This window comes from Sciurus carolinensis, chromosome 4 (assembly GCF_902686445.1).
Source record: "Sciurus carolinensis chromosome 4, mSciCar1.2, whole genome shotgun sequence".
NCBI classification, from domain to species: domain Eukaryota; kingdom Metazoa; phylum Chordata; class Mammalia; order Rodentia; family Sciuridae; genus Sciurus; species Sciurus carolinensis.
The window spans coordinates 160114813-160370853 of record NC_062216.1 but is presented as its reverse complement, the minus strand read 5'-3'; the positions used below and the strand labels follow the sequence as shown (position 1 = coordinate 160370853).

General features: G+C 42.3%; 4 protein-coding genes across 12 annotated transcripts; 3 read left to right on the top strand and 1 right to left on the bottom strand.

Moving 5' to 3' along the window:
- Positions 1 to 6661: 6661 nt before the first annotated feature.
- Aldh1l2 (aldehyde dehydrogenase 1 family member L2) lies at positions 6662 to 61524 on the top strand. Of its 2 annotated transcripts, none has more exons than XM_047551441.1 (23): positions 6662 to 6812; positions 14448 to 14592; positions 17260 to 17494; positions 19729 to 19894; positions 22048 to 22149; positions 22334 to 22423; positions 23641 to 23775; positions 25212 to 25337; positions 25834 to 25925; positions 28490 to 28637; positions 31178 to 31297; positions 31840 to 31967; positions 33780 to 33930; positions 36694 to 36764; positions 36841 to 36946; positions 43350 to 43437; positions 43839 to 43932; positions 45431 to 45530; positions 47952 to 48050; positions 50417 to 50582; positions 53255 to 53360; positions 56373 to 56572; positions 58470 to 61524. In XM_047551441.1, exons 1-23 carry the CDS (start codon positions 6765 to 6767, stop codon positions 58523 to 58525), a joined length of 2772 nt encoding a protein of 923 aa, XP_047407397.1. In that variant the 5' UTR covers positions 6662 to 6764; the 3' UTR covers positions 58526 to 61524. The 2 variants fall into 2 exon arrangements, with proteins under 2 accessions (XP_047407397.1, XP_047407396.1); XM_047551440.1 differs by having other exon boundaries at positions 56343 to 56572.
- Positions 61525 to 71362: 9838 nt separating this feature from the next.
- On the bottom strand, positions 71363 to 85948 carry Nopchap1 (NOP protein chaperone 1). Its single transcript, XM_047551117.1, has 4 exons — positions 85802 to 85948; positions 84003 to 84089; positions 74629 to 74765; positions 71363 to 71995 (listed from the first exon to the last, which is right to left on the bottom strand). Exons 1-4 carry the CDS (start codon positions 85920 to 85922, stop codon positions 71774 to 71776), a joined length of 567 nt encoding a protein of 188 aa, XP_047407073.1. The 5' UTR covers positions 85923 to 85948; the 3' UTR covers positions 71363 to 71773.
- On the top strand, positions 80343 to 82148 carry LOC124983663 (spindle and kinetochore-associated protein 2-like). The gene is made up of 3 exons (XM_047551118.1): positions 80343 to 80479; positions 80544 to 80670; positions 82050 to 82148. Exons 1-3 carry the CDS (start codon positions 80343 to 80345, stop codon positions 82146 to 82148), a joined length of 363 nt encoding a protein of 120 aa, XP_047407074.1.
- Positions 85949 to 123450: 37502 nt separating the features above from the next.
- Positions 123451 to 248377, top strand: Slc41a2 (solute carrier family 41 member 2). 8 transcript variants are annotated; one of them, XM_047549181.1, is made up of 11 exons: positions 123451 to 123560; positions 150933 to 151655; positions 162181 to 162288; positions 173893 to 173964; positions 178336 to 178480; positions 181479 to 181625; positions 193563 to 193710; positions 198667 to 198746; positions 209000 to 209131; positions 209946 to 210094; positions 245195 to 248377. In XM_047549181.1, exons 2-11 carry the CDS (start codon positions 151101 to 151103, stop codon positions 245378 to 245380), a joined length of 1722 nt encoding a protein of 573 aa, XP_047405137.1. In that variant the 5' UTR covers positions 123451 to 123560; positions 150933 to 151100; the 3' UTR covers positions 245381 to 248377. The 8 variants fall into 8 exon arrangements, with proteins under 8 accessions (XP_047405137.1, XP_047405134.1, XP_047405138.1 ...); XM_047549178.1 differs by lacking the exon at positions 123451 to 123560 and adding an exon at positions 123781 to 123896; XM_047549182.1 differs by lacking the exon at positions 123451 to 123560 and adding an exon at positions 124125 to 124270.
- The last annotated feature ends 7664 nt before the right edge of the window (positions 248378 to 256041 follow it).

Sequence of the window (256041 nt, the reverse complement as noted above, 5' to 3'; positions counted from 1 at the left end):
TCTTCTATAATTTGGTCACAGGATAACTGGCATACCAGTGGAAACAAGATCCAAAGGCCTCTCAGCTTTCACTTGCTCCTCTGTAAGTAAAGGTAAAGAGTGAAAACTGGAAAAAGTCTATTTGAGGCTTCAAATAGACTTTATTATGATTCATCATTATAAATTTATCCCAAGAAAACTTTATTAAAATTTCTATGCTTAATGAGATCAAACACAAGAAAAACTGAAACGACTCATAACCTCAAGGTGTGTCTTACTTTGTGTTGCTCTAACAGAATACTTGATTCTGAGTAATGTATAAAGAAAAGAGGTTCATTTTAGCTCACAATTCTGGTTGTTAGAAAGTCCGAACACCATGGCATCAGCATCTGGTAAGGGCCCTTCGTCTGAACTATCACAACATGGTAGAGAAGCAGAAAGGAAACCAACCGCATGCAGAAGAGACTGAGCACGAAAGGTGGGCTGGATTTACCCTGTTCTCTGCAGAACTAATCCATTCGCAGGACACCTGATCCACTCCTCAGAGTTGGTATCCATCCCTTATGGTGGTGACACCCCATGATCTAGTCATTTCCCACTAGGACCCTCCTTTTAAAGATTCCACCACCCTTTTGGGGGATGCTAGGCTTCCACGCATGAACTTGGGGGAGGCGATCCACCATATCCAAACTATGGCAAGATAACATTTATAGAAATAGAAGACCTAATTGTTTATCAGTGACAAACTCCATATGGTATGTGTGTTAGATAATCTAATGTATAAAGCATAATTTTCTTATCTCATCATTAGAATTATTTAGCAGGATTTGGTTCTCCCTGTTTTATAGATTTCCTGGGCTGCTGCTCTCAAGTGTTTATTTTTATACTAAAATTATTTTTGTTTGAACAATAATTAAGCACTGAATACAGTTTTGAGAGTGGCTAATAAAAATGAGATTTACAAATATAACATCATTCTTACATACTATAAAACGGAGTCTGCAGCAGAACCAATTTTAAAAATAGATAGCAATGTTTCCAGATAGTCAAAATGACCACACATCAATTTGAGTTAAATGAGCAATCAAAAAAGGAACCCCCACAGAATGTTGTTCTAAAAATCCCAAAAGTTACTGTACAAATAAATATTTTCTATATTTAAAAAAGCACATATATTGTATGCCTTGTAGTTTCATAAAATTCTGAAGAGTATGTCTAGGACAAAATAGATCCTTGAACAACTTATCAGATTTGCACAAAGCCACAGAATGGCACTGATACTATAGTAAAACAAGTGTCTATGCCAAACTGAATAAAGATTCCTACTTGGTATTTTAAAACTTTTTTTTTTGAGATAAGGCCTGGCTAAATTGCCCAGGTTGGCCTTGTACTTTCCATCCTCTTGCCTCAGCCTCTTGGATTACAGGCATGCGTCACTGAACCTGGCCCTAGTTGGTTTTTGTAAACCCCAAGCTAAAAAACTACTCTTACAAAGCTCTTTCCTGTAGAATTTTGGGTGGGAATTCTTGGGTTTCAACTTGGCACATCATCTACATCTGTGAAATTAATTCAGACTTTTGCAAAAGACTATCCAGATAATTTTATGTACAGAAATGGCACCAGGGCTGGGGAGATAGCTCAGTCAGTAGAGTGCCTGCCTTGCAAGCACAAGGCCCTGGGTTCGATCCCCAGCACCACAAAAAAAAAAAAAAAAAAGAAAGAAAGAAATGCAAAGTGAATTGAACAGTCTATGTGCATGCACATTTCATTTACATCTTCAACACAGACAACGAAGCTATTCCAACAATGAGCAGCTCTTAAGAAAGTATTAGAGTCCCACCAAGTCATGCTACACTGAACAAGTAGCCCCAGAACACACAACCAGTGAAATTCCACATTACAAACAACCACAGAATGGGATCCTAAATGGAATAAGTTACACTCCGTGTGTGTAAAATATGTCAAAATACACTCTACTGTCATGTGCATCCCAAATAAAAAATTGAAACATGTCTAAGGTGAATCAAGTTCAACTATAGAGATAAAAATCTTTCAGAACCCCACTAATCTATCTGAACTATTTAATCTACCAGTCTGTGACCTTAAACTTGTTTTTTAAAAATCCAAAACAGAAAAGACAGAAAAAAGTGACACAATAGAGATTACATAAAATAAAAAATATGAAATGCTTATAATTAAGTGAAGAAAGTTAAAAATATTGAGATCAGAACTTAATCCTTTCTAGAATTAGGACTACATTGGAAGATAGGAAATATATACATTTATTTTCAGTAAATCCCTTTGTATTGCTCTAAGGCATCTTTTTCATTGATGCATTATTTAATGAAAAAGTATACGTATCAGAGTGAAGAGTAGCGCGTACCTTGGCCACCTGCAAAGCTGCCAGTCTCAGTGTGTGGAGGGAAACAAAGAGCCGAGATAATAATAAAATTTCTTCTAAGAAGGAGTGGTGAGAACGAGAAGGTTCACAGTTCAGCTCTTTCACTCAGCCGTCCAGTTTGCTGGCCACAGGGATGGTCTCCATTTGAGTGGGAATGTGGTCACTGGTCGCCTCTGCCTCTTCCAAGGCAGCCGCGGGAGGTTCCTTGATCTTCACTTTCTCTCTCGCAGTGTTGTAGTGCCCAGAATGTGTCAAATGCCCTGTAACAAGTATTTTCTCAAGAATCTGAGTCCCCAAAGTTCATCCCAGATAAGAGTCACTTGTTTTCCATTTTGCTTCTGCAAGTTTCTCTGAACTAGTTATTTTTTCTCTCATTTCTTCCTTCTCAGCAACAAAGTCTTGGGAATGTGTGCAGACACAAACCTCCCTCCTACACTAAATGCTGAGAAAAGCAAAAACCTTGCTATCTTTTCCAGAACTTCCTCTATCCTTATTTAGAACTGTTCGTCATTGCCTGGCAAGGTGCTGCTTGCCTGTAATCCCAGAAAATGGGGAGTCTGAGGCAGGAGGACCAAAAGCTGGAGGCCAGCCTTAGTAATTTAGTGAGACTTTTTTCTCAAAATAAAAATTAGAAAGAGATGGGGCTAGGTGCAGTGGCACTTGCCTATAATCCCAGTGGCTTTAGGAGGTTGAGGCAGGAGGATCTCGAGTTCAAAGCCAGCCTCAACAAAAGTGAGACGCTAAGCAACTCAGTGAGACCCTGTCTCTAAATTAAAAAAAAAAAAAAAATAGTGCTGGGGATGTAGCTGAGTGGTGAGTGCCCCTGAGTTGAATCCCCAGTATCCCTGTCCCCCAAAAAAGGATGGGGATATAGCTAAGTACTGGGGAAGTGGGGGAGTAGAACTTATCATTGCCAAAGAAGTGAGAATTACACCAATTATCTTTGTGGTTTGGATTTCTAGTTTAATTCCATTGTCATCAGAAACCATACCCAGCAATTTTAATTGTTTATAGCCTTGCATTTGGTGAATCTTTAAAATATGTTGTATATATTTAAAAAGAATGTGAGGCAGGGTGTGACTCAGTGGTAAAGCAATTTCCTAGCATGAGTGAGGCCCTAGGTTCAATCCCCAGACTGGAAAAAAATAAAAAAGTAAAAATAAATTTTAAAATATATGTATTTATTTGGTAGTTGGATACTTCTATATTTTCTAATATAGTTAATACATTAATTGCCTTGTTTAAATATTCTGTATCATCACTGATTTTCTGCTTCAATCCCTTAATGAAAAAAGTATGTTAAAATCTTTATGATTTCAAGTTTGTCTATCCTTCTTTAAAGTTACACAGTTTTACTTTATAAAATCTGAGGTTATTTTAATAAATATTTAAAAATTTAATCTTTAGTAGTTTTATTTTTAAGCAATCTGACAATCTTTGTCTTTGAAAGACCAATTCCATTTTTGTGTAATGAAATTACTGGTATATTTAAACTTCAGTCTACATCTTGCTGTTTTCCTCCTTCTCTTCCCACCTGTTCCGTGTTCCTTTTTCTCCCCTTGTTTTCTTTTGGACTGAGTTTTTAAATGATTCTCTTATCTTGATAGTTATGCATTCCATTAAGTTGGTGGTATGCAATCTATTAATGTTCTCCTACTAGTTGTACTAGAAATTATTATATAAAATACACCCTTAACTCACCATAAATTAACATTTATATTATTTCCAAGGCAATACTGCAACCTTGGAATACTTTAACTCCATTTTCTTTCTCTATGAAAATCATATGCCCTTGTTGTCAAGTATTTTAAGTCTATATATTTTGAACTACATAAAACATTATAATTATTGGTTTATACAATTAATATTGATTTAAATTACCCTCATATTTATCCCTGCCATTGCTCTTAATTTCCTTCATTTCTGAGCTTTTATGTGGGATTATTTTCTTTCTACCTAATGGACATTCCATTTCTCCAAGCTCTGCAAATTTATCCAACCATGTCTATATTTGTTTGTATACTTATTTGTATATTTCATATATGTGCATATAAATTTACAATTTTTTTTGTTACCATCCTTTTTTTTTTTTTTTTTTTTTTTTTTGGTAACAGGGATTGAACCCCAGGGCGTTCAACCACTGAACCACATCCCCAGCCTTTTATGTTTTTTATTTTGAGACAGGGTCTGGTTAAGTTGCTTAGGGCCTTGCTAAGTTGCTGAGGCTGGCTTTGAACTTGTGATCCTCCTGCTTCTGCCTCCTGAGCCACTGAGAATACAGGCATGGCCACTAGGCCCAGCTTATTGTTACCATTTTTCACACAGTGAGCGATCCCTGAAATTATCTCACATCTTTAATTTTTTTTTTTTTTTTTTTTTTTTTTTTTTTTTTTTTTTGGTCTTCCTACATTTCCAAACTTCCATGTGGATAATTTTTCTTCTGCTGGGAGGATGCTTTATAATATTCCCATTATTGTGTGCCTGATGATGACAAATTCTCTTAAGCTTTTGTTTTCTGAAGCAACTTATTTCATCTTCATTATCGAAGAAGTGTTGTTTGTCAAACTCTCTAATTGCTGACCTCCAGTTATCAAGGGAACTACATTTTGGGTTTTTCCAGGAAAAAAAAATCTTAGACATCATGAGTATTACATTATATTTGCATAAACATAAACTCTACCTGAATTTGGGAGAGATAGTATATAACTGTGGTGCTTCAATCAGAGAAAGACCACATTCCTTGCTCATCCCTTTCTTAGGATACACAGATCCAAACAAAATGAACATCAATATTTTGAAGTTTGAAAGAAGCAAGAAGTCACAAAATGTAACCAGATAATTGGGTTGAAATGGCAAGGTTTAGTTCCCAAAGCTAAACCCTGGATGTTTGCTGCAATTGTCTAAGTTTTAAAAGTGGTTCTTTCTCCTTACTTCTTTTTTTTAATTAGTTCTAATTAGTTATACTTGACAGTTGAATGCCTTCTGACACATTGTACACAATATGTCAAATGTCTCTCCTTTGGCGGGTGGGTACCAGGGATTGAATTCAGGAGCACTTGACCACTGAGCCACATCCCCAGCCCTATTTTGTATTTTTTTTAGAGACAGGGTCTCACTGAGTTGCTTATTAGTCTCTTGCTTTTGTGGAATCTGACTTTGAACTGGCCTCAACCTCCCAAGCTGCTAGAATTACAGGTGTGGGCCACCATCATTCATTCATAAGCTTTTTCTCTTTTACAAAGTTGTCTTTGATTTGTTTGTTTGTTTTATATTTAAGCTCTGCTTAGTGCTAGATTCCATAAATCCAGATAAAACTGACATGGACTCAGCCTGCAAGGAGCTTCCGACAGAGAAGATAACAGGTGGCTCAAATATCAATGACGGATTGAGAAGTCCACAGACATGCATAGATGAAAATTCTTCTCAACTTAGAGGATGAAATATTTGTGGAGAATAAGGAGGTTAAGAGAGGGAAGAATCAGGTTAAAAAAAAAAAAAAAGTCTCCAGGAGGCAATCTTTGAGCTGTACCTTTAAGAAAAGAAGGAATTTGGTCATGCCAAGATGGTAACAAGTGCCAAGGTTTTCTGGGAATTCTTGTCCAGGAAGGAATGTCAAGTGCTGCTGTCAGGCTTCTTGTTACACGTGCAAAAGAGCAACGAAAATTCAGAGGAAATGCCAAACTGCGGATGGCCTTGAATGCAAGGCTAAGTTTCCTTCGAGACAAGTACTTGGCTAAAGCCTTTCTCAGCATTTCTTCCAGAGAGGTGGGGGAGAAGGGCATGTATCTGGTTTCCATTGGGTAGCACCTCTGCACCAGGCCCACTGGACAGTCTCTCAGTGATCCTTCCATCATCCTACGGGAGCGATATCAGGATCCCTACGTAGCGAGGGTGCACCTACCCCTTATGTTTCACAGCTCGGCGCATACAGGCCTTCTCAGGACTTGTGGACGTGAGTTGGGGTGTCGGATTGGCCATCACTAAGGCAGAGCTCTATGTACCTCAGAGGGTCTTAGTAACTGGTAGGTGATTCCATGGCCATCCGTATTATGGATTCCACGTTCCAGCCACGGCTGGAACAGAGGGAGGGTCCGGGCAGCTGCCCCGCGCGGCTCCAAACCCGAAGCCCCAAGGCCCAGGAGACCCGCCGTGCGCTCCGCCCGGTTGCTCGGGATTGGCTGTCCGAGCCCCTAGGGGCGTGGCCCTGCCATCTGAGGGGTGGGGCCTGTCAAGGGGGCGGGTCCGTGAGCGGAGGCAGTGAGTCTGGTCCCCGACCCGCGGAGGCCCACGCAGCAGCTGGGAGGTCCAGGGCACCGAGGCTGCAGGCCGCGCCCACGCGGAGCCCCTAGCCTGCCTTCCGTGCCCCTGCGCGCTCCTGTCCAGCATGCTGCGGCGGGGCAGCCAGACGCTCCGACGCTTCTCCACCGGCCGGGTGAGTCCGGCACGGGCGAGCGGCCCGCGCTCACCTCGTCCTGCTCGGCAGACCCCAGGGTGGAAGGGCCCGGGTGGTGGGGCTGCGGGTGGGCGATGCTTAGACTTTGCTAAAAGGTAAGGCAGGGTTTTAAAATCGGGAGGCTTCAGAGAAAGGTCCCGAAGGGTCCTGGATGGGAATGGTCAAAAGAGCTATTGTCTTCGACGTGGAAGGAGCTGCAGATGCAGTTTTTGAACATGTCAGATCTGGCTGAGATGACAAGGTGGGGACAGTCACTTGGTTAGGGAAACAGAAACTGTTTCCTTCCCTTTTTTCATTTCAATCGTGAGTTTTCCTGGTCAAGAGATGGAGCGGTATACGAGTGAGACTGTAGTATCCAGTCAGTTGGGTGGGTTTGGGCCGCCTGAGTGCAAGCGCTCCTGGCTGCCTTCGGGGCCCAGGTGGATAATGCCACTTTGAACTATTACTGCATGCTCAGTACTGCAGAACCGGGCTGCAGGCGGCAAGATTTCGAGGATTACCCGGCGCTGCAGAGACAGCCACGCTGGAACATTATTAAATTGTAACTCAAGAAATGAGCCCTGGCCCAGCCCCGCGGTTGGAATTGCATCAGCTCCTCCAGAAATGGAATGAGAGCCGACACGTTGCATGTGGCTCTGCCTTCTGCACTTGCGGGGGGGCGGGGGGCTCGGGAGAGATGCCTCCCCGAGTTTAAACAAACTCTAGACTGTTCAGGGAAGAAAAAGAACTCCATCCCTGTATATTCTCTCTTTTATAAGAAATACATGCACGCTGTGTTATGAAAGATGTGGGGTTTTCCTTGGTCTCGCTACCAAAGCCATATGTACATATGTATATATATCCAGATGTAAGAACATCGGAGCAGAGAGTGATGAGTAGCACTAAGAACTGTTCCAAATTCGCATAAATGGTAAAACTTCTGTCCTCCTCCCATAAGCCTGAATAATGGCAATTCATTTTACTCCTAAATGAGTTCTAGTTACTTTGGGGAATATGGGCATGTTATAAAACAGGAAGGAAAAGACCTGCTCAGTAGGGCTTTTGCCCATTCTCCTTAGCAGAGCTTTGGACAACTCCTTATCTGCTTCCTCTACCTGGCATATGGGGGTTCAGGCTGGATGGCAGAGAGCAAGGGGCTTGTGCCAGCGGAGGGTCATTGGCCTCTTTTGTCAACACCTTTCAATGACCTGTCTTTTTTTTTTTTGGAGAGCAGGAGGGAGTCTTGAAGAATGAAAAGATTTCCACAGTGGAATCTGTTTAAGTTTTCAGTAATAAAAGGTGAACATCCCCCGTGGCAAACAACATAAGCAAGAACCTGGAAGGGGGGCACCACAGGCTTTCCCGGGGTTCTACTCTTCTCAGTAGTACTCCAGAAAAACCAGTGACAGATATGGCAGCGAAGAAGACAGATTTCTCAATGGCCAAAAGGAGGACATCTAATAAGAAAAAAATTGGAGACATTTTATTCTGTAGACAGTGATTTGGATGTGAGAATTAAAATCACACACATACATGGCTGTGAAGATAAGATCACACAGACACTTTGGAAAACCGTTTTATGGTTTCTTACATAGCAATCACACTCCTATGAGTTTACCCAAGAGAAGGAAAATTTACATTCACACAAAACCTATTACAGATGTTTATAGGAGCTTTATTCATAATGCCCCAAACTGGAAAGAACTTTAATTGTCCTCAACCGGAGACCGCATCAACTAACTTGGTATATGCATGCATAAAATGGAATTCTTCTCAGTGCGTTAAAAGGGGGGATGCATTAATGATAAAATGTGAATGAAACTTAAATATGGATGGTAAGTCTAAGAAGCCAGACTCAGGAGGCTATGCATTTTATGATTTCATTTATCTGACATTTTGGAAAGGGTAAAACTATAGGGACAGAAAAAGGATCAGTGGTTCTCAGGAGCTGAGGGCAGGGGAATGTGACTATCAGTGAGCATAAGGAAATCTTGCAGTGGGACTGGAACTCTGCTGTATCTTGAAGTTTCAGCTGCCGTGTCCTTACTTGTTTCCTCATTGCCTGACCTTTCTGGTGTCTAGTCTGTTCTCAGAACATCCAAATTCAACTTCAAACCATATTTAATGGTTGGATATGTACTGAACAGTTTGTCTAACTCCTGAGAATATGATACTAATAGACAGAACTGGTATTGCACTTAGTATTTCCAAGCAGTCTTCTAAATACTTTACATAGATACTCCTTTATCTCATCTCATTGAAGTATTTATGATCATTACACCCATTTTATGTATCAGGAAACTGAGACCCAGAGAGGTTAAGTAACTTTTTCAGTCTCACAGTCAACAAAAGGATAGAACAATGAACAGGAAAAATTCCTGCTTTCAAAGAATTCATAGATTAGTGTTTGTTGGCAGTGGATAATATTACATAATATGCTAAATAAGCCGAACTAGCAACCATGGAAATACAAGCAAGATATCAATTTTCATTCATCAGGTTGGCAAAAAGAGTGTGATAATTTTGTGTGTTAACAGCAGTGAGAAAATAGTTCCTCAAATACTCTAGAAGCAAATTTCATGCTCTCCATTAATATTTAAGTTTAAAAATGATCCAGGTGTTTGAAAATAATGCTACCACATGGGCTCAGGAAGGATGTGCAGTGTATTTTTTTTGCCATGACATTTGTGCCAATGACATATTAAATGCCAAAATATCCCTCTATTAGAAAATGAACAAATAAGTTGAGACATAGCTATGCTATGGAATATTGTACAGCAATTTTAAAGAATGAGTATGTGTACTGATAGAAAGCTATAGAATGTTACACATAATATTATTTCATTTATGTTATTTGTAAAGCACAACATACTACTTCACATATATATCTCCTTGTACATTATTGCATAGAGAGATCAATAGAATGCTCAACAAAGTGTACAGTAGTAATTTCCCAAGTTGGGAGTGGTGGTCAAAGGGGACCCAGTCTGTGATTTTTTTCTCTTCTTTTTAAAAAAAGGAGATTATGTATATATGCTATATGTATAATTTAAATTAATTTTTTAAATTGCTATGCCATTAAAATATTATATTATATTATATATTATATTATATTATGTTATATTATGTTACACACTGATGTCCTGCCTCTCTGGTGGGGACTGGAGTCTATCTCTGGACTCCAGCTCTTTGGACTGTCTTCCATTTTCTTCAAAGTCTTTAAAATGTTCCCTGGTCACCAGCCTCACCTGGGAGTTCTCTCCAGTCTCCAGGTGCCGAGCAGCCCCCTTCTGGCCTCACCTGCTAATCATAGGCCCTTATATTAACATCCCTCTATTATAAAATCTTTTATCCTTTTATGATTAAAAAAAAAGTGTTGGGGGCTTGAGTGTAGCTCAGTGGTAGAGGGCATGCCTAACATGCACAGAGCCTCAGGTTTCATCCCTAGCACAGCAAAAAAGAAAAGAAAAAAAAGTTGGCCAGATATCCAAGACAGTTGTCATTGATAACCTTCTTTCTGTAATGATGCAATAGGAAAATCAAGTTGCATAAGTTTGTCATTTATGGTGGCATCCTGAGCCTGGGTTGAATCTTGCACAGATTTAGTTCCATGTGAAGTGTAATCTGTTGCTTCTGATTATTAGTATGAGAGTTTGTTACACTAGGTAGCATGGACTTTTATACCACTCCAACTCTGTCCTGTGAATATTGAAGGTTATTAAGCGTTTATTTACACACTCTCTGCTCACTTCCCAAACCCAAGAGGTTGACTGCCCTAAGCTGGCTCAGGCCCCCATAGTGTTGCCCTAGTGGTCTGCTAACCTGGCAGTGAGACAGCGTCGCTCTCCTCATTCAGGGACTCCCGTGGTCTTCATAGTAAGATCCAATTTATCTGACATAGACGAAACCCTCCATATGGCCTTTCTGTAGTGTATCATCTGTGGCCATCCCTGACTCCCAGGACTGGATGTGCTGTACCCCTCATTCCCTTATGTAAAGACTGCTCCCCCTGCCTCAAACTTCTCAAGGGTGTCCTGTTATTCTCTCTCTCTCTCTCTCTCTCTCTCTCTCTCTCTTTCTTTCTCTCTCTCTCTCAGCTTGTACCAGGGATTGAACCCAGGGGTACTTAACCACTGAGCCATGTCCCCAGCCCCTTCTTTTAAAATCTTTTACTTTTGAGAGAGTCTTGCTAAGTTGCTTAGGGCCTCACTAAGTTGTTTAGGGCCTCTAGGTTGCTGAGCCTGGCTTTGAACTTCTGATCTCCTGCCTCTGCCCACCGTGATCCCTGCTCTTTTCTTAGCCAACTCCAAGATGAATCCTCTGAGATTCTGCTAAGGAATGCCTTTCTTGGGGAAGTGTCTTCTAACCACACTGGTCTCCTATCCTAGTCCTGTATTATCCATATACCTTTACTTGGACATCTTCCCTGCTAATTGAAGAATTCCTGAGGACAAAGGCCACTCTTCCCTTGTGTCCTTAGTGTAGGGGTCCCAAAAAGAAATACCCACAGATACCAAGCAGGTAAGACAAAAGGGTCTTTTGGGTGGAGGGGAAGACCAGGTCCAGGGTCAAGGAGACCATCACCGCTCATCTCTACCTTCCTGTTGCTTTGTGAGAATGTGAACCAGTGTTAACAAACGTGCTTTTTCAAGAGAACTCCAATTCAGCCTGCTGGTGTGAAACCTCCTAAAACCCTAGGGTTCTTCAAAAGTGCTTTGTAGGCCAAAGAGAACACTCCTCCCTTCACCCACCCCAGGCCACTGAAGTTCAGTGTCTACCATGCCCCATGCCTGAGCATGGCAAATCCTCATAACACGTTTGTTGGACTAACCATGCGTAGTCAGGCCCAGTTTGGGGCACTGAACGCTAAATGCTCCATTAAGTGTTAGGCATCTCACTGTCAGAAAAACACACTTTGCTGTATTCTTTTGTGTAAAGGTCTTTCAGGTAAAACTACCAGTTCTCACAATTCCTAATGTGGATCGATTCAGCCTTATTTTGCACTCTGCTCAAGTGGTTCTGGCACAGTGAGCTCAGCTTCACAAAAGGGCTTCTGTCAGGGCAGATTCTTCGCACTTAAGTTTTGAACGGCAGACTAGGTATTGGCGGGTATTTTAATCTTTGAAGCTTGGCCAGAGCCCACATTCACCTGTTTCTGAGCTATTCCACCAGACAAGAGATTGGGAAGGTGACATTTGATAGTTTCTAAAGTCGAACTTCCATTCCCTACAAAAAACTCAGGATCCTAATGCCGTAGGTCATCTCTAGAGAACCCCAAGACGTGAGGACTTGTCACCTAGATGCAGAAATGCTGTGTGTCATTTCATGCCCCTTCTTCTTTCTCACTAATACAGCAGGCACCTACCATGAGAGTCCCTTAAAGAACAGTGCCGCGTCCCACGTCAGGGCCACCACAGTACCCTCTTAGAAGGGCTGAAGAACTGTTTCCCACAACTGACCTATCAAACTTGTGCCATGTTTTCCTTTTGCAAACAAAGGGCAGGTTGAACATGGTGGCATGTTCCTATAGTCGCAGCTACTCAGGAGGCTGAGGCAGGAAGACCACTTGAGCTCAGGAGTGGGAGACCAGCCTGGGCAACCCAGTCAGGACCTGTCTCTTGTAAAGGATGGGTGGGCTCTCAACAGGGGAAGGCCCCAGAAGCACATTCACTGAAGCACGATAGGTCTGAGTTTAAACTCTGTCTTATTCATGATTAGCTCTGTTTGGAAGCAGTTTACCAAACTCCTCCAGGTCCTATGCTTTTTCATTTGTAAAAAGGGTCACTGAGCATTAAAGACATATAATTAGCAGTTGATTTTTTTTTTTTTTTTTTTTTTTTTTTTTTTTTTTGGTGCTGGTGGTGCTAGGGATTGAACCTAGGATCTCGCACACACTAGGCAAGCCCTCTACTACTGAGCTACACCCCCAGCCCGTATCCTTCTTGATAACGACTGTATTTGTGTGTGTGTCAGTGTTCCTCGCAAAGAACATGAAAGAGATGGGTAGCAATAGTTCGTTGTAATAGTTCTATTTTTAAGTGCTTTGGAGTCAGATAGACCTTAATTCAAATCTGTGGTCTCCTGCTCTCTAACAGTGTGACTATGGGCATATACTTGACATTTCTTTTTCTTTTTCTTTTTGTACCACAGATTGAACCCAGGGGCACTTAACCACAGAACCACATCCCCAGCCTTTTTTTATATTTTATTTAGAGACAAGGTCTCCCTGAGTTGTTAGGATCTTGCTAAGTTGCTGAGGCTGGCTTTGAACTTGTGATCCTCCTGCCTCAGCCCCCCAGTCACTGGGATTACAGGCGTGAGCTACCACGCCCAGCCTGCGCTAACATTTCTAAGCTTCAGTTTCTTCATCCATAAAGTGGTACAAAATGAGGAATAATGAAACAGCATAGATGTGAAGATTAAATGAAATGAAATGACATGCAGGCCTCTGTCCCTGATCTGAAAACTTTGGGATCAACTGTGTTTAGAGTTCAGGTTTATTCATATTTGAAAAATTAATATATTGATCATACCTTACATAAAGTTCCCAGCAGGCTCTGGGGTGTTACCTGCAACCAAACACATCAATTTTTTTCCCACAGCAACATATAACTATTCCATAGTCTTTATAAGTGTTATAAATGACCGTAAGTGGCATATGTCAATCCAGGTCAGATTTGAAGTCAAACAGATTTGAGTTTGTGCGAAACTTGGAAGAAAACTGTAAGGACTATGAAGAGAATTGCATTAGATCAAAGCAGGTTGTAGGGCCAAATGAGTTTGTATCACTTACTAAGGAATTTTGAATTCTGAACTATAAGAAAAAATATAGAACGCAGTCTGGAATAGAACAAGAGCTTTAAAAAGTTAGAAATTTTCAACTTAAACATTATGCAATCTGAATCACACGGTGCAATAGGTTTATTGCATATTAAGTCATTTACTTTCAATCAAGATTGTATGAAGTTGATGTTATTACACGAGGGGAGAAAGATAGTTATGTGCACAAGGTTACACAACTGAGGGGTGGCACTGAGTTTTGACCTCAAGTAGCCTAGCTCTAGGGCCTATGCTTTTGACCCCTCTGTTCTTCTAGATCTTGACCTCTTTGAGAGGTCAGAGGTGAGTCCAGTTCTTATTCTTACATTTCAGGGACGTTTTCCCCAGAGTTAAACTCCTTCGAACTATGACAAACTTATTTGTTTACACCTGGGTTCATTTCACTAAGAAGCTGAGGTTGCTTATAAGAATACATGCATAGGCTGGGATCATGGCTCAGTGGTAGAGCACTTGCCTGGCATGTGTGAGGCCCTGGGTTCCATTCTCAGCACCACATATAAATAAGTAAATAAAATAAAGGAAAAAAATATTTAAAAAAAAAAGAAAACATGCATGCAATCCCATAGTTAAAATGAATGTCCGTGGGAATTAGAACAAGGGAAAATGGGCAGGACTTAGGCGTGAAAGTATGTTTACTTTTGCGCACGTGTAACGTAGGTTCAGTGTTACGTCTACAGCAATTTTATTTCACAGACTCTGGAACCTTTCCTAGTTCCCAGGTCATCTTGCAAGACTGCAAATACTCAATGTCTCCTATCCATGTTTACATGCACCATCACTGAATCTGCTTCACAGGTTTTTTTCAAAAACAAGCTGAAGTTGGCACTTATCGGCCAGAGCCTTTTTGGACAGGAAGTCTATAGCCACCTCCGCAAAGAGGGCCACCGAGTAGTGGGGGTGTTCACAGTTCCAGACAAGGATGGCAAAGCAGATCCACTGGGTGAGTGCTCTTGGGGTGCTTGGGATAAGTACTCCTCTCCCATCCCGGCGGGTTATCAGAGCGGGCACAGCCTCTCCACTTGGCTCACCTTGCACACGCCCTCTATTTATTATTTTGTCATGACCATGGCAGGGCTTCCATCTCACCATCTCATGGTCCAGCTGCCTCAGCCCCAAGTAAGTCTGCATTCCAACCAGCGAGAAGGGGAAGAGGGGAGATCGGAGGGGAAGTCGAGGCTAAACCTTGATTATGGGCTCATTGCTTCTGCTCATGTCCCATTGGCCAGGACTTATTCACAGTCTAAATCTATTTGCAGATGAGACTGGGAAACAGATTTCATTTGAGGGGTGGATATTTGTTCAACTCAGCTAAGGGAATCCATTGCTAAAGGATGAATAGGAGCCAGGCTCGGTGGCGCATGCCAGTAATTTTGCCACTCCGGAGGCTGAGGCAGGAGGATGGGGAGTTCGAAGCCAGCCTCAGCAAAAGTGAGACACTAAGCAACTCAGTGAGACCCTGTCTCTAAATAAAAAAAAAAAATAAGCCTGGGGATGTGACTCAGTGGTTGAGTGCCCCTGAGTTCAATCCCTGGTACCTAAATAAATAAATAAACGATGAATGGGGGACAACTAGCACTCTCTGCCATGCGCATGGGTTTCAGAACTGCAAGCACATGACTTTCAGACCTCATTTTAGAATGAGTCCTGCAAAATGAACTCTCCTCGGTGACTGGACCCAGGCCACTAGCCCTTTTCTATTGGCCATGACCATTTGAACTCAGCACACAATTCAGAAGAAGAAAAAACAGCAACCTGACTTTTATAGGGTACCCTGGGAGATGGTACGGCCCATGTTTTAACAGCATGTGTTCTGGAGTCAGAACTCTACCACTTACTGTGTGACCTCCGGCAAGTTGCTGAGTCTTCCTGACCTTCAGTTCAATGGTACCTACCTCAGGTGGCTGCTGAGGGGTTGTAATGTACATCAAGCACTCAGCACTACATCAGGACCCTAATAAGCAATCAATAATGGCAGTAGCTAACTATTCTCATCAGGATAGCTGACTAGGGAAGCCAAAACCAGATCTGGGACAGCCAGAAACCAAACCAGGAGACCAGTACTTCGGTGCCTCAAGCTGATCCCTGGAGCACGTTACTTACCACGAAGATTCACAGGGAAGATCTCTCCTCTACCCCATTTCTCTTTTTATATGATCTTCCACAGTTTTCTTCCATTATCACGCTTGTAACCACCGTCTCTCCATTTTCCTGTCATCTGACACGTGAATTACATTTCTTGAACATTCTATGGACGTTCACAGTTTGCGAATCTTTTGTACTGGTCTCTCAGACTCTCCCAGATGGATGGATCAGGGGCTCAGGGCAGTGGCCAGAGTCCCTCGGGACATACTTAGGCTTTAGAACTTGGGTTTTGTGCTGGAGTCACCTTCTTCTCCCATCAATCTACCCCAGTCGATGAATTATAATGATTGGATGAGGAAAAAGGAAAGGGCACACAAAAATTCAGGCAAAAAGATATAGTTAAGGTTTCTGGAAAGATCTAGAACCACTATATATATATATATATATATATATATATATATATACACACTCCATTATAGACTATGTAATAGTATACATAATATATATTATCTGTTAATATACATCAAATATGTGTATGTGTAAAAACATGTAGTTGTGTATTAATATACCATAATATATTAATACATTAATATATTAGTATATAGCATATTACATCATAGGTCAAATATGTATTTATTATTTATAAATATGTATTTATTAGTATATTATAGTATTAAAATATTTATGTGAGCTATTTAAATGAATATATATATATACTTAAAGCAATATATACACTTAAGATACATGACACATGGTTAAAATAACATTTTATTGTGGAAAAACAGGCTTGCACTGTCTGTCCTTTGGAAGGCAAATCCATTCCACAGTGAGTTAGGATGGAGTCGTTTGTCGGGGAAGGGACAGTGCTTGGATGGAGACCTTGATCTCTTCAGTCTGGCTAAATCCTTACAGAGCGCTGAGTGGCTCCTCTCCATTTTTAGCCTCTGTCCTCCACTCACTCTTCTGTTTGGTGAACCCGGGAAAAGGAACTAGACTAGCCAGCTCCCTGGCTTTAAGCCTTCATCTTTTGGGGTCGGCCTATTCAGCAGGGAGAATGTGTTGGGCTCTACAGTTTGCCTCCTATGAGGGAGAGGGAGACTCAAGGTTTTCCAGTGTTCCAGAATCTGAGTGTGTTCAATTTGGGGCTGAAGTATTGGCACATGGTCCCAAATCTAATGCTATGAGATGTGTTCTGGAGTCAGGGGATTAATGCAGACTTCTGCCACTTAATCGTGTACAACTTTTGGTCCAAAAAAGAAAACAAACTTCCATTAAAATCTCAAAATAATATCTAGCCACAAACTTTTAAGTTCAAACATATTATGCTTTCAGTAGATAAATGTCACACTAGAAACATGGATGATGCAATGAGAGTATGTCAAAGTCTGGTCAAAATGTACATGGTTGTTCACCACGGTCTATCTGTAAATGTTCCAAGAAATGTAAAATTGCAATGTATGAGTTGAGAGCAATATAAAATGTGACTAACTTTTAAAAATGAAAATATCTTCTTTGTCATGCTTAGCTTTGGCTGCAGAGAAAGATGGGACCCCTGTGTTCAAGTTTCCTAGATGGAGGGTCAAGGGCAAGACCATCAAGGAGGTGGCAGAGGCCTACAGATCCGTGGGTGCTGAGCTGAACGTGCTTCCCTTTTGCACTCAGTTCATCCCCATGGATGTCATTGATGGCCCCAGGCACGGTTCCATCATTTACCACCCATCCATCCTACCCAGACACAGAGGAGCTTCTGCTATCAACTGGTGAGTTTATTTTTATATAAAACAAAGATGCTGGGCATATTTCCTTTGCCTAAGGACTATTTTATTTATTTTTTTAACCTGAGAGATCAAGAAACCAGGTAAGCTTGAACAATTGTGAGGTCCTGAGCAGTTGCTTCTCGTACATGAACTCCATGAAATCATGACATACTGCATGAACCAGGACAGCAGATCCCAAGAATAGTCTATGGGAAGTATTCCAGTGACGGTAACTAGGCATGCAGAAGTTCTGTGGTCAGATCAGGTTGGTTTTTGCTGGACTGTTTCTTTTTGTTTCTTCTTCATTTGTGGTACTGGGAATTGAACCCAGGTCCTCACGCATTAGGCAAGTGCTTTACCACTGAGCTACATCCCTGAACCTTAGGCTGGAATTCTTTATCAGAGGACTTCCTTGAGTTTTCAACTGTGAATTTCAATGTGAGCATTATAATCTGCAAGAGGCAATCTGAGTACAGTGTTCCCAAACTTATTTGACCACAGAATTTTTTTAGATGAAGAATCTCAAACACATTTCAGAAAATGCTGACTTACCTAAGATTATCTTCTTCATTGTCCATTGTTTTAGTCAGCTATTTCACTGCTGTGACTAAAAGATCGAACCAGAACTACTGTAGAGGAGGAAAAGTTTATTTGGGGGCTCGTGGTTGCAGAGGTCTCAATCCATAGACAGCAGGCGCCATTCCCTGGGGCTCAAGGTGAGGCAGAACATCATGGTAGAAGAGTGTGGCAGAAACCAGCTCATATGATGATGAGGAAGCAGAGAGAGAGAGAGAGAGAGAGAGAGAGAGAGAGGAGAGAGAGAGAGAGAGGTCTCCACTCTCCAGGTACAAATACATACCCTAAAGCCAAGCCCCAATTCCCACCTCCTCCAGCCACACCCTACCTGCCTCCATTCAGTTAATCCCAACAGGGGATTAATTCACTGACTGGGTTAAGGCTGTCACAACCCAATCATTTCTCCTCTGAACCTTCTTGCACTGTTTCACACATGAGCTTTTGGGGGACAATTTACATCCAAAACATAACATTCATCTTTCCTTATGTGATTCTAAGCTTCTTGAGGGAAGGACTTTGTCTAACACTTTTATGGCTATTTTAAGAACAGTGCCTGATACACTCTAAGTACCTAATACCACAGGTCCATGGTGCTGTGGGTTGATGGGCCTTTCCCGCCTTTTTATTACCTTCTTTCCTTTGCCTGAACATTTTCTTGATATCTCTCAGTATCAAATTATTGAATACATAGAAAATCTACACTTGGTTTAAATGTGATGAAAAAATTTCATTGTATTTAAAGTTTAATTGTATGAATTGATTTCTTTTTTACTCTTATAGATAATACTGTCATGTATATCTTTGCACTTAAACTTGCAATTTTTCATTTCACATTGTTTCTACATGCAGAATCATTGAGTCAAAGCATATGAGTATCTTGATAACATAATACTGATTAATTCCTCACTATTTCTGAAAAGAATGATTTATTGGTGTAATCTTGCTTGACCAGAGAAGTAAAAATGATTTAGATTCTAGGCATTGCTTACCTACTACTTCATACTCTGTTATCCTATTCTCTGATATGTATTTATAGATATCTGACCACATATCCAGCTTATTTTTAATATTATAAGCTCTTCTAGGGCCAAGCTAAACTTTACTTTTAGTGTAAGTTTTATAGAGCACAAAATACAAATAGTAGGACTAATAAATTGAACTTTACTATAATTTCTGTAGATAATAGAGAGCTAATTCTAATCCTAAGTGAAGTTTTTATACCTCCATTATAGAACCCAAATTAATAATTAGCATTCCTCTTCACATTGTTCTGAGTATCCTTTTATTTTCCCTTCCATTCCTGTTCTAGTACAAGGTCAAGTACAATGCTGGAATTGGACAAGTTACTTAGTCCTAAAGTAGAAAACTGACATTTGGGAGTCAATGAGTGGTAGTAATGATGAACTCAAAAGCCTTTTGAGTTCACTCTAAGTCATTACTGTATGTTGACAAGAAAGACCACAGATACAAGGATGCATAAAATAGCAGTACAATTAGTATCACTTTTTATAAGCTCTGACATCTCCAAGCTCTACTGTTAATATCTTAAGGTCACTCATTCACCATCTGCTTTTCCATTGTAACTACCTTGTGCTTTATATCACTAAATCTTTAATGTTACAATTAAGCAGCATTTTAAGTTGAAACTCTTCTTTTCACAGGACTCTAATTATGGGAGATAAGAAAGCTGGATTTTCTATTTTCTGGGCTGATGATGGATTAGATACAGGACCCATCCTTCTGCAGAGATCATGTGATGTCAAACCCAACGACACAGTGGATGCACTTTACAACCGATTCCTCTTTCCTGAAGGGATCAAGGCCATGGTCAGTATGTCTGTGCCATCAAGAAGAATTTAATAAACCTTTAAACTTTTGGGAATGTTTTTTCTTATATTAAGAATTTGCCATGTGAATTTTCACTAAAAATGTAAAACCTAAAAACAAAATTAGATTTCATATTTATGGTGGAAATTTGAATTTAAAAATGTTTTAGTCTAGATGCTGACTTGTTCCTGAGAGCAGTGATTAAATGATGAAATAGCAATTAAACTGCTCCACTTATTTTGCCAAATACTTGAATTTCCAATTCTGATTATCCTAATTCTAAAGAAGTATGCAGAATCTTAAAACTTTTGCTATATAATTTGGATTTCTGTGTCAGCTTTCCATTTCTGTGACAAAATACCTGAGATAAACAACTTAAAAGAAAAAAAGATTTATTTTCAATCACAGTTTCAGAGGTTTCAATTCATGGTGGTTTGGCAGAACATCATGGTGGGGAGCTTGGAGGAAGAAAGCTGCTCACCTCGTGGCAGCCAGGAAGCAGAAAGAGGAAGGGATCAGTGTCCCAATATATCCTACAGGGACACACCCCCAATTACCCATTTCCTCCCACTAAAACCTGCCTCCAAAAATGTCCATCACCTCTCAATAGTGTCATCAGCTGGGGACTGAGCTTTCAACACATGAGCCTTTGGGGGACATTTAGGATGCAAAATGTAACAACCTCCTTTAAATGTATTTTGAGTTAGTCTGCATCAAGGGTGAAACTTAGTGTTGCTTTACTTGTTCAGATGTTCTCTGAGTAAAAACCCAATACCTGTATTTCATGTAATAAAAATATTAGCTTGCAAAAATATTGAAAGAAGGAGCAAATAATTTCCATGTCCTTTAATTTTTCCAGAATTTGGTAGTAGAAGTAGCAAGATTATATAAAATAGTAGCCACTGATTTAGGAGGAAGTGTAGCGATGTTTTGTTTGTATCGCCTAATGATTTAGTGTCAGAAAGACCTGTTTTCAAATTCATTATTCTAACACTTGTAGAATGACACTGTTGTGTGACAATAAGCAAGTCACTTAACCTCTTTAGCCTTGATTCCCTAATTTATAAAATGTGGATAACACTGCCTGACTCATAGGATCGATGTGAAAATTAAGTAACATTAACTGTGTGAAGTATCTGGCACATAGCAGGTGTTCAGAAGTGATAATTACAACCAAATAGTATTATGTGTGTTCAGGTGACATCTGCCCAAGCCCAGTACTATATCTGAGGTGCATGGAATGAGCTGTAAACTTGGCTGTGTTCCCAGATAACTTCCTCCATGCATTCTTGGGCATGTTGGAGAGCAGCTGTGAGTCCTTAGAGAGAGATACAAGAACATGGGCATATATAGGTATCCAAGTGAAGGGGAGAGCTCTGGACTCAAGGCAAACATAAACATTCCAAGGGAAGAATGCAAGACACATTCTAAAGGCAATTCAACTCATGGATAGATTTTAATTTTTTAAAATTCCAAGTGTAGTAAGCTAGAAAGCAGGTTGAATTCATTAATTACAATTAGGTATCATTTTATAGAATCATCATGACAAGTACAATAACCCTCAGTGACTTATCCTATATTTACATTCCTGAAATCACCATTGAATAGCCAAGGAGGGGGTTCAAGTTTGTTCAAATGAGAGAATCTTCATGTGCGTGTGTGTGTGTGTGTATGCATGTGCACATGCAGAACTGGGGATTGAACCCAGGATTTTCCATGTGCTAGCTCATGATGTACCACTGGTTACACCTGCAGCCCCAGACAGGGGTCATTTTTGAGTGCAGGCTTGATAATTGGCAATGGACACACCTGAATGCAAATCCCACTCCTGACACCTGTATGCCATCTCTGGGATCTTAAGTTAGTTTCTTAACTCTGCCTTAGACCACAATTTTCTCATCCATAAAACAGGAAAAACAATATCCATTTTGTGGAATGTGTATGATGTTTGCAAGGGATAGTTTACATGAAGCAGTGACCACACTTTCTGTGCTTGGTACATGGATGGACCTGAAGAAACCACAGTTATCTTCCCAGTCTGACTCTCTGAACAGATGTAGATGTAGTGATTCTGTTGTGCACAAACTTCAGTGAAACAGACCATGCCATTGTGGATCACTGGACTGTAACACAGGTGATGTTTCTGGCTTTAGGTAGAAGCTGTCCAACTCATAGCAGATGGAAAAGCCCCTCGAGTTCCTCAGCCAGAGGAGGGAGCAACCTACGAAGGTATCCAGAAAAAGGAAAACGCTGAGGTATTTATATCAACTCCATAATACGTCCCAAAGCCCACGGCCCCCACCCTTCAGAAGTTCCCAGGGTACTCTTTCCTGGCAAAAAGGCAGATCTCGAAGCGGGCCCATCCGGATCCTCCCCACTGATGGGAAGGAATGTTTCCGCTGCCTCTGAGACTCAGGGGCTGTGGTTGTGCTCTCATAGATTTCCTGGGACCAGTCCGCGGAAGTTTTACATAACTGGATTCGAGGTCATGATAAAGTCCCTGGAGCCTGGTCAGAGATAAATGGACAGGTATGTTCTGGGGACAAAGAAGTCCAGGCTTCCCTGGTTCTTCCCTTGGGCATGAGCCGGTCCGGGATCTCCCTTCTCCTCTTTATTCAGTGTTAGTTGGCATTTATTGTGGGCACAGCCCCTCCCTCTTCAGGAGCCTGCGATTTTATGGAGAAGGCGGAGAAGTGAACGAACACCGAGGATGCTCAGATAAATGCTGTGGCTGAGACTCAGACTCCAGTGTGCTGGGAGGCGCTTCCTAGAAAGGCTGACTGCTTTGCTAGAACTTCCAGAAGAGTTAATCATGTAGACAGCAAGGCAAGGAGGTGAAGTCCCAGAGGTGGAGGAGTCCGCCTCCGTGAACAGGAAGACCTGTAAAATAGGATGAATAACACTGCCTCCCTTGTAGGTCAGGGTTAGTGTGAGGATCAAAAGAGTCAGTACACGCTGGTTCATGTGAGCACTGGTCCCTGGTATAGAGTACTCAACCGATGTCATTTTAGCTCAGGAAATGCCAGCCAGTAGTCATAGACTCATAATAACGAATCGGTTAGAGTCAGGTGCTCTTGGCTACGGTCTGGAACTGTCTGGATCTAGTCTTTCCCTGAACTGACCCACAAAGCACCCTGCACTTCCCATGGCTTCTTGCCCTGCATTGCGGTAGTCTGCCTGTCCTCTCGACGACACCCTCCCCAGCTCTCCCACCCATAACCCCTACCTTCAGGCTACAAAGGCTCACCTTTGTATCAATTTCAATATGTGGTGAGTGTGTCGCCTGGACATGGGCCATTTATTAAACTGTTCGACTGCACATTGTCAGACTCTGTGTGTGTGTGTGTGTGCGCGCGTGTGTGTTAGTTACCTGGATGCAACACAGGGGTGCTCTACCACTGGATTACATCCCCAGCCCTTTTTATTTTGAGACAGGGCCTCTCTAAGTTGCTGAGGCTAGCCTCGAACTCATGATCCTCCTGCCTCTGCCTCCCAAGTCTCTGGGATTACAGGCGTGTGCCTCCACGGCTTAATTTATGCAGACTGTTTCTTGCTTGGTGCCAGTTTATACTGATGCTTGATACAGTCTCTCACATTTTATTACAGATACAAAATGTATAATCACCTTGTGTCTCACTTCTGCTCATTCGAACGCCAGCATTTCTGCCAAGAGCAATGCTCATACACACCCCTGTGAATGCCTTTTACTTCCTGATTTTACAGTCTGGTTCGGATCTCTTTCTTAGATGGTCACTTTCTATGGCTCGTCATTACTGAGTAGCTCCGTGCCTGCTGGAGAACCGCTGGAAATTAAAGGTGCCAAGAAGCCTGGCCTTGTTACCAAAAATGGACTTGTTCTTTTTGGTAACGATGGAAAAGCCGTGAGTGTTTAACATGATCACCTATGAAATATCCATTTCCTTCTTTAACCCCAACTGTAAATGGAGCAGCTTCCACGGGGTCATCTGGCTTTGCCCTGGGGTGTGGGAGGCTCAGGATATCTGCACCGTTCCCTAGATGATGAGCTGCCTCTCTGTGGCCCCATGAAGACAGGCTTTTCAGGGTGAACCTGCCCCAGAACCCAGCAGTCTGTTGTGCCATCCGTAGAAAGTCCTTGGAACTTAGGAGACAGGGATGTGAGCTCTTGTTCTACCCCTCACTGGTCTTGGGCAAGATGGTTCTCCCCTCCGCCACTCAGCTTCCCCTTCTACAAAGCAGAGAGAGGAACCACCTGTCTGCTTGCCACTGCCCATCAAGATGCCCAGGGCCCTCTCCTAGCCGGGCACCTCCCACCTGCCTGCGCTCAGAAGCGTGGCTCTGGGCCTCAGTGCGCTCTTGGCAGCTTCCTAGTGAAAGGGAGTTTGCAGCTTAAGGATGTTCCCCAGTGGCTGAGGACACTCGCTCATCAGGGTGGTAGACTTTGGCCTCCAGCTAGTCCCAGGTCCTGTCTCAGCTCTGTTACTTGCTACCTGAGTGGCACTGGGCAGATGAAATAACCATATTGAGCCTCCATTTCTACACCACGCATATGGGCATGATGATGGCATCTGCCTCCACCAGGACTTCTGAGATTAAGTAGACATTCCAGCTCACACCTACCGTGCATGAGACAGCGAGGGTTCAGAAGAGGGGAGCGCAGACTTGTAGTCAGTGGCAGTGTCTCCTGTCACTATAGTAGATTTCAGTCCAATACCTACAGTTAAACGTCCATTTTTTCCTGGTCTTCCTATCCGTTTTGAAATGTAGCTTCCCTAGACTTGACTTTATCCTTTTTCATACAACCATTAAAGTGCCTTATCAATTCTTTTGCACAGTAGAGAGTATGTGTTTGGAAGGGCAGAGTACCGGGGATTGAACTCAGGGATACTCGACCACCGAGCCACATCCCCAGCCCTATGTTGTATTTTATTTAGAGACAGGGTCTCACTGAGTTGCTTAGTGCCTGAGGCTGGCTTTGAGCTCTCGATCCTCCTGCCTCAGCCTCTCAAACCACTGGGATTACAGGCATGCACCACAGCGCCTGGCTGTTGTAGAAAGTACTTGTTATCTGTAAATTTGTATTTTCCAAATAGGTTGGTCTTTTTTTTTTTAATGCTTTTTCTAGTTGTCAGTGGACCTTTAATTAATTTATTTATATGGGGTGCTAAGAATTGAACTCAGTGCCTCACACATGCTAGGCAAGTGCTCTACCACTAAGCCCCAATCCCAGCCCTAGGCTGGTCTATATAACCATATAACATATTAGGCTCCTCCACCAGGCTCACTTCGGACCATCTTGATCCTCCATTTCTATGCCTATTTTGTTGCTGTTTTGTAGCTGATGGTGAGAAGCCTGCAGTTTGAAGATGGAAAGATGATTCCTGCCTCGCAGTACTTTGCAAGGGGTGAGGCGTCAGTGGTGGAACTTACAGCTGAAGAGATGAAGGTGGCGGAGACCATCAAGGTGAACACGTGATGTCCTTCCTCTTTCCTGCTTGGAAAGATGAAGCATATTCATAACCGGTGTCACTGTCCTCCAAGTAGTGGGGTTGGAACTGTATTTCCTATTTTGATATAAGTTGCAATAGGAAATCAAATCCATAATTAATATGCTCAAACATAGTATATACAGATTTATTTCTCACCTAAGTAAACCAAGGCAGTTTTAGGTTGGCTTGGAGGGTGGGGTGGGCACGGGTGGAGTGGAGTCCAGGAAGCCAAGGTGATTTCCATTTCCTGCAGTCAGAAGGGGGTTAAAGCACACGGTCCTGCAGGAGGAGGTTTTCCATGGCCAAGACCCGGGTGGGGGTGTGGGTCTCTTCCACTCACACTCCTCGCTGCGTCCCACTGAAGGGATGCTGAGAAATGTCGTCAAGCGGTAACGCAAGATGAAGAGCTGGCCTGTCTCTGCCGCGTGGTCCTACACGTGCCGCCTGGTAAAGGATTCCCTTTCTCTGCAGGTCATCTGGGCTGGAATTTTAAGCAACATCCCTGTCATTGAAAACTCCACGGACTTCTTTAAATCTGGAGCGAGATCGATGGATGTCGTGAGGTAAAGCCACGCCGTCCACACACAGGTCTCGCTCGGGATTCTGACTTTTCCCTTTGCTCTGGATGCCTCGCTCTTTCCCATCTGCCCACTGTGTCTCCATCTTTCTTGTGGTTTCCACGGACAGACGCGTGCATCCATCTCTTTCCTTCTCTTGGTTGCTAACCAGAGTTATTTTCAAAGGTCCTTTGTACCTAGACAACCAATCCTTCTCATTGTTTGCCACTTCTGAAAAGTTGTCTCTTGAATTTCTTAGCTGTTTTTCCTCCAATATGACATTGGAATTGAGCTCTGGGTGAGAAAGCTAAATGGGACTTTTCCATGCAGCCTGATCCAGAAGGACACCTGATGTTGATTACACTGGCCCCCACATTGTATTTCTCACCTCCCCCCAATTACTCAGTGAGATCTAGAGTGCGGGATATCAGGCTGCTCACAAGAGGGGAAGCACCGTTAGTCAGAACGTCTCGACAGAGGTCTGCAGCCAGCGTGAGGGCGAGAGGCACAGCCTCCTGAATGGCGACGACAGTGCCAGGCTCCTAATGGTGCAGAGGCTTGGCAGAGGCCATTTTTTATTTTTTTTTCTGAGTAATTGGGATAATGAGACAGCTGGGAACTAACCAGGGGCCGCACAGTCCCTTGATGGTGGGAGCAGAGAACAGAAGCTAAGGGTATTTTGATCCGAGGCCACACTGTGGTCATTCACTAACTAAACAAGGTAAAGAATTGTTCCTGCTCATGATACGGTCCTTCATACCAACAAAGCATTATTCTCCCCCTTCCCGCCCCGCTCTGGCACCAGGGATTGAATCCAGGGCTCTTAACCACTGAGCCATGTCCCCAGTCCCCCCCCCACCCCGCCCTTTTTTGTTGTTGTGACAGGGTCTCCCTAAGTTGCTGAGGCTGGCCTCGAACTTGCAATCCTCCTGCCTCAGCCTCCTGAGTCACTGGGATTACAGGTGTGTGCCACTGCACCCAGCTCCAAAGTGTTATTCTTGAATATTCTATTTATTAATTTATTCCCTTATTAATTTAACGAAATTGATCGAATACTTACCTATGTATCAGGACAGTTGGGAATATGAGTACAAACTAGACCCAGTCCCTTCATTCATAGAGTGTTGATTCCTGCAACCAAAAACAATCATTTCAAGAGTACAAAGCATTATCGAAAGTCAAGAGTCAAATTTGAGTTCCTCAAATTATAGATTTCTCAGCAATGATTCATGAGTTTCCAGAAACTCTCAACTAGCTTAATAAAGATTTCAATATTGTAAATACTATTTTTTTTTTTTGCTATCTAGATGCCTGCAGGAATGATTCATTTCCTGTTTGAGTGCCTGACTTACCATAATGATCTGATATTATTATCTTGATAATGCATTCGATATCATTATATTGGTAACCAAGGAACCTCATCTCTTAAAGAATCAGTGATTGAAGAAGCTGTGCTGGGCTTTCTACACTTAACCCAGTACCCCATTCCCGTACAAGAATTGTTAAATGACAGCTGTAACCAAACAAATGAGCAGGAAATCAAAGAATTGAAAAGGGCTTCAACAAAATTATATTGACCTACCGTGTGACTCTAAGCTAGTACCTATGTTAAACATGTAATACAAACAAATGTCTGTTTTACTCTTGTGCATACTCTAGAGAAAATATTCTATAATATGGCTTTCATTTCTCATAATCATTATAGTTGGGGAATTGCCTTTTTTCTTATTTGAATTCATGTGAAAGGAAAAGAACTGACTTTATGTGCTCCTTACTATCTTGCCTGTAAGTAATCAAAATATTTTGCCTTCATTTATTTTCAGTCATGGATAAAGTTTAAAAAATTGTCACTGTCCTTCAAGACAGATTTTTAAAAAAATTGTGACAGGGTCTCCCTAAGTTGCTGAGGCTGGCCTCGAACTTGCAATCCTCCTGCCTCAGCCTCCTGAGTCACTGGGATTACAGGTGTGTGCCACTGCACCCAGCTCCAAAGTATTATTCTTGAATATTCTATTTATTAATTTATTCCCTTATTAATTTATTTTATTTACTTATTTTTACGTGGTGCTGAAGCTCTAACCCAGTGCCTCACACGTGCTAGGCTAGCGCTCTCCCACTGAGCCACAACCCTAACCCTCAAGACAGATTTTTAATTTTCTTGCCCCTAGTCTTATCAACCTCTGTGATTATTATCACAAATGATCTCAGAAGACAGAAGTAGGCATGTGACAGAAGTGTCACTTAAAACAACTTGACAGGCTAGGTGTGGTGAGGCAGGCCTGTAATCCCAACATCTCCGGAGGCTGAGGCAGGAGGATCATAAGTTCAAAGCCAGCTCAGCAACTTAGTGAGGCCCTGAGCAACTCAGCAAGACCCTGTCTCAAAAAATACAATATAAGAAGGTCTGGGGATGTGACTCAGTGGTTAAATACCCTGGGGTTCAATCTCCAGCACCAAAAATAATAATAAAAAAAATAAAGATTAAAAAAACAACTTGCCAGATATGAGGAATACATTTCCCAAAACCCTTGTAGAAATGTGAGTAACACGAGCTGGCTCTTCACTTGCAGGCTGGTTGAAGAGATCAGACAGAAATGTGGCGGCCTTCAGTTACAGAATGAAGACGTCTACATGGCCACCAGGTTTGAAGACTTCATCCAAAAGGTCGTGAGGAAGTTGAGAGGAGAAGACCAAGAGGAGGAGCTGGTAGTGGATTATGTAAGCTTTTCCTCCATGTTTCTGCTCCGACTCATTAAGATCCACATACTACAAAAGGATGCTGTGCCTTTCATCCACTTGCTTTTTATTTATAACCTTTAAAATAGTTTTATTGAGATATAATGCAGATACCATAACATTTTGTCCTTTTGAAATATACATTTCAGTGTTCTCAAGAACATTCACGGAATTGTGCAACCCTCACCAACATCTAATTTTGGAATATTTTCATCACACCAAATAGAAAGACTGTACCCATTGGCAATCATTCTACCCCCCTCCCCTCACTTCCTACCTCCAGCCCAGGAAACCACTAATCTCCTGTCTCTATGGATTTGCCTATTTAAAATATTTCATACAAATAGAATCATACCATTTGTGGCCTTTGTGTCTGGCTTCTCTCACTTAGCATAATGTATTCAAAGTCCATCCACATTGTAGCAAGTATCATCACTTCCATCCTTTTGCTGACCAAATAATATTCCACTGCCTGAATAGTCCACAGTTTGTTTATCAGTTTACCAGTTGGAGTACATTTGGGTCGCTTCCCCTTTTTGCTATTATGAATAATGCTGCTGTAAAAATTAATATATAAGTTTTTGTGTGAACATGTTTTCAAATCTTCTGGTAGAATCAATGTGTCATATGATAATCCTACATTTAACTGTTTGAGGAACTGCCAAACTGTTTTCCTGAGCAACTACACCCCTTCATGATCTCACCAGCAAAAGACAAGAATCCCAGCTTCTCCGTATCCTCACATTTGCTGTTACCTGTCTTCTCCTGGAGCTGTCTAGTGAGGGCGAAGTGGCATCTCATTGCGATTTGGATTTGCCTTCCCGGATGGCTGACGATTTGAGCATCTTTTCATGTACTTATTGGGCATTTGTGTATTTTATTGGTTAACCTGTATTTGAATTCTTTGTCCATTTTTAAATTGGATTATCTTTTTATTAGGTTGTAAGAGTGCTCTGTGTATTTTTGATCCTAGATCCTCATCAGATATGGATTTGCAAATATTTTTCTCGTCCTGTGGGTTTTCTTTTTTACTTTGACAGTCTCTTTTGATGCACAGCAGGTTTCCATTTTGATGAAATCTAATTTATCTATGTTCTTTTGCCACTTCTGATGCCTTTTTTATTCCCTTATTCCTTATTTTCTGCCTTCTTTTGTGCTAAACAGATTTTGCCTTGTATGCCATTTTAATCCCTATTGTCTCTCTGACTGTATCTTTTAGTTATTTTCTTAGTGGTTGTTCTGAGATTATTACACTTAGCATTTTTGCTAAAAGCAATCCAGTTCAGATTCATACCAATGTAATACCAATAGTATAGGAAAACTCAACCACAGTTCAGCTGTTCCCCACCTCTACACTCCGATGCTATTTGCATACAGATTCCATCTTCATGCATTATAAGATCACCAACACAGTTTTATAATTATAGCTTTATACGACAGTCTTTTTAAAAATTGTTTTTAGTTGTTGATGGATTTATTTTATTCATTTATTTATATGTGGTGCTGAGAATTGAACCTAGGGTCTCACACGTGCTAGGCAAGCACTTCACCACTGAGCCACAACCCCAGCCCTATGTGTCTTTTAAATCAGATATAAGTAAAGAGTTAAAAATAATAATTAATTTATGCTGATGTCTATATTTACCCATGTAGTTACCTTTACCAATGATCTTTGTTTCTTCATGTGGATCCAAGTTACTATCCAGGGTTTTTTCATTTTGGCCTGGAGGACTCCTTTGAACAGTAATGAATTTTCTGTTTTTCTTCATTTGGAAACATTGTAATTCCTTCTTCTTCTTCGTCTTCTTCTTTTTTTTTTTTTTTGTACCAGGATTGAACTCAGGGGTACTGGACCACTGAGCCACCTCCCCAGCCCTATTTGGTATTTTATTTAGAGCCAGAGTCTCACTAAGTTGCTTAACACCTCGCTTTTGCTGAGGCTGACTTTGAACCCTTGATCCTCCTGCCTCTGCCTCCTGTGTTTTGAAAGACAGTTTTGCCATGTAAAGCAACTATCATTATCCCCATTTTATGGTTGAAAAAACTGAGTTAACAACAAGTTAACTGAGTAACCGCAATCCGCTTGTCAGCCGTGGCAGGGAGTACAGTTTAGGGAGTACAGGGAGGAACTTAGGAAATAGAATTTACAGTGGCACCAGCGGAAACCGAAACCTTGAGACAAAGGCGTTTTCAGCGAGGTGGTGAGAGCAGTGGCTGCGCGCCACGGATGCTCCACTAGATGGCGGTGTTGCTGCAGGCGGGTCCACGCCTGCGTCCTTCCCTGGGTACCAAGACCATTTGAGCTCTTCATAAACAAACCTGCTAGAGCACTAGTCACAGGCCACTCCAAGCATCTTGAGGCCTAAATCTTACCTATTTTTGTCTCTTCTGGACAGTAGAGGCTGGAATCCCATTGACAGCTTCTCCCTCTGCATTAGTGAATTACCTTCTTTATTGACATTCAATATCAAAAGATAGGCACCAAAATCCATTGACTCTATTAATATCATTCTCTCTCTTAGGTCGCAAAGGAGGTCAATGAAATGACAGTAAAAATGCCGTATCAGTGTTTCATAAATGGACAGTTCACAGATGCAGATGATGGGAAGACTTACGACACCATCAACCCAACAGATGGATCTGTGAGTAGTCACGCGGTGTGCGCAGGGACCAGCAGCCCTGGATCTAGTTCACACAGAGCTGCAGAACAGACAGTCGCGAGAGGTCACTTCATCCTACCAAGCCCTTTATAATCTTCATGCGTTTCTTTCACCTCTTCAGCTCTGGTACTGGCTGCTGTTAACGACAGTAACCTTTTCAATAGGGTGGATGTTTGTTATGAATTTAGACAGATAGCACATCGGAGGCACCTCTCTGCATACAGCTACATATGGGAGATTTTTTTCAGACTTTGAAATCTCGTGGCAAGAAATTCAGCTTCCCTAAGGCACGAAAAGAAATATTTCTCAATGTGTTCCTCCATGCCGAGGTGCCACCCGAGAAGCGCCACATTTCAGACTCAGTTCTCGTGTCCAAATTATTTCTTTTTCTTTAGCATATTAGGAGAGGTATTAATTTTCCATTAGTTTGAATTTTATAAGGGATACTCTGTTTTTTCTAGTGACAATATTAACTCGTACATATATATTTACATAGATATATTGATCTTTATTCCTGGAAACAGACAATATGCAAAGTATCCTATGCCTCCTTGGTGGACGTCGATAAAGCTGTAGCGGCAGCGAAGGATGCCTTTGAAAACGGTGAATGGGGAAGAATGAATGCCCGAGAGAGAGGAAGACTGATGTACAGGTGCATGCTTTAGAAAAGCGAGTCTGTCACCTTTGGATACTGGCTAACATTGCCCAGGTTTTAAAAATTCTGGCAACCCATCTGGTAGGCACCTATTATACACTATGTCTTCGGTTCCTCGAATCCTGTCAGACCTGGATATGGGAGCTCCTGACGTTTGCATTATTGCTTGAGTCCGCCAGGGTCCCAGTGGGAAAGGAAGGACTTTTTACAAAGATGTGGGCTAGGTCAGGGGAAGCTGCTACTTCTCCAAGGTCAGAAGAGACAGAAGAAGGAGCTGTTTCTAGGCTCTGGAAAGATCTGTCTCTGTGGGAGGCCACATGCAGGGGTCTTAGGTGGGGGGGACAAAGCAGCTGCTGAATCAGGTCATCCTCCAGTGCACCAGCCTCCTGCAGGTGTCTCCTTGGAGCCAGGTGCTGGAGTCTACAAAGGTCATCCCCTGAGGTCATACAGCAGAATGGACAGACAGGAGCAGATGGAGAATACCCAGCACTCTTGTTTTTAAGGATAAAATTTCAATCTACTTGATAATAGGAGCAAGGAGAAAATACTAGGGTCTGGAGAGAATGTTATAAATCAGGAACTAAGCAGGCCAGGAGTGATCAGGCACTATTGTTAACTCCATTTTCTGCTCACTTAAGCCAAACACTTGACCTTGATCGAGTGATCTCTGGGAACTAGATCGTCCTCATTTTAGAACCCGGCACTTACCTTCCCAAGGAACCCGAACACCAGACAGAACTCCGTCGTGGCGTTTGTAGTCCACCCCGTGTTTCTTCAGTTAGTTCTGAAAATGTGTCTATAGCAGCCAGAGCGGTGCAGTGTGGGGTCTCAAGGCGGGTGGGCTGCCCTCTGGCCTCCCCTCTGCATCCATGAGCCTCTGCCCTGTTATCCAGCTTCCTCCTTGGGCTACAGCGCTCAGTCACTCAGGCAAGGTGTGCGTACTTCCAACACCCTCCGCCTCTGCTTGTAACTCTTGGAGCAAATCACTGATGAGATCGTTTAATGTCTGCCTTCCCTACTGGACCACCATCTCCCTACGGGCAGAGACCTGGTCCACTTGTGTCCACTTCAGAAATCTCAGTCCTCAGATTGTAAAATTGCTTTAATACATTTTTAGCATCTGTAGGGTTATTTTGATAGCCCCCTTTCCATTGATATTAATTTTTGTGTTCTTGCTTTTTTCTTGATCAAACTTGTTTTATTTTTTATCAAGTTTTAGCTATATTATTTCTTCTCTACTTCATACATTTCTGCTCCTACTCTTATTTTTCCTTCCTACTATATAATTTGAAAATAATTTGATTGTTATCCTAGCTTCTTTCTCATACAAATACTTTAAGTTATAAATGTTTATCTGAGTACTCTTTCATCCCAGAGATACTGATTTTTTTTCAGATTTTATTATCAGTTAGTTCAAAGCACTTTTTATTTACTTTTCTTGTGTTTTCTTCCTTGACCTCTGAGATATTTATAAGTGTGCCATTTAATTTTGAAATAGTTGACTTGTGGGGGTGGGGTTCTATGTATCTTAAGGTGACTGATTTCTAATGTAATACATCATGCAGGAAACACAGCCTGTGTGATTTCAAATTTTAAAAAAGTAATGGAAATGCTTTTTATATGGATTGTACTGGTTACATACATATCAAAACTGATCAAATTGCATACTTCAGATATGTGCATTTTATCGTACTTCAATTTTACCTCAATAATGTTATGGGGGGAAAAAAAGAAATCCTGGTTGAGTCCGTATTTGTAATAAGGGCTCAATCAATATTCCTTGAATGAATTTTTTCACTGGCCATGCAGACTTGCAGACCTACTGGAAGAAAACCAAGAAGAGCTGGCAACCATTGAAGCCCTTGACTCAGGTGCTGTCTACACCTTGGCTCTGAAGACTCACATTGGAATGTCTGTGCAAACCTTCAGATACTTTGCTGGCTGGTGTGACAAAATTCAGGTAAGCACAGCTGGTCTTTGTTCTGAAAGGAAGAGGGACTAACATCCATGAGTTGGTATCACATACTGTCAGATCCATTTTTTCCATAGGTTTTCTTAGCTACCAAAGAGGCATAGTTGTCTTAGGCAGTTTTGTGCTGCTATACCAGATTACCTGAGACTGGGTCATTTATAAAGCACAGAGATTTATTCTCTCATAACTTTAGGGACTGGGAAGTCTAAGTTCAGGGTGCCAGCAGGCTTGGTCTCTGGTTCCAAGATGGCACCTTGCAGCTGCATCCTCTGGATAGGTGGAACCCTGTCCTCACATGGCAGAAGAGCAGAAGAGAGAGAATCCCCTGCCATAGGCCCTTTTTTTGGCAGCAGTAATCCATGAATGAGGACAGAGTCCTCGTGACATAAACGCCTCACACTAGACCCCGCCTCCCAACACTTGCACTGGGGATTAAGTTGCTAATACAGGAATTCTGGGGGGCACAGCCAGACCACAGCAATGATTATAACAGCTGTGTGAGGTACATGGACAACTGTTATCCCCCTATCACAGACAAAGAAACAGAGGTTTGAAGAAATGAATGCCTTTCCTGTAGTCCATAGCAAGTCAAATGTAGAGGGCCACCTCGAGGTTTTCTGAATCTAAAGTCTACCACTGTTCTTTGCACTTCACCATAATGCATCCTGAGAGCATGGAACAGTCTTCTAGATGTACAGCGAGAACCCCCGGGGTCATGTAGGGGTTCCGCAAATTCAAATGTCTACAGAGGCCAAAGAGCTAATGTAGATGGTTCAAGCAGATTGAGTATAAGAAAAATTTTGGTAAAAACAAGGGTATAATAAATGTTTCATTTTCTTTTTATTCTATGATAAGAAATAGTGCCTGTTTGATGATAAATGTCAACTACGCTTGGCTTCGGCACGGGGGATACATACGGAAGGAAAAAGTAGGGCCCATAGCCAAGGGCAGCACACATGCCCTTCCCGACTCTCCAGAACCTCTGCAGGAGTCCCTGCCATGACCACACTCCTAGCAGCAAGAGGAAGAGGGCAGGGGAAGCATCCCCAGCCCCGCACCAGTGCCTCCTGCTGTGTCACCCATGGGCCACCTCTATCTGCTAAGGAGACGAGGAACATCGTATCTGGGCACATTGTCACCACCATTAATATAGAGTCAGAGAGGCCCGGGGCCAGGCTCAGCTTTGCCACTGACCAGGTGTGAAAGCTATTTTAGCACCAGGTACGACGGTGCACACCTGTTATCCCAGCTACTCTGGAGGCTGAGGCAGGAGGATCCCAAGGTCAAGTCCAGCCCGAGCAACTCCATGAGACCCTGTCTCAAAATAAAGAATGAAAACAGGGGCTGGGGAGATAGCTCAGTCGGTAGAGTGCTTGCCTTGTAAACACAAGGTCCTGGGTTCAATCCCCAGCACCCAAAAAAAAAAAACAATGAAAACGACTGGAGATGTGTCTCAGTGGTGAGCGCTCCTGGTTCACTCCCAGTTCTTAAAAAAGCAGTTATTTTACCTCTCAGCACCTTACTTTCCTCATCTGTGAAATGGTTGAGTAATACATCATCTCAAATTCTTTTATGGGGATAGGAAATAAGTGTTTCTAAGTACAGGACAAGACAAGCCTGAAACATGGGAAGTCTTACACATAAAGTGTTTATTATGGTTCAGCTACAAAGTCATGCACTTACAGGTGCTTTGGGTACTCTTACCCCCAAACACAAAATCCAAATAGCTCTGGAATCTAAAAATGGATTGGATTGGTTCAGACTCATTGGGTGCCAAACATTGACCCAAATGAGGATCAGTCTATTTATAATCTTTGTTTGTATCACTTCGAGTCAATATTCCTATGCTTTACTGAGTAAATATGAATGTGTTTGATCAGGGAGGGCTTCCCAGACCCTATGGCGGGTAGTAGAGAGGACCTGTGCACTGTTGTGTTTGTAGAGTTCCCAAATTTTGAATTCCAAAGTAGACCTGGCTGCAAGGGGTTCAGGTAAGAGACTGCCTGGCATCGGGAAGAGCAAAGATCTTCTCTGGCAAAGCAAGTGAGTAGCTTTGCTTAAAGACTACTGCTGTAAACTTGGGATTAAGTTTGGCTGTGTTTAACAGAAAACCCAAGTAAGAAGGTTATTTTTCGCTCGCTTTCGAGGAGTCCAAAGGCAGGGAGGCAGGCAGAACGTGAGATGCAGGCTCCTTCCGTCTTTGCCAGACCTTCTGCCTTCAAGGCTGTCTCATGGCCTCAGGATAACCACTGCAGTGCCAGCCATTTCAGCAACATTCTGAGCAGGAAGGAGGAGGAAGGGGGAGGAGAAGGGAGGGTCAAAGAGTCCTTGTCCTAACTGAGTCAGCCTGCTTTAAAGAGCACTCCCCTTCCAGTGCTTTAGCTTGTATTTCCCGCAGCCTAGGAGGCACAGTACTTTGGGCACAGTGCTGTCTCCATTGTTAATGGAGGTCCCGCTGCTAAGAAAAGAGAGGAGAGTGGATATTGGGCAGGCCATTGACGTTCTCTGCCGTACTTGGGAAGTGAAGTGGAGGTGAATTTATTAGGATTGTTTATTCTCTTGTATTTCATGGTTCTTTTGAGAAATGAACCTCCCTTCCCTCTCTGGTGGAGATATATTTCCTTTTCGTTCAACAGTGCCTTTCTACGTCACCTAAGCAAAATAAGAGAGCAGGGCGGAGAGTGGATTCTTTGAGCTGAAATCCTCCCATTTAAATGGGTGAAGGAAGCATCCTCCCGTTTTATTCTCCAGGGCTCAACGATCCCCATCAACCAGGCCCGTCCGAATCGCAACCTGACCTTCACCAGGAAGGAGCCGCTGGGGTAAGCTCGGAGAGGGCTTCCAGTGACTCGAGCCGGTGGCTGGAGAAGCTGAGGGTGCGCGTCTCTCCCGCCACAGGGTCTGCGCCATCATCATCCCCTGGAACTACCCGCTGATGATGCTGGCCTGGAAGAGCGCCGCCTGCCTGGCTGCGGGCAACACCCTGGTGCTGAAGCCCGCGCAGGTGAGGTGCCAGGGGCCGGGGGCAGAGGGCAGGAGACGCCGTCGTGAATAGCCAACGAGATCGGGTATCACGACATCTTTTCATGTGTCAGGGATGAATTTTCATGAAAAAATGCTCATTTTTAATAGTCGCCTCATCCTCATAGGGAGATTCTGTGATTTAGAACTTCCAAGACCACGGAGGCAGGCGTGGTGTAGCTCAGCCAAGTCCATTGCCTTTTAGGAGCCAGTTCAAAACCTGCAAGGGGCCAGGCGCCCAGCGGTAGAGAATTATGACAAGTGATTATGAGACATCAAAATAAAAATACATAGGCCTGCAAACACAATTATCCAAAATATTGTAAAGATGGGAAAGGTGAGAGTAAAGCATGTACAAAATCTATAATCGTGGCAGCTTTATAAGAATATAGACATGTGGATAGGAAGGAGATACTTAAAAAATAGACCAGGTAAACCAGGCATATTTCTGTAATCCCAGCGACTCAGGAGGCTGAGGCAGGAGGATCACAAATTTGAGACCAGCCTGGGCAACGTAGCAAGACCCTGTATCAAAATTGAAAATAAAAATGGCTGGGGATGTGGCTCAGTGGTACAGTATCCCTGGGTTCAATCCCTGGTACACACACAAAAAAAAGATCAGGTAGTTCTTAAATACGTCCATTACTGCTACATACAGTAGCTCTTCAAGAAAAACGTAGTAGCCAATTTAACAGTGAGAATTACTAAGTACAGTACATACAAATAGTGCTACTAGCCAGGTAGTACTAGCCAAGGTACAAAAGCCAGGGAGAAAACTTTGTGTCTGTTCTGGAAGAGTTTATCATTAGTTACTTATCAACTAATTTCTTCTTTCAGAACTTAAAAAATACAGTCTCATTTGGCATAGCTACATGGTAATGCAACCACAATCATTTTGTTTTACTCTTTTAAAAAATCTTCACCAAAAAAATTAGGTATATGTCTAAAGTTTTCAAAATTTTTAAGTTACAGAATAGCGAAAATTCTCCCTCCTATCACTCTCCCCCTGTGAACCAGTTTCCCTCTTTAGTGACAATCAGTGTTATTAACTGCTGTTTGTTTCCTGGGTATTCCAGAGATAGTTTCTGTACATAAAAACACAAATTTGTGTATTTAAACATATGTATTTAAGTGTGTAAATATATATATATATTGACATGTTGGTTTAGTCCTTTTTGTGTTGCTATAACAGAATACCTGAGACTGGGTAACTTGTAAAGTTAAGAGGTTTATTTGTTTCATGAAGGGTCCAAAGAGCATAATGCCAGCATCCTGGAGAGGGACACACACACACACACCCCAATGGCTGCATTATAAATTGGTGGAGAAGTGGAAAGAAAACTGGCCACCTGCATAAGAGACCAAGCATGTGGGGTACACTTGCTTTATAACAGTCTACCCTCAACCAGGTGCAGTGGCACATCCCTGTAATCCCATATACTCGGGAGACTAAAGCAGAAGGCCAGCCTGGCAGCTTAGCAAGATCCTGTCTTTATTAAATTAAAAAGGGCTGGAGTGTAGCTTAGCGGTAAAGCACCCCTGAATTCAATACCCAGTATCAGAAAAAAAAAAATCCCACTCTCATAAGAACCAGTCACTCAAGACACCAGCATTAATCCCCATCAGGGCAGCACCCTGACCTAAGCACCCTCCCTTGGGCCCCACCGCTTGAAGGTTCTACCATCTCATCACTGCCACACTGGGGACCAAGTTTTTTGCAAATGAACTTTTGGAGGACATTATTAAACCAGAGCACCCATTAAAAAACATGAAGAGGGGCCAGGTATGGTGGCCATGCCTATAATCCCAGCTCCATGGGAGGCTGAGGCAGGAGGATTGCAAGATCAAGGCCAACCTGGGCAACTTAGTAAGGTCATGTCTCAAAATAAAAATTTAAAAGGGCAGCAGATATAGCTCGTGGTAGAGCTTTTGCCCAGCCTTTGTGAAGCCCTGGGTTTGATCCCCAATACTGAAAAAAAAAAAAAAAAAAGAAAGAAAAAGCAAGCAAGCAAGCAAGCACAAAGAGAGAGAGGGGAAATGGGAAACTGCCCATCAATGGACACAAAGTTTCAATTATGCAAGGGCACAGAGTCATGTTCCTATAGTGAGCATATGGTATTAAATATTCACAAATTTAAGGGAACAGAACAGATCTAATGTTGCGTTCTTACCAAAGTAAGATGAAATTTAAACACACACACAAAGTAATGTTTTATACATACTTACATAAAAAATATTTTTAAACAGTTTCCTTTGTATTTAACAGCATTCCATATATAGACAAATAATATCCCATAGAACCGATAAGCCATTTTATTAACAAATTCATTAATGGGCATTTAGATTTTCCATTCTTCTGTTATTAGAAACTATATTGCAGTTAATAACCTTACAGATATGGCATTGCCCTCAGGTGTAGGTGTGCTTGTAAGACATGTCCCTAGTTGCAGAATTGTCTGGTTAAAAGATTCATGTACCTGTGTGACAGAGACAAAACCCTCTGAGGGAGTCGTACAGTCCACCAGCATTGTAGAGGGTCCTCTTGCCCCCAAACAGCACCACTCACTGAATGTAGGAAGCTAGCAGAGTAAAGAGAGGAGGTGAAAAACCGAGTCGAGTTCTCTAAAAGGTCCTGATAGGACCGAGGCTGTCGCTCAGTGACAGAGCACTTGCTGACCAAGTTGTATCCCAAGTGCCACCTAAATTCTGATTGTGACTTACTGCTTGGTCTAGGTTGAAGCCCAGGCACCGGGAAGACTTAAAAGCTTCACATTTGTTTCTAAATCCACCCAGGGTGGAGAACCACTAAATAGCATCCAGCAAGAGTGCCATTCAAGACTGACAAGTCCAGAAATTGTAAACATTCATTGAGCGCAGACAAGTTGTCTGGCACAGAATCTGCCATACAGACACACAAAAGTTCTGCCCGTATAGAAATTGGTCTGGTTGGAATTTAAAACTGGCAGCTTACTAAATGATCATTTTAAAGCTAAAAATCGAAGACCCAGGGTTGCCTTGTTAGGTTGGAGGGGTCTTGAAGTTTCACTGGGTAATATCATGCAATGATGATATGGGATCGGTTTTGGCATTAGGGCCCTTTCACAACACCAGGACTGAATGCAGATGGCGCTCCTTCTTTAACCTGGCATCTGCTCCTGTCATATGTAGTCAAGGTTCCCTCCTGGCGTCACAAAGCATGTATGAGGCAAGGTTCCTGTGGCCTGGGGCGACTGGTCCACATCCGGCAGGTTTTGACATTATTAACCTAATATTTAGCAGTGACCTGCTCTTGCCCAGGACAATGCTAAACGCTTTCCCACGTACCATGTAAATCTAGGATCCTGCTGAGACACTGGACACCACATGGAAGAAAATCAGTAGAAATGACGAGGGAAGCAATAAAGAAGTCGTTCGTTTGTTTCATGTTATTTATTAATAATACAAAACCTTTTTATTCTCACTTAAGATTATCATTAATTCAGAAGTTTAAAAAATTTTTTTTTTTTAGTTGTTGATGAACCTTTATTTTATTTATTTTTATGTGGTGCTGAGGATGGAACCCAGTGCCTCACACGTGCTAGGCAAGTGCTCTACCACTGAGCCACAGCCCCAGCCTGATTTGGGAGAGTTTTTAACATGAAACCTACAGACCAAGGCGCAGTAATACTCACTTTGGGGTAAACCTTCGTTAACTATAGGACATAATGGCATAGATTCACCATTCAAGGAACTTCTTGATGATTTCAGACGTTTTGGGCCAGTTTCTCATGAGGCCTACGCAAGGGGCCCTTCTTTAAACCTCACAGTGTACCCGCCATGGGCCTGTTACTGAAGAGGAAAAGTGGTAGCCCCAACTTTTTCCCGTGTGGTTGTGTTTGCCACACTCTATTGTGATTTATGGTGCAGATTCCTCTTCAGCCACTGGTCTGTTCTTGTGAAAGTTGTTTATAGTCTGTGAATCCACATGACCAGGCCTGTAAGCTTCAACACATGGCAATATTCAGAAAGCAAAGAGCAAATGCCCCTTGGCCACCCGCTTGCCCTCGTGAGCTCCTGTTCTTTGCTTGGAATTGCATACACCTCTGTGACCCCTGGACCTTCACTCAGACCAAGAGAAAGCACAGGGTTCAGATGCAAGCTAAACGTTAGTCATCTGTAATTCATTTCTCTCAGTTAAAAATTTCCACTGTTTGCTTTTTCACACCTCAGTGGATCTTGCATATTCCACATTCAGAGACTAAGCTAAAATTACAAATTAATCAGCACTGGGTTTTAAAATATATTTTCATTTTTAATGGACGCATCATTATTTTACATGTTTATGGGTGACAGTGCGACAGTATCACTTTTTAAGAGTATGAATCCGCCACTTTCCTCTTGCTTCTGAGATTCACATTGCCATCACAGATGTTCGGAATCCGAACGACGATGCTCTTTGTGTAAGAAAGAAGGAAAAATAAGAAAATATGTATTTGTGCACTTGAGCAAAAAGAAACACAGGAAGAATAAACTGGAGACTGAAGAGACTGATGATCTGCAGGACACGGGACACGGCAGGAAGGACAGAGGGATCTTTTGTGTAGTCCTGACTTTTGGAAGTATATTTCACATACTCAAGAGCAACACACACAGAAAAGAAATAAAATCAATACAGATGGGGAAAAAAAAAAAAAACCTAAAATAAAAAACTTTATAAAGATGAACCCAGAAAAAAAAATGAATTAATGAAGCAGCATTTCAAATGATTGACAACCCCGGCCTTCAGGTTTAAGGCAGAAAATGCTATAAATATATTGAACTGCAGTTAGTGGACTCTTTCTCACAGCGACGTGCCTTAATGATTCCCAAAGGACTTCCTACATGTTTTAGGATTATATAAGTAAATATATTCTGGATCATGGGGGCCATGCTTCTCACTTACAGAAGAGAGTTACAGACATAAAAGGGGGAAGGAGAGAGCCAATCCTGAAATATTGGACAGTTGTAAGAGTAAGCTCGGGGTCGAATGGATTTGGGTAGCTAGGTAAAGAAATGGGTATAGGACATGTGGGGATAGGTAGACGGATGGGAAGATGCGCATGCGCACACGCACGCTAACACGCGCATACATGGGTGTGTGTGAACATACACACCTGTACTCCCCAGCTCTGTGCTGCGCGGGTCTAGCGACCACATTTCAATGCCGTCCAGATCTTGGTTTCTGGAAGCTGTACTGGGCTGCTTGGAGAAATGGCTGGAGCGGGGAAAATACAAGACGAACCTGGAAGATCTCGGGCCTAAAAAGCAAGGAAACGCTCAAAGAATGAAGAGGACGCGTCGGAAAGACACAGGAGCCATGCTAAAGAGGCTCCCGTTAGCTGCATGCGGGACGATTTGAGTATGAAGATCAATAACAGCAGTAGAATATGACAACCGGCTGAATGAAGTAAGAACCCATGAGTTCCCAGGAAGGTGAATCAGAGAAGGGGAAGCGCTCATAGCGGAGGGACGAGGAGCTCACACAGAGAGAACGGTTCAGTGTCACTCCAGCCAAAAGTGCAAAACGGGGAAACAGCAGACAAATTCAGGTCAAGGAACAGTGCGTGAAATAACCGGCCTGTATTCTTCAAAAATATCCGTTGAATCAAATATAAAAGAAAACTCAAACTCTCCCAGATGAACTGAGACTATGTGCCTAACTAAATGCAAAACAAAACGAACAAAAACAACCCACACCCTTGGGTTTTCTTTTGCAATAAAAGACATTATTGGAACAACTGGCTAGATCTAAATAAGATCTGTAAATTAGATATTCCATCAGTTGTTACTCTCCCGATTTTGAAAATTGTATGTAAAAGAATTTCTCTCTTTTAGCAAATGTATATAGAAATATCTAAAGGCAGGGGCTGGGGTTGTGGCTCAGGGTAGAGCATTTGCCTGGCATGTGTGAGTTCCTGGGTTTGATCCTCAGCACTACATATAAATAAAATAAATGTCCAACGATAACTAAAAAAAAATTTTTTTTAATATTTAGAGGCAAACATTGCATACTATACACCTTACCTCTTAAGTAGTGTGATGGGAAAATATATGTATACATAAAGAGGGTAAAACAAATATAGTTAACAGATTAACATTTGAGGGATGAGGGTGAAGGAGATATATATATGTTTATATATGTGTGTGTGTGTGTATAATTCCATATATATATATATATATATATATATATGGAATTCTTTGTACTACCATTTTGGTAATTTTGCTGTAAGTCTGAAATTATGTCAAAGTAAATAATAATAGAACAATATAAAATAAAATGAGCTGTCTCATACCATCAAGGGAAACCCAGGTATGGGTGCAGAGGACAGGAGAGTGTGGAGAAGGTAACTGCTGTCTGCATCCGTCAGGTCACGCCCTTGACTGCTTTGAAGTTTGCAGAGCTCTCGGTGAAGGCAGGCTTTCCCAGGGGGGTCATCAACATCATCCCAGGCTCAGGTAAGCCCTCAGGGGTCCCTCAGGGGACCCACTTTGCTATGACGGATGAGTGGTATGGGGGTAGCCGAGTGACTGTTTTCCCGCTGGAGTCTTACCCGGAGTTATAGTGAAACTAAATACAGTTTACCAAGTATAAATAAACCTCCCCACGTGCTGCAGACCTTAAAGTGGAAATGTGGCGTGTGCGGCATGGTAAACCGACCCTGAGGTGGTCCACTTTGATGCTTCAGTGACTGCCCGGAGCATAACCACCAAGGCTTACCCACCAGGACTGGGGGTGGGTGGCAATTGCCTAGAGGATATTATGACAGCTTAGAAATTCGGCTTCAGCGAATTCAAACCTCTCTCACCACAAGGCCCGACTAATGTTTTAATTAGTGTTTTATCTCCTAATTCTGCAGGGGGTGTGGCAGGACAACGCCTTTCTGAACACCCCGACATCCGCAAACTCGGGTTCACTGGTTCCACTTCTATTGGCAAACAGATCATGAAGAGGTATAGATTTTCCTGTGTCAACGCTAACACTCCATGAAACCGGGTTCTGTTTTTGTTTAAACAGAGCACTTTTGGGATGAGAAAAACCACATCAGATGTGGAAGAGAAATCTCCTTATCACTGCTGGATATTGAAATATTTGAATAAAAGACTTTCCAAAGCTTCAAAGTTCACAGCAAATAAAACCAGAGCTATATCAAAATTCTGTCCCCTATTGGTAACTTGCAGAACCCGGCACACAAAAAAATTCTGCACTAACACTATGGTCCAGATTGTTTGGGGAGCGTGGGAAACTGAAAAGATGTTTGTGATTTATATATCCCTTATGACAAATCTGGATTACTTAGAAAATGGATTCTCAAAATGTAGTAATATTGTTAAAAAAAAAAAAACTACTAATAATGTAAGTGCCCAAAATAAGGTAGTAAAATGTGTTTGCATAATAGAATACATGAGTCATGGTCATGGAGAATTTTAATCACATTGAAAATTATTGTTGGAGCTGGGGTGGTAGCTCGGTGGTAGAGTGCTTGCCTAGGACGTGTGAGGCACTGGGTTCAACTTTAGCACCACATAAAAATAAATGAATAAACTAAAAAGGCACTGTGTCCATCTACAACTAAAAATATTTTTTAAAAAATAGTACTAAAATGATAATCAGGAGCCAGGCACTGTGGTGCAGCCTACAATCCCAGCTAATGGGGAGGCTGAGGCAGGAGGATCAATAGTTCAAGGTCAGTCCGGGAAACTCAGTGAGACCCTGTCGCAAAATCAAAAATAAAAAGGGCTGAGGATATAGCTCCATGATACAGCACTTGCTTAGCCTGAGACGCTGAGTTCCATCTCTCGCCCCACAAAAATCACTACCACTAAAAAAGACAACTGGGGAGAAAAACAGGGAATAAGATTTGTATCCCCATTGGGTGATCCTAACTATGTTTAAAAAGGTAACAGCTGCGGCAGGACACAGATCAGAAATAAGTACCTCGAAATGGTAAAAACAAAGGTCATGGAGCCATGGAATGGAATTTTGTGACTCTTTTTCCATCTGCCTGCATTTCTGTCTGCATTTCTTAAATAAGCACGCTTACGTAAGATGTGGAGTCAAACAGCACGCTTCTAAAAATTGACACTCCCTGTTCCGGTGTTCGGGTAGTCTAGTCAGAGATTTGGTTTTCTCGCCAGGTGTTTATGTAACTCAGATTCCTAGAGAAGGGGAATTACCTGCGAGAATCTCTGATCATTTGACCACAAAAATAATTTTAAACTTTTTATCATGAAAAATTCCTAATAATATGCAAAGCGCAGAGAAAAACAGTGAATCCCAAGTGCTCGGCACCCAGGCCGCCGCTCTGTACCCACATTTTGTCTTTGAGTGAGTTTCTTACTATTTCTGAGGTTCAGCTATGTTTTTCATGCCAAGTGGTAACTTACGATTTAAAAAGCAAGGCCGTGGGGACACTAACAAAATGCTCATTTCCCGTCTGTTTTCCTCTAGCTGTGCCGTGAGCAACCTGAAGAAAGTGTCGCTTGAGCTCGGTGGCAAGTCCCCACTTATAATCTTCAATGACTGTGAACTTGACAAGGCCGTGCGAATGGTAAGAGAGAGTCTTCAAAGAGATTTGGTTTATATCTAGTCCTAAATAGGTGCCATCCTTTTTATATTAAGAGCACTTAAAACTTGTGGTGCATGAAATTGAACCCAGGGCCTTATGCTTGTGAGTCAAGCATTCTATGAACTGAGCTATATCCCCAGCCCTTAAAATTTTTTATAAAGTAGTACTTGTATATTTTCTCTCATTAAAATGCTTTAAAAATGGGACATAAGTCACAGTGATCACATGGAGAAAGTTCAAAAGATGTTCTGCGTTGCTTCTAGCTTTTGCCTCCTTTCCTCTAACATCTCACCCTTCCACGGTCACTGCTTTTATCTGTTTTACAAATCAAGACACAATAAAAGGTTCCCTATTAAAACATAATTGGCAGCCAGGCACAGTGGCATGTCTGTAGTCCCAGATCCTCGGGAGGCTGAGGCAGGAGGACAGCTTGAGCCCAGGAGTTCAGCCAGCCTGGGCAACATAACAAGACCCTGAAAGAAAGGAAGGAAGGAATGAGGGAGGGAGGGAGGGAAGGAAGGAAGGAAGGAAGGAAGGAAGGAGGGAGGGAGGGAAGGAGGGAGGGAGGGAAGGAAGGAAGGAGGGAGGGAAGGAGGGAAGGAGGGAAGGAAGGAAGGAGGGAGGGAGGGAAGGAGGGAAGGAAGGAAGGAAGGAGGGAGGGAAGGAGGGAAGGAGGGAAGGAAGGAAGGAAGGAGGGAGGGAAGGAGGGAAGGAGGGAGGGAAGGAAGGAAGGAAGGAGGGAGGGAAGGAGGGAAGGAGGGAGGGAAGGAAGGAAGGAAGGAGGGAGGGAGGGAGGGAAGGAGGGAAGGAAGGAAGGAAGGAACTGGCAACATGGCTCTCCTGGTTTTAGCGATGTGGCTGGTAAGGTATTACTGGGGAGGAGCCTGGGTGGGGGTGCGCAGGCCTCCTGTTTTTGCAACGCCACTGACTCTTAAGCTGCATCAAAGTATAAAACCTTATTTTAAGTAAAACTTAAAGGTTAAAAAGCATCTGGCTAGTCCTCACTCTTCACTTCTGCGATACAGGCCAACGGTGAGCCACCACGGGCACGTTGTGGCAAGCCTCCGGGACGTTCTGGGGGAAGTGGCGGTCTTCCCGTTCTGTGCCGTCACCCAGCCTGTTCGCCGAGCAGTCTTTCACATCCTTCTCGCTGTGAGCTTAGCGAACACTCACAGCTGAACCTCATCCTGCAAGGGCCCCAAAGAGAAGGAGTGATCTGGGAGTGAAGGAGACCCAACTCCCGTCACCGTAGGAGGTGGCCCTTCCGGACGGTTCAGTGGCTGGCCATGGCTGGGGATATGCAGACCAACATCAGGGGCAGGACTCCCCGGACATTAGGTTTCTGAGAGCCTTTCTAGAATTTTCCAAAGAAAAGGCTGGGGGATAGAAATAGGGAGGAGGGACTTTTTTCTTACCCTACTGTGACATTTTTCAAAGTATCAATTCACTCGATTTCTCACGTTCTTGTTCATATAATGGGAATTAACAGGAACAAACAAAGATTGCTAAGGGTGAAATGACTGCATGTGGAGAAAAGCACACTGTGATGGTTAGAGAGGACCATTCTTCCCCTTTTCCTTACATCGACTATTCGAGTAGTTTGGTATTGGCCACCACTCACCCCTACAGGACAGGAGTATGTGCCTTTATAGAGCTCTGCTTCCCACATCCAAGAACCTGCGAATACGAATGCTATTTCAAAACCTCCATTGTTAAAAACAAAAACAAAAAACCCTCTATTTTTTTTTTTTTTTTTTTTTTTTACCCAGTTTAGGGAAGTTCCAAGAGGTGAATTAACCCCTGAATTTAGAAAAGATACAACAAAACCCTATGAACCAGGGCTCAGGGGTAGAGTGCTTGCCCTGCATGCCCAAGGCCCTGGGTTTGAGCCCCAGCAACACACACACACACACACACACACACACACACACACACGCACACTATGAGTCTTCTCAAGCACTAGCTTTTTGAGTGCCTTCATTTCAGATATTTTGTGAACTTCTTGCAAAATGGATTTACCTTTTCAGGGAGGGGACATGGTAAGGAAGGCTTTCTAAAACTTGTGATTTATGTGAACCGCTAAAGAGATTTTAAAAGCAAAACTTAGCATACAAATATGATATTTAAATGTATAGAATAATCGAGATTTTTCTTGCAACGTACAGTTTGTTCTTAGAGGTATAGACATCATTATAACCATTTTTGAAATGTGCTCATGGACCAAAAGTAGCTAAGTCAAGACTAAGCATCTCCCAGCGGTTCTGGTCCGAGACGGGAAGCACCGTCCCGACTCCCCTGTGCGGATGGTCTGCTGTCTCCCAGGGGCCCGGGTCTCCCTCCGCACGATTTCGCGGCAGCCTTGACTTTCTGGGTGCGGACACTGTCTTGCCTTCCGTGCTGCAGGGCATGGGTGCGGTGTTCTTCAACAAGGGAGAGAACTGCATCGCGGCTGGGCGACTGTTTGTGGAAGAATCCATTCACGACGAATTCGTGACCAGAGTGGTAAGGCGCCTCCGGGTTGCTCTGAGTTGCACAGAAATTGCTTTTGTTTCAGCCGAGTATGGTGGTGCACACGGCTGGAGAGGCTGACAGGAGAATCCCAAGTTCAAGGCCAGCCTGGGCAACTTAATGAGACTCTGTCTCAAAATAAAATTTTAAAAGAGGGCTGGGGGTGTAGCTCAGTGGTAGAGCCTTTACCTAGCGTGCACGGAGCCCTGGGTTCAGTCACGGGTACCACACAAAATAGAAATTGCTTTTACTTCTGGGTTTATTCACGAATGCACTGTGGCGCACTCCTGTAATCCCAGCGGCTCAGGAGGCTGAGGCAGGAGGATCGCCAGTTCAAAGCCAGCCTCAGCAAGAGCGAGGCACTAAGCAACTCAGTGAGACCCTGTCTCTTAATAAAATACAAAATAGGGCTGGGGATGTGGCTCAGTGGTTGAGTGTCCCTGAGTTCAATCCCTAGTACCTCCTCCCGTCCCCCCCAAAAATCAGCCCTGGCTGGGGGTGTGGCTCAGTGACAGAGCATGCGCTTATGATGCAGGAGGTTCTGGATTCAATCATTTTTTTGTTTGTTTATTTTGTGGGTTATTTTATTTTATTTTTTTGCCTTGTTGGGTATGAAACCCAGGTCCTTGCACACGCTAGGCAAGACCCGTGAGCTATATCCCCAGGCCCGCAGTCCTTTATTTTTTATAAAATAAAAATGTGAACAACAGTCCTTTATTTTTATAGCTACATACTGACATATTTACAGACAAAAGTATATGAGGTCTAGAATTTCCTTTGAAATAATTCAGAAAAAAAGGAAGTGGGCGGGGGGGGGGGGATTGGCCAGAGCTGGTAGTTTCTGCTGCTGTGTGGTGGGTACCTGTGGATTCATTATATGATCGTCTGCTTTTCTATGTGTTATGATTTCTCATAGTCACAAATTACAGGTCTGTGTAAAAATCTTAATATACTTGAGAGCTGTCAGAACCTATACCCTGCCCTGCACTTGATCCCTGACACTTCAGAGAGCTGAACTGGAATTTTTAAATCCCTGAATTGACTATGAGAGGTGCATCACTCCATCATTACGAATCTCCAATTCGCAGTTAACAGGACAGAATATCATTTCTTCCACTAGCATAACTAGCTCCATAAATAGCTCCCGTAGGCTGGTCATGAATCCACAGATGTGGGACTACAAGTCATTAATAGGACTATTAGGGTGAACTCTGTGGCTAAAATAAACTCTAAATTATACTACGTTGTATTATTATGAAGGTAATATTAATTATGAACTTGCTTATATCTGCAAAACCAGCACCTAACGTTTTTATCGTTCCCAAGAACCAATTTCCGACGACCCATCCTGCCCCACAAGCGAAGGATCCTCTGCCTGAGCGCAGATTCCACGAAGTCAGAGAGGCAGGTGGGCAGGCAGCGGGCAGCGGCTGCCTCCTGAACTTCGCGATTCAGTTTATGCCTCAGGAAAATGCAGTGTGCGGAACTAACAGTCATGGGCTTTCGGGCTCAGCAACAACTTGATGAAATTTCAAATGCCGAGGCCAGAAACTTCAAGGCTGAAACATCAGCAAACATGGTTTGCACGCGAGCTTTTTGTATTCACTCAACAGCTGTTTCTTGAGCAGCTGCTTAACGCCCCACGCTGTGCTGGGTTCTGGGAACACAAAGCTGAACAAGGTGGATGTGATCCCCGCCCACCCAGCACATCTTCCACAGCGCAGGAGCCTGGGCGAGGCCCTGAAAGATGATTGCCTCGCCTGTTTTCAAACTCCTGGCCCTGGGTGGTCACGGCCCCTCCCATGGTTTCTTCTTACTAGAATTAGACTCAGCGTCAGAGAACACAGGAGGAGACAAGCACACAGCACAAGAAGCAGTTCCAAAGACATGCCAATACTGAGCATGGTGCCTTGAAGGTGGTTGTCCTCAGAACATTCCAGCAATTCCTCTGGCTACTCCATGAGGATTTCACAAGGGCGGTCTGCCACATTCGAGCAGGGGGAAAGTAACCATGTGGTCATTTAGAAATTCTTTTGCCATGAAGAGTGTGGGTATGCCATATTAATGAAAATTCCAGATCGTCAGTTTGCTATCCAGTCTGGTGAACCTCCACCTATTGTGAGTCAGAATCCACATAACAGAAAGAACATTTGGCCTTGGATTTGGGGGATTGGCTTATTTCACTTAGCACGATAGTTTCCAGTTCCATCCATTTACTGGCAAATGCCATACTTTCATTCTTCTTTATGACTGAGTAATATTCCATTGTGTATATGTACCACATTTTCTTTATCCATTCATCTATTAAGGGTATCCATAATTAACACTGAATTGTCTTTTATGGACTGGGTACTATGCAGGTGGAAGAAATTAAAAAGATGAAAATTGGTGATCCACTTGACAGATCTACTGATCATGGGCCCCAAAATCATAAAGCCCATCTGGAAAAGCTGCTGCAATACTGTGAAGCTGGAGTGAAGGAGGGGGCCACCTTGGTGTATGGGGGAAGACAAGTCCAAAGGCCAGGTAAGGTCCCCTCCATAGGGGGATTATGGGGTGCCTGACTTCTTAAATTGGAGTGGATAGTGATAATTTTCATCTCAGCACCATCTTACTGCGAAAGCAGACACTTGCACGTGTAATGTGATCAGAAGAGTTCATTTCTACACTCTGCCTGGGCAATTAGCTGTGACCCCATCAACATCACAGATTTCTTTTTTCTTTCTTTCTTCTTCTTTTTAATTTTTTTTTATTGGTACTGGAGATGGAACCCGTGGGCACTTTACCACTGAACCGCATCTCCAGCCCTTTTTATTTTTTGAGACATGGTCTTGCTAAGTTACTTAGGGCCTCACTAAATTGCTGAGGCTGACCTTGAACTTGCAATCCTCCTGCCTCAGTCTCCTGAGCCACTGGGATTTCAGGCAGGTGCCCCTGTACCCAGCTCAACAACACATTTTTTCTGAGCCTCATTTTCCTCCAATGCAAAATGAGATGAAATGTGTACATCCTGGTTTACGAAGCTGTGAAAATTACAAAATGGATGTGAGAAGATCTTTGTTATAAATGAGTGTAATGAGTAACTGTTATCAGTGGTCTTGATTCTTGGCACTGAGATTTGATCTTAGCCAGCGTAGCCTGGGAGGGATGTGTTCCTCTGCCTAAAGCAGACCTGGTACTGAAATATGTGATCGACTCAATGTTATGACTCTTGAAAGAAGGGACCAACAAACAACTACAAAAACTCACTTTTCACCAGACACGTTGGCCCATGCCAGTAATCCTGCAACTCTGGAGGCTGAGGCAGGAGGATTGCAAGTTCAAGGCCAGAGTGGACAATTTAGCAAGACCCTGTCTCAGAACAAAATTAATAAAAAGGGGAGGGGAAATAGTTCAGAGGTAGCATGCCCCTGAATTCAATCTCCAGTAAAAAAAAAAAAATTGCAAATAACAAAACCTCCTCTTCCACTGTCACAGGTGATTGTACACCCGTGCCTTACTCTGAGCATTGGCAATTACAAGAAAAAAACTGAATACATATCCTGGGTTTCCTCTATGAACTGAATTTCTAGGTAACGGAGTAGCTGATAAAGGAGACACTTTTTTTTTTTTTTTTAATGGTGCAATTCCTGCTAATTCATGTAGGAAAATGATAGAATAGAAAAAAATCGCCAGTTTGCATTTCTCTAATAGATGATAACGATTCAGGAAATGAGTCAGGGGAGGCCGAGGTTGTTAGGAAAAAGGTTGATGGGGAAAAAAACACAGCCGTACGATGGAGGAACCTGGTTGTCACCATCCAAAGGCCCTGGTCAACCTGAGCATCGCTGAAAGAGGGACAAGTGGGCATTTTGTGTCTTCTGACGGGATACAATGTGTAATGCACAGGGTCACCTCTGAAGTGCTCTAAAAACTTAACCCACACACAGGGGTGCCATTAGTCCAACTTTTGATTTGTAAGGACTGGGGAGCGGGGTCGGGAGTCATTGTTTAATGGTTTCAGGTGGATGGTGGTGAAGGTCACGTAGCACTATGAATGTATTTAATAACACTGAACCATGTGCTTAAAAATGGTTTAAAGAGGGGCTGGGGAGATAGCTCAGTCGGTAGAGTGCTTGCCTTGTGAGCACAAGGCCCTGGGTTCGAACCCCAGCACCAAAAAAAAAAAAAAAAAAAAAAATGGTTTAAAGATGGTAAATTTTGTGCTATATGTATTTTATCACAATTAAAAAAAACACGGAATAGAGAAGCAAATTTCCCTCCAAGGAAGTAAGGACAAATTTAAGATGTGCGCTATTCTACAGAACAACTGACCCAGTATCCCCAACAAGTCGATTGCATGAAAACGTAAGGAGAGGGCAAAAGCATCGGAAATAGTGAGATAAAAAGACCATTGTGAGTGGTGGAGCGCTTGCCTCCCACATGGGGGGCACTGAGTTCGATTCTTAGCACCGCATAAAAATAAGAAAATAACGTAGCTGGGCTCAGTGGCTCAGGAGGCTGAGGCAGGAGGATCACAGGTTCAAAGCCAGCCTCAGCAACTTAGCAAGGCGCTAAGCAATTCAGTGAGACCCTGTCTCTAAATAAAATACAAAAAAGGACTGAGGATGTGATTCAGGGGTTAAGTGCCCCTTAGTTCAATCCCTGGTACCAAAAAAAAAAAAAAAAGAGAGAGAGAAACCATTGTGAAATCTAACAGCCAAATACTATGGGGAGAACTTACTTGAATCCTTCATCGAACAAATGAATTGTAAAAAAGTTACTTTCCAAACAATGAGAGAAAGTGAAATATAAACTACATATAAAGAATGATCCCTAATTTTTTTAGGTGTGACGCTGTGCTGTGGTTACATAAAAATTGTCCTTATCTTTTACTGATTTTTAATGAAGTACTTGGGAATTAAAGTCACATCCTTGCTTTAAAAGATGTTTCGGCAAGGAAAAATTAAACGGAAAAAAAAAAGGAATATGTATTTTACTGTTCATTGTATTATATTCTCTATGTTCACGTATATTTGAAATTTTCATAATAAAAACATTGAAAAATAAGAACCTAGGAATACCAACACCAGGTAGAGATATGAACTCCTTTTGGTTTTACTGAGGCAGAGAGGGGAAATTGTGATTAAGTGAGATAACTATTCATTGAAAATGGTATCACCTAGAATTGACATTCTTCTCTTCTTTTTTCCAAAAAGGGTTTTTTATGGAACCAACTGTGTTCACGGATGTGGAAGACCACATGTTCCTTGCCAAAGAGGAATCCTTTGGGCCTATAATGGTCATTTCTAAATTCCAAAATGGGTATGTTCTTTGGGCACCATTTAACTTAGGTTTTGATTTGGTAACTTTTCCCCCTCTGCTGTTATACTGTTTGCTGAGCATGACGTCACTGAGTGTGCAGTTCTCTAACCTAAGGAGAGTCAACCTCACTAAATAATTAGAAGGATGTGCTTTTGCTGACCACTGTGGAGGGTAATCTATGTTTGCTTCTCAGTTTACTTTAATGGTGGACATGATGGGATTTTAGCTGATTAAATTTGTTTTTTGTGTGGTTGACATGCAAAATCTCTGTGGAATAGGTTGATACCTGAAAAATCACAACTAGTTTTCACATTTACATTCCTAGGGAAGGTAGCATTCCTAGGGAAGGAAGCCAAATATTCAACTCTTTATAGCAATGCCCACAGTCACCATATTGTCAACTGCAAATGACATGCCGGTCCTTATACTACATGAAACTTTCCAAGAAGTTCTGTGTATCAAGGAGGACTAGGTGGTAACTGAGCTCATAAACTCATACCTAATATGATGGGAGTCTCCCGGTATACTTCGCATAATTCTCTAGAATGGCTTTAGGTGCACTCAACCAATGAGAAACTGGAGAAAGAAATATAGAGTTTAGGAAGACTTCTTAGTTGTCAGCAGGCATATCATGACAGGTTTTGGAGCACACTAGGCTATAGTGAGAGGTTGTCTGCATGTGGATCCAAGGATACTTGTTCCCCTTTTCTCTATCAAGTCCCCCAAAGTAGAGTACGGGAGTTGTAGGAGAGTTTCAGCTCCCTTCCAGTACAAGTTTGAAATTGGAGAGAGTCAAGATGATCTTAAAATCCCTCTTTCAGGCACTATGTTGAAACTTATGCTATCTCTCAATAAATGTAGCAAACAACTAATTTTCCCTGTGGTTCTGGAACAAATCCTGTTCCTTTGCTGGCACGCCAGATGAAGTACTTGGCATCATCTACTGGCCACGCTGTAGACAATGCATGCATATTTAAGCATTAGGACCACTCTCAATAAGGTGAGGTACACCACGGCAGGCACGCTGGAACCCGGCTCTGAGAGAAGAGCAGGCTTGTGTCTCCTCCTACGCAGGAGTGTGCACACAGTTGGCCCTCCGTGTGCAACGGATCTACAGCTGCAATTCAGACAACCTCAGACTGAAAATTTATTTTTTTTAAATTGCTTCTGGCTGAGCATGGTGTACAAGGAAGCAATGGTGTACCTATACTTCCAGCTACTTGGGAGGCTGAGTCAAGAAAATCACAAGTTCAAGGCCAGCCTGGGCAACTTAATCAGACCCTGTCTCAAAATAAAATTTTTAAAAAGTGCTGGGGATGTAACTCAGTGGTAGAGCACTTGCCTAGGATGAACAAGGCCCAGGGTTTGATCCCTAGCACTATAGCAGAGTGAAAAATGTGTGTCCGGAACAAACATGAAGTCTTTTCTCATTATTCCACAAGAATATAGTATAGCAGACATTTACATAGCATTTATGTTATGTTAGGTATTGTAAGTAATCCAGAGATGATTCAAAGTATATGGGAGGGGGTTCAGGGTAACAGGTCAGCGGTAAAGCACCTGTCTGAGGCCCTGAGTTCAATCCCTGGCACCACGAAACAAACAAACAAAAAAGACCCCACAAATTGTTATGTAGTGTATGGGATGAACGGAATGATGTGCGTGGGTTAGATGCAAATACTATAGTATTTTGTATAAAGGACTTGAGCTTCTATGAGTTTGGGTATCTACAGTGGTCCTGAAACCAATTCCCGTCAGAAAACCAAAAATCGATGGTATAACCTGAGCCAAAAAAAAAAAAAAAAAGGAAAGGAAAGGAAATAACCAGACTACCAGAGTTCTTAAGGGATTGCTTTACTCTCCTTTTACTAAATAAGCATGTGCAATGGAGGTTTGTTTGTTTGTTTGTTTTTGGCACTGGGGATTAAACCCAGGGGCACTTAACCACTGAGCCACATCCCCAGCCCTTTTTATTTTTTGTTTTGAGACAGGGTCTCACTAAGTTGCTGAGGTTGGCTTTGAACTCCCCATCCTCCTGCCTCAGCCTCCCGAGCTGCTGGGATTACAGGTGTGCGTCACCTTGCCGGGCAGGGTTCACTCTCATGTGATGATGTGACCTCAGAGTCTAAAGAAATACCAGGCATAGTTATCCTTGCCCTGGGGCAGTTGCTATCTCCTGGTTTCCAAAGGGAGAACAATCAACACAAGAGTTAAACCAGCACCATGTTTGTTCTACGAACTGAGTTGGGAGGATCACGAGCCCCTCCATTACCACTGGCTTTTATTGACCATTGACTGTGTTCTGGGCACCGTTAGCCATTTCCTCCCAAGACACTTTGACAACTGCTTCCACCGTTATTTCTGCATTTCACAAGGGTAAATGGAGGCACAGGGAGGTGGAGCATTGGGCCACACTGCCCCAGGATCACAGGTTCAAAGCCAGCCTCAGCAACTTAGCAAGGCGCTAAGCAATTCAGTGGGGATTAAACCCAGGGGCACTTAACCACTGAGCCACATCCCCAGCCCTTTTTATTTTTTATTTTGAGGCAGGGTCCACACAGCCTGCCCACCGAGCCACCCCCCTGCCACCTCTGTGGGATCTGGAAAGGCCTCAGGGAGGCACGACAGGGGCTTGAGCTGTGTGTGCAGATTCTGAAGAGATGGTAGGGAAGAGGAGATGCTCGGTGAAATCTAGGCCTGGGGCTCAGGGGAGAGGGGAGGCCGAGGGCAGGCCGAGGGGGTCAGGAATGATACAGCTGAAAGAGACCGAAAAGACGACCTCGGGTCTGACTTAAACGTGCATGCGAAACCCAGTTCCTACTAGCGTTGGAATATTTCCTTGAGGCTGTCTTTCCACGTGAGCTTGGAATATTTCCTTTATAAGAGTGTAAGCAGGCGGCAGCAAAGCTTTCCCATTTCTAGTGGAGAGAGGAAAACTTCTAGGATGTCCAAGGAGAGTGGTTTGCTTTACATGCGATGAAGCTTTCTTGTCGTCCTGAAAACACCTCGCAGGGACATCGATGGGGTGCTGCAGCGAGCCAATAACACGGAGTACGGCTTGGCCTCCGGGGTTTTCACCAGGGACATAAACAAAGCCATGTACGTGAGCGAAAAACTCGAAGCAGGAACCGTGTTTATTAACACCTACAACAAGACAGACGTGGCAGCCCCGTTTGGTGGCGTGAAACAATCTGGCTTCGGAAAAGACTTAGGTATGTATGGCTTTACTTGTGTGTTTTTTTAATTTTTTTTTTAGTTGTAGATGGACACAATACCTTCATTTTATTTATTTACTTTAATGTGGTGCTGAGGATCGAACCCAGGGCCTCACACGTGCGAGCAAACGCTCCGCCACTCAGCCCCAGCCCCAGCCCCCATGACTTTACTTTTCTATGACACGTTCCTGTGTTGCCACATCACAGAAAAATCTGCTCTGGGTTTCCTGCCACTCTCCGGTGTTGTTCTGAAGGGCAGCCCCTCATGGCATTTAGATCTGGGTTCATAAGGGTACTGATTTTTGTTTTAACGTTCAGCATTTTTTATGAACATAACAACATAACATACATACAGAAAAAAAAAGACACAAACTGTGAGGGAAGGTGATTTTTTCCCCCCAAATAAATGTATTTTAGCTAAAATATGTTAGTTTTTAAAAATCTGATATTCACCATGAACTTGACTGAGCTTTTGTGGGATTCACTGGAACCAAGAAAGGAAAATGGGTGGAGTGTGATAATAGCTTAGCGAGCTCCAAAAATAAAGCCTTTCTCCGGGCTGGTTGGCAGACTTTCAGAGTCAACACTGCAACTGACGGGGTTTGTTGGAAGTCCAAGAACTCAGATTTAGAGTTGGTAAGAAGCCTAAAATGTAATTCACCTTTCAAGCAGTAGATTGGGTGCTTCATTTGTGACACGCCCTGTTCTAAGTACTTTATCTCTTTGAGTATAAGCAATTGTCACAACAGGTCTAGGAAATAGGTTCTATTATTATTTCATTGTATAGTTTGGGGAAACAGGGCTCAGAGAGGGTAAGTGAGTTCTCAAAAGTCACGCAGCCTGGCACTGGCAGAAAGAATTCAAAGTCAGGTAGTCTGGCTGTGGATTCTACCTCTCACTCTCCAGTCAGACCTGTTTCAGAATATGAAATATTTGTGATTTACTGAAATTACCGTCTAAAATAAGTTTGGTTCATTTGGGGTATTTTTTTTACATTTTCTCTTTCCTGATGATTTTTGGCAGCATTATCTGTAGCAATCAAAGTGGGTGAAGGCAAAGGCTCTTCCCCCATATCTATCTGGCTTTCATCCCTGGAACCAAAACAGTAGAGCACTTGGGAAATTTTTATTGTAAAGTGAAGCAACTCTTTTCACTTGTCTTTTGATAGAATAATGGACAGCTTTACTATAAAGGGCTCCAGTTTGCCTAACCGTTTCTTCCTCTCCACATTTTAAAACCCTGAGTTCAGTGGTTCACCTACTCATTAGTTTCACCATGGTACCCGCTGCCCTTAGCCACTGTCGCTCAAAAACAGAAACAGGTGAAGAAAGGAAGGCCGAGCTATTTTTTGCTTAAACGTGCTCCTTTGTGTTCCTGGTATGATATAAATTGCATTTTCCTTACCCTTAAAATCAGATTAAACCAAATGATTCCCAACTCTCTTTCCTGTGTTTCACTGAGCTTCATTTAATGTAATCTAGAACACAGTGTCCTGGTCACTGCTGAGTAGCTCAAATGAACAAAGGATATAAAGACAGACCTCATCAGCAGGCAGGGGGATACAGGAGAAAGGCTGGCCAGTGACACTCGCGGAGCTGGCAGGCCTGGCGGCTGGCCTCGGCCCTCACTACTCAAGCTGTGGTCCGTGGACCCCTGCATCAGCATCGAGGGGGATAGTGAGGGATGCAGAACCTCAGAGCCTTCTCCAAAAGTAGCTGAATCAGAACCTGCCGTGAATGAAAGTCCTCAGCTGATGCACATGAACCGGAAAGTTTGAGAAGCGCTGGCCTGGGTCACCGTCCCTTTACTTCGTGACCCGTGCCCCTGTTGGGAAGTCCAGTGTTACCACATCCAACTCTGAACTTGGTCCACCGACTGCTTTTCTCTTCCCTAGGTGAGGAAGCTCTAAACGAATACCTCAAAACCAAAACTGTGACCCTGGAGTATTAGGACAGCACCAGCACGGGACACGGGAGACAGGCCAAGCCACTGCTCAACTTCCGGAAGAACCTGGCAAGCTGAAGAAGGCGGGACCAGCCAGCAGCCAAAACCTGCACTCCAGGACCATGAGGAGGGTCAGGCCATGTCTGAGCATTTACACGTGTGCCTAGTATTTCCTAACGCACCTTTCAAACCTTAAAATGATTGGCAATTGTTGGGTTTTGACTATGTTTATGTATCATGCATATTTCTAAAATACCACGGTCATTTTCCCTGTCAAGATTAATCTAATGCCTTTTTATTATATTTATTATATATTTTTATTGGGTTATGATCATAGAATATCCTACCTTACTTTTTCTTTCCCATTAGGTCAGTCTGATGCTGAAAGAACTATAATAACAAACTCTGCTGTAATTGTTTTTTGGGGAATACCTGTTTGTAACTGTGTAACCATTTCTTGTCTGATGTGTTAAAAACTTTAAATCACATCTTTTTGATGTTGGAAAAAAAATTAACCTATCCCTGGCCGGTCCATCTTGAAAACATCAATATCAAGCAGCTATATGATATAAGGTAAATTTATTAGACTCTTTATATGTGTGCAGGTTTTAACTCCTATAGCATACCTATGGGTTATTAAAAAGATTTTCTATAATTTTGCTTTTAAGGAACAGTATAGCCTGTGAAAAATGGGAAGGTAATTTTTTTTCCTTTCATATTTGGAGTAAGATCCATCTTTGTGTCTTTGATGCTCTTTCTGAACCCACTGTGAGGGTGATCAACCCACAAACATTCCTCGAGGATCTAGTTACCTAGTAGGTAGGTCATGGTACTACTATATTATGTTCTGAGGCATATACGAAATTTAATAACATGATCTTTGACTCCACGTAGCTTCAATTTTACTGAACAGACTACAAAGTGAATTTTAAAGTAAGATAGAATGGAAAGTAAACAGGCTTTGAAGGCCGATCTTGGTTCACATCAGACTACCTAGGGGACTCTGGGAAATGAACACAACTTCTCTGCGCCTCAGTTTCCTTGTGGGTAAAACAGGAATAGCAGTGCCTTCCTCAGGGCCCTTGTCACGAGGATTTGATGCAATAATATAAGAAAAGCACGGCCGGGCGCGGTGGAACACACCTGTCATCGCAGCTGCTCGGGAGGCTGAGGCAGGAGCATTGCGAGTTCAAGGCCAGCCTCAGCAACTGAGTGAAACCCTGTCTCAAAATGCAGCCAGTGGCAGGGCTGGGGAATAGCTCAGTTGGTAGAGTGCTTGCTTTGCATGCACAAGGCCCTGGGTTCAATTCCTGGCACCACCAAAAAAAAAAAAAAATCCTAAAATGCGGCCAGTGGGAGAACACTGGTCTAGTATGTGTGAGGCCCTGGGTTCGATCCCCAGCACTATCCAGAAAAAAGAAAAGCACCTGGCCTTGCCTGTGGCTCAGGGTACATGCTAACGTCGGCTGTTTTCCTCCGTCACTCCTTAGGATGACCTCGAGAGGTTAATAAACTAGGTTCATTAGTTCCCCATAGCCTTTTCCGGTAATCATCAATTCTCTGACTATCGTTGTCACTATTATCCTAATAAGTGCCTGATACAGCAGGACAAAGAACGATGGCAGTGCCACCAGGTCGGGTCACCAGGGGCTGCCCTGTCCATCCCAGGACACCTCCCTTTCCGGTTTTCTACCTACTTACTAGTTCTACTGCTCGCTGGCTGTGTGACCCCGAGAAAGTCAGTACCAGCGTCCCCCAGTCTAGGTCTGGTATCTAAACAAGGGACAAATCCCATCCCACTGGGTACGGCAAGGGTTCAATCACCTACGCAACGCACGGGGCAAGTCACTGACCTCGGCTGCAGGAACAGCAGCTGTGACCCGCAAAGTACTCGCGTGAGCTCCCATTCCAGTCAGAAGTAGTTAGGAGGTGAATCATCACCTAATGTGACAAAGGGGATTTCCTGCATCACTGAAGTCTCCCGAAAATGACCGAGCAATTAACCTCTACTAATTCTCCTTCTGAAGTACAATTTCAGTGAACATTCCTATGTCTTTGGCTTTGAGGAAGCCACTACTTATCACTTAGGAGACTAGACGGAGGAAATGTAAGGCATCAGTAAACATCAAAACAACAACAAAACCGAGGCAGAAAACACTTGCAAAGGGAAGAATACCAGGTTTCAACAGAGCAATTGTGCCCTGTAAGTCTTTAAAATTAGAGTTCATTTGCCATCAGAAATTCCATTGGAATAAACATTGGGCCCAAAATGGCAGTGCATATTTGAATAAATGACAAAGGTGTTAATGATAAGCAACCACCTTTGTTGTCTTTGCTTGTTTCCTTGGCTGCGACAGGGACTCACTAAGTTTCACAGACTGGCCTTGAACTGGAGATCCTCTTGCCTCTGCCTCCTGAGTACTCAGAATTCCACCACGCCTGGCAAGTAACCACTTTTAAATAAAGTGTTTTAACCGATTTCATGTGACCTGGAAGATCATTTTGTCAAATTATTTTAATAATAGAATGGTGGACAAAAAATGTGCCTATTCTTCTGAACGGATTTTATTCTCTAATTAGCATTAATCTCAGTGGCAGTGTTATTAATCCCAATGAGAATCTGATAAAGCTGTGACTCGCTCTGTCTGACCACTTGTATCCCCAAATTCATGTGCGCACACATCCATGTATTTTTAAGGGATTCACAGACCTCCCAACGGCCACAAAGGACCCCAGATTAAGAGCTTCTTTCTCTTTAACAAGTTCTATAAAGTTCTTACGAGTCTAAGTTTTTATATCTGATTGCTTATCATAGTTAAAGTCTCCAATAAAATTACTAAATGAATTTGAATTAAACATAACGATCCACAGCGTGTTGGGTGGTTTAATTAATACTTTGGGTAATTAAATCATCATTGTTCCTTTGAATCACCGGTTATCTTGCTAAGCCAGAGGATAAAGCTGTGATCTGATTCACTCCTGAACTGTGGCGTGTGGACACGAAGCTTGTCCCCTGACCCCCATCCTCACGCCTTTGTGAAAGGTTCTCTTGGCTCAGGCTCCCTTCTAGGCCTTTCCTCCCCGCTGCCCGTTTAGGCTCCCACTTACACTCAGCACTTATCACCTGGTACTGGAGTTATGTGCCTGCCCACTAGAAGCGAGGCATCCCAAGCCTTGGCCTTGTCGATAACACCACAGCTATCATCTGCCAAGGACCTGGCGTGTGCCAGGCGCTATGCCCAGCACTTTTAAAGTGTTCTCTTATTTAGTCATCACACTATCTGAAAAAGTGAAGAAACCGAGGTGCTCTTCTCACAACCTCCACCGCTACCAAGCTGTCACCATCTCGCTCCTAGACCATTGCCAAAGTCTCCCAGCTGCTCTTGCCAAAGATTAAGTCAGTTGGTGTCAGTCCTCTGCCCTGGTTTTGCTTAGAATAAAGTCCAGCACATTTATCACGGCCTGCCGGTCTTGCTTCTGGCCACCTCTGACCCGTCCCTGCCGGTTTCCCTCATTCTGTTCTAGCCATCCTGGCTCTCCTGATGGTCCTCGAACACACCAAACGTGCTTCCGGCTCAGGGCCTTTCTACTTCCTGTACCCTTCTCCCTTCTAACAAATGGCTTTCTGGGCAGGGGGCAGGAGCCCTGATTTGCAGCCTTTGCAGATACCTGGAAATACTCTCTTCAGGGCAGATTTCAAGCTACCAGTCTGACTTCTCTGAACACGGAGTCAGGAAGAGATCCAGGAGATCAACTGGGAGCGGACACCCCACACCATTACCTCTTCCTCAAACCCTCCATCCAGCATCACAGCTCCTTGACTTCTTTCAGGTCTCTCCTCAAATATCATCCTATCCTAGACACGTTCCCTGAGTACTTTCTAAAATAGCACAGGACCCTACACTCAGAGCTCCTTTATTCTAATGCTGTATTATTTCCATAGCACTTATCACTACCTGTCATGTATTTACCGTCGATAAGTCTCCATTAGAGTATAAGCTTTGTGTTTTGCTCAATACTGTATCTCCTAATATGCAGAGAAGTTCGATAAATATTTGCTTTCAAATGGAGTTTAGTGACCTGTGCAAATCATACAGCTATTGGGTATTCCAGCAATGAAGTTGGTGGTCTTAATGAAGCTAATTTTTATTCCCAAATGCCTAAATCAGGACCTGGGTAGGGAATTAGGTACATACTAAATATTTCTCAAACTATATAATAATAAGTACAATGGCTATTGTCTGCAGAAGATTTTGTAGAAGTGGGTAGAGCCAGGGTAAGGAAACAAATTTGGTTTTCCTCACCGGCTCTCCAAGAAAACAAAGCCAAGGGAAACCCAGGCTACAAGGAAGCAATGGAAGGTGGTGGACAGACATCAGACACGATGGGTGGATAATTATTACTACTATTGTATAAATAATGCCTAAGTGGATTTTTAAAAATGGTTAACATGTAAAAACTACATAAAACGGGAAGAACCAACCATCTCTTCACGCAGCAGTTAACCCACAGGTGATATCTGAGATTGTCCCAGACTTTTGCAATGAACAGTTTAATTGTATTAGTATATTGTACATAACATTGTTACCTGCTTGTTAAATTAATGTATCACAAACATCTATGTCAATAAACACATTTCTGCCTATTTCAATGACTGTAATTCCATTCTTGGACATTTCAATTTGCTTTTCGCTATTTTAAATGTCACACTAAGTCTTACATAAAACCTGTGACCAAAGTCACACTTATTTAATTAGGATAAATTCCTAGAAGTGGAATTCCTGAGTCAAAGGATACAGTGGTCTACAAATCTGTTTCCCCAAATCTTTGTCACCATGGTGTAGTGTTCTTACAGCATCCTAACACCTCAAATTTACCGAGCGCTGCTCTGTGCATGCGATATGTATCAACTCATTAATAATATGTTCCGATTATCATACTGAGGAGATCCCATTATCTCTACTTTACAGATGAAGAGCTGAAATAGGTGGTGGGCTGGGACCTGACTCAGACAGCTTCAGATTGCATGTGTGGCCTGGGGCCAGAGCGCCCGAGATGGACAGTTGCCACTGACCAAATTTAAAGCCCATCTCCCTCACTAATCTGACGTTGCGAGGTCTTAGCAAGGTGCTTAGCATCTCTTGGCTGGTTTTCTCATCTGTGAAGTGGACAGAAACATCATCTTTCATAGGAGAGAGCTGTTTTCTTTTTTAATAGAGAAATTTACTCTGGCACAAAAGAAGTCTGAGCAGAGGGCTGGGGCTGGGGCTCAGTGGTAGAGCACTTGCCCAGCACGTGTGAGGCATTGGGTTCTATCCCCAGCACCACATAAGAATAAATAAATAAAATAAAGGAGGGCTGGGGACATAGCTCAGTTGGCAGAGTGCTTGCCTCTCAAGCACGAGGCCTGGGTTCAATCCCCAGCACTGCAAAAATAAAATAAATAAAATGAAGGTATCATGCCCATCTACAATTAAACTATTTTTTAAAAAAGTCTGAGTAGAACACAGGGCTACTGGATGCAGAGATGCAGTGACGGCCCTTGCTTCTCTGCTTTCCCTGCTGGTTCTACCCTCAAGAGCTGGCTCCACGCAGGGCCATGATACAAGAGCTCCAGGAAACATATCCATCACAATAGAACTTTTTATTTTTATGTGTTTTTTTAAATATTTTTTTTAGTTGTCAATGGATCTTTTATTTATTTACTTATATGTGGTGCTGGGGATCGACCCCTGGGTCTCACACATGCCAGGCAAGCATTCTACCACTGAGCCACAACCCCAGCCTTTTTCTAGTTGTAGATGGACACAGTATCTTTATTTTATTTATTTTTATGTGGTGCTGAGGCTCGAACCCAGTGCTTCACATGTGCTAGGCAAGTGCTCTACCCCAGCCCCCATAATACAACTTTGAGAGAAACTGTCTAAGTGCTTCCTTTTTAGGAATGAGAATACCTTCTGCCCAAAACTCTCACAGCCTTTCCTCACTCCTCACCAGGAAGATTCACATCACATCCTCATCCCAAAGCAGTAACTGGTCAGAGAGTGCTCCATGACTAGATGCTGGGGAATCCAAAGATGACAACATTAAACTCATAGGAAAAGAATCATATCCATATTGTCTTTTTTCTTTAAGATTATGAATCAGGACTGTGAACACATGTTTAAGCTGAATTACTTTATTTAAATAAAGAGAAGGAAAAAATCATTTAACCTACATTTACTGTATATTCCAAACAAGTGAAGGCACTGGCTAGGCAGAGGGAAACACATAAATTCTTACCATACTAGTGGACACAATAACACACAGTACTTGGCAACATAGTTTGTTTCGTTTTTTTAAGTAAGTACCATATTTTAAACACAATTAAAATATTATTTGGGAGAGTCATTTAGAATGAAAACATCACACCAAAGACCATTAAGCCTGATTTCCTGATTTCTGGTTGTCTGGGACCACTGAAAGGAGGCAGGCACTTCATAAGTGTGAACAGAATACCTCACAAGCCTTTGCAGGAACAGAACCTTTGAACGGCTGCCATCGTCTCCTATCTAAGCATCAGTCAGAGCAAGCTGCGGGCTGGACCAACCAAAGCACAAGAGAGTTGCCTTCCACAGCCTATGAGGAAACGGCCCATGAAAACAACTTTTTAATAAAGGTGTGACTTCCATAGAATGAGGTCAACAAACATGAAACACACACTTCAAGGAATTTTTACTTCTGTGTGAGTAGTGGTAACTCCTAAAACGTAAGGCACTAGCAGGGGTGGCCAGCACAGAGTGAGCTCGTGATACCAGCTACTGCACGTCTGCCAGTCTGACGGGAGAATACAGCCCTGGGTGAGGCGGAGCTAGTGGTAGAGCTCTTTCCTAGCACACACCAGGCCCTGGGTTCGATCCCTAGAACTAGACCGAAAAACTAAAACCAAACAAAACAAAAAACTCGACTTTATGGGCACAACTTGTGATTGACAGAGTTGAACTCTTTTTCTGTGAATTACTTGTTCGTGTCCTATAGACTTTTCACCACTGAAATATTGGGTTTCCTCCTCAATCTGTAATAGTCCATTATACATTTATAACACTCACTCTTTGTCACATGTACAAAGACTTTCCCCAGTTTATCCTTGCCTTTGAAATTTCTTTGGAACTCACTAGTTTTTAACATTTATTTGTATGAATTTTTTGTTCTTCTTCTTTGTGACTTTAGGCTTTGAGGTTATGTTTTACAAACAAAAAAAAAAACCTCTCCAACTATATTATTAAATATGAAAATGTGGTACGGAGCTCTTATTTTTTTTACATTTAAATATTTAATCCATATATAATTTATGTTGGCACACGAAGCTAGAATAAAACCTTTTTTAAAATAGCTTATCCTGACAATCTTTATGAATAATTCATCCATTTTATACTTACTGAAATAACATCCTTATCACATATGAAATTTTTGTGTTTTTCTTTTTTCTCCAGCATTCCATAAGCATGTCTACAGGACCTGCATTTAGTTGCCTCTCTCAGCTGCAGAGAAGACACAGTTGTATTATAGGAGACAGCCAGAGCAGGAGAGAAATGTTAAATTTTACATATGAGTATTGACTTTGATACTAGTCACTCAGTCTACTTCTTTTTGGACATTTCAGGTTGAAGTATGAAGTTACAACTTCAAGTTGCCCTATCTAGAACAGTCTACCCCAGCTAAGACTGTCCTGCACACCATGCACTGACTCATCTGTTAACAGTCTTAACTCATTTGTTAACAGTGCCTACCATGTTAATACAGGCTTTCCAAGCCTCATCTTTGATCATACCGGTAATGTGTTAAAAAAGCATGATCCAAACAGCATGCTTCGGAATGTGCTGACTCTACAGGTGAGGACTGTATTTCCAGTGCATGTCTCCCCAGTAAAAATCCCTTGCCAATGAAGTTCACAGAGACACTGCTGTGGGACGATTCCTGCTGCTCTCCTTTCTTGACGCAAGTAAACCTCTTCCACTCTTTTATCTCTTGGTTGTGTTTCTGGCTTTGCGTTCACCACGGGGTGAACACGCTGTGTTCAGTTACAGAACTACAAAGTGCGGCATTACCTTTCCAGCTGAGAAATCTTGTTTCTAGACCTTCATACACTTAGAGAGGCATAGTGAGGCACAGCTGGTTCCAAATTTGAATAGGAAAGACTGAGAAATGATCTTGAGGATTATATACGGAGTATTTATAAGATGCATTGGGCCAATGAGAAAAATAGGAAAGAACAGGATTCAAAGGGAGTCTGCAAACTCTAATGAAAAAGCTCTATTATCTCTACAGGCTCAGAGACCAGTCTTAAATTCTCAGATCTCTTTTCTGAGAAGAGTCAAGTCCATCCCAGATGAGATCCCCAAAAGTGTAATAACATCAGGAATGAATTCATAATCCCAGCTACTCTGGAGCTACTGTGGAGGCTGAGGCAGGAGGATGGCAAGTTTAAGGCCAGCCTCAGTATTAGTACAGACATTAACAAGGCCACAGAAAGTGGGAGGAGAAAATGGGATGGACCAATAGGAGGGGTCCCAAGACCCAGTGAAAGGAGGTCTACGCTCGGTTGCAGTTAGCACACAGGGTCAGTCAAACCTGTGACCCCTGGGCAAGTACATTCAGCTGCAATATCTGAAGGCAAAGTGTGGCAAATCACCACCTCACTGTAATGTCATTAGCATTGTGGTTTTGACCCCCTTTTGGGTTTTCTTGGAGATGCTGGGACAGCGCACAGGCCCTTTGCCTGGAGTTATACCACACTGCCTTCTGATCACATCTGCCAATCATGTGACACAGGGAGAGGGGGGAACTAAACTCAGGTAAGACTGGGACAAAAAAACAGACTGACCCCAAGCCAGGGGCTGCTCCTGCTCCGACGGCCCTCTCTCCCGTCTTGGGAGTGTACCTTCACCTAACACCTGCGGCTGTCCCATCTGAAGTATTTCCCGGGAACCGAGAACTGCGCAGACCACGCGGTGCCTGACTGCTCGTGCTGTGACTCGCCCGCCCAGCGTGCCTCAGCGGTGGGTGGCAGGTGGCTAACTGCGCAGATCACGCGGTGCCTGACTGCTCGTGCTGTGGCTCGCCCGCCCAGCGAGCCTCAGCGGTGGGTGGCAGGTGGCTAACTGCGCAGATCACGTGGTACCTGACTGCTCGTGCTGTGGCTCACCCGCCCAGCGAGCCTCAGCGGTGGGTGGCAGTGGCTGGCTTAGAGACACTCCAGCTCCTCTCGGCCTGTCCCCCGTCGCACCTGCCAGTCTCTTCCTTTCCCTTCCATTTGGGGTCCTGCCCTCTCCCTTGTCTCTTCTGCCAATGTTCTGTCCTTGAATGGACCCCAGGGCCCGTGACCCCAGCAACTTAGGAGGCTAAGGCAGGAGGATGGCAAGTTCAAGGCCAGCTCCAGGGTTAGCATGGAAATGAATAAGACCACAGAAGAGGGAGAGAAATAAGGGGGCTCCTGGCAGCTGAGGAGGGACCCTGAGTCCATCCCACCCCTGCCTGCTTTGAGCTACAGCAAGGGGTCTCAGGCCCCCTGCCACTCTGTTCTTCCCCTCCCCAAACATAGCAATTTGTGGTCCTTCCTGAACATTCCCTGGGCAGTGCCCCATTGGTTCTCATTTTATTTCAGTACCAGGGGCACTTAACCCCTGAGCCACATCCTCAGCCCTTTTTATTTTTTTATTTTTTGTATTTTAGAGACAGGGTCTCACTGAGTTGCTTAGGGCCTAAGTTGCTGAGGCTGGCTTTGAACTCACAGTCCTCCGGCCTCAGTCCCCTGAGCTGCTGGGATTGCAGGCCTACACTGCCGCGCCCAGTCCCTATTGCATCTTGTCCTGGGCAACAGCTATCACCATGGTCACTGGCCCTTATAAACCAATGGCCACGGCTGCACCTGCCCACCGGGTGGGGTGACTGCTGACAGGCACGGTGGTCTCAGAGCCCTCCTGGGCTCCCTGCCCTCCTTGCCTTATGGTGCCAGACAGAAAAGAAGGGGTCACGGTGGTGCTGAGGCCATACAAACAGGCCCCCGGGCAAAGAGGAAAGGAAATGGGGTGTGGGCACAGAGGAACGGGCAAAGGGACAGAAAGTGTGATTCTCTGAGTTTTTCTTAAGGCTTTTATTGGGCACCCCGGCCTGCCTGGCACTGATTAGAGACTGCTCTCTGCACCACCCAGAGCAGGGTCAGGAAGAGTGGCCATTTGAAGGCAAGACAGACGGGGCTCACCAACGCAGGCTCTCCAGGAAGGGGATGAGAAACGGCCGCCTTCCCGCCAAGCTGGGACCCTCCAGGCCCGGCTCCAGGGGAGCACAGGGGAGGGCAGGGCCCAGCTGCTGAGCCCCGGAGGGAGCAAGGTGAGTCCTGGATCGGGTCCACCCAGAGCCCCACGCACCTCAGAGTGGCAGGCTCAACCTCGAGGAGAGGTGGAGAGAGCAGGGCCGGGGCGGTGTCCAGGAAGAAGGCCGCCAGCCTGACCAGGGGCGGGCCAAGGAACGCGGACAGGAACGCGGTGGGTGCACCCGTCCTCAGCTCCAGAGAGCACCTCACAGGGGCGTCAAAGGAAGCAATCGGCGGGCAGAAAGTGCGAGATGTGGTCAAGGGATACCTCTGGTAGAGAGCTGGAAACAAGAGGAGTTTATGCTAAAGCGGAACGACCACACCGTCTCAGAGCGGGCGGAGGAGGAGGAGGGCAGGTTAAAGCAAGCCACAGAGCCCAAGTCACAGGTCTTCAGACACTGGGACAGGCAGCCTACGCCCCGTCTGGATGCCACTGACCTGCGGGAGAGCGTCGCCTGCAAGTTATCTCAAAGGGCACTGGAGAGGTGGAAAGGAGCTGGCCCTGGTCCTCCCTGGGCTACCTCTGCTATGAGGGGAGGGTTCCGGCCTGCGGGAAAATGAACCCCTCCCTAGGGGAGATCTGTGCGTCCTGCTGTTATCTGGGGGTCTGGACGCTGGTAGTGGGAACAGATCTAGGCCGCCTCCGTTTGAGGTCAGGCTCCTCGGACACCAGGTGTCCGGGAGTGACAGCCCTGATCTCAGCCGCCCACTTTTCACCTCTGCCCCACTGGAGACATTATTCCTTGGGTCAGGGAGTACCTGACTGGCACTGTGTGAGACAAAGGAAAGACCAAGTTTGTAGAGGTGCCAGGCTAGCTCAGGCGCAGGTAAGGGCCGCAGAGTCAAGACCCCCAGACCCCGGGAGTTGGGTGGAAGCAGGCTTGTGGCAAGCAGCCTGCAAACTTGTTTATTGCGGGAACGGCTATACATTTTATAGGTTTCTTGCCCAATCACAGTGTGCCTCGGGGGATCAGACCACCAGGCTCCTGTACGGGTTCCTTTGGTAACACTAGGTCAACTTGGGGCAGTTGTGTACTTCCCTAGGTAGGAGAAGCCGAACGCGCCTCCCTACAAGTTTACACACTTGAGACATTAACTGCTGCCAGCCAAGAACTAGGATTTCTCCCAACCTTTCCCCCATTTTTATTAATTTGGACAAGGGATTCCTTCAGGAGGACCTGACTGACCTGAACCCTCGTGAGTCTCTTGTTGAAAATGGACCACAAACATTTAAGAGCTGCAAGCATTATAAGGAAGAGTGTGCAGGCGAATCCTAACATTACAGTAGGATTTAGCACAAGTTCCCTCCCTTTGCCAGCCGAGCAGTGAGATCTTCTGGGACAAAATTAAGGGAAATGATGAAGAGTGAAGACTGGGGATAGGTGCTGCATGGCCCCAGATTCCCGAGCAAGGCACAGAGGCGACAGCCCGTGGCCACCAGTCAGGACCTACCTTGGGAGACCTTGCAGGGATGCCCAGCTTGGTCTCCAAGCCAAGGACACTCAGAGACAGAGACACCTGCTCATGTGAAGACACCGTACTCTCTCCCTTCCTTCTTTCTACAGGTAGGAAACTCAATGTCAGCTCGCCGACTCTCCAGCGGTTATAGCTTCAACACTAGAAGACTGACCCTGAGACACTCAAGAAAAAGAGGCTCATGCGACCTCAATATGAGTTGGGACAGGGAGGCTGGTGCCACTTAATGGCAGCATCAGCTATAAGACCCACAGTAACCTACAGAAAAACTGGGTTGTTTCATCCATGAGGTAATTCAAAACAGAAACAAACTGACAATATATTTTTACTTTAAAATAAATCTGGTATTTCTGAAAATTCACACTGAAGAAGATGACAATGAATTCGCACGTCACCATACACAAAGTTAAGCTTTCCAAACCAAACACTGAATCTCTTCAGTACAAGATCAAAGATCAGAGTAGCCTTGGAAGATGCAGAAATGTTATATATTACAAATCTTCAATAGCCAGCTTTGGTTTCGCTGAGAAAGAAAACATACAGGATATCTCAGATGCTAAATTAAATAAGGAGGCCATTACCCTGAGGTTGTCTCCAGTACTCTGAGATTCTACCTAAGGAACTACGACTTGTCTCAGTACAGAAACAAACTAAAACCTAAATTTAGAAGGGCTTTTAAAACCAGTAACAGTTTCAGCCAAACACAAATAGCTGAGCTTCAGCCAATCGCAGGTCAACTGATCAGAACTTGTCCAAATAAGGCAAAAGCTTCATTATAACCAATCAAGTTATTTCTGCACTTTATTTCCATGTCTGCCCTCTTTGAACCCCTTTCCACTATGAGTGCTGCCCAATTCATGAATTGTTCTTTGCTCAAATAAACCATTAAATTTATCTGAAAGTTTTCCTTTTATTTTATTTGGGGAGGATATGGGGGACTGAACCCAGGGGCTTTACCCCTGAGCTACATCCCCAGCCCTTTTTATTTACTACAAGACAGGGTCTCACAAAGTTTCTTAGGGCCTCACTGAGTTGCCGAAGCTGGCCCTAAACGTTTGATCCTCCTGCCTCAGCCTCCAGAGTCACTGGGATTATAGGCATGCGCCACCACACCCAGCAAAAGTTTTCCTTTTAAATATGTCCAGATAAGATAAATGCCTCACTGTAACCAATCCAGTTATTTCTGTTCTTTATTTCTATGTTGGCCATCATAGACTGGAGTTCTCTGAACCTCTCCCTTTCCATTTTGAGTGCTACCCAATTTATGAACTGTTCTTTGCTCAAATAAACCAATGACTTTGTCTAAAGTTTTTTTTTTAACACATAAGAGCACTATCAGTTTCAGAAATGTAAAACAGCCCATGAACCACATTCTTTTTACAGCATTAGCAGATATACAGCACCTATTTCTTTTCAGATCAATTTCTTCATTGTTTCTTTTTTTTACTTGCCGGACTGTCCAAAACTTCAATCTTGCCTTTTCCACCTTCTGAGTTAGGAAGCTTAATGTTGTCGATGGTGACTTCAGAGGAGATGCTGTCACCTTCATCCTCAGACTCGGGACTGTCCTCCGAGCTCTCTTGTGAACTCTCCTCTGAACTGTCCATTTCTTTTGAATCTGAGTGATCCATCTCAAATAAGGCCACATCCTGCAAAAAATATCAGGTGAGAAACCTACTTCATGAAGATTCCCTAAAAATTTGTAATAAAACATTGGAAATACTCGATACTCAGCATAAAGAGAGACACACAAAGGGTAAGAAACTTCACGGAAGATATACAGGTGATCAACAAATACATGAAAAAGTGCTCATCATCCCTAGTAATTAGAGAAATACAAATTAAAACCACCCTAAGATTTCATCTAACTCCAATTAGAATGGCTATTATCAAGAATTCAAGCAATAATAAGTGTTGATGTGGCTGTGGGGAAAAAGGCACACTCATACATTGCTGGTGGAGTTGCAAATTGGTGGAGTCATCCTGGAAAGCAGTGTGGAGATTCCTCAAAAAACTGGGAATAGATCCACCTTCTGACCCAGCTATCCCACTCCTTGGTTTATACCCAAAGGACTTAAAATCAGCATACTACAGTGATTCACATCAATGTTCATAGCAGCTCAATTCACAATAGCTAGATTGTGGAACCAACCTAGATGTCCTTCAATTGACAAATGGGTAAAGAAACTGTGGTATATATATAAACACAATGGAATATTACTCAGTCATAAAGAAGAATAAAATTATGGCATTTGCTGGTAAATGGATGTTGAAAAATATCCTGCTAAGTGAAATAGGCCAAGCCCAAAAAAACCAAAGGCCGAATGTTTTCTCTGATAAGTGCATGACAATATATATGACAATATATAACGAGGGGAGGTGATGGGGGGGAAGAGAAAAATGAAGGAACTTTGGAAGGTGTAGAGGAAAATGGGATGGAAGGGGGTGCAAGACAGAAAGATCGTAGAATGAAACAGACAGTATTACCCTATGTATATGTAGATTACATGAATGGTGTGATTCTACATTGTATGCAACCATAGAAATGAAAAGTTGTACCCCGTTTGTGTACAATGAATCAAAATGCAGTCTGTAAAAATAAAAAAGATTTTAATTAAAAAAACAGAATAAAAAAGAAATGTTTTTAATAGAATATGACACTATCATGCTTTTAGTTGCCAAAGATCCACTACAACGATGACTGACATTGAAGTCTAAAAGGTGTCCTATAGCCTCAGAGGACATATATCGTGAACACACTTCCTTCATTCAAATGTTAAAACGAGCCAGGCAGCTCACTAGATTCTAGAGATTCAACAACACAAAATCAAAACAAAACCCATGCCTTCATTTTCAGCAGGGACCAGCAAATGACAACCTGCAGGCCAAACCCTACCTGCTACCTGCTACCCACCACCCACTTTTGCTCAGCCTATGAACTAAGAATGGCCCAGAGGGCCCAAAGTATTTACCCATCCTGTCGCTTACAGAAAATGTTTACTGATCCCTGTTCTACGGGGGAAAGAAAGGAAAATAAACAAATACACAGTGTAGGGGGGTGAAAACAGAGAAAAATAAAAATAGGGTAAGATCCAGGGAAGCCCTCTTGATGAGGCGACAGCTGAGAAGAGATGAGCCAAGATGCGGAGATGTAGACAAATGCACTGTAGGCGGGAAAACCACCCAGGAGACCTGGAGCAGGGACACTGGAGCCCAGGGCAGCAGACAAGGGGGCTGTGAAGAACAGAAGGTCAGAGAGAGAGCGAGCAGGAGGGCGGTCACAGAGCCCCGTGAAGGATTCCACGTCGCTGTGAATGTGACGGGAAGGCCTCAGGGACGAAGCTGCGGGCCACACACTGGGAGAAGAGCAGACCCCGGGGAGAAGAGGGCGCGGCAGGAGGCCCGTCAGGAAACCATCAAAGGAGAAACCACGACTCGGACAGAGAGGCAGCGAAGGAGGTGACGCGGAGGACTGGGGCTGGGGATCTGTTCTGAAGGCAGCCCGGACCCGGGTTCCGATGAACGGGTGCTGTTGGCCACACCGCCAGCCTGTTCAGACACCGGTGTCATGGAGGGAGTTCCAGGGGCAACAGAAGGAGCACAGACCGGCAGTTTCACCGGAAGCGTGCGGGAGCCATCATTTCTCATAAGCACATCACTCGTTTTCACACACTCAGTGAATCAGATTATAACTACCTCTTTGGGGAAAAAAATTCAGCTAGGACAAATCAATGCTTCAAGTTAACAAATGTGATATCTGGCTTGAAAAAGCCCACCTGTGACTCCATATGACGAAATCCCAAACTCCACCCACAAAAGCTCACAGACTGGCCAACACACCATGAGACGTCTAGATGCCTCTGCAGTGGTGGACAGAGAAGCACCACAAGATGTCTAGATGCCTCTGCAATGGTGGGCGAGACTCTCGTAAGGAAAATTAACACTTAAAGATCAAGTGGGGCTGGGTGCAATGGCACATGCCTGCAATCCCAGCGACCTGGGAGGCTGAGGCAGGAGGATCACAAGTTCAAAGTCAGCCTCAGCAAAAGCGAGGCGCTAAGCAACTCAGTGAGACCCTGTCTCTAAATAATATACAAAATGGGGCTGGGGAGGTGGCTCAGAGTTCAACCCCCAGTACCCCCCACGCCCTAAAAACAAAAGATTAAGAGGGAGAGCTCTCACTCTGACTTTTAGGTGAGGAGGCATGTTGCTGATCTCACTTGACATTCACAGGAAATGAAATGATTTCATTTCACAGGAAATGAAAGCAAAGCATAGTTACCATTTGTATCACTTTTCCAAGAGTCCCATCGATATTCTCAATATTGAAACGACCAGGTGGAGCAACTGCCATTTCTTTCCTTAGTTTTTCATTTGCCCGGGCCATCTGTGGGAGAAAGGTCTGAACTCGGTCTAACACTATGGAGAGAGAAAATGGCACAGCAACTTTCATGTTAGTAAATTTGAAATCCAGGATTCTCTGTAAAACACATCTGAATGGAATAGTAGTAATAATAAATCTTTCAAGGTTTCCATATTAAAAATCTCTATCCAAAAATCGAACCCAGAGCCTCACATATGCCAAGCAAGCACGTTACCACTGAGGAACTACATGCCCAGCCCTTGTTTTAAATTTTATTTTGAGACAAAGTCTTAGTTGCCCAGGCTAGCGCTGATCTTATGATCCTCTTCACGAGGGAGTATCTCTACACCAAGCCAGTGAATTCTTAAAGCAGCAGGACTATACAATTCAGCACCTAATTATTTCTTTAAAAAGAAAAATTGCTTTTGCAGTCTTGGGATTGAACCCAGGCCCTTCCACATGCTAGGCAAGCACTCTACCACTGAGCTATAACCCCAGCCCTTAGGTTACTATTTTGAGACATGGTCTTTGCTAACTTGCCCAGGGCGGCCTCAAACTTGCAACTCTCCTGCCTCAGTCTCCTGAGTGGCTGGGATTACAGGTGTGCACCACTGTACCTGGCTCAAATGTTTTATTTATATTTCCCACACAACCCCAGAACTACAAACTGCTGAAAGGCTGGCATTCGAAAACAAGTACCCGAATAAGGAGACAATCTGACATAAGAGTCGAGTGTGCCAGGCTCGAGGCTGGTAGAGACTGACGAGGTCATTACACACTCAGCTCCGCCTCACGACTGACCTTGAGCAAGTTAATTACGTAATGACTGTCAGCGCTGCACAACCTCTGCTCCCCCACTTTCTCATCTTCCGTTTAAGCTTGTGTTACTGTTAGTCACTCAGCTCTCATCCCACACGCCTGCACTTCCACACCTTGGCCATGTAACGTGTTCGGGGGCACACAGAGACGAATGCTCTGCTTGGGCTAATACCGACCAATCTGTGGGGTTTGCACTGTCAAGAAACAGAACTCCTCTGAGTGAATCCGAGGCTGGGCCTTCTGAGAGACCAGCCAGCTTGCCACAGGTGGGGAGGGCCTGATCTAGATCCAGAGCTGCAGACCTCTCAGGGCACCGAGCACCCGGATCCAGATGCGCTGGAAATTGCTGCTGGGCCTTTTACCCCACTAAAATGAGCCAACATACTTTCTTTCTTTTCTTTAGACAATCTGAGCCTGTTTCACCTCTCTGCAACCAAGGGTGCTAACCGATAAATATGATTTTACCACTCGACACCTGGGGTGCTCCTCTATGACAGAGGGGTGATAACTGCCAGGCACCATGCTGAACACAGAGGAGTCAACAAACACGGGTATTTAACTTCCTTTTATCTCAAGAGGCCTCACACAAAACTATGCACAGAACGGACTCTCAAAATTTATTAAGCCACTACTAGGGCGACACACACATGACTAAAATATTCAGAGGAGAGAAGGAGGAAAGAAAACGATGGTAAGGGACAAATGAACGATCTTTAACTGGAAAATAAGGCTGCTGGAAGGACTGCTCGGGACCATCACACGTCCACAGCCTGGCACAGCTGGACAGTGAGTAACTGTTAGATCTGCTCCCCATCCAGACACACAGACCAACATCAAGGTGTTCCTGCGTCTGAAGACTCAAATCTATTACACAGGCAGGATCTCCTTCTGCTTTAGGGTGTTTGGTACCAGGGACTGAACCCATGGGTACTTTACCACTGAGCTCCAACACCAGCCCTTTCTATTTTTTATTTTGAAAGAGGGTCTCACTAAATTGGTTGGGCCTTGTTAAGTAGCCAAGGTCAGCCTTGAACTTGCAATCCTCCTGCCTCAGCCTCCCAAGTCGCTGGGACTGATGGGATTACAAGTGTGTGCCACCACGCCCTGCTCGGCTGTTGATTTTAACTAATGAATTCAGTGGAGCAAAACAAGTACCAACATACTCAGCCTGAATCGTCATTCTCAGAAGCCAATTATTTCTGCCATATTCTAGGAGAGTATGTGACAAGCCCTGAAACTGGGCCAGTTGTAATTTTTCTACATTAAACAAAGGCCAGAATACAATAACGTAAAATTAAAAATCCCAGCGTTCAATAAAAAATTGCCAAACATGCAGCTGGGTATGGAAGTACATGCCTGTCATTCTACCTACTGGGGAAAATGAGGCACAGGGATGCAAGTTCCAGGTAGGAGAGGGCAACTCAGTGAGACCTTGTCCAAAAAAAAAAAGAGCCAGAGCAGTTAGACAGACCAAAGAAATTAAAGGACTACAAATAGGAAAAGAAGAACTCAAGCTGTCACTATTTGCTGATGACATGATTCCATATTTAGAGGATCCAAAAAACTCTACCAGAAAACTTCTAGAACTCATAAATGAATTCAGCAAAGCCACAGGATATAAAATCAACATGCATAAATCTAAAGCATTTTTATTCATAAGCGATGAACCATCTGAAAGGGGAATGAAGAAAACAACTCCGTTAACAGTCGCCTCAAAAAAGATACAATACTTGGGAATCAATCTAACAAAAGAGGTGAAAGATCTCTACAATTAAAACCACAGAACATTAAAGAAAGAAACTGAAGAAGACCTTAGAAGATGGAAAGATTTCCTGTGTTCTTGGATAGGTAGAATTAATATTATCAAAATAGCCATACTTCCAAAGGTGCTATACAGACTTAATGCAATTCCAAGTAAAATTCCGGTGACATTTCTCATAGAAATAGAGAAAGCAATCATGAAATTCATCTGGAAGAAAAAAAGACCCAAAATAGCCAAAGCAATCCTGGTTAGGAAGGGTGATGTAGCAGGTATCACAAAACCAGAACTTAAACTCTACTATAGAGCAAGAGTAACAAAAACGGCATGGTACTGGCACCAAAACAGACAGGTAGACCAATGGTACAGGAGAGAAGACACAGAGACAAACTCATGTAAGTACAGTTATCTCATACTAGACAAAGTTGCCAAAAACTTACAATGGAAAAAAGATAGCCTCTTCAACAAATGGTGCTGGCAAAACTGGAAATCCATATGCAGTAAAATGAAATTAAACCCCTATCTCTCACCCTGCACAAAACTCAATTCAAAATGGATCAAGGATCTAGGAATTAGGCCAGAGGCCCTTCATCAAATAGAAGAAAAAGTAGGCCCAAATCTCCATCACATTAGCTTAGGACCAGACTTCCTTAACAAGACCCCTTACACAAGAAATAAAAGCAAGATTCAATAAATGAGATAGATTCAAACTAAAAAGCTTTTTCTTAGCAAAGGAAACAATCAATAATGTGAAAAGAGAGCCTACAGAGTGGGAGAAAATCTTTTCCACACTCACTTCAGAGCACTAATCTCCAAAATTCATAAAGAACTTAAAAAACTTTACACCAAAAATACAAAAACCCAATCAATAAATGAGCTAAGGAACTGGGCAGACACTTCACAGAAGAAGATATACAGGTGATCAACAAATATATGAAAAAGTGCCATCATCCCTAGTAATTAGAGAAATGCAAATTAAAACCACCCTAAGATTTCATCTAACTCCAATTAGAACAGCTATTATCAAGAACTCAAGCAATAATAAGTGTTGGTGTGGCTGTGGGGAAAAAGGTACACTCATACATTGCTGGTGGAGTTGCAAATTGGTGCAGTCACTCTGGAAAGCAGTATGGAGATTCCTCAAAAAACTTGAAATGGATCCACCATTTGACCCAGCTATCCCACTCCTCCTGTTTATACCTAAAGGACTTAAAATCAGCATACTTCAGTGACGCAGCCACATCAAAATTCATAGCTGCTCAATTCACAATAGTTAGATTGTGGAACCAAACAAGTTGCCCTTCAATTGATGAACGGATAAAGAAACTGTGGTATATATATACAGAATGGAATATTAGTCAGAAGAATACAATTATGGCATTTGCTGGTAAATGGATGAAGTTGGAAAATATCATGCTAAGTGAAACAGGCCAAGCCCAAAAAGCGAAAGGCCAAATGTTTTCTCTGATAAGTGCATGATGATACATAACAAGGGGGGTGGGGGGATGAAGAATGAAGGAACTTTGGATGGTGTAGAGGAAAATGGGGCAGGAGCGGGTGGGGAAGGAAAGATAGTAGAATGAGACAGACAGTATTACCCTATGAATATGTATGATTACATGAATGGTGTGAATCTACATTGTGCACAACCATACAAATGAAAAGTTGTGCTCCATGTGTGCACAATGAATCAAAATGCAGTCTGTAAAAATAAAAATTTAAATTAAAAAAAAAAAAAAAGAAAGAAAAAGGAGTGGGGGCTGAGGTAATTCAGCAGTAGAGTGCTTGCCCACCACATGGGAGGCTCAGGGTTCAATCCCCGGAACTTAAAACCCCACAAACCAACCAACCAACCAACATATAAAATACGATAAACTTAAACAAAAATATAATAAACTCTATGCCACTTTTTTTTTTTTTTTTTTTTTTTTTTTTGCGGTGCTGGGGATTTGAACCCAGGGCCTTGTGCTTGTGAGGCAAACACTCTACCAACCAAATATAATAAAATTTAAAAATGGGCTAGGGACATACCTAGCTCAGAGGTAGAGCACTGGCCCAGCATGTGTGAGGCCACACACACACACACACACACACACACACACACACACAAAAAAAATTCCAAACATGTAAATAAGGAGCAATGATACAGATGATATAATCAGCAATCAGAATGTTAAAATAGCTACACAAATATACTGCATCTACTCAACAAAGCACAATGAGGAAACAAAAGATAAAAGGTCTAAAATTGAACATGCAGAGAAGGAAATTATAATTTCTGATTCAGGATTAACAAATTAGTCAACAGAGAAGATGAGTGAACTTGAATGTAGAGCAATAGAAATGATTGAAAACAAAACAAAAAGTAAGACTGAAAAAATACTAACAGGTATCAAGGAGCCGTGGGGCAACTTCAACTGGCAAAAAGTGTAACAGATTCCCTCCAGGTAAGGTAAGAGAGGAAGAGAGTCAGAGAAAAATATTCAAAGAAAAAAAATGACTGAAAATTTCCCAAAATTTGATAAAAAACCAAAAACCCACAGATCCAATAAGGTGAGTGAATCCCCATGCTCCAAAATCACAAGAAAAACTGTGGAGCACATCATCAAGTTGATGAAAACGAACAATAAGAAAAAATCTTAAAAGTAGACAGAGAAACCAGTCATAGTGGCACATGACTGTAATCCCAGCAACTTGGGGGAGGATTTCAAGTTCAAGCAATTTCAACCTCAGCAATTTAGGGAGACCCTAAGCAACCTAGGGAGACCTTGTCTCAAAATAAAACATAAAAAGGGCTAGGGAATGTGACTCAGTGATAGAGCACACCTAGGTTCAATCCCCAATACTGTAAATTAAATAAAATAAATAAATAAGTTAAACCAAAAAAAAAAAAAAAAAAAAAAACCAAAGGCTAGTGAAATCATCACCAGCAGCCCTGCACTTATCAAGTGTTTATCAAGAAGGTAATATATTCTAAACAGACCACAGATTTAACTGACAGTTCACCAAAAACACATAAACAGTAACACATGAAAAGGTGCTTGAACTATTCAACATGGAGGCAGAGGACGATAAGCTCGAACTGATGTTCCAGAAAGCTGACTCTGTTCTGGATTACATTGAGTATAGACTGGAATATGAACTCAAGACAAAACATCCTGATCCAGCAGGCCAGAACAACCAATCATTGGGGTCCAATGGCACCATCTGACTGACTAAAGGACCCTAAAGGACCCTTCCAAGTCATTCTTTCCAGTACTGTTGTGAAAAATCCAGTTGCAGTCTTACAGGATTTGTCTGCAATAAAATCTCGCTATCGAACTTTATATGCACATTTTAAATCAGTTGCTGTTGAGCAGAAAGAGACAAAGAGCCACATTTATGCTACTTTGTTTTTTTTTTTTTTTTTTAGCTCTTAAAAGTCTTTTATTTATCTGCCTACAGTCTTACGAATGAGTTCTTTTTTTTTTTTTTATTATAAAATTGTAAACAAATGGGATACATGTTGTTTCTCTGTCTGTACATGGCGTAAAGGCATACCATTTGTGTAATCATAAATCTACATAGGGTAATGTTGTTTGATTCATTCTGCCATTTTTTTCCCTTCCCCCCCTTACCTCCCACCCTTCCCCTCCATCTATACAGTCCTTCCTTCCTCCATTCCTGCCCCCCTCCCTAAACCCAACTCCAACCCCAACACTAACCCTTCCCACCCCCCATTATGTGTCATCATCCACTTATTAGCGATATCATTCTTCCTTTGGTTTTTTGAGATTGGCTTATCTCACTTAGCATGATATTCTCCAGTTTCATCCATTTGCCTGCAAATGCCATAATTTTATCGTTCTTTATGGCTGAGTAATATTCCATTGTATATATATACCACATTTTCTTTATCCATTCATCAATTGAAGGACATCTAGGTTGGTTCCACAATCTGGCTATTGTGAACTGAGCAGCTATGAACATTGATGTGGCTGTATCTCTGTAATATGCTGATTTTAAGTCCTTTGGGTATAGGCCAAGGAGTGGGATAGCTGGGTCAAATGGTGTTTCCATTCCAAGTTTTCTAAGGAATCTCCACACTGCTTTCCAGAGTGGCTGCACTAATTTGCAGCCCCTCCAGCAATGTAAGAGTGTACCTTTCTCCCCACATCCTCGCCAACACCTGTTGTTGGTTGTATTCTTGATAACTGCCATTCTAATTGGGGTGAGATGGAATCTTAGGGTGGTTTTGATTTGCATTTCTCTTATTACTAGAGATGTTGAACATTTTTCCATATGTTTGTTGATTGCTTGTATATCTTCTTCTGTGAAGTGTCTATTCATTTCGTTAGCCCATTTGTCAATTGGATTATTTACATTCTTGGTGTAGAGTTTTTTGAGTTCTTTATAGATTCTGGAGATTAGCGCTCTATCTGAAGTATGATTGGCAAAGATTTTCTCCCACTCTGTAGGCTCTTTCTTTGCATTGCTGATAGTTTCCTTTGCTGAGAGAAAGCTTTTTAGTTTGAATCTATCCCAGTTATTAATTCTTGCTTTTATTTCTTGTGCTATGGGAGTCCTGTTGAGGAAGTCTGGTCCTAAGCCGACATGTTGAAGCTCTGGACCTACTTTTTCTTCTATAAGATGCAAGGTCTCTGGTCTGATTCCGAGATCCTTAATCTATTTTGAGTTTAGTTTCATGCATGGTGAGAGATATGGGTTTAGTTTCATTCTGTTGCATATGGATTTCCAATTCTCCCAGCACCATTTGTTGAAGTATGCTACTTTGAATAAGACTATGACCATGATACAAGAACTACAAAAGCAAACAGACCTGGAGCTGTCACCACTGACTGAGAGGAGAAAACTGAGATAGAGCAATTAAAATCTCACATAACAGACTTACGAAGAAATGGACTTGCAAAAGGAAACTAATGAAGAGATCTGTTCCAGAGAAATTTAGGACGATGTCTTGTTAACACTTGATTATTAGAGGTGGGGGGGCTGGTAAAGGAGAAGGTTTGGCTTGAGTGACAGGGTACGATACCTTTAATCTGAGTGGAAATTATAAGAGCAGATATTATTTGTATAAAATTTAGCTGAAAAAAATAAAAGGAATGGGAAAGCAGGGATATAAATATATATTTACATATATATATCCTTAGTTTTATAGTTTTAACTAAGGAAGTCCCTTAATATTATTTTGGACCTGTTTTCTTTTTGTGTAGTTGAGATAATGTAGATATTCTGTCTTGTCATAAAATAATGTTTATGTATATTTCAGGAGTCAATGTGTAAATGAGTATGATTTAGAAAGTAAAGAGCAAGCAACATTTAAAAAAAAGAAAAGATGCTTCCTAGGTGCGGTGACACACGTATGTAATCCCAGACACTTAGTAGGCTGAGGTAGGAGGATTGCAAGCTCAAGGCCAGTCTCAGTAACTTAGCAAGACCCTATCTCAAAATGAAAATAAAAAGGGCTGGGGATGTAGCTCAGTGATAAAGCAGTGCCCCAAATTCAATTCCTAGTACCAAAAAAAAAAAACCCTAAAAAACAAAAAATGCAAACCAATATCACTACATACACTCAACAGAATAGACCACAGTCCATGTTGGTGAGGATATGCAGCAACTAAAGCCCATACCTTACTCTCAGGAATGCAAAATGACAGATGAACTTGAAAAAGCAATTGGGCAATTTCACTTCTAAGTATGTACCTTCCCAAGATGCAAACCTATGCCCACACAAAATCTGAACAGAAAGCTACCATGTAGTCATTTTAGCTACTGTAGATTCAGTGCACAGAATGATTTTTAGAAAACTCATGATTTCTTAATTTAAAGATGTGATAACCTCCTGCATCATTTACCTTGTTTTCATTAAATTTTTGACATTAAGTCTGAATTACAGAGATATTGACTATTATATGAGAGTTGTTTGAACAGTGAGTGCTGAAGAAACTTACCAGTGTGCAGGACAACAATATTATAGAATAATTAATAAAGAGGACCGGCCTGGTTGTCATACCATAAGCAACATTTACCATATAAGTACCTGCGTCCAATTCAGAGGGATGTAGTGGTGCTTTACCATATACGTATATTAAGTTTAGGGCTTACTAAAAAAAATCCCACAGAGATTAACAATAATTGTTTCTTGTTTTTTTGCAGCACTGGCAATTTCTCCCACTACTAAGCTAAAACTATCTTTTTTATTTTATTTTATTTTAATTTAAACAGGGTTTTGCTAATATGTCCAAGCTGGGCTCTAACTTGCAATCCTCCTGCCTCAGCCTCCCAGGTAGCTGGGATTAGAGACACATGACATGGTGCCAGCAATAGTTTTTGTTGGTTTCTTTTTTGAGAGTGGGTCTCACTATGCTGCCCACCTTGGTCTCAAACTGCTGGACTCAAGTGATTCCCTAGCCCCAGCCTCCAAGTACTAGGATTGTAGGAGCAGATCACCACACCCAGCTATCAACAATAATTGTTTTTGGCTTCCGAAAATGCATACCTTGAGTAGTTTTTCAGGAAAAGTCATCCTCTAAAGAAGCAGGGGTAACATAAGAAATTCTATCCTTGTGTATTGACTTTTCAATAGGACTTATTCCACTGGACTCTATGGCATGATGTCTGACCATGAAGACAGACCATGGGACACCATCAAATAACATCTTAATTAGACAAAATTCGGCATTAGAGATCACAAGACAGGGAATGAGGTACTTACACGGACTCCTCTCTATCCGAACTGTTTGAAGAGTGGAAGTCTTTCTGGAGTTAGGCTTGGAATTAATGAGTAACCTGTCCCATATACCTGAAAACACATAGAAACTTATTTATTATAGCATAATAAAAATGATAAGGGCTGAGGTCTAGGGGTGTAGCTCAGTGAAAGAGTGCTTGCCTAGCATGTGCAAGACCCTGGGTTCAATCGCTAGCACTGTGAAAAAAGAAAAAATACTCCAAATTCCAGTACATTAGGACTCTGTGTGTATATCTACCTCCTTTCTTTAGCCTGTCTCCTTCACCTCTATTATATCACCTATGAGTAATAAATGCACATTACACTGCACCTTTCTAGATCAGAAATGCATCAGTGGACAAATGGGAGTATGTAATGACAGAGGAAGCAGTACCGGGTATAACGGTTAAATGAAGCCAGAAATCGTTTCTAGCATTTGGAGCGTTTCTTCATCTGTTACTTCTGGTTACTTGCTGGTTACTTCTTCAGAGATGCCCAACCTAGGCAAAGCAGTTCTGGGGGAAATTTTGTCTCCCATTTCACCTTTTCAGCTTTCTCACTCACTTTTTCTCCAGTCAACCCAACTCTCTAGCCCATGAGAGCTCTCAGAACAGGACTTTTAAAATTCAAGACTTTGCACACCATTTCTTTCTCTCTCTTTTCTTTTTATTGTGTTCCTGGGGATTGAACCCTGTGGGGGGGGGTGCTCTACCATTGAGCTACATCCCCAGACCTTTATATTTTAAGACAGGATCTTGCTAAGTTGCTGAGGCTAGCCTTGAACTTGTGATCCTCCTGCCTCAGCCTCCCCAGCTACTGGATTTGTACACCATTTCTAATACCTGGAAAATCTATTCACTCTCTGGTACAAAAATCCTGTTCTTCCTCGAAGCAAAGCTAAAGAAACATCCACTGAATATTTACTACTTAAGGACTAGTGATTGGATCAGAGTTAAGAGCAGAGTCTGCAACCAGGCTGCTTGGAACCACCTCACCAGCTTTGCTACTTTCCAGCCGCAAGACTTTCAGATACATTCTTTAATATCTGTTTGGCTTTTTATTTGTATGCACACCAGGCCTCAACTTCCTCACCTATAAGATGGAGATAACAAGTGAACCTTTTGCACAGGATCGTGAGGATTAAAATCGTTCGTTCCTGAGGCGTAAGTAAGCACTATACAAGCTTTGGTTATCATTATTTTAACTTCTTCGCAAGCTCTGGATTCTCACCTTTTCTTCAAGCTAGAATAAATGTTTTCCTTCAACCTACTTAGAACAGTCCCAGGCCCTTTTATGCATTCTCCTCCTGCTCACAGAAATTCTATTGGTACTACCACCTCCATTCTCAAAAAGTGAAAGCAGAGGTTTGGAGAAGGTTAACGAGTCTCCTAGAAGGCCCACTGTGGAACCTGGATTCGAAACCATCCTTTAATTCTACGTTAGCGTCTGAAATTCTGTGCACGTCTCCCTCCACGAGACAGCTGTACTCTGCAGGGATGTGTGCACGCAGGAGGAGGAGCGCAGGGCTAAGCTCAATAATCAGCAGCCTCCCCTACCAGCGAGGCGAGCCGGCCCCACCGCCCTCGCTCTGTTTGCGACCCAGCTTGGACGCACCGGAGCAGCCCCGCCGCCCAGTACCTGGCGGAACAGAACCGCCCGCGATCCGCCCCAGCCCCGCCGCGGCCTCGCACGGTCCCGGGGGCTCCGGTCCAGGGTGAGGGGCCGCGCAAGGAGCAGACCCGGCTGCTCGGGCCGCGCGTCCGCCGCCGCCACCGGTCCCTCACCTCCTCGGACATCGCTCCCCACTGTCAGCAGCTCACTGGACACTGCGACCCCCGAGCAGCTCTGGGTGGACGACGAACAGCTCGAGCTGGGGCTGGCACGAAGCTGACCACGGACCTCCATGCTTTCCCAGCCGGCATGCAGGAAAGAGCCCGGATGCAGGAAAGAGGAGACAGCCGAGGGGGCGTGGCCAAGCTTGCGATTGGAGGGAACTGCGCGGGGGCGGAGCGGGGCGGGGCGGGGCGAGGGCCGCCGGGCGAGAGTGACACCTAGCGCAAGGAGGAGGTTCCCACTTTGGGGAAAGCAAGGTAGGGTCTTGAGGTACTGTCATTGTCCTTAGAGCTGGCGAGGCTCTGTTTCTTTAAACAAATTCAAAGAGGAAGAGCATAGCTTGAGGCTGCTCTCTTTATTATTTTCTTCTTAAATTTGTTTTTTAAGTTGTGGGAGACACGTAACGAATTTATCCTCGTGGGCATCCTTAGTGTACCGTTCAGTAGTGTTGACAGTATTGCTGCAACCAGCACATTTCAACTTGCAAAACCGCAAGTGTGGCCAGGTGCGGGGGCGCACATCTGTCATCATAGTAACTCGGGAGGGCGAGCCAAGAGGATCTCAAGTTCCCAGCCTCAGCAATTTAGCAAGACCCTGTCTCAAAATAAAGAGTGAAAAGAACTAGCTCCGTGGTAGAGCAACCCTGGTTCCATCTCTACTAGTGCAAAGACAAAACAAAACACCCCGAAACCCTGGGTAAGGGCATGTAACTCGGTGGTAGAGCGTCAGCTTAGTATCCAGGAGGCCCTGGATACTATCCCCAGCACCAAAAAAAGCGTCGCAGGGAACCATCATTCTGCTCTTTCTATGAGTTTGATTATTTCGTATAAGCAGAATATATATAGTACTTGTTTTGTTTTGTTGTGTCATGACTGGTTTATTTCACTTAAAATAATGTCCTGAAGGTTTTTCCATGTTGTAGAATATGACAGGATTCCTTCTTTTTGAAGGTTAAGTAATATGCCATTTCTTTGCCCATTCGCCCTCAATGGACACTGGAGTCACTCCCCCGGCTTGGCTATTATGAACAATGCTGAAAGGTCCAAGGGTAGGCAAATATCCCTTCAAGATTCTGCTTTTCAGTTCTTTCAGATATCTACCCAAAAGTGAGAACAGTGGCGTATGTGGTCACTCTTCTTTTTAGCTTTCTGAGGAACTTCCACTCTGTGTTCTTGACACCATTTTACATTCCCACCAGTGGTGTGCAAGGTGTGGGGAGCAGGCTGTACCCTCCTGTGAGTCACTCCAGGATGTCTAGAACAGTATTTTTAAGACTGCACCTAACCTTGGGCCACTCCATTTTTCAAAGCAGTAGTGTGCTGAGAATTACTCCATTCTAAGCGCTGAGATGGGATGACTCTATAACCTGTTTGTACAAGTAAACAACCACCATCTGCCTGGCACAACCCTAAGGCACAAACTGATGGATAAATTAACCATGCTAATAAAAAGGACCACCTATAAACTTACAGAATTAATCACAAGCATATTTATTTAGTTTTTATGCTACAGTAAAGGAGTTCTTCTTTATATATTCTAAACATTAACTCTTTATAAGATATAAAATTTGCAAATGTTTTCTCCCATTCTGTAGGTTGCTTTTTTGTTCTGCCAATTATTTGGGGTTTATTTGGGGGGAGGGTAGGGGGTTGGTACTGGGGATTGAACCCAGAGGAGCTTAACCACTGAGCCACATCCCCAGCCATTTTTATTTTTTAATTTGAGACAGGGTCTCAATAAATTGTTGAGGCTGTCTTTGAACTTCTGATCTTCCTGCCTCAGCCTCCTGAGCATCTGAAATTACAAGTGTATATCATCATGCCTTGCTCTGTTGGTTGTTTTTTGAAGTTTTTATTAGCTACTTGTTTCCCCAGACCCCTCTATTATGGGATTTAGAGCAGAAATTTATTTTATTTTTTTCTTCTCTAACATCTCTACCCTATTTGAATTAAGGTATTTCTCATGCATCAGTTTGTTGAGGATGTTGATATATGAATGATGTTTTGCAGCTTTGTTGTGTATTCTTATATTTTTATTTTTTTCTTGTATGTATTTTATTTTTGTCTTTGATATATTTTTCCTTTCATTTGGACCAACCTTTCTTCTTATTCCTGACAGAACATGAGTGCCTGAGTCAGCCAGACCTGAGTTAAATCCTGTCTCAGATCATTCATGTAATAGCTGTGACTTTGGGCACATGCCTCTTTGAGACTTCATCTCCTCCTCTGTAAAAGCAGGATTATAATACTTCACAGAATTTTCCTAAGGGGTTAAAAAGAAGGGGAGTAAAATATATGTAACAGCACTAGTATCTGCATTATTGTTATTATGGTAATTATAATTTAACATACATATAGTAACTAAGTCACGAAACATAGGGAACAAAGAATTATAGGAAAATGACAGTAGGTACTGAGAAGGAAACATTAAGTAATGCATTTAAAAAGTTTATTATTCTCTCCCTACTTCCTAGTTAAAGCGTATTGTCTGGGGTTCCTTCTGGTCTCTTTGCAAATTGGAGCAGCATTGAAATCTTGGGACTACTACAGGCCAAGCCTAGAGTATGAGAAGCCCAGATCCGTGGGATGTGCCTGGGTCTGTGAGGGTGGGTCTGGGCCTGGCAATCCTGTGAGAAACTTTTAAACACCAACAGAGACATATGATCGCCCACTGCCCGCAGGGACAATCACAACACGTACGCTCTTCTTGATCACAGGAACCAAAAGCCATTTATTCCACAAGTCTCAGACTTATATCGAGAACATCAGCCTATTAGAGAGTAGACTACCAGGAAAGTCAGCCTATCAAGGAACAGTCTCCAGGCAAATACCAGGATCGCCTCGTGTACAACAGCCAACCAGAGTTACTTCCTAAAACTTGTATATGAGTGCAGCTATGTCTGGCAAGCTGCCAGGCGCCATCTTAGAGATCAGGCCACGGTGCGGCTCTGGGGCCCTCAGAGCCCGCCCCTGACAGAGACAGTCATTCAATTTTCCATTGAAATTTATTTTATTTTTTTCTTCTCTAACATCTCTACCCTATTTGAATTAAGGTATTTCTCATGCATCAGTTTGTTAAGGATGTTGATATATGAATGATGTTTTGCAGCTTTGTTGTGTATTCTTATATTTTTATTATTTTCTTGTATGTATTTTATTTTTGTCTTTGATATATTTTTCCTTTCATTTGTCTGTTTTCCTGGATTCTCCTTCTACATTTTCTCCAGCTAACAGCCAATTTCTGTCAGTTCCTCTTCCACTCTTCCTGTGGATTTTTACAGCTAGCTTCTCTCTTCCTCCCACATGAACATCTTGTCCTATATTACTTCTATTGTCTCTTTGTCCACCATTTGAAATTGTAAACACTATTAGCTAATTTTGTTTATATTGTAAACAGTGATTAAACACATCATTTCTGTTTATTGTGGGAAAGCAAGTAGACACCTCAGTGGGAGCTGTTAGGTTTAAGGTTATATATTTTTTATACTGGGTGCTGTTGATATTGGTCTCCTCCATAAAGACAAGGTACTGGGAAACTTCAGGGATGATATAAGTTTACAGTACTGCCCTAGATCCATACTGCTAGATGGGAAAACACAAACAACATGAAAAAACAAAGGAACAAAGTGCCCCAAACAAAACCAAGATGGTCCAACAACAGAATCCACTGACAACACAGTAGAAGAAATGTCCAAGAAAGAGTTTAGAATGTACATAGTTAAACTGATCTGCAAAGTAAAGGATGGTATAAGGAGTAAAATCAAAGAGAAAATACAGAAAGTGAAAGATCACTTCAATAAAGAGAGATTCTGAAAAAAAAAAAGCAGAAATCCTCAAAATGATGGAATCAATAAACCAGATTATAAATTCAATGGAAAGCATTACCAACAGACTAGACCACTTGGAAGACAGAACCTCAGACAATGAAGAAAAAACACATATTCTTGAAAATAATGATGATCATGCAGAAAACCATGAACAGAACTTCCAAGAATTATGGGATAACATGAAAAGACCAAATTTAAGAGTTATTGGGATAGATGAAGGTGCAGAGACACAAACCAAAGGAATGCATACTCTTTTCAATGACATAATATCAGAAAATTTCCCAAGCCTAAAGAATGAAATGAAAAATCAAATATAAGAGGTTTACAGAACCCCAAATGTACAAAATTACAGCAGACCCACACCAAGGCACATTATAATGAAAACAACTAAAATACAGAATAAGGATAAAATCTTAAAGGCTGTGAGAGAAAAATATCAAATTATATACAGGGAGAAACCAATTCAGATATCAACTGTTTTCTCAACCCAGACCCTCAAATCTAGGAGATCCTGGAATAATATATTTCAAGCTCTGAAAGAAAATGGATGCCAACTGAAAATTTTATATCCTGCAAGATTAAGTTTCAATGGGCTGGGGAGATAGCTCAGGTGGTAAAGTGCTTGCCTTGTAAGCACAGGGCCCTGGGTTCAATCCCCAGCACTGAAAAAAAAAAAAAAATTAAGTTTCAGATTTGAAGATGAAATAAAAATGTTTCATGATAAATAAAACTTACAACTAGAAAGACTCAGCAAAATATTCCATGAGGATCAAGTGAAAAAAAAAAAGTGAAAACTAACAAAGGGAGAAACTACAATAAAGGAATAGCCAATCGAAGGAGGAACTAAGTCAAATTAAAAACCAGAAATAAACCAAAATGACCCAGAATACAAATCATATCTCAATAATAACCTTGAATAATAACAACCTAAACTTATCAATCAAAAGACATAGACTGGCAGATTGGATTAAAAATCAAGACCCAAAAATATGCTGCCTTCAAGAGACTCACCTCATAGGCAAGGACATCCATAGCTTGAAAGGATGAGAAAAAAAAATCACTCACGTGGACTGCGTAAACAAGCAGGAGTTTCTGTCCTCATATCAGATAAAGTGGACTTCAAGTCAAAGTTAATCAGAAGAGACAAAGAAGGACATTTTATACTGCTTAAAGGAATCATACATCAAAGAGACATAACAATTGTAAATAGTTATGCCCCAAACAATGGAGCATCTATGTACATCAAACAAATCCTTCTCAATTTCAAGAATCAAATAGACCACAACACAATAATACTGGGTGACTCTTAACACGTCTCTCTCACCACTGGATAGTTCTTCCGAACAAAAGCTAAACAAAGAAACTACAGAACTAAATAATACAATCCCAATGATTTAGACTTAATAGACATAACATATTCATCCATCAACAAGCGAATCCACTTTCTTCTTGGCAGCACGCAGATCCTTTTCTAAAATAGACCATATGCTATGCCACAAAGCAGCTCTTAGTAAATACAAAAAAATGGAACTAATACCCTGAATTCTATCAAATCATAATGGAATGAAATTAGAAATCAATGTTAAATAAAAAATAGAAGCTACTCTAATATATGGAGACCAAATAATACACTATCGAATGATGAATGGATAGTAGAAGAAATCAAGGATGAAATAAAAAAATACTTAGAGGTAAATGAGAATACTGATACAACATACCAACATCTCTGGGACACTATGAAGGCAGTGCTAAGAGGAATGTTCATTCTATTGAGCTCTTTCATTAGGATAAAAAGTCAATAAATAAATGACCTAATATTACGTCTCAAAGTCCTAGAAAAAGAAGAACAAATCAACACCAAAAACAGTAGAAGACAGGAAATAATTAAAATCAGAGCTGAAATCAATGAAATTGAAACAAAAGAAACAATTCAAAAAATTGACAAAACAAAAGGTTGGTTCTTTGAAAAAAATCAATAAAATTGATAAACCCCTAGCCACGCTAATGAAGAGAAAAAGAGAAAACTCAAATCATTAAAATATGTGATGAAAAAGGAAATACTACAACAGACATGACTGAATACAGAAGATAATTAGAAACTCTTTTGAAAATTTATACTCCAATAAAATAGAAAATATTGAAAACACCAACAAATTTCTAGAGACATATGACCTACCCAAACTGAATCAGGGGGACATACATGATTTAAATGAATCAATTTCAAGTAATGAAATGGAAGACACCATCAAAAGCCTACCAATCAAGAAAAGCCTAGGACTAGACAAATTCTCAGCTGAGTTCTACAAGACCTTCAAAGAAGAATTAACACCAATACTCCTCAAATTATTCCGTGAAATAGAAAAGGAGGGAACCTTTCCAAATTCATTCAATGAGGCTAACATCACCCTGATACCAAAACCAGACAAAGACACATCAAGGAAAGAAAACTTCAGACCAATATCCCTGATGAACACTGATGCAAAAATTCTCAATAAAACTGGCAAAACGCATACGAAGACATATTAAAAAGATAGTGCACCATGATCAAGTGGGATTCATCCCAGGGATGCAGGGCTGGTTCAGCATACGGAAATCAATGAACATAATTCATCATATCAATAGGCTTAAAAACAAGAATCATATGATCATCTCAATAGATCAGAAAAAGCATTTGACAAAATACAGCATCCCTTCATGTTCAAAATACTAGAAAAACTTGGGATAGTAGGAACATCCCTCAACATTGTAAAAGCTGTATATGTGGAGCTGGGGTTATAGCTCAGTTGGTAGAGTGCTTGCCTTGCAAGCACAAGGCCCTGGGTTCAATCCCCAGCACCACAAAAAAAAAAAAAAAAAAAAAAAAAAAAAAAAAGCTGTATATGCTAAACCCACGGCCAACATCATTCCAAATGGAGAAGGACAAACTGATCTTAAAATTTATAGGAAAATGGGTTTGGGATTGTAGCTTAGTGGGAGAATATTTGCCTAACATGTGAATGGCCCTAGGTTTGATCCTCAGCGCTGTGAAACTTTTTTTTTCATATGCAAATGAAAAGAACTGAGAAAAGCCAAAACATTTTTATCTATTTATTTGATATTTTTAATTTCAAGACAGAGTCTCAATAAGTTGCATAGGGCCTTGCTAAATTGCTGAGTCTGACCTTAAACTTGCAATCCTCCTGCCTCATCCTTCCAAGTTGCTGGGATCAGCCAAGCCAAAGCATTTTTAAAAGAGAAGAACAAAGGTACTACCTGATTTCAGAACATACTATAAAAATACAAGAGCAAAATAATGTGATGTTTGTGTAAGGATAGACAATTAGATCAGTGGAATATTACAGAAATGTAAGAAATCGATCTGCACATATATAGTTAATTGATTTTCAGCATAGATATCAAGATAGTATAATTGGAAAAAAAATCCTCTTGTTAAAACAAATGATCTTAAAACGGTATGCCTCTACTTCACGTACAGATAAACAAGATATATCCCTTTTGTTTACAATAAAAATGAATTAAAAAAAACAAATGGTCTTAGGATAATTGGATATCCATATGCAAAATAACTTTGATTCTCACCTCTTAACCATGCATGTAAGTTAGTTCTAAATAGATCAGAAAGGCAAACGAGATAAAACTATAAAACTCCTGCGGGGGTGGAAAAAAGAAACTATGTGTACCTTTCATTTAAGCAGAGTTTTCATAGATAAGACATGCTGTTATCTGAAATTAAATTCTGACTGCCAAGGTGATAGTATTAAGGATTGGGGCCCAGCCAGCCATGGTGGCAGAGGGCCTATGGTTTCAGCTACTTGGGAGGCTGAACTGGGAAAATCACTTGAGCCAGGAGTTCTGGTCCAATTGGACAACATAGCAAGACCCTGTCTAAATTAATATGCTCTGAGGCAGGGGAGTGCTGGGCCTTGGGAGATGATTAGATCACAAGGTCAGAATACTCACAAGTGGGATTAGTGTCCTTATAAAAGAGGCTGCAGAGATCTACCTTGCCCCTTCTACCATGTAAGAACCCAAATAGGAACTAGAGAGTAAGCCCTTACCAAATACGGAATTTCTTTCTTTTTTTTTAACTTTTATTTATTTTTTTCATTAACTTTTTTTTGACATTGATAAATATTTTTAAAAAATTTTTTTCATACATGTATATAGGGTAATAATGTCTGTCTCAATCTACCATACTTCCCATCCCCACCCACCCCAACCCTCCCCTCATTCCTTCTATACAATCCAAAGTTCCTTCAGTCTTTCCTACCCTCCGACCCCCCACTATAGATCAGCAGCCACTTATCAGAGAAAACATTCCGTCTTTGGTTATATGGGATTGGCTTATTTCACTTAGTATGATCTTTTCCAGTTCCATCCATTTACCTGCAAATGCCATAATGTCATTGTTCTTTAAGGCTGAATTATATTCCATTGTATATATGTACCACATTTTCTTTATCCATTCATCTGTTGAAGGACATCTAGGTTGGTTCCATAATTTTGCTGTCATGAATTGAGCTGCTAATTTAAACATCGATGTGGCTGTGTCACTGTAATATGCTGACTTAACATCCTTTGGGTATGAACTGAGGAGTGGGATAACTGGATCAAATGATAGTTCTATTTCAAGTGTTCTTAGGAATCTCCATACTGCTTTCCATAGTGGTTGCACCAATCTGCAATCCCACCAACAATGTATGAGTGAACCTTTTCCCCCACATCTCACCCACACTTATAATTGCTTGTATTTTTTATAATTCAGATGCAAAAATTTCTAGCAGCCTGATGTGGGTCTTCCTGGCCTCAAGAACTGTGAGAAATAAATTTCAGTTGTTGCTAAGCTACTCCATCTATGGTAATTTGTTATAGCATCCTGAATAAACTAAGCCAAGACATGAAAGACAGAAACCATAAAAGAAACTTTGGTAAGTTTGACTTCGGCAATATTAAAATATTTTGTTCATGAAAGATACAACTAGAAATGAAAACACAAGCCAAGACTGGAGAATAGATTTCTGAAACCTATATCACAGAAGTACTTGTATCCAAAACACATTAAAACTATAATGATTCAATATTATGAAGTCAAACAATTCAATTAAAAATGGGCAAAAGATTTCCAGAGGTGCTTCATCAAAGAAGGCAATCGCATGTCAAATAAATAGAGATTCAACATCACTTGTCATATGAAAATGCAAGTTAGAACTACTACAGGAAAGCACTGACTATGTGCTAGAATGGCTGAAACTAAAAAGGCTGGAATACCAAGTCAATGCAAACATGGAACAATTCATGGGTCTCAGCTGTGAGTGATTTTGCCCCAAAGGACCCTTGACAATGCCTGGAGACATTTTTGGTCATCGTAACTGGAAGGGAACTACTGGCATCTAATCGACAGAGGCCAGGGTTGCTGCTAAACTTTTCACACAACAAAGAACAGCCCCCAGAACAAAGACTTATCTGGGTCAAAATGCCAATAGTATCGAGGCTGAGGAAGAACTGGAACTCTTACATGTTACTGGTGGGAAAACAAAATGCTATAGCCACTTGGGAAAAGCATTTCGTGTTTCATGTAAACATATACTTATCCTGTGACACAATCCCATTCCTAGGTAGTCACCACACGGTCGTCTCAAGGGTAGCCCCTTGTTGTTGGTGTTTAAGCCCTATATCATCCCCTTCCCTCGAGTGTGGGCTGAGTCTTTTGAATTGCTTCCAATGAATAGAATACGATGGGATGTCACATCCCAGATTAGGACACAAATGGACTGCGACTTCTGTTTTGGTTATTTTCTCACACTCTGTTCTCAGAGTCATGTCAGAGCCAGAAGACATGCTGTAAGGTATCCTATGGAGACTGTCATATGGCAAGGAACAGAAGATGACCTCCAGCCAACACCGGCTTGGCTCTGGAATGTCTCCAAAGGCTCATGTGTTGAAGGATCAGTCCCCAGTGCAGCCATGTTCTTTCACTTTGGGGAACTGATTGGATCTCAAGGGCACTAACCTCACCAATGGATCGATCCATTGATACATTCACAGCCCAATGGGCTCTTAGGAAGTAGGGCCCAGTTGGAAGAAGTCACTGGAGCGTGCTTTGAAGGATACATTTTATCCCTGGATCCCCTTCTCTTTCTCTCTGTCTCTTCTTCCCAGCTGCTATGAGGCGAGTAAGTGTGGTTCTACCATGTCCTACCACAATATTCTGCCTCACCACAGTCCCAGAAACAATGGAGACAGCTGGCCATAGACTGAAACCTCTGAAACCCTGAGCCAAAATAAGCTGTTCCTCCTTTAAGTTGATTTTCTCAGGTGTTTTGTCACAGTAATGGAAATCTGACCTATACCCCAGGGGGGAAACTGAGACTCAAATGAATGCCCACGAGAAGCTGAATCCTGCCACTTCCTCATATGAGACAGCTTGGAAGCAGAGACTCACCTGGTTGAGCCTTTCCATGAAACCACAGCTCCTGCCAAGGCTCGACCCAGCCCCTTCAGACACCTTGAGCTATAGGCACCGGTCAGGGCACATCAGGTCTCTGACCTACAGAAACTGAGATAAATGTTTGTTGTTAGAAGCCTTATAAACTCTGGGTGATTTGTTCCATAGCAATAAATAACTGAAATGACTCAAGGGAATGGAAATAGATTTCCACATAATATCTTGCACGTGAATGTTTGTAGTAGCCAAAATTGGAAACAAGACAATTGCTTGTGGGGGGGGGTGTGTTTCAATATAATAAATTTTGGTGTTTCAAAATAAAATTTTGGTGTTTCAATATAATGGAAAAACTACATAGTAAAAAATAATAATAATCAAACTGTTGATGAGAACCAGGGAGCACCATGGTGGGACAAAAGACTGGGACAATAAAATAAACCCCAGAGCACGAGGTGCTATTACCATTACCCTTCTGCTCTGATAAAAACCACAAGACTCTGGTGAAACCACAAAAGCAGAATGTTTGTACAAGACAAAACTGTTACTGAGGAACGGTCTAAATAAACCCCGTAGCTTCACTTATTCTCAGTCAACTTAAAAATCGCTCATTTGGAGGTCACGCAGCTGGGCAACACAGTTCTAGTTTCACACTAGCTTTGCTGTGGATAACACATGACAAGTGGGTTGTGATGATGACAGTCGCCTAGGCTACTTTTCAGGGGCTCGAAGGCCACTTTTGATTAAGACTGCTGACTCTTCATCAGGCCTGCAGTGTCTGGTGGGTGACTGTAGTGGGGTTTCTGTCTTCCTGTTGTGTCTGCCCGCTCTGCTGCCTTAACTTGGGTTAGTTCTACTTGGCCCTGCACGTAGCCATGCTGATTGTGGGTGGAGATGGTATGTGTTTCCTTCTACCCCACCTTAAACTTTTTCAGCAGCTGCAGCGGCCCAAGTATCCCAAGTCCTTCAGCCTCATCATAAGGCCCAAACTGAGTCATGAGCCCAGGATGTTTGCACAGGGGCCCCAGCTACAAGAATAACACACTTGACCTTGACCACCTGGTGATCTGAGTCTCACGCAAGAAGAAACATCTTATGGAACTGTGCCCATGGACAGTGGGAAATGAGCAGATGTTAGCCCACTTCAGAAAATCAATAAAAGCTTGTGTCTCCCTGTGTTTGGAGAGCAGCTGGATTCCTTGGTCAGAGTCATCTCCCTTCAGCTAAAGTCCCAGTGACAGTCTTGCCTGTGTATTCATGCTCACTTGGTTAGATTTCATTTCTATTGTCAATGAGTCAAAAGTTCCCATGTCCAGGACCATTGCTACATGCTCCTGGGATGAATTTCAAAGCACTACACTAAGTGGAGAAGTCAGAGCCCCAAAGTGACATATGGTCTAGTTCTATCTTTTTGAAATTCTAGAAAAGGGAAATGTATGGCAGAAAGTAAGTTGGTGGTGGTCAGGCCTGGGATGAGGGAGGGGACTAACTACAAACAGACATGAGGAAGCTCTTCCGGGTGAGCAAAACATTCTATGTGATGATTGTGATGGTAGAATACAGAATTCTTTAAAATTCATTGAGTTGTATAAATGGAAGTTAAGAATTATTTCAGAATTGAAACTAAACTAGGAACACAAGAGCAAATACCCACCACCACAAAAAAAAAAAAAAAATAAATAAAGATTAAATAAGGAAACAAAAGATAAGAAAAAAATGACTAGGTGTATAGCTTAGTGTTGGAGCATGTGCTCAGTCTGTGCGAGGCCCTGGGTTCAATCCTCAGCACCAAGGAAGGAGAAGGAGAAGGAGAAGAAGAAGAAAAGGAGGAGGAATTTGGCAATTCTTTTTGTATTGTTGCAGCACTGGATATTGAACCCAAGGCCTCGTGCATGCTTGGCAAGGGCTCTACCACTGAGCTACATCCCCAGCCTATGATTGGTAATTCTGATTTCAAAATGGCACCTTGAACACTGAGTTCGCTGGGATGATGAATGTTTTACCTTCATTTGGTAGAAAGCAATAGGCTAAAATAAGTAAATAAATAAATAAGAAAAGAAAGAAAGAAAGGGGGCCAAACTTGTCCTTGATAGGGATGGTCTTTGATCCTGCCTGTGAGGGTAGAGTCTTCAGGGCCTAATTATCTCTCAAAAGACCCATCCCTTAATACTGTTGAAAAGGCAACTAAATCTTAATATGAGCTTGGGAGGGGACAGACATATAAACCATTGCATTTCGTTGCTTACTCCTCAAAACTCTGATCTTTTTCACATATAAAATGGATTCATTCCATCCCAATAGCCCCGGAAGTCTTAACGTGGCTCAGAACCAACTAAAAAGTCCAGAATCTCATCTAAATTGGATATGGGTAAGACTCAAGGTGTGACTCATCCTAAAGCAAATTCCCTCCAGCTGTGTGGGCAGCCTGTGCAATCGAAACTAGTTACATGCTTCCAAAATACTCTGTTGGGACAGGCATGGGTCAGACATTCCTATTCCAAAAGGAAGAAACAGGCAAGAAGAAAGGACAACAGGCCCCAAGTAAGTCCAAAACCCAGTCGGAGAAACAACACTGTATCTAAAGCTTGAGAATAAGCTGCGATTCCCTCTGGACCCGCTGGGATGGGGGCTGAACCCTAAGGCCTCAGCGGACACACCCTACAGTTTTGCCGGGCTCAGTTCATGCAGCAGCTCTCCTGCGTTGGAGGTGGCCCTCCTCCCACAACCCCACAGTCACTCCTCAGTGGGGACACTGTGGGGCTCTCACTCCTGCAGATCTCTGCTTCATCTTTTGAGATTGTGGAGAAGCCAGCATGCTCTGTGGCCTGAAGAGTTGGCACCGCATGGACACCGCCAAGGTTTATGTCTTACGCCTTCCAGAAGGGTGACCGGAGCCCCCTCTGGTCCCTCTTGAGCCTTATGGGGGTTGATTGCAGGCTGCTGTGTCAGACCGTGGAATGCAGAGAGCAGACACTGAGGCAGCCCTAGGCAGTGAGCATAGAGGTCCCAGGGATGACCGGGCCTCTCCCTCTCTTCCCCGAAACAGTTCTCCTTCCAAGGTCCTGTGATGGAGCCAGCCCAGATCTCTCAGGATCTCTGAAATGCCTTCGGGTCAGTCCTGAGGCACTGCACCTGGCCTCCTTGGAGCCACACTGACCTCCTTATCATGGGGTCAGTTGGCCACGCTCTTGGCTTGTCCTCCTGAGCATGTTTTTTTATGCTTTACACAACCAGACTGAAAGTTTTCCACACCTTTATATTCTGTTTCCCTCTTTTATTAATTGTTGTTTTGTAGTTTTTTAAATTTTATTTGTTCTAGTTGTACATGACGGTAGAATGCATTTATACATTTTGGTAGATATTTATACATACATCCAGTGTAACCTCTCAATTTTTTGATTATACATATTACAGGATCACATTGGTCTCATAAATTCTGTACTTAAGTCATTTCTTCTTATAGTCGGGTGCAGTGACACATGCCTGTAATCCCAGCAACTCAGGATGTCATTGTGTTATGGAGTGCAGGAAAATTACAAGCCACCACGCATATTGAGCCAAATTGAAAGGGAAAAAAGTGTTTTTTAATGAGCATGCCAGGCAAGCAGTGGCTGGCAGCAGGGTAACCAAGAACTTCTAGAAATATAGAATTTTAGAAATTTAGAGTTTATAAAGGCAAAATTTACAAAAGTCACAAGGACAATTGAGGCACATGTAGGTCAGAAAAGACCTTGCTGAGACAGATATTTTGATTACGTGAGAGAATAGTTTTGGTTACACATTTCAGAGTCATTTTTTGTTATATATCAGGGCCATAGTCAGGGATGCGGGAAGATCTCACTGTACTGTCAACATGGATGCAGCTTCAGGGGCTGAAAAGAAAACATGACAAGCAAGCACACAATGGAGTCAGGTCAGAACAAAATGGCATTACTTGGTTCTTTTCCATTTCAATTGGAGAACTGGTAACTGAAGCTCCAAACCTCAGTCCTTGTGTTCCAATAAAAGAAAAAAATTTTTTAAGTCAGACAATGAAAGTCATGCAAGAGAATTTTATTTTAAGTGACAGTAAAGCAGAAGTGAAATGAGAATAGGGTGAGAGTCAAGTTCAAGCAGAGAGCACTCCCAAGGGAGAGAGGGAGCCAGCCAGCCACCTCTGAGCAGAGACCACAAAGGAAACAATGCCGTCTCCAAATTCTTTACTGCTTAAACCAGGGGTGCATGGCACATATCTGTAATCCCAGGGATTCCAAGACTTGCACGTTCAAAGCTAGCCTCAGCAACTTAGAAGAACCTTGTCTCAAAACAAAAATAAAAAGGACTGGGGATGTGGCTCAGTGGTTAAGCACCCCTGGGTTCAATCCCTGGCACCAAAAAAAAAGACGTTATTACTGTTTGTTTGTCTTGAGATCTGGGGACCATCTTCTGTACTCTTTGCCAATCAGGTGTTCAACTTGACCTTTATGTTAGGCAGTGGAGTTTTTGACCCTAATTGGTCTTTTCTGGAACTGTCACGGTGGCCACCCTATTCAGGGGGGCTTACCCACAAGTCGTAGCTATGTTAATGCGGGTGCTGGGGTCAGCAACCTGTCAGAATTTACCTTAGTGTGACTGTGTTACTGAAGAAACCTCCCTTCTGAAATACATGGAAACACCTGTGGCCCTGACTCCTAGCTTTACCCTGATCTCAACCCTGTCAGGAGGTAGTTCCATTAATTATTCTTTCTTGATGCATTTCCCCAATTAGCTCCTTTGGTTTCTGTTTGCTTACTTTTAAGGTCTGTGTACTGGTGTTTTCCTACAGGTTATCAGCTACAAGTTAATAACTCATTTGTCTTGGTGGGAACTTAAAGAAAAGTTCAAGTAACTTAAAATATACCTGTGACCCTGTTATGCACTCCACTGCTCATTACTAGTTACTACCTAACGAGGAGGCTGAGGCAGGAGGATCACAAGTTCAAAGTCAACCTCAATAATTTGGTGAGACCGTCTCAAAATAAAAATTAAAAAGGGCTGGGGATGTGGCTCAGTGGTAGGGCACCCCTGGGTTCAGTCCCTGGTACAAAACTAATAATAACAATAATAATAATGATGATGATGATGATGCTAAAAATTTCCCTCTCCTCTCATTTCACTATATTCAATGGAGAGAAGCCACAAAGCCCTCACAATATTTTGCTTAAAGATTCCTTCAGCTGGATATCTAGTTCATTGCTCTTACATTCTTCCTTCCAGAAAGCCCTTGGGTACAGGCATGACTCAGCCAAGTTCTTCGTCATTTTGGAACAGGGATGACTCTTTCTGTAGTTTCCAGTAAGACAGTTCTCATTTCCATTTGAGACCTCATCAGAGTGGGCCTTACTGTCCATATTGCCACCAACATTCTGATCTTGACCACTTAAGTGACCTCTTAAAAAAAAAATCAGGCTTTATAACTTTTCCTCGCCAGAATCTTTTTTTATTAACATCAGGGATTGAACCCAGGGGTGCTTAACCACTAAGCCACATCCCCAGCTCCTCCTGCCCCACTTTCTTTTTTTTTTTTTTTAATTTTGAGACAGTTCTCACTAAGTTGCTCAGGGCCTCACTAAGTTGCTGAGGCTGACTTTGAACTTACGTTCCTCCTGTCTTAGCCTCCCGAGTCCCTGGGATTACAGGCGTGTGCCCCCACACCAGGCCAGACTCACTCTTAATGCTCCACTCACAGCAATCCAGTTTTTTCCAGTCTATACTTCAAAACTATTCCAGCCTCTAACCCTTACCCAATTCCAAAGCTGCTACCATATTTTCAGGCATGTGTTCTGGCAACATCCTACTCTTCTGGTACCAATTTCTGTCTTAGTCTGTTTGTGCTGCTATAACAACACCACAGACTGGGTAATTTTCGGTGACGAGAAATTGACGTACAGTTGTGGAGGCTGGGAAGCCCATGATCATGGTGTGGGCGGGTTTGGCAATCCTGCTCCTCTGGAGAGCAGGCTGGGCCCTGCTCTGAGTCATGTTACAGCTTCCATGTTGCTAGCTCGGAGTTATTCCATTAACAGAAGGTAACAGCTTGTCATGAACTACTCCATTCTAAGGATAAGTACTGAGGCAGAATGTCTTGGTAACTTGTCAAGGCAGCTCCCAGCTGTTGAGGGTACAGAACTGACAGAGGAGAAGAACCCCCAGCTGCCCAAACTGCCCAAACTGATTGAGCAATCGATTGTGCTAACAAAAATGGCCACCTGTGAGCTTACTGAATCAAGTCAGAGGCCTGTGGATGCAGGGGCATTTCAAATCCACATCAGGGAATCCAGGACAGAGAGCGTATCAAGCACATCAGACTGCCCAATGATGCGACCCCCTCACCTGGAACACAGAAGATCAGGGGCACCGAAGATGTGCTAGGACCTCACACTCTGACCTGTCATCTTACCACACCTCTTGGTGAATGCCTTGCAAGACTGACAGGTGATGAACTTCCAGCTCTGTCCGGGGGACTTCAGCTCAGCTTGATCTCCCTGCTGGATGTGGCTCACTTCAAAACTGGACCCTTGCCTTGCTCTGAACAGCTCTGCACCTTGACCCGGTTCCAAGCCTCCATCAATTTCTCCAGCGTGGTTCAGGACGTCATCTTTAGCAGCTCTCTGCCTTTGCTTTCAGATATACATCTTTTAAAATTCTGTGGTCATCTTAGTCCTCTCTTAGCCTTTCTGTAATCAATACATATCACTGTGTAAAGTGTGATGTGACTCAGGTGTCATAGATAACGCAGACTGAAATGGAATACAAGAACTTATGATCGCCATGGTCACAACCCCTAGAGAACCATGAATACCTGGTAAATTAAAGCCAATGGAACTGATGGAGCTTGTGAACCTGTGGTTACTCAATAAATCCTGACACTGTGGAAAGACAAGTATATCCATGTGAATGGCCCAGCTCACTCACCACAGAACCAAGATGGCACCTTGAAGGCTAAGCTCTCTGGAGGGGAAGAATGCCTCCTCTTCATGTGGAAGAAGGCGGAAAAACAAAAAGGAAAGGAAAGGGGGCCAAACTCTCCTTTTATAAGAACGTTAGTCCTGTCAATGTGGGCAAATCTCTCCTGGCCTACTCTGCTCTTAACGGTCCCACCTCTAATCCCATTACTGACAATTAATTTCAGTACAAGTTTTGGAGGAAACAAGCATCCAAACCATACCACACCTGAAGAAAAAGAGCTAAGGAATAGAAGATGTTTCAGCTTGGATGTGGTTTGTCCCCCACCATCCATGTGGGGACCTTGGACCCCATGTGGTAGTGTGGGAGCCAGATGGAAATCTTAAGAGGTGGGATCTGGGGAGGCCCTCAGGTCATTGGGATGCTGTTGCAGAAGGGAATAGTGGCCTGCTGAAGAAGTTCCCATCAGAGAGTTGTTATAAAAGCCTCAGCCTGACCCCTGGGTGTCTGTCTGGCTTTCTATTCAAGGTGTGACCACTTCTTTAGGCACAGGATCCTCCATTGCTATCTGCCATGAGATGACACAGACAAGAACAGGGGGCCCTCACTAGAGTCTGCACCATGCGATTTTGACTTTCAGCTTTCAAAACCATGAGCTAAAGAAACCTCCTTTCTTCCTAAGCAGTCTGTCTCATCTATTTCATTATAGCAGTGAAAAATGGACTGGAACAGAAGATAATAAAAATAACTCCAAATGAAATCTGGATTTTAGTTAATAATAACATATCAATGTCAGCGTCTTAGTTTTGACAAGTGTAACCTTGGTTATATATGATAATAAGACAGAAGAGAAATTGAGTGAAGGGCATGTGGGAACTCCTCTCTGTACTATCTTTCAGAATTTTCCATCAAATTATAATTATTTTCCATCAAATTATAATTATTTGAAATTAAGAATTTATTTTAAAAAAGTATTTCAAGAAAAATTTTCTAAAATGTCTAGCAACTTGAAGATATACATACATATATATATCAAAAACACATGTCCTTTAACTATAAAAATTAAGTTAGAAGAGTTAACATCAAAATGTATTTTGGTAAGACTTTGAACTTTAAATTATAAGGGGAAAAATAGAGTATTTTGGCAAAACAATGAAAGCAAACCCAGGCAGTCATGAGGAAAGAAGAGATGCGACCCATAATTGCAATGTAGAATGTGATTGAATGACATATTTGAGATGCTCAAAAAAGAAAATTTAAGCTCAAGATTTGGCTTAGCTGCTTTTGAAGTGTAGGTTTCAAAGCCATAGATAGCTGTGAACATATGAGGACTCAGGAAACATCGTTCTCAGAACCTTCTTGAGGAATCCACTAGACAGAGTTCAGAGCACTCAGGATTTTCCTGGAGAAATTCAGTTTAAGTCGTGATGAGCATTTTGCCACAGAACTGAGGCTAAACAATGAGAGAAAGCTTGAGAGAACTGTATTTAATTCTCACAGGTTTCGATCTTATAGATATAATACAAACATCCATAATGGGGAGAAAGGAGACACGATACATGAAGAGAAAATCGTGCATTTTAAAAGCTGAAAATAAAATGAGAATAAATTAGGTGACGGGGTCCAGGGAAAGGGGAAGAGGTTACTAGTTAATGTCAACACTGTTCACAGGAGGAAGACAATGGACACTATCAAAATGCAAGGAGATTGGATGGTATTATGTAAAGTTATTAGAAGAAAATGCACATCTTCCTTCAAACCAAAATAAATGAGACCGAGAAGAAAGAGAACAAATAGACTCTAAGGGAAAGACTGTAGGATTGGCGACACTCTGAACCACAGCACTTCTATGGTCTAAATACATGAAAACGGGCATAACTCTATAAAAGGAGGACTTTCAGATTGGATAAAAAGTAAAAATCCAACCCTACAATCCAAAGATGAATCTGAGTGCGGTGGTGCATGCCTACGGTTCCAGCTACTTGGGAGATGAGACGGGAAGATGGATCACTCGAGCCCAGGAGTCAGAGACCAGCCTGGGCAACATAGTGAGAAGACGCCATCTCAAAAATAAATACACATTAAATAAAATAAAAGATTAACGTGGTAAAAATGAAATGATGGTTAAAGATAAAGTAGGCATATGCAAATAAAAGAAAGCCAGGTCCTCCCACGACGACATAGGCGAGCCCTGGACATGCGGTCAAGAGCCGAGTGGTGCAGAGCCCTTGCCCAGCATGCTCAGGTCCTGGTCGGTCCCCAGGCACAGGGCAGAGGGGAGGGGATGCAGACAATGAGCTGCTGTAGTGCTCAGTGCCACAACTTAAAGAGGAATCTAGCATTCATATCCACCTGCCTAGAAACACAGCAACAACCAGAAAAAGAAACTAAAATGAATGCAAGGAGACATAAGCAGCTGCTTTAATAACTGGAGATGATAATGGCCTCTCTCGGAACAGAATAGGAAGACTTGAAAACAGAGGAACACCAAGGGACAACTCTCGGCAGGAATTAATACATGAAGTCTTGATAATAACTAAGAACGGTATGGGTGGGAAAACAGAGCAGTGGAAAAAAATAAGATTCAAAAACAGATTCCCAGAGCATGCACAGATTTAATGCAGATAAATTCTTAACATTGTCCTTATGAATGACTTCTTTAATTTTGGGTATTGGAGATTTAACCCAGGAGCTACATGCCAGCCCTTTTTGTTTTTCATTTTGAGACAGGGTCTCACTAAGTTGCTTAGGACCTTGCTTAGTTGCTGAGGTTAGCCTCAGACTTGTGATCCTCCTGCCTCAGTCTCCTGAGCCACTGGAATTACAGGGGTGCATCACTGTGCCCAGCTGAATGGACTCTTTTGGTGGTGCTGAGGATTGAACCCAGGGCCTTGTGCTTGTGAGGCAAGCACTCTACCAACTGAGCTCCATCCCCAGCCCCCTGAATGAACTCTTTAATGAGTGGTTTTGGAACAATAGGAGGGCCACGGGGGCAGGGGAAGAAAGAAAATTAGATCTACCCTACACACTGCACACACCCAGCTTGCTGTAGTTTGAATCTAAAATGATTCCCAAGGCCCATGTGTTAAAGGCTCACTCCCCAGAGTGGCACTTCTGGGAGGTGGTAGAACTTTTAAGAGGTGAGGCCTAATGGGAGGTCCTGGGTTCTTAGGAGGTTTTAGGTCATTAGGGCATATCCTAAAGGGAATTGTGGGACACTTGCCTCTTCCTCTTCCTCTCTTGATTGCTTCCCATCCACCAAGAGGTGAGCAGCTTTGCTCTGCCACATGCTCCCTGAGATGAAGTGCTGCCTTGCCAAAAACCCCAAAACTTGGGGCCACTTGTTCATGGACTGAAACCTCAAAACCATAAATCAAAATAAACCTTTCTTCTTTAAAAGTTGATTACCTCAGGTATTTTATTACAGCAACAGAAAGCTGACTAACACAGAGATCAATTTCACATGTAGCAGAGATTCAAATGTAAAAACTGAAAGAAGTATTAATAGAAAGGAAGGAAGGCAGAGGTGGAAGGAAGTCAGAAAGGAAGGAGGGAAGTTTTCTTTATAACTTGAAAATGGGAAAAACTGTGATTAAAGATCTAGAAGCAGTAAGGGAAAGACTGATAAATTTGACTATAGAAAATTGCAATGTAAATTTTACATAACAAAAATCAGAAATGAGATTTCCAATTTGTATTTCAGAAAAATGTTCATAACAATAGCATAAGGAACTTCTAAAACCTGAGAAGAAAAAAACCAATAATGCTATGTAAAAACTTGCATTAATCAGGGTTCTCTACAGGAACAGAATCAACAGGAAGTATGATTATAAAAAGGGGATTTATTAGATTGGCTTACACCACCAGAAGCTGGATAGTCCACAAGAGCCATCTGCAGCTGGAGAGCTGGAAGAACCAGCAGCTGCACAGTTCAAGAGGCAGAAGGATCAACAGTGCTACCCTAGTCCAAGAACGAGGCTTCTGGAAACTACCTGGAGAATCACTGGCAGAATCCACTTTGGAAGAGTGAAGAAGCAAGAGTCCGATATCCTCAGACGATTGAAGCAGCAATCAAGAATCGGTTCAAGAAGAGCCAAGCTTGCATCTGCATCTGCTTCCTTGTTCTTCCAACTTTTATTCCATTCAAACCACCATCCTATTGGGTGGTGCTGCCCACACTTAGGGAGGGTCTCCACTTCAGTTCACTATCCCATGTGCCAATCATTCCTAGACACGCCCTCATTGACACATCCAGAAGCCTCTTAATCATTGGCATCTCTTAATCCTACAGTTGACAATTCAAATAAACCATTGCAAAGTTGGTTAGAGAAATGAACAAAGTCACAGAAATAAAAATACAAATGCTACTTAAACATATAAAAGATGATCAAACTCACCAATAGTTAAAAAAATACTGCAAATGAAAACAACGCTGAGAATCCATTTCTCGTGTATTGTATTAGAAATAATTTAAAATAAATCACCATATATTTTTGGGAAAGTTGTAGGGAACCAGGCCCTGTTTGGGAATGCAAAATGGTAAGAGTTCTATGGAAAGGAATTGGCATTACCTAGCAAAAGTACATGTGCTTCTATCTTTTCCCTCAATAATTTCTAACAATGCTCTGAGAAAAATACAAAAAAAAAAATATACTGTGCTACTATTAGTAACAGTCAGAAACTGAAATAATCCAGATGCCCCTCAGCCGGGATCTGGTTGCACAGGCACACAATGGAGTACTATGCAACTGTAGCAGGGAATGGGGGAAACATGGCCGTGCTGCTGTGGGGGGATATATTGATAAGTGAATAGGACAAATCACAAGAGTTTTTATAGCATACCACCTTTTGTATAATAAAAGGAAGGAAATACCTGTGCATGTGCATATAGATACATATACCCATTCACATATATTTTCAGAGAGACAATGAAGAATAAACAAACAAACAAACAAAAAACCAAAAACCTGGGGCTGGGGTTGTGGTTCAGTGGTACAGCATTTGCCTAGCACATGTGAGGAACTGGGTTTGATCCTCAGCACCACAGAAAACTAAAGAATCCAAATAAAGGTATTGTGTCCATCAGCAACTAAAAATATTTTTTTTAAATGAATAAAAAACAGGAGAGGATGTTAGACTTCCCTTAATGTACTTTGTTTCACAGTTTTTTGTTTATTTTTTGGTACTGAGGATTAAACTCAGGGAACTCTACCACTAAGCCATTTTTTTTTTTTATTTTTATGTTGAGACAGGGTCTCCCTAAGTTGCTGAGGCCAGCCTCAATTTGTGGTCCTCCTGCCTCAGGCTCCCAAGTTGCTAGGATTACTGCCATGTGCCACAATAGCGGCGTGTTTTATAGTTTTAATTTCGGAGTCATATAAATATCTTACATATAAACAAATTTTTTTAAAAAAGGAAAGAAAAGGAGCTGGGGATATAGCTTAGTTAGAGGGTATATGCTTAGTATGCTTGACATCCTGGGTTCAATCCCCAGCACAGACACACACACATATACACACACAAAAGAAAAAAAGAATGAAAGAAAATCTCCTGAAATTAAAAACAAACCAAAATAGCTGAATTTAATATATCAAGTTTGTGACATAACAATTCGGAAAATAATTATTTTAAAACACAATATTTGAACTGTACCTCCTTCACAAGACACATCTAAAGGACAGTAAATACAAACTCACTGAGAAGTCTTACAATGTAGTCAATCATCTTAAGTTTTAATAAGATTATTGATATGGTTAGTTTAAAACATTTATGTGGATACTCTTGGATAAAATAAGTAGTTATATTAATATTTGGATGCTAGTTTTTATGCAAGAGGAAAATATAGAAGTAACCTCCCTGGCTGGGTATGGTGGAGCACATCTGTAATCCTCGCAGCTTGGAAGGCTGAGGCAGGAGGATCTCAAGTTCAAGGCCAGCCTCAGCAATTTAGTGAACCCCTTAGCAACTTAGTGAGCCCCTATCTCAAAATAAAAAATTTAAAAAAGGTATATGCCCGGTTGCTCAGGAGGCAGGAGGACGGCTCGAGCCCAGTTCAGGACAAGCCTGGGCAACAAAGCGAGACGCCATCTCAAAGAATAAAAATGAAAATACGGTCTGTTAGTTGGTTGAAATGCTTTAAATCCATAAAAACCTGGGAGCTCACATTAAAGAGGAAAATCAACAACAAAAAAATTTAAAACCTCTCATTAATCACCTTTGCTGATGTTGGAGCACAAGTTTATCACTCTGAAAATTGATAAAGGAAAATCAAAAGTAAGCATTTACCCAGGATTGATTGCAAGAACTGTATTTCAGGGTACTCGGACAATTGATGTGGGAAAGTTCTTAGAAAATAATTCTAACTAATCAATATAGGCAGACTCACAAAGTTAGGGAAACATTAAGCGAGTCAGGAATCAAAGCAACAATCTTCAATAGATGCTAACAACCATTAAGTCAAAGTGTTACTGAGGAAAAACCTAAATAACCTCCAGCTTCCGTGTTCTTGGCAGACTTAAACATCACTGAATGTGAAGGTCACAGAGGTCGGTAATACACGATTAGCCTCCCACTGTCCTTGCTGCAGATAACACCTCCCACGTGAGTGGCGATGATAACCGTTGCCTAGGTTACTCTTCAGGGACCTGAGGCCACTTTTACTTAAACACCGACTCTTTGGCCTGCAGATTTGGGATGGGCGACTGGACTGGAATGAAATGCTTGGCATCTCCGTCTTCATCTTGTATCTGACTTCTTGGTTGCCTTAACCTTTGCATCAGATTCTACTTGGCACTACAGGGAGACATGTTGATCATTTGAGAAAAGTTTTCTCCAAAACCATTACATAGGATTCGCTTGATCTAGACTGGCCTCGTCTCTCTCTCTTCTCCCTTTAATGCTAGATGCACCTACCAGCCACTCTGACCAGAAACACCAGACCATGAAAAGACTGAAGAGAGGTGGCACCCGGATTCCGGGAAGAGCTCCACTTGTTCCCATTCAGGAAAGACAGGAACAGTCCTCCCTTTTATTAGCCTCTCCCTCGCCCTCATTATTCCATCCTCTATCTGGAGTGTCTTGACCTCTTGAAGTGGAGAAGCCGATTCGTGAGCAAAGCTTCCTCCTTTCCATTCTTTGGCCACTGACTAAAGTCTTTCTTTTTCCCCAAGACTTTCTCCCCAGCCTCTCAGAGGTTGGTTTTTTCCCCCTGTGGAATGAGCTTTGGAATCTGAGTTCAGTAACATAAGGTGATTAGGAACTTCATAATGAGTAGATCAAGCTGACAGACCTGGCTCTTGTCAGTCACCCTGTTGTCACTAAAAGTGTGACAACCACATATTATGTGCCTCTGGTGTCAGGCATTAGGAGGTACACAGAGCCACACAGTCAGTTTTCTTGAAAAAGAAGGAGAAGGAGAAAAAGGAGGAGGAGGAGGAGAAAGAGGAGGAGGAGAGGGAGGGGGAGGAGGAGGAGAGGGAGGGGGAGGAGGAGGGGGAGGAGGAGGGGGAGGAGGAGAGGAAGGGGGAGAGGGAGGAAGAAATAACAAATACCTCCTGGATCAGACTCCTAGTTGTGATTACCATTTAACAAGAAACGTGAGGAATAAAGGGACAAATGAAACCACTGAAAGAAGCAATCAACCATGTCCAGAATGTGGGAAATCCTACAGGGTAAATATCTATTATATTCAATAGGAAAATGACAGGAGAGAAGAGGAGCTGTTACACACTTGAAGATACTTGAAAGACGTACACTGTAAGAACCGGGCTGGTTGATTTACACCTACCTCGCAGTGATGTACAGGCAAGCTCTGCTGCTAGGTAGGAGTTTAGGGACATCGAGATGGTGAAGGCAGGGCACAAGAAAATGACTGGAGATGAGTCATCCGTCCCTGTGTATGACAGGTTCCATTACCATGACGACTCCTGCCACGGAGGGCTCATCCCCCGTGGGAATTCCCACCACAGCTTCAGTGTTCTATTAGGTGAAAATAAAGTAACCAATGGGGACAAATGGGACGGGGGCTTCATTCAGGTCCCTGCAGGGAGGGGACTGGCTCACGGCCCAGCAGATCAGCCAAGAATCCCCGACACCAGGGCCTGGAGCCTCCCTCTGCACCTCCCCTCGCCCACCCCATAAATGTATGCTCACCTTCAATAAATATATGCTTTGTCACTTCAGCCTGTCTTTCTCAATTCTTTGTTCCAGACCCCAAGAACCTGCACCCCAACTGGACACCACACCAGTATCAATAAGAGAACTGCAGCTCCTCCTGAATGCTGATTGGGTATTACTAGGAAGCTTTTTTTTCAAAAAATTGGAAATGAGGGAAATAAGATTGGCAACCAGATGTTAAACAGTAACTAACCCGGGGGCTGGGGATATAACTCAGTTGGTAGAGTGCTTGCCTTGCAAGCATAAGGCCCTGGGTTCAATCCCCAGCACTGCAAAAAAAAAAAAAAAAAAAAAAAGTAACCAGTTTGGATCAAAGGCCCACCCTTGACCCAACTGAGACTAGGGGAGAAACTCTCCTAATTGGTATAGGACCCACCCCTGATCTGCGTCCAGTGGTGGGGCAGGGTGCCAAGGGCACAGGGAAGCCTTACAATGTCTATTACAAAGACATTTGGGATTTATAATTTCAATATTTTTCTAAAAGGTTATTTTTATTCTTTCCACTTTATTCTTTACCTTCAGGAGACTGATCAAATCACCTTGCAGGTGATCAAATTACTTGTACCTGGCTCCTGGGCTTAAAGGAACAATTATCCACTTAATTTAATGACCAATTGTCAAATCGATACTATTTTTTCTCTGAAGACATGTGAGCTTAATCCTGAAAACTATGGTATAATTATATTGCAAATGACTTATTTTGGTTAGCTCTTAGTCTATGTTAATCCTAAAGATAAAATCAAAAGTTTGTGTCAAAGAAATGCTTTGTTTTCTAGAAATATAAAACTTTCATCGGTGGGGAGGCAGGGTTTTATTACTAGTAGACTAGTATCCTGAGTGGTACTCATCTTAAACTAGAGTTACTTTAATTCTCTGCCTCATTTGCTGGAATTTTTGAGTGATCATCTTTCTGTTGAACATATTTAGTACATAATACAAGACACCATATCTTCTTGGAAGTTTGATCTATGGCATGTCACAGATAAAATCTGTTGTTAAATTCTGCTAAGTATCAACGGATAAGGAATGACAACATAGGGTTTGTTTGTTTTTTTAAAAATATGTTAGAGACAGGGCCTTGCTAAGTTGCTGAGGTTGGCTTTGATCTCGAGATCTTCCTGCCTCAGCCTCCTGAGCCACTTGGATTACAGGCGTGCACCACCATGCCCAACATTTTGTTTATTTTATGTTTTTGATTTTTCCAGTACTGGGGTCTGAACTCAGGGGCACTCTTCCACTGAGCTATATCCCCAGCCCTTTTTATTTTTTTAATTTTGAGATAGGGTTTACTAAATTGCTGATGTTGACCTCAAACTTGTAATCCTCCTGTTTCAACCTCCCCAAACACTGGGATTAAAGCCATATGCCGCCAGTGAAAACAAAGTATTTTAATACAGAGTGAAAATGTGCAGGTGGGTGGGATTGGGGAGCTGTCTTAGCTTGTTTGAGCTGCTATTAAAAAAATACTTTAGCCTGGGTCATTCATACACAATAGGAATTTATTGCTCATAGTTCCAGAGGAGGCTGGGCAATCCAACATTAAGGTACTAGCAGATTTGGTGTGTTGACACAAAATGGAACTTTTACTCCAACAGAAATAAGAATTTTTTTTTTTTTTTTTGAGCCAAACATGCGTGACCAAGGCTCAGGAACATGGACAGGTGTTTTTGAATAATGTGTTCCGCTATGGAAGAGGTTACGTTAACAAAAGAAATTCATAAATCAATGTGCATTTGCCACATTGATGGGGTCATCAGATGGGAAAGCTACAGCACAGCAGGAGAATCTCTTTCAGCCTGATGCAGAGGTTGAGGAAATAGCCACGAAAATGGACTAAATATAGCCCTTGGGTCTGTCTTAAAGGATGTCATCCAAGTTCATTACTGAATTTCTTCTTTCCACAATCACTTCCAAAATCCAGTCCATCCTTTGTCTCATTTCTTTGCATCTGCAACTCTTCTGCCCTATCAACCTCATTCATTCTACTCCATCCAAAACAAAAATTTTGCCAATGACCTGTCCTCCTACTAACCTATGCTGCCAGCTCTGCATGCTGTTTGGCTACCTTGTCTCAGCACTTTAACCACATAGTGACCATAAATCTCTGGAAGTCAAAAAGTGAACCCTGCTTTTTACTACTGAGGAAAGAGGACCAAAAAAGTTAATCAGCTGTATGATCACAGTGAAAATTAACTAAATACCTTTGCTAAATACTCCATGCTGTAACAGTAATACAAAATAAAACTATGATAAACATAGATAACGTGGCTCTCCCTCTGCGACGTTCCATCTCTCCTTATTCACCACGTTCTAGCCAGCCAAGCTCAACAGTGTGCAGGGTCTCCAATACGGATGTGGCTTCTTCCAAGAACTTCAGCTAATGGGCGAGGGCTCCCTCTCTGCTTCCAAGAAAGCACCTCCTCTGAGTCTTCACGTGGCAAAAGGGTGAATAAGCTCCTGTAGATCTCTTTTATAAGGGCATTAATCATATATAATAGGGTGACCGAATCACTACTCCAAAGCTGACACCTTTTAATACCATCATCTTGGAGGTAAGGTTTCCGCTCATGAATCTGGGGGATTTACAAATACCCAGACCATAGTAGGAGATGGAGGAGGGACCATTTCCTGATATATAATTTATTGGGTTTGACCAAAACAATTTTAGTTATTTTCATACCTTTTACATTTTTTTTTTTCCCTGGATCAAGTTTCCAGAATCTTGTTCTAGCAAAACAAGGAAACTCGGGCTGGGTCATCAGCATCTCCTTAAAAGTTTTTAGAAGATAGGAGCAGAATTAGGTCAATTCCTAGTCTAATGATCCTTTTCAACATTATGGGAATGCATAGACACTGACCTAATTCTACATGTGTATTCTTTTTAAAATTGTGTTCTGTTTGTATTGTTCCCTTTTCTTATCCTCCACTACCTCCTTTTAATTCCTGTTAAGAACATTTTACAGGGCTGGGGTTATAGCTCAGTGGTACAGTGCTTGTCCAGCATCAATGAGTCACTGGGTTTGATCCTCAGCTCACATAAATAAGATAAATAAAGGTATTGTATCTATCTACAACTAAAAAAAATTTTTTTTAAAAGAACATTTTACAAATTACACATTCTGATTACCAACTGTTACAAGATTCCCCGCCCTCAGTTATTATTCAGGACAGAGAGGTCTTGACTATTTTAAAATAAATACTTTCATGTGGTCATAATCCCTGTCTTTCTCTTTCAGACTGCCAAGACAAACTACCCACACACTGGTTACGAGTTCCTGGCTTATTTAGCCAAGAACACACAGGTATTGGAAGAGAGGAGGCTTCAGTGAACAGGAGTGGAAAAACACCTCAGGTGGCCTTTCCCCTCTGCTGTGGCAGATCCTGCGAAGTAGCTTCAGCCTGGAGCTCTCCTTCCTAATTTTGTAACTTTTTATTTTGATATAATTCTGCAATTACAGACAAGTTGCAACCACAGCCCAACTCCTACCGTGCAGATTCAAAAATGGGTATGTTTTGTGGGCATCTCCCCCACTACTTCCTGGTTTTTCTTTATTATGTTTTCTATCTCATTCTCTACTCCCCAACTTTTTTTTAGGGGCTGGCAGAACAGGGGAAGGAGGCCAGGGCCTTGGGCATGCTGGGCAAGCGCTCTACCACTGAGCTCTTCTTACTTTATTTGGAGACAGTGTTTCACTAAAGTGCCCAGGCTGGCCTTGAACTTGCAATCCTCCTGCCTCAGACTCCCAAGCGGCTGAGATTAGAAGCATGCATCGCCATGCCCTGCTGTTTTAATTTATTGGATACTAAAATTGTCCCACTGGGGGCTCGCTCTTTTTTCCTTTCTTTTTTTTTTTTTTTTTTTCCTTTCTTCTTTTGCAGAACTGGGAAATGAACTCAGGGTCTCACACATGGCTAGGCAAGCATTCTACCACTGAACTAGTCCCCAGTTCTTTTTATTTTATTTTGAGACAGCGTTTCACTTAATTGTCCAGGTTGGCCTTGAACTTTTAATCCTCTTGCTTCATAAGGCCTCCTGAGTAGCTGGGATGACAGGCATACACCATTGTTAGGTTTCTTTCAATCTGCAAATCTCTGTGCTATATCTGTCCCCACGATTCTTTTTTTCTTTTTTGGTACCAGGGATTGAACCCAGGGGCACTTAACCACTGAACCATGTCTCCAGTTGCCCTCTCTCTCTCTTTTTTTTTTTTTTAATTTTGAGACAGGATCTCGATGAGTTGCTTAGGTTATTGCTAACTTGTTGAGGTTGGCCTCGAACTTACAATCCTCCTGCCTCAGCCTCCTGAGTTACTGGGATTATGGGCCTGCTCTACTGCACTTGGCTGTCCCCACCATTTCTTTGAGCACTTTCTTAATTTCCAGTGCAACAAGTTAGTGTAGGCGCACTTTGTACTTTTTCTACCCCGACCCTGAAGTTAGCTTTTTCTTCAAGGAACATAGGTCAGTGTTAGTATGAAGAATGGTATTTAGAAAGTAATATCTAGAAGCTAGATGTGCAACTGCTATCCATGTGCCTCAGCTTTTAGATCCTCTCATTGTAGAGTGCAAGGAGACACATGCATACACATACAAACACACTTGTATCCTCATACATCTATATTTATTTTTGTATATATTTATCTATCCATATTCAAAACTTTAACAAAGGAAACTGCAGCAGTAGGCCAGCTTGAATCAACTCATAGGGGTCTTTTCTAAATATTTGTGAACTGGTTGTAAACTGAAATCAATCATGATAGTATTTACACCCTAGTAACTGGCAAATACTGCACATCAAGATTTTCCCCCCTGGAAAGCCAGTTTAACAACACATCAATGAAAACCTGACTTCCATTATCCTCAATATATTTACTCAGAATATTCAGAAACTAGTTTCAGAATTGCTTATCCATAGCAGCATGAAAATCTAATGGTCAATATTTGTTTATAATTTTCTCTTTTTTGTGGGTAAAATGTACATATAATGAATTGCATACATCTTTATGTACAATTTGATGAGATAGTATCCTGTATGCATATTAAACCCATTTGCATATTAAGATACAGAATATTTCAATACCCCAGAAGATTCCCTTATGCTTCTTTCTGGTCAATCTTCCCCACCTAAAGGCAGTCATCTTTCCTTTTCTCTCCCCATAGACTTTCTTCCTCCCTTTTCTCTCTCCTTTCTCCTCCCTTTTTCTATTCTTTAACCATAGATGAGCTTTGCCTTTTCTAGAATTGCACGTGAATGAATCACATGTATACTAGGCAGAATAATAACACCTCTCCCAGGACATATGTGCACTAATTCCTGGAATTTATGAATATTTAAATTATGTGGCAAAAGGGGATTAAGGTTGTGGTGAAATTAAGATGGCTAATGAGCTTACTTTAAAATCGGGTGATCAGGCCACGCTTGTAATCCCAGAGCTCAGGAGGCTGAGGCAGGAGGATTGGAAGTCCAAGGCCAGCCTCAGCAATTTAGCAGGGCCCTAAGCAACTCTGTCTTAGGCCCTAGGCAACCCTGTCTCTAAATAAAATACAGAAAAGGGCTGGGGATGTGGCTCAGTGGTAAAGCACCCCTAAGTTCAATCCCCAGTACAAAAAAAAAAAAAAAGATGATTATCCTTGATCTGTGTGGGCCCAGTGTATGCATAATGTCCTCAACATGAAGTGGGAGGCTGAACAGAGGCAGAGGAAGATATGGGAAAATGAGGCTAACACCACTGTGCTAGCCTAAGAGAAGGACACTGCTGAGGATGTAGTGCGGATGGAGCTCAGTGGAAGAGCGTGAGGCCCTGGGTTCCACCCAGCACTACAAGAAAAAATTTAAAAAAGACACTCTCGAGTGGACAGGTCAGTAAAGCTTTATGATTTGGTAATTTTACGAGCTACAACTGTGGCTTTCAATGACTGTTGGAGAAATAGAGAGGCCTTGAATCCACCTGGTGGGGGTGGTTCTGGGCAGGTATCTGGGAGAACCCAGTGTCCTAGGTAAAGAGAACGGCAAGTCCAAAGCCCGGAACTCACAGGCACAGCTGAGGAATGACAGGGACCTGAGGAGTACTCAGGGACAGTGGCCCTCTGCTTTCTCAGAGCTGCACTCGACAGACACAGGGACAGGGACGCTTGCAGCATCACCCTGTGCTGTGGAGAGAAGCTCGCAATAGGGTCCTGCAAACACAGTGCTCTCCCAAGTGCCAGCGTCCGATGCTGGACATTGTGCTCAAGTAGTCCCTGCTGCTAGGAGTGCTCTCCTTCTTCCTCTCCTCTCCCCTTTCCTAGCGTGGCTGCTGATCCTTACAGTCTGACGCGGTGTCCTCTTAGGCCTCTTCTCTCCTACTCCCCCCCCAGGTTAGGATGCTTCTTTTCTTGGTGCGTCCGCGGTGCCTCAGCCTTGCTCGTCCATAGAACAATTCCACATCGTTGTGATTTTGTATTTCACTGCCCGTCTCCCCGAAAGGCAACGCAGTGGAGAGCTCAGCCATTCGTGGCCTCCGTTTTCCAGAAATGGAATCAGGGTAAGGCTCAGTTCCTCATCCCGACAACAAGGGTGATCACAGTCCCCGCCTTGGAGAGGAGCGAGGACAGAGTGAGCCCACACGGGCAACAAACGGCCTCCCGGGTGATCTCCTTCCTGTCTCGTGGCTTTATTGCCACACTCACTTCCATTACAGCTGCGGGAATTCCGTTCTTCTAGTGGCTGAACCAAAAACCTCAGAGGCCACTCGACTCCTCCCTTCTCCTCCTAACCCACACTTAACCCACGAGCAAATGCCGTCCTTTGGCTCCACTCGAACCAACGGATCCAGAGTCCACCCTCCTTCCTGTTTAGGGGCAGCCACCTGGCTCCGGGTCACCTCCCGCTCACCTGGGTTGGTTGAAGCCTCCTTACGGGTCCTGCACCCTTGGCTTCCTTGGTCAGCTTGCCACGGTGACCCCACGGAAACCTAAGTCAGAGTGGGCCACTTCCACTCAGATCCTTTTAGCAGCTCTGTCTGCCCCAGGGTCAAAGCCAAAGGCCTTGACCAGGCTGGGGAGCTTCGTTCCCTGCCCCAGCCATTTCTCGCTGCACCTGCTGCCTCTGTGCTCCAGACCACAGGACTCCTGCCCTCTCTTCGACGCCACACGCATGCTGTACTGCCCCATGTATCATAACTGCTCCCATGCTCCTTTCCGTCAAACCATCAACATCTCCCAGGACGATCAAACAGAGCAGCACCCCCTCCTCCGCACAGTCTCCCCACCCTGCCCAGAAACTCTTGAGGCCCCTAGCCCTGCTTTAGGAGCAGGAACTCTTTTACAAGGCAGGCATTTGTTTAATTTGCTCACGGATGTATTTTCAGAGCACAGGACAGAGAATGGCATTTAGTTAAGTGCTCAATAAATATTTGCAAATGAATGAATGATGACCCTTATTTGGCATATGAGAGTCCCACAATAACTAGGCACAAATGAAGGTTCTAGAGACCCCGAGGTAGGTGCTGATGACGGGGCTGGGGGCAGAAACTAGACCATCTGTCTGGAACATTTGCAGGGCTGTGTGTTCCCTGAATGATGACTTCCTCTAATGCTTTTTCTTTGGGGGACATTTTATATAGTTGGTGGCACCCCTTTGAGGTAGTCCACACTGTGGTTCTTGAACTTCGCTGATCATCAGGATCATCCACAGAGGTTCTTATTTCATGGGTCTGAGGTGAAGCTTGGGGATTGAGTAATTCTGAGCAAGGATTTATTTATTTTTATTTGTTTTAATTAGTTACACATGACAGTAGAATGCATTTTGACACATCATAACATAAATGGAGTATAACTTCTCATTCTTCTGGTTGTACATGATGAAGAGTTACACAGTCATGTGATCACACATGCACGTAGGGCAATAATGTCAGATTCATTCTACTCTTCCAACCCCCATGCCCTCTCCCCTCCAAGCAAAGATTTAAACTTTGGTTCCCTCACATGAAAAATGGAATCATAGTGCTATCTTCATGAGGTGTGAGAACTAACTAGAGTCATCTCTGTGAAGTGCCTCACACACAGTATTGAGGTTCCCTTTGCTTCTGCTCAAGCTGTCTCCAAAGTTCTGAGGTCACATTCCTACCTGCAAGACCTATAACGTGCTTCCCCCAAGTTTAGTTTTGATGTCATCTCTGTCCAAATCTCTCTTTGAGTCCCAGATTTGTTTTCTAAATATATACTCAGCAACTTCACTTGAATGACAGCAAACACAACAGATCTAAAGCAACTCAAAATTTTCCCCTTCCAGCCTCCCCCTGTACACTTCCCACCTCAAAGAATGGCATCCATGCAAATTGGAAACGCAGAAGCCAGTTTGGGGCGCCTTTCCTCCTCCACTGCTCACCCAGAACCGGCCGAGTCCTCACAGTTCTAACCCTGATCCGTATCTCCAATCCACAATCTCCTCCTAAGTTCTACGGCTCACAAACTGGTTTTCAGGTTGCCACCTTCTTATTGACCCCCCACATCGCCACCAGAATACTCTTTTACAAACAACTCTGATCACGTCCAGGTGGACCCTCTCCAACTCTTCAGTGACTTCCTCTTGTCTTTTGGCTCAACTTCAAAGACCTCAGCGTGACCCTCAGGACTGGCCATCTCACTCTAACCATGGTGGCCTTTGCCCAAGGCCTTACCAGGCAGAGCCCTTCCTACCGGGGGCCTGGCAAGTGCTGCTCCCTTGCCCTCAACCCTTGTCTGTCCTCCTTCCTGTTCTTCAAGGCTCAGATTAAATGTCACTTCCTTGCTTGCCGGGAGCAGGCAGGCCCTTTGTTACATACTTGTAACTCCAGGTTTTCTTCTGGCAATCATCACAATAGCGATTACTCCCTGGCTTCAATTCTGTGCCTCCTGCTTCACATTTGAAGTTGCCAGCTGTCAGATGAAGAAGTAATGTGATTATTTTGCCTGGACACTTCAGAACTTGCTGTGCAGCAGGGGTGGTTTCTTCACCTGATTCCAACCCGAGTTATTTTCAGGGCTGAAATTTAATTTACATTTCAGTTCCGACTGGAAGCTTAACAGACCTCAAAAATACACACTTGGGGAAAACAAGCTGCACCCTACTCGGAGTTACTCCAGGTTGTGTAGAACAGCAGTCTTCAGACCGTGCCTAACCCGGAGTCATTCCTTTTTATAAAGCAGCAGTTTGCCATGAGCTACTCCGTTTTGAGTACAGGCACTTAGGCAGAATGACTTGGTAACTTGTCTAGGCAAATAAACACCAGCTATTCGACATACAGAACTTATGAAAAAGAATAACCCCCAGGTGCACAGCACAATCATAAGGCACGATCTGATAAATAGTCATATGTTATGTTTTGGGTATGTGGTGTTCCCCAAAAGCTCATGTGTGAGACAATGCAAGAACGGTTAGAGATGAAATGGTTAGGCTGTGAGAGCCTTAACCTAATCAGTGGGTTAACCCACTGATATGGATTAACTGGGTGGTAACTATAGGCAGATGGGGTGTGACTGGAGAAAGTAGGGAACTGGGGACGTGCCTTTGGGGTTTACATTTTGTCCCTGTGAGCAGAGTTTTCTCTGTGCCTCCAGGTGGCCGTGTCCTCAGCTGCTTTCCTCCATGATGTCTTTCTGCCACGATGTGCTGCCTCTCAGGCCAACAGCTGTGGAGTCAGTCAACCGTGGACTGAGCCTCTGAAACCATGAGCCAAAATAAACTTTTCCTCCTTTCAGGTGTTCTTGTCTGGTCTTTAGGTCACAGCAACAAAAAAGCTGACTAAAACATCATGCTAGTAAAAATCACCACCTCTGAACTTACTGAATTAAATCTGAGGCACTAGGATGCAGGGTGTATCAAATCCATGTTAGAGAAACCAGGCCCAAGAGCTTACCAAACACACCAGACCACCTACTGATGCAACCCCCTCGCCTGAAACGCATAAGAAGGGCATCTAAGATGGTGACATTAACCTGTCATCTTTCATATACCTGAGATCCACAGGTGACAACCCAACTCTGTCTCTGGGGCTGTAGCTCAGCTTGATCTCACCTTTTGTTTTTTTATTTTTTTGTTCCAGGGATTGAACTCAGGGGCATTGGACCACTGAGCCACATTCTCAGCACTATTTAAAAAAAAAATTTTTTAGTTGTAGATGGACACAATATCTTTATTTTATTTATTTATTTTTATGTGGTGCCGAGGATCAAATCCAGTACCTCACACATGCTAGGCAAGTGCTCTATCACTGAGCCACAACTGCAGCCCCATCCCAGTTCTATTTTGTATTTTATTTAGAGACAGGAGCTCACTGAATTGCTTAGCACCTCGCTTTTGCTGAGGCTGGCTTTGAACTCTCGATCCTCCTGCCTCAGCCTCCCAAGTCTCTGGGATTACAGGTGTGTACCACTGCACCTGGCTACTTGATCTCACTTTTTGATGTGGCCCACTTGGAAACTACCTGCCTCTATGCCTTGACCAGCTCCCCAAGACCTGAGGAGCTCCATGACTCCAGAAATTTCCAGGCTGGTTCTTACCTTTCCAGAACACCTCCAGTGTTCTCTGTCAGCTCTCTGCCTCTGCTTTTAGTTACACCTCTAAACCCTGTGGCCACTATTAATCCTTTATTAACTGTTCTGCAACCTATATATCATTGTGTAAAATATCTCTAATGTTACAGAGATTCATAATTAAAATTGGAATGGAATAAAAGAATCTGTGATAGCCACTGTCATAACACCATATTAACCATGGGTACTCTGTGAATTAAAGCTGATGAAATGGACACAGCTTATGAATTTATTGTTAGTCAATAAATTCTGACATTGTGGAAAGACACAAACATGTCCAGTCTGTATTAATGACATAGCTCACGACAACACTACACAGAATGAAGAATTAAGTAGAAAGCTGCCTGCCATATGCCAATCAATTGAAATGAAGTGTGGTAGAAACCATCAACTTGCTCAGGGAAAAACAGTGATAGAAATTTCAAAACCAATAGAGGTGGCTTTCTCCTCTTGTGCTCTGTGTAGAATCTTGAAAGATACATGACCCCGGGAGAAGGAACACCTATTACGCTGGAACTTCCGGCAATTTTCAAGAGCAGCTAGTTACTTTCTAGTGTTGGGTAGTTAAAAAAAAATTAAGAACCAGTTGGAAATGCAGTCAAAACACTGCTTTCCTACGTCAAAGGACAAAATGACAACAATTTCCTTAACTGTTTTAATGGGTTTTATTTTCTGACTGTAGAACTGGTCAACATTTTATTCCACAAAATAGAATAAGCCCATAAGCCAAGCAGATAAGGTTTGTTTTATAGACACAAAAGGGCTGAAGAAAGGAAAAAAAGAAGAGCAGATTGATTTTTCTTGTAAGGTGGGGACAGAATAAAAGAAAAACAATTTGATTAACATCAGGTTACTTGGGGTTACCTTTTTTGTGCAAGGATTAAGGCAAACACCACTTCCTTGTCAAGCCAATCAAAACCGCTGTTTCTCCTAAGGTCAAATAGTTTGGCTTCATCTTGGTGACAGGGAACTTTACCCATTCCATTTTCATTTTTAGCCTGCTCTCAGGGACCAGTGCAGGAGACTCTTCCAAAATAATGGCTTCCTGCAATTATTATTCAACACCCATCATATTGTTTGCAATGGAACATTCATTTCTAAAGGTGTTTGAAAATTTCTTAAAAGGTGTTGCAAAACCCATCAGTATATACATCTACATACGATTTCAAATGACCAAGAGTGATACAGATGCACCCTTCACCCTGAAGGTCAAGGTCAAAATTCAAAGTTCGATTGTAAAGCAGAAGAGGGGAAATCCTGGATAAACATTTACTGGTGCCCTTCATCACCTGAAAACCCATTAAATCATGGTGTAACTCAGAATTGGTGCAAGCTGTGATTTGAGTATAACAGTCATCACTGCCTGGTTTTTAAAATGAGAGTCTTCCCTTCAGATTACGTGTGTGTTCAGCTCGAGTTTCCCTGGGGCATGTCCCATTACCTGAATCACATACAATAGGTGCCCATTAGTTGTTCGAAAAAGGAGCCTTCCCTCTTACCTAGATGTTAACAGGGTGTGTGGGCAAGCGGAAACCTTGGCACCCTGCCCCTTCCCAGCGCCCCTTGCACTCTGCTCCCACCCTCCCTCGCACTGGGAAGGTGCGGTGGGCTGCGCTGGGGCTCATCCCCTTCCCTGGGACCTCGGCTCCTGCACGGCCCACGCTCTGCGCTGCGTTGCGCTGCGCGGCGGAAAAGCACGCACACAGTCACATGTGCCTTGGTTTTAAGCCCAGTCCGCAAGAAACACCAACGCAGCCCAACAGAGGCCCCGGGTCTGAGAGCGGAAAGCGTGAGTCGCGGACTCGGGGGTTCGGACGCCGGCGCGGGCGGCGCGCGGGACGGCGGTCCACCGCGGCCACCGCGCCCTTTTCCCGCGCGGCCCCGGGCTAGTACCCTCCGCCGCGGAGCCCGTGGGTCCGGGGGCGGCGCCGGCGGCCGGGTCGCCGCGGGGCGGCCACATCACCAGCGCGGGCGGCGGGCGGGGCGTGCGCCTGCGCGGGCCGGGCGGGGCGGGCCGCGGGCGCCGGCTGTCAGCGCGGGGCCGCGACGGCGCCCGGAGGCGCGCGAGCAGGAAGGACCGCGGGCCCGAGCCGCCGCCCGCCCCGCCGCCGGGGCCGGGCTCTAGGTGAATGCCCCTTCCCCGTGCGCCCGGCGCCGCGGCCGGGTGGCAGAGCCGGCCTCGCTGCGCCGGCCGCCGCCCCGGCAGGTGGTCGGGGAGGCGAAGTCCGGGCTTCGGCCGCGGCGCGGGGCTCGGCGCATCCCAGGTGTTGGAGGGACGTGGGGCGGGGCCGGCGGGGCCGGGCGGGCGCGCACCCCGCTCCCGCGGCGCCACCCGCCACGCCGCCGCCGCGGACCCGCCGCGCGACCCGCAGCCCCGGCCAGAGCGCGGGCGGTGGCCGAGCGCCGGCAGCGCGGGGAGCGCGGATGCGGGCGGGCGGGCTCGGCGCACCGAGTCCGGCTTCGGAGCGGTCACCCGCTTCTTGTCCCTATGTCGGTACAGTAAGTGTATCTGGATCAAAGGAGGAAACCCGGCTCTCGCGTCTGGAAGGAGATGCCACATTTCTGGATGTGACTTAACGTGTTCGGTTTAAGTGGCTGTTACACATGCCATCATTTTGTAAATGATTGGTTTTAAAAATGGAGATATACTCCACGTACGCTCAAACTGGTCCCCCGAGAGTGTGGATTTTAGTGTATCCACTGAGTTTCGGAACTGTCACCGCTATTCAGAGCGTTTTCATCCTCCCGCAGGGAAACCCTGGACCCGTTAGCAGGGACTGCTCGCTTCCCCTCGACCCCACCCCCTGGCAACCACTAATCTACTTTCTGTCCCCAGGGGTCGCCTACTGTGGACGTTTCATATAACTGGAATCAACGACGTGTGTCTTTTTGTCACATAGCATAGTGTTTTCAAGGTTCATTCATGCTTTAGTATTATTAGTACGTTATCTTTTTAATTAGCGGGATGATTCTCTGATGTATCGCAGTTCCACCTTTTGCTCATCTGTCCATCAGTTACTGTACATTTGGTTTGTTTGGTTTTATTTATTGAATACGATGCTGCTATGAATATTTGCGGACATCTGTTTTGAATGCTCTTGGACATATACCTAGGAGTGGAATCTCTCTACTTTTAACTTTCTGAAAAACTCTCAGGCTTTACCAAAGCAGCTGTACCCTTTTGAATTCCCTCCAGGCAGTGTATGAGGATTCCCCGTTCCTTCAGCTCCCCACTAGGGAAGTGGTATCTCTTTGTGGTTTTAATTTGCATTTCCCTAATGATAGGGATATCAGGCATCATCTTTTCATATGCTTATTGGTCATTTGGGCATCTTTTTTGGGAGAAATAGCTATTCAAATCCTTTGCCCAAATTGTCATTGGGTTATTTGACTTTTTACTGTTGAGTTTCGGTGCTCATTTGTTTAAAAAAAAAAAAAAAAAAAAAAGAATTCTAGGTTTGGGAACTAGCCTTGATTTAAAAAAACAAAACAAAACACCATATCAAAACCTGTAATGCTTACACCTGTATTGCTTACACAGGTACTTGGGTAAATGCCGAATAGTGCCATTTACAATACCCTGCCTATTACTTCTTGGCATTTTACTGTCCCTCTTCCGTTTTTCTGGTATTGTGAGAAAAGCCACAGAAGTTGTGGTCCCGACCTGAGTCAAGAGAGCTAACCTGCATTTGCCATTTTCATATATTCTGCGCAGAGCTTGAAAAGCCCCAGTAATCACTTTAATTCCAGATAATTTTTATTGGTGTCCAGCTAAATGAACTAACAATAGATTATTCAGTTAAATAACTCAATTTTATATTGCTTAACTTCTCAGCAAAGTGGAGGGTCTTGTTTTCCTCAGTTTGTGTCGTTTTTTAGTACAACGATGTTCATATATGGGTAGTAAATATTCTTGGGGGCATTGAAGAGCCACTTCCAGGTGAACGAGCACTGTTATGCTTATTGCAGTTGTTAACTTCTCAGTGCAGCAGATCGTAGCGAAAATTACTTTGATGGCACTTACAAGAATTCAAGCTCATTTTCGCACTGATAATAAAAAAATGGTTCAATAATACATGTTAAAGTATGGTGAGAAGACTATTTGGGACCATCAAAATAGATATGTAGGGACCATGCAGTGGGCTGTTGCAGTGGTGGAGAGAGACTGGGTTCAACTCTGAATACATTCCGGCAACGGGGAGTTGACATCCCAGGAGCAGAGTGTTTGGGAAAGTTCTAGCGGGGAGGCGAGGGTGTGGCCGGGTGGTATGTTTGAGGCCCTAGGTTGGTTCCCAAACACTGAAAAAAAAATTTAAAAAATAAAAATGTCAAAGTCTGTATGAGAAGTACAGAGGGGAAACATCAGGGGTCCGGGGGCTTCTGGCTAGACCAAGCTAACAGAATTTTTGCCAGAGACAGGCCTCATGATCAGTCACCTGGGGGATGGTGGAGGAGGAGCCTGATTAGATAGGCAGGGTGGGAGTTTCTGGTTAAACTGACTTAGCAGGATTCTTTGCTAAAACTGAATTTTACAATGTGCGTAGATGGCCCTAGGAGAAGGTTCAGGAGTTTGATTAGAGTTTGGTCATGCAAAGAATCTTTGTCACTCTTTCAAAGTGTACTCACCAAATTTCAGAAACTTGATAGAAAATAAAACTATTGAAGTGGAAACAGTAGATAAGCAACTGATTAAAAGTGTGTGAAGTACAGAGCCAGTTGATCCCAGCTATTTGGGAGGCAGAGGCAGAAGCAGGAGGATCTCAAGTTCAAGGCCACCCTGGGCAACTCGGTGAGTCCCTGTCTCAACATAAAAGATAACAAGGGCGGGGGGTGCAGTGGTGCACGCCTGCCTATAATCCTAGCAGCTCAGGAGACTGAGGCAGAAGGATCAGGAGTTCAAACCCAGCCTCAGCAATTTAGCAACTTAGCCAGCCTTAAGCAACTTAGACCCTGTATCTAAATAAAATATACAAAAGGGCTGGGATGTGGCTGGGTGGTAGAGTGCCCCTGTGTGCAGTCTAAAACTCTACCTCAACCTGTCAGAAACAGTGGAAACATCAGGTATCCCTTTTCTGCCTTTACTAGAAGAATAAGGTTGACATTTTCAGGCTATAGCCTGTGTTTTTGCTTTGTTTTACCTATTGAGGTTTCTTTTTTTTTTTTTTTTTTTTTTTTTTGTCAGCGGGGAGTGATATTGGGGGTTGAACCCAGGGCCTTGGGAGTGGAAGGCAAGCACTCTTACCACTGTGCTGTGTCCCTAGACCTTTTGAAAAACTTTTATTTGGAGACAGGGTCTTGCTCTGTTGCCCAGGCTGGGTTCAAACTTGTGATTCTCCTGTCTCAGCTTTCCAAGCACCTGGAATTACAGGTTTGCAACACTGTGCCATCTGTTTCCTCTCAATTTACTCAGATGAAAACCTTCAGGTTTCCCTTGCAGGAAGGAAAGTCCTGCCCTAAGGAGTTTCCTCATAGGAGTTGGAATGGAAAGGAAAACTTTCTCAAAGGGAATATAAGTGCAGAAAGAGCCAGTGAGAGCCTGTCTGGAATATTGACCTTTATCCCTGTCCTAGTAACTAGATAAGTCATTGTAGGAGGAAATAATGATAGGGACGGAGGGAAAGAAGTATCCATCTAATCTCGTTTTCTCTTACTTAGATGTGTGAAAGTTGTGTTGCTGTTGCAGAGAGGGACGTAAGCAGGTTCCTCATCAGTCCTGTTGTGGGTAAAAGGGTTTTGTGGACTGGCCTAGGAAATCAGTCACCATTCACAAAAGGAACTGCCATTAGATTTTTCTTGGAAAGGACTAAACCTCTTTAAAAACTTTTAAAGTGGGCTGGGGAGATAGCTCAGCTGATAGAGTGCTTGCCTTGCAAGCACAAGGCCCTGAGTTCGATCCCCAGTACCCAGTACCGCATTAAAAAAAAAAAAAAAAAAAAAAACAACTTTTAAAGTGAGTGGCCATTTCATTATGTGGTTAAATACATAGATTATTCAAGTCCATTTCCTTGTGTTACTATTCAGATATTTACCGAGTGTCTAATATGTTAACAGGCACGAGGCTAGGCTCTGGGGATTCAGTGGCAGTCAAGAACGGGTCCTTGTTACCCTGAGTTTACAGCCTAGAACTTTGGGACCAGAAGAGGGGAGTGAATCTCAGTGGCCAGGAAAGTGATGGCTAAGAGCCAAGATCAAGAGCACAATCAGGAGAAACCAGGTAAAAGGGGAGAGAGTGTGAGGCCTGAGAGTGGAACTTTTCTAATCGCAGATGCCTTCTAGTGTTTTGTGACATCAGTTTAGTGGGTTGTGTGACCAGCGCACGTGTGTGTGTGTACTGGTACTGGGGATTGAACCCCAGGTCACTTAATCTCTGAGCCACATCCCCAATCCCTTTATTTTTTAGATGGGGCCTTTCCAAGTTGTTGAGGGCCTTGCTAAGTTGCTGAGGCTGGCCTTGAACTCGCCATCCTCTTGCTTCAGCCTCCTGAACTACGAGAGTGCACCACTGTGCCTAGCAAACCAGCTTGTTTTTAAAAAGAAATAAAATGGTAGAAAAAAATAGATACTCTGTGAGGGTGGGTGGGGTTGTTTATGCAGGACCGAGTTAACCTTACGAAAGTTTGGATTTATCTCAGAGGAAATGAGAAGGCATTGCATTTAGTCAGGCCTGATTAGATTCATATTTTCTGAAGGTCTCATTCAGTGCCGAGTCTTTCAACTCACGTACAAACCTCAAATCTCTTGGCCCCGTGTTCCAGGTATTCTAAAATCTGGTTCCAGTCCATTCTAAAGCAGCTTTCCATTGTTTTTGTTATTAGAACCTTTCATTGCATAAAGATTCTTTGCCTACCTTTGCATCACGAAGGCAAGCTCTGAGAACAGGTCTCACTTTTGTCTTCACAGTGAATCTTGTGAGCAGCAAGGTGCCTGGTGTATGTGGGAGACGAAGCAAATTTTTGTTGATACAGCCTAATTATATACCTTTAATAGAAATGTTATGAAGTTGTGGAGGTGGCTTTGCCGTATCTAGTAATAACTTGTTTTTGGACAAAGAAAATTTTTATTAGAATTTTTTTTTCTCAATTGAAGTCATATTAGTGATAGAAATAATCCACTTATTTAAAAGGTAATTTAACAAAATTTACTCTAATATTAAAAGAGTAGTAGAGCTAAGAAAAACAAGCCAATAAGTTTTCTGGTTTTGGTGTTTCTCCTCCCAGAGTACAAGGAGACAGCACAGGGAGTCATAGGAACTGGAAATTCAACAATTTATGTATTTATTTATTTTTTTTACCAGTGGGGATTGAACCCAGGGGTTCCCACAAACATCAAAGCGCACAAGGCATTCACCTCTGGGGAACCAGGTCCGCCCCAGTGGGAGAAGGGAGTGAAGCAGCAGGTTCAGCGTCTTTAAATGTCCCACCACCTGCTAATGCATCACTGCCCTACAGCAGGACATTCTCTTGACAAAAGGACATTGCAATGAAGTGCGTGAACAATACTTCCCCATATTTGGAATTATTTCCTTAGAGTAAATTGATACAAGTTAATAGGGTCCCCAACCCTTTTTATTTTTTTATTTTGAGGCTGGATCATGCTAAGTTGCTGAGGCTGACCTTGAACTTGCGATCCTCCTATCTCAGCCTCCAGAGTCGCCAGGATTACAGGCATGCGTCACCACGCCCGGTCCAGCAATCATTTTATATTTTGTTTGAACTTACAGGCATTTCTCTGAGTAATTTCTCACCCAAAGGTAGTTTTAGAAAGCTGCTAGGGACAAAGGGGATAAATTAGATTAAAACATATCAATCATGAGAGGCAAGAGGAAGTAGATTTTGCTCTTAGAAGGAAAAATCGAACATCCATATGCCCCAAAGAACTTACAAAGAAGAATTTAATGATGTCAGTTTGTTGCCAGAGAATCTACTGTCAGTGCTGTGACTTCACAGAATTAATTGTGAAACCCAACCCCGAAAGGAAAATTCCAGTGTATCGTTCTGATAAGTGGCAAGAGAAGTTATGAAAAATTCATGAAAGGTAGCGAGATTTCAGTTCTGATTCAGGTTTATTGTAGTGCACTCTGGAAGTGTGGAAATTTTCCTAATTAGTTTTGTAAGTAAGATTTTATACACACACATGCATACACATCTTAAACTAGAATGCTAGAGTCAAATTTTGCTAATAGATGATGGTTTTTTAAAACTACTCATGGAATTTGGTATTTTTGTGTTCCAGAGTCCTGTTTTAAGCAGCACACCACAGGGCTGAAAGGAATCTATTAACTTGTATCAATTTACTCTAAGGAAATAATTCCAAATACGGGGAAGTATTGTGCACACACTTCATTGCAATGTCCTTTTGTCAAGAGAATGTCCTGCTGTAGGGCAGCGATGCATTAGCAGGTGGTGGGACATTTAAAGACGCTGAACCTGCTGCTTCACTCCCTTCTCCCACTGGGGCGGACCTGGTTCCCCAGAGGTGAATGCCTTGTGCGCTTTGATGTTTGTGCTTTCTGACTTCTTCCAGCCCAGTCTTTCCCAACTCTGAGGAGGGGTGTGTCGGTGTCTTCTCGGGTCAGGTAAGGTGACGACAGAGCTGCTGGAAGATAAGGTGCTGGAACTGGTGTTCTTTGAGTTCACACAACTGTTTTGTGTATCAGGATTTCACATAAGGCTTAATTTGATCAAAATGTTGCTCTGCTTAAAAATAAATGTTTAGGGGCTGTAGCTCAGTGGTAGAGCACTTGCCTAGCATGTGTGAGGCACTGGGTTCAATTCTCAGCACCGTGTGTAAATAAATAAAATAAAGGTCCATAAACAACATAAAAAATATTAAATGTTTATAAACAGTTGACCTAGTTTAGAAAACCAAGTCCTAAGCCACCTGGTCAGGAGTGGCAGATCTGCCCCATGACCACTTGCTGTGTGGTCGTGTGAAGCTTCTACTGGACTGTCCACATCTCCGCAGGTTCCCACCTGGCTGCTGTTCCCTGTGTTACTTGCACTTTCTCTTCTCCTCCCGTCTCTAAATCTTAATTGTTGTTAAGGTTCAGCTCACGATCATTTTAGTTATTCATTTAGTTGCTGAGCAAATACGTATTGTCACATACACGTTTGTCAGATACTGAGTGGGGAATATATAGAATTTGTTTCAAAAGCTCACGGAGCTTTCGAAAAGGATGACCTTCATGTAAATGAGCGTAGTAAGGTCTGAGAAGGTCCGAGCAGTGTGGGAGAAGGAACTTCTGTAGCCCATCGTCTGACACTTATAATCAAGGCAGTTTATGCTATGGTTATGTTTCTGGGTCTTCAGAAAACATTTATTTATTGAGTAATAGAAGATAATGCAGAGTTCACCTGTGAATCAGAGGTGAGACCTTGTACCCATGACCACACACGCTGGTATAGATCATACCAGAGAATAACTGCAGTGACTTCATATCGCTAACTGGGGTTAGTCAAAGTCCTGAATTCAAATCCCATGTCTTTATCTTTCCAACTTGATAATTTCAGCTCATCTGAAAATCATAAACCAGGGATTCAGTACAGCAGTGTACAGCACTTTTGTGACTGTGTTCCATAGCATGTTTATTTGTAAGAGGAGAATGAGGTAGGAATTAGCTTTTGAGCCTTTTATAAAAATGTGTATTAGAACCGGGGCTGTAGCTCAGTGGCAGAGTGCTTTCCTAGCATGTTTGAGGCACTGGGTTTGATCCTTAGCACTGCATAAAAATAAAGGCATTCTGTCCATCTACAACTACCAAAAAATATTTTAAAATGTGTACTAATAGTGAATAACTATGACAACATGAGATAACATTTATTGAAAGCCTAGTACAGTTTTCTGAGCCATTGATATGTATTAAGTCACTTAATCTTCACTGAAGTCCAGAGGCATTGGTCCCACAGCTAGTGATGATCAGGATGTGATCAAAGCAGTTTATCTCTGGACCCCAAGCTCTTAACTACTGTCATTATCATGAAAAAAGTATTGACATTTTTGGACATTTCATTTTGTGGAAACAAATTTTCCCTCTTAAGTGTGAAGATTTGTTGAATTAGTCACTTGATATTCTCCCATAAAAATCACTCGGTGTAAGTCGTTGAACTACCTAAGAAAAGCATAGGAAATAGCTCATTAAACTTTGTTCAGCTCCAGGCTGTACAAAGTATTTGCTGTAAAGATTCCATATGAATAATATTTTTTAAGTAGTTATTATTCTCCTTTTTAAAAATGTACCTGACCGAATCATGGATTTTTATAATCTGAATTTAAGCTCTTGTATTACTCCGATGAACATGAACTAGTCCTTTCTCAGTCCCTAAGGGACAGTGTTTAAAGGGCAGCCTGGGCATGTGTTTGGGCATTAGCAAGGGGACACCAAAAGAGAAAAAACCTAAATCATTCAATGTTTTATACTTTATTTATTTGATGCCTGGGATTGAACCCAGGGTGCTTTGCCACTGAACCACATCCCCAGCCCTTTTTTTGTGTATTATTTACAGTCTTGCTGAGTTGCTTAGGGCCTTGCTGAGTTGCTGAGGCTGGCTCTGAACTTGTGATCCTCCTGCCTCAGCCTCCAGAGCTGCTGGGATTACAGTGTGTTATAATTAAAACAAGACGCGTTCATGGGGGAAATCAGGCCTCTTGTGACACCTAAACTTATTTTGTTTGGCTGCTGAGCTCCATGCGCTGGATTATGGGGCAGTGCGCTGCAGGCTCGGTGGTGTCCTGGGCCTCTGGAGCTTGGTGGGTCCCAGGTAGTTATTTTTCACAGTCATCCAACAAATAAAAGCTATACATGAATCTTGGCTTTGAGGAATGGCGTAGACCCGTGAGTTCCCCGAGAGCGTCTGGGATCTGGTAGCTGGAGGAAGGCGTCTGCTTTTAGTTGTGCCATTCTTTGGGGGAATATGTGCAGAGAGGAGGGAGGAAGATAGAAGAGATTTTTAGAGTTCCTGGGTGTTTAAAAATAGAGGAAACTGCAAGTAGCTATTAAAAAGTGTAGAATAATATTGACCAGGAATTAAAAAAAAAAACATTTTGTAGTTGTAGATGGACAGAATGCCTTTCTTTTATTTATTTATGTGGTGCTGGGGATCAAACCCAGTGCATCACACATGCTAGGCAAGTGCTCTGCCACTGAGCTACAGCCCCAGCCCCTTGACCAGGAAAAGTTTATTGATATTTTATGAAATGCAAAAAGCAGGACACAAAACATTATGTACAATATCAGCCCAGTTTTTGCTTTAAACATATATTTGGAACAGTAAGGTTAATACACCAGTATGCTAACGGTGATTATCTGTGGATGATGAACTTCTAGGATTGACAGTTTCTGTCTGTCCTAGCCTGCACCCCTCTTCCTTTATGTGGAAAGAAAAAGAATAAAGGAGAACCCTAGGTCAGTGGACATGAGAAGCCACGGGTTGCCCAGCAGTTTTGGATCAAAGACCCCTGTATGGTAGGGAAGTTGGGTGGGTGGCCTGAGAGTGGTGTGATCGTGACCTGTGAGTTGGGCTGAGGGTCCTCCAGAAAAGGGCTCCTTGTTTTTGTTTTGTTTTAACTGGTATTGAACTTTAAAAAGTGCTCGGCCCTGACCACGGTGCAGAGGTGAGCGCTGATTGCAGGGGGTAAAGGTACGGACCGAGGTCATTGCTTCAGTTGGTAGCACACTGTGGACCTGTCACTGACCTCATCAGCACGCAGTCTCGCTGGTGAGTCTGTGCACTTGACCCATCTGGGGAGAGCAGTGGGGAAGGGAGAAGGTCCAGCTTCCTCCTGGGTGTGAAGGGGTCCCAGGGCCTCCGTGGGAGCTGCCCACACTGCTTTGTCACCTAAAGGAGGTAAGGTCTTCAGTGGCCAGCTTGGGGGTGGAGGTGTAGCTGCACCTGGGGACAGGGACAGGGAAGGGCGTGTGGAGGATGGGTGGAAGTGTTCTGAGTAAATATTTGAAATGCAATAGCCTGGAAAATTATGGGGCTTTCATACCCTGGGCTAAGGATGATGACATGTGGCAGATACTTTTACCTTTCCTTTTCTTAAAAGGAAAGTTTTGTTTTTCTTTGAAACACTGGTACATCGACTTCTTCCTTTCTCTTTTTTTTCCTTTTAAATCTTGACCCCTTGGCATCTTTCCTAAACCTTAACATTCTGGAAGCTTTTATTATTAATGTTTAGCTTATTTATACAGCGAGTCAAATTATGTTTTAAGTTGGTCGTAGAAGTGGGTATGCATTTTTAACATGGAACCCTAAGAGTATTAGAATGTGATTAAAGGATAAAATATGAAAGTGTACTCTTGTATGAATTCCAAATAACAATTTGTACTCACTTGAAATGCTAATGAGCTGTAGTTGCTTAGTTTCTAAATATGACGATTTCAGATTTAGTCCAGATTTTTAAGTGCTAGAGAAACAGTTAAGGAAATGTAGTGTGTTTTATTCGTATGTACTCCTACTTGTTACACAAGTGTTGTCCGCTTATAAAAACACCTACAAGAAGTATTGAGTTAAAAAATAGAAGTAAAAGAATGATAAAATTATAGCATTTGCAGGCAAATGGATGAAATTGGAGAATATCATGCTATGTGAGATAAACCAATCTCAAAAAATCAAAGGACGAATGATCTCGCTGATAAGCGGATGATGACACATAATGGGGGTTTGGAGGGGTTAGTGTTAGGGTTAGGGTTAGGTTTAGGGAGGGGGGCAAGAATGGAGGAGGGAAGGACTGTATAGAGGGAAAAGAGGGGTGGCTAGGGTAGCGGGGGGAAGGGGGAAAAATGGCAGAATGAATCAAACAACATTGCCCTGTGTAAATTTATGATTACACGAATGGTATGCCTTTACTCCTTGTACAGAGAATCAAAATGTATCCCATTTGTTTACAATAAAAAAAATAGAAGTATAAAATCATACCAGAATAGGGATATAATATTAGGTAAATAAGTTGATCATAAGGTTTGAGTTTCAGATGTAGCTGTGTCCTTGCACTGAAAAACAGGTGACTCCATCTCATTAAAGAAAAGCAAAAATAGCATTTTTCCAGTATCAAGGCTGTGTGTGTGTGTGTGTGTGTGTGTGTGTGTGTATACACAATTCCTAAATAAAATTTCATATGATTTTATGTAGGGGAGGGGTGCTAGTGAGGAGGAAGAGTGGTCTCTGAGACAGTGGTGTTTTTTTTTTTTTTTTTTTTTTGGGTGCTGGGGATTGAACCCAGGGCCTTGTGCTTGCAAGGCAAGCACTCTACCAACTGAGCTGCATCCCCAGCCCCTCTGAGACAGTTTGCAGGAAATTTAGTTTTTGTTTTTAAATATACATAAGAAATGTTTGCAACAGAGTGGGGAAACACCGCTTTCCGTTGTTTGGAGACAGTCCCCAACTTCAGAGCAGCTCCCTGGTCTGCCCTCCAGCCCTTCTCTGTCCTGTCCCCAATAGCAGGGCAAAAACTTGTGGTCATTGCTTCCTGTGTTATAAAACTGCTTCTGCATTGCTATCATTTGATCAGAACCCCTCGTTCTGTGATTGAGCTGCTGTCCTCGTCCTGGTGACTTTTGGTGGGGCCTGGTGGAATGCACGGTGCGGTGTCACGCAGCGCTACACCTTGATCTTGGGACGCCCTCCACATTCAGCCTGTCGACATCTCCCGGTAGGCAGAGTTGCTTTAACAGCTGGTCGTGTCTTAGTTGACCCTTTGGCTTGTTGATCTTGTTTGTTTTTTCCATTTTCATTTTGTTTTTGAGATAGTGTCACCGGGTTGCCCAGGCTGGCTTGGGGCTCCTGGGCTTAGCCAGTCCTCCTGCCTCAGCCTCCCTGATCCCTGGGACCATAAGCAGGCTTCCACACCCTGCTTTTGGCTTGTTTTTGGTGAATCCTTCCAAGTAAAGATTCATTAAAAACGATTTCTTTGTGGGGGGACTAGAGGTTACAATTCTGAGAATGGAATGAGCATCTCGGTCTCCTGTCATTTGGAAGATCATGACACATACTGAGGACTTATTATACAAAGGACTTATTATTCCCACTGTTATTTCTGCTGGCTTAAACAAATTCTTTGCAAACATTCAGCTGTCTCTCAGGCATGAGGAAGCTCTGGGAGCGATACCTTTTATGACATTGCTTTTTCCCGTTAGTGGGCGACCTTAGAGGTGAGGGGTGGTTTTATGGAGTTCCGCTGGCTTCTGGGTGTCGGTAGCCGAATCATGCCCAGGATTGCTCAAGCGCCTGTGTGTGTGCGCAGTCGAGGCCTCCAGTTTTATAGCCATCTGTATCTGTGGAGGTTGTCCTTTCACGCTTCTCTCATTTTCCCCACTTGTCAAACATTTTTGACATCACTCCCTATTGCCCGGAATGTTACTGCAAGCTCTGGATTTGAGTTTAGGCAGAAAGCTTCCAGTTTAAGCCCATAAAGTCAAGAATTTTTTCAGAATTCCTGTGGACGAGAATGATCAAAGGGCTAAAAATGATGTAGTAATAACTTAGAGTTAGTGGAGGTGAGAATTGACTTCTCCAGTATGATTCCCTTATCAAGATTCACAGTCCCCATAGGTTCTGATGAGCTCTCACGAAAACCGAAAGGAGGAACCTGTTGGGAGTAAGTGCTGAGACAGGTCATCTGATGGTGGGTTCTGCAGGAAGAGGACTTTTTAATTAGCAAGAAAGAAGCTAAGTAGTTCAGATGATAAAACTAATGTCTGATAGGCTGCTTGGACTTTTAAATTTTGCTTCTCTTTAGAATGAGAGGAGTTAGCTGGGCATGGCCATCCCAGCTCCTCAGGAGGCTGGGACAGGAGGATTGCAAGTTCAAGGCCAGTGGGGGCAATTTAGTGATCTCAAAAATAAAAAAGTGCTGGGGATGTAGCTCAGTGGTAGAGTACTTGGCTAGCATGTGCAAGACCCTGTATGATACCCCCAGTACCTTTATTAAAAGAAAAAAAGATGGGGGGGTTGTCATTGAGGGAAATTGATGAAGACTGAACTTTATTCAGATTTGAATTTTTATTTTTTTAAATATTTTTAGTTGGCAGTAGGCCTCTATCTTATTTATGTTCATATGCAGTACTGAGAATCGAACCCAATCCCTCGCACATGCTAGGCACGCACTCTGCCACTGAGCCACACCCCCAGCCCTTGAATTTTTAAATGAAAATAGTTGAAGAAAATTGAGCAGCCATAGAATCATCTTGCTGCTTATATGCTGCAAATAGCAAGTGAAATCAGCGTGATCCTTATCTTCATGAACCTATTACACAGCGAAGTATCAAGTGTTATTCAAAGGAATAAACAAAGGCAATTTATCAAACAAGAAAATAATTTGTACAGTATCAGCTGAGGTCCAGTGTTGCTTGGCATGGTCTTTCTAAAAGCGAATTTAATTGACTACATAACACATCTTGTTTTGTAATGATGGGCATTTTAATAACAAAAGGAAACATGAGATATACAGAGGAAATGCAGAAAGCTTGCTTGCAGAATGCAAAAGTAAGAATATGTAACAACCAAAATGTGGCTGACTTGGGGGTTGCTGTGTGCCTTTATGTGACGGTACAGTGGTTTTTAGTATATTGATACAAATATAAAAAAACCTGTTCAACGTGTTTTTAAAAGTTATGATCAGGGCTGGGGAGATAGCTCAGTCGGTATAGTGCTTGCCTTGCAAGCACAAGGCCCTGAGTTCAATCCCCAGCACCACAAAAAAAACCAAAAAGTTATGATCAACTGTGATAATTTCCGGTAATAGATTACACCAAAACTTTTACTTATTGTTATGAGAAGATAACAAAATGTTAAATTACCTTTCACACCTTTTTTAGTGATTAGGCACACTTTATACCTGCCAACATAGCTTTGTTGGATATTTTAAGTATTATTTAACCTTTGCAATGGAACAGAATAACTCCTCTGGTACAATGGCACTTTTCTCCAAGATTCTGAGTTGGTAAACCCACACACCTACAATACACTTCTTTTCCTTAACTTTTAAAAATTAAGTTTTAGCACTAATGTTGAATTTTTGTGACTGTAGTTGAATTCATAAGGGTTAGTTTATTTCCCTTTAAGTCAAACACCCTGTGGCCCAACCACAGCAAGATTTTCACGGGGAACCTGGAATGGATCTTCCTATAAATCTAAGTGCACTCAGTGGAAAGGACTTCTCTTCAGCTGAGATTTTGTCTTTCCTGCATTTTGGATGTTAAAACGTACGCTTACTTTTTAGGGGAAGATTGTATTTAAGCTTGGTAAAATTTGGGAGGAAATTTTTCTGTTTGAGATTCACACGTTTGGAAACCACTGTTTTGAAACTCCTTAGCCTTCAAGGGCTCAGGATGTCGGAGCCTCCTACGCCGGTAGGAACCTGGCAGTCAGACTGGGTTCGCTTTTGTCAGGTTATGCTGTGGCAACCAGCAGGTCCAAACTCTGTGCCTTCGGGGGCCAGGAGCTTTTGTGATTTCTTGTGCCATGTGCCCGTGGGTGCTGTGGTTGACTCTGGTGGCTGCTGCTCTCCACGTGTCCTGGTCCTGGGACCCAGTCTGCAGCAGCAGCAAGTGCCTAGGACGTGCCACTGTCAAATGGGGAAAGGAGAGGTACCTGGTTGTTCCTGCTGCCCTTGGTTGGCCTAAAGGGTCACATGGCCCAACCTCAACTGCGGAGATGAAGTGTCACCCTCCCGGGGTGCAGCAGGTGACATGGCAACAGGGAGGGAGATCAGTCCTGTCCTGGAGGGGAGCAAACACTGGGAGTAATAGTAAAATAGCCTCATCCTGTGAATGGCTCCCTAACATAGGCGCACAGCCTAAAGGGCAGTAATGGGCGGCACCTCCACAGCCCCCTCCGAGCTTCCGCACCAGGCCCCAGTGTCCCCTCCAGCGATTTGTTTACCGTACCCGTCTTATATTCCATTGTACAAATATGCCGCCACCCCCCTCACCCCCCCTTGTGGGTTAATTTCAGTTTTTCGCTGGGAGAACACCTGCTCTGTCTTGGGCGGTCAGCGGGTTTCTCCAGGGCAGGTGCTGGCGGGGTTTCTGGATCGGAGGGCGCGTGGCTCTAATTTAGTAGATAGTGCCAGGTGGTTTCCCAAGGTTCTGACAAATTTTAGTATACATGCCGATCATTTGGGACACTACTAAAAGTGCAGGGTTTGATTTAGTGGGTAGGGGTTCGGGTGGGAGCCTGCTGAGATCCTGCGTTTCTAACAAGCTCCCAGCTGCTGCTGGTGCTGCTGGACCACAGGCCGACCATTCAGTAGACAGGTCTGCGCACTCAGACAGCCAGTTGCCCTCGTGTCGCCTACACAGCACCAGAGGGTCTTTGGAACAAAACTGCTAAGGAACAACATTTGACACAGCTAGCTCTACGTTTTAAAAATCGACTTTTTTTTTTTTTTTTTTTTGCAGTGCAGGGTGATTGAACCCAGGGCCTGGAACATGCTAGAACTTGCTGTCCTCCTGCCTTATCCTCCCCAGTACGTGGGATTACAGTTTTATGCCACCAAACCTGGTTATATATATATATTTTAAAACTTTTTTGGTGGTTGCAGATGGACAGCATGTCTCTGTTTATTTTTATGTTGTGCTGAGGATCGAACCCAGTGCCTCACACATGGGAGGCAAGCATTCTGCCTCTGAGCTACAGCCCCAGCCCTTTATATATATATATATATATATATATTTTTTATTGGTTTCTTTTTTTTTTTTAATTTTATTGTAAACAAATGGGATACATGTTGTTTCTCTGTTTGTACATGGAGTAAAGGCATACCATTTGTGTAATCATAAATTTACATAGGGTAATGCTGTTTGATTCATTCTGTTATTTTTCCCTTCCCCCCCACCCCTCCCACCCCTCCCACCCCTCTTTTCCCTCTATACAGTCCTTCCTTCCTCCATTCTTGCCACCCTCTCTAACCCTAACTCTAACCCTAACACTAACCCCTCCCACACCCCATTATGTGTCATCATCCACTTATTAGCGATATCATTCGTCCTTTGTTTTTTTGAGATTGGCTTATCTCACATAGCATGATATTCTCCAATTTCATCCATTTGCCTGCAAATGCCATAATTTTATCATTCTTTATGGCTGAGTAATATTCCATTGTATATATATACCACAGTTTCTTTATCCATTCATCAATTGAAGGACATCTAGGTTGGTTCCACAATCTGGCTATGGTGAATTGAGCAGCAATGAACATTGATGTGGCTGTATCTCTGTAATATGCTGATTTTAAGTCCTTTGGGTATAGGCCAAGGAGTGGGATAGCTGGGTCAAATGGTGGTTCCATTCCAAGTTTTCTAAGGAATCTCCACACTGCTCTCCAGAGTGGCTGCACTAATTTGCAGCCCCATCAGCAATGTATGAGTGTACCTTTCTCCCCACATCCTTGCCAACACCTGTTGTTGCTTATATTCTTGATAATCGCCATTCTAATTGGGGTGAGATGGAATCTTAGGGTGGTTTTGATTTGCATTTCTCTTATTACTAGAAATGTTGAACATTTTTCCATATGTTTGTTGATTGCTTGTAGATCTTCTGTGAAGTGTCTATTCATTTCCTTAGCCAATTTGTCGTTTGGATTATTTGCATTCTTGGTGTAGAGTTTTTTGAGTTCTTTATAGATTCTGGAGATTAGTGCTCTATCTGAAGTATGATTGGCAAAGATTTTCTCCCACTCTGTAGGCTCTTTCTTCACATTGCTGATAGTTTCCTTTGCTGAGAGAAAGCTTTTTAGTTTGAATCTATCCCAGTTATTGATTCTTGCTTTTATTTCTTGTGCTATGGGAGTCCTGTTGAAGAAGTCTAGTCCTAAGCCGACATGTTAAAGCTCTGGACCTACTTTTTCTTCTATAAGATGCACGGTCTCTGGTCTGATTCCGAGATCCTTAATCCATTTTGAGTTTAGTTTCGTGCATGGTGAGAGACATGGGTTTAGTTTCATTCTGTTGCATATGGATTTCCAATTTTCCCAGCACCATTTGTTGAAGAGGCTATCTTTTCTCCATTGCATATTTTTGGCCCCTTTGTCTAGTATGAGGAAATTATATTTATTTGGGTTTGTGTCCGTGTCCTCTATTCTGTACCATTGATCCACCTTTCTATTTTGGTACCAATACCATGCCGTTTTTGTTACTATTGCTTTGTAGTAGAGTTGAAGATCTGGTATTGCGATACCCCCTGCTTCACTCTTTCTGCCAAGGATTGCTTTAGCTATTCTGGGTTTTTTATTCTTCCAGATGAATTTCATAATTTCTTGCTCTATTTCTGTAAGGTACATCATTGGGATTTTAATTGGAATTGCATTGAATCTGTATAGCACTTTTGGTAGTATGGCCATCTTGACAATATTAATTCTTCCTATCCAAGAACATGGGAGATCTTTCCATCTTCTGAGGTTTTCTTTAATTTCTTTCTTTAGTGTTCTGTAGTTCTCACTGTAGAGGTGTTTCACCTCTTTTGTGAGATTGATTCCCAAGTATTTTATTTTTTTCGATGCTATTGTGAATGGGGTAGTTTTCCTAATTTCTCTTTCTGAAGATTCATCACTTATATATAAAAATGCCTTAGATTTATGTGCATTGATCTTATATCCCGCTACTTTACTGAATTCACTTATGAGATCTAAAAGTTTCTGGTGGAATTTCCTGGTTCCTCTAAGTATATAATCATATCATCAGCAAATAGGGATAGTTTGAGTTCTTCTTTTCCTATTCGTATCCCTTTAATTTCTTCGGTCTGTCTAATTGCTCTGGCTAGAGTATCAAGGATGATATTGAAAAGAAGTGGTGAAAGAGGGCATCCCTGCCTTGTTCCAGTTTTAAGGGAATGCTTTCAGTTTTTCACCATTTAGAATGATATTAGCCATGGGCTTAGCATAGATGGCCTTTACAATGTTAAGGAATGTTCCCACTATCCCTATTTTTTCTAGTGTTTTGAGCATGAAGGGGTGCTGTATTTTATCAAATGCTTTTTCTGCATCTATCGAAATAATCATGTGATTCTTGACTTTATGTCTATTGATATGGTGAATTACATTTATTGATTTCCTGATGTTGAACCAACCTTGCATCCCTGGGATGAAACCCACTTGATCATGGTGCACTATCTTTTTAATATGTTTTTGTATGCGATTTGCTAAAATTTTGTTGAGAATTTTTGCGTCGATGTTCATTAAGGATATTGGTCTGAAATTTTCTTTCCTCGATGTGTCTCTGTCTGGTTTAGGTATCAGGGTAATATTGGCTTCATAGAATGAGTTTGGAGGGGTTCCCTCCTCTTCTATTTTATGGAATACTTTGAGAAGTATTGGAATGAGCTCTTCTTTAAAGATTTTGTAGAACTCGACTGAAAACCCATCTGGTCCTGGACTTTTCTTTGTTGGTAGGCTTTTGATGACTTCATCTATTTCATTACTTGAAATTGGTCTATTTAAATTGTGTATGTCCTCCTCGTTCAGTTTAGGCAATTCATATGTCTCTAGAAACCTGTTGATGTCTTCGAAATTTTCTATTTTGTTGGAGTATAGATTTTCAAAATAGCTTCTAATTATGTTTTGTATTTCAGTCGTGTCTGTTGTGATATTTCCTTGTTCATTCCGAATTTTAGTGATTAGGGTTTTCTCTCATCTTCTCTTTGTTAGTGTGGCTAAAGGTTTATCAATTTTGTTTATTTTTTCGAAAAACCAACTATTTATTTTGTCAATTTTTTGTATTGTTTCTTTTGTTTCAATTTCCTTGATTTCAGCTCTGAGTTTAACTATTTCCTGTCTTCTACTACTTTTGGTGTTGGTCTGTTCTTCTTTTCTAGGGCTTTGAGCTGTAGTGTTAGGTCATTTATTTGTTGAGTTTTACTTCTTTTATTAAATGCGCTCCATGAAATAAATTTTCCTCTAAGTACTGCTTTCATAGTGTCCCAGAGATTTTGATATGATGTTTCTTTGTTCTCATTTACCTCTAAGAATTTTTAATTTCCTTCCTAATATCTTCTGTTATCCATTCATCATATAATAGCATATTGTTTAATCTCCACGTGTTGGAGTAGTTTCTGTTTTTTACTCTTTCATTTATTTCTAACTTCAATCCATTATGATCTGATAGAATACAAGGTAGTGTCTCTATCTTCTTGTATTTGCTAACATTAGCTTTGTGGCATAATACATGGTCTATTTTAGAGAAGGATCCATGTGCTGCTGAGAAGAAAGTGTATTTGCTCTTGGTTGGATGGTATATTCTATAAATGTCTGTTAAGTCTAAATTATTGATTGTGTTATTGAGATCTATGGTTTCTTTGTTCAATTTTTGTTTGGAAGATCTGTCCAGTGGTGAGAGAGGCGTGTTAAAATCACCTAGTATTATTGTGTTATGGTCTATTTGGTTTCTAAAATTGAGAAGGATTTGTTTGACATACATGGATGAGCCACTGTTTGGGGCATAGATGTTTATGATTGTTATATCTTGCTGATTTATGGTTCCCTTAAGCAGTATGAAATGTCCTTCTTTATCCCTTCTGACTAACTTTGGCTTGAAGTCCACATTATCTGAAATGAGGATGGATACTCCAGCTTTTTTGCTGAGTCCATGTGCATGGTTTGTTTTTCCCCATCCTTTCACCTTTAGTCTATGGGTATCTCTTTCTATGAGGTGAGTCTCTTGCAGGCAACAAATTGTTTGGTCTTTCTTCATAATCCAATCTGCCAGTCTATGTCTTTTGATTGATGAATTCAGGCCATTAACATTCAGGGTTATTATTGAGATATGATTTGTATTCCCGGTCATTTGGCTCATTTTTAAAATTTTATTTATTTATTTATTATTTTGACACAACTTGGTTCCTCCTTTATTTGATAGTTCCTTTAGGATAATTCCTCCCTTTGCTGATTTGCTTCTTTGTTTTTTATCTCTTCCTCATTGAATATTTTGCTGAGAATGTTCTGTAATGCTGGCTTTCTTTTTGTAAATTCTTTTAGCTTTTGTTATCATGGAATGATTTTATTTCATCATCAAATTTGAAGGTAAGTTTTGCTGGGTATAAGATTCTTGGTTGGCATCCATTTTCTTTCAGAGCTTGAAAAATGTTGTTCCAGGCCCTTCTAGCTTTTAGGGTCTGGATTGAAAAATCTGCTGATATCCGTATTGGTTTCCCCCTGAATGTAATTTGGTTCTTTTCTCTCACAGCCTTTAAAATTCTGTCTTTATTTTGTATGTTCGGTATTTTCATTATAATGTGCCTTGGTGTGGGTCTGTTGTAATTTTGTGTATTTGGAGTCCTATAAGCCTCTTGAACTTATTTTCCATTTCATTCTTCAAATTTGGGAAATTTTCTGATATGATTTCATTGAATAGATTGTTCATTCCTTTGGTTTGTTTCTCTAAGCCTTCCTCAATCCCAGTAATTCTCAAATTTGGCCTTTTCATGATATCCCATAGTTCTTGGCGATTCTGTTCATGATTTCTTACCATCTTTTCTGTTTGTTCAACTTTGTTTTCAAGGTTAAATATTTTGTCTTCAATATCTGAGGTTCTGTCTTACAGGTGTTCTATCCTATTGGTTGTGCTTTCTATGGAGTTCTTAATTTGGTTTATTGTTTCCTTCATTTCAAGGATTTCTGTTTGGTTTTTTTTCAATATCTCTAACTCTTTATTGAAATGATCTTTTGCTTCCTGTATTTGCTCTTTTAACTGTCGATTGGTGCTATCATTCAATGCCTGCATTTGCTCTTTCATCTCATCATTCAATGCCTGCATTTGCTCTTTCATCTCATCGTTTGCTTCCCTAATCATTTTAATTATGTACATTCTGAACTCCCTTTCTGTCATTTCTTCTGCCATGCTGTCGTTGGATTTTATTGATGTAACATCTAGATTTGTTTGGAGCATTTTCTTCCCTTGTTTTCTCATATTGTTCAGGAATCAGTGGGTCATTAAGATATTGCAGATTTCCTCTATTGACTTATAATGTCCCTGAAGATTGCTAGTATATCCCCTCTTATCCTTCAGTAGCCTGCAGTCTTGGAGGAAGTTGATAATGCGGTGCTCCACAAGGAAGCTGCCTCTCTAGGGATGGTGACCCTCAGGTGGGGTATATTCCCTGATAGTGGGCAGAGGTGCCTCCACTTGTTGACCAATGGTCATCCAAAGGGGAACTAGACTGCGGGTGAGGCAATGCCTGTTTGGGCCTGTGTCTCTGGTTTTACTGACCTTGTGGGAAAACCTCACCCGGTGGGGAAGACTCACCCGGTGGGGAGGTCTCGCTGGTCAGTTCCCCTCCTAGAGGTTCCCCTCAGTCCACAATTACCGCCTGGGCAGGGCAGCCTTCCCAGGCAATGTTCCCAGGGGCCCGGACCTACCTCCTGGGCCTGGGAACCTCACCCTTCGTAGATGAGTCTCCTTAGGCTGCCTCTCCCAGAGAATCTGCCCGCAGTCCTGGAAACTTCGCTCCGCCCCTAGGCATGTCTCTGTGCGGCTCTTCCAGCAAGAAGCCGGTCCTGGGACCCTGCTCTGCACCTAATTGCCTGGCTATGCGGCCCCTCCTCTGAGCCGCCACCTGGAGCCCCGTACAATAGCTCCGAGACCCAGAGACCCACCACACACCTCTTCCTCCCGCCAACCGCCCGTAGCCCTAGGCAGTCACTCCGAGTCCAAGTGACCCACTCTGTTCCTCCTCCTCCTCGGGGTAGCTCCCTGGGTGTTCAGGAGCGGTCGCTCGGAGACCAAGGGACCCACCGCGCTCCTCCTCCAGGCAGGCCACCGGTGTTCAGGAGCGGTCGCTTTGAGTGCAATCAACTCACCACTTGCCTCCTCCTCTGGCAACCGCCTGTGGCTGTGATGCAGTCACTCCTAGACCAAGCGACCCGCCGCGCTTCTCCTCTTCCTCCGGGCAGCCCCCCGGTGTTCAGAAGCGGTTGTTCTGAGTCCAAACAGCTCGCCACGCAGCTCCTCCCCAGGCAGCCGCCCGGAGCCCCAGTGGTTGCTCCGAGTCCAAGCTCTGTGCTGAGCCGCCTCCTCTACGATGATCCCAGTTGTCCGTGTTTACCGCTCCAGTGGGGGGAAGGGCGTCTCGCCGAGCAACTGCACTTCACAAATTCCCTGCCGGGGCTACCGCCCCATCCGGGATGCCTCCCCAACAGGAGAGACTCACCCGGCGGCTTTGAGTTGGTCCCAAGTCTCTCACTATCTCCTCTTTTGAATCCTGTGTCCTGGAGCAACGTGAAATGCAGCCGCCCTCTAGGCCGCCATCTTGAAACTCCCCTTTATATTTTTATTGACATTGTTTAGATAGTTTATTTTCAAATAGTTGTTTTTATGGATCGTAATGTGATGTTTTGATCTAAGTATACATTGTAGAAAAATTCAGTCAAGCTGATACATCCATTATCTCACCACCTTGAGAGAGAGAGTATGTGTGTGTAGGACATTAAAAATCTATCCTTTTACCAATTTTGAAACATGCATTACTATTAACCATGGTCACCATGCACTGCAGTATGTCGCTGAAGGTTTATTCTTCTAGTCTAACTGAAACTTTGATCAGCATCTTCTCTTTCCCTCACCCCACCCCCCCGTCTCTGCTAATTATCTGTTTACTCTCTATGAGAGCAACTCTTTTGTATTCCACATGTTAGCAATTTCATGAAGAAATTGTCTTTCTTGCCTGGCTTATTTCACTTAGAATAAAGTCCTCTCTGTCCATGATGTGAATGTCAGAATTTCCTTCCTTTTGTAGGCTGTATACTAATCCACTTGTATGGACACACATTTTCTTTATCCATTCGTCCATTCATGAACACTTAACTTGCACCCATATATTGCTGTTGTACATAATGTTGAATGATACTATTGTTTATAGTCCATGAAAACAATTATTTGAAGACAAACATCTAAACAGGTCATTGTCACTGTAACTCTAAGCCACAGTGTCAACCATCTACTTGCTGGACCTGGTACACATACTTTTTTTTTTTTTTTTAAATTCTGCTTGTGCAAATGTTGTGTTAGTGAATAAAATCATGATTTTGTTTCTTCCTAAAGATTTGTTGTATAGTTTACAGCAATTTCTAAATTTAGACCTACACCATTCTACAAAAGTTTGGAAGAGTCGGGTGGTTCTTAGCCATGTGAGTATTAGATTAGTAGAACCTGCTAAGTAGCTAAGCAGTGGTCCAGAAATATCTCTACTAGTGTGTCTTGGCTTAAGCATCTTCAAGCCAGGGAATCTGAACAATTCCATTTTCTTATTTTTAAAATTTTTTTACTTGTTTTTACTCATTCATAAATGAATAACAGATACAGAACAACTGATTTTTATTTAATAGTATTTATGTACGTGACTCATTTTGATTTAACCACAAAGCTATTTTGATTGTAGTCCATTATTCAAGAAGAGGTTTCTAAGTGATTTCTTTACAGGAAGAAACTTAAAGGATTCCTTAAGGAGGTAGTAGCCTTTGTCAGTAAACACACATCAGAATAACTGATGACCTCTCATTAGCTGGATGAAATGAAGGATAAACAAGAACAGACGCATTTCTCAGAGAAGGATGGTGATGTGTGGTCCACAGCATGTGCTTGTGGAAGGACCATTCCTAGTTGGTCCTTTCTTGGGGATTAATTTTCTATTTGCAGTATTTCCAAACTACACTTAAAAAACAAACAAACAAAAAAAAAGCAAAACACTGTTAGGACAGAAACACCTCTTAGAGTAGCTTCAGCAGTGGAAACTGATTGGCCACGTAATTGGGAAGAACTGGGTGGAATGGGCTTTAAGTAAGTGGTGGAACGCTGACGTTCCGTAGATCCTCTTCTAATGCAGGTGGGTTTCCCTGCAAGTGGCAGTGATGGTGGTCGGGGGAGCTTTGTGACAGCTTCAGAATCATGAGCCAAGGGCAGAGGGAACCCTCCCCTCCAGCAGAGCCCTGTCAGTCACTCACCTTCTGTTGAATGGACTGTTTCCTTCATGAACTTTCTCCAAATTGACTCAGCGACTTCTCGCCCGCTTGGTCTTCACTCCCACTGCAGGGTAATACCCCCTAGAACAGGAACCGTGCCTGTTTCCTCGGTCACTGCAGCCCCAGCATCTGGTGGACTCTCGGGAAATGGTAAGCAACACATATATGAAGCTCCAGGGGAGGGCTCAGGTCCTCCTTTAAAAACTTGTTTATTAAGGCATTATAGTTATGTACAACGTGGGGTTCATTGTGACCTAATTATTACAGGACTCCAGCTCAGTCCCAGTACTTCCCTTTCCTCTTGCTCCCTCTGTTCCCTTTCCTCTCTTCTACCAGTCTTTATTTATTTTTAAGCTAGTGCATTGTAGATGTACATAAAGGTGAAATTCACTGTGTGCTCCTGTGTACACATAGGATTCATTCCCCTGTCCCTCCCTTTCCTGTCCCTCTTGCCTCTCCCTCAGTTCCCTTCCTCTTCTCCACCATCGGCTTTTGCCCAAGTAGGAATGCCAGGAGTAGAAGCTTGAGCTGATGTGTCTGCACATCTGGATCCCACTGGCCAACCCCGTGTGGACTCTGCTTAGCCACATCCCGCAGACATTCTGAGAGATGACGCATCTTGGGAAATTCCCCCTTTTCCCTTTCTTCTCCATTTTTCTACTTGGTGTTGCAAGTTGGGCAAGTGTCCTGAGCACATTTAGAGCTTTCTGAAGTTTAGGTTGACTGCATCGTGAGAGGAAGCTGCCCTCTTCCTTCTTGTTTATCAACTTGTCTCTGCCATTTCATCTCCACTTTAATCAATCTAGTAATTCTGCTTCAAGAGGAAGAAGTTGCCCATCTCTGGTCCTTCGGTGGATAGTCCTTGGGCCTTGTTTTGTCTTTTATTTGATTAACGACTTCTTTGAGGGACTGGGGCTGTAGCTCAGTGACAGAGCGATCCTTAGCACCACATAAAAATAAAACAGGTGCACTCTGTTCATCTACAACTACAAAAAAAAAAAAAAAGACTTCTTCGAGGCAGTTAAATGGCATTTTTTAAAAGGCAAATGAGTTTAATAAATAAAACCACCCAGTCTTGCTCATGTAAGGCTGCAGGGATCTCTGACATGCTAGACATTACACAGAAGGCTCTCGGCTATTCTGGTCTTTTCCTGCCTAGTTTCATCTCCAGTCTGCACTGGTTCCATTCATGTGATTTTCTTTAAACATATAATTTCCCTGTATACTGATCTTCCTGCCAGGGACAAAAATGGCATAGACAGTCACCCCTTGGCATCTGTCGGGAACTGGTTCCAGGATTCCCCACAGATACCAAAATGCAGATGTTCAAGTCCTGGTATGAGATGGCGTAGTATCTGCATGTAACCACCACCCATCTACCCTACCCTTGAAGCCACCTCCAGAGTATTTATAGTACCTAGCACAGTGTAAACGGTTTTCTACTGTCTTGATGAGGAAATGACAAGAAGGAACTGTCAGGAGGGCTGGGGAGGTAGCTCAGTTGGTAGAGTGCTTGCCTGTCAAACACAAAGCCCTGGGTTCGATCCCCAGCACCACCAAAAAAAAAAAAAAAAAAAAAAAAAAAGAAAGAACTGTCGTACGTATTGGGTACCATGAATTTAAAACCATTTTCCATCCGTGACGGGTTGAGTTCACGGCTGTGGAACCTGCACGGGTGGAGGGCCCCTATAGTAATTGGTCTGTCCGTTGCCTTCTCAGCATGGGTCTGCAGGAAGGTGGACAGAATCACTTGGGCAGGTTAAACTGTGGCCTCAAACTTCGATACTCTGAGTCAGTAGGTCTGGGGTCCTGGAGTGTGTATTTGAGGAAGTCCCTGGTGGGGATTCCCAGACTCCTCCATGATCCGAGGGAGGAAGGGAGAGCGAGTGACTGATGAAATGGGTGAGTCAGGCCCCGGTGCCCACACCGCCGCACCTCGCTCTCCCTTTTCCACGCACGGCTTCTGTTGCTCTTCCTATCCAAGGAGAGGAGGTGGATGCTCTAAGGCAACAAATATACTGAATAAGGCAGTTTTTCCTTAAATCAGCCATACTGGTGGCAGCAATTCTTGCTCTAGCCTGGTAGGCAGCCCCAAAGGTGGTGGGCCACCTGGCCTTTACCAAATCAGTGCCAGGGTCTTGATCCCGGGCGCCCTTGGAAGTACAAGATGGGCCTGGGTGTGGTAAGAGACGGCCAAGGCCTTCAGACCCCTCAGAGTTGGTGGCTTCGAAAGCCTTTGTAGCCGAGGCAGCATTTGTGCAAATAGTCAGGCTCTCTAGCTGGGCAGGTGGTGCATGGCCCTGTGGCTTCAGTGCCTGTCACTCTATGTTCAGTGTGTCTCTGTCTCTCTTTAGAGACAGCCTGGTTGCTGGCAGCCAGTCAGGGGCCTACAGCGGGAATAAGGGTCACAGCAGACTTTGAGAAGTATGTAAGTGCATCCAAGCTTTGCTTTGATTGCTTGAAGATGGTGCTTGAGTGACTATTTGTAGTCCCTTTGTCAGTTTGGTTATTTTCTAAATAAAAGAAGGATTTATATTCTTTAAGTCAATTATAATGAATTTTTTTGTATGTCAAAACTACAACTGTGACTGTAGCCTAATTTTACTTTTTCTTTTGTGGTGCTGGGGATTGAATCCAGGGCCTTGTGCATGGGAGGCAAGCACTCTACCAGCTGAGCTACATCCCCAGCCCGTGTAACCTGATTTTATATCTACCAGGCATTGTTACAGTAGACATTATCATTGTTTCCTCATATATTAATAACAAAATGCTTATTAAGTTGTTGTAATATGGCTTATTGTTTAAAGTATAATGAATGCTCTCTTCTGTTGTGTATGGGTATATGTAAAGAGTTGGTGTGATTTGATCGGGTCCTCTACTGTAATAGAAACCATCACTGTATTTCATAAATTTATCCACTGTAGAACTTCAGAGGCAGTTAAAGACCTTACATGGGAATTAATTACATAAAGTATGCAAAAATAAGAAATGCTTTTATCCCAGATTGAGCACAAAAAATAACTCTATATTTAGTTTCTGTACACAAAGCTGTGCTATATGATTATAATCATATAGCACAGAAGAGTTGTTTCTGGCCCACAGCGTATAGTGTGGGCATTTGGGCTGGTTTAAGATGCACTTTATACTTTTAACCATGCAAATCTAAGTATCAGGATAGTTAATCTGATTTTTAAATTCTATTTTTTTTCCCTCGCAGATCCAATTCCCAGGTGGAACTTCTGAACATCCTTGATTTGTGGAGGAAACCCTTCCCAACAATGAAATCAACAGCTTAGTTGAAGCCAGTGTTTGTGCAGTTCTGGTGGATCTGCTATGGTCACGGGGCCTGAGATCTAAGGAATACGGGGACTTCTGTGATGACAATATGACTAATAGTAAAGGAAGATCTCTCACCAGTAAAACGAGCGGTGGTTTTAGTAGTGGAGAAGGTTTTGTCGACTGGACTTTCAATTTAAATACAATTCAGTCTGACAGGTTTTTAAACTTACTGTTGAGTATGGTTCCAGTAATGTACCAGAAAAACCAGGAAGACAGGCACAAAAAAGCCAATGGCCTCTGGCCGGATGGACTGTCCGGGGCGGCGCAGGCCTTCAGCGGCAGGTCCGAGCAGCACACGGAGTACCACAGTTTCTCTGAGCCGACTTTCCACGGCACTGGCGGGCACGCCCCATCCAACTGCAGTCCGAAGTACGACGACTATGCCACCTATAACTACTGCGACGGGAGGGAGGCCTCGGAGACCACCGCCATGCTGCAGGGCGAGGATGCGTCCAGCGAGGGGGACGAGGACGTCATCGTGGAGACGAACCACAGGTTGCCCAAGGAGTCCAGTGGCATCATGGCCTTGCAGATACTGGTGCCGTTTCTGCTCGCTGGTTTTGGAACCGTGTCAGCCGGCATGGTCTTGGACATCGTGCAGGTGAGTTCTGGTGCTTAAGTCCACTGTCTGTCTTTTCATGACATGCTCATCAAAATGCTTTGCGTAGGCTTTGAATTCCAAACCAACCCACCCACCTACCTCTCTCTCTTGCTTTCTGAAACACGGGGGTTTGCAGTCAAGGTCTCATGCACGCGAGGCAGAAGCTCCGCCCTGAGCTGCATCCCTAGATCGCCAGAGTCATGCTGACCTTGAAGTAATGCAAAGCAAGCTAGTTCAAGGAAAGACCCAGGGCCGGATGTATAGCTCTGTTTTGGCAGGTGTGAAGCCCTGAATTCGATCCCCAGTGTAAAAAGGGAGAGAGAAGGGAAAAATTCAGTAAATGTTTTGTTCAATACCTGTTAATTGATTCAGTAAAAATTAATATGTGCTCATTAAAATGAATCCAAACAGTAAAGAGTATTAGGTAAAAGATGGAGTCAGCTCTGCTAATCACCAAACCCACACTCCCTCCTTTCAGAGATTATCACTGTTAAGAATTTGTTGTGTATAGATGAAGGCTTTTTTCTATGCATGCATATGTACAGATGAGTTCTTTCCAGAAATAAAGATGAAATGCTACCTTCACTTTTCTGCAACTTATTCTCATTATTTAGTAATACATATTGGACACAAATTTTTACTCAGAGATTTTCTGCATTTAAAAATGAGTGCTTTGACTGAGGATGGAGCTCCGTAATGGAGCACTGACCTAGCATGTGCCAGACCCTGGTTCAATCCAGTAATGCAAAAACAAATAAAAATAAAATTGATATTAAAAATGAGTACCTGATGTTCTATTATATGTATACACCAAAATTTACTTATTCTTCCATGCTGGTGTTCCAATAAATATGCTGATGAATGTATCTGAATGTATCTTTATATACTTCTATTAATATTTTCATAGGTTGGATTTTTTTTTTTTTTATAGTATTTGGGATTGAACTCGGGACCTTGTATTTGCTAGGGAAGTACTCGGGTACTTCCTCAGTCCTTTATTTTGTGAAATTTTATTTTGAGACAGGATCTCCTTAAGTTGCCCAGGCTGGCCTCAAACTTGAGATTCTCCTGCTTCAGCCTCCTGAGATACTGGGATTATAGGCATGTGCTACCATGCCCAGCTCATAGGATACATCTTAAAAATGAGATTTCTGAAGTTCAAATGGCCAACAAATACATGAAAAAAATGTTCAACACCTTTCACAATCAGGGAGATGCAACTCTTAACTACACTGAGATTTCATCTCACTCAAGTCAGAATGGCAGTCATTGAGAATACAAATAGGCTGAGCTCACAGGCACACTCCTGTTGACTGGAGGCTGAAGCAGGAGGATTGCAAGTTCAAGGCCAACCTCAGCAATTTCATGAGACTTTCAGAAATATAGACCCTGTCTCAAAATAAAAAAATAAAAAATTGAAAAGAACTGGAGGTGGATCTGAGTGGTAAAGCACCCCTGAGTTTGATCCCCGGTAAACTTGCCCACCCTCACAAAATACAGATAATTATCAGTGCTGGTGAAGATGCTTTTGGTGGATTGTAAATTACTGTAGCTGTCATGGAGATTAGTAAGGAGGATACTCGAAAGACTAGACACAGAACCACCGTATGGCCCAGCTATACCGCTCCTGGGTATTGATCCAAAAGAATTAGTGTTCTGCAGTGACACTTGATCCCCGTTTTTGTAGCAGTGTGATTCACAGTTGCCAAATTGTGGAAGCAGCTTAGGTGTCCAGCTGCAGACCACTGGATAACGTGGGTATATATACACAACGGGATTTTACTCAGCCATAATGAAAAATGAAATCATGTCATTTGAAGGAAAAGGATGGAACTAGAGAACATGCCAAGTGAAATCAGTCAGAATCCAAGTCAGGGGTCATACGTTTTCTCTCCTGTGGGAGCTACAGAGAAAAAGGAGAGAAAAGGGACCTTGTGAACCAGGAGACCAGGAGACTCAAGGGAGGAGGGCGAGAATGGGGGCTACAAAGGAAGGAAGCCAACCGAATCCTGAGCGTGCATCTGTGAGCACATCCCAGCGAGCCCATCATCACGTGAAACTGGTCCATCAGTCAAAGAATGAGTCTGGGGAGGGTGCACGCATGTATTCAGGATTCTGCAGATACTGTCCAGCTTTCTGGAAAGCAAAGAGTCTCACACTCCTTCTCACACTCCTTAAATGCATAAGTACTTTTATTTTTCTACACCCATGTTAGCTTTGGATATTCTTGATCTTTTCAATTTTTGCCAAGCTACAGGAAAATATTGGGTTTTAATCAACTTTATTTTTCTACTTTTTCTTGGTGCTGGGGATTGAACCCACAGCCACGTGCATGCTAGGCAGGTGCTCCAGGGCTGAGCTTTACCTGGCCCTCAACATTCTTTGATTGTATAACAATCAAATGTTAACAAATAATGTAAATAACTAAATAAATAAAATAATGTTTTATATTTTTCATGTGTTTAGGCCATTGTGACTTTCTTCTGTCAATTACTGTTCTGTATCTTTTATGCATTTTAAAAATCGATGTACTGATTTGTAGGGGTTTTAAATGTATTATGGTTACAGAACTATCTGCTACGTAATCATCTTTTTGAAGTAGCAAACTGTCAAAATGTGGTATTTTTTACCCTTGGTTTTCTTTCATCAGTCAGGAAGGTTGACCTCGGCAAAGCATTAGGCAGGTTATCTTGTAATGTGCTCTTTATTATTTGCTTCCTAAAAGAACCTCAGGTCATTTGTGACTCTGAGACGCTATTTAGTAGATAGCATTTTTATCTAAATGGGAAATGTACATAAACAGAAACGTTCCCACCAGCAGAGGGCAAAAGATTATGAAAGAAACTAAAGATCATGAAAAAACTGTGTTCAGTTTTTCTTAACAGAAGATAACACCAAAGGGGGACCAAACCCACGTAACAGTTGAAGGATGGGTGCTTCAAGTTACTACCTAAGGTGGTGTCACGGTTGCTACGTGTACAAGCTGCAGAATGGTAGCCCCTATTGGGATAATGTGTTGAGAGTACGAATTGGCAGGGTATCTACAAGGCTCTTTATGTACGTTCCTCTGGTGCTGTGTTCGCTTATTTCTTGTTAGTATTTGAAAGAATAATGTGTATAATTAGGAAGAGGTCCTTCTATGATTAGGTGAACGTTAGCACTACTGACCCTAATGACTTTATAGTGTTAAACTTTAGTACTGAAAATGACAAAAATGTTATGTCAATATTTTGGAAGATTTTATTTGAATGTACTTTTTATATGTGAATATGTTTATAACTGAATACATTCAGAGTTTCAAAGCAAAAATTTAGAGCGTGGTGAATTTTAATAATACAAACAACCATATAATCATCAACCAGCTCAAGAAACAGCACCTCTTCAGCTCTTCATCAGCCTCCCTGTGACTTGCTGCCCCTTTTCCCTGTCATCTAAGATGATTTATGATAAGCACCTCCTTGTGTGTTGGTTGTACTTGATTCTTTTTAAACTTTATACAGTGGAATTATAGAATGTTCTTTTGTGTCTGGCTTTGTCTCTCTCTCTCTCTCTCTCTCTCTCTCTCTCTCTTGCTCTCTCTCTCTCTCTCTCTCTCACTCTCTCTCTCTCTCTCATGATGTAAGTTTCATGGAACTGTAATTTCATTTATTTTCATTGCTGCATAGTATTCCATATGAATACCCTGCAATTTCTCTGTTCCACTATTGATGGACATTGGGAGGAAGGGTGTTTGCAGTTGTAGGTGTTCACATGCACAAATTTGTTGACTGTAGAATTGGGACTTCCAGGTCTTAGGATATGTAGGTACTCAAGTTTAATAGATGTGAGGTGGCTTTCCAGAGTGATCCTACCAATTTTCAGTCTAATTAGCAGTGTACAAGAGCTCCTCTGGTCTGTATTCTTATTTATACTTGGAAATCAGCTGTCTCTAATTTTAGAAATTCTCCCACATGAGAGTGGTTTCTCATCATGGTCTTGCTGGAGATTTCTCAGTGACTAAGGATGGATACTGACCATTTGGATATGCCTGGTATAGTGTCTTTGCTGATTTTTTTTCTATTTGTTTTCCTTAGAGACTTGTAGGTGTTATTCATAATTTTTGAATATAAGCCTTTTAGTTCTGTGTATTAAAAATATCTTTTCCCCTTGCTTGCCTTTTTACTCTTTGAGTGGCGCATTTTGATGAGGAAATTTCCTAACTTGGAACCCTTTTTCCTCCTCCTCTCCCTGGGTGTGTGCTGTCTCTTTGAGAACCCTCCCCGTACCTGTGGCAGTGAAGATGGCCTTCTCAAAGCTTGGGTCTTGCTTTTGCTTTCTGGCCATTCCTTGCCTGGAATGGATTTTTGCACCCAAGTGGAAAGTGCGGGTGTATTTTTTTTCTTTCCACATAGACTTCCAATTGCATCTACACTATTACATAATTACTCTCAAAATAAACAAAAATTTAAAAGGAAAACAAAGAAACACTGCACTTTGGCCATGGCCTTGCTCTGTTCCTTTGTGGTAAGTCAGGTGCCCGTTTGCGGGTGGGGTGCTGGGCTCAGGGTCCTCCTGAGTGCTGAGGCACGGCCAGCCTGGTCTGGGGGAGCGTGTTCTCCCTCTGATGTTCTTCCTGGAAAGTGCTGGGGTCGCTCCTTGCCCTCTGCGTTTCCACCTGCGTTTTAGCCCAGGCTTGTCAGTTTCCACGGAAACGCGGGCTGTGCTGTGCTGCTTTGTTTTTGGTACTGGAATTGAATCCCGGGCCTCGGCTGGCTAGGTAAGCACTCTGCCACGAGCTGTGCCCGCGAAGGGCCGTGTTCATCGCCCTCCAGGGTGGTTTAAGAGTTTGAAATATGCTTTGTAACTTTTTTTGTTTATTTTTCCTAAAGTGGTGCGGAGGGTGGAGCCAGGGCTGCCTCTGTGCTAGGCGAGCCCAGCCCTGTTCAGAGTTCTGAACGTGGCACTTGGACAGGGTTAGGTCCTGTTGGGTGTTGGTGTCAGCGGTAAGGGTTCCTAAGAAATCCATTTTCTGTTTGTCGTAGGGATGAGAATTGATTTTTGAATTGACCTTGTATCTAGCAACTTTGTTAAAATTCTATATGAAGGTTAATAACTTATGGGTAGATCCCTTTTGAATTCCTTCAACATAACTGTATTATCTGTTAAAAAAATAAAATAGCTTTTTCCCGTAAGCCTTGCACACTGCTTTCTTTTTCTCGACATTCAGTGCTGGCTGGGGGCTCCAGTGCCCTCCCTGTAAGAAGCCCTGAGAGCAGGACACTCTTGTTCCCAGCGCTTCCCATACTTCAGATTCAATGTGGGTTTTGCTCTTGGTTTTTTGATATTGTTTATCAAATGAAGACTAATTTGGGGACGTCTAACCACTGAGCCACATGCCAGCTCCCTCTTTTTTTTGTATTTTATTTAGACACAGGTTCTCACTGAGTTACCTAGGACCTCTCTAAGTTGCTGAGGCTGGCTTTGAAGTAGCAATTCTCCTGCCTCAGCTTCCTGATCCGCTGGGGTTACAGGCGTGTGCACCACTGCCCCTGGCTAGTCTCTCTTTTTTAAAGCTTACTAATGTTTCATTTTTTAAAAATTTGTGGGTGGGTATTGACCGCTCAAATGCTTTTTCTCTTTTTATTGATAAATGATTTTTTTCTTTTGGTAATGTGTTAAATAACATTTAGTAAACTGGCCCTACATTTCTGGAATAAATATAACCAATCTTAATGTATTGGTCCTTCTGTAAAACCCTGGTCAGGTTTGCTAATATCTTGTTTCGGGTTTTTGCATGGTATGCTTGTGTAAGAGTAACCTGTAATGTCCTCATGGCTGGCAGATTTTTATATTAGGTTAATGCTGGTCTCTTCAATGGATTTGAAGATAATCTTTCCCTTTCCATTCTAAAAGCGTTTATGTAACGTTTGCTATGATTCTTTTTTTTTTTTTTTTTTTTTTTTTGGGTGCTGGGGATCGAACCCAGGGCCTTGTGCTTACAAGGCAAGCACTCTACCAACTGAGCTATCTCCCCAACCCACGTTTGCTATGATTCTTGATGAAGCTGGCCTGGAATCCTCTCTATGGGAATTGTTCTTCACTCGATTTCCTTTTTCTTCTCTTAGAGACAGGGTCTCCCTGTGCTGCCAGGCTGGTCTCCAGCCCCCCGGCTGTCAGTTCTCCTGCCTCAGCCTGCCCAGTTGCTGTGACCGCAGGTCCACACACCACACCCAGCTATGACTCAGCTTTCTTTAGAAATTTGGGGGATTTTCTCTTTCTTTTTCTGTATTATTTTGGTAAATCTTCTTTTCATAGACATTTGTTCGTTTGTATTTTAGTTACTGTGCTTGTAAGACTTAGATTTTTCTTAGGCACTTTTCTCAAGTTTATGTCCTCCTCCTCCTCCGTGGATGGAAAGCTAAATGTCCGTGAGTGCATGTGGTCCGTGGCGTGGCTTGATTCTGAGGGCTCTTCATTGATCTCTTGTCCCGATGGACTGTGCATTGACAGTGGGGTGGTCGGCCTCCGTCTCCTGCTGACCCGGAGCCTCCCTCTGCCCCTCCCTCTCGAGGTCTGCGTTGTGTGCTCGGGTGTCCCGGCGTGGGCTGTGTGCGTGTCTACACTTGTCATTCTCTCTTGGTGAATGGGTCCCGTTACCGTTGCAGGCTGTGCGCGTCTCTTAAAGCTTGCAACTCGGTCTCTTCTGTCTGACGTCAGTGTGGCTGCCCAGGCCATTTGGGTTCCCGTTGTGTGACGGTCTCTCCCATCTCTTCCCTCCACGAAGTGGGCCTTCTGTAGGGCACGCGTCCGTGGCTGCCGCTTTTTGTGTGTGGTTTCTAACCCAGTCGGCCAGTCCGAATCTAAGTGGAGGGTCTGATCCTTTCACTCTCAGGGTTCTTATCGGTGAGTAGTGACACCCTCTTGTCATTCTGTGCATTTCCCCCGGGTGTCCAGGGTCTCCTTTCTTCCTCCCTTCTTGTTCGTGGTCTGGGTTCCCGTGACAAGGACCCCCTTTCTGTCCCGCATCTGCTCCGATGCGCTGTGTCCTTTCCCCTGTGCCTGGTGCTGCTCCTCCTTTGCTCCTGGCACTTCAGCTGAGGCCAGCCTGGAGGGGAGGGACTGTCTCAACTTTTGCTCGTCTGGGAAGGACTGTTTCTGCTTCATTTCTGAGGGAGAGCTTCGCTGGCCACGGTATTCTTCACTGGTATATTTTTTCCTTCCAGGGACATTAACTGATACACATCACGGTGTGGACAGCTAATAAGCACTCAGTCTTGCTGTGTGCGGGCCTGGTCCTACGCCACCATGTCCCTGTTTCAGAAGAAGGGAGTAAAGCACCCTTTCCCCGGATGCCACAGTGAGGAGCCGAGTGGGGCCCAGCCTGCGTGACCGACAGCAGAGCCCTTCCTTTGCTCTGTCGACTTTGCCGCTCCTGTCTTTGTATGTCCCAAACGGCGTGTCCTCAGGTCCCAGCGGTGCCGTGGGATGGTTTCAGGGTTTGAGGGAGCCTCAGTGATGTCCCTTGGACACTCTGCAGCCTGCCAGCTCCAGGCAGTTCCAGGGTTTCAGCATTAGATCATGCTCCATTCCTTTGACGACATGTCTTTGCAGAAGTGGGTTTTTAGTTAGTGCTGTGAGTACAGAGAAAGTGTCTGTGCCGAGAGGTGGCACGACCTGTGATCCCAACTCAGGAGGCCGAGGCGGGAGGATTGCAAGTTGGAGGTCAGCCTTGGCAATTTAGTGAGACCCAGCTTCAAAATAAAAAAATTTGAAAAGAGCTGGGAATGTAGGTTAATGTTAGAGTGCTTACCTAGCAAGGCCCTGGGTTTAATCCCAGTATTGACGGAAAAAAAAAAAAAAAAAAAAGACAAATGTCACAGAAAACCAATATAAATTAGGAAATGAAGATGATAGTGTCCAATTCCAAGATCTGACAAGTTACACAGTACACAACAGATACACATTGTTCTATTAGTAAATACCTGTGATCATATAAAAATGACATTATGATTTTTTCAATTGTACTACCTCTTCAAATGACTATCTCTTCAAATGTATTATGTCTTCAAATTGTTGGGGAAAATACTTATTTTAAGAAAACTAGGGCTGGGGAGATAGCTCAGTTGGTAGAGTGCTTGCCTTGCAAGCACAAGGCCCTGGGTTCAATCCCCAGCACCGCAAAAAAAAAAAAAAAAACCTACATAATAATAGGACTTCCAAGTATTTCGTTTGTCCTCGAGATGCCACAGAAACATTTCTGAGCTGCTGAGAGTGCAGGGACTTAGCAGGTTTGGGAGCTTCTACCAGCACAGGCCTAGAGGTGGAGAGCGAAGAACTAGAGGTTTGCGGTACAGACAGGAAATGGGCCGTTCACACCTCTTACTGTTATCACTCCAATGCTGAGTCGTTAGGATTTCAGAGTAATTCTGTTTGGTTATAAATGTTTGATTTGAAATGGACTAGAAAAGAGTAACCCAAAGGGGTACATCTCAGCAGGCCCGGTGCGACGGCATGCGACTGACAGATGTCAACATCACCCCAGTGGTTCTAAAAGTGTCCCGGCAGGGTGTTAGAACGATGACCTATTCAAAATGTCTTCCAGAATCATGTCTAGGACTTGATGAAAGCAGAACCTCGCTCACAGGTTGTGGTTAAGATGAAATCTGTGAGTCTAAAGAGCAGTGAGTGAACGGCAGGTGTTAATATCTGTCACTGCTGTTACCTGCTGGTCACCATGGTCCTGGCCGTCACTGGAAGGACACTGCTCCATTAGCACACTGGGTCTTTGTGTGTGTGGCTCTTGGGATGGAGCCCAGGGTCTCAAAGGCAAGTGCCCTGCCGCTGAGCTGCGTCCCCAGCTCCCCATGGGACAGTTTTTAACCCATTACAAAAGATGGACAGAACTGTCTCCTTGTTCGTTTTTCAAGACTAGAGCTCTAGGGTGCTGCTGGATCCCAGAGCTTGCTGGTTTTTTTTTGTGTGTGTGCTGTGGTTGGAACCCAGGGCTGGGCACACGCCAGGTAAGTGCTCTACCACTGAGCTGTACCCCACCCTGCATGTCCTTAGTTGACTCTTTTAACTGGGGTTTTGTGGAAGACAGATCTGACTGATCTCTTTAGGCCCCAGTTACACTTTTCTTTTTTTTTTAACCCAGAAGCTCTTAACCACTGAGCCACCTCCCCAGCCCTTTTTATTTTTTATCTTGAGACGGGTTCTCATGAAGTTGCTTAGGGTCTCGCTTAGTTGCTGAGGCCGGCTTTGAACTTGCAATCCTCCTGCCTCAGCCTCCTGAATTGCTGGGATTATAGGTGTGTGCCACTGCATCCAGCTCCCCACTTATAAATTTATTTGGAATAGACTATAGGGAAACTTTGGGAACAAATCGAACTTTTCTTACATTAATCTGATGGATTTAAATTTTATTTTCTCACCTCTCTTGGTATTAGTGATAAGATTGGTGTTCTTGATACTTTTTGGCATGAAGTTGCTATACCTAGTTCATAAAGTCTCCTACTGGGACAATCCCATCTTAATAGCACTTGTGAAATGTCATTTTGTGTTATTAAAATACTTATGCAGTCTTTTCAGTTGAGTGTAAGTACTTTCTTACCTGTTATTTCATTATCATACTCTTTCTCCAAGGGCTGGACAGGTTAGATATCATCTTCATCAGGCTAGGTTGTGACAGATCCATGCATAGAAAAACAAATTTTATTTTTTATTATTGATAGTAGTATTATTGAATATTTATTATTCCTAGTTCAGTACTGCTTAAGGTCCTGCATTCTGTAGCCTCTGTACCCTAAAGTGGGGGACAGAGCAAAGGACTGCTCAGAACTCTGGAGGTTAACTCCAGGCCCCATCTTTTGACCTTGGGAAAATCTTTTAATGTCTCCAAATTCATTTTTCTGTTATTTTATTTTTTGGTACTGGGGATTTAACCCAGGGGTGCTTAATTACATCACTAAGCAATATCCCCAGACCTTTTTATTTTTCAAGACTGGGTCTCCCTAAGTTGCTGAGAACCTTGCTAAATTGCTGAGGCTGGCCTCCAACTTACAGTCCTCCTGCCTCGGCCTCCTGAGTTGGTGGAATGACAGGAGTTGGCCACCGAACCTAGGTGAATTTTTATTTCTCAATTTGTGAAATTTGGCAATGATAATAGTATAATTTTCTTGTGAGGTTGTTGTAATTAGTGTTGGAACCAAGGTTCAAATCCATAAAATCTGGTTTTAGAACTTGTGCTTTTAACCTAGCTACTCTGATTCTTGCTGTCATAAAGTGATGAAAAATTCACAAGTTTTGGGGTTGTGTGTAGCATGCTAGGTGTGGAATGTGAGGTCCTGACTGTCAGCTGTCACTCCCAACTCCACCCGAATCTTCGAATCTTCTAAAGCCTGAGCTAAATGGTCACTGTTTTGGTGGCCAGTGTGGCACTTCAGAGTGTCTGTGCGAGGTGGGGGAGGGGTGCGGGAGTTTTAGAAATGTCTTGGTTCTAAGTTGGTTTTTAAAGAGCGTCAGAAGTTTTTATCTTGTTTTTTTGCAGCACTGGGAGGTGTTCAAAAATGTAACAGAAGTCTTCATTTTAGTTCCTGCCCTTCTTGGTCTCAAAGGGAACTTGGAAATGACGCTGGCATCCAGATTGTCCACCGCAGTAAGTTTTTTCCTGCCTCAATATCTCTTACGCTATTTCTTGTCATTAAGAAGGACTCATATCAGGAGGTGTTTTCCCTCTGCCTGAGCTTCTGTCCCCCAGGGCTGTGACTGATCCCACACGCTGAGTGTGCTCAGGGTCGTCCCATCTGAGAAATAGAGACGCGTTTGTCATGAGAAGTAACGTACTTGTCTTTGATGGAGTGAATCAGATACTGAGATTTTTTTTTTTTTTAAATAATTTTAGTTGTGGATGGACACAATAGCTTTATTTTATTCATTTATTTTTTATCTGGTGCTGAGAATGGAACCCAGTGCCTCTTGCACATGAGGCAAGCAGTCTGCCACTGAGCCACAACCCCAGCCCCAGACACTGAGATTCTTTATAGCTCTGTGGTCGGCTGAGTGATATCTACATTTTCTGTGATGGTTAAAGTAACACATGCTTATTATAAAAAGAAAGAGAGACAAGAATAAAGAAAATCCCAACCCACCCTACTTCATCTAGACATGACAGTAGTCACATCCTGGTATAGGTTCTTCTCTTCTTGTGTATCTGTACTTATTCGTGGATAGGTATGTCACAGGGTATATAATATTGTGTATTTTAAAAAAGGAACTGGAATCCTATGTATTCTTTTATAATTTGTGATCTCCGCTTAAAAATACATCGTGGTCATCTCTCCGTGTCCCCGTCTTTGTCTTTACTGGCTGTGTATTTTACACTGTAGACTCTGATGGTCTAATCCATTCATTATTGATACATGAACTCTAATGATCTACTATTATAAGCAAAACTGTATGAATATCCTTGTAAATCCAATTTTGTGTTATTTCTTCTTTAGGGGAAATTCTAGGATTGTAAATTACTATTCAAGTTAGTTCATGACTAGGGATGATTTCTGGTCGCTTGGCTAGTCGTGTAGATTGAGCTAAGCCTCAGAGGAGAACTTGGTGAATTCCCTTTAGCCTGTAATCTAGCATGCAGTCACAGTGATGACTGAAGGACTAGATTATTTTAATGTGATTATTAAAAGGTTTAGAGAGCAATAGAAGCCCCTTGGGCTGCATCAGGAAAGTACAAGATGAACCTGGAACATCTTGTGCCAGAAAATAAAGAAGTACTTAAAAAAAAAAAAAAAAGAAAGAGAAATGACAAAAAAGGTACAAGGTAGTGTACTGGCCGGATCTGGGACGATCTGTTCCATGAAATAGGTAATGGTGACCCCTGGGCTGTAAGTCAACAAGGCAGGTGAGTGTCTGTGGATCGCCTGGGACAGCAGTGAGGGTGGGGGAGGACGCGCCGGGGGAGGTGGGAGGAGACTCGCCAGGGCTGCTCTGGGTGCCACGTGGAGACTCCTCCCTGGAGGTGGCGCTGAGTAAAAGTGAGTCAGCCACGTCAAAATCTGAGAAGAGAAGTCCATCCCGGGTCGCTGTTGTGTTTATCAGTGTAATAATGTCGGTACCTGCAGGCATTCCAGGGGGGTCCCTGGTGGGTCTTGGGGCAGAATTCAAGTGGGGATTCAAGACACAGGTCTACACACTTTAAAACTAGACAACCAGCTTACCAACCTAGTAACAAATACATCTCAGCACCTGCCTGAGCAAGGCCCTGGGCTGGTGTAGCCCCCAGCACTGCAAAACCAAACCAAGCCCCAAATGTATCTGTAAGAAAACTGGGAGCCCAAGACCAAGTTCAGAATTCTCCATCCTCTTGGCTTCTGCCTGGGAGCTTGGTGTGGAGGGTTGGAGGCCCGGGTTTGAGGCCAGCCCTTCTCTGCTGCCCTTGGCTGTCTGCATGGCACTTAGAAGGCTCACACCCACGCTCGCCGTGCCATCAACAGCAGCCACCCTGGCACTCCCTGGGCTGGGCCTGCACTTACTGGTGGCAAGATCTGCCCTCAGCAGCACCGACTGGAGGGAGAAGTTGACGTGGGGCTCCAGGACACTTGGGCAGGGAACTCAGTGACCCTGGGCACCCAGAGGACGGCCTGGAAGGGGGAAGAGGCACAGGCCTCAGGTGGGCAGAGCCCTGGGCCCTGTGAACGCCTCTCCCTGTGGGGAGGGCCAGGGTGTCCCTCTAAGCCTGGAGTCTCGGAGGGGGGGCCTCTCTGTCCCAGATGTAGAGAACTTTTGATTCTAGATTCTAGGAATGAAAGCTTTATTTGAACTATGGAAAATTATATGACATAGAAGAGAATTTGAACTCCTCTTGTTGGATAGTTCTGCAAGATATTAAAACAAGATAGAAAAGAAGATGTACATTTAAAAGAGTACTTGAACGAAGGAGCCTTAATATTACATTCCTCAGGTAACAATACCAATATAATAGGACTTACTAACTAATAACCAGTGGTTGCTTGCAGAAAAAGGCGGTTCTTTGAAACTTTCTGAAGTAACCAAGTGGCTTTATCTTGAAGTGTGCAAGTATTTATTTTTAACGTGATACCTGTTACAAAAATTCTATCATTCTACTTTTGAGAAGATATTGAAATTGGCATGGATGCAATAAAAACCGACATGCAGTTAGAGATTCATTGTCTTTTTTGGTATCTTTAAAGCCAGTTACATTCCTCCACCATTACGCTTTTTTTGGGGGTTGGGGTACAGGGATTGAACTCAGGGGTCCTCGACCACTAAGCCACATTCCCAGCCCTATTTTGTATTTTTTTAGAGATGGGGTCTCACTGAGTTAGCACCTTGCTTTTGCCGAGGCTGGCTTTGAACTCTCAATCCTCCTTCCTCAGTCTCCCGAGCCTCTGAGGTTACAGGCATGTGCCACCGTGCCCGGCTCCACCATTACACTTTTATTTATTTATTTTTAATATTTTTACTAGTTGTTGATGGACCTTTATTTACTTATTCATATGCGGTGCTGAGACTTGAACCCAGTGCCACACACTGCTAGGCAAGTGCTGTGCCACTGAGCCACAACCCCAGCCCCCATTGCTCTTTTAGATTCAAGGTTGAAGGACCGTTTTTTCTCAAGTGATAACGTAGAGCAATAAATGCATTTCAAAAGTTAAAATAAAAATATAAATTAATCTTGGAGTCCCCTGAAGATATTTAGAAAGCATCATCTTCAAACAGTTGATAAAGTTTCAGTTTTGGAATCATTTCAATCATTATCATCACTTTCAACCACATCTTCAAGCCCAGGAGTGGAATGGAAGATGAGTCTTTTTTGGTGGCGGGATAGTACTGGGACTTGAAGATCAGCCTTTGATCTCAGCAGTTATTCCAGGATAGGAAAGAAAGTCTAATAATTTGGTAACACCGTCGTTCACCATCTGCACTGGCAAAGCTAGCTGGAAATAATTTTTTTTTTTTTTTTTTTTTTTTTTTTTTTTGCGGTACTGGGGATCGAACTCAGGGCCTTATGCTTGCGAGGCAAGCATTCTACCAGCTGAGCTATCTCCCCAGCCCTGGAAATAATCTTGATTCTCCAATGCCTTGGTTGGAAAGTACCTTGTATTGCAGATATGAGAACGGTAACCACAGGATCACCCGACAGCTCTCAGTGCTAAGAAATTATTTTTTAAAAAATCTAATAATGAAATTGTGATAAGGTGCTCAAATTTTGAGTTTCATATTTCTTCTGGTAACCCAGTAGCTCATCATATAATGAGGACATTTAGTGACCGTGAATGTTGATTTTACCACTTGATCCTTTGACACTCAGTTGGAACATGTGTCAAGAACATCTGAAGCTTTTTATCTTTAAGAAGAAACACCAGAAACTCATGTAACTTTACCACGGTTTTGAGAATTAGTGGAATTGTACACAGGTCTCCTACCTGCTTCTTTCCCCCCTTTCATTTTCTTTTAAGAGCTCGTGGGTCACTTAGGTAGAACTCAACCCAGGAGCCCTTTGGGCAGGAGAGAATAGAGGTCTTGAAAACAGAAGTGGCAACATTCAAGGAAGGAGAAAGTTACTGGCATGGAAGTTAAAAGGTGGCTTCAGTTTCACTTGTTGGAAAATGAACTTTGTTCTGATAGTTAAGCATGCAAGCTTTTGAGCAACTTGATAACTTGGCCAGGAAGAGTGAAATTGTGACTAGCTTACCTAAAAATATTTCGGAAAACTTTGTTCTTGAGCACTGTCCAGCTTTGTTTCGATTCAAGTAATAGATTAAACATGTCGGTTCATTTTGAAATAGGCCGTGCTGTAGGGAATCTGGTTAAGAAAGAATTTACTGCGAATGAAATTTTGCTGTTTAATTTTATCATATTACCATTAAATCTCCTGGAGGTAAATTTAATCTTCTTTTAAACTTTGTCATGTTCTATTTTGCACTAGACGTTTCCTCAAATGTCCGTTTGTGTATTTTCCTATTCATACTTAAAAGGGAGGGGAATTCCAGAGCTGGTTGGCTCAGCACATGGGATTAAGCATTGCTAAGGTCCCCACCTCAGGGAGGACTTAAGTGGGACTTTCTTTGAGGAGATAAGGCAGGAATTATCTTCTATAAGTTCAGAATTGTGTCCCTGACAAAATACTTGAGGCGTAAATGGAAGGAAATGAAGTGAGCCTCCCAGGCTGAGCTAGGAAGGTCCCAGGCAGTGCACAGCGCAGAGCTGGGCCTGTGGGTGCTTTGGACAGAAGGTTCAAGAACAGTCTTCCTTTTTTTTGCAGTGCTGGGGATTGAACTCAGGGCCTTGCGCTTGCAAGGCAAGCACTCCACCAACTGAGCTATCTCTCCAGCCCTCAAGAGCAGTCTTCTGATCAGCTTCGGAGGCTTGTTAAAAGTGCCAACTCAGCCCTATTCCAAATGTGGGCGGGGGCTGGCCCAGCAGTCTGTTGTTCAGTAAGCTCTCCAGATGATTCTGAGGGACATCAACACTGGAGAGCCACCATGTTGGGTAAAGCACATCGGAGGTCCAAGTGAGCAAGGGGGACCCTAGGAGAGGAGGTCGGAGAACGAGTCAGGGACCAACCAATACAGGACCTTGTGGGTCCTTGGAAGGACTGTGTTTCCTGACAGGGAAGCCCCTGGAAGGTTTTGAGCCGGGCAGTGGTGTGATCTGATCCGTGTTCCTCAACAGACTACTTGGGCTGCTGTGTTGGGATGTGGGCACAGGAGGATCAAAGACCGAAGCCGGGAGCCCAGCGGCACTCGTTGCCTTAATGTAGGTGGGAGGTGTTGGTTGGGATCAGGGTGGGTCTCAGGAGAGTTGCTGGAGTCCAGAACCAACGTTCAGATGGAGCTGACGGAATGGCTGAGGAGCAGTTCCTCATTCTCTGTGCGAAGCCAGCCGAGGAGATGGGAAGGTAGACCCTGCGGTTCCCAGCTGCCGCGACACGGTACGCGCCTGCAGCGTGTGTCCTGGCGATCGCTCACGGAGGCTGATCTCATAGGCTGAACGCTGGCGTGCCACTCTCAGGGCTTCTGATCCTCTGAGGTCAGCGGCTCCCCGAGGGCAGAAAGCGAAGCCTGCCCTTCTGGACTCTTCGTGACCACTCTGCTCGCAGCCTTCGTGTCCCTTGGCTCCAGCACGGCCGCCCTTCTCCTCTTCCTTCATTGGCGGCTGCTCGTTCTACTTGCTGGGTTTCTTTTCCTCTGCTCATCCTCCTAATTTAAGCCTTTCTTGAAATTTTGGTGCCGGACTTCACAAAGTCTGCCTCAGTCACTTCATGCGGCCCCCACTGCTGCCCACTGGTCACTCAGTCCCCGTCTCCATTCCTTTCCTGACCCCAGAGCTGAAACTGTCGGTTGTCAGCTGGACCCTACTCCCTGCATTCAGAACGACACTCGTCACTCTGGTATTCCAGCATGTTCTTTTTTCGAGTGTCTTTGGGGTTAATCTGCGTTCCTCTCCCTTCCCTCCCGCTCTCTCCAGCTCCTGCCTGGCCGTCAGCTCACCTGCGAACCCCTCTTCCCTCTTCTTAGGCCTCCCACACTTGGGAGTTGAAGGTCTCTGGTTGGGACTGCTGTAGCCAGTTCCTAACTGGGCTTCCCAGCTCCAGGCAGAAGAGCAAATGAGTGTAATTAAAACAAACAAACAAACAAACAAAAACACCTCAACAAATACTGTTTGAAAGCTTTTTAAAATTTATGTGCAAAAAAATTACTTTTAAAAACACTATTCTGTTTTTCTATGAAGTGTTTATTTTCACTTGTAAGATTAGGAGTAAAAACCATAGCTGTAGGAGGCCAACCTGTGATTACTTTGATCTTTTTGTTCCACCAAAGGGTTTTTTATCATTTTTATGATTATCTGCAGGAGAACCAGGACAAATGAGCTTATAGGATTATAAGGAGGGTCTTCAGTATGTACAAAGAGGAGCTTAAAACCTCAGATACCAGAGACTGCCTACTCACTCAGCCTGTTGAAGGTCACTTGTCCTCAGAGCTTGTTATTCGTCAAACTAGAAGAAAAGATACTTCAGTAAAACAACAGATTTCCTGTTTCAACAAGGAAATTAAATAGTGACGAGTCCAAGTCAACTTTATCTTGTCCTCTTACTTGAGTCCAAATTTATTGGTAAAGATATGATGATTAACTTGACTATTTTTCCTGGAATTTAATCTTTTCAACAGCATATGTAAAATTATTTAGATATTATTATGGATGTGTGGCAGTAGTATACATTTGGAAAATAAGCCAAGTACAATGATTTCTACAGTTTGAGTTTCAATTATAGAGTCTAAGTTCTTTAAGTCTAAAATTTTCTCTTTCTAAATGCTAGATATGAGTCAAAAAAGATGTCTTAATGATAAAAGAAAAAAAAAAGCCTATAAAACTCTTTCCCAGGAGCAAATCACCTGGCACAGTTCTATTGGCCCTTTTCTACTCCAGACAAAACTGATTTCTGTTGCCTCAAACCTCTTCTCAGAGAACTCATGATTCTCTGAAGTTATTTTGTGATACTCTTTATCTTTATTTATTTTTCTGGTACTAGGGATTGAACCCAGGGGTGTTCTACCACTGAGCGGCATCTCCTGTCCTTTTTATTTTTTATTTTGAGACAGGGTCTCACTAAGTTGCCAGGCTGGTCTCAAATTTGTGATCCTCCTGCCCCCGATACCCGAGTTGCTGGGATGACAGGTGTGAGCCACCACGTGGGGCAATACTCTACCTTTGAATTTACTAATTACAGATATTTTGAGTCTTTATGCTGAGCATGGCTCTGTGTGGTAATCTAAAGACAGAAAATGTCCCTGCCTTTGTGGCGCTTACACCCTCATAGAAGTACTTGACAAAACCACTTCCCCTAGTAATTTGGTGTTAGACTTCCACTTTGAATTGCAAAACTTCTAAGATGATGAAAAACTAAAGGTCAAATAATGATTATTAATAACTGCCATAATTTAAATATAACTAAAGTTTCAGTATTATTCCCAAATTTGGCTTACTTCTGAATTTTAAGTGTTTTGGTTGTGAAGTCTGATTGTGAGATACTAATGGGATTGCACTTTCCTATTCTACATTTTAATGCATCTTTCTTAAGTTAAAAATACCAGTCCTCAGTCAGCTCTGCGGAGTAGAACTACTTATGTTTAATCTGAAACTGTTTTACTCAAGTAAATTTTTAGCTCCCTCCTTTTTTGCAGCTTTATTGAGGTATAATTGACATATCATAAACTGCACAAATTTAAAGTACACCAGCTGGTATACTTTAATATAAAGTATGTACTTAGGAAGCTGTCACCATAGTCCAGGTGATGAACCCGCGCATCACTCCTGTACACTCAGAAAGAGATGAGTTTGTGTGTTTTAGTGTAGCCTCTTTCAAGGAATGCTTCTCAGACCGTGGCTAAGATTGAGCATAAAAATATGTAACAGGGTTTCTGACTCCAGTTAATAGCAGAATGAATTGTCTGGGTGAACCCTCCCAGCCATTAACAGTTACAAAATCTAGACAAACTATTCGAAGGCAATAAAAAATGAAAAGCAGGTAGAATTTTTGAATTCCCTTAAAAGAACATGCCTATGATGAATAAGAATTGCAGTTTTTAAAAAATGTTTTATAATATATGTATATATTTAGTTATAGGTGGACACAATGCCTTTATTTTATTTTTTATGTGGTGCTGAAGATCGAACCCAGGGCCTCACACGTGCCAGGCAAGTGCTTTACCACTGAGCCACAACCCCAGCCCCGAGTTGCCATGTTTATAAAACATTTTTGCTTGGGGACATTCCCCAGTCCTTGGATCTCATGTGGCAGAAAACTCGGTCTTCTCAGCTCCCGGTGCAGAGAGAGAGCTCAGACTTGGCAAGAGAGGCTGGAAATTCAGGGAGGGAATTCTAGAAGTGCAGGAAAGGTAAGATCCAAAGTCCGGGTATAAGATCTGCTCAGATCTTGGGTTAACTGCAGAAGTCTGTGTCCATAGGAGTGACCTGCGTATGAGCCTGGCAGACCCGTGAGGGGCCTACCCTTGAAAGACCAGTGCCCTCACCGAGGTGCGTGTGCTCGCTGCTGTTTGCCTCTTCCTCCTCCCTCCTCCTTCCCTGTGTGTGTGTGGGGAGGGGGCACTAGGGATTGACCCAGGGCGCTCTACCACTTAGCTCCCGCTCCAGCCCTTTTTATTTTTCATTTTGAGGCCTGATCACACTAAGGCATCCAGGCTGGCCTTGAGCTTCTGATCCTCCAGCCTCAGCCTCCCAAGCTGCTGGGATTATAGGGTGTGCTGCTGTGCCCCACTGCTTGATGCTTTGTTGACTGAGCACCTTCTGTGACCTTATGTGTAGCTGTCGTGGCAGAGAATTGAAATTTTACTGGGTTGAATTATCAGATGATAGAACTTGAAGCTAACAGAGCCCGTGGAAATACATGGGGGAATTACCAGAAGCAAGAGAATCTCAGAGCGGGTAAACCCCAAAATCTGACCATAAATTTTGTCCAAATCATTGTCTGACCATTAAACGACATAGGTATGGAAGAGATTCCCAAAGGGCTAGACTAAAAAGCAGTTGTCGTGGTCAAAAGAACCATAGAAGGACGCGCTGCTCCACACCCGGAGAGAAAAGACTCTAGTCTGAGGCTAGGCAGGTGAACTGCTGATTAGAGGGAAGGTCAGTTCTCAGAGCACTACGCGTATCGGAGTCACTACAACATATGATCAAAGTGGTCTTGCTTTTAACAACAACAAAATAATAATCATTAGATGTGGAAAGACACAGAAGCATGATCCATTTCCATCCATGGAAAGTGACCCCATGTGGGTCCAGATGTTGAATTTAACAGTCTTTCAAAACTAGTTTGAGCATGTTCAAAGAACTGAAGGAAAATGCATTCAAGGAATTACACAGAGGCTTCTTAATGAGTGAACTAGTTGGTGTCTGCAAGAATATTGGCCTCTTTTTCTAATACTTCAAGATATATATAATTTAAATAAACATGGATTACTCAGAAGTCTTTACCAGATCACGCCCACCTACACTTTATCACTTTCTGAGTTCTTGGTTTCTCTCACTGACAGCACCAGCAAGTCAACTGATCTAATAAAAGTAGTTTGCTCAGAGGCCTTTAGACAGCACACCCCTCCACTTCTGAAGATGCTTGGGTGGCTCATATTATCCCTGACCACTGGGAAGTAGTGGGGGGTCTGCCCAGTTCTTGGTACAGTTTTTCCAAGATGGCGGCAACAAAGTCCTCTTCCTGTGTCTGGCCATTTACCTGCCACACCTAATGCATGCCTGGAGCATACCTCTTTTCCCTGAAAACTAAATCTGCGCCAACATTTCTCTTTAGTTATTTTTTAAGCTTTTCTCTAAAATTCTTATTTATAAAAATGTTTTTACTTATGGATATATTCTGCTTTTTGTATCATTTTAATTATTACTGATTATTTTATGTTAGAATTAAAAGTTTGCAGGTCCGGAGACATCTCGATCTGGAAGGGACTTAGAAAGTGCGACCCTCATCAGAGGACAACCTTACACAATTTACATCGATAGACTGTCAGCCTGGATTTGGTCCAGAAGGCCATGGGTGTGTGTGTTCCTATCCTAACAGAGGAACTTGGACTTACACAAATGTGGGGAAGTTGGAGAAGAGGGCTTGTGTGGAGGGAAAATCAGAGAAATGGCCAGAAGCCTGGTGCAGGGGAAGAAAGCCATGCTTGCCTATGACTAAGACCCAGGCACCTGCCAGGTCTGACTCCCTTCCCAAAATAGTGGCCTCTGCTTAACCCATGCTTCCAAATTCGAGGCAAGTTCCTGATATGTAGACTGTGACCTGAAGTCGTAGGGACAGGGATTTGAGGAATGTGGTGCCAGCCTCAGAAGGCGCTGGAGGTGCTGGCACCACGTGCACCTGGCTCTCCCTCACCCTGTGACCCCCACCTTCCTTGATCTTTTCCTGGTTCCTGCTGTCTGTCTGTCTCCCTTGCTCATGAAGCTTCCCTGGAGGGTTGATGTTTTCTAATTCGTAGACTCTTCTGGAGTTGCTTCCTATTGCTACAGTCATCTAAGAATTCTTAGAAATAACACTAATTTCTCTCATGCTTGTTTCTTGAACTCTGAACCTGAGTTCTGAATATTGCCCATGTCTTTATTGCTTACTTGAGCAAAGCGCCAGGTTGTTAGGGTTACAACATGAATGTTATCAATACTTTAGATTCCCAGGTTTAGTAAAGAAACAGATCAATAAAGACTTGCATGAGTAATTATTCTGAAATGCTGAGAAATCTCAAAGTTTGTATTTGCTGGAGACTTTGAAACTAAAATCTGGAGCGAAGTTCCAGAATAGAGTCTGTTTTCCAAATTGGTAGAGGAATGTGGACATGGCACCAAACCTGCAGACGAGAAGCCAGTGAGCCAAGCTCTAGTGTATACACGTTTGAAACTACCCATACATAACAACCCAGTATGCCTCCCTCTCCACCTCTTCACCCACAGACCTTTTTTTTTTTAACATTTGAAAACCTTCCATGACTAGGTGATGAAGAACTGAAATCCAACTCAGTATAGGATTTTTACTAATAAAAATCTCATTGCTTTCTAAATGACTACATTAGAAAAACTTGGCAGTCTTGGATGTACATTTTTTGAATCTTAAATAGTTGAGAAATATGGCCTAATTCACAGAGATGTTGACTATGTGAATAATCTTATTTTGGAGAATGTTCTTCTATTCAGAAGAAAGGTGTATTTTTTAATCATTGAGGTACATGATCAAAATTTTGTAAGCCAAATGAAGATTCATTGCTAGCAATTTGTCATGAATCAAATATAAATTATGTACATATGAACAATGTATTTAAATCTTGTTTTTTTGGTCAGTAATTAGTTTTATGATAGGGAGTTAAATTTTAGCAGCTCAAAATTATGTAATTATTTATATTGGCCCTCAGTATACAGAATTTGACCTGTTCAGGTGATACATGGTAATGTTAGTTGTAAAATAACATCAGCAAATAGCTAAGATGAACTGAGCCACTAGTTCTTATAAGATGATTAAAGAAAAAAATTTTCCCCTGAGTATCTCAGCCAATCTGAATGGTAGATGTGAATTCAGAAATATATTCAAGTACAAGGTGCACTTGCCAGACTTACTACAGAATTGTTTTGTACTTTTAAGACTTCATGTGCTGTTTAAGCAGAGTAAATAACAAATAGATTTTTTAGTGATCCATGAAAATATTCACCTTAACAGGTAAATATTGGGAAGATGGACTCACCCATTGAAAAGTGGAACCTAATAATTGGAAACTTGGCTTTAAAGCAGGTAAGTGATGCACATATTTGTTTATAGATCTTGTGTTTTCAGATCGTTGGTATTATCCCTAAAATGGAGTCAGCTTCAGTGCTAGGAGGTCTATCATTTGATTGTTTCAGTAGACACCAAAGTAATAATTTAGTACCTTGAAAAAGTAATGGAGTCAGTGAATGCCCCTGACTTCCAAGAGTAATTCTTTCTCTAGAAATGAATCAGATTCTTCCAAATATATTTATATATATTAATATATATAAATATATATATAATATATAAATATATATAATATATATATATAAATTTCTATGATAACTGTGTGATAAAGCCAGGATTTGTGTTCATATCTGTGGAAATAAATATTTAACACTTTATTGTTTAAGTGCTATTTTTCCACTTTGTTTTTGCCCCTGAGACGGAGTCTCACCGCATGGCTCAGACAGGTATCAAACGCTGAGGCTCAAGCGATCTTCCTCGCAACAGCCTCTCCAGTAGACAGGACTATGGCATGCACCACCCTGCTTGGCCTCCTTGAATTTTTCAAAGTATTTATTTGTTTAATTAAACTGAGGTGTCTATATTGTGGTCAGCCATTTGTCTTGACTTTTCCTTAATTTGATGTTACTGGTGTTGAAATAAATGAATGTGTTCAATTGCCAATGACATAGCACTCAACCATGGGTTCTATGAGATCCATGGCTTTCTGATCTCAGGTGGGTACCTCTACTGCCTCTCCCCCATCCTCCCATCTCTGAGGCAGAAGACTGCAGCTACCTGTGGTAAGTGTGTAGCTAGTGTGAGCTGAGGGGATGCACAGCAACTTTAATGTTAGCTCAGGTGGGACACAAGGTGGCTGAGAATCTGGTTACAGAATTTGGTTACATGTAATGCATTTCAAAGACAGAAGTTTTTGGAATGTAGGCTATTTTTTAAAAATATCTGTGCAACTGCAGGGTTGGAGAGAAAATCTGGGATCTAAACCTCAGCTCTGACATTAACCAGCTGTATAACCTTTGTTAATTTGCTTAGCCTTTCTGGGCTTCCCTTTTGTCTTTCAAATTACAGTATTTTTTTTTTTTAAGTGAAGGCTAAGATTCTCTACAACTGAACTTTTAGTAATCTATGCAGGGATGATAATAAAAATATTTTACAACATATTCAAATGTTCAAAATATTAATGTAGTTAAAAATGTATTTGATTTTCTTGAGTACCCTAAACTCAGGGCTGGGGCTGTAGCTCAGTGGCAGAGTGCTCGCCTAGCATGTGTGAGGCACTGGATTTGAGCCTTAGCACCACATAAGAATAAACAAATAAAGGCTTTCTGTCCATCTACAACTAAAAAAAAAAGAAGAAAAATCCCCTGAACTCGTATGAAGTGATGAGTTGTAGTATAAATTACCCATCAAATCATTCTAATAACTCCTATCTTAGCATTATTTATTTGTTTTATTTACTTCAGAGCCAGGGATTAAATCCAGGGCCTCACACATGCTGGGCAAGTGCCCCACCACTTAGCTATATCCCCAGCCCCTTTTCAATTTTGAGACAAGATCTTACTAAATTTCCCACACTGGTCTCAGATTCGTGATCCTGCTGCCTCAGCCTCCCCAGTAGCGGAGGCTACAGGGACGCACCCTTGGAGTGGGCTCCATCTCAGCTTTACGTTTCATTCTGTTCATAATGTGCACCTTCCCCTTGTCATCTTCGCTCCCTGCAGTCTTTGGTCACCATGGGTGCTGGTGATGGTGAGGGATTTGCTGATTCTAATTGCCAAAACCTAATGCCTGTGTCTTTGTCTGCCTCGCTCCATGGTCAGTATATGAAGACCAGGGAGCTCCAAGCATGCCCACCAAGACAGCACTGGTGCTAGTTAGTGAGGCAGCAGCTGCTTGAAGCCTGGGTACCGGTGGACAAAAGCCAAGAAGGCAATGGAGGTTGCCGAGTGTGGTGGCACAGGTCTGTAGGAGGCTGAGGCAGGAGGATTGCAAGTTCAAGGCCAGCCTCATTCAGCAACTTAGCAAGACCCTGTCTCAAAATAAAAAAGGGACTGGGAATGCAGCTAAGTGGTAAAGCATCCCTGGGTTCACTCCCTAATCCCCCCACACACCGAAGAAAGAGAGTTGTGGGTGGAGTTGGGGGGAACGCTTTACCCAGGCTTTGCCTGCAGAAGCCTGCGGAGGAGAAGCTGAGTGTGGGGAGGGGTGTGGAGTGGCCTGGCAGTGCTCCCCTTGCTGGAGGTTGGCTGTGGAGGCTAGAGGCAGGAAGTAGGAAGAACAGAAGGAGGCTCAGGCCGCACGTGGAGGGGAGTGTGCTTCTCTGCTATTACGCTGGGTCCCAGGCACGTTACCTGCTCTGGGCTCCTTCACCACCGTGCAGAACAGCTGCTTGGGCTGGTGCGTAAGTTGTCAAATAAAGCAAAGCCCCCAGTCCCAAAAGAGCAACTATTACCTCGCCAGGAGGGACGTGCCCTGCACCAACAGCTATTCAGGCCTGTGGCCCCTGTTACCCTCCACACCCCAAGAATCTTCTGGACCCAGCTACTACTTGAACCCAGACTTTGCTTTCTCTTGGTTTCCATCAGTCATTTTCCAAGAAGTTATTCGTTTGCAGATGTACAGAACAGGACTTGCTCAGCATGAGCCTCCATTTCCTCAGAAGTAGACCCAGGTGAGCTTAGACATGCTGACGCACACACCGTGGTGTCTGCGCCAGGCTCCCTCCTGTGCGTGCCAGTGTCACGCCAGGGGGGACTTGGAGTCACAGTGCCAGACTTTACCTGAGTACTTAGTTTTACCGTGTGAAATGTGGATGTCATTTAGTAACCAGTATGAACGTGCTGAACCCTCCTAACAACTGTGCAGCCATGATGGTTCTCATACCCGGGGGTCAGCTTCGAGTGGGTGACGTCAACAGGAGCTGTAGTCAGAGCTTGCGGGGCCGGAGTGCAGGAGATCTGGGCTCTCTGGTTGGGTCCCTTCTGTTCATTTTCTCCACAACCAGGTTAGCCTGCAGCAGGGGGGGTGGTCTTTCACCTGGAGCCCATGACCCCATTTCGTGGATTGGCCTCCGAGTCTGAGAACACCCAGAAATTCCGCTCCAGGTGTTGAGTGCTTCTGCCTTTTCTTGGGGGAAGGTTTCTGTTCTACAGGACGTTTACGGGGTTGTCAGAGGGTGACAGCCAGACAAACAGTTAAGAACTTCTGGAAAATATGCCTCCCGGGGCCTTTCTTCTAGCTTTGACCTTCTGGAAGCCTGCATCATCATTCTGCATGCCTTTTCTTAGTGGTGGTTGGTTGTTCTGTTTTTCTTTTTTTAATTAAAAAAATTTTTTTAGGCTGTAGACAGACACAATGCCTTACTTTATTTATTGATTTTTATGTGGTGCTGAGGACCAAACCCAGTGCCTCACATGTGCCAGGCATGTGCTCCCCCACGTGCTCCACCACTGAGCCACACCCCGCCCTGTGGTGGAGGTCTTGAGTGCTGCTTTGTGTCCGCCCTACAGGCACCTGTTTACTTACGTAACTCGAATGTCGAATTTTGATAGTGTCTTTTTATAGATGAGGGAACTTAAGCTTTTTCGGGGGGTGGCGTACCAGGAATTGAACCCAGGGATGTTTAACCACTGAGCCACATCTCCAGCCCTTTTTTTTATTATTTTTTAAAAATTTTTATTTGGAAGACTAGGCCTCACTAAGTTGCTTAGGGCCTCTCTAAGTGACTGAGGCTGGCTTTGAATCTGCAATGCTCCTGCCTCAGCCTCCTGAGCAGCTGGGATTACAGGCATGTGCCATTGTGCCCAGTCACAACTCAAGCTTTTATGGCACTAAGCAGAACTGTGATTATTTGTGAGGGTATTTTTTAATGTCTGCTTCCCACTGAGACAGGGACTGCATTTGACCACAGTCCCACTTCAGTACCAAGCACAGTGCATCCTACGTACTACAATCAGTTGAATTAATGAATTTAAGTAACTTGCCACAAGGTTAAGTGGGAGAACCAGGATTCAAACTCTGATCATTTGGTTTTAATCTCTCCAACACGGCCTGGAGAGCCTGCTTCACGCTGTGGGTGGGGCCCTTTTCCATCTGAAGCCGTTGTTTTCTTAGATGATCTGTGGATCAAGCCATCCGAATCCTTTGGGTGGTGTTAAAAACAGATTCCTGAACCGCATTCCATTCCTGCTGCCCCCAGATCAGGGCAGTGAGAGCCCACTCTCAGGGAATGTTAAAACTCGAATGTAGTAGCTTCTTTACAAGGCGGTACTGCTCAGTGACCAAGGGCACTGGTTTCTTCAGGCTTCTTGTACGTGATGTTTAATAAGGAAAGACTCTGAATGTTTTTTAAATTACTAATTCAGTTGGACTTTGTAACAAATTTTTTAGGTTCAGGCAACAGTCGTTGGATTTTTAGCAGCGGTGGCGGCGATTATATTGGGCTGGATTCCAGAGGGAAAGTATTACCTGGATCATTCCATCCTCCTGTGCTCCAGCAGCGTGGCCACCGCCTTCATCGCGTCTCTCCTGCAGGGTGAGTGCATTTGCAAATGACTGGGATCCATTGCTTTTAAGTGATTTATTTCTCAGGATTATAACTCTTTATTCAAACGATATTTGTGATGAAAACCATAGAAAAAAGTTATCATGGGGCTGGGGATATAGCTCAGTCAGTAGAGTGCTTGCCTTGTAAGCACAAGGCCCTGGGTTCTATCCCCAGCACCCCAAAAAAACAAAAAAAAAAAAAAAAAAGTTATCATGAGCTTCAGCCATCTCATTTCAGATGTCTGTCTAGGTCATTATTTATGAACCTGAGTGTAGAGCCGGCTGTCTGAGGCCGTCTCCTGGCCTTTGATGCCCTGGGATAGTTCCCACATAAGATCAGGAAAATAGCCTAGGCATTCATCTGTTTCTGTAAGTGAAGTTGAGAAACTTTCTGGAAATCATGCAGGGGATTTACTGGCTTGTCACTTGAGTAACAAGTGTTCCAGGAATTCTGAGTTTCAAAAGCAGTTCCTCTGTTAAAAAAAAAAAAAAAAAAATTAAGTTTCATATTTAAAAAAAAAAGTTCCCAACTGTTTCTGTGGTAGTACAGATATAACTTTATTCTGAAGACAGCATATTATTGACTATAGACAGTTATAGAAACAGAAGTTTAAAAATTAACTGCATCAGAACTTCTTAGTTGGATTTTTTATTACTGTGAACTTTATACTTGATAACTAGCTTATTATGGAATAATAATCAGGGGTCGTTTTCTTATATGGAATTACTAGGAATGAGTGAGGTGAAGCTATTGAGAAATTACATTTCTAGCAAAAGAAAAGTTGCAGTATCTTTAGGCTCATTAACTTCTGTTTTCTTTCTGATTTTGTGTCATTTGGAAAGGGTTTAAAATTTTTCAACCCAGCAGGTGTTTGAAATGCCCAGGAGTTTCAAAACCATCAAAAATTCAACTTTTAAAACTATTGTACATTTAAAACTTCTTACCTTGAACTCTGTGTCTTCTAGTTTTGCTGTAATTTGACCTTTTTGACCATCTTACTGTTTGCAGATACCATTAACCACATTTTTTTTGTAGGTGAGAAAACTGATTCAGGCAGGTGAGGCAACTTGTCCAATTATATCCACTGGTTAGCAGCAGAATCAGAATTTAAACCCAAGTCTCCTGGCTCTCAGCTCTTCCCACTGAGCCATGATGCTTGCAAAATGTTTAATTTCAGCTGAAAAGATAAAAATAGCTCTGCCATAGGGGAGCCTCCCATGTGCTGATTTTGGGGGAAAAAAAGATTCCTATGTGATCACATCTCATTGGATTGTTATTTTTTGCCACACTGGGAATTGAACCCAGTGCCTCATGCATGCAAGTCAAGTGCTCTCTCACTGAGCCACATCCCCAGCCCTTTAAAAATAGTTTTATTTTGAGACAGGGTCTGGCTAAGCTACCCAGGCTGGCCTCAAAGTTGCAATCTGCTTGCCTTAGCCTCCTAAGTAGCTGGGGTTACAGGCCTGTGCCACCGTACCTGATTATATTTTGTAGGATTATGATATAACATGTTTTTAAAACATTTCTGCTGGGCTGGAGTTGCGGCTTAGTGGAAGAGCACCTGCCTGGATATGTGAGGTGCTGGGTTTGATCCTCAGCACTGCATATAAATAAATAAAAGTTCATTGACAACTAAAAAATAATTTTAAAAAATTTCTGCTATTGCTTTTATCCTCCCTTTTACAGTGATATTGTAAAAAAAAGGTAAGATGCAGTGATATATAAAAAGTTTTTAGAATATAATTTATGAGGCAATGATTGATTCAAGAAAAAAATTCTGTTTTTCAAGTTTTGACTTTGCAAGGGATACAGTCAAAAACACTGGCCTAGAGTCATAAGCTAAGTGACTTCAGGCATGTATTTAAACCCTATTCTCCAAGATCTCAGTTTTATCTATGTAATGAGTATTCTGGAATGAAAACATTTGCAGCTATTTTTATGCTAAAAGTGCAGTGAGATTGTTTAGTTTTATTTATTTCTTTTTGGTATTAGGGATTGAACTCAGGGGTGCTCTGCCACTGAGCAACAGCCTGACCCTTTTTATTTTTTATTTTGAGACAGGGTCTCACTAAGTTGCTGAGACTGACCTTGAATTTGTGATCCTCTTGCCTTAGCCTCCCAGTCTGTGGAATTATGGGCATATGCCTCTGCACCCAGCTTCTGTTTATTTTTCCCCCCCCCACAAAGCCACATTTAGATTTCAAGTTGAAAATCTGTGTGCTATGGATAGCACATAGACATTTAAAATTTTCTGAGTACTGCATCCTCTTAACGAATGTGTTGCCATGAGAAAATCTATACAATTGGGTATAGATATAAATGTGGTCATTTTCCTCTCATGAATCTGATTCAAGAAATAAGAATTCAAAAGTGCAAGTACACAGTCGCATTTTCATCCTCTGTTACTGCATTGTAGAATTATAAACAAACTTTGGGTTTAAAGAATATCTTTTACAAAGACTTTCTTATGTTCTGGACTCTAGTGTTCAAATTTAATTACTTCCTGCTTCTTAATACTTCAACACTAAATAAGATAATGAAGGAAGCGTTTCTAGCTACCATATGTGAACAAATCTGTGTCTGTTGGTCTTCTTCCCAGCTGCCTCGCATATGACTCACCTTTCTTTGGCATTTTCATACATGATTTGAGGGTTAAAATTAAAATCTTAGGATTCGATACACACAAATAGACCTAAGACACACATACATATTACGAAATTCAAAATTTTAGCTTTAACATAATTTTATGGTCACTTTCGGGTCTTCAAGTGCAACATTGATCTCAGATCTGCAAGTTCCACTTGGATTTGGTTGAAAGGCATTTTTCCATAGCATTGGAATAAAATGCTTTAATTGCTCAGTCAGCTTATGCATGCAGTCTCACTGGAACCGATTTACTGTCTGTCTGTCCTATATGTTTAGGTATTTGGGGAATTGATTTTCTTTAAGTCATGACATCAAAAGTGATGACTGTTCTTCCTTCTAGGAATAATAATGGTTGGAGTTATCGTTGGTTCAAAGAAGACTGGTATAAATCCTGATAATGTCGCTACACCCATTGCTGCCAGTTTTGGGGACCTTATAACTCTTGCCATATTAGCCTGGATAAGTCAGGGTTTGTACTCCTGTCTTGGTAAGTTGACTCGACACTAAATATAGTGTGTTACGAGAGTCTTTTAAAATAAATATTGTTGCAGCAATGTCCTGGCTCCATGGTGACCTTCATCTGTATTAGAACTAAGCAGAACAACAGTTATAATTTCTCGTACACCTACTGTGTGCTGTGGCTCTCACATAATTTTTCTGTTAGAGCTTAGAGCTCTAAGATAGGGGTTATCTCTAAATTCAGATGAGAAAACTGAGGGTCATAGAAGTCATAGATGCTATGCACGTTTACGCAGCTCTAGGTAGAAGTGTGGAACACAGGTCTCTCCTAGTCCGTGGTTTCTGCCCTTTACTCTAAATGTGCAGCCGTGGAGGAGTCAGCCTTCAGAGTTCTGTGTACTGAACTACCGTTAAAGAATTAAGGTCATGGTAGGACTCAGAATTTACCAACAGGATGTTTCTCCCCACCAGTAAGTGAAAGGCTCGTGGTGGTTAACAAAAAAGAAAAAAAATGATGAAAATAAGCCTGAATGTTGTGTGAAGCTGGAGTCATCCTGGATGCGTAGTTCCTGATGAGTAGTGATGGAGAATTTAGTCTAGTGAATTATCATAATGAAAAATTTGTATTCTGGGTCTGTTGTCAGTGGTAAAGGATATGATTTGTGAGTATTGGTTGGATACTAAATAGTAGTAGTGCTTTCATTTTTTTTTTTTTGATGCCAAATTAAAAACAGAAAAAGAGAACAGAAACCCACAGTAATACAAGGGAAAATAGTTTACTAGCCAAGCATAAAGCAGATACTTACACACATATCCTCACATATGTACGTGGTTCTATACAGATTTATGATCTAAAGTGTACGTAATTTAAAGAGTCTCAGCTATATGATCTTGAATTAAAGAAAGGGCTTTTCCCTACCAAATGTGACAATTTTCTACAAATTTTGAAGATACCATGGGAGAGAAACTTCACTGAGTATATTAAATTGCCTCAAGTTATTTAATAAGTGCCATAAAACAATATTCGTTAGGACTTGTGTACATTCAGGGACATTTCTTATCATTTAGAAGATAAAGATGCATCTACTTGAGGTAAAGTGTAAGACGTGACTGATCAGTGACGTAAGTGTCAGATCCGAGTCTTGGCTTCTTATTGTCGTGTAGCGTGCAAGGGACGATCCTTGTGCAAGTGTATTCCGGGTCATGCATAGTGCTCTTTTCTCCCGCTCAAAAACAGAAAATGAGAGTCACGTTGTTAAAGAGATCGTCTCAAACCTGCCGTAATCTATGTGGTTGGGTGGTAAATTGGTCACGTGTCTTTCTCCTGCTCTAGCTTATTACACAGTTGAGAAACAGAAGCCGAGGTTGGGATGGAAGCCCCAGCTCCCGACTGGCGCTGGAGAGCGTGGCTTCGCTCTCTTGCTCTTTGACGCCTGCCGGCCACTCTCAGGAGGACAACTGTGCCACCAGTTGTCCTCCCAGGACCAGGCTGTCAACTGTACTGGAAAAGGGACCCTGTCGCCACCAGACTGGGCTCCCAGAGACAGGCAGGGAGGGCGTGGGTGACGCACCCTGGTGCCCCTTCCCTCATCTCCCTCTGAGTTGGGGACAATAAGAGGGAGGCAGTCGAGAAGTGTGAAGCATTTCTTCCTAACGTCGGGGGTAGAAATTCTGTGCTCTCAGTGGTTCTTAAGGAAGGAAGGTGCACTGCCGCAGACTTGGGGACGTCATGGGACACATTTGCTGAGCACCAGGGTTTCTCATCAGTAGAAGGTGCTGTGATAAGAGAGTAAGGAGAGTACCATTGAAGAATGTTAATATCATAAACACGATGATCATTCAGTGATACCAGGTACTGTGAAGTTCCAGAAGATAGACCACCTGCTGGAGAAAACAGCATGCACTGACTTTTTTATTTTTTGAAGTTATACCAGTGATAAATTCCTTATAAAAGGCTTAATTATCATGTGTTATTATCTAAAGCTTTTGATATTTTGGGAGTTATATAGTGGTGCATTAATAGTTTAATTGGATCAAGGAATAAAAAAGCAAAATGGAATGTAACTATTATTTTGAAAAACAGCCTTATTAAGTATTATTTAGGATGTTCTGGGACTTTTCTTCTGAAAATTGGCTCAAAATAATTCAAGTGGAATCAGGTCTTATCCATTCTTCTGCATTATTGATTTCCCCCAGAGAGATTTTTTTAAATGGGCTTCAGATTGATCCTGTAGTTAATTTAACAGTTAAAGGCGTTCCTGAAATGCTGTTGATTTCGTCCGCGTTGTGAGCACTAGGGGGCCTCATGAGATCAGCAGTTGGAGGCCTGGTATTTTAATTCTGAATACAAGGTTTAGGAAGGGGCAGGTTTAAATTCTAAGGTCCTGTTCATCTTGCTGAAAAGTCTAGCTCTTAGGAACAGTTTAATTCGTGATTTTTTTATTGGAAACACAAGATTTTAGAGATAAAAAGACTTCTTGGTAGCTACAGGCTTTGGTTGTGGTGCGTATTACACGGCTCGAAGAACTGGACAGTAAGAAAAGCATCACAAGGTCAATTCATCCAGGAGACATAACAGCCATTAATATATATGCATCTAGTATTGGAGCACCTAAAACATAAAGCCATTATTAATAGGTCTGAAGGGAGAGAGAGATAACCATACAGTAATCATAGAGGACTTAAATGTTCCACTTTCAACAGTGGGTAGATCATGCATATAAAACATTAATAAGGGAACACTGGATTTGAATTATAGTCCAGCTGTGTCTAACAGACATACAAAATATTCTATTCAAAGGTAGCATGACACACATTCTTCTCAAGTGTGTATGGAATGTTCTCTAGGATAGATAATAGGTCTGAAAACAAATCTTAACAAATTTGAGAAGACTGAAATCATATCAGGTATCTTTTCTGACTTAGTGGCATGAAATGAGAAATCAACAACAGGAGGAAAACTGGAACCTTTATAAATGTTTATAAATTAAATAACAAAACCTCAGAATAGCCAGTGAGTTCAAGAAGAAATCAAAAGGGAAATTTAAAGACTTTGAGACAAATGAAAATGGAAATACAACACACCAAAATCTGTGGTATTCAGCAAAGTAAGTCTAAGAGGGAAGTTTATATTATATCTCAAAAAACTAGAAAAAGTACAACTAAACCCAAGAAAATAATAAAGGCAAGAGCAGAAATGAATAAAATAGGAAATTGAAGAGCTATAGAATAAATCAACAAAATGACAAGTTGGTTTTTGTTTTTTTTTTTTTTTTTAATGACAGACTTAGCTAGATGAAGCGGGGAAAGGCTCCTTTAAAATCAGAATTAAAAGTAGAGACATTACAATGGATACCGCAGAAATAGAAGGGATCACAAGGGACTATTATGAGCAATTATATGCTCACAAATTAGATAGCTCAGAGGAAATGGATAAGTTCCTAGAAACATACATCTACCCAGATTGAATCAGGAAGAAACAGAAGACCTGAGCAGACCAATGACAAACAGAGTGAGGTAGTAATTAAAAACCTCTCCCAAAAGAAAAGCCCAGGCTTCATATCTGAATTCTACCAAGTACTGAAGGAATCAATACCAGTACTTCTTAAACTATTCCCCAAAAAAGACGGCGTGGGAGGAGGAAATAGAGGGGTGACTTCCAAACTCAGGTTATGAGGCCAGCGTTGCCCTAACACCAAAACCAGACACCACGAGAACACTGTAGACCAGTGGCTCCGAGGGTGAACACACCTGCAGACAGCCTCCCTAAAATTCTCACAAACAGGATCCAAACACGTGTCAAGGATCGTGTGTCATGACCAGGTGGGATTTATTCCTGGGATGCAAGGTTGGTTGAACAGATGCACATCAGTCCGTGTGATGCACCGTGTTAACAGAAGGAAAGATAAAAACCACGTGATCATCTCAGTGGATGCTGGAAAAGTTTTGACAAAGTTCAACATCTTTTCTTGATAAAAGATGTTCAACAATTAGGTCTAGAAGAAAATTTCCTCAAAACAATGAAGGCCAATTTTTTTTTTTAGAAGTCCATAGCTAACATTATAATCGGTGGAGGAAAACTGAAAGCTTTTCCTTTAAGGTCGGGTATGTGGTGAGTTTGCCTGCCCCTGCCACTTCTGCTCAACAGTCCTGGAAGTAGGATGTCATTTCTGGTCTGACTGCTCTTGCTCTTCCCGTACTATATTAAAATGTTCCTACTAAGGGATGGGAGGGGAGAGAAAGGGGAAGTGGGGGTTGAAATCAAATTCCTCACATGGATGATTTTGACAAAATGAACCCAACTGTATAACGTATTTTGTGTGTAATGTTATCAGAATACATACGAATGTAAAAAAGTTCCTGCTACCTCAAGCAGTATGCAATTCAGTGTAATCCCTCTCAAAATTCTAACATCATTCTTCACAGAAATAGAAAAAGCATCGTATAATTTATGATACCACAAAAGACATAGCCAAAGAAATCTTAAGAAAAATGGGATATATCACACATCCTGATTTCAATTGTATTATAAGCCATAGTGACTGAAATGCTATGAAATAGACACATAGACCAATAGACCAGGATCAAGGACACGCGGTCTGCAAGGACACTAAGGGGACACACGTGGACATGGAGCTTATTCAACATAAGGCGCTGGGAGAACTGGATTTCTACACGCAAAAGAGCAAAATGGGGCTCTTATGCCATGATAAAAATCAACAAAGAACAGATTAAAGACTTAAATACAGGAACTGAAACCATAAGTCTCCTAGAAGGAAAAAATAGGAAAACCCCTTAACATTGGCTTTGGCAATGACTTTTTGGATAACTCAACAAAAACAAAAGCAGACAAGTAGGACCATCAACCTGAGTGTTTCCACACAACAGAGAACAGTCAGCCAAGTGGAAAGGCAGACCCGGGACTGGGAGAAGACATTCGCAAGCATTCCTGACAAGGGGTTAATATCCCAAATACATAGGGCGCTCATCCCTCTTGAAAACTAAAAAACTAACCTCCTTTTTTTGACCGTTTTTTAAATGGTCAAAGGATCTGAAGAGACATTTCTCCCAAGGGGATGTAGATACCACCAGTGGGCGTGTGAACATCCCGAATCATCAGGGAAGTGCAACTCTAGACCACAGTGAGACATCCCTTCACACCTGTTAGGGTGGCTGCCATCAGTAAGACAAGACATAAGCGTGTTGAGAAAAGGGAATCCTTGTGCGGGAATGCGAACTGGTGTAACCATTATGGGAAACCGGGAGGTCATCAAAACGTGAAAATGGGACCACCACATGTCCCAGCGGCCCCTCCTTGGGACATACCCACAGAGAATGAAATGAGCACCTTGTGAAGCTGTCTGTACTCCCGTGTTCACCGCAGCATTGATCGCACTAGCCGAGATGGGGCGTCCTGCTGGGTGAATGGATAAAGGAACTGACCCACACACCCACATGCGCACGATGCAGGGCCACCCAATCATAAAAGATCCTGCCATTTGTGACACCGCAGATGAACCTGTAGGGCATCGTGCTGAGTGAAATTAGCAGGAACAGATTAGTAGAAAGAAACAAAGGTAGAAGGGCAGTCACGGGGAGTAGGGCTAGGGATGGGGCAGGCGACGGGGAGAGGTGGTCAGAGGGAACAGCCCTGCGGGTGGGAGGACCAATGAAGCCGCAGACCTGATGACAGCAGGACTGTATTTCATAGGTTGCTTTGTGAGCCGGAAGTGAGCTAGGGATGGATCTGGTGCCCTTGTCGCAGAGGGAGAGGGAATAAGTACACGAGACGAGGATGTCAGCCAGCCTGACTGAAGCGGCCATCTCGCCTGGGTACCAGCACATGGCGTCCTGCGCCTGAGCGTCCGCGGTTCTCACTCGGCTCTGCGGTGACTGACGGCCCTCACGTGCAGGCGGCCTTCACGCGGTGCCAAGGTCACGCTTCACTCACCAAGCGTGCTGCCTTTCTCTCGGTCCTGTGAAAAGTTGCTGATTTCTGAAATCTGCAGTAATTATGGAAATGTCCCCCTTCACCTGACCACCTCTCCAAAAAAGAACCCATGAAGCCTCAAAGCGTGGTTCAATCCTCGACTTTCTTTTTTGCAGTCACTCTGGCTCTGTGGACGGTGTTTCTGGCCTGGTGTGTGAGCCTCCCGGGGAGCCTCATCTTCTCAAGCCTCCCAGGCTGTCTGCCTCCCAGACTAGTCCAGCCACGAGCGGATTTCATACGCCACCCCCTCCCCCAGCCCATCCTCTCCTGCCCATCAAGGCCCCTCAGGATTCTTCTCACTCTCTATTTTTTTGGGACTGGGGATTGAACCCAGGAGCACTTTACCACTGAGCTACATCCTGAGCCCTTTTTTGTTTTTATTTTGAGACAGGGTCTCATTAAGTTGCTAAGGCTGACCTTGGATTTGCAGTCCTCCTGTTTCAGGGATGACAGGCTGTGCTGCTGCTGCACATGGCTGGGATCCTTCGTACTTCTTAAGGCCAACTTCATAGATTTTCCTAATTTTAAGTGATCCTCCAAATTCCAAGAATGCTTTTTTATACTGGGGATTGAATTTAGGGGTGCTTAACCACTGAGCTACATCCCCAACCCTTTTTATATTTTATTTTGAGGCAGGATCTCAGTAAGTTGCTTAGGACTTCACTAAGTTGAGGAGGCTGGCTTTGGACTTGGATCCTCCTGCCTCAGACTCCAGGGCCACTAGGACTGTAGGCATGCACCACCATACCTGGCTCCAATATCACTTTATTGGCACTCCTCTAACATTTTTTTATATTCAGCTAGTGTCTGTAGTTTTTTGTATAAATACAGTATTTCCCTTTGTGCTGGTATAAGATTCTTGAGAATAATACATTTTTATTTCATTTGATTTCTTTGTAGCATCCTGCAGTTCCAAACACATAGTAGGTGGTGAATAAATAGCACTTTACCAGACACTATTCATCTCTGAAGTGCTCTAGTTGATGCGATTAGAAGTCATTTGAGAAGTGTTATATATATGCCTAGAAACAGAAGATAGATAATCCTCTGAATTATTTTGGCACAGTAACTGTCCAATAATAGACTATAGCGAAAAAATAATTTTGATGATGATGTAATATTGGGGAGATTCTTGCCAAAGCAAAAAGTATATAGAGATTATCACTGCAGAAAAATAAAAAGGTAATATATTGCCAGAAAAGATCTATTTCAAGTGAAAACAGGATAAGAAATAGTAATCTAAGCCATGGATTATGAGATTAAGATATATTTTTGTGTGACTTGGGGAGGAAACACAGAAGCATTTATATATATATATATATATATATATTTTTTTTTTTTTTTTCCTTTCCCTTTCGTGCTGTGGATTGAACAAACTCAGACCCTCACACGTTAGGCAAGTGCTATATGCCTAAGCTACGTCCTGAGCTATTTTTATTTTAGGATAGGGTCTCCTCACAGTTACCTAAGCTGGCCTCAAACTTGGCATCCTCCTTCCTCAGTCTCCTGACCAGCCAGAATTACAGGCACGTCACTGTCCAGCCATACAGAACTCTCCGCACCTATCGTAATCTTCAGAAGCTATTAGAACTCAGCTTTGGACCAGTAACTGAAATACCTGTACACAATGATTGTTGCCCTTTCTTTCTTGTTTACATAACTTTTCAGAATATTTTAAAAATTCCTTTGCAAATCCTTACATGGCTGTATAATTCTTGTATGTACAGGATATTTACTTATTTTTGTAGTACTGGAAACGGAACCCAGGGCTGCACTGCTACTGAGCTGCTGCATCATAAACCCTTTTTATTTTGTATTTTGAGACTGAGTCTGGCTAAGTTGCCCAGGCTGGCCTCAAACGTAAAATCCTCCTGCCTCAGCCTCCTAAGTAACTGGAATGATAGGCGTGTGCCACTGTGCCTGGCACATAGTATTTATCACCTTCAAAAAAAACTATCGGCTTCTAACTTTTTAGGCAAGATCCAAGAAGCGAAATTTGATTAATTTCCTATTCTTCAAGGTTAGCTTTAAAAAGGTGACTTCAGGTTATTTTAATCCTGTAAGACTGCCAGGGATGTCACTGAGTTATTTACAGGACATTCTAGAACATTGCTGCCTTGATTTGTTAATGTGCGTAGAATCTGAAATTATCCTTGAGTGTCACTGTGCTTGAGTGATTTTTAGTACTGTTCCATCTTAGAATGATTTCTAGAATGTCAGTTCCCTAAGAAATTGTGGTGATTATTAATGGGCATTGAGAACAGCTTGTTTGCAATGCCTGTTGCTTTGCCGTCGGGGGTGTGTGTGTGGGGTGTGCAGTATTGGGCATTGAACCCAGGATCTTACACATGCTAGGCAAGTGCTCTACCATGCTTGTTGTTCACCCAGAAACATGAAATCTGTCACTCATCATAGCTACTTATCTCAGAAGAATTTGGGATGAGAACAATGACTGCTATTGATGAAATTGTAAAGTGGAGGTTGAAAAGTGCCACTGTCAACCTTTCGTAGCTGTGACAAAATACCTGACAAGAACAACTTAGAGGAAGAAAGATTTTTTTGTTTTGGCTCATGATTTTGGAGAATTCAATCCATGTCCATGGTCTGCCAGGTCCGTGGTAGGAACTTAATGGTGGAATGAAGTAGTGAAGGAAAGCTACTCAGCTCATAGCAACCAGGAAGCACAGAGAGAAGGGCCCTTCCAGGGGACACCCTAGTGACCTACTTCCTCCAGCCAGGCCTCACCTCACAGTCCATTCAGCCATCTGTGGATTAATCCTTTTCATGAATGACCCATTTTGATGGATCAGCTGGATTAGTCAATGGATTGGATTAATCAGTTGATTAATTATGCTGTTAAAAACACCTGCATATCCTTTACTTAGTTTCGCTTGTTAACATTTTACTCCATTTGTGTATTCTTTTCTATTTCTCTGTCTGTCTGTCCATATGTGTGCATGTGGTCTTTGACAGTGACATTTTTAAAGAATACAGTCCTTCTTTATTTTCCATTGTTAGAATTTCTAAGAATGGGGTGTGTCACCTCCCATGCGGTTCTCCTTCCTAAAGTGAACAACCTAGTAGCCACTGTCACTGTGACTTAATTCCAGAATATTTTCATCCCCCAAAAGAGACCCATCTGACTGTAGGGTCATCCTCATTTCCTGCTTCCCCCGGATCCTGCCAGCTGCTCATCTGTTTTCTCTTTGGATTTGCCTGTTCTGGACTTCTCATACAAATGGGATCATACACTACTTGACCTTTTACATCTGGCTTCTTTCACTTAGCATGATATCTTCAAGGTTCATCCACGTTCTAGCGTTGATTAATATTGAATCTGAGTGCTGATCAACAGTATGGCTAAATAATACGCAGGATAAGTATATGCGTTCACCATCTGATCCATCTGTGGGTTGCTTCCCCTTTTTGGTATGAATAATGCTTCTAGGAGCATTCCCATACTGGTTTTTATGTGAACGTGTGTCCCGTTCTCCTGGGTGTATACCTGGGAGTGGGACTGCTGGCGTTGGGTGGGAAGGTTTTCACTTTTTGTGGAACAACCTGCTCATTCTTTTTCTTTCCTGAGATATTTCGCACCCTCTTTGAAAACACAGGGCAGTGATTCTGGGCTGGATGGGGTGCTTTTTTTGACTTTGGATGTCTGGCCAGAGGGTGGATACCGAGGATGACTTCCTCAGCGTCTGGTGGGCGGCTGCTGCCTTGCCCTGCTGTGACCTTGACCTGCTGTGACCTTGACCTGCTATGACCGTGACCTGGCAGAGTCCTTCTCATTTGTGTCCAGTGGTCTTGGTGCTCTTTGTTCCCTTTTGGTCCCACAGAGAGGTTGTTGGTCACCTCACTTGTTTTAGGAGGTAGGAATGCTTCCTTGTGGGGGTGTCGTTTGCCTTATCTAATGATTTATGAGGAAAACTGGGACTCTATTCAACAAATAAAGGTTTTTTTTTTAATCTTTTGAAAAACAGTGGAGAAAATGACACAGAATGTAGCATTAGTCATATTCCTTTAAATGGCAGAAAATGTAAAAATGAATTTTGTTAGTATAATTAATTGGAATAGGTGGTGGCAAATCCAGACAGCCTGGGGAATGAAATTTGTGTAGATGCTATTTTAATATCTGTAATAATTCCTTGTTCCTACCCGATAGGAAAAAATGAAAGATTTTTTCTGGTTCAGACATCTTTAGTCAGGTAGGAAGATCTTTAAATGTCTTAAGAAACTAAACAAATGAAAATTAAAGATAAGAGTTAAGGGTTGCAGAATTTGTTAGATAGTAGAAAAATTAAGTAATATTTAACTTAAACCGTACGCTGAAGACCACAGGCAACGACTGTGAATCAACTCTGTCTTTAAGTTGTGAAATCATTACTAAACACAATATGTGTAAAAGTTATCAAGAAGAATCCAGGGATATCCTGTCTGAAATATTAAAAAATAAAACTATGGATCAGCTAAAATGCTATCACCAAAAATGCCTTAGGATGATATCTAAGTGTTTAAATAAAGAATCTGCAATTTCCAACCATAGGGAGATTTAAAAATAAAAATATTTGCAAGTCAGACTCATGGAATTACTAGTTTTATACCAAAGAGGCAGCACATATTGATTTTATTTACTTGTAACAGCCTACTAGAGCAACACGTCAGTCTCCTAATTCCATTTCAAAGTGTATCATTGATTGACTTATTGTAATTGTTAAATAGAAATCTTAAACCTGTATACATCGTATGAATATTTACAAAAAAGTTGTCATATCTGTTGAATTTATTGCATTTATAAAGACTAAGTACTTGAAAGCTTGTGAGACAAGGTAAACTATGTAAACTAAGTAGAATGTCTCAGTGTTTCCGTGGATCGGATATTCTAAACGTGCTTCTCAGGTGGACACTGGACATCGTGGGTGCCCTGTTGTGTTCGATGGTTTCTCTGCATGAAACGTTGAACTTGATTCTCATATGCAGCCATTTGTGAACTAACTGGAGCTTGCCAGTTAGTTCACAAATGTTATTTAAAAGTTATTTTGAGGCAGGTCCAGAGCAGACTTTATTCTAGGGCTGGCCCTACTAGGAAGATGTGACCTTTCTCTGGTCTCTACTGAAAGCCACTCCTCTCTTGGGGGTTCCATCTTGAATGACTTCCAGGCCTTTGTGAATTCTGGGAAATCTTCAGTTTAAACTGCCTGGTTGTTCTTGGCCAGCCTTTGGCGCTCACCCTGTGTGCACATGGCTCCCCACTCTGTTCTCCAGCTTCCTCTGAGGCTCCTCTTCTCGGGCTCTGCCTTGTCAATTACTGCTGCCTTGGCCTTGCTCTGCCAGAGCCCGCCCTCCCAGAGCCGTGGTCTGAATGTGCTGGGGTCCTTGGGGTGCTCATCTCTTGCCTTTCCCTTTTCTCAGGAATCATGGTCTGATGGGCCTGTTGTCTAGTGCCTGAGAATAGCGTGTGCACATATTCCAGCCATTTATGAAAGCACATTTAGAATTTTGTTTAGAGATGGCATAATTCACGTGCACCAAACAGGACAAATGGCCAGGGCCTGAAGTCAATGAAGCAGAGAGGTTTGCTCTATATGTAGAAAAGTCCAAGGATGGAGTGGGAATGAATAATTGTGATCAAGTAAGATCTGCCTGCCACAGAGAAGGGTAACAAAGTCTTGGTACTCTGCCGAATGTTAATTTTTTTATTGCTGTTCTTCTGATCATTAGTGTATTATCATTGCTGTTCTCATGTATGTCACACAGCTGTTTTGTGATAAACATTTGTGAATTAAAATGTTGGTTTTCAGTTACATTATTTAATTTTTAAATTTTGCCTACAGTTCTAAATTTGTTTCAAATTTATAGAACATGTAAGGCATGTTAATATGTTTGCTAGTATCACATCTTCTAGTAAACTGATACTCTTGATAATTTGGATTTGCTACTGAGAGAAATTGACTCATCTCTTTTTCTTAATTGTAGAGACCTATTACTACGTTTCTCCACTAGTTGGTGCCTTTTTCTTGGCCCTAACTCCTATCTGGATTATAGTAGCTGCCAAACATCCAGCAACAAGGACAGTTCTCCACTCAGGCTGGGAGCCCGTCATCACAGCGATGGTGATAAGTAGGTTAGTGCTAAAGTGTGTGTCTATGTGTGTGCACATTTTAAAATGACCTGATTTTATTTCTTGGATTAATCATTTTATATAGCCAATTCTTAATTCTCTTAGGCAATAAGGGAAGTTACAGGAGTTATTGAAATCAGATGTGCCAAAACACACATATTGGCCATGAATTTCAAGCTTCTCTTCAACCAAAGCCTTAGTAGATGGATAAATAAAATTGTGTGTGTGTGTGTGTGTGTGTGTGTGTGTGTTTGTGTAACCCAACAAAGTCATTACTTATTTTGAATAGTAAGTGTCAGAAAATGCTGGAAACATAAGTGCCATTTGACTGATCTAGGATTCTGACAGTCTTAAAGATATAATTAAAGATATGTGCAAAAGATTTAGTTGCAAGCATTCTCATTACAGCGAAGTTTTTATGACAAAACTCTAACAACTTTAAGCTCTGACATTCAGATATTTATTAAATAAACTGTACCATAGTCATAAAATACAATATTAGCCATTAAAAATAACAGCATTTCTCTTGCTGTGGGAAGATGCCAATATACATTTGGTGGAAAGAGAATGGATTTCCTATTAAACATGGTAAATTAAGACCCATTTATCTTCTTCTTCCCTGAAACTACTAAAATGACAGAAGAACAAAAATGTTGTAAAACCACAAAGACAAAAGGAAACAGAGAAGGTAGCAGGTGAGATTTTCAAAAAGTTGAAAGATGGGAATCAGATGAATTGTTGGTAACAGAACAAGCAGAAAGAAAGCAGCGCAGAGTTAACCATCTTTCAGAAGCAAACTGATGTGAACCTCAGACACCCAGACAGGTGGAGGAGTTAGAGGCATCGGTTCTTCTGAAAGCTGAAATGAAGGTCAGTGGAAAGCTTACATAAGGAACAGACCCAGGCCCTGGCCAGCCCAAGCACCTAGGTGGATGCCTCTTCCTGCCTTAGCACAGGGAACCCTGGAGAGGGGAAGTCACAGAGGTTCCAGATGCCAGGACTCCTGCACAGGTGAGGATGTGGATTAAGCACTGCATGTAAAATAGGAAGATGAAGCCAAAGTCCATAAACTGACGGGTAAGAATCACACCCCACTTCCTTGTCTGTGTTCATAAAACACTGGTGAGCAGGCTGTGCCTCCAGGCAAGGAAAAAAAGTTAATTCTGTTCTGAGGAAACTTATCAGCACAAAAGAAAATACCTGCAGATACTGACCCTTATGGGTCCTTTCGTGGAAGGGCTGCGAGCCAGCGTGATGACGGACTGCCCACGTACACAGCTGCACCAATGCTGGGCAGTGCCCCCGAGGAGCAGCAGGAGGAAGCTGGCCAGGCGTTTGGTGAGGCCTCCAGTGTGAAAAAGAGGCTGAAGAGGGTCCTCAGAGAAAGGGAGGAGCTGACCAAAGAGCCACCATCGTGTCCTCAGAAGTAAGACTCGCTGAGACATCCATAATGCAAGAGTAGACTCCTGTAATCAGGAGGGCTTGAAAAACAGGAAGAGCTCCTGGAAATTTAAAAATACATAAGCTGCAGAAGCAGAAGGTGGAAAAGTTGGAAAATAAAGATGAACTCTTCTGGAAAGTAGAACAGAAAGCAAAGAGTTGGACAATAGGAGGCAAATGGTAAGGAGAGAAAATTACCCAGAACATGGGTTTCCAAATTGAAAGGGCCCATCGAGTGGGCCTGTCCTCATAAATCACAAAAGCTTCCAGAAAAAAAAGAAGTTACGTACAAAGGTCTGGGTATCGAAATGACATCTAACAGCAGCACCTAAAGTGATTTCTTCAAAATTCTGAGGGAAAATTATTTTGGACATAAAACATAGTCACAGTATCAAATGAGAGAAGACTAAAGAAAATTCTAGACAGGCAGGATCTTATAGAATTTAGTTCCAATATGCTCTTTCCTTTAAAGCTGATAAACAGGGCTGGGGAGATAGCTCAGCTGGTAGAGTGCTTGCCTTGCAAGCACAAGGCCCTGAGTTCGATCCCCAGTACCACAAAAAAAAAAAAAAAAGTGAGTGTAAAGCTGATAAACAGAGTAGTCTCTCAGAGTGAGGAAATAAATCAAGAAAGACAACACAGAAAGAAGGAGTCCCATTCTGTGACAAGGTGTGGTTCCTTTTCTGTAATGTACATCCCTTTTTCCTGGAGGATTCAAGCAACTGGATTCTGTGGAATACTGGAACTTGGTGGTAGTCCTAGACCACGATGCAGCATGAAGGTCCAGGGTGGAGCAGCCGTGCCTGAGATCTGGAGACCCACCAGTTGTCAGGAGCATAGTGGGCATGAAGAGAGATACCTCTGAGAATTAAAGAGTCATGGAATTGACTGGATATCTGATGTGTGATGTAGTTGTGGTATTTCGTTGACTTCGTTACACATTTGAGGCTGAATTAGTACTATATCAGGTAAAGCAAAAAGTTCATGTGAGGATGTTTTGTACGCCAGGCTATGAACAATGATTCCATTGTTATAAAATTGACCCTAAATATTTCACCAAAATTATAACATAGCCAGATTGGCAGATGAAGGGAGGAAGAAATTTGTGAAAGGACCAAAGTAGAGACAGAAGTATAAGAGGCTAAATCCTCATCTGCAGAACAGGAAGTCATTAGACAAATGTCTAAAATTAAAATGAGAAATACAAGCTGAAGCATGTTATTTAGAAACATAGAATTAAGTGCCAGGAGAAAAGCTAAAGAAGTCGAAAAGAATTCCTAGTAGAGAAAAGGATCTGGATTGTGATTTTATTGTAAAGTTTTGTGGTACTTTCATTTTTTCAATAATGTACATTTAAAAAAAAATTCAGTTGTAGATGGACATAATACCTTTATCTATTTTTATGTGGTGCTGAGGTTGAACCCAGTGCCTCACACATGCTAGGTAAGTGCTCTACCACTGAGCTACAACCGCAGCCCCATGTACTTTTGTTTAATAAAAATAGAATCTAACAAAAAAGAAAACTACTTTCACAGTTTGATACAGTATTGATTGATTGATTGATTGGGTACCGGGGATCAAATACACATTAAAAAATGTTTGGTGCAAGCATACATATGTTTAGTTAGGTCTACTGTACAGCATGGTGGCCAGATGTTAATTGTATTTTTGAAAATTGCTGAGAGATTTTAAATGTTCTCACTTCAAAATGTGTGATTGTTAGGTGACATTTTTGCCATATTAATTAACTTGATTTAGCCATTACACAATGTATGCATATTTTAAAACATTATTTTGTACAGCATAAATACGTGTAATTTTTACTTGTCAATTTAAATAAGTAAATAATAGATATATAGATAAAAATGTCTGGAAGACTATATACCAACATGTTAACAGTATAACTCTGAATGATATAACTAGGATTGATTTTTATTCTTTTCTTGTTTTGTGTTTTCTAAAATTTTTTTTAGTAAGTTTTACTACCTGGGTAGCAAAAATATTTAGAAATGTATTCTTAAAAATGTTCATGTCATATTTACATTATGAACTTTTCATTTTGGCAGGGAGATTTATTATTTGACTTATAAGTAGTTTGTTATGTAAATATAGTATATGTATATCATTTTGTTATATAGTACATATACATATGCTATACATTATTGTATATATACATGTAGTATGTATGTGTATGTATACATCCACACACACTATATGGGCTTAATGTAATAGTTCTAGGAAGGACTATTTTTGGACTCTATGGTGTCCCTTCTAATGGAACCTTCACAGTTCAGGCATATTAAGACAAAATTAATTTATTTTTCAAAAGAATTAAAATAATAAGGAAAAAATCATTTCCTAATGTTAACCATCAGGTAGTGGTAAGAACATTTGGTCTGATTTTGGTTTCTTTTGTTTTTCGTTTTTTTTTTTTTTCCTTTGCATGCTAGGCATTGATTTGATATTTTGGAAAATCAGCCCCGTTCTGTGACAGCATGAACATTTTGTTGTAACATAGGTTGCGTTTCCCTCGGTGAGTTAGGCAACAGGATGCCAAGGGACCGGCGATGCCTTATAGCACGCAGAGCAGCAGACTGAAATTAATCAATTAATGATAGTCTGGGGAACTTAGCCGCCAAATCCTATTGACACATTGGGTGTCTGGCTTACCACTATATCATCTTAAAAATAACTGTTTTTTTAAGACTTCTCAGGATCAGTTCTTTCTGTGGTTACAACTTATTATTTTAATTTACCAACATAAGACATGTTCTAGCTATATCTGGTTTCAGCACAACACAAACCATCCCTTTAATCCTGCTTACTTCAAAGGTGGAAGACACTTTTTTTTTTTTCTTAAAAGAGAAGGTCTCAGTAAGTTGCACAGGTTGGCCTTGAGTCTGTGATCCTGGTCCCTGGCTTCCTGAGAAGCTGGTTACAGGACACCTCTGCACCTGGCTCTGAAAGATACTTTTTAAAAATTATATTTGATTTAGAGAGTGCTAGATGATTTCAAATACTAATAAGCACAGAAGGATAAAAAATGCCTGTTAGTCCACTGTTAGTCTCAGTCCCTAGAAAAAGACATGGTTAATAATTTCTTATTGGGCCCTCCAAACATGTAATGTATTTAAAACTTTTTCTTTCAACAAGTAGCGTATACCAGAGGTCAGAGTTCTGAAATTTGGGGCTATGCCTTGTGCCGTGTTCTATTTCCAACTTCTTACTGTTCTTACTGTTTTTATTTTCCCACTTTTTTTTTTTTTTTTTTTTTTTTTGGTGAAGTAACTTATTTACTTCACATTGGAGTTGTACGTACTGATGGAATTTGTTGTTATGTTCGTACACAGCGCCAGCTTTTTACTGTTGATATTGATTTATGTTTTGAATATTTTTCTTTTTACTCTGTTTTTTTAAAGTATGTAAGCATTTTATTCTACAAGGTGTCTGTAGGTACAGAACAACTTGAAGTCCTTTCTTCTTCCTCTTCCATAAATTATATGATTTTATTTCTTTCAGCATCGGGGGCCTTATTCTGGACACAACTGTATCTGACCCAAATTTGGTTGGAATTGTTGTTTACACTCCAGTTATTAATGGTAAGAATTTGCTGTGCTTTGTGATGATACCAAATCTTTATATGCTCCTAGGTGCTAAAGGAGTCTTGGGTTCAGATTTTAGGAACTCTATCCTCCCATTCTTCCTCCAATTCCAAGTTTTGCTCAGAAGGGAAATTACATTCCCTAGTCTCAGTGTGTAGGACACAGTTTTAGGATGAACTGATTTTTTAATAGAGATATTAGTTTGATAGGCATTCCTGAGTTGAAGTCTATTGCGGCAGAACATGATATCCTTTACCTTGGGCTTGTCTGCTAACTTATTTTGTTGTTGCTTTTGCCATTTGCCACGGGTGGATTAGAATCAGCTAGGTTTAACTATTGCTTGAGTCAGTTGAGTGCATTAAAATGTGTTGCTCCGGGCTGGGGATGTAGCTCAGTTGGTAGAGTGCTTGCCTTGCAAGCACGAAACCCTGGGTTCAGTCCCCAACACTGGGAAAAAAAAAATCTGTCGCTCTTTTGCTGATCCCTTTAAAATCTGTCTTGTGTTTTTTCTTATCTATAAAACAGGAATATAATACATTCACAGGGATTTTTTTAATGAATTGCACTTAATAAGAAATTTTAATCCAATCCTACTGGCTTTGGGGGTGGCTGTCATTATATTTGATTTTAGGATAGCCTAGACCAATATAATTTAAAAAGTAATTCTACCTGAGGAAAAACATGTCACAGGATATACTACCTATTTAATACAAATTACTTTTCTATATTTATGTAAAATAAAATGTCATACACAGGCAAGTTCTCCAAAACTCTGAAATTTCCACTGAACATACTAATTTTTGTCTGCTTTACAGTGTCCATAACAAGATCCTTCCCTCCCACATGTCCTGTCAACCCTTCTCCCCACCCCCATCCTTCACATCATCAAACTGACTCTTCCCTGACTGGGAAATGACCAGACAGTGTTTACTGGCCCTTTAACAGGGGACTCGCTTACTCACTGGTTTATTTACATAACAAGCGCATCTTCTCTTTGTAGTCTAAGGTCTCCCTGAAGCCACCCCTGGAGTGATAGAGTAACCTTCCTGACCCACACTCCCTGTACCATGCAAATTAAATGTCACTAAAAGACTGATCTTCCTTAAACTTTGTTTGTATGATCTCAGTCTGAGGTGACCCAGTGGTGGTTTTCTCTGTGTATCAAGTCAGGCTTGACTCCCTGGCCAGCTTTCAGAACCTCCACCTGCTGTGGACTCGGTGTTTGTTCCCAAAGGATGCACACAACTTTTTCTGTTGTCATTCTAACTAGATTCCTGTATTGTTCCTGTAAAGACTGTCAAATTTTCACTGCCTGGAATGACTCCCAATTTCCTTTTATCTATTCAAATTCTCTTCAGCGAATATTAATTGGAAAATTCATTAGCATAAATATTTTCCAATAATGATTGTTAGAGCTGTATTGAACAACATTTTAGTGAGAAATTTAACTTAAATTGCAACAGGCCTTTATTCGTGAGGCTTTAATGAGTATTTCCGTTATTTCACTTTACACAAGAGACCATTCTGGAACTTCATAAAGGGCTGTCTTTGGAAGTCTGGCCATGGTACATTACATGGTGGTAAAATCCTTTTTGTATCTCAGTGAGGAAACCTTTTAATTGAGTGTCACACTGAGCTCATCTGACGTTAATTTCCACTCTTTAAAAATATTTATAGAGAAGATTCCCTCTGTGTTCCTCAAGTAAGCTGGAACTTTGGAGAATTGAATTTCATTTTAAATATGCTGAGGGATGAACTGTTTAAAGGACCCCTATTACTGTTCTACTCCTCCTCCTCCTTTCTTCATTGTTTGCTATTTAGTACCCAGAGACTTACAGTTCTTTTATGCATATTACATATGCATATTACATTATGCATATACATATTTAATCCTCCCAATAAGTAAATTGTCTGAGGCCTCATCTCCAGTAAGTGGTCAATCAGGGTTTAAATCCAGATCTGCTTGGTTCCAAAACCTATGCTTCCCCCAAACCCCCCAAAATTAATTATGCACCTGTTCATTTACTTGTTTTCTCAGGTACTTAAATACATTGTTTAAAGCATATCTGTATTGATATTGTGGTTAGAATATCTCCTGAGACTTACCAGCATCTCTCAGAAATATTAGCATTTTACAACATATATTTCATGGTAACAACTAGTTTCTGTGAGGTGTTATTAAGTATGACTTGAAAAGTGAATTCTGTGGTCAATTTGGTAAACATGAGGTTAAACCAATTTTCCGACTACAGGATTCTTAAAGCCTTTATCATACAAATATTTTCTGTAAATCTCTGCTTTGGGTACTTGCGCTAGCTCGGACTGGAATTTCTGGGTCTAACTTTCAGACCCCTTGGGGAACCACTGACCTGGGCTTTTGTTCTGGATTTTCTCTACTCTAGACAGGAACGCACTACCTCACCTTTCAGAAAAGAGCCTCAGGTCAGCACCGGCCAGTCACCACTTGCCTGTGTTCTTTTTGTCACACATTTTACTTTGTCACAAATCCTATAACACGTGATTGTGCTTTTAAGAGTTGGTTGTTTAAGAAGATGGAAGGAGGACGTGCCGTCTTCTGTCTCCGTGTAAGCTGACCTTCGCAGCTCTCCTCCCTCCTCTGGGTGGACACAGATCCATCTGGCACTGTGCCCTGTCCTTCCGCCGAGGGGTCCCCTGGTGTTTCTCGCAGGGCCCGCAGTGTAGAGGAGAGGCTGTGGGCAGGAGTCTCCCGGCATGCCTCTCTTCCTTGCCTCCACCGCCCTCCGTTTAAAACTCTTCCACCCTGTCGCAGAGGAGGAGCCGACTCTTGTCCAAGACTGACAGGCACACCTGTGCCCTTGCAGCCCTGAGGGGCCCGCACTCCGTCCGTTGTTTTACTGTCCCCTGCCTTCCACCTATTCCCAGTGGGATCAAGTGGCTCCGGCGCTCCTGTCGTTCTCTGAGAATTCCTTTTCGTTTCCCTTTGCTGGCTTCTGCTTTCTGTCTGCCTCGAGATTGTTTATATTCTTCAAGACTGTGCTTTCTTGATCATCACTACTCTGTCTTCACTTTTTTTTTTTTTGATAGCAGGGATTGAACCCAGGGGCACTTAAAACACAGCCCTTTTTATTTTTTATTTAGAGACAGGGTCTTGCTAAGTTGCGATCCCCCTGCCTCAGCCTCCTGAGCCTCTGGGGTTACTGATATACTCCACTGCATCCTGCTGTCTTTGCTTCTTTTGTGAGCAATATTGTCTGGACCAGAGATTTTCAAAGTGTGGCCCCCAGACTAGCAATATCCCCTGAGATCTAAGGAGGGCAGATTCTCAAGCCTGATTTGGGAACTCTGAGGTAGAACCCTTGAGCCTATTCTGTTAGCATGCAAAAGTTTGAGAACCGTGCCTTGTCCTGTGGTTTTAGTGCTTTATCTCCAGTTCACTTCCAGGTTCACCCTTTGAATCAGGTGCTTTCCCACGAAAGGCCCCTAGCTCCTCAGTGAACTGGTTGTCTTCCCCCAAGCCACCTCCTCTGTGCTTCTTACGGTGTCTTGTCATCTCCCGGTATCCCGAACAAGGCACTCTCATGCTCCTCCTCCTTCACACTCTCTTATGGCTCTTGAAACACCTTCTGAATGAGCCTCCATGTTTGGTCCCTTGTCCTTTGTGCCTTGTCCTTCTCGGATGGATCTCCTTCTCTCTCGCCCAGTCGGTTACCTTCTCACCAGACCTCCTCTTGCCCCTAGCTCCAAGAGCGCGGCTGGCTTTCTGTTTCCTAGAGGATGAAGCACTCAGGGTCCCCCACGGCCCCGTCTGCCCCGACTGCCTCCAGCTCCTTTCCTGCCACCCCACACGCTGCGGAGCTCATGTCCCATTGAACCGGCGAAGCTCTCTCAACTGGACACATCCTGTTGTCCCCTGTGCCAGGCCTCTGTACTTCCTGTTCTTATTCTCCCCTTGGAAGTTCTGCTCATTTATCCAGATGCAATTAAAATGTCACATCTTCTGCAGCCTAGATATTTATCAGGGTTGGGAGCTTTCTTTTCTGTGCTTCTGTATGCTTCTAGCACTTTTATTGCATTCCGTATTTTTTGGGGAATGATAATTTTCTTTTTGTCTGACTCTGAATAATGCCTACCGTGTTGAAGATTGGTCACTGTTGAAGAAATGCATAAGTTAAGGCATATGCTTAGTTTTGCTGCAGACTCTATGTCACTGAACCAGAGGAAATTTTCTTATTAAATACAATTTAGAACACAATTTCATATGTTTTAGTGGGAACCCATGAGGTGCGTTCAAAGAAGCAAAAATAGGAAAATGGTTCCAGCTTGAATAAAAAATTGGCAGTGAAAGCCACCTTTATTACTTTCCTTAATTTCTCCTGTGCGTAACTAGAGAAATTAGTTTAATACTGGTTTCATAGCATTTCCTCCTCTTTGGTCTGCTCCCTAAGCTCTGTAGACAGGAGTAAATATTTAGATAGGAACTTTTTTTAAGTCCATTAAGTCCCAAGTTTCAGTTCTGTGACTATTTCCATAAAATTGACACACATGCATTTAAATAGATTGGAAATCATATTCTAGAGCTTATATATCCTTTGTATCTTAAATATATATATTTCAAACCCACTAATCATTCACCTATGACTCTTCTCAAAAGAATAGAACTCTAGAAACGTAATATTTATTTTCAAAAGTTTCTATAACTTGTGTATTTGTTGCTCAATTTAAGTTTTTATAGGCATTGCACATCTGGGACAATAGGACTTAACAGATTTTAAAAGAAAGTTGAAGATCAAGGAATAAATGTTTCATAGGCAGATGATGAAAGAGTTGAGCTGGAACCTATTGTGAGGAGGAAGACAGCTGTAATGTAGGCCAGAAGGATGACTCAAGGGGGACCATTTATTCAGTCATTAGGAAGTCACTCGAGAGCTCAGTTTAGTTGAATAGCAGGCTAAATAAATGAGGGTGCAGCCTTACAATAGAATATTATTAACAATAAAAGTGAATGAATTACATCTCACCCAAGAGCACAGATGAATCCCATGAATTTAATATATGATAAATTATTCCATTTATATAAAGTTCAGAAGCATGTAAAACTAACAACGCCTTGCTGAGGGATGTACACAGGATGTGGTAATAGTGTGAGAAAAACTAGCTAATGAGAAGCAATTAAAGGTGGTCACTGCAAGAGGGACGGGAGGGTGTGGCGTTGGGGACACACAGGGGCATGTCCATGTCAAGCTAATGTACCTGTTTCCTTAAGTGGGATGGTGATGCAGGGGTGTTTTTGTAGCATGATTGTTTATAGCCTACGTACTGCAAATATTACTTTCGTATCTACTAAATATATAGTATAAAAAAATTAAAATTTTAGAAGAAGCACTTTTAGATTTCTTACTAAATGGTCAGCAGTGAAAAGAAGGGAATTAGAAGTCCAAACAAGGATCTAGAAGACGAATTCAGGTAGAAGAGATGGGCACGTTCCCTGGGTTATGTTGGTGTGTATGCAGAGGAGCTAGAGAAGGAAGGAGGGCAGGTGCCTGGGAGTCATGAGGGTCGGGTCCAGGACACGCTGGCTGCCAGGTCACACCTTCACTGAGCCAAGGAAAGCAGTCCTGCAGACAGACGGGGGGACATCCAGATGGGTAGGGAAGAGAGACTGAGCTGAAGGGATTTGGAACTGACGGCAGCCCTGTCCCAAGAGAGGAGGTGGATTCCTTTCTCCAGGGCAGTGTTCCCTGACCATCCACGTCACAGCAGGAATAGAAACTGTGTCATGTGGGTGATACGCTGGGGAAGATGGCCAGGTGTAGCTGTGCTGAAAGTGTGGGGGCCAGACGTGACGCCTCTGTGCTCCTCCGAGGCCCACGGCTGGGAGTTTCTGCCTGGGGCAGTCAAGGTGGGAACCGTGGAGATTCTGTGCGTCTGTGTCCAGCTGGGAACAAGTGTGTTGGAGGGGCGGGGCAGGGGTGATGGGTTGGGCACCTGGGAGGAGGACGCGCTGGCGAAGGGACTTCACCAGGACGAGGTTCTGTGTCTTTCTTCTGAGAAATGTGACAAGCGACGACTCGCCTCCCAGCCCTTTGCATCCCTTCCTCTGAAAGTGTGGTCGCTGCGGTGAGCTGGGTGGAGGGGTCTGGAAGGCGTGGGGAGCGGGCTGCACCCTGGAGGCGTGGGACGGCGCCCGCTCTGCCCGCAGGTGGCTTATGAGGATTGACTTTGTGAGAAGATGAATTTTTTTTTGAGTTCCTTTGAGAATGTGCAAAAGAGTTCCTGACAGAATTTGAAATGTATTCCATGATGCGAGTGCTAAACATTTACTGGAAACATGTATTTCTAAATTTAACAAAAACATGAATTTGAATTTTAAAGCAGTCCCTAGATGAACCTGCTGATAATTTCTTCCGATGTTTTTATTATCAGCAGAGCTTATTCTAGCATAAGATACCTAAAATTAGATCCCATGGATTCTGAAGAGTCTCACTAATTATTTAGTATATTGACAAGCTGTTTTTTTTTTTAACTAATGTTTTTAATTTATGTGAGACTCTCTTTAGATGCTTTCCACTAGCTTTAATAATGCAATTAGTCTCTAAAGAATTTAATAATTTAAAAGAAATGCTAATAACAAGCTCTTAATAGAAACACAGTGCATATCTTAGTAACAAGAAAGCATTTTTTGACATCAAAGGAAACTATTCCAAGGTAATAATTCTGCAGTAGTTAAAAAACAAACCAGTCATCATGATGAAACCAGAAGAGGTTAATACCTCAATCAGGCTCTTCACTAATTATGTTGTTTCCTTTAAAATTGTATTCACCTTATCTGGGAAAGTCTTAGTTCGTTTTATTTTTAGTTTGGTGCCAACATAACATGAGTTGTGTGTGTTTCCTAGACTACACCGTGAGGCAGCAGAGACTCGGGAAGAGGGAGGTGACCAGCTGATTGTTTACAAGGGTTTATTTTACATTTATTACCATATACGTTAGTCTGTTACCTGGTAACACAGAAATGATAAAAGCATTTAAAAATTCTGCCTCCAAATTTGTGGGGTTTTTGAAGAGAGCTACAGGTAATCATTAGTAGCTTTTTGTTTTGAACTCAATCCAAGGGACGTCACAGAACAGCCAGTCTCAGGCCTGTAGCATAGACTTACTGCATTGGCGTTGAAGCATTCCACATCTGATAAATTACCAAATGACACATCACCCCCAAGAGACTCCCCAGAGTAAGTGAAGATGAAAGGAAACTGCGATTTATAAGTTCCTGCGGAAACTCTGTGGCATTGAGAAATGTCTCTGAAAGCAGTCGCTTGCTTTTGCACTGAGTGCCGTTCTTTTCATTAAATCCTCTTTCCGGGGACTGGGAACAGAAAGCCGGGATGATTATCAGACTGGGTTGTTTTTTTTAAATTGGTTTCTCCCTTCTTTTCCCCAGCAACCCTCTATGAGAGTGCTTGTGTCATGTAGTATAAATACTTTTGCCTCCTTCAGTTTCAAGGGTCTCTGAATTCACTGAGGACTGAGTTACTGTCCTGGTTTATATATTCTGTCAGATGAGTAGCAATTCATGCCAGTTTTTCAACGTTCTGTTCTGATTGTTTGCTTTAAAAGAAAGTGAGCTCAGATTTAGGAAATCCAGGCTTAAAAACAGTCCTCACAGACTTCTAGTAGAACATTCATTGAGTAAACAGAAGGCAATTTAAATGGCCATTTAAAATATGGGCACCAAATGATTTTTCTCTTTCTTCCTTTTCCTTTTTCAACAAAATCATGTGTGAATTGAAAAGCAACTCATTTCCTCAGTACCCTCTGGCCAGTGAGCACTCCCTCAGGTCAAATGTGAGGCCCTGCAATTAGAAAACAGCAAGCTGAAAACACTATTTGTATAAATTGTTTGCTGTTGTTATTGTCAACAGTAGCTCACATGTGTGAACCTCAGCTGGGTCCAGAAACTGTGCCAAGCATCTTCGATGTGGCATTATTTTAATTCTCTCAACATCCTTATGAGGTGTAGGTATACATCATCCTTATTTTTGGATTTCAAAATGGAAGCACCACTGAAATGCTGGTAACGGCTTAGGCAGTTTGCAAGTCGGTGTCAGAAATCTGCAGAAACAGCTCTACACTTATGTGCCTTACTTATTCCACCTAGTCTCTGTGATTTTTAAACACATTTTTAAAGACACTCATTTTCCTTAAGAAAATTTTCCAGAACTCCGTGGGTTATGCTTTTTCAACATTTTTATGGCCAACTGCATTTTAAAATTATCTTAAGCATTTTCTTTTAATGAATTTTTATTTATTAAATGACATGTGATGAGGAAATTGTGAAGCTACATTTAGTTTAAAGTCATTATAATTTCAGTTTTAAAAATGTAACATTTAAATTGCTTTATTTTTGATGCATTGGCACAAAAAGAGATCGCTCTATCCACTTTAAAGGGGCCTCAGAGCTCTTGCTTTTTCTGCTTCTCTACTTATGTTTTTTTTTTTCTGTTATTGAACAGCTTTATTAGAATGCAGAGAATACCAACATCACTAGGCATCAGAGAGGTAATGTGAACAGAATCACTCAACCTGCCTCTCTGAGCATAGTTCTTTTGCATATCGCAGACAAACTGCGTAGATTTGGAGGCTGCTACAGCTGAGTTTCTCCATAGTAACTTACCGATTGCTGGGACCTAAAAATCACTTTCTAAATTGACGAGGAAAGAACTCATCATCAAGCGATAGCCCAATAGCCAGATAATCCTATTACAAAAAAACAAAAACAAAACAAAAACCCACAACAGTCCCACCTCAGTCTTTTGGGAGAGAATCTGTCTTGCTTCCAGGTAACTTGGATCCACAGGAGGTGGTAAGTCTTGGGCAGAGGGTTGCTGTTCTCAGTGTCTCGAGGGTAATCAAAGCTTTTGACTTTTTTTTTTTTTTAAGTGTTTTTTAGTCATAAGTGGACACAATACCTTTTTTTTATTTATCTTTATGTGGTGCTGAGGATCGAACCCAATGCCTCCCACATGCTAGGCAAGCGTCTGCCACTGAGCCGCAACCACAGCCCAGCTTTTGGCCCTTGTCAGCTGATTCAGACACCATTAGAATTGTCCTCTAACTCTTCTTGTACAGAAGTCTCCCTCGCCGGCACAGTCACACACTGCATGATGACGTCAGTGGTGGCCTCCCATCTAGCGGCAGTGGAAGTTTGTCGCCGGACGATGCTTCCACCGACCTGTTGTGCACACGCACACTCTGGTGCTCACAGGGTGAAATCACCTGCCGACACCTTTCTCCGGACAGGCCTCCACTGCTCAGCTGCGCAGGTTCTTGGAGGCAGGGCTTTCACACGTTCCCGTCCCTCTCCCTAGTGGCAGGCAAACTGCCGCTCGGGCCTTGAGCAGGAAGGTCTTACTCCACCCCTCCAGCTGCAGACTCTGCTCCAGTAGCTGCTGCTCTGCCTGGGACCAGGCCCTGGAGTGCTTCCTGTCGCTCCGCAGTCAGCTTGGCTTCCTGTGGGAGAAGGCCGTCACAATCTGTCCACGTCCACAGGCCGAGGTCTCTTGCCTGTGTGCCACCAGTTGGACCCTCAGGTCTCCTTGGTGTCTGGAACTCCCCGCCAGTCTGTAAGGGTTCTGCTAGTCCCTGCTCCGTGCTCAGGAGTTGAGTCTGCACCTGCTTTCCCCCTGCTCGCTCTCGGGTCACACCTCTCCCTCCCTTGCTGTCCAGTCTGACGGTCCCATCTCACCCAGAGGGGCTTGCTGCCCTTTGGAACTCATTTCACATCTTGCCATCACTTCCTGTGCCTCTGAGTCAGTGAGAGGACTCTCAGGTTAAAAAGGCAACTTTCTCCAGTAATCCTATTCCGCGCCTACTCCCAGCGTCTTGGTAAGCTCGGAAGAAAAGTCTCAAGCCTTGTCTCTGAGTAAATCGAGCTTATTTCCCCTCTCACTAAGGAAATAAACACGAACATCTTTGTTTGATAATGATTATATCCTGATCGTGATAATGATTTTTAGAAGTTGCCTGTTCTGCTTTTATACCAGACAGGCAATCAAGTTTGAAAAAAGAATGAACAAATCTCTCAGCGATTTTATGATTTTGGAATATCAACCTCAACGATAAATAAATCAGCAATGCAGGAAAACTTTGGGCTAAATTGGAGCAATTTTTTAAAATTGGCCCAGAATGTGACAAAAAGAGGCTTGCTTTTGTTTGAATGTATGCAAGTTGTTTAAAATACGAGGCTTACTTCTGTGTTTCCTGTGTTTCAGGTATTGGTGGCAACTTGGTGGCCATTCAGGCTAGCAGGATTTCCACCTACCTCCACTTACATAGCATCCCAGGAGAACTGCCAGATGAACCCAAAGGTTGCTACTACCCATTTAGGACTTTTTTTGGTCCAGGTATGTGCTTGTGACTTTTTATAGATTTCAGATCAGGAGCTTTGGCTCTTGAGATGACAAGCAGGCAGAGTTGTGGCACCGTGTTTTGTGAGTGTCGCATTACTGAGAGCTGATCTCTAAACAGAAAGCCATCTGTCTCTTTGTGTCTGCCTTTTCTCTTTTCATTTCTCACCTTCAGGGATGTCTTTGTTTATTAGTCAGGAGAAAGGAACCTTACAACAACCAAGCATTGCGGGGTGCTTTGGGGAGATGGTGGACTCTTTCCTTTGTCCGTCTTTTTGGTCTTTGTAAGCGAGAGGGAGAACCTCAGTCATAAGGGTCAGTGCATTATTTATTTCAACCATGCAAGGGACTACCACCAAACGGAGACTATCATTTTGAACCTCACTGTGCTTGTCACTTCTTTTTCATAATGAACATAAGTGTGACTTTTGAGTGAAGAAATTATTTGCCCGGCTTTGTAATACCAGTGGTAGAACTCTAAAGGAATATGTAAAATCAGAGCATTCCGGAACTTGAAGAGCTCTGTATCTTCTCTTTTGTCTTCCCTGTTTTTATGGTGGATATTAAAGTATGACTAGTGTTCTTCATAGCAAGTTTTTAATCAACCACCTTTCATGTAATGACATAACAAATAGTGAAAATTTCAAAGAAATAAGTGAACTGTAAATAATCGAAACTTATTTTTAGTGATTGAACTTTATTTGATGTTATGAGATGTAACTAGAAAGCAATCCTCAAATTTTAAGAACTGTGACTTATTATTAACCAAAATCTGATTTTGTCTTAGTGACATTTATGTTTTCTATTGCAGGAGTAAATAATAAGTCTGCTCAGGTTCTCCTGCTTCTGGTGATTCCTGGGCATCTGATCTTCCTCTACACCATCCACTTGATGAAGAGTGGCCACACCTCCCTAACTGTTATCTTCGTAGTGGTGTACTTACTTGCTGCCGTGTTACAGGTAAGAGCCAAAACCTCTGGAAGCCTCTTCTGGGTCCAGAATGCCATAGAACACCGACCATGAGACATTGGGAGGCACGTGGGGTCTCGCCATTTCAAAAGGCAGTCGCAGGCCCTGATGTTGATCGGACCTACAACAGTAAGCTCTTCAGGGTCATCTGTGTGTAGATGACCCTCGGGGTTTCCTTTCTGTGGACCCCGGGTCTTCCCTTTTGAGTCTCTGGTTTGTATGAACCCACCTTCCCGTAGGTTCTTGAGAAGGAACGCACGGGAGTGGTCTTGCCTTTGTGTGTTCTAAGGTGCTTGACTCTGCTCTCTGACAGCAGGTTGATTGGACGTAGACTTCTGTTGCCTTTAGACTCCTGAGGGCTTTGCTTCCTGCCCTTTCCTCTTGCTCCTGATCCCATAATACATGACGTTTTATCTCCAAAAGCTTGGAAGAGCTTCTCTTTTTATTTATTGCTCTTAAATTTCATGTTGATGTACCTGGTATTTATTTGACCTTTCAAACCATTCTTCAGTTCTGGGGAAATTTCTTAGATTATTTTCTTTGATGATTTTCTTCCTTCTATCTTCCTGGAATCGTATTTGGTTCTTGTATCTCTTGCACTAAATTTCTTAGTCTCTCTTTCTTTATTTTGCTTCTTGGGCATGGCTTCTCACTAAACTTTGTCGATTTGGTACCTCCTACAGTGAGAAAGTCAAATCCCATAAGAGTCGGATTAAAAGAATGCTTTGAAGAGAAAGCATTTGAATTCGGCCTTAAAGGGGTTTAACATATAGGAATGAAGCTGGAGGGTAGGGACGTGGACATTTTTCTAGTCAAAAGAAACTGCATCGAAGATGACGATCAGAATGAAATTAGCCAGCATTCTTGGTGTTTCTGTCTGCCAGGCGCTGCTCCTGACTGCTTTGCAAGTACTGACTTAATTCTCACCAAACACCATCAGAGATGTTGTTGGAAATAGTGATTTTCAAAGTGGAGTCTGTGAAAAACAATGAATTCTGTGTAGGAATAAAACATTAACTCTTGTGTGTATCTCTTTAGCTCATGTTTAAAATACCTGTTTCCTTCTATTCTGATGATTGCTGGTAATTGACATACGATATCAGCACAGCGTTAAATAAGCGTGTTCAGAAGTTTTATGCTGAGAGAGCTGGATGATCTAAAACTTTTTGGGGGTGGTGGAGTAGAAACAGCAGTGAGGAAGCGTCTTGCTATTCCCTGTGTCTCTGTTCTGTTAGAGGCAAGAGGCCCGAAGTCCCGGGAGTGATGAATTCAGACCCTGCCATCAAGGACTCATGGTCTGGTGCCAAGACATCGCAGAACATATAATCCCTGTAGGGAGAGCCGTGTACAGGGCGCTCGCAGAGCCAGGGAGAAAAAGCAGCTCACTCTACCTAGGGAGCAATATTTTTCTACTTTGCAGCAGAGACAAAATTTCTTTCAAATGCTTTTTACTGCTGGCTACTTTTGTTGCAGTAGTTATGTGACCGCGTATTATCGTTTATTGGGATGCTCTTCTGTGTGTGTGTCACAAAAAAGAGGCTGTCCTCATTCCTGAGGGAAATCATATCAGAGACTAGCTTTTGGTCTGTTGTCAACATACCGTTTCTGGAGCAGGCTGCTGCTCACAGCTCCGCCTCTTCATGGATCCAATGTCATCGTGTCGCTTGACATTTATCCTTCTGTGCCAGCACACTAGCACGCACAATTTCACTTGTTGATGCAGAATATAAGTCAATTTTCTGAGTTTATTAAAAAAAAATCAGATTTCATTCTGTATTCAGAGTCTGTTTATGTCCCTTTTTTTTTTTTTTTTTTTTAAATCTCTGGCCTAAATTCTCACCCGTTAAAGTCGTAAAACTGGATTCGAGGGAAGAGTAATTATCAGTCAGGGTCTCAGTTCTCCAGTGGTAGTTTTGAACAGTATTGTGTACTTCATAGCCTGTTCTGAAGATTCTGTTTGCTGCATGGTAGGTGCTGTATAATCGTTAGCTGATAGCGTTGTTATTGTGAAATATGAACTATAAAGGTGGACAGTTGATCTCCGAATGACAACTGCAACATGTTTTTAATTCTCCTATAGTATCAGTTGGTTTGCTTATGTTTCTTTTACAACTTTGATTTTTAAGGGTTTTTCTTTTTCTTAAGAATCAGATATGTAATAGAGTAGATCTGCATTTGCAGCTTGACATTACTCATTGTTCCGTGAAATAATATAGAAAGAGATTTTAAATTCTCAGATCAAATCTTTCTGCTTTAATTCTAATATACACATACACACATGTGTACTCACACACTCTTGAGGTTCAGATAAAAGAGCTTGAACTTCCTCAGCTTGCCACAGTCATTTGAAGATGTATAGGATAAGGAAAAAACTTTTTTTTTTTGCAGCACTGGAAATGAAATTGAGGGCCTCACACTTGCTAGATGAGTACTTTACCACTGAGCTACACTCCCAACCCTAGGAAATAACTTCTTATTTTCTTTGGTACTGGGTATTAAACCCAGAGGTGCTTTACCACTGAGCTGTATCCCCAGATTTTTTAATTTATTTATTTATTTTGAGACAGGGCTCTGCTAAGTGGCTGAGGCTGGCTTTGAACTTGCCATCCTCCTGCCTCAGCCTCCTGAGTTGCTGGAATCGGGCGTGCACCACCACACCTAGTAGAAATAACTTTTTAAAGACGAAGAATCAACCACTTAATAAGATTGACCTTTTAATATTCTTTACTTGATTGACTTCCATTTTTGATCTGGATTAACTTTGTATGCAAAACCTTGGCTTAAGTCCCAGTTCTTATTCAAATATTTCAGTCCATGCTGCTCTTCTCATTCCGAAACTCTATTTTGACTGATGATTCCATGATGGAGTTTCTAATGCATGTTTAACATATCCCTGTTTGAGTTCCTCCCTCCCGGAGGGTGGAGACCATGCCCTTCTCTCTTTGGTCCTCCCCACGGGATGTGAGAGAAGAGTGAGTATTTTTAAACCGTGCATCGTCATACCTTACATACCAGCATTCAGCATTTACCAGACTACTAGCTGTGGTTAAGGTAACAATTGTTGGTTTCAGGGCTGGGGCTGGGGCTCAGTGGTAGAGCGCTTGCCTCCCACGTGTAAGCACTGGGTTTGATTCTTAGCACCATATAAAAATAAATATATAAAGATATCGTGTCCATCTAAAACTAAAAAAATAAAAAAATATTGTTGGTTTCAGAACCTAATTTTTTTATCCACCTCCTGCTAGTCCATCGAACCCTAACTCTGATTTCACAGAACTGGTGTGCACTTTCTTCCCCAAGCTTGGGGATGGGGGTGTTCTTTTCCTGTTAGCAGAGATGGCTCCTGCCACACTCTGCTGTTTGCCTGAAGCTCTTCATTTGTCAATTCAGAGGCATAATATGGAATTCCAAGCTGCAACGGACATTGTCTTCCTCCTACCATGTAAAAAAGGGAATCTTACTCTCTCGAGGGTTTTCCTGCCTCTTTGCCTGTCTTATTCCCTACAGTCTTTTCCAAAGACCTAACACCTGGACAGCATAATCAAGCTGACAAGGTACAAGGTAACTATCAATCACAGAAGCGAACTGACAGTCTATTGGGCCCAGAAGGAGCAGCAGTACCTGCCGGTGCGTTTCCCTGCGTCATACGGCTTCTCCTACATGTGAATCCTCTGTGAAAAGACAGAACCGTAGGTGTGGGTGACAGATCCTAGCAGAGGCAGGAAGATGGCCCTCGACAAACTGGAGGAGGAACGCGGGGCCGGATGGCAGTGAGACGGGTGGTCTGACCGGGAATGGCCTGTGACCATCCGGCCCCGTCACTTCTGTAACCCACTATTTATTTATTTCACTCCTTTGATTAAAAAGAAAAACAATTCGGTTTCACTCTCATGATTCTTCTTCATATAATGATGACTAGACATATGGAACATATTAGTTTTTTTCTGCTATAAAATATCTCAATGGGAAAAGAACAATGAGTCTTTGCTAGTCCTTGATGCCTGTTGAATTCCTTCAAATCCTTTGTTCATATAATTGGTAAACAATGAATTGAGACAGTTTCTAAATGGAAGTTTTAATTCTCTATTCTAGGCACTGATGGTTTCATAAGAAAATTAAAGTGTGTTTTATGCATGTATGAAAATGTCACACAGAAACCTCGTGTTCTCTACAGTTCCTATATGCTAATAATTTGTAAAAAGAGAACCGTACTAAAACTCTTGCAATACCAAATTCCATGAGAAAGTTTGATTTTAGAAAATGTTTGCCTTAGGCTGGGCGCGATGGTGCACGCCTATAATCCCACAGCTTAGAAGTCTGAGGCAGGAGGATCACAAGTTCAAAGCCAGCCTCAGCAACTTGGTGAGACCCTGTCTAAAAATAAAAAGGACTGAGGATGTAGCTCAGTGTTTAAGTGCCCTGGGTTCAATGCTTGGTACTGCCCTCCCCACTCCAAAAAGAAAGAAAGAGAGAGAGAGAGAGAGAGAGAGAGAGAAAGAGAGAGAGAGAGGAAGGAAGGAAGGGAGGGAGGGAGGGAGGAGGGAGGGAGAGAGGGAGGGAGGGAGAGAGGGACTGTTTGCTCCTGGCTATATCTGTATTCTCACATGGAATAGACAAAATGTTTCCTTCAAAGTAAAATGACAACAAATTCTCAATATATCAAGTTGGAAATTATAAATATCAGGATTCTATCAGTCACTATACAAAAGAAAAAGAAGATATTGTCCCTTAAAGATCACTTAATTTTAGGTTAGTCCCAGATGCAGGAAACAATGGAGAAGAGCCCGCAGAACATCACAGTCAACCAAGCCCTGTGCCTGTCCTGACTTTCATTCTTAGAAAGTGCTGGACTGATTTTTTAGAGGAGGGATCAGAACATATGTTATATCTGCTGAGAAATTTGATTTATTATCAATAAACATAAAACTGATCTTAACAAAATAATCGCTTATAATTTTAGAAACAGAAGTCTTTAGTTTTTATTGCTACCTTTCAAAAGGAAGTATTTGGTTTTTAAAATTTTACACATATACAAATTGTGCTTTCCTATATTTCCCAACAGATTAATATTCTGAAGAAAAATATTGTTCTCAGCAAAGCTCAAGCCCACGTTAATCAGGGATCTTATTATGAGTGTTCCTCATAATCAGGATATTGACTAATGATTTCTAATGAGTCTTTCTGTGCTGTGAATGTGAAAGTCCGTGACGGTTGAAGCGTGTCTCTGATGTGAGCATGCACAACACCGATGGCTCAAATCAAGAGCAACACCTTCCGTTCTTCAACTGGTAGACCTGCGCGGGGTGGCAGCGTGGGCAGTGGCCTCTACAAACTTCCCAAAGAGGAGTAGGGACTGACTGTACCTTAGTTCTGAGGTCACATCCACATGGCTCAATGTCATTAAGTAGAACGACATAAAAATAAATATTTTCCACAGAAGAGAAATATGTATAAAGCAAACTTTCTGTAATCATGTCACACGCAGAGGACAAAGGAAAGAGAGCAGATCGGCCCCATAGCAGAACCCGTGGAAAGATCTCGGAGCCAGCTTGGGTCTGAATTTCAGCTCAGCTCGGTTGCTGTCTTGGGCAGATCTCTCGACTCTGCACGCACCAGGGACACCTCACCCTTCACATCTCCAGAACCAGCTCCGCGTGTCCTCATGTCTTCTCCATACCAGCGGAGGTGGCGGGCAGCAGCCACGGGTGGGTGTGGTGAAAAGGGTCGCAAGGCTTCGGAGACACAGCAGGGATCCCTCGTCCCTCAGCCCCCTAGCCTCTGGCCCCACGAAGTCCCTCTGGGGTGGGGCACCTCATCCTCGGGGACTTTGTGTGTCGCCTGTTTGTCCAGTGCCCACATCCTGGCCTTGACCGTCCCCACCAGCGTCTTGCTAACAGTGAGTCCACCCGTGTGATAGCAGGACTGCTGGACCAGGAGGATTCCTCCATCTGCGAGTTCAGCTGTGCCACAGGGTTAGTTTTCTCACCTGTCGCCAAGGGAACCATGATTTTCGTCCAATACAACACTTCTGAGAGTGAAGAGGGGGTGTTGATAATGAGGGTGACCAGCACGAAACTTGACTTACCTGGGCAGTCCCATAAGTATGGCCCCTAGCTGTCGTCACTCAATCTTGTCTAATAATAATAATAATTATTATTATTATTTTTGGTACCAGGGATTGAACCCAGGGGCACATAACCACCAAGCCACATCCCCAGCCCTTTTTATATTTTATTTAGAGACAGGGTCTCACTGAGTTGCTTCGGGCCTCACTTTTGCTGAGGCTGGCTTTGAACTTGTGATCCTCCTGCCTCAGCCTCCTGAGTTGCTGGGATTACGGGCGTGAGCCACAGTGCCCAGCCCCATCCTGCATTCTTGATGCAGGATTTTGAGTCCCACTCCTGGAGTAAAGATGTTTCGTTACAAAAGCCTTGTTGTGCATAATTAGTAATGGTTATGTTAATATTAAAGCAACCCAGTAATCAAAATAGTCTGTTAATAGTAAAGCAATCTATAATTACTACTGTGTTCCTGAAAGATTGCATTCCAGGTCTAAATAGCCAATTTTGAGTTGGTTGCTTTTTAAGTTAGGGAAGAAAATCAATTTTAGATCAGTTTTTAAATTTGTTGTCCCAGGTGGATTACGATTCCATCTTTACATTTTACCTCGATGTTATGTAATCTTCTATTTCTGCCATAATTTGCCTTGTTATTTTATATAGTGTTCAGCAGCTTCCCCTCTTGATCTGTGACTTGTTAGAGGAAAATATCCCTGATGCTCATGTCTAACCCGCTCACCCGCTTATCACGGCAGTTGCTCCTTCTGGAACTTTTCCATATTGACAGCTTTTCCATATTGACTTGTTTACATGAGCTACTTTTCTACTCTATGTAAGTTTGAAAAATAATACTAGGAAATATCTGCATAGTCTTTGCTACCAGCCATGTGCTGCTCTAGGTACCTATAAACTCAGCTCTCACAGTAGCCCAGGGAGTTAAATTCTATGGTCTCCTGTTCTCAGATGGGGCAGTTGACATGTAAGCGTGACCTGTCCGGGTCCCACAGCCAGATGGAGTCTCCTCCAGAGCCTGTGTTTTGCCTGCCCTGTACCAAATAAAAATGCAGCCAAGGGTGGAAATGCAAGTGTTCTCGGAGCCGAACGGAGCCCCGGGAACCACAGGAGGGAGCGTCCTTTTCACGTGGGATGGGAAGCTTTATAATGCACAAAATCGGGCTTAGTGGAACCCCTAAAAAATGCCACATCAGCATAAAGGGGCATCATTAGGTAAATGAGGGAACTCGGAGCTTTTGTGGAAAACAGCAAGAAATGGCCTGGGACCTGGGGCTGGTGGGAAGATCCAGGGAAAATAAGGTTGGAAACCACAGGCTGTGGCTCCATCAGGAAGGCTCTTGGAGACCAGACCAAGGAATTGGGATTAGTCTGTAGAATGGTGATTTTTCAGTGATTTTGTTCCACTCCCAGCAAACTCGGGAGGTCCGATGCTTTTCTCGGATGTAGTGGGAGGTGGTTGACGAGGGCTGGGGCTTTGGCTTCCACGAGTCCCTACCTGTGTCACCCTAGGCAGAGTCACCTCTCAGGGACGGTGTTTTCCCTTCTGGACAAAGAGGCTAAGCAGAGCCGACGTGAGCGTGCTTGTGAGGACGAAGCTCCTTCGCGTGTGTCCTGATTGTCGTCATTACTGTTCCTGTAGTATCGCCACCCCAGCTGCACTGTGATCACCAGCCGGTGTGGACTGTCAGGACAGGGAGTCTCTGGGTGGCCGTGGGGGATCAGAACCTATGGGACCAGCATTAAGGGCCCCCACTGTATATCCTGATACCCTGCTCCACCCCTGGAGTCACCCTCTATATAAAGAAGACTTCACAGGACCACAGGACCACGGCTGGAATCTTGGAGTAGCCACCCAATAGCTGAGCAAGTTAATTAGTTGACCCTCAGAAAATTACTTCATTCCTTAGAGTTTTATCAACCTTGCTGGCAAAAGGAGGATAATGCTTCCTCCTTGTGCAGTGATTATAATATTCAAGTACCTGGCACATAGTAGTCCCTTATTAAATGGTGTAGTGATGTCTTTTTATTATGATCCTAACTCAGCTCCAAGGTGGCATCCCAGGGGGAGAGCAGCTGGGGATCGTCACAGGTTACAAGTTCACATCCTCTTAACTTCTTGCTCCTCAGGACTCACGACTACCACATTCCAGCTGTAAAGTCAGGATCTCTTTATTCTTTCCATGTGACCCTCCTGCCTCTGTCTCTGGCTTGGTTTCCATCTGTCAGCCTGGGCTGAAGAGGAACCAAAGAGAAAGATATGGGAGGACCCACAGGTTTTACTGTTTTCTCCCTTCAGTGTTAAAATAGCTACTTGAACTTGAGAGTTAAGAGCTATCTTAAAGCCAGAAGTTAAAGCAGGTAAATGTTTGAGATTCCTGTTAGACATCTTGAGATTGCGTTCTTTTTTTCTTTTGTGATACAGTCGTGCAACCAGGCTGTCAGAGTTTAGGCTGGAGGGTCTTAGAATTGAGACTTCTTAATTGCATGTTTATGAATAATCCTCCAGATGGGTATGTTTGGGCTTCAGGCCACTAATGCACAGAGGGTCCGTGGGATGAGGCCTGGTTGGAGGCCCGGCACGCTGGATCTCTGTGGAGCTGGCTTTGGGAAGGGCCCTTTCCCTTCTCATCAGGTTGTTGGATGAGGGTAGGAGAAGCTGAGCCATCACCTCTCGTCCTGCTTAGGATGCTGCCGTCTGCACCCTGGAAGCCGCTGGGTGTGCAGACATGGCTTAGAGGAATTTGCACATCCTCTACAGACACTTACAACATAGCCATGTGCAAGCACTTAATTAAGAAGCATGGAAACCATTATTCAGTACATTCACCAGAACAAAATCTTGGTTGACTGTGACCTCAGAATATTCATCCAAAACAAAACAAAACAAAAAAACTGAATGATTTAACAATGTTATCTATTTTAAAAAATAAGCATTTGTACCATACCATTTCTTACATTTTAAGCTAAAAGTCCATATTCGTTCAACATCACAAAGGTGATCTATTTTTTCAGAGCTGGGCATGGAACCCAGGGCCTCATGCATGCCAGGCAAGCGTTCCACAACAGAGCCACGTCGCCAGCCCCAAATTGTAATTTTTGTATCATGCAATTCATATTAGAGCAAAATGGTTTTTGTGTTTATGAAAAGGGAAACTTAAAGAGCATCAGAGGATGATGAGACTGTTGTCATGGAGTTTTTACTTAGTCTTGCAAGGGAGCTGCCCTGGGCTGGGACACGCACAGAGCAAACGACAGGTCTTGTGTAGAGTCTTAGGGAAGCAACTTCAGGGACTGGCAGATGCCAAAAAGCACGAGTGCACGGATGTCCTCTGCAAAGCGAGGTCACTGGGGTCACCGTCGCCTGGCTGGCGCTCACTGTGTGCTAATTGGAATGGATTGGTTCCTAATCAGCTGCTGCAGACACAGGCTGCTGTGATTTTCTAGCTCCTGGAGCGTGTTCAGTGAGGCATGCTGTGCATTGGTGGGTTGGTTTAAACCAGTCCTGGTGGCTCCTGGTGTCCATGCTGACGGAGCCCCTCTCCCGGCCTCGGGGGCATTGTATTCTCAGCCCACCTTTGCTACTCGCGCAGCTGAAGCTGCAGGAGAAGTCATTAAGCACCTCCAGGCCTGCCCCTCTGCATGCTCCTTGAGGGTGTGATTTCATTTGTGAAGATCTGATTTTCCGTTAAAGTGTCCATTTGCACAATTTCTCTCTCTTTCTCTCTCTCCTTTGAGTCGTTTGTTGAAACATCTGCCAGGATAGTAGCTGTGCAAAAGCGTTTGAGACTCTGGACAATAAACATTAAATGACGGAGAAAAATGAGAATACTTAGAAATAAATGTGGGGAGTACTGTTTTTTTGGGGGGTGGGGTAGGGCATTGAACCCAGGAGAGCTTTACCACTGAGCTACATCCTCGGTCCTCTTTAGCTTTTATTTCGAGACAGGATGTCACTAAGCTGCTGAGGGATTCGCTCAGTTGCCCAGGTTGGTCTGAAATTTGCAGTCTTCCTGCCTCAGCCTCCCAAGCCCGTGCCTCGCACCCAGCCAAGAATGAGAAGAAATGTTTTAAGAAGGTGCAGGAAGGCACTTCACTACCAAGACCTAAGATTTTTTTCAGGCCTGACCAAGGAAGTGCTAGTGATTCCCTAGGAAGCCGGGCTGACTTGCCTTGTGGTTTAGATTTAGGTTGCTTCATTTCAGATACAGGATGAAGTGTTAGAGGTTTGAGATGGCTAAAGAAAGTCCAAAGTAGGAAGGAAAAGCCTGGAGTTCCACGGGGTCTCATCATAAAGACGGGAGTGCAAAGGACAGTGTGACATCCAGAAGGGGTTTGTCCTTTGGTCTTGGGGGGAAGCCGTCTGTTTTGTGCAGCCACCTCCTTGTTCTGAGAATCTTGGGCATCACCCACTTCTCTTGGGGTTCTCCAAGGAACCCCATTCTGGGTTCTCTGATGAGCTGCCTCCCAGTTCTGCCAAAGTCCCCTCCATCGTTGCAGAGACTAGATAGCAAAGGCCCCTCAGGCTCACCCGGGACTGTGCCGGCTCATCCCTGTAGCCTCAACACCCAACCCCCCGTCTGGCACAGTAAATATTTGTAAAATGAGTATTTCGTTTTGTATTGCTCTTGGATCATCTTAGGCATTTCAGTAGCATTCCATCATTTAGACTCTGGTCTCATTGGAAGCAATAACTATGTCTTATTCTTTGAATGCTCCAGAAATTTTAATATAGTGTTTGCTATGCTAGGCATAAGTAAATACTTGTTAAATCAGATTAAAGATGTAGCTCGTGAACTTTGAGTAATAGCGCAAGCTCCTGGTAAGGTTTCTCCTCCAGAAGAGCGAACAGATCGGTGGGCCAGGTGAAGCAGACGCAGAAAGCCGTTCGAAGATAGGTTTTTAAAATGTGGACTCACATGCTCAACAAGGACAAAGAAAATATTCTACCGGTGCCACTTAGCTGTTATGACAATGTAGCTATTTTAACCTCTTAACCACTTAGAGAATGCTGACCCTTAAAGTTATTTTTGAAAGTAAAGTTTCACAGCAAAGTATTATACCACAGGGATAAATAATAATTTAAAACTCTACGTAACAAGATATTCACAACATCCAGAATCTCATGACCATAAGGTGGAGCACCCAGAAAGAGTCCACCTGGAGGGTACGCCTGCTTTCAGGGCGGAGACGGGCGCAGAGTGGAGCACACAAGGACAGGAAGTGGGTGACACGCTGCAGCCAGGATGAGAACAGGGACGAGCAGGAGCAATGCTTTCCAGCCTGGAGACTGGCTGGTGGCTGGCCAGTCCCTGTTCCTCAGCACCTTGCTGAGGAGGAGGACGTGAACCCACACTTGCTGAGTGCTCACCAGCTGCCAAGTGGCGTGTATTTTGTTTACATCATCCCCAGCCTTTCAGCAGTGCTCTGGGATGCGTATCATCTTTCCAAGTGATAAACGCAAGACATAGAAAGCTTAAAAAATCACCCAAAGTGATATTAAATAGTTAAGTGGTAATAAGATTTGAACATAGATTTGTATTACTCCAAACCCTGTTCTGTCTCCTTATCAGAGGATAAATTAAAGGGTTGAGAACTTAACCTGGTCATTTCTGTTGTTAATGGAGGGTACAGTAGTGGCCAGCATACTTATAAAGGGCCAGATAGTAAACATTTCAGGTCAGGCACCGTGGTCCACCCCTGAAACCCCAGCAATGTGGGAGGCTGAGGCAAGAGGATCGCAAGTGCCTGGCCAGCTTCAGCAACTTAGTGAGGCCCTAAGCAACTTAGGGAGACCATTTCTTAGAATAATAAGGACTGGGGATGTGGCTCAGTGGTAAAGCACCCCTGTGTTCAATCCCCAGTGTCAAAACAACATTTTAGGCTTTGTAGGTCACGTGGGACTCAGCTCTGCCATAATGGTGCAAATTAGCCATAGACAATAGCTAAATAAATGTGTGTAGCTGTGTTCTAACAAACTTTATGAATGCTGAGAAATGAATTTCATAAAACGTTCATGTGTTACCAAATAATTTTCTTTGATTTTTTTTTTAATGTAAAAAATAAAACTGTCCTTAGCTTGCGGGACATACAAGGCCAGATTTGACCTGTAGGCTGTCACTTGGTGACCCCAGACTGTGGGCTCTTGCTGCACAATACTGCTCAATATATAAGGATGCAATCTGCAACCTATAAAGACAAATTAAAAATCAACATTAAGGTGTATAGTGAATGTCCTTCGAGGTGCACAGTTTATACAAGTGTGGAGCTTCGTAAGACTTGGTGTGCGTACATCCACGTAACAGCTTCCATCACCAGCATGCAGACATGACCTTCACCTCTGATAGGTCCCCTCATGCTCCTTTGATGTCAGTTCCCTGCCATCCCCAGCTGCCCCCAACCAGGGATCTGTCACTATAAATTACATTTCCCTTTCCTAGAATTTCATACAGATGAATCTAAGTACATTCTCTTTGTTGTATGTTTTACTTGACATGTTTTGGTTTCATTTGTGTGGTGCTGGGGCTCAAACTCAGGGTCTAACACATGCTAGGCAAGTGCTGTACCCCTGAGCTATCTCTGGCCACTGTGCCACATATTTCTGAAACAGCACTATTCTTCCATGTGTTAGTAGTTGGCTTCTTCTTATTGCTGAATAGTATTCCAGTGTGAATAAATCACAGTTGGTTTATCCACTCACCTGCTAATGAGTGTCCACGTTGTCTCCAGTTTGGAGTTGTTGTGTGAAGCTGTTATTAACGTTCATGTACAGGTCTTTGTTCAGATATATGTTTTCATTTCTCTTGGGTAAATATCCAGGAGTGGAATTTCTGGGTGTTATGGAAAGTTCATGTTTAATTTTATAAGAAACTGTCAAGCTGTTTCCAAGTGACTGTGCCATCTTCATTCCCCCTACATGAGAGTTCAAGTTACTCTGTGTCCTTGCCAACACTTGCTATTGTCAGTCTTTTTACCTTTAGCCCATCTAGTAGTTGTAAAGGTGATATTGTGGTGATCATCATTTACATTTACCTGATGTCCAGTGGTATTGAATATCTTTTCATGAGTATTTTGGCCATTCATATGTTTTTCCTTAGCTCATTTTTTTAAAAAAGATGGGTTTGACCTATTGGTGAGTTTATATATCCTAGATGCAAGTTCTTTGACAGATATATGTATTGGAAATATTTTCTTTCTGTTGATTGCCTTTTTATCTTCTTAACCATGTATCTTAAGAGCAGAAGTTTTAATGTTAATCAAGTTCAGTTTATCAGGTTTTTTTTTAATGACTAGTGTTTTTGGTATTGTAAGAAATACATCTGTTCCTGGGCTACGAAGTCTTCTCTTAGAGATTTTCTAGTTTTAGCTTTTGTTTGGGTCAAACCATTTTGAGTTAATTTGTATGGAGGGCCTGAGATGGAGATTGAGGTTCCTGCTTTTCCGTGTCACTATCCAGTTGTTGCAGTACCATTCATTGGGAAGACTGTCCTTTTCCCCCTGGAATGACCTTGGCATCGTCATCAGAAGTCAGTTGACTACATATGCAGGTCTGTTTCTAGATTTGCTCCTGTTCCTCTGATTTCTTGATCTTAAGCAACCATTGTTTTTTCCCAAGTCTTAATATGTTCTTGATTTTGGTTTCAAAAAGAAATCATTTACCATCCTCCCTCTCTGCAAACTCTTCTCTAGGAGGTCTCAGTTCACTTACGAGCTCAGGCATAGCTCTGCTAAGTAGCCAAACCGAACACAGGCTGCTGGGACTCCCACCCGAGTCAGCCTCCCTTTACCCTCTGCCGTTACAGAGCTCTAGCGAGCTGGCAGAGGCAGTGAGGCCTGCAGGCTGTTGTGACACTGGATCAACCCTCCCGAAGACCACGTCACTTATGTCTGGGCTTCCACACTCGTCACTTCCCATGGCTGCCTTTTCCTAGATGTCGATTAGATTAATTAAGCATGTTTCTTTATTTGTTCATCAGACTCTCTCCTCCGCTTTTCTTTGTTTCTCTCTGACCAGTGGCTTGAGATCCCCCATGTCCACACAGATCTGCTTCCTCTATTTCAGATTTCTCGGGCATTTCAGTGCCTTTCATCTCCTCTCCTTAGGAAAAGGAGGTGTCTTCTTTTCGTTTTTTAAATCTTTCTTATGCCAAAGACATTCCTATGCTTTTTGAAGTCACTTATGTGCCCCCATTTTCTTTCCCAGAGGGAACTCTGTTCCCAGTTGTGTGGCCATTGTGTCCACACGTTTCCTATGACTTCACTGCAAATGTTTGGATATCTAAATAGTATGTTTCATTTCAACATGTTTTTGAAATTGAAAATAATGACATCATGCTGAGTATTTGCTTTAGTGACTTTCTTTTGTTCGGCATTGTACTTGAGATTTATTCGTGTGTAACGGTTCTTCATCTCTTTTGCTATTATATAGTATTCTATTGTATTCATAGGCTTTTAGTTGGTTTCTTGCTTTTTACTATTAGAAAAAAATCATGGCAATGACCATTGTCAGTTTCTTTTGGACGGCAAGCCTTAGCCACCGTGTGCCATGAACTTTGGAATCCCTCTTTGGTGCTGGGGATTGAGCCAGGGCCTCACATATGCCAAGCACATGTTCTACCACTGAGCCGTTTGCCCAGTCCCTCAAAATAAGGTTTTTAAATGCATCTGTAAAACATATAGCTTTATAAAAGAAACCAACACATACTCTCTCCCCTCTAAAAATACATGCATATATTTAGAAGGTTTGATTTTTAAAAATATCCAACAGATATAAGAAGTTTCAGAACAAACATGGGTGGGAGAAGAGAATTAGAAAAGCTACACACATTGTTCATTGACAGTTTTGCTTGGATCGTTAATACAGAAGATTGTTACCACATTGGTGACTTTTTGTCCTTCCACATTGGAACTGAGCAGAAAGTCAAGAATGAAGCAGCAGTTTGCTACATTAAATGCCGTGTGCATTCCTTGGACGAAGGCCAGGCGTATAAATGCTGAAGGTGTTGAATGTGGCAATGACCTTGCTCCTTCCTTGTTCACTTGTCTTCCCTGCTGTAACACTGCTCCAGGATAATGCTCATGTGACCCGTTTTCTAGGTTTGTCTCACTGCCACTCACACCAGGCTCCTGGAGGTGGTTGATGGGAGGCCTTGGGTGGGAGGGGGAAGCCCCCGTGGAGAGGGGCAGCTGCGGGCTTCTGAAGCCGAACAGTTCTACTGCAGCGTCCCGGCCGTCCCTGCAGGGCTAGCTTTGTGACTGACTGAGGAACGCGGGGCCTGGTCAGCCCTGCAAAAGCACGCGCCCGCCGGTCCCCACAGCGCTGCGCTCTTGCAAGCGCAAACCAAGCGTCCGCTGCTCCACAGCTTCAAGATCTCGCTGGAGTGTAGCATGCTGCAACCCAGCTCTGCCTGCAACCCTACTGCAAGGCCAGGTCCCAAGCTGCTCTCTCCTCACAGGCCAGGAAGGACTGGGGGGTGGCATGGGTGCTGGGTGCCCAGAGCCGCGGTCTGGCCCTCCCTCCCTCACCTTGGCTTTTGTCCCGAGTGCCCACATCCGGCCGTCCTACTGCCTTCTCAGAGGTCCCGGCTGACTGTCTTCCTCGTTCCGTTTTCTCCTTCATTAATGTCTGCACTTCTTCCGGGAAGTTTTTCATCCTGCTTGGGGTTTGTAATTGTTCTTTTTCCAACTTCTAGACATAGAGCACATTTATTTTCAGTCTTCTCCTTTAACATATGCCTTTAAGAGCTGTTCCACCATCATTCCACAGTTTTAATGTATGAAATTTGGTTATTGAGTTCTTGGTTAGTTATCAGTATTTTATAATTTGCCTTATGGTTTCTCTTTGACTCATGATTTATTTAGAAGTGCACTTTAAAATGTCCAAACGTATTTTTGTTCTTGTTTTGCTATCTGTTACTGATTTCTACCTGCACTGTAATAAGAAAATGTGGTCTTTATGAAATTAATCTTTTGAGATTTTTTTTTAAATGTTTTTCATCAATTTTTATAACTTTATTTAATTATTATTATTTATTTAATGTGGCACTGTGGATCAAACCCAGTGCCTCCTATGTGCTAGGCAAGTGCTCTACCACTGAGCCTCAGCCCCAGCCCCTCCTTTGAGATTTTTATTGAGAATATTCTTATGGCCTTGAATGTGGATAGTTTCCTTATAAATATGACTTGTTTATTTTGGGGGAAGTATGTTCTCCAAGTGTTAGCTACAGCCCCCCTCTACACACACACACACACACACACACACACACACACACACACACTCTCACTCATTAGATCACATTTGTTATTACTTTTTTGTGTGAGATCATCTTTTTTTAAGACTTTATCCATTGATCTCTTGATTCCTTAGAGAACTGGGTTAGCATCTACTAAGATGGCCAGTTTCTCTGTGAACATTCTCTCCTCTTTTCCATCCTGGATCTCCAAGCAAAAGTGTAGAGAATCACTTAGACCATCCTCCACGTTGCTGGCATATTTTTTTTTTACTATTTTCCAGCTCTTTATATCTTTGTGCTACTTTTTTTTTTTTTATTAATTCCTTTTAGTTTATTCTGAAGTAAAGGAATTAATCCTGAAAATAAAAGAATTTTATTAATTCCGTTAGATTCTTTTCATCCTGTCTTCGGCTGTATCTAATATGTCGTTGATCTCATACATCTATCGAGTTTTTTTCTTTCAGTGGTTAAAATTTTTATTTTTAGACATTCTAGTTGCTTTTTCTCATTTACTTTTCATTATGTTACTTTGCTCCATTCTAATATTCATAATCTCTTTTATTTTTTTAAAAAGTGTGATAGATTTATTGTATATTCTGTGTCTGAAAGATTCTATAGTTCCAGTGTCTGAGATTTTCTGGATCTGAACCTGCTGTTATTTTTGCTATTAGTATTATCATTTAATTTCCTGTATTCCAACTGTTCACACTGAGCTTATATTTTTTTTAAAGAACCTCAATACATTTTATATTTTAACTAATTTATTTTAAAATCGACCAACAGTAATTGCACGTGGTAATGCTACGCAGCAGGATGATTTGATACATGTACACCTTGTGGAATGGCTAACTCTAGGTAATTGATGCGCCCCTGTCCCTACTGCTTCTCAGGATCCTGTGGCGAGTGCATCCGGTCTACTCTTAGCAGTTTTCAGGTGCACAAGCCGTTGTTGTTACCATCAGTCACCTGTCGTGTGGAGCTCTGAATTTCCTCCTTCTGCCTGAAGCTTTGAGTTCTTCCACCAGCTTCTCCCCTGTCACACCGGCCCCAACTCACCTTCTGGCTTTGGCTCCCACAAGTTCCGCTCTTTCTCGAGCCCACCTGTGAGTGAGATCATGCACTTTGGTTGTTGTCTGTAGGTTTGTTTTTTGTTTTTTTTTTTTTTTATTTTTTTTAATTGTATACAAATGGGATACATGTTGTTTCTCTATTTGTGCATAGAGTCAAGGCATACCATTTGTGTAATCATACGTTTACATAGGGCAATGATGTTTTTTTTCCCTTCCCCCCCACCCCTCCCACCCCTCTTTTCCCTCTATACAGTCCTTCTTTCCTTCATTCTTACCGCTCTCCTTATCCCTAACCCTAAACCTAACCCTAAACCTAATGCTAACCCCTCCCACCCCCCATTATATGTCCTCATCCGCTTATCAGCGAGATCATTCGTCCTTTAGTTTTTTGAGATTGGCTTATCTCACTTAGCATGATATTCTCCAATTTCGTCCATTTGCCTACAAATGCCATAATTTTATCATTCTTCATTGCGGAGTAATATTCCATTGTATAAATATGCCACAGTTTCTTTATCCATTCATCAACTGAAGGGCATCTAGGTTGGTTCCACAATCTGGCTATGGTGAATTGAGCAGCAATGAACATTGATGTGGCTGTATCTCTGTAGTATGCTGATTTTAAGTCCTTTGGGTATAGGCCAAGGAGTGGGATAGCTGGGTCAAATGGTGTTTCCATTCCAAGCTTTCTGAGGAATCTCCACACTGCTTTCCAGAGTGGCTGCTCTAATTTGCAACCCCACCAGCAATGTATGAGTGTTCCTTTTTCACCACATCCTCGCCAACACCTATTGTTGCTTGTATTCTTGATAATCGCCATTCTAATTGGGGTGAGATGAAATCTTAGGGTAGTTTTGATTTGCATTTCACTTATTACTAGGGATGTTGAACATTTCTTCATATATCTGTTGATTACTTGTACATCTTCTTCTGTGAAGTGTCTGTTCATTTCCTTAGACCATTTGTTGATTGGATTATTTGTATTCTTCGTGTAGAGTTTTTTGAGTTCTTTATAGATTCTGGAAATTAGCGCTCTATCTGAGGTATGGTTGGCAAAGATATTCTCCCACTCCGTAGGCTCTCTCTTCACATTTCTGATAGTTTCCTTTGCTGAGAGAAAGCTTTTTAGTTTGAATCTATCCCAGTTGTTGATTCTTGCTTTTATTTCTTGTGCTATGGGAGTCCTGTTAAGGAAGTCTGATCCTAAGCCAACAAGTTGAAGATTTGGACCTACTTTTTCTTCTATAAGATGCAGGGTCTCTGGTCTGATTCCGAGGTCCTTGATCCATTTTGAGTTGAGTTTTGTGTAGGGTGAGAGATAGGGGTTTAATTTCATTCTATTGCATATGGTTTTCCAGTTTTCCCAGCACCATTTGTTGAAGAGGCTATCTTTTCTCCATTGCATATTTTTGGAACCTTTGTCTAGTATGAGAAAATTGTATTTATTTGGGTTTGTGTCCATGTCCTCTATTCTGTACCATTGATCTACCTGTCTATTTTGGTACCAATACCATGCCGTTTTTGTTACTATTGCTTTGTAGTAGAGTTGAAGATCTGGTATTGCAATACCCCCTGCTTCGCTCTTGCTACTGAGGATTGCTTTAGCTATTCTAGGTTTTTTATTCTTCCAGATGAATTTCATAATTGCTTGCTCTATTTCTGCAAGGTACATCATTGGGATTTTAATTGGAATTGCATTGAATCTGTATAGCACTTTAGGTAGTATAGCCATTTTGATGATATTAATTCTGCCTATCCAGGAACATGGGAGATCTTTCCATCTTCTAAGGTTTTCTTGAATTTCTTTCTTTAGTGTTCTGTAGTTCTCATTGTAGAGGTCTTTCACCTCTTTTGTGAGATTGATTCCCAAGTATTTTATTTTTTTCGATGCTATTGTGAATGGGGTAGTTTTCCTAATTTCTCTTTCTGAAGATTCATCACTTATGTATAAAAATGCATTGGATTTATGAGCATTGATCTTGTAACCTGCTACTTTACTGAATTCACTTATGAGTTCTAAAAGTTTTCTGGTGGAATTTCCAGGTTCCTCGAAATATATAATCATGTCATCAGCGAACAGGGATAGTTTGAGTTCTTCTTTTCCTACTCGTATCCCTTTAATTTCTTTGGTTTGTCTGATTGCTCTGGCTAGAGTCTCAAGGACGATGTTGAATAGAAGAGGTGAAAGAGGGCATCCCTGCCTTGTTCCAGTTTTTAGGGGGAACGCTTTCAGTTTTTCACCATTTAGAATGATATTAGCCATGGGCTTAGCGTAGATTGCCTTTATAATGTTAAGGAATGTTCCCACTACCCCAATTTTTTCTGGTGTTTTGAGCATGAAGGGATGCTGTATTTTATCGAATGCTTTTTCTGCATCTATTGAAATAATCATGTGATTCTTAACTTTAAGTCTGTTGATATGGTGAATGACATTTATTGATTTCCTGATGTTGAACCAACCTTGCATCCCTGGGATAAAACCCACTTGATCGTGGTGCACTATCTTTTTAATATATATTTGTATGTGATTTGCTAAAATTTTGTTGAGAATTTTTGCGTCGATGTTCATTAAGGATATTGGTCTGAAATTTTCTTTTCTCGATGTGTCTCTGTCTGGTTTAGGTATCAGGGTGATATTGGCTTCATAGAACGAGTTTGGTAGGGTTCCCTCCTCTTCTATTTCATGGAATAGTTTGAGGAGTATTGGAATGAGCTCTTCTTTAAAGGTTTTGTAGAACTCGGCTGAGAACCCATCTGGTCCTGGACTTTTCTTTGTTGGTAGGCTTTTGATGACCTCTTCTATTTCATTGCTTGAAATTGGTTTATTTAAGTTGTGTATGTCCTCCTCGTTCAGTTTAGGTAATTCATATGTCTCTAGAAATTTGTTGATGTCTTCGAGATTTTCTGTTTTGTTGGAGTATAGATTTTCGAAATAGCTTCTAATTATGTTTTGTATTTCACTCGTGTCTGTTGTGATGTTTCCTTGTTCATTCCGAATTTTAGTAATTTGAGTTTTCTCCCTCTTTCTCTTTGTTAGTGTGGCTAAGGGTTTATCAATTTTGTTTATTTTTTCGAAGAACCAACTATTTATTTTGTTAATTTTTCCAATTGTTTCTTTTGTTTCAATTTCGTTGATTTCAGCTCGATTTTAACTATTTCCTGTCTTCTACTACTTTTGGTATTGGTCTGCTCTTCTTTTTCTAGCGCTTTGAGCTGTAGTGTTAAGTCGTTTATTTGTTGATTTCTGCTTCTTTTTTTGAATGCACCCCATGAAATAAATCTTCCTCTAAGTACTGCTTTCATAGTGTCCCAGAGATTTTGATATGATGTGTCTTTGTTCTCGTTTACTTCTAAGAATTTTTTTATTTCCCTCCTGATGTCTTCTGTTATCCATTCATCATATAATAGTGTATTATTTAATCTCCAGGTATTGGAGAAGTTTCTGTTTTTTATTCTGTCATTTATTTCTAATTTCAATCCATTATGATCTGATAGAGTACAAGGTAGTATCTCTATCTTCTTGTATTTGCTAACAGTAGCTTTGTGGCATAAAATATGGTCTATTTTAGAGAAGGATCCATGTGCTGCTGAGAAGAAAGTGTATTCGTTCTTTGTTGGATGGTATATTCTATATATGTCCGTTAAGTCTAAATTGCTGATTGTGTTGTTGAGATCTATAGTTTCTTTATTCAGTTTTTGTTTGGACGATCTATCCAGTGGTGAGAGAGGTGTGTTAAAATCGCCTAGTGTTATTGTGTTGTGGTCTATTTGATTTCTGTAATTGAGAAGGATTTGTTTGACGTACGCGGATGAGCCAATGTTCGGGGCATAGATATTTATGATTGTTAAGTCTTGCTGATTTATGCTTCCCTTAAGCAGCATGTAATGCCCTTCTTTATCCCTTCTGACTAGTTTTGGTTTGAAGTCCACATTATCTGAAATGAGGATGGATACTCCAGCTTTTTTGCTGTGTCCGTGTGCATGGTATGTTTTTCCCCATCCTTTCACCTTTAGTCTATGGGTGTCTCTTTCTATGAGATGAGTCTCTTGCAGGCAGCATATTGTTGGATTTTTCTTTTTAATCCAATCTGCCAGTCTGTGTCTTTTGATTGATGAATTCAGGCCATTGGCATTCAGGGTTATTATTGTGATATGATTTGTATTCCCAGTCAATTGACTCATATTTGTTTTTGACATGATTTGGTTTCTCCTTTATTTGGCTATTCCTTTAGGCTAGCGCCTCCTGTTGCTGATTTGCATCGTTGTTTTTCATCTCTTCCTCATGGAATATTTTGCTGAGAATGTTCTGTAATGCTGGCTTTCTTTTTGTAAATTCCTTTAGCTTTTGTTTATCATGGAAGGATCTTATTTCATCGTCAAATTTGAAGGTAAGTTTTGCTGGGTATAAGATTCTTGGTTGGCATCCATTTTCTTTCAGGGCTTGGTATATGTTGTTCCAGGCCCTTCTAGCTTTTAGGGTCTGGATTGAAAAATCTGCTGATATTCTTATTGGTTTCCCTCTGAATGTAATTTGATTCTTTTCTCTCGCGGCCTTTAAAATTCTGTCTTTATTTTGTATGTTAGGTATTTTCATAATAATGTGCCTTGGTGTGGGTCTGTTGTAATTTTGTATGTTTGGAGTTCTATAAGCCTCTTGTACTTGGTTTTCCATTTCATTCTTCAGATTTGGGAAATTTTCTGTTATTATTTCATTGAATAGATTGTTCATTCCTTTGGTTTGTTTCTCTAAGCCTTCCTCAATCCCAATAATTCTTAAATTTGGCCTTTTCATGATATCCCATAATTCTTGTAGGTTCTGTTCATGATTTCTTACCATCTTTTCTGTTTGGCCAACTTTGCTTTCAAGGTTAAATAATTTGTCTTCAATGTCTGAGGTTCTGTCTTCCAGGTGTTCTATCCTATTGGTTATGCTTTCTATGGAGTTTTTAACTTGGTTTATTGTTTCCTCCATTTCAAGTATTTCAGTTTGTTTTTTTTTTCAGTATCTCTAACTCTTTATTGAAATGATCTCTTGCTTCCCGTATTTGCTCTTTTAACTGTTGATTGGTGCGATCATTTAATGCCTGCATTTGCTCTTTCATCTCCTCCTTCAATGCCTGCATTTGCTCTTTCATCTCCTCATTAGCTTCCCTGATCGTTTTAATTATGTACATTCTGAACTCCCTTTCTGACATTTCTTCTGCTGTGCTGTCATTGGGTTTTATTGATGTAGTATCTAGGTTTGCTTGGGACATTTTCTTCCCTTGTTTTCTCATATTGGTCAGCTGTCAGTGGGACCCTGAGATATTGCAGTTTTTCACTATTGGCTTATAGTGTCCCGGTAGATTTCCAGTGTATCACCTCCCAGCCTTCAGTAGCCTGATGTCTTGGAGGAATCTGATAAAGCAGCGCATCCGAAGAAAACTGCCCCTAGCCCCCTACTGGTTCCACGGTTTGGAACTGGTTCTGTGCGGAAATGCTCTCACTGTGGGCCTGCACTGTGCAGCTGGCCGTGTGGGAGGAGCCCACTGCCGGAGTGTGGAAGGCTACCTTGGGAAGACTCTAGCTGCCCTGCCTGGCTCAGATAAGCCACCTCTATCTGGGCCTGCCACCCGGGCCGAGCTTTACCCAGTGGGCAGACTCACCTGTGGCTCTATTTCAGTCCGAGTCTCTCAATGCCTCCCCTTCTTAACTCCTGGGTTCTGGAGCAACTGGGGGTGCAGTCTCCCTCTAGGCTGCCATCTTGGATCGCCCCGTGAAGAGAGCCTGCGACCGGAGTGGGCAGAGCCGCCTGAAGAGGTCTCTGGCTGCCCTGCCCTGATCCCAGAGGCTGCTTGCAGATCGAAGCTCTCTGTTGGTTCGGGGACTTGTGGCTGGTTCTATGTAGAAAACCTCTCACTGGGCGGTCTGGTCTGAGAAGCTAGACTTGAAAGGCACCTCCCACCGCAGGGGTCCAGGCTACTTGGGGGGGTCTCTGGCTGCCCTCTCCTGGTCCCTGCAGCTGCTTGTGTGCCGGAGTACGTTGCGCTGCAGTGGCTCTGGGACTCGGAGCTTGTTCTGGTCAGAAAGACTCTCACTAGCCCGTTGTCTGTAGTTTTGATCGTGGAAGTTCTTCCATGGCTAGGTTGGAGGTCCGTTGCTTCAGAAAGGATTTTCATTTGCTCTTTCCAAGGGCCTTGGGACACCGTCAGCCTGAGAACAACTCAGACTACTCCGGTTGAGGTTGGTGGGACCACACAGGTGGTTTGACGCTGGCCTCAAATCCACGTAAGGACCACCTTGTGGCTCTGCACTTCTCAGGGGAGATTCCCCCACCGTGTGGCTCCACACTCAGACAAACGTCCTTCTCGTCTCTTCTTGGGGGCAGGTGTGTTTCTTATTCAGAAGGTGTGGGGTTTTAGTGTATGTGAAAATCTGTTAGACTCCCACCTGGGCAGGCCTTGCCTGCGTCTCCTGTCTGCTGTGCCCTGTGCTGCGGCCAGACCAGCAGGAGGCCCCTGGTGCCCCCTGGACAGATGGAAGGTACAAATGGCCCCGTGTGGTTTGTGCCAGCGAAGCAGCCCACTGGCGATCTCCCGAGTGGCCCATGGGTGCCTTCTGCCCCAGGTCTGCCCGAGCATACTGCACCCTCTGCATGCCTGCCTTCCTCCCAGGCTCCACAGGTTCCTTGCTTTCATGCCAGCTCAGCGAGGCATTTAAAAAGAATTTTTTTTTTATTATATTGAGCATTTCAAGTCGTCTTCAATGCTGCTAAAGATGAAAGTTTCAAGGGGGTCGTTTGGTGGTGTTTTGTTGCTGTAGGCCGGTCTTCGTTTTGTCTTGCTCATCCGCAGGTGGAAACACCGTCTTCTGTTTTCTGCTGCCCTCGGGCTGCCCAGGGGGTAACCAGACACAGCGGGCAGCAGCCTGGGCTTTGGTTCAGCAGACCTTGTGCTAACCTCACCCTCACGAGCTGTCCAAGTGAGCAGGTCGCCTGACCTTTCTGCATCCACATTTTCTCCTCTGAAAATAGAGATAATAATACCCACCACGGTGCCCAGGAGGAAAAAAGGTCCCCAGCAGCCCGTTCAGCTCCACCCCCACCACCCGTCACCTCACAAAAATAGTCCAGGCTGGAGAAGAGATGATCGTCTGGACATCAGAAGGAGACTGCATTCTTGCTGAAAATCCGCAATTATTCTTAGCAGACATTTAAATATTAGATTTTAACGAGGGTGGTTTTCAGCCTAGAAACTGGATGCGGGAAGCTTATTTTTTAGGGGACATGAATTCGGCCTTTGTAAAGTTAGGGGTTGGGAAGAGCTGGGCTAATTTGCTACTTCTGTGGTTTATTTGTATCGTATTGCTAAGCATTCCTCTCGGAAGAAATCATCTTTCTTCACAGCAAACACAAAGGCCGTTATTGGCCGTTGCAGCATTAGGTGGATGCTAACACAGGAGACTGTTGATTTAAGCTCCAAGAAGGAACTGGCCTAGAAAATCAATATCATCCAAAGCAAATATATAATCCTGTACTTTATATATTTATTTAAATTCCAAGCAATACCTCTGTAACATGCATAATTAGCCAGGGCTACAAAGTTGCCTTTTCAGCAGGCATATTTACCTAGAGAAGTTATGCATATTTCATAGAGAACAGACGATGTAAAAACACAGTGTACCCTTGGTTTGATATTCCATATGTAAGCACACATTCCCTAAATGTTATTTAATCTTAAAACAAAACATGTTGCATTAAGAAGTATCTGATATTTATTGTGATTTTAATAATTTATTGGATACAGACTTCCAAGGGAACACACACATCCCTTTCTGAAAAAAAAAAAATATATATATATATATATACATTTATATCTGCTGGAACTTTAACTCATCACAAATACCTTTAAAAAGAAATTGCACGGGGCCAGGGCTGTAGCTCAGTGGTGGAGCACTTACCTAGCACGCGTGAGGCACTGGGTTCAATCCTCAGCACCACATAAAAATAAATAAATAAAAGTATTGTGTCCACCTACAACCAAAAATATTTAAAAGAAAAAGAAATTGTTTAGGAAGGGAACTTGACCTGACTCGTGTTATATAAATAAATACAGTAAATAGAATATGAATGTGAGGGGCAGGGAACCCACCGAGGTAAGGAGCGCCGTGGCCGTGGCCTTGGAGACGGCAGTCTCTGACCTTCATGGTGGAGAGTTAGCACAAGCCACCAAGCGAATTCATTCTTGTTAAAGACCTAAGGCTCAGCCGTGTGAAAAGTCGTGCAGCTGGCTGGTGTTAGAAACCAGCGTTCACGCCTCTGTTCCTGTAACCTGCTGAGTGAAGGCCGTCAGTCTGGCCAGTGTGGTCATCAGCGTGGTGGCGATGACGGCCCTGGCGTTTATTGAGAACTTACTATAGCTCGGCTCACGCACCCGCACTTCCCTGCCACAGCCAGCCCCTGAGGCAGGCGAGGGTAACCTCCTTTTAGAGACCAGGAGACTAAAGCATGAGAATTTTTTCACTTGTTGACAAGTGTTAGGACCTTTAACAACAAATACTGCTTCAGGTTGGTCGTGTTGGAATTCCACTCGAAGCCAGAGGATCAAAGAGAAGGAAGACCTGGCTTTCCCCTCCCCGGGATTTTACTCGTGAGATCTTGAAACCTGACAGTAAGGTGTGCATGTAAACTTTGTTTTTCTTTTTCTTTTTTTGCAGTCCTGGGGATTGAACCCAGGGTCTTGTGCATGCTAGGCAAGTGCTCTGCCTCTGAGCTACATCCCAGCCCTTTGCATTTTTATTTTATTTTGAGACAGGGCTTCCCTGAGTTGCTAAGGCTGGCCTCTAACTTGTGATCCTTATGCCTCAACCTCCTGAGTACCTGGGATTGCAGGAGTGAGCAACTGTGCCCGGCTAATTTTAAAATATTTTTGACCACAACTTTAAGAAATAAGTTTATACTGAAGATATACACACATTTATAAACATGTAAATTCATAGTTGAAACAAGTTTTATGAAATATTCTTAACATGGGCTGTGTATGCTGGTACTTCCTAGTGCCCTTGAGTGCTAAGTCTTTCTCATTCCGTTTCTCCAAAATACGTTGGCGTAAATTTCCCACCTGGACAGGGAATTACAGAAATGGTGAGAGAATGTGGACATTTGCTCACTCCACACACAGTCGGCTAATGTGGACATTTGCTCACTCCTCACCGCCAACCGTAGCACCACCTGGTACTTCCAAGCCCAAACCTTCCTAGACTCTGCAGGGCATGCCAACTTCCTTTCTCAGGTATCCACCCCAGTAGGTTCTATGTTGTAGTCTCGTAGCTCTGGTCAGTGACTTGCCTCTGCCCCAGCTGCTTACAAATGAAAGGAAATGCACTCATGCAGGAAATTATAACCATGTATTTACCACCCAGCTTTTGCAACCCTTAATAGATTACTGGGAGCAAATGTTTCAAAATGATAAATAAAATACATTAGATACATAGTAGATCCCTTCCTGGTCCATGTCCTTCCCTCCAGTTCTAAATTGACATCTGTCATTGCTACATACGTTTTTATACTGTTGCTACAGAGGAGTATGTCAATAGATAACATGTCACATAATTCCTGTTATTTTCATAAACTTTATTAAAATCATATGCCCCATAGTCTTCTGCTACTTTTTCATTCAACCTCATGCTTTTGAGACATTCATATTGATTCATATAGTTCTTTCCCTTCATGTTAGTATCTATGTAGCATTCAGTTATGTGACCCGAGGGTCAATCTAGCACTCTCTGACGATGGACGTTTTAGGTTATTCCAGTTCTTTGTCTTTACGGTGATGGTGCAGTGACAGTTTTTGCACATCTCTCAATGTGCTTGTGAAAGAATCCTCCACAGAGTTTCCACAAGTACACCAAGACATTGGTCCTCTGGATCCTTGGGGGAGGCATGTGGGGACCTGGGATCGGTAGAACCCTGAGCCAGTCTCGTAGCTATGAAAAGTTTTGTCCTTTCACCCCAGTAGTGTGGGAAAAATAAAATCATTGTTTTTGTGCAGAATTGCTGAATTAAGTAGAAACACATCCTCAAATTCAGTAGATACTGCCGAGATGCTCTCTAAAGAGGTCGTGTCCGTTTAGACTCCTGTGATTAATGTAGAGTTTCTTTTTTACCAAAACAGTGTGCTGGACCGACGGTCAAGAACTTGGACTTCAGCATTACCGCGTGAGCCTTCGCCTGGCTCCTGTGAGCTTGAGCAGTTTTCTTAAATCTAGCTCTGCCTTAGTTTTCTCATATGTCAAGGAGGGATAATAATCTGTAGTGTATTATACAGACATTCTGAGAATGAAGTCAGCTCTGTGAACACCGCATAGTCCCATTACAGGCCATTTGAAAAGACAAGGTATGCTGTTAATGTACTTTAAAATTTAGCTTTTGTTCATCAGATGGGCATGGAAAGGAACTTAATGTGGCTTTAATTTGTGTCCCCTTATTAATAGTGAGATTGAACATCAATTCATGTGTTTATTGGCACTTTAATTCTCTTCTCCTTATGAACTGTAGAAGTTCGCTGCGTATTCTCTAAATGTTCTGAACACTAATTCTTTGTTAGCTAAATGCAAGACAAAGCATTTTTTAAAGCCTGGGGCATGATTTTTATTCATTAAACCACAGAATTCTTTAATTTAATAAACTATTCCTTTAACATGTTACTTATTTTATTTATAAAACTATTCCCTAGATCAAAGTCAGCAAGATGTTCTGTTATATTTTCTTATACAGGTTTTCAGTATTTCAGAGGTCTCATATGCCTTGGGTTTTTACCTGAATTGAATTTGAGATATGGGGTAAGGATGCCATTTTCTTCTATGTGTTATGGTTTAGATGAGAGGTGTTCCCCAAAAGCTTATGTGTGAGGCAAAATGGTTGGATTACTAGAGGTGTCACCTAATCAGTGGCTTAGTCCTCGGATAGCGATTAACCCCGTGGTAACTGTAGGTGGGTAGGGTGTGTCTGGAGGAGGTGGGTCACTGGGGTGTGACTGGAGGAGGTGGGTCACTGGGGTGTGACTGGAGGAGGTAGGTCACTGGGGTGTCTGGAGGAGGTGGGTCACTGGGTGTGCCTTTGGGTTTACTTTTGTCCCTGGCGAGTGGAGTTCTCTCTGCTTCCTTGTTACCATGTCCTGAACTGACTTCCTCCTCCACATCCCTTCTGCCATGTTTTCCCCCACAGGGGAGTCCGCCATCTATGCACTGAGACCTCTGAAACCCTGAGCTCCAAGTAAACCTCTAAAGTTGTTCTTGTTACGTCTTCTGGTCAGAGTGGTGCAAAAGCTGACTAAAACATGCTCTAAGTATCTTCTCCTGAAGAGAGGTGACACCTTTTTCTGTTAAAAGGGCAGATAGTCAGTGTCTCAAGCTCTGCGGATCCTGTGTTCTCTGACAGCCACAGAGCTACTTAACCTCTCTGGCTCAGTTTATCCAAATAAACATTAGGAATAATGAAAATACTTTCTTCACAAAATGTAAGGATTTAAAAGTAGGCTAAATAGGTAATAAGCAAACAAATGGGTTGTTCCAATAAAACTTTATTTATAAAAATAGGTGGAGATTGAATTTAGCCCATGGGTTAAATGGACTAATCCACTGATTAAGTGACAGTCCTCATAATCTAATCATTTCACTTCCTGCAATAACACAGGAGCTTGGAGGGAGGTGGGGACCTCGTATCCAAACCATAGCAAAGTATCTTTTTGGTATAATGATTCCCTCTCCTTTGGATATATTCCCAGTAGTGGGAAAGCTGGATCATATGGTAGTTCTATTTTCAGTCTTGAGAACTCTCCATACTGTTTTCCATAATGGCTGTACTAATGTACACTCCCACTCACAGTATATAAGAGTTCCTTTTATCCCGCATCTGCCAGCTTTGGGGTTTTTTATGAGAGCCATTCAAACTGGGATAAGATGATATCTCATTGTGGTTTTGATTTGCATTTCTCTGGTGATTAGTGAAATTGAGCATTTTTTTCCATATAATACATTGGCCTATTGTCTATTTGTATGTCTTCTTCTGAGAAGTGTCTGTTCTCAGCCCATTGTAAAAAGTGGTCTTTTTTTTTTTTTTTGGGTGGTGGACTTTTTGAATTCTTTATACATTCTGGATAGCAATCCCTTGTCAAATGAATAGGTCACAAATATTTTCTCTCATTCTGTGGATTGCCTGTTAATCCTGATGATTGCTGTGCTGAAACTTAGCTCAGATAATCCCATTTTTCTACTTTTACTTTTGTTACCTGTGCCTTTGGGGTTCTAGCTAAGCAATTATCGCCCAATGTCTTGGAAGTGCTTCACGTAGGTTTTCCTGTAGTAATATCATAGTTTAATATTTAACACTTAGATCTTTGACCCATTTTGAGTTGATTTTTGTGTGTGGTGAGCAGGGTCTGGTTTCATGCTTCTGCATACACATCCAGTTGCACCAGCGCCATTTATTGAAGAGACTGTGTTTGTTCCACTGGGTGTTCTTGGCACCTTTGTCCAGAATTAGTTGGCTGTAGGAATGTGGATCAATATCTGGTTCTCTGTTCTGTTCCATGATCTGAGTGTCCGTTTCATGCCGTTTTAGCTACTGTGGCTTTGCCATGTGTTTTGAAATCCGTTATTGTGATATCTTCAGCTTTGGTATCTTTTGCTTTTTGTTCATTTTGCTCAAGATTGCTTTGACTCTTTTGGGTCTTTTGTGGTTCCATATGAATTTTAGGATTTTTTTTTTCTGTGAAGAGAGTTGTTGATACTCTTTGATGGGAATTGCATTTAATCTATAGATAGTGTGGTCCTTTTAACAGTATTGATTCTTTGGATCCATGAACATGGGATCTTTCTATTTTTTGTATCTACTATAATTTGTTCTATCAGTGTTTTATGATTTTCATTGTAGAGATCTTTTACTTCTTTGGTTAAGTTTATTGCTAAATATTTTTTGTAGTTATTGTGAATGGCATTGCTTTCTTAATTTATTTTTCAGCAAGTTTTTTTTTAGCACCATGTTTGTTTGTTTACTTATTTTTGTGGTATTGAGGGTGCTCTACCACTGAGTGACATTGCCAGCCTTTATTTTTTATTTTGAGACAGGGTCTTACTTGTCAAGGCTGGCCTCAACCTTGAGATCCTCCTACCTCAGTCTCCCAAGTTGCTGGGATTACTGGCATGTGCCACTGTACCTGGTGAGCAATTTCATTATTGATATGCAAAATGCTACTACTTTTTGTATGTTGATTTGGTGTCTAGCAACTACTGAATTCATTTATAAATTTTAACAATTTTTTGATGGAGTGCTTAGATTTTTCTGTGTTTCAAATTGTGTCATCTGCAAACATGGATACTTTAACTTCCTTCTTTCCAATTTGGATGCCTTTCTTTCTTTCTCTTGACTCATCGCTCTTGCCGACTTCCAGCACCATAAGAATGGAAAAAATAGATATCTATGTCTCATTTCCAATATTGGAGGAAACACTTTCAGCTTTTCCTTATTCAGTATGATACTGACTGTAGGTTTTTCAAATAGTGTTTTGGAGTATTTTCCTTCTATACCCAATTTTGTTGAGCATATTTATCATGAAGAGATGCTGAATCTTATTGAGTGCTATCTTTGTGTATGGAAAAAGACCATATGGTTTTGTCCTTCATTCTGTTGCTGTGCTATATCACATTGATTTATTTGTGTATATCAAACCTTCCTTGCATTCTAGGGATGAATCCCATCTTTTCATAGCTTATGATCTTTTGGATATGCTGTTGAGTCCAGTTTGCTGGTATTTTGAGAATTTGTTTTCATCAGGGATATGAGTCTGTATTTTTCTTTTTTCATTTTTTTTTCAATTTTGGCATCATGATAATGCTGTCCTTGTAAAAAGAGTTTGGCAGAATTCCTTCCATTTTAGATTTTTGAAATAGTTTAAGAAAATGTAAATTAGTTCTTGCTTAAATGTTTTATAGAATTCAGTAGTAAAACCAGCAGCTCCTAGACTTTTTTAAAATGAGATACTTTCAATTACTGCTTCACTCTCATTCATCTTTATTGATCTTAGATTTTCAATTTCTTCTTGATTCAGTTTTGATAAGTTATATGTTGTTCAGAAATTTATCCATTTTAGGTTTTCCAGTTTTTAGCACATAGTATTCATAGTAGTTTCTTATGGTCTTTTTCTTTGATTATCAGTTGTAACATCTCTTTCATCTCTAATTTTATTTATTTGGATCTTCTTTTTTTTCTTTGTTAATGTAGCTAAAGGTTTGTCAATTCTTTGTATCCTTTCACAAAACCAATTCTTTGTTTTGATCTTTACTATTTTTTGTTTTAGTTTTATTTATGCTCTGATCTTTATTATTTCTTTCCTGCTATTAATTCGGGGTTTGGTTCTTTTTTCCTAAGTCTTTGAGGTGCATTATTAGGTTGTTTGAGTTCTTTCTATTTTTTAACTTATTGCCTTAAGTTTCTCTTGCCATATCCCACAGACTTTTGATATGTTGTGTATTTTTATTAGTTTCTACATACTTTTGAATTCCCCTTTTCCTCAATTATCCATTGGTCATTTAAGAATGTGTTATTCAATTTCTATGTGTCTAAATATTTTCCATTCTTCTTGTTGATTTGTAGTTTTATTCAAGTATAGTCTAAGAAGACACATTATGTGACTTGTTCTTTTTAATTTATTAAGACTTGATTTGAAGGCTGACATGACCTATCCTGGAGAATGTTCTGTGTTGCTGATGAGAAGAAGAGATATTCTGCTGCTGTTGGATGGAATGTTCTGTCAGTGTCTATTAGGTCTGTTTGCACAAACTTGACGTTTCATTGTTGATTTTATATCTGGATGATCTGTGTCAAAGTCCCCCACTATTTTTGTAATCGAGTCTATCTCTTACTTTAGATCTACTAATATTTGTTTTATATAGTTGGATCATCCTGTGTTGGCTGCATGTATATTTACAATTGTTAAATCTTTTGCTGAATTGATTCTTTTATCAATATATTTGTCTGTCTTTACATGTTTGATTGGTACCTGAGATTGAACTTAGGGGTGCTTTCCCACTGAGCTACATCCCTAGTAAGTTGCATAAGACCTTGCTAAATTGTTGAGGCTAGCCTCAAACTTGTGATACTCCTGCCTTAGCCTTCTGAGCCACTGGGATTACAGGCATGTGCCTCTGCACGCAATGCTTTATAGTTTTTGATTTAAGGTTTGCCTTATCTGAGTATAGTTACTCTGCTTGTTTTTGGTTTCTGTTTACATATATCATCTTTTTACAACCCTTTACTTGTAGTATGTGACTGAACAGTGAGTGGGTTTCTTGTAGGAAGCATATATTTGGGTCTTTTTTTTTCCATTTGCCAGTTTGTGTCTTTTGATTGGTGAATTTAATCCATTTACATTCAAGACTTTCATTGGTAAGTATAAACTTCTTTCTGTCAATTTGTTAATTATATTCTGCTTGCTTTGTAGGGTTTCTATAATTTATGTGATTTGGTAGTTTTACGTCATGTAAAAGCTTGATTCTCTTTTGTGTTCTTCTGGTGGATTTTATGCATTCATGTGTTTATGGTGCCAGTTATTCTTTCATTTCTAGTGTAGGACGTCCTTAAGTATTTCTTGTAGGTCTGATCTGGTGGTGATTAAATCCTTCACTTTCTGCATTATTTCTTCTTCCGTTTTGAAGAATAATTTTGCTGGGTATAGTATTCTTGGTTAGTAGCTCCCCTCTCCACCCAGTATTTTGAATGTATCATCACATTGTCTTCTGGCCTGTAATGTTTCTGCTGAGAGATCTGCTTTAAGTCTAATGGACCTTCCCATATATATATGATTTTTTTTTGATCTTTTCTTGTGCTTTGACATTTTTACTATAGTATGCATTTTGGTGACGGTCTATTTTAGTTGAATCTAGGTTCTTTGAGCTCCTTGAATCTGGATGTCTGTATCTCTGAAGGTTTGGGAAGTTTTGGGCTATTTCATGAAGTAGGTTTTCCATAGCTTTCCCCTTGACTTTGCCTCTGGAATATCTGTCTGCGTAAGAGTGTTCTCCAAGTCTTGCAGGCTTTCTTCACTTTTCTTTTCTCTTTGGTTTGACTGGGTTAATTCATAAGGCCCATCTCAAGGTCAGAAATTCTTTCTTCTGCCTGTTCTAATCTGTTATGGAAGTTCTCACGTATGTTTCATTTCATTGAAGTTTCTAGTTCCAAGATTTCTGATTGTATATTTTTATGACTTCTGTCACTTTGATCATCCCTGAAACCAAGGCTCTTATTGATGGTCTCAAAGTCAATTGAGCAGGTATTAGATCCTATTTTCTTCAAATGAGAAATTTAAGCCGAGAGTGGTAAGAAACTTGCCCAAAGGAAGAACCGAGAATCAAATCCAAATCTTATAACATCCAAGTTCAGGATTCCTTCTAATATTCCGTGCTTCCTCAACTGCCCAGACAGAGTGTCCTGATGAAACTGTACGTGACTCCAAAGCATCCTCATGCAAAAGATACTGGGGCTTAGAGTGCAGCCTCTGACAGGTGTGCAGGGGCATCTGAAGTACCTGTCTCCCCCTGAACAAGCCACTCTCTCCTGGTAAAAGCATCAGAACTGAACCTACAACACTCAGCCACTTGGGACCCAAGGCAAGTGCTTCACCCCATGACCACCTACTTGCAGAATAGCGAAACATACCAGCACTCGGTATGACCTCTGAATGAGGGTGGGTGGCCTTCCTCCTGCACATACCAGGTGTTCTCAAGGCCTGCAGGGACGAAATAGTAATGACATTGATACTGTTAATCTCCCAATACACGTTTGCTGAAAGTTTATTGTATCAGGCACTGAATTATTTAGTCTACTATTTAATCCTTATAACATTTTCACGACTTAGGCGCCATTATTATCCCTGACGTGCATTTGGAGGAATAGAAAGGTGAAATAACTGGCCTGTGTCCAGTTAGTAAGTGCTCGAGTTCTCAACCCGTTGGTGGCATTGGCCAGCTCATCCTGTACCAGCGAACCTTCACCTCTCTCTGTCCTGGGTTCCTTTTACTTCCTTGGGGTTTTGAAGGTGAGAGAATTGTTCCCCTCTCAAAGGATCAAAGAACAAAACATGGATGTAACCCCAAAATGCAGTGTTTCACAGAGCTTCTCATATGTCTGATATTCTAGAAGATCCTTACACAGGTCCACCTTGGTGTCTGCTGAGCCCTCTGAAGTATTTCAGCTGTGTGTCCCTCCTCGAGGCTCCTGGCGATTGTTCTTACTGTTGTATTGAACTTTTCCTTCTCAGGCCACAAGTGACCTCTTACCATTCACAAAGGAATGGTCAGCTTTCCATCTCCAGCTCCTTGGGATGCCTGGAATAATTTCTTATTTTAATTTTTATTCTCTTCTTTGTGTCTTAGTCCTTCTAGAAAAAGAAGTTGAAACCTAGGAGCGGTTTAGAAATTGTACGATGCTGTTAAAACAGGGGCCACTGTGGTTATGGAAGATTGGCTGAAGATGAGAAGATACGCATGGAAGGTTTAAGAAAACTGTTAAGAATGTTTAACCTTGTTAACATTGTTGAAGAATGTTTTTCCTTTTGAAAGAAAAAATCCTGTTACTGAAATATTTCTTCTCTTCAAGGACGCGTGCAGTGCTGTTCCTTCCGAGACCAGTGTCCTGTTTGGGGTGGGAGTCTGGGCGAGAGGAGTCACCTCTGCGTTTTCCTCCAGGTGTTCACCCTGCTGTGGATTGCTGACTGGATGGTGCATCACTTCTGGAGGAAGGGAAAGGACCCGGACAGCTTCTCCATCCCCTACCTGACGGCACTGGGCGATCTGCTGGGGACAGCTCTGTTGGCCCTGAGTTTCCATTTCCTGTGGCTCATTGGAGACCGAGATGGTGATGTTGGAGACTAATAAATCCTGCACGCTGCTCTCAAGTTACCAAGGAGGAAAACACAAGACAACCACTTCTGGCTCCTTTTCAAACCTCTTACGTCACTAGGTTGACTTCTGCCAGGGTAATCTTCAGTTGGCCCTGATTCAATTAAATGGCCTTAACTTTTTTTTAAGGAATTTGTGCTGAAACCAGAATGAACAGTATTTGTGCTGCTTTTTGTAGAATAAATAATTTGACATAGACCTAGATACAAACTCAAGCTCTGAAATTAATTAAATAGGAAAGAATATATAGGATGTTTACAATGAATGATTTTGAAACCACAGACATAGCAGAAATGTACATTTATTGTTGTTTAGGTTGTAATGTGGAGTTAGAGGAAATGGAGCCCCAGCTCTGCCTTTGACGGGTGTGTTGTACTTCAAAACATACCATAGAACGGAAGGTACCCCACCAGGCTTTGAATCATCTGAATTATGCCACCTCTGTGCTAGCTGAGGATAAATTTACCAATTACTCGCTCCTAAACTGACCTAAATATGTTCTACTGAGCATAAGATAAATTCGCTTTTACCTGCATCTAAAATTACCCTGTGCCAATGCTAATTTAATTTCAACTCTGCAAGCTCTTGGCAGGCGCCCCTTTAAACATGGAATGCTCTTGAGAGGTCTTTAATGAGAGCAGTAGGCCATTTTTGATCATTGATTTGTTGATCTTTCTCAGAAAACAGTGAGAAACAGAAGATAACTTGAGCTGCATTTGTAGACACAGATGGCAAGAACAAATGTGTGTGTGTGCGTGTGTGTGAGAGAGAGAGAGAGAGAGAAGCTTTTGCTGAACTAAAACGTGAGTGGTTGCTAGTCAGGATCACAGTGCTGTTGGGCCACCAGCACTATAGAGTTGTCCCTCAGCACAGTTAACTGATGCTCTTGTCATTTGATCCCAAAACTATCCTGCTGAGCAGAATTTAGTATTTGTTACCTACATTAAAATTAGTGGTTTATTATTATTTCAAAAAGAGCTATATCACTTAATATAATCCAGATAGAAGATTTAAGATGGGCAAGAGGTTCCTGGGCCCTTTTTAGGAGGCTAAAGGGACACTGGGTTAGGCAGCGAGCTCTCGTGCCTAGACGGGCATCTGTTGGCACCGGCTTGTATCTACAGGGACCTTATGTACACTGATTAATTTCTCCAATATTTTTCTAAAACTCTCAACTGTGGACTAACCACTTGGCAGACACCTTAGTCATTCAGTAAGTGAACACTTTTATTTCACATACAGTTCATGCTTTAACTGCAGTGTAATCTCTGAAGGCCATTATTTAATAATGAAATTATTAAACAGTTGAGAGAATAAAATGCACATAACTTTGATCATCGTGGTTTAAGTTGTGAGTTAGCATTATTATATATAAATAGTAGGTTGTTTATAAATATATTGGGGAAGTATTCTTGTTAAGCTCTTTCAAATAAGGGGGCTATGGTTTAGAGGTATATATTTTTGCTTACTTTTAAACTTTAATTATTCCATTCTTCTGTCTTATAATGAAGGTTTTAAGGCAGAGAACTGAGCTAATTATGGAATTTCTCCTTTGGAGAGTTATGATATCATATAGTGAACATTCTTATAAAAGAAAGAATGATTAAATTTAAGTTGATGAATATTTAGCTGCAAAGATTTTTATTTTTTAAAAAAATCCGTGGATTATTTTTTTTAAATCCATGGATCATATCTTTGATTTTATTGTAAAGCATTTTTAAATTATTTACATTTGGGCTCTATGATTCATATACATTTACACTTCTGAATTATTTCTATTGATTTTTTTTTTAACCTAGAAAAAAAATGCAAAGCAGGGCAGAGTTTTTAAGTTTTAGCTAACAACTTTATCTGGTATAGTCCATTTTCCAAAGCACCTTTAAAGACCTGCCATGCATCCTCACAACCAGAGCGGTGAAGGTCAGACATTGCTCCCTCTATCTCAGAGTAGAGGACCTGGACACTCAGAGATGCTATGTTAAGGTTGCACCACTGCTAAGTGGCTAGTTGTGAGCGCCCTGAAGACCAGGTCCTGGGACTCCCAGGTCAGTGCTCTTTCTGTGACACATCTGTGGCCCTCCAGTTACCAGAACCCACGTGATAAACTGCAAAGAAGCCAAGTGGAGAAACAGGGTTTGCAAAAGCCAAATGGAGCAGCGCTCCTCCTTCAGATCAGACGGGAAGCCTCGTTCTAATGTGTCTAAAGCCAACTCTAAGTCATTCATGTTCCTAAGATCAAGGAAAACAAAATGACGAAAATATTTCTGTAACAGAAGCTTGGGAATAAAGAGCAATGTTGCTCCTATCCTCCCAGATCTTGCTATTTGCCGTGGATGATGATAATTAGGATGACCGAATTGTCTCCTTTTTCTTTTGCTCCACAATCTGAGTTAGACCAGCAAAATGTCTAAAAGGCATGTAATGGGGGGCAAGAAAGAATGGAAAAATCAGTCACAGATTAACTGATTATATAGGATACAATTCCTTTAAAAATTACTGCTGGACTTTTGAAAGCCTTCACACAAGTAACCAGTAAGATGATGTTTTATTTACCCATAAAATAATTTATTTTCAGCCTTATATAATATAAAACAACAGTATTTATTTTTATATCATATAAAATCTTCTGCTTTCCAAAATTCTTCCTTTCATTGATTTATTGGATACTTTATTTACACACATTTTTAAGTCATATTTTCTATTCTTGCCAACCATTTATTTCTTTCAAAAGTAAAGTTTCTCTGAACCTAATAAAATGAAAACGTATGGTAATGTATCTTCTGGGAGACATAAAAAAAATCCCGCAGCACAGACTCTCAGTGAGGTTGCCAGCTGAATGCATTTCATGGGTCTTTGGGTAGCGGGGCTTTCTCGCCTTACATGATCTCTGTGGTGTAGTTTACCCATGGGTAATGGACCTCTGTCATCTGAATTGTTGTAAACTCAAGAATAAAATTTAAGAAATGTTGACCCAGGCTCATTGTGCTTGTTTCTTGATGAGCTTGTGTGGAAATCTCTCAGAAGAGACTGGGTGACTTCTTATGTGTTTTTATGCCGTGTAACAAAGGCAGTGGGCCACACCTACCTCCAGGGCATTGCTTTGCCATTGTGGACTGTGAAGGACTCTCCTCATTTTCTCACTCCCCCCTGGCCCATCGGCCCTGCATCCTTGACTGACCCCTTTATGTACTGGAGGGGCAGGACAACGGCTCTGGCTGAATGTCGCTCTGTCTTGGCTTTGCCCATAGCTGAGCAGCTGAACATGGCGCACGGCTGCTCTGGAAGATCTTCCCATTTGCATCCTCAGACATCAGCTTCACTTTCTGGGAGATCAGGCGTGTGTTCCTGCCACTGCACTGAAAGTGTGCCTGTCAAGGTCACCAACAGTCTCCGTGTTGCCAAAACCAGTGATGAGTCCCCAGCAAAATGTCTCATCTCATTCAGTCTCTAAAAGGTAGTGGACACTCTCCTTTCTCCTTGAAGTATTGACTTTGTTCCTGAGACTCTGCCCTTTACTTTCTTCCCTACTTTACCTGAAGCTCCTTGTCAGTCTGTCTGTCTTGGGGGTCCTCTCACCCTCAACTTCTAAATGTTGGGAAGCTCCAGGGCTCCGTTTTTGTCAGCTCTCCTCTATTACTTTCTTTCCCTAGGTAATCTCACCATCTCGTTGTTAGAAATAGCTATACTGATTATTTCCTCCCTCTCCAGTCCCAGCCTCTCCGTTGGGTTCCAGGTCTGTATTTCCAGTTGCCTGCTGGACAACTCCACGGGAGTGGCCGCTCAGTCTCACAGACGTTTAGACCACATCCTTCCACCTCGACCTAGCTGGCTTCTATCGATCGCTGTATCCATCAAATATGACATCTATAAACCAGGAAGGAAAGACCAGTGATCCAATAGGATACCAGCTGGGGCGGGGGTCCTTTATAGACAAGAAAACAAATAGATGTTCAGTCCAATCGAAGCAAATTAAGTCATACTATTGAGATACTACTCACCCATCAGATGGGTAAAAATTCAAACTGGGTAAAACGTTTGCTTGGCAGGGCTGTCGGGAGATGGACAAAATTGCTGGCGGTGGGACGGAATGATAGAAGCTCTGTAGAAGTGACTCTGGCCATAGATGACGACAAATGCACTCATCCTTAAATCTTGTGATCCCACCACCACCACCCTGGAACCAGGCGAGAAGGGTCTCTGGCCTGGGACCCCTGCCGCCTGATTTGCTGCAGAGTTTCACAAACTGCAAGCAGGAGCCAAGTTCAGCCTGCTTCCTGTTTTCGGGAACAGTTTCATTAGCATACGACCATGCCCCTTGTTTACCTGTGGTCTGTGGCTGCTTTTCCTCTACACGGTGGAATGGAGTAGCTGCCGGAGAGAACGTGGTCTGCAGACCCTAAAATACTCCGTCTGGCCCTTCGCACACGCATGCGCACGCGCACACCGGCTCTCCTACCCCTGCTTTGGATGAGTTCTTCAAAGGAGAAAGGAGAGTGTCCACTTTATTTCTAAAAAAAAGACTTTATTTCTAAGTCTCCTCCTGGTGTTGGGCTGGTGGGGGGCTGCCGAGCAGTCTGGGCAGGCCACCCCCAGCGTGGACTTGTCCTTCACGGTCTGATTCCGGAAGCACACCGCTGGCAGCACGATCACTATCTAAATCCTGCCACGCTGGCCAGGGCTGTTTCTCCCGTACAGGGCCCTTTACCCGCTTGTGGAGGGTCAGCCAGGTGCCACTCAGCCTGTGGGGTTGCTCTGGGATTCTATGGCCTGTTCCAGGAAGGCAACTAGGTGAGCTCATAGCTTTTACTGGCCAGAATGAAGCTACCGTGTTGATTCTGGGCGACTGTGAGTTGAGAGCGCTGGGCCACCGACAGCCCACAGTTAGGCCCTGGGCTTGAGCCTCGGCTCTCCTGCCAGCATCCCAGCGGGCACTGCCTCCGGTGCAGAGCGTCCGAGGGCAAGGTGGGTGGCGGCACCCCACCGCCGGCACTCAGGAAGGCCTCCCACGCCTTCTGCAGGTTCTGTGCCACGTGCCAGCAGCCCTCGGGTGGCCATTCCTTTCTCTTCAGAAGGCATGTAAGGCCACTGCTCCACAGTCCACCCCCCAGGTGGTGTCCTTGCCGCCCGGTGACCTGCGGATGTCACACCAGACCAGGAGCAGGCATTCTCTGGGTGGACGGGACACGGTCCCCGCGGTGCTCCTGGCCCCTCACCTGTCCTCCCCATGTGGAGGTCAGGGATGCGGCCCACGTGGAGGGCGATCTCAAGTCAGGAGGGCAGTTGTCAGAGCCCGAAAGCCAAGGCAGGGCTGGAAGCTTGTGGTTCTGCATTTATGTTGTACAGTTGCAGGTGGTAAAGTTAATATGATGGAAGAAACGATCACTTGTGTTTTCCTGCAAGCCCTGGCTCTGAACGCACAGTGACCATCCTTGAGAGACTCGTTGGAAGCCAGAATTCCCTGGGGGCAAGATGGATGGATGATGTAGCCACGTGAGGGATGACGTAAGTGGCAGATGACGGCATTAGGGAAATGCACAGAGGCAAGAAAAATCCCCGTTTCAACACAAAAGACTGGCGTCTAAGGCATTGTGAGCAATAATTATCACATCTTTTTCTTGCGGTGAAAGATGAAATTAGCCAGGAATGACACATTTGACAATAAAGAAAAAACAAAAAGATGGTACCCGGACACTAGGAAGAAGCCTCCTTGGCACTTACTGGATAATTCTCAACTGCCTAACTACCTCTTTTCTACCCTGTATATTAAAACTTCACCAATAAGTCACTGTACTTCATAGGGGCTCAAAAATGTTTACAAAACAGTTTAAAGCCAAACTGCTGCTGAGGACAGGGGCCCTGTAAAGAGTACTTGTTTGGCTGGGCATGGTGGCACATACCTGTCATGGCAGCAATTTGGGAGGCTGAGACAGGAGGATGGCAAGTTTCAGGTCAGTCTCAGCAACTTAGTGAGAACTTATCTCAAAATTAAAAAAAAAAAAAAAAAAGAAGAAGAAGAAAAAAAAAAAAAGGGTTAGGGATGCGGCTCAGTGGTTAAACCCCCCTGGATTCAATCCCTAGTACCAGAAACAGAAGAAAAAAAAAGGTACTTCGAGGCAATTTATTATAGCCTTATTTGTAATAGCCAAAGATAAAACATCTCAGGGGTCCTAGTGGCAGAAGCTATGGAACATCCACACAATGGAACAGTATGCAACCAGGAGTCAAAGCACAGAATTTTTATAAACTCGGATTACCGGGGTATTTAGTAAGTCAAAAAAGCAACACATGGAACAGAATATTTTCCCTGTTTTGTAAGAATGAGAAGAAACACAGGAAAGGATCTAAGAACAATAGTTACTCAAAGAGAACAAGGAGCAGTAAGGGTATGGGAACAGGGATAGAGATAAGGCTTGCCGGTGTCGACTTTTTAGATCACTTTGGTTTTGAACCCTGTCCATGTATTAATTAATAAAAAATAATTTAAAACTTTTATTTTCAAAGAAATTTTACTTTAAAAGAAAAATGTATTTTTTTCATCTGTTGCCCCACCTTTAGAAATCTGTTCTAATAATCAGAATATATATTTTTAGCAATTTTTGGTTTAAAATTTTTCATTTGAAAATAGGCTTAAAAGTTTAAAGATAAGATTGGTATTACATATAGTACTATATAGTCAGTGAATTTATCTTTTAAAGATCCTTTGATGAGTTAGAAAAAAATGTCATGACATAATGTGTGAAATGTACTGTATAGAAAACTATTATGGAAAATGTAATAAAATATTTCATGAAGAAAAAATGAAAAATAAGTGAAAACCAGCAAAGGGAGGAACTACACTAGCAGAATAGTCAATCAAAGGAGAAACTAATTCAACTTAAAAACCAGAAATAAATCAAGTGACAGGGAATAAAAATCATATCTCAATAATAACATTGAATGTAATTGGCCTAAACTCATCAAACAAAAGACATAGTCTGGCAGATTGGATTAAAAAACAAGGCCCAACAATATGCTGTCTCCAAGAGACTCACCTCATAGGCAAAGACATCCACAGACTGAAGGTGGAAGGATGGGAAAAAACATATCACTCACATGGATCTCGTAAACAAGTAGGGGTTTCTGTCCTTATATCAGATATGTGGACTTCAAGTCAAAGTTCATCAGAAGGAACAAAGAAAGTCATTTCATACTGCGTAAGGGAACCATATATCAATAAGACATAACGATCATCCATATTTATACCCCAAACAATGGAGCATCTATGTACATCAAACTCTTCTCGGTTTCAAGAATCAAATCGAGCACAACACAATAATAATGGATGACTTTAACATGCCTCTGTCCTCACTAGATAGCTCCTCCAAGCAAAAACTTAATAACAAAGCTATACAACTAATGAATATAATTATTAATTTAGACTTAATCAACATATGTAGAATATATCATCCATCAAGGACTGCATACACTTCTTTCTCAGTCGCACATGGATCCTTCTTTAAAATGGTCCATATTTTAGGCCACAGCAACTCTTAGCAAAGGCAAAATAATAGAGATAATACCTTACATTCTATCAGATCATACTGGAATGAAATTAGAAATCAATGATAAAATAAAAAAATAGAAGCTACTCTAATACCTGGAGAGTAAATAATACACTATTGAATGACCAAAGAATAGTAGAAGAAATCAGGGATGAAATTAAAAAAATAGAAATAAATGAGAATTATGGCACAACATATCAAAATCTCTGGGACACTATGAAGGCAGTTCTAAGAGGATCTATTGCACTGAGTGCAGTCTTTAAAAGAATAGAAAGTCACCAAATAAATAACCTAACATTACATCTCAAAGCCCTAGAAAAAGAAGAACAAATCAACACTAAAAGCAGAAAACAGGAAATAATTAAAATCAGAGACAAAAATCAATGAAATTGAAACAAATTTTAAAAATAGACGAAACAAAAAATTGGTTCTTTGAAAAAACATCAATAAACCCTTAGCAAAACTGACAAAGAAAAAGAGAGAAAAAACTCAAATCACTAAAATTCATGATGAAAAAGGAAATATTACGACAGTCACTATTTAAATACAGACAATGAGTGACCAGAAACTACTCTAAAAATCTATACTCCAATGAAATAGAAAATCATGACATCAACAAATTTCTAGAGACATATGTCCTACCCAAATTGAAACAGGATGACATGGAAAATTTAAACAGATAAATTTCAAGAAATGAAATTGAAGATGCCATCAAAATCCTACCAACAAAGAAAAGCCCAGGGTGTTGGGGTTATAGCTCAATAGTAGAGCACTTGCCTAGCATGTGTGAGGCACTGGGTTCAATTCAGCACTGCATATAAATAAATAAAGGTCCATCAACAACTAAAATAAAATAAAAGCCCAGGACCAGATGGATTCTCAGCCAAGTTCTACCAGATCTTCACAGAAGAACTTACACCAATCCTCCTTATATTATTCCATGAATAGAAAAGACAGGATCTCTTCCAAACTCATTCTATGAAGATAGTATCACCCTGATACCAAAACCAGACAAAGACACATCAAGAAAAGAACAATTCAGGCCAATATCCCTGATGAATATAGGTGCAAAAATTCTCTATAAAATTCTGGCAAATTGCATACAAAAACATATTTAAAAGATACTGCACCATGATCAGGTGGGGTTCATCCCAGGGATGCAAGGGTGGTAAAACATATGGTCAAATAAACATAATTCATCACATCAATGGAGTTAAAGACAAAAACCACGATTATCTCAATACATGCAGAAAAAGCATTTGATAAAATTCAGCATCCATTCATGTTCAAAACACTAGAAAAACTAGGGATAGTAGGAACATACCTCAACATTGTAAACACTACATATTATTAAACCCAAGTCTAACATTATTCTAAATGGAGAAAAATTCCCTCTAAAACTGGAACAAGACAGAGATGCCCTCTTTTACCATTTCTATTCAATATAGTCCTTGAAACTCTAGCCAGAGCAATCAGGAAAAAGAAATTAAAGGGATATGAGCAGAGAAAGAAAAAAAAAACTGTCACTCTTTTTGATAACATGATTCTGTATTTAGAAGGCCCAAGAAAACTACACCAAAAAACTTATTGAACTCATAAATGAATTCACCAAAGTAGCAGGATATAAAACTAACACCCATAAATCAATTGTAGTCCTATACACCAATGATAAATCAGATGAAAGAAAAATCAGGGAAACTACCCCCTTCACAATGTCCTCAAAAAAATTAAATACTTGGGAATCAATCTAACAAAAGAGGTTTAAAGACCTCTACAATGAAAACTACAGAACACTGAAGAAAGAAATTGAAGAAGACCTTAGAAGATGGAAAGATCTCCCATGTTCTTGGATAGGCAGAATTAATATTGCCAAAATAACCATACTACCAAAAGTGCTGTACAGATTTAATGCAATTCCCATTAAAATTTCAATGACGTTCTTCATAGAAATAGAAAAAGCAGTCATAAAATTCATTTGGGTAAATGAGGCCCAGAAGAGTCAAAACAATCTTTAGTGAGAAAAGTGATGCAGGAAGTATCACAATACCAGACCTTAAATTATACTCAAAGCTATAGTAACAAAAACAGCATGGTATTGGCACAAAAATAGAATTGCAGACCAATGGAACAGAATAGAAGACACAGAGACATGCCCATATACATATAGTTATCCCATACTAGACAGAGGTGCTATAAACATACATTGGGGAAAAGATAGCCTCTTCAACAAATAATGCTGGGAAAACTGGAAATCTATATGTAGTAGTTTGCAATTGAACCCCTATTTCTCTCCCTGTACAAAACTCAAAGTGGATCAAGGATCTTGGCATTAGACCAGAGACCCTGTACCTACTAGAAGAAAATGTAAGCCCAACTCTCCATCATGTTGGCTCAGGAATGGACTTCCTCAATAAGACTCCTAAAGCACAGGAAGTAAAATCAATGTAGCTCAGTGGTAGGGCCACCTGCCTTGCAGGTGTGGGGCACTGGATTCAATTCTCAGCAGCACATAAAAATAAAGATATTGTGTCCATCTACAACTAACAAAATATTTTTAAAAAAGAAGTAAAATCAAGAATCAATAAATGGGATGGCATCAAACTAAAAAACTTTTTCACAGCAAAGGAACAATCAAGAACATGCAGAGAGAGCCTACAGAATGGGAGAAAAATTTTACCAACTGCACCTGAGATAGAGCATTAATCTCCAGGTATATAAATAACACAAAAAAACTTAACACTAAAAAAAAAAAAATCCCAATCAATAAATGGGCAAAGGAACTGAATAGACACTTCACAGAAGAAGAAATGTGAATGGGCAAAAAATATATGAAAAAATGTTCAACATCGCTAGCAACTAACGAAATGCAAATCAAATCTACACTGAGATTTCATCTCATTCCATGCAGAATGGTAATTATCAAGAATACAAGTAACAGTAAATATTAGTGAGAATTTGGGAAAAAGGTACCCTCATACATTACTGGTGGGACTGCAAATTGGGGCAACCACTCTGGAAAGCAGTATGGAGATTCCTCAGAAAACTTGGAATGGAACCACCATTTGACCCAGCTATCCCACTCCTTGGTTTATG

What these genes read in the sequence shown, in the direction of transcription:
- Aldh1l2 (XM_047551440.1), top strand. Translation starts at nt 6,765, where the DNA reads ATGCTGCGGCGGGGCAGCCAGACGCTCCGACGCTTCTCCACCGGCCGG. An exon ending in TGGCAAAGCAGATCCACTGG is followed by an intron (nt 14,593 to 17,259) that starts GTGAGTGCTCTT and finishes TGTCATGCTTAG; the next exon opens with CTTTGGCTGCAGAGAAAGAT. An exon ending in ACGAATTCGTGACCAGAGTG is followed by an intron (nt 48,051 to 50,416) that starts GTAAGGCGCCTC and finishes GGTACTATGCAG; the next exon opens with GTGGAAGAAATTAAAAAGAT.
- LOC124983663 (XM_047551118.1), top strand. Translation starts at nt 80,343, where the DNA reads ATGGAGGCAGAGGACGATAAGCTCGAACTGATGTTCCAGAAAGCTGAC. An exon ending in CAGAACAACCAATCATTGGG is followed by an intron (nt 80,480 to 80,543) that starts GTCCAATGGCAC and finishes CATTCTTTCCAG; the next exon opens with TACTGTTGTGAAAAATCCAG. An exon ending in AGACAAAGAGCCACATTTAT is followed by an intron (nt 80,671 to 82,049) that starts GCTACTTTGTTT and finishes CATTTGTTGAAG; the next exon opens with TATGCTACTTTGAATAAGAC.
- Nopchap1 (XM_047551117.1), bottom strand. Translation starts at nt 85,922, where the DNA reads ATGGAGGTCCGTGGTCAGCTTCGTGCCAGCCCCAGCTCGAGCTGTTCG. An exon ending in TCGGATAGAGAGGAGTCCGT is followed by an intron (nt 74,766 to 84,002) that starts GTAAGTACCTCA and finishes CTCTCTCCATAG; the next exon opens with TGTTAGACCGAGTTCAGACC. An exon ending in TTGGAAAAGTGATACAAATG is followed by an intron (nt 71,996 to 74,628) that starts GTAACTATGCTT and finishes TATTTTTTGCAG; the next exon opens with GATGTGGCCTTATTTGAGAT.
- Slc41a2 (XM_047549181.1), top strand. Translation starts at nt 151,101, where the DNA reads ATGACTAATAGTAAAGGAAGATCTCTCACCAGTAAAACGAGCGGTGGT. An exon ending in ACAGCGATGGTGATAAGTAG is followed by an intron (nt 193,711 to 198,666) that starts GTTAGTGCTAAA and finishes TATTTCTTTCAG; the next exon opens with CATCGGGGGCCTTATTCTGG. An exon ending in TACTTGCTGCCGTGTTACAG is followed by an intron (nt 210,095 to 245,194) that starts GTAAGAGCCAAA and finishes GTTTTCCTCCAG; the next exon opens with GTGTTCACCCTGCTGTGGAT.